This window comes from Erinaceus europaeus, chromosome 14 (genome assembly GCF_950295315.1).
Source record: "Erinaceus europaeus chromosome 14, mEriEur2.1, whole genome shotgun sequence".
NCBI lineage: Eukaryota > Metazoa > Chordata > Mammalia > Eulipotyphla > Erinaceidae > Erinaceus > Erinaceus europaeus.
In genome coordinates, this window is record NC_080175.1 from 28,212,259 (window position 1) to 28,497,391 (window position 285,133).

At 46.8% G+C, this 285,133-nt stretch overlaps 2 protein-coding genes and 2 long non-coding RNA genes across 5 annotated transcripts; 3 read left to right on the top strand and 1 right to left on the bottom strand.

Moving 5' to 3' along the window:
• Positions 1 to 98,931: 98,931 nt before the first annotated feature.
• Positions 98,932 to 194,413, bottom strand: PAX2 (paired box 2). Its single transcript, XM_060171485.1, is given in 12 exon segments — positions 98,932 to 100,835; positions 100,837 to 100,877; positions 101,285 to 101,371; positions 103,676 to 103,777; positions 120,603 to 120,729; positions 122,883 to 123,058; positions 150,092 to 150,211; positions 151,949 to 152,034; positions 179,915 to 180,112; positions 180,776 to 180,941; positions 184,255 to 184,365; positions 194,288 to 194,413. Coding segments are annotated over 12 exon segments (1,338 nt in total). The 5' UTR covers positions 194,313 to 194,413; the 3' UTR covers positions 98,932 to 100,736.
• Positions 185,020 to 186,345, top strand: LOC132532852 (uncharacterized). Its single transcript, XM_060172234.1, has 3 exons — positions 185,020 to 185,093; positions 185,331 to 185,774; positions 185,904 to 186,345. Exons 1-3 carry the CDS (start codon positions 185,020 to 185,022, stop codon positions 186,142 to 186,144), a joined length of 759 nt encoding a protein of 252 aa, XP_060028217.1. The 3' UTR covers positions 186,145 to 186,345.
• LOC107522901 (uncharacterized) lies at positions 186,640 to 187,920 on the top strand. The gene is made up of 2 exons (XR_001601663.2): positions 186,640 to 186,941; positions 187,157 to 187,920. It is a non-coding gene; the product is annotated as an uncharacterized LOC107522901 (long non-coding RNA).
• Positions 190,629 to 240,030, top strand: LOC132532768 (uncharacterized). 2 transcript variants are annotated; one of them, XR_009544691.1, is made up of 3 exons: positions 190,629 to 190,925; positions 225,538 to 225,697; positions 239,808 to 240,030. It is a non-coding gene; the product is annotated as an uncharacterized LOC132532768 (long non-coding RNA). The 2 variants fall into 2 exon arrangements; XR_009544690.1 differs by lacking the exon at positions 190,629 to 190,925 and adding an exon at positions 203,849 to 204,173.
• Positions 240,031 to 285,133: the final 45,103 nt, after the last annotated feature.

Here is a 285,133-nt window from a genome sequence, read left to right on the forward strand (position 1 = left end):
ATACACCAGCACCTGACCCCCATCTCTGTCTTTCTATCCAGAAAAAGTCAGCCAGGAATGGAAAAGCCTCAAATAAATAATGTAATTAATTTTTAAAAATAGAGGGGTTCAGGTAGTGATGCACCTGGTTGAATGCACACAATAAAGTGTGCAAGGATCCGAGTTCAAGCTCCTGGTCCCCACCTGCAGGAGGAAGCTTCATGAGTGTACCAGTGTTGCTGCTATCTCACTGCTGTCTCTTTCCCTCTCTATCTCCCCCTTCCTTCTTGATTTCTTGCTGTCTCTATGAAAAATAAACTAAACAAAATGGAAAAACACATTTTGAACACTCCATCCTTCTTGCTGTACCCCAGTACATCATCTCATCATCTCTTGAAAATCTTTTGTAAAGCTTCCTATTTGGTCTCCCTATCATTCTTTTTTATATTTATTTATTTCCCCTTTTGTTGCCCATGTTGTCTTTTATTGTTGCTGTAGTTATTATTAATGTTGTCGTTGTTGGATAGGACAGAGAGAAATGGAGAGAGAAGGGGAAGACAGAGAGGAGGAGAGAAAGACAGACACCTGCAGACCTGCTTCACCGTCTGTGAAGCGACTCCCCTGCAGGTGGGGAGCTCGGGCTTGAACTGGGATCGTTACTCTGGTCCTTGTGCTTTGCACCATGTGCGCTTAACCCACTGTGCTACAGCCTGACTCTGGGGTCTCCCTGTCTTTAGTCTCTCCCTCTTCTATCTATTTTTCACACTGCAATCTGAACTATCTTTCTTATAAGCATACATGAGTTTGTCACTCTCAGATTCATTACTAATAGGTAATAAAGCATAACAAAGCCAAAATAATTATCTTTATCACTGATAGCACAACAACAACAAAACTCTCCTCAGACACATTTTAAAACCTTCACTCTACAGCTAAACTCTTTGACAAGTCATACTGTGTGAGATCATCCTTCCTGTGCTTAAAAATTTTTTTGTAAGAGAGAGAGAAAGAACAAGAGCATCACTCTCGCACATACAATGCCAGGAACCGAACTTGTGGTCTCATGATTTTAAGTCTAGGGCTGTCAACACTATGTCCCCTCTCAGGCAGGCCTCTCTCCTTGTGCTTCTTCTACCCAGCTATTCAGAATAATGGTAGTAATTATTCTTTGAACACATCTGCCTCATTCAGGCTGTGGAGCTTTTATATAACCCATTTGAACCGCTATGCTGTCCTCCTGGTAAAACATCCTAAACATCCCTAAGGAGACCTGGTTGCTCATTGCTAAACCCTCATGTACACTATAATATTTATGGCATTGCCTTAAAATTATATATGTCTTCTCTCTAGATTGGAAATATTGTTTGGACGTACTATTTATCTCATGAAACAGTGTAGCAGAGTGGTAGGACTGTGGAATCTGAAGCTAGACTACCTACGCTTGAATTCTAGCTTTGCTATCCTTTGAGAAGATGCTGAGCTTTTCTGTTTCTCTGAGCCCTTATTTGTAAAGTGGGAATAATAATAGTCCCTAACTCATCGGCTTGTTTTTTTAAAATTTATTTTATTTATTTATTTATTCCCTTTTGTTGCCCTTGTTGTTTTATTGTTGTAGTTATTATTGATGTCGTTGTTGTGGGATAGGACAGAGAGAAATGGAGAGAGGAGGGGAAGACAGAGAGGGGGAGAGAAAGACAGACACCTGCAGACCTGCTTCACCGCCTGTGAAGGGACCTGCCTGCAGGTGGGGAGCCAGGGGCTCGAACCGGGATCCTGACGCCAGTCCTTGAGCTTAGCGCCACCTGCGCTTAACCCGCTGCGCTACAGCCCGACTCCCGGCTTGTTTTAAATTACAACATACAAAGTGATAACAATAATACCAGCATGTATTATGTGCTCAATAAAGACAAATTCTGATGATCTGTTATTAATCCATTATTAGTAACCATGGTAGGCACTTGGTATATTTATACAAATGCATTCTCTTCCTGCCCCTAATGTAGTAATGCTATTGTTAGGATCAAAATATTGAAATATCTATCTGCTGTTCTTGGGGTATTACATCTTCCATTGGGCTGAGGGGACTAGCTCCTATATCTAGGCTAGCTTGCTTAGTTTGTCTTCTGCCCAGTTTGGACTTCCACTGATTCCCTGACAAATGGCCCATTCTTCAAAAGGAGATATGTATTACAAGAAGATATAGTTGGTGGTCCAGGAGGTGGTGCAGTGGATAAAGCATTGGACTCTCAAGCATGAGGTCCTGAGTTCAATCCCTGGAAACACATGTACCAGAGTGATGTCTGGCTCTTTCTTTCTCCTTCTATGTTTCTCATTAATAAATAAATAAAATCTTTAAAAAAATGAAGATATAGTTGGATTAAGTGCTGTTCTAGATTGGGCAAACATAGACATCTTCAACTTAGACGAAAAAATGATCTCTTTTTCTTAGACGAAAAAATTGTTCACTTGGTTGATTTGGTTTCTGATCAGAAACACCCTTCAGAAATATGCAAATTAAGACAACAATGAGATGCCACTTCATTCCTGTGAGAATGTCATTATATCAGATAGGATACTGACTACAAATGGTGGAGAGGTTCTGGAGGTAGGGGAACCCTCCTGCACTGCTGGTTGGAATGTAAATTGGTTTAACCCCTGTTGAAAGCAGTCTGGAGAACTCTCTGAAGGCTAGAAATGGAACTACCCTATGACCCTCAATTCTTCTTCTGTGGATATATCCTATGGAGCCAAACACAACCATCCAAAAAGATTTGTATATACCTATGTTCATAGTAGCACTATTTGTCCAACAAAATTTGTCCTAGGTATCCAACAACAGATGATTGACTAAGAAAGTTGTGATATATATATATATATGTGTGTGTGTGTGTGTGTGTGTGTGTGTATGTATATATATGAATATAGAGTGGAATACTACTCAGCTACCAAGAATGATGATTTCACCTTCTTCACTTCATCTTGGATGGAGCTTGAAGGAATCATATTAAGTGGGATAAACCAGAAAGAAAAAGATGAGTATGGGATGATCTCACCCATGGACAGAAGTTAAGAAATAACAACAGAAAGGAAAACACAAAGTAGAAGTTGGACTGAGTTTGGTATATTGCACCAAAGTAAAGGATTCTGGTGGTGGTGGTGGTGGTGGTGGTGGTGGTGGTGGTGGTGTGTGGGGGGGGCTTTCAGGTCCTGGTGCATGATGATGGAGGGTTACCTAGGCTAGGAGTGAGAGTGTTTTGCAGAAAACAGAAACTTTACACATGTACAAACAACTTTACTTACTTAAATCATTAATTCCACCAATTAAAGAAAAAAAAGAACAGCTTTCCTCTTTGTTCTTTCCCCAGTGTCTCCATCTGAGGCACTAAAAAAATCAATGGAGGCCCTGGAAAAAGGCATTCCACTGAATGAATCTGAGACATTCTTTCCATTTTACAAACCCAGCCAGTCACTCCATGCCATTTCCAACCCAGTTCTCACCACTCTGCCAGTCGCTCACCAGATCTGCCTTTCCCCCTCTTTTCTTCACCCGTGCAGCAGGCTTCCTTCTGGAAATAATTGACCCATGGTAAACCCAACGCATCTGTTCCACCCTGGAATCTACAGTTTCCCATGCTGGGGATGACAATGATCTTTACCATAATGTTCTGTACTCTTGCAAGTATAAAATGCTCACTTTGTGTTCTTGTGATAAGAGCAGAAACAAGTCCTTCTTGTGTGACTGGGAACAGGAAAACAGGCTTTGTTTTTGCTTCGTAGAGAGCAGCCTAGAAATGCCCTGCCTGACAGTCTAGAGACCTTTAGAGTGCTGCTGGCATAGCTCATGAGTGAAAAATGTGGTTATGGACAGGTGTGAAAGTCAAGGGATCAGCCTGGGGGAGTCTGGATGTCTCCAATTCAGCAGAACAAATGACAAAAACAACAGGTGTCCACAGATGTACCAACCCATGAGGCACTCGTAGCCAGAGCTTGCTTCAGGATTGGATTCTTTCATGAAATCTGTCCCCTCTTTGTATGGCCCCATCACATGTACAAACAACTCTGCAGGGCTGAGGAAATCACGTATTCTGCTGCCTTTATATTACAGGTACCAGGAGGTTATGTGTGACTCACCCACGATTTTGGACTTGAAGTTCTGACATTTTCAGGCTGTTTATTAGTCATAGAACATTGCAGCCTACCTACAGATGTTGCATAGTAATTAAAAACTATGGCTGAAGCAATTGCTCAGAGGTGACCGCAACTGACAAGACACAGACTAATTTAATTGAGAGCCCAGTCCAGGGGCCTCAGAGCTATAAATGCTCACTTGAAACAAAAACAAAGACATTTGTCAGGATGGGGAAGAAGGAATACTATGGGAAGAAAAAAGAATTATATGTAACTTCCCATTATTTGAGGAGGGAAAAGCTGAATTGGTGCATGTGCACTGCCCCCCACCCCCAGCACTGCCTTCTGGTGTTTCAGAGGGCTGAACTCAGAAGCTCTAGTGCCTCAGACATGAAGTCTTTTGCATAACCATTATGCTATCTCCCCACCCCACACTGATTATTTCTTAAGGTAAATAGAAGACATAGCCAGGAACTACAAAAGCAAACATTTATGAGCCTTGAACCACCCCACACATTTGTTCTTCCTGTCATTCCCTATTTGCCTCTTAGAGCAATGGCACAAGATACTGAAAACCTAGATGGTCTATGTGTTGGCCACTAGGGACACTAGCAGGGGAGGAACTTAGGGAGCTAAATGCTTCTATACTGTAGCCAGTTTAGGAGGGCTGAGTGGTATCTCTGCATTCAAGGAGAGGGAAGCAGGCTGAATACCTGAGTCTGCAGCGAAGAAGGCTGAGGAGCTTTGGGCAGGGTACTCGGTGGGAAGGAGCAGTTGGTTCTTTGAGAAGGCTGAGCAGAACAATAGCAATTTCATGTGTGAAGGGAAATTGCTCGTAGCAGTGTTGCCTGTAACGGAAAATCGAAGCCATTTCAGTGTCCATCTGTAGATGACTGCTAAATAAATGGCGGAGCAGCTTTACCATGGAATACCATGCAACCACTGCAAAGAATGTCCTGATAAGAAAAGATGCCTGGAGTATTTTAAGTGAACAAATCAAAGCACATAGCATTATGCATAGATTTAAACCCCATTTCAATCAGATGTTTCCTTCCTTCATTTTATTTTTTAATCCTTTTTTTTTTTTTCCCATCAGGGTTATTTCTAGGACTCTGTACCTGAACAATCTCCCACTCCTAGGGGACTCTCTCTCTCTCTCTTTTTTTTTTTTCCTCCTCTTCAGATGGAGAGGACAGACAGCACAGGATTGTACTTTCTCTCTCTCTCTTTTAATATTTTATTTATTTATTAATGAAAAAGATGGGAGGAGAGAAAGAAAGGACCAGACACCACTTTATCTACCTCCTGGACAACACAGCACTGCTCACTTGCTCTCTCTCTCTCTTGCCTCCAGGGTTATCGCTAGGGCTCAGCACTACAAAACCACTGCTCCTAGCCATTTTTCCCCCATTTACTTTTTTTTTAATTTAAAATATTTATTTTATTTATTTATTCCCTTTTGTTGCCCTTGTTGTTTTATTGTTGTACTTATTATTGTTGTTGTCATTGTTGGATAGGACAGAGAGAAATGGAGAGAGGAGGGGAAGACAGAGAGGAGGAGACAAAGATAGACACCTGCGGACCTGCTTCACCGCCTGTGAAGCGACTCCCCTGCAGGTGGGGAGCCGGGGTTCGAACCGGGATCCTTATTCTGGTCCTTGTGCTTTGCGCCACCTGCGCTTAACCCGCTGCGCTACAGCCCGACTCCCCCCCCCATTTACTTTTTTATTGGATAGGACAGAGAGAAATTGAGAAAGGGGAAGATAGAGATGGAGAGAGAAAGATAAGACACCTGCAGACCTCACCACTTATGAAGTGTCTCCCCTGCAGGTAGGGATCTGGGGGCTCCATCCTGGATCCTTATACTTGTTCTTGCACTTAATACTATGTGTGCTTAATTGGGTGTGCCACTGCCTGGCCCCCATCTCTCTCGCTCTCTCTCTTTTTCATACACAGAGAGAGAGAGAGAGAGAGAAAGAGAGAGAGAATTTGAGAGAGGAGGAAGATAGAGAAGGAGAGAGAAAGATAGATACCTGAAAGCCTGCTTCACTGTGAAGTGTCCCCCTGCAGGTGGGGAGCTGGAGCTGGAACCTGGGTCTTTGTGTGGGTCCTTGCACTTAGTATTATGTCCACTTAATGCACCCATCCCCCTTTCTCTTCTCTCTCTCTCTCTTTCTTTCTCTCTTCTTGCTTTTCTTTCTTCCTTCCTCCCTTCATCCATCCCTTCCTTCCTCCCTTTTCCTTCCTTCCTTTTCTTTTCTTTCTTTCTTTCTTTCTTTCTTTCTTTCTTTCTTTCGCTCTCTCTACTTTCTTATCTACTGGGCTGACTTTTTCATTCAGGTAGAGAGGCAGAGAGAGATACTGTAGTATGTACTACTTCCATGTGGTGCTGGGGCGTGCACATAGGCCTCAATTATCTCTGGCCAACATGTTTCTTTATAAGGCTAGGCATATTATATGTGCCAATATATTCATGAATGCACATATATAATAACTGGAGGGAAATACATGAAACCTTTAACAGTGCTTCCTTCCCTGGGATTGGGATTTCTTCCAATGTTATGATTTTTATTCTGTTGAAAGTTTTCAAAATATGTGTGATTTTATTAATTCTTTTTTTTTAAAGAAGCTTTTTAGAGTTTCAGTCAAGCAAGTTCTAGAAATTAGAATATTTGGAAGCCTGATCCTCAATGCTAAGTTTAAATAAATAAAGTCTATGTCTAATAAATATCAAACAGACTCTAGTTTTCTTATGTCTTCCTGCACACAGTATAGACAAAATTGCAATATTAACATGTGTGTTTTTTTCATGTGCATGCAGAATATTGACAAAGACCATGTTCTAAGCCACAACAAGATCCTGGATACCAAGAACTGATAGCATACAAATCACATTTCCCACCCACAATGCAGTATAACTAGAAATCAACAGAAGCACGACATTTATGGGACAAAGAACTATCCAGAATTCTAAATTCTCTAGAAGCAGTAACTTAGAGGAGAAACTTGCTCAAACGCGTTTTCTCTCATTTTTACCTTCATCCTTAGTTATGATGAGAGCATTCTGTTGCTCCTGAGTTCAACTAGCTGTAGATAAATGAAAGAATTGAGTTCTGAATTTACAGTTCGTTTCTTTCCACACAGTGTTGAAGGCAGTTCAGTTGCTTGTGAACTCAGTTCAGAATCTGGAAGAAACTTCCTCATCAGTGGTTGTAACACTAATGTATGAAAGTCATGAAATTCCTCCAAGATCCTAACACTTGGCTGCAGGCACCGGCATTGAAGGATCCTGTTCTCCTCTGGAGAGGAGCCCACACCAGCCAGTCCAAATAGTATTTACAGACTGACATGGACAGATGCCCAAGCCGTATCTTACTTGGGGGGTGGGGACCAAGTTGCAAACCAGGAATGTGCTTAGAACACCAAGAGAGCAAAGAAATAAACAGATTAATAACTTTGGAAAGAAATACATATATTTAAAAGTACTGACAATACAAATGAAAAAATTGAAAACTGACTTTCATAGGTTTGTTTTGCTGTTTAATATTTTTGTTTTGAGTGATATGTGGACTGGGCAGGGGGCCACCATAACCGTTTCCAGATTTAGTGTTGCTTAAGTTCTAAGTCTGGTCATGCATTTGCTTCTGTGAAGCTATGCATATGTGCATGTTTAGGAAATGTTCATGCTTCCAGGGAAAGCAATCTGGATAAGTACACCTCAACTTCAAAGTAGTTCTCTCTGAATGACAGAATTTAAACTTCTCCTTTTTTATATATTTGTGACTTTTGACATTTAAAAAAATCTAAATATTTATTCCCTTTTGTTGTTTTATTGTTATAGTTGTTATTGATGTCATCATTGTTGGATAGGACAGAGAGAAATGGAGAGAGGAGGGGAAGACAGTGAGGGGGAGAGAAAGATAGACACCTGCAGACCTGCTTCACTGCTTGTGAAGCGACTCCCCTGCAGGTGGGGAGCTGGGGGCTTGAACCGGGATCCTTAGTCCTTGTGCAAACCCACTGCACTCCCCGACATTTTTACAAATTATAAATATAACTTGTTTTCATAATCAGAAAAACATGGAAGAGTGTACTTTCAGCAGTGGGCAGTTTGGCCTTGTCATTTGTTGATTGTGCAGTTAGTTGTGTGGTCTTATTGCCTATTTTCTGTTATTGTGATATTGCTGCCTCACTTGGGGACAAAAATCTTCCCTACAAACCCTGCCTGAACCCAACTATTGATTCAGTGCAGTTTCCTGGGTTTTCTCTGCATCCTTCGGCTGCCTCTTATAACCTCTGATCACACTCTACTGGTCCCCTTGTCTAGCTGGGTTTGGTGAACTCATCTGACTATTAGCTGACAATTAGGAGTTCAGACTTTGTTTTCTTCTTCTTGAGCCTGACTTAACCCCATGGGACCGACATTAATGCAGGCCTTCTAATAAAATTCGACCTCTTTTTCTTCTGCAAACAGACCTTCTGGCCATTTTCCTAGCATGATTCAGAACTTTATGTAAATGCATAGCAAGCTGGATGAATATTAAATGTGGAAGTGATCAATTAAAGCCACTGAGTGCAGTGAGCTTTGCAGACTGTGTCTGAGTGGAAGATGGCAAAGACACCATCAGAAATCCGCTTCTATCAGGAGGATGCTGACAGTCTAGGGATGGAGGTAAAACTACTGGAGTAGAGAGAAGACAAAATATGACCGGCTGGCAGTGAGAAGACTTCAGAGTTAGGGAGGTGGGGAGTATTGGGTGGTGGTGATAAGGGGCTTGGACTAGTCAGTCAGATTCTTCTCTGGGTGAAGAATTCATTAGGGTCTGTAGTTTCCTGAAGACAAAGACTATTGGAAGCAAGTGGGATTTACTGGATTTTAGATAAGCCTTGGCTTGGAGACACACAGATTACCTGTCTGGACTGTTTGGTGCTGTCTTACAGAGACCAAACCTGTTAAAAGAGATCTGGGAAAGCAGCTTCCTGAGGTAGAAGGATCCTTCCCCAAGGTCAGGCTAAGTCAGAAGGGGTCTTGCTTGATGAATAATTATTTGACCACCCAAGAAGAGAGAATTTTAGCTTAAGAGACTGAGAAGGAGTGGGAGGGGAGGTGGCTGCCAGCCAGGGCTTCTAGTCACATTCGAAAGGTGTCAAAAGTCAGACCCTGGAGGAGCCAATCTTTGTGGCACCTGCTTGATTCTTAATTGTGTGTGCCTTCCCCCATTGTGTTGTTTATGTTTTTCCATGTTCGTTTCCATGGCGATTAAGCAGTAAAGCAGTACAAGATTTAAGATAAAATATGTCTTTGAGGTCTACAAGGAAGGGGGAACTAGGGAGGCTGGCAACAGCACCACCCTGAGGAGACAAAAGTAGGCTGATCCCACCTCCTCAAATACAAATATAAACATCCATATTTATGTGTAGTAATTAAAATTTTTTTTTTGCCTCCAGGATTATCGCTGGGGCTCAGTGCCTGCACTTCAAATCCACTGCTCCTGGAGGCTATTTTTCCCTGTTGTTGCCCTTGTTGTTTTATCGTTGCTGTTCTGATTGTTATTATTGTCATTGTTGTTGGACAGGACAGAGTGAAATGGAGAAAGGATGGGAAGACAGAGGGGGGAGAGAAAGATAGACACCTAGACCTGCTTCACCACTTGTGAAGCTATCACCCTGCAGATGGGGAGCCAGGAGCTTGAACAGGGATCTTTAAGCGGTCCTTGCGCTTTGCTTAGCCTGTTGCGCTACCACCCGATAGTAGTAATTTTGGTCAATATTTATTTTACTAAACTATCACTGCTACCTTATGTGTTTCCTACCTCTTGCTTTTCTTTTCCTTTTTTTAATATCTTTAAAAAATTTTATATTTATTTACCCTTTGGTTGCCCTTCTTTTTTTAAATTGTTGTTGTAGTTATTATTGTTGTTGTTATTGATATCTTCTTTGGATAGGACAGAGAGAAATAGAGAGAGGAGGGGAAGACGGCGGTGGGGGAGGGGAGAAAGATAGACACCTGCAGGCCTGCTTCGCAGCCTGTGAAGCGGTTCCTCTACAGCTGGGGAGCCAGGGGCTTGAACCGTGATCCTTACGGGTCCTTGCGCTTTGTGGCATGTGCGCTCAACCCGCTGTGCTACCGCCCGACCCTCCTCTCTTGCTTTTCTATCTCAACAATACGTCTTGGCAATTACCAAGTAAACTTCATGAGACCATCTGATTGATTGATTGATTGATTGATTGCCTCCAGGGTTATTGCTGGGGCTCTGTGCCTGCACTACAAATCCACTGCTCCTGGAGGCTTTTTGTTGTTGTTGTTGCCCTTCTTGTTTATCGTTGTTGTTGTTGTTGTTATTGCTGCCATTGTTGTTGGATAGGACAGAGTGAAATGGAGAAAGGAGGGGAAGACAGAGGGGGGAGACAAAGACAGACACCTGCAGAGCTGTTTCACCACCTGTGAAGCGACCCCCCTGTAGGTGGGGAGTCGGGGGCTCAAACCGGCATCCTTACACCGGTCTATGCTCTTTGCATCATGTGTACTTAACCCGAGAACATCTTATTCTTTTTTTATGTTTATTTTCCCTTTTGTTGCCTTTTTTTTTATTGTTGTTGTAATTGTTGTTATTGATGTCGTCATTGTTAGATAGGACAGAGAGAAATGGAGAGAGGAGGGGAAGACAGAGAGGGGGAGAGAAAGACACCTGCAGACCTGCTTCACCGCCTGTGAAGCGACTCCCCTGCAGGTGGGGACCCGGGGCTCGAACCGGGATCCTTAATGCCGGTCCTTGCGCTTTGCGCCACCTGTGCTTAAGCCGCTGCGCTACCGCCGGACTCCCGAGAACATCTTATTCTTATTTATTTATGGGAGAGAGCGGAAGATAGAACCAGAGCATCATTCTGGCACTCAGGACCTCATGTTTGAAAGTCAGTGCTTTGTCCACTGGGCCATCTCCAGGGCTGCACCATTTTCTTCTGTTTAGTGGCTGCAGAATTGCCCGACAGGAAATCATGCCACTATTTATTGCATTGCAATTGTGCCGAAGCCTCTGGCTTTCTTTTTAAAACTTTTATTTGTTTACTTACTAATGAGGAAGAGAGAGAAAGGTGTGGGGAGAAAGAATCAGAACAGCTCCAGGCACATGTGATACCAGGTATCCAACTCAGGACTTGACACTTGAAGGTCTAAAGCTTTATCCACTGCCCACCTCTCTGGCCATGTCTCTAGATTTCTAAAATCAACTGTGCCTGTCTCTCCCCAGCCTGTAGTTTAATAACACCAGGCTGGCAGCTTGCAGCTGGGCATGGGAGTATTTACTCCGCAGACATCTAATTTTTTTTTTTTTCTGGCTTTAACACATGTATAACTGATGCCTAATAACAGGCTTTAGTTTGTTTCTCATTTTCTTTCTGGAGTAGGGATGTAAGAGAGAATGGTCAATACAAATAAACAAAGCTACGCACACATACATACATACATATATATATATATATATATATGTATTTATATCTGTCTCCTAGATAATGATGTTTTCATTTCTATGGGATATGAGTGGGATTTACTGGATAAAAGTGCTACATCAATTTCAAAAGATGTTGTCAGATTATAAAAGGCTATAGAAATTCACATTTCACCCAGCAGCGTAAAAGATTGTTTTATGTGTGTCTTTGCCAGTAGTGAAAATTACTCTCATTTTAACTTTTGTTAGTTTGAAAGGGACAACATAATATCTCATTGTAGCATAATTTATAGTTCTTTGAGTACTAATAATTTTGAGCTTCTTTTCCTATGTGTGCTGACCATTTCACAGTGTGCTCTCTGGGCTAGGTGGTGGCTCACCCAATTGAGCATATGTTACTATGTATGAAGACCTGAATTTAACTCTCCCTCCCCCATCCTATCCTCCCTCCCTTCCTTCCTTCCTTCCTTCCTTCCTTCCTTCCTTCCTTCCTTCCTCCCGCCCTCCCTTTCTTTCTCTCTTTCTCTCTTTCCTTTCTTTCTGTCTCTCTCCTTCTTTGTCATTCAGCCTCTCTTTAAACAACAATAACAAACAAACAAAAAAGACTGCCAGAAATTGTGGAATTGTGTAGGCTCCAAACCCCAGTGATAACCCTGGTGGTGGAAAAACAAAAACAAACAAAAAACTCACAAAAACGCTCTATGAGATACCTTCTAATGGATTTTTAAAACAGATTTTAAAAGTTTATTTTGTTAGTGAGAGAGAAATAGACAAGCACATGTGGTTCTGGGCATCAAATTAGGGTCTGATACATATAAATCCAGGGCTCTGCAACTGAGTTACTTCCCTGGCCACCTAATAGCTTTTGCTCAGTTTTTTCTCCCATCTAAGTCCTAACAAAGCCTGGCCCTCTTCACTTCCAAGATCAGCTGAGACTGGGGGTATTCAGGGAGGTATGGCTGAAGACTACCTAGTTTTGCCACTGAGTCATTAGTCTCCCTTGCCCATTTATAAAAATTTTCTTTTTATTTGTTTATCACTGCTTCTAATTATACATCTGTCCTATATATTATGAATAGTGTCCCCCAAATCTAGTATTTGTATATTGACTTTGATTATTTTAGCTATTTCTGTACAAAGGGAATTTTTTAATTACTACAGAGTAGAATATGTCTGCATTTTCTTTTACAACTTCAGGTTTTCAGTCTTGGAAAGCCTCTCCTCCGTGCCTCTGTATTGACCATGTAGTCCCCTAGTTTTCCAAGATTGTTATTGCTTTATCTTTTACATTTGCCTTTAATCTACATGGCATTCATATTTGTGTGTAACATTAAACAGGAGTTCAGTGTTATTTACCTACAGATGGGAATTGTCATGGCACCATTTATTAGTCCATCTTTTTTTCATGGAATTGAAATACCAACTATGTTAAATAGCAAATTCTCATTTATGCACTTAGTCTATTTCCAGATTCTCTATTTGATTCCACTGCTACATTTATCTATTCCCATGCCAATACCAAATTGATTTAATTACAGTGGTTTTATAGTGCATTCTGATGTCTGGTAAGAAGAGTCTCACCCTCTATTTTTCTTTTTCACATTTTCATTTGCCTTTCTAAAGCATTTATTTTTCTATATAATTTCATTTCCCCCACAAATCAACATTTTCTTATTATCTAATTAGAATTGCTTTAAGTGTCTACATTCATTTTGGAAAAATTGACATTTTTATCAATATTCTTTCCAAAGATATTTACTGAGAACCTACTTTGTGATAAGCTCTGGAGAAATAGCAATGAAGAAGACAGATATGGTCTCTACCCTTTTTATTTTTTTCTGCCCAGCTTGTTATTATGATTTTGTATAAATATGCACCCTAGCAATTCTGCTCTTACATATATATTCCATAAAAATGATTATTGACATTCACCAAAACATGTACAAAAATGTCTAGAGAAATTTATCATATCTTGGCTGGATAGATAGTGGTTATGCAAAGAGACTTTCATGCCTAAAGCACCAAAGGTCCCAGGTTCAATCACCAGTACCACCATAAATCAGAGCAGAGCAGTACTCTAGTAAAAGGAAAAAAATAAAATAAAATAGCAAGAAACTTAGTGAGAAGGCTGGGCAGTGGCACACCTGGCTAAGCATACACATTATCATGCTCAAGGGCTCAGGTTTAAGTCCCCACTCCTGACCTGCAGGAGAGAAGCTTAATAAGCAGTGAAACAGTTCTGCAGATATCTTTCTCTTTCCCTCTCTACTTCTCCTCCCCACTTCTCAATTTATCTTTATCCTACCAAATAAAATAGTAAGAAAAAAATAAAAGGAAAATATTCATCGGGAATGGTAGATTTGTAGTACCAGCACTGAGCCTCAGAAATTACCCTGATGGTAATAAAAATAATAATAAAAGAATAAAAAGAAAAGAAAAGAAAAAAAGAAACTAATTCACCGTAGGCAAAAACTTACAGAAACACAAGTGTCTTTGAAGTAGAATGACAAACGAGCTATGGTACATTTATATAGCAGAATACCACATAACAGTGAAAAATAATGGACTATTGATAACAACAACAGCATAGATGAATTTCAGACATTATGTTGGGCATAAGAAATGCTGGGAGGTAGTTCATCCAGTAGAGAGCTAACTTTACCCAGACCACCACACAAAGGAAAAGCATCACCAGAGGTAGATTGGTGCTGGGGCGCCTCTCTCTCTCTTTGTCTCTCCTTCTCTCTCTCTCTCTCTCTCTCTCTCTCTCTGTGTCTCTCTCTTTTAAAAAAATCTGCTGGGAGCAATGGAATCATGCAGGCAAGAAGCCCCAGAAAAAACCTGGCAGGGGTGGTGGTGAGGTGAGGAAAGTGGATGCAAAAGAGTATGTACTATAGGATTCCTTCCATATGAAATTCAAAAATCAGCCAGACTTTGGAGCTGGGCAGTGGCACACCTGGTTGAGCACACACATTACAATGTATAGGGACCTTCACTAGCAGTGAAGCTGTGTTGCAGGTGTCTTTCTCTTTCTCCATCTCTTCTTCCCTCACAATTTCTCTCTGTTCTATCAAATAAACCAATAATTAAAAATAAATAAAAAACAAGCCAAACATTTTGAGATAGGATATAATAGAATAGTGGCTACTTTTTGTTAATGGTGGATATATATTGATATGAGGGGATATGAGAGAAACTTCTGGAATGGTGGTCATGCTTTACATTTAATCTGGCTAATGGTTACTTGAAAACACTCACACATACATGTATATATATTCATCACATCATATTTTATGAACTACCCACTCTACTGTTTTGCAAGTTCTATTTCAATGAAAGTCAGAAAGACTAAAAGGTCAAGTCACAGACTGCCCTCCTCCCCTCATGGTGTCTAGGATGAACAACCATCTGGCCACCTCTATCTTTTGCCTCCTCCATCTCTGAAAGGCTGAGTTTTCTAGTACTTTTCTGGCCTGGGCTATTGCAATCTTGAAAGCGCCTGCAGCTGGCTATTCACATCACCACTTCCCAGCTCTCTCCCCCAGAAAATATATACATTTGAAAACTTGTGTGGTGGAATAGAATGGAGGGTTGTGGAAAAGCAGCAGACTGGACCAGCCAGCTCAAGCTCCCTCTCCTCCACTGATCAATAAGAAGTCCTGGGATTTTTTTTTTTTTTTTGCCTTACCCCCAAAAGAGTTATAAAGCTCACTGAGTGCCTGGAAAGCAGGCGAGACTGTGCTGCAATCTGGATCACCCATTACCAATTTGCTTTGCTCACCCACTGTAGTGGCTGGGCCTTATGCTTCCTAGGGGAAAATGAGCAGTTTGAATGCTTGCCCCCTCCTTCCTCCTGCTCCCATCTCACCACTCTACTCCCTTTGTTCCATAAATGATTCTCTAATGTGGAGGTGCCTGCACTTGTGGGTATTTATGTGTTTATTCATTTATTAACTTATGGTGGGGAAATGGGGAGAAAACTTCAAGCTGCATTGGGGGTTTCACATATAACCCCAAGACTAGAAGCTCTGGATGCAGCCTGCAGCCCTTTCAGAAGGTAGATTACCACACAGTGCAACTGAGTTGCAGTGATTTCATGCTATTTCTATTTCCGCCCTTTAGGGTAGTGACTCACTGCTTTCCAGTTCAATGTGAGGACATGTCCCATGGTGGTGACAGCCTGATGCTCCTGGAGGACATTCCTAACCCACCACTCACCAAGTTATTAGAAATCTAACTCCTGAAATCACTAATCCCCCAAATAGCCTCTATTTTCTCAACCGCTGGCATCTTTGCTTTGATTTTATGCACAGTAGTTCTAAACTCAAGGCCAAAAAAATTCTACCCCATGCCGAGCCACTTTCAAAGGAGAACCAATATGCTAGGACCAGAGGGGGATTTGAATTGTGGCTAATTGTCAGTTTGTCTAGTGAAAAAAAGCTTCTTCTCACCCCCCAGCAGGCTGGTTATTTGTTAAAGTTTGCTGGGGGTTCAGAGCACCTCACAGTTAGGGGCAGCTCAGACTCAGCAGTTTCAATTATTAATCAGGTCAAAGGCTGATGACAATTTTTTTTTCTCTTCAAGGGAGGGCCTTGAACCTTCACAGGAGGGAAGGTTCAAGTCCTTGTTCTGTGTTGGGTGGGAATGGAGTTGGGGGGGGGGGGTTGTTGGCAGAGGGAAGGGCAGTGATTCCGGCCATATCGGTTTTTGTCTCAGACATTCTGGGTTTTGGAAGTTGCTTAATGGGCCTCTGGACTGATTTTCATGAATACAGCTCTTTCTCCCCTCCTACCATTTTCACCTGGAAGGGGTGGGGGGCGGTGGATTCTGAGTTTCAACAAATTCCAGACTTGTCAGTAAAAGCTTATCTTTTATACTTTTGCAAACTGGAGTGCAGGAAAGGCAGTGCACGCTTCAAGTGTGTCCTCTTTGGGGCACCGGCTCACTGGTGGCAAGAGTGAAAGGCTCTTTGCTCCGCCACATTTTGGGAAAAGCATAGGCTCCATCCACTTTGGATTTGTAACATTTCCAAATATGGAGACTGTTCCTGCACTGCCTCCTACGCTTCCCCCCAATTCCTATGGGTCCTTTCCTGTCTCTTTTTGGCCTAAGACCCCAGCTTGACAAGATCCAGAAAGGGTTTCTTTCCATCAGCCATTCTACAAGCTTCTAGCAGGCTCTGCCTCCTGCCCCTGTTGCTAGGCAGATTCCCCTGTTGCTAGGCCACCACTGCTTCTTCCCTGCCTCAAAAAGAGGCACAAATTCCCTGTGACCCACTCAACCATCCACCCACCCACACACTAGCAAAACAAATCGGTCCTAAGCATTATTGTATGTGAGTCCCTGTGCTCACTGTAAAATAGTTCCAAGCTGGGAGAGAAGGTAGTGGCCCAGGGGAGTCAGATACCGGGGTGGCCAGTTGTGTTGGGGGATGGCAAGCAGGCTATTTCCTGGGAGGCTGCTAAGGGACAGCCATTAACTTAGAGATTTTTCTCTGTCTGAGGTCTGGGTCAAGGTCTAAGTCTCACAGACTCGAAACAAATTTATGTGCAACCAGAAACAGATCCTTGTCCTGGTAACAAAAGCATATTAATCAGGCTGGGAAGACTGATCCTTAAACCCAGGATGTGAATTTATTTATTTAGGAGAAGTATGTCACAGGGATTCAGGCTCCTCTTGTGGCCATTGCCATCTCTATGGGGATGGGGAACAGACTTTTTTGGAAGTGATGGCATCACCGACAGATGTTGGAGTTGATACGGAGAACCAGTTTGCACAGAGAAGGAAACATATCTGCAAATATACTGTTCTAACATTCTTTCTACCTGCCAGGCTGAATGCTAGGTCTTTTACAGATGGGATTTTATTAAGCTCTCACATCAGCCATGAGAGGAAGTGAAAACATATCCCCATTTCACAGAAAGAAAATAGCTCTGCTCCGCTTCCCCAGAGACCCACCCTACTAGGGAAAGAGAGAGGCAGACTGGGAGTATGGACCGACCAGTCAACACCCATGTTCAGCAGGGAACAATTACAGAAGCCAGACCTTCCACTTTCTGCAACCCACAATGACCTTGGGTACATACTCCCAGATGGATAAAGAATGGGAAAACTATCAGGGAAGGGGATGGGATATAGAGATCTGGTGGTGGGAATTGTGTGGAGTTGTTCCCCTCCTATCCTACGTTTTTTTTAATGTCTCCCTTTTAAAATAAATAAGTAAATAAATAAAATAATCATAAAAAAACAAGAAAATAGCTCTGGTGCAATAATTGAGGTCATTCAGCTAGGATAACCGGGGTTTGAATCCAAATCTCGAGTTTGAACAAATGGATCCCAACTACCTGGCAATGGTGACATGACAGATTAGCTTGGAGGTGGGTTGGATGATGGATACTGAGATAAGTCTTTCTGTAAGCCATAGACCATGTGGAAGTGGAGCTCAGCTGAATTTAGATTCAAGGATGGGAATTAGAGGTCCCATCCATTGATAATACCTTCCTTACCTCTGCTGGAGGTGCATCTGTGAGAATAGATTCTTGTTGACAATAAATACCTGTGCTTCAAAAAGAAAATTTATTTTCTTTTTGAAAATAAAGAGAGGAAGGGAGAGGAAGAAAATGACAGTATTACTTTGGCACATACTATGCCAGGAATCAGACTCAGGACAACATGCTTGTAAGTTTCTGGGCTGCAGTATCTGTGCTTTTTAACTCTACAGTCTTGATAGAACACAGGAAAATAACTTGGGCCAGGAAAGTATCCGGGTAGGGTAGGAGAGGACACTTGAAGACCTTACCAGGACTAGAAGATAATGTGGAGAAAGCCTCCTGGGATAGTGGCTTCACCACCATCTTCTCAGTCAGTCATCAACTCAAGAGGTCCAGGGTCAACCAGACCAAAGAAAACAAGAGCTTAACTTTCGGGGAAGGTAGAAGCACCTTGGAAGAAGGTGGCATTCATTGGGTTCTCTGAAAGGGGCAGCCTGAAGCCTGAGTGAGAAGGAATCAGAGGAGTGCTCTCCTTGGCTAAGGGCAGAGCAAACATGCAGCACAGCTCAGATCTGGGGGCCTGATCAAGACATGTGCCTGGGTGACAGGTTCTGAAAGCAACTAAAAACTCAGTCAAGGCTTGGTGATGGTGCTAAGTTATTTCTGGATGAAGGATGAGCACTTCTATAGCCAAGCCTATAGAACAAGGAAGGAGCTAGGGAGCTGGTTCAGCCTTAGCATGTAGAACTTGTATGTGTGAGGTCCAGGGTTTGATCCCACCTCATATGGTGGAGTGAACTGGTGGTCCAGCCTCTCTTTCTCTCTTATTAAATCAGTCAGTCAATCCTAAAGAAAAGAAAGACTTTAGGAAGAATGAGGAGGAAGGAGACCTGAAAATCCAACAAACCGTAACTCTAACCCCCCTTTCTTACTCAATTACTTTGGCAACAGCTTTTCCAGGGACTAGATTTAAGTCATTCTGGGAGGAGGAATCTGTGCTCTCTATAAGCTGTCTGTTGCTCTGCTTTTGTAATTTACTTTTTTGGCCTTTTCCCCAGTTTCCTAGTGAAGTGCTTTTCTGAACAATATCAGCCTTGTGTGGACGCTTGAGACTTGCCCACATTTGGGCCAAGAAAGTCAAGGGGTTCCAGGGCCCCTGGATATTTTGCATGGTGGGCCAGCAGCTGTCTCAGCTGGATTTGCAGGAAACAGCTGGTGGAGCCAGGGCAGAGAGAGGTGAAACCTCGAGAGAGGAAGGGATTGAGCAAGGGAGAGGGATGGGAGCAGCTGCATCATGAGTTCTTCCCGCCTGGCTCCCCCATCTTGGGGGCCTGTCAGGGCTCCAAGTCTCCCCACCCTGACTTGACTCTGAAAGAACAAACCAGCTAAAGTGATGGTGTGGGACCCAGAAACAGTGGGCATGGGACCTGGGGCTCTCTCACCTTAAAGCCCGGGGTGTGCTCTCTGCAAAGCTGAATGACCTCCTGGGTAGTAGTTATGCTCCAGATATTAGACCATAACTGCTTGGGACTGAGATGCAATCTGTGCACACAGAATTTGAGTGCAACAGCAGAGAACTGGAGGCAGTCAGTTCTCTTCTATTAGTTTAGTAAACTGAGAGTCTCTGGGTGGTTTGAGCAAGACTCCTGCTTGTGCTTGATTGGAGACCTCCCCCATCCCATCTCCCACACTTGGGTAAACAATAATTTTTATTATTTTTTCACTTAAAGTCTTGGAGTTATGTAATCATCAGGGAAGGGTGCTAATTTCCTTGAATTACAGCTGGCTGGTCCCTTGGAAAGATGGCTGGAGTTGGGAAGATGTCAGAGTCACTTGAACATTTTTTTTTTTTTTTTTAGTGGGGGGAGTGTACTGTCTCCTAACCTACTATTATTCTGTGGGCTCCAGCTTGATTCCTGGGCAGCAGTGGTTAAATTGAAATCTTGATTCTCTTGGTAACTTGATGGCTTAGTTTAGGCCTCAGGCTGCTGTTCCATGAACTGCCTTGAAATTTAATCATCCAAATTTATTTCCCAGAGTGTTTTTCACCGTCTCCTCCTCTAGGCCCATTAGTCACCATCCCATGACCTGACAGAGCGATTATTAAAGACCCTGTGGTTCCCTTTCACTGGATTTAGGGGTGTTGGTAACTCAGGAGGCAAGTTCTAACTTGAGTCACAGTTGAGTGGATTTTTCCTCAATTGGTTGTGAATCTTCCCAAAGGGTGTCTTCTCTAAGGCTGAGGAGAATAACATGGAGGGCCTTCCCCTTCCAAACTGGAGACCTGAGGTTCTTCTAGGAATGGCTATCTTGGACTGAATGTTATATTAGTCTTTTCTCTGGGTCATCTCCAACTTGAGTTTCCCTTTTGGTGAGTAGGCAGAATGCCCATGAAAAAGGGAAATCAGAGGCTGGCACAGACAGGCCTGCAACAAAGATCAGCTCCCCTCCTGTCCAACTGGGACAAGACTGAGGCCTTCCTTCTTGGACCTCAGAAGAGAGCCTTTATAAGTCTGCTTTGGAAACATCCTTACAAAACCTGTTTCAAAAATAGGTCCATAAGAATACATTTTAGATGTCTTCCATTCAAATTATCTATCTATCTATCTATCATCTATCTATCTATCTATCTATCTATCTATCTATCTATCTATCTATGTAAGAGAGAGATAAGAAAGAGAGAAGCAGAGCACCACTCTGGCACATGAGACGCTGGGGATGGAACTCAGAACATCATGTTCTAACTGCCATGCCGTCTACCTTGCCTGTCTCTCATTCAGATATAGTCCTCACTAAAGTAGGAGTCACACACTTATACACGCATAGATGTCAAGTGGCTAATATAGATATATAGATTGCAAGCTAGTTGAGTGACTTTGAGGACAGGAGGTCTGCGAAAAGAAGTTTTTTTTTCCCCTCCAGGGTTATTGCTGGGGCTTGGTGCCTGCACCACAAGTCCGTGCTCCTGAGGCTCCCCCAATTTTTGTTCCCCTTGTTGTTTTATCATTGTTTTGGTTATTATTATTATTGTCATTGATGTTATTGTTGGATAGGATAGAGAGAAATGGAGAGAGGAGGGGAAGACAGAGAAGGGGAGAGAAAGACACCTGTGGACCTGCTTCACCTACTGTGAAGTGACCACCCCACTACAGGTGGGGAGCCGGGGGCTTAAACCAGGATCCTTACTCTGGTCCTTGTGCTTCGCACCGTGTGTGCTTAACCCGCTGCGCTACCACCCAACCCCCTGACCCCCAAGAGAAGATCTTTTTAGTGGATGGAAACAGTTGCTTCCAGGTGAGAATGATCTTCCTATTTTCAAAGTACTTTAAAAACCATCTCATTTCACTTTATTATTATTATTTTTTTGTCATAGAAAGAGAGACAGACAGGCAGACACCATATTCTCTCTTTGTCCTATAAATCAGTGGTGTTAGGGATAGAATTCAGGGTTTCATGCATGCAAAGCACTTATTTATTTGTTTGTTTATTGCTGCTGGGGCCTCATGCCTGTTTGGTAGACATTTTTTCTTTTAAATTTCAGATGGAAAGAGATAGAGAGGGAGAGAGAGGAGAAACATTGCAGCTTCACTGTTCATAGAGCTTCTTGTTGGAGCTGTGTATGGTTCTGGGGCTTGGGACTTGGGCCCTTCTCACATATGGTAAAGTGTGTGCTCCCCTGGGTGAGTTAGCTCCCAGCCCCTGACTTTCTGTTTTTCCAAAGGAAGCAAATAGTGTATTTTGGAGAACAGTCTCAAATATTAAATACTTTGAATGAATGAAACACTTTGGAGTGTGGGATGAATGAACGACAATGTGGCTTCCCACTGGTTTGAGTCATAGCCTCTGTTATGGGTGCTTTCTGGAGAAGATGTTCTTATTTTGTAGCCCCCTTCCCATCCACCTGCCCAGAATGGGCATCCCTACCCTTTGGTTGGTTGCACTACATTGGTATCTACATAAGCCTGCTCCTCATCTGCAGACATGTTGGACCAGTTAAAGGTTACACTGTAGAAACCTCAACCAACAAGTCAAAAGATGAGTTTCCTGCTCTTAATAGATAATTTTTATTGGTTTTGCAATAAACGTATGAAATAGAAACAATAGCAATAAACTAGCTCAACAAGAAATCGAAAGTCACAGGCCCCCAAAGCCCTTCCCTGCCTCTTCTTAATGAGTCTCTAATTTATAGGCTGACTAGCAGGCCCACTTTTCTTTGTCCAAGCTCTGCAAACTTTTCCCATCTTGGTGGTGCATGTGCTCTGGGGCTTGTCTTCTGGCTCCCATGTAGTCGCAGGAATTGAAGCCAGGATCCAGCAATGCCAGACACAGTGAGGGGCTGCTGCTTGCTTTGGACCTTGGGTGTCTGGGCCAGCCCTGTTGCCTCTGGCTTCAGTGTCTGTGCCCTTTACATTTCATAGTTCTTCATGGAGGGCAGGGAAGGCGCATGGCTAAGGTGGAAGGTCACACTGAACCAGCCATATATGAGCTTTCAGAGAGGAAAGTGATGGGGTGGGGTGGGGAGAGGGGGGCCATAAAAAGCTTCCATTGGGGGCCAGGCAGTAGCGTAGCAGGTTAAGTGCATGTAGAGCAAAGTACAAGGACTGGCGTAAAGATCCCGGTTCCAGTCCCCGGCTCCTCACCTGCAGGGGGTTTGCTTCACAAGTGGTGAAGCAGGTCTGCAGGTGTCTATCTTTCTCTCCCCCTCTGTCTTCCTGTCCTCTCTCGATTTCTCCCAGTCTTATCCAACAATGACAACAGCAACAAACAACAACAATAACCAACAACAACAATAAACAAGGAAACAAAAGGGAAAAAATAGCCTCCAGGAGCAGTGGATTCATAGTGCAGGCACTGAGCCCCAGTAATAACCCTGGAGTAAAGAAAAAAAAAAAAGCTTCCATAGGATGGATGGGAAAGGAATTTTTTTCACCTTTTAAGGCCTTGGTGTTTGAAGAATATTCTCAGCCCTTGAAGCAGAACCTTTCCTGAGGCCATCCCCTATCTTCAAAGAGGCCCCAGGCAACCTGCTTTCTTTCTTCCTCCTTTCCTTGTTTCCTTCCTTACTTTATTTCTCTTTTTTTCTTTTATTGCCACCAGGGTTATCAATGAGGTTTAGTGCATGTATGATGAATCCACCATACTTCTTTGTGGCTATTTTTCCTTTCTCCTTCCCTTTCCTTTCCTCCCCTTTCCTTTCCTTTCCTTTCCTTTCCTTTCCTTTCCTTTCCTTTCCTTTCCTTTCCTTTCCTTTCCTTTCCTTTCCTTTCCTTTCCTCCCTTTCCTCCCCTTTCCTCCCTTTCCTCCCCTTTCCTCCCCTTTCGTCTCCTCTCCTCTCCTCTCCTCTCCTCTCCTCTCCTCTCCTCTCCTCTCCTCTCCTCTCCTCTCCTCTCCTCCCCTCCCCTCCCTCCCCTCCCCTCCCCTCCCCTCCCCTCCCCTCCCCTCCCTCTCCTCTCCTCTCCTCTCCTCTCCTCTCCTCTCCTCTCCTCTCCTTTCCTTTCCTTTCCTTTGTTATGACAGAGAAATTGAGAGGGGAGGGAGAAGTAGAGAAGGAGAGAGAGAAATATAGATACCTGCAGCATTGCTTCACCGTTTGCAAAGCTTCCCCCCCCGCCCCTGCAAATGGGGACTGGGAGCTTGAACCCAGGTCCCTGAGCATGGTAAACAGGTACCAGGTACCACTGCCTGGGCCTCTTTCTTTTCTTTTCGTTCTCCCCCTTCTTTTATCCTTTCTTCTTCTTTTATCCTTTCTTCCTCCTCCTCCTCCTTTTTTTTTACTGCTACTGGCATTATGTCTGGGACTTGGTGCCTGCTACAGTGCATCCACCATTCCTGCAGGCCTTTCTTCTCTTTTTGTTTTCCTTTTCTTTTTTCCTTCTCCTCCTCCTCTTCCTCCATTTCTTCTTCCTCCTCCTCCTTTCTCTCTCTCACTCTCTTTTTTTTGGATATTTTATTTTTTTAATATTTATTTATTTATTCCCTTTTGTCACCCTTGTTTTTTATTGTAGTTATTATTGTTGTTATTGATGTCGTCGTGCTGGATAGGACAGAGGGAAATGGAGAGAGGAGGGGAAGACAGAGAGGGGGAGAGAAAGACAGACACCTGCAGACCTGCTTCACTGCCTGTGAAGTGACTCCCCTACAGGTGGGGGAGCCGGGGGCTCGAACCGGGATCCTTATGCCTGTCCTTGTGCTTTGCGCCATGTGTGCTTAATCCGCTGCGCTACCGCCCAACTCTCCTTCTTTCTCTCTTTTATAGAAACAGAAATTGAAAGGGAAAGGAAAGATCGAGAAGAAGAGATAGCTACAGCACTGTTTCACTGCTCACAAAACTTCCCCCCATGAGTGGGGACAGTGTAACATGTGTGCTCTACCAGGTGCAGTGGATGTGATCTTTGTGCCACTGCTGAGAACTTCATATGACTGTTCTCAGTGACAACTCAAGTAAGCTGGCGCCTATGGGTCCCTGCTAGTGTGGTCACAGGCAGTGCCAGGTGAATGATAGATAAACTTGGCTCAGTGCTCACTTTAGAGTTTCCCCCCCAAGGCCTGCAGCCCAACGAGGGAGTTGTCTGTGTTCCTGGTCACGCCTCAAGGAAATCACAGGCCTCCTTTGGGTCACACCTCAACAGTGTGGCAGTGAGAGCCTAAATGTGACTGAAGGAGCATTTGTTTCCACCCCTTTGGGGAGGGATGGCCATAGTGGTGGCCAGTGGTGGTAAGAGCCTGGCAGTGTATGGCAGGGGGGCACACCGGTCTTCACCTGGGGTGTCTGTGCTCCAGCCTTGCCTCCTCACTTCTTCCTGCTGAAGAGGGAGCTGGAGTGAACCTGCTGGAGAAATTCACAGCTAGTGGGGAAGGGGTGCTGATCTCCCGATTATCAGGCTGCTCTTTTGCTCACCCCGTTTCCCCTCCCCAGTGGGCTTGGGGAAAAGACCGCTGACTTGGCAACCCACCATCCCTGCAAAATCCCCATCAATGGCTTGCTGTTATGCTTCGAGGACACAGGACTGTGAACTTGAAATTGTCTTGCCTTTGTCACCTCCTGGCAGGTCTTTAGAGCTCGGGGAAACAGCCGAGCGGTACAAATCGCCACAGCGTGGTAAAGCCCCCCTCACTCCTGATGGGCTGCCTGACTCATATCCGTTTCTCTGGCAAAAAATAAGTTTTTGTTATTGCTGGCTTGGCAGAAGCACGGAAGAGTGCGCTAGGATCTACTGCCCCATGCATCACTGGCCAAATTGCCTGAGAAATCCCAGCTCTAGAACTTTTCATCGTTGGCTGTGATGTACGGAGCAGAACGGCAGCTCCATTTCCCCTGTGCAGGGCTCTGCAGGTCTGGCAGTTAGCAGACCTGCTCTGCTTGCAACTCCCTGCAAATGTGGCCTCTCCTTTCCCTTCCCTTCTTCTCAGCTGGCCCTTTCTCCTTTCTCTTTCCCATCCCCCTGTCTGCTCATCAACCCCCTCCCAGTCTCTCCCCAGCAGAGCCGTAGCTGGAGAATCAGGAGGAGGCCCACAATGTCATTTCCCCATCACTCTGCAGACGATGCCACACTAATGTTCTTTTAATGCTGTGATGCTGCACTAATTAATAAGCATCCTGCACAGAGGCCTCGCCTCGCCTCTCCGCCCCTCTCCTCCTCTCCCCTCCCCTCTCCTCCCCACCAGCCCCAGAGAAGGTCTTGTGATATCCTGGCATCTAGCATTGGAGAAAGGATTTCACTCCTTTACCTGGGCTGCCTGATATTGCTATGAGAGATAACTGTATATGAACCAATAATCTAGCCTGACAATCCAATTTACTGACCAATAGCGCACAATCCACCATGTCATCAGCTGTGGGGAGGCCCATAAATTAGTTCCTAGTAATTTATTCTGATCAATAGAATGGGCAAAGTCACTTGTCTCTTTAATCAAAGACCCTTCTCTGGGATGTCAGCACAGGCGGCTGTGTGGGAGGGAGGCAGGCTTCATGAGCAATGGAGTGGTAGGTGCTTGGCACCACACCCAGGTTCCCAGCCTTTAGAACCCAGAGAAGGTGCCCCAATTTGGGCATGCTTTGGGAGGGACTCTAGGTCCAGACCACCTCCACATCCTTTGGACACTCTGACTGGACAGCACTGACCTTGCGGCCAGCTAAGGGCAGAGGTGGCCAGGCTGGTGGGTGACCAAAGATACACTTGAAGAGACACTGCACTGGGCCTGGAGGAGATCTCATTTCTCCTGACTGTTTGGCCTTCCTTCACAGCCTTGTGCTGGTCCTATAGTAAGGAACTGTGGAGGGTGGTGGAGGAGACCCATGGCCTGACTGTGAATGACCATGCCACCTCTTCTTGGGCATGAAGTCTGTGGCAAGCTACTTACCTCTCTGCTTCATCTTATTTTCCACTTAAGGTTTATTTCATTGATTGCATTTGGGGGGGGTAGATGCATATGCGATAGTGAGAGAGAGAAGTCAGAGCATCACTCTGGTACATGCAGTGCTGGAGACTGAACTAGAAACCTCAGACATGTAAGTCCAGTGCTCTACCAGTTGAGCCATCTCCCTAGCCACAGTTTCCTCTTCTGTTCTTAATAACCCTGCCTCGTAGGGTCATTAGGAAAGTTCAATAAATCAATATATGCCACATATCAAAATGATATGAAATTAAATCAGTCGTTTAAGATGTAAAGTGCTTAAAACAGTGTCTGACACACAGTAAGCCCTATATTGAGTGTCTGCTAAAGGAAATAAGAGTTCAGGGAGGGATGTCAATGTGATTCTCTCTGAAGATATGCCGATTCCTTGAGTGACCCTGCTTCTTAAAATCTCCTGTTCTTCCACTGCCACTTTCACCTCTTGTCTTCCTTGTCTAGAATAAAGGACAAGTCCATTGATGCCATCTTTTCGAAATGACAGAGAGACTCCAAAAGCCTCTGTGTGAGGCTCTTCATTTCCTCTGGGCCCCAGGGCTGAGCTAGTGCATTGGCCTTGAGGAAAGACATGGACTTCACTTTAAAGAAAACCAGCCAGCTACCAGAGGATGAGGAGGGATAAAAGAGTAACACCTGTGTCGGCCTCGGGGACTGACATGAAGACAGTGGCTGAGCTCTCTGACACGAGTGAGACAAAGGATGACAGGGTGATGATGAAAGGGTGTCAATGTGTATAAAAACTTTATGACATTTTATTAATAAATTTCCTATTTTGGGGCCAGGTGGTGGTGCGAGCCCCTGGTCCCCACCTGCAGCAGGAAAGCTTCACAAAAGGTGAAGCAGGGCTGTAGGTATCTCTCTGTCTCTCTCCCTCTCTATCTCCTCCTTCCCTCTCAACTTCTGGCTGTCTCTATCCAATAAGTAAATAAAGATAATAGAAAAATATTTCCTATTTTGAGAATCTGTATTGCATTTAAGAAGAATACTGTTTGAGGGTGGGGGAGCCAGCATAATGGTTATGCAATGAGAATCTTATGTCCATGGCTCTAAAATCCCAGATTCAATCCCCTGCACTATAAGCCAGAGCTGTTCAGTACTCTGCTAAAATAAATAAATAAATAAACAAATATAAAAACATGCTGTTTGGAATAAAACATCATTTCCCTCCCAAGCTAAAGTTAAAAATTTTTTTAAAAATCTTTATTTGTTGGATAGAGACAGTCAGAAATTGGGAGGGAAGGGGGTGATAGAGAGGGAGAGAGACAGAGAGACACCTGCAGCACTGATTCACCACTTGTGAAACTTTCCCCCTGCAGGTGGGGACCAGGAGCTCTAACCTGTGTCCTTGCGCACTGTAATATGTGTGCTCAACCAGGTGCGCCACCACCTGGCCCCCCCAAGCTAAAGTTTTATATCTTGATTAAGGTGATCTTGTGATTTCAAATTTTATAATGATTATATTATTATTAGTTACATTCTGTTTTCAAGAGGAATCATGGCCTGTCAATAAAAATTAAATTTTCCAAGGTCAGGTGGTAGTGTACCTTTTTGAGAGTACCTGTTATGATATGCAAGGACGTGGGTTCAAGCCCGTGGTCACCACCTTCGGGAGCAAGTTTCATGAGTGGTGAAGCAATACTGTAGGTGTCACTTTTCCTATCTCTCTCATTTGTATCAATTTATCTCTTTAGACATTTTCATTATCTTTATTTTATTTATTGGAAAGAAACAGCCAGAAATTGAGAGGGAAAGGGGTGATAGAGAGGGAGAGAGACACCTGCAACAGTGCTTCACCAACAGTGCTTTTCATTTGCAAAGCTTTTCCCCTGCAGGTGGGGACTAGGGGCTGGAACCCAGATCTTTGGACATGGTAACATGTGTGCTCAACCAGTGTGCCACCACCCAGTTACCTCATTTTATCTCTACCTGTATCCAAAATAAATAAAATATTTTAAAAAAATTCTTGAAAGAATCTTGGGTTCCTAGTCCAGCTCACCACTCATTTGTTAGGGGACTTTGGCAGGTTGTTCCATACCTTTGATCCTGACTCTGTATCTGAAACATCATCAAAGGATTGATAGAGTAACCCCAGAAGTGTCTCCTGACTGTGATACTCTGAAATCCTGTGTGGGCAGTGAAGGGATCTGCTGGTTTTTCCCTGATTGTACTCAGTACTAATTATCTAAAAGGCTCTGAAACCAAGTATCAGCAGTGGAAGGAAATCAGGGGGCATTCAGGAATAGTTACTATAGTCACTATGCAACTGATGTCTTGGTGGGACAGGGGTGGAGAGTGAAAGCCAACTCTTTGGGAGAGAGGTTCCTGGGATTCACACTCCAATTGTGACTGTTAGTGGATGTGCAAGAGGCTGAGGGTCTTTGTTTTGTCATCAAGGTGAAGGCCAGGACTTCTGATTCTAGAGGACTTTAGGACCCTCCTCTGCTTTGTCTGTTACTTCTCAAGACCACCTGGGGAGGGAACTCCATGAACACCATTTTTTTAATTTAATTTTTTTATTTGTGATTCATAGTAGGTTACAAGATTTCAAAATTACAATGTATAGTTCCAAGGTTCTGTTTCTTCACCCTCCCACCTCCCAAAGATAACCACCATAACTCTTACATGTCTTTGAAACAGTTTGCTTGCCATGAACACCATAAAAAGGACACAGACTCACTGAGGCACAGAAAGAAAATGGAGTCAAAATCCCACCCAGTGACTCTGGCTAGATCCCCATCCTGGCCTCCTGTTCTCTCCAGCACTGAGTTCTGACATGTGCCCAGCTCAGACTTAGTGTGTCCATCATGGGTGAACTAGAGGGCTGGGGTGCAGCGGTCACTGGGGTGATAGAGCCAGGTTGGGGGCCTGAGGCTGGCCCAGGGTGGCTGCATAGCAGGTGGATATAACTTCTGATGAACAGGAATTTGGCATCTCCTGCTGACCCTGCGGCAAGAGACAGCTGGTCAACCAGGCTGGGGCTGCAGCCATGGGGAAGGAGAGTGGTGGGGCCCGGGACCAAACGGCAGCTTCCCAGTCAAAAGAGCAGCTCCCCTCTCTGAGTAGATCATTTTTATTGGTTTTGCAATAAGCTTATGAGACAGGAACAATCGCAATAAACAAACTGAACAAGAAATCGAAAAGATGGGCACCGAAAGCTGTTACTGAGCCCTTCTCACCTTCTCTTAACGAGTCTCTAATTTATAACAAACTCACCAGCACCTTCAGGGTTCCCTGGTTCCAGGCTGAGAACCCATGGCCCCTGCCTGATATGCCTATGTGTGTGTGGACTGCCATCTCCAGGTGATGAAACTTGACTCTGGAAGTGGGAGGAGGATCCCATAGGAGCAACCCATCCAGAGAAGTCTTGAACTCCTAACCAGACCTCTTCAGAATGGATGGAGCTGGCCTGGGAGGGCCACCTTCCCATGCATTTTTCTCTCAACTCTTTTCTCATCACAAAGTTGCTGATGCCCAGACATCTTGTTCTTATCAGACTTTTAGACTAGTACTTTGCATGGGAGGCAGGAACAGCTGGGGAATTTCTTTCTTCTCCTCTTTATTGAGGAGGGGGTTAATGGTTCAGAGTACAGTTGCTGACACATAGGTAATACCTCTCATCTCCCTATGATGGATGTCTACAGGCCACTCTCCTCAACTGAGGTCCCTTTCCACCATCTTGCACCAGGACTCCAATGCCCATCCACCTCATCCCTTTCCTTCTTCCCCAGAGTGCTTCGTTTTTGTGCAGTATTCTGCACCCAGTCCAAGTTTCAATTTATGATTCTTCTTACTGTCCTTATTTCTTAAGTACAGATAAATCTTAAATATTATTCATGTATTTATTAATGGGGATGGGTTTTGAGTGGAGAATCACTTTGGCATATGCAGTGCCAGGAGCCCAGCTTGGGGCTATATGCTTGACAGTTCAACTCTATTGACTGCACCACCTCCTGGGCCATAGCTTTCAACCCCCCAAATTTCATACTTCTCAGATAAAATTGGGTTCCGTGATGGGAGCTGGGGGATTCTCTCTTTAAAAGGATTGTCTCTTTCATAGTAGAATCACTTGTCCCCCCACCCCCCACTTAAGACTCCTTGATCCCAGAATTAGGTCTCTTTCTGTAGGTGAGGGATCTCTGGGGAAAGTTTTGCAGCTGACCTCTGGGTCAAGATCATGGTCCCCAGCTCAGACTGGGGCCTCGGGAGGACAGTTACATCTGTACCATAGACTAGAGCTCTCCTAATCATTCATTTTCCACCTGTTCCTTTTATCTCCAAGGACATCTGAAGTTATTATTATTATTGTTCCTTTTTGTTGTTTTTATTGTTGTAGTTATTATTATTGTTATTGATGTTGTTGTTGGATAGGACAGAGAGAAATGGAGAGAGGAGGGGAAGACAGAGACGGGGAGCGAAAAAGAGACACCTGCAGACCTGCTTCACCGCTTGTGAAGCGACTCCCCTGCAGGTAGGGAGCCGGGGTCTTGAACCGGGATTCTTAACACTGGTCCTTGCGCTTTGTGCCACCTGCGCTTAACGGACACCTCAAATTTTTACCAAGAGCAGCCTCTTGCTTTTCTACATATTCCGAATATACTTAAGGTATAGGCGAGTCCTCTTTGCCTCTCCTGGCTGTTGTGCGTGGGACACCCAGGAATCAGAGGCAAAGTCCTGCCTGGTGCTGTTTGTGTTGTAAGAGGGTTTCTCAGCAGGGCCCCCTAGTGTCTCCTTGCAAGGCCTGCAATCCCACAAATAGTCACAAGATGTCAGTGTGAGGCCATGGAAATGGCTCCAATTCTGGAGCTTAGCTCAAAAGGAAGGACTCAGAAGGGCTGGCCAGGGTGGGGTTGCAGGCCCCAACCCTTGCCCTCCTACTTCACCTTCTGCCTCAAACACAGCGACACCCTGTCTCTGTGCTCTGCTCTCAGTTCTTTGTTCCCAGAAGAGAAGGGACTGGGGAAGGGTGGTCTTGTGAATGCCAGATTGTGTGTGTGGTTTCAGACACCACAACCAGAGACTGGAAGCCTGTGTGCTTGCTCAGGACAACCTTGTTTGTGTGTGAGAGACTCTTTGCAAGGGTTTACATCTGCCCCCAACAGAGTAATTTAGACCAGTCAGGGGAATTTAGAGTTCTTCCAGTCCAATACCTTGCTTTTCTTTTTTAAATATTATTTATTGTGGTCCAGGCGGTGGCATAGTAGATAAAGCACTGGACTCTAGTTCAATTCCCGGCAGCACATGTACCAGAGTGATGTCTGGTTCTTTCTCTCTCTTATCTTTCTCATTAATAAATAAATAAATAAATCTAAAAAATATTTATTTATTTTGGATAGAGATATAGAAATTGAGAGGGAAGAGGGAGATAGATAGAGATAAAGATAAAGATGCTTGCAGCACTACGTCAGTGCTCATGAAGCTTCCCCATGTCAGGTGGAAACCAGGGACTTGAATGCAGGTCCTTGCACACTATAACATGTGTGCTCTACCAAGTGTACCAAACCCCCCCCCCCCCGTCTTATTTTTACTGATGTGGGAATAGAGACCCAGAGAGAACAAGCGGCTTGCCCAAGGTCACACCGCAGGCTGTCTCTGGAACTCAGGTGCCCTGACTTCCTTCCCAGTGTGTGTGAGTTCCTGCCTGGGTGTGGCCAGCATGGACTGTCTGGTATACTTTCGTGTGAGTGACTCACTTCCTAGGAAGTTCCCTGACAGATGGGCAACTAACAAGTTTCTGGACAGAGTTACCAGGCAATGGGAAGAAGGGATGAGGGCAAGGATGCAAGGAATGGTGGGAGTGGGCATGTGTGGGGTGCTCGTGTGTGTACGCTTCACTGTGGCAGTGTGGCTGCCAGCATGTGTATCTGTGTCACAGACCCTGATTCTGGTGTGTGTGTGTGTGTGTGTGTGTGTGTGTATGCAGAACAGTTGTGTGTGGCTGCTCAGAGTCAAGGCCTCTTGGGGAGGTGTGGTGCTGTATGCTGGCTGGTGTGTGAGTGAGGGTGTGTGCCAGCCATGGTTGTGCATGAGAGTGACCCTAGAGTGTGCACTCAGTGCCTGAGTGAGTGATGAGGGTGTCAGTGAGGACATGAATGAGCATGTGTGTGAAGGAGAGGCCCTTACCTGCCACCTTGCCCCCCACCAGACTGTCTCAAGTGGCACCTTGGGTCTCTGTGTCCCCGCCCGAGCAGCAACGAAATCCTTTATCGGTTGAGGCAGCAGCCCCTCCTCCCCCTTTCCCCCCCCCCCCCCCCCCCCCGCCCCGTGTCGGGATTTCAAGGTTCTTGTCGGTTCCATCCATCTTCCAGGGCCTCCTGGTATTAGCATTGATCTACAGGGGAAATGGAGAGCGCGGCTGGGTTATTACGCACTGCCCGCCTTCCCAGGCTGTGATTGAGTGCACACAGAGAATTTTTGAAACATGGCCACCCTAACTTATTCTGTCTTCCTGCCAATAGCGTGGCATGGGTCCAAATTACAGGTCGATACCAGCTGATCTTTTTATGTTAAATTGTGATGAAGTCGCTTCTGCGTGGAGATGGGATTGGGCCCCCGGCCCTCTTTAACCTTTTGGGGTGTAAGGGGGGATTGGGGAGGGGCAAAGGGGAGAGGCCCAGAGGCAACATGAAGATGGGGAGCTGAAGGTGGTGGAATGTGCAGGGCAGGCAGGGCTGGTGCACTGGCCCCTGGCCTCCCTGTTTCTGCCTGGTTCCTTCTTTGGGACCCCATAAGACATGCCATGGGTTAGCCCCAGTCTGGCCCCTGTGAGGCCCCTCCCTGTTTTCTCCAAGGATAGAATTCCATTTCCCTCCAGCCCCCTCTACCCACTCTTCCACCCCCCCACACACACACCTGCACCATCAAACGGGTTGTCTTTAACCTCCAAACAGGGGACTTTAATTAAAGAGACAGTGACCCCTTTTATGAGTTTGGTCGAGTTGGGTTTCAGGGCCCTTGTCACTAGCGGCTCACATAACACTCACAAAAGCTTGCAGGCCCCAAGAGGAGCCAGTCTCCCTTATAGACAGTGTTGCAGGGGCACAGGGTGGGGTGGGAGGCACGGGAAAGGGGAAGGCAGCCTCAGGTCAGGAACCCTAGTGACCAGTGAGGCAGTCACTGGGTTAGAAGTTGGGGGAAGGGCAGGGCTGGGGACTGGGATGTGGGTACTGACTTTCTGTAACTTTTGGGGGCACAACCCTCCCCCCAAAGGACCCTGCAGGGTGTTGGCTGCTTCTTGTGTGAAGTTGTTAGGTTCCCCCAAAGGGCTCATGCCAATGTTGGGGTCTCCAGCTTGTATGCCTGCTGATTTCAGTGTGAAACTAGAGGTGCTTCCCCCAGAAGAAGAGACCATTTAGCTTTTACTCTAAGAACAGCTGATTTTTTTAGCTCACATATTTAAAGGAAAAGTGATTTTATGATAAAACATAATTGCTAATAACTATAATAACACCACTCAGCATATGGCATGAAGCACAAATTCTGTTCTGAAGGAGGTGCAAATGCTACAAGACTCATAACTCTGCACAGAGGGAGCTGGGTCTCTGAAGGAGAGAGCTGATTCTGATTGACACCTCCCCCCATGCTCATCCCCCCCAAACACCCCAAAAGTGGACAATGGCTGGGCTAGTGGTAGGAGTCTGAAGGCCCTTATCTTACTTTGAATCACCTCTTAACTGTTGATTTTTAACTAAGGGCTTTCCCAGGTCCTTTAGGAGATGTTTGCTTGCCCTTTGATCTAGGTCTTTGATAGCCTTTGTGAATTCTTTAAACTGGAGAGGGCTGCCCAATCTGCCACACGTATTCACTCAACAAACATCAGAGGTTATTAAAAGGAACCTGGGCATAATTGATGATTTCCTAGAGGGTGGGCTTTCTCTCTGTGCAGTAAATTCCTGCTAACCAGAGACTGATGAATTGTCAATCATCTGCATGGAGAATTAGTCACTTAAATGATAATCCAGGCTTGCTTCGGAAACTAGGATTAAACCCAAATCAGCAAAGTGGTGGAGGTTAAAAATGAAGAGGTTCCTCCTGCTCCTTATTCTCTCCTGCCATGCGTGGGACCCTGACTCCTCCTGGTGACACATGCTCTTGTTATGTGAGGACACTTAAGGGAGGTGTGGGGACATCTGGGAGAAGTCAGATGACCCACAAGGAGGAGGGCGCACAGACTAACATGCAAAGTGTTCTCGCATTGTGAGTTTACTCTGTGTATGCACACCCACCCACTTGAGCTGTGTGTGTGTGTGTGTGTGTGAGAGAGAGAGAGAGACAGAGAGAGAGAGAGAGGTGGGGGGAGGGAGAGGGAGAGTGTGTGCACCCATAGTCAGAGGTCACAGCCCCTTCCTCTTCCTTGGGGGAGGGACCTGGAGGCTGGAGGAGCTGGGGAATAATTGCTTTTGGCGTTTCCTACCTCTGCTGTTTGGGAAGCTTTCTCTGTTTCATCTTCAGCCTGATCAATCCCTAGTCATGTGCCTTTCCACATGGGTACCCTCGACCCCCCAACACACCATGCTCGGAAACTTCGTTAGTGCCATTAATTTGCTGACCCAGGCAAATCATCAACTCTTCCTGCAACTCAGCCTCGTCCCCCACTCCAAGACCACCCTCCAGGATCTGCTAGCCACCTCCCTCCCCAGAGCAGTGTGCTCTCTTCTTCCTCATGTTCCCACTTACATCTCTCTGTTTGGAGGACCTTCCTCACCCCATCACCTCCATTTTGGGGTCTACTTTTCTCTTTATTTCTGTCAGCACACTCACTGGTTTCAATATATTTTTCCCCATGGCAATATCAGTGCTGTGTTTGTAAGGATGTTAAGCCAGGTCTGCCACCAGTGCCCTCCAAAGTGAAAGGGTGCGATGCACCTACAACCTACTTGCAGAAAGTGTGGAGTCAGGCTCTGGCTCGAGGACCCATTTGAGGGCTTATTGTTTGCCAGGCTCTGTGCTAGGCCCTCTCACTCAGTTAAATGATTTACATCTTGTGAGGCAGGCACTAATCTCCCGTTTTAAGGATGAAAGCCATTGAGAATGGAGAGGTGAATTACTTGACCATGAGCCAAGATGGGGACCCCAAACCATTTGGTTAAAAAAATTGGGGCTGGGAGGTGGTGTACCCAGTAGAGCACACATGTTATTATGAGTGGGGTTTCGCGTTCAAGTCTCTGGACCCCACCTGCAGGAGGGAAGCTTCGTGGGAAGTGGAGCAGTGTGCAAGTGCCTCTCGTTCTCTATCTATTTCAGAAAAAGTAAGAAAAACAAGGGAAATGGTCACCAGCAGAGGTGGCATCATCATGTAATCACTGAGTCCCATATATAACCCTGGTGGAAAAAGAACAACTAAACAATCAATCAAATAAATATATCCTCTTGGCCTCCAGAAGCATTCTACATGAAAGATGCCCTGACTTGAAGTTTGCCCCTCTACTGGACTAGTTTAATTGGAGGTGTGTGTGTGTGTGTGTGTGTGTGTGTGTGTGTGTGTGTGTGTGTGTGTGTGTTCTTTCCCTCCAGCCCAGAAGGAGCCCATGGTCCCAGGTCCCTGTCTGGAGCTAGAGGTTACATGCTGGTGCCAGGCTGCACCCCCTCCAACCCCCAAGACGGCTCCAGGCTTACAGAAGGCTGTGCTCCTCCCTCGGCTTCGCTGGCCACAGTGCTGAGCCCATTGTCCAGGCTGGAACAAAGCCTTGGGATTTAAGTTGAGTGACCAGGCAGCTCTGCCAAGCAGAAAAGACCGCCCCCCTCGAAGCTGGGCCCAGCCGGGGGCAGGAGGGGACCTGAGAGAAAGGGGACAGGGAACCTTTGAAAGTAACTAATTAAAGGGCCTTTGCCTGCCCCCTCCTCCTGGGCGCCTAATCTCTCTGGGGCAGCAGCCAGACAATGTGCCTATCCACCCCGCCCCCCCCCTTGCTGGAGTTTTAAAACAAGAGACAACTTGAAGTTAATGAGCGCCACCTGACAGGGGTCCCCTAATGAGAGGGGGCTGCTGGGCAGCTCACACATTCTCTGGCTCCATGAATAGCTCCCCCCCACCCCCTCCCTGAGTTTTATTCATCTCGGGCCAGGGGCAGGGGGCAGAAAGGAAGGGGGCCTTGCTCAGCTTGGAGCACGTGGATGGTGGTGCAGTGCAGGAGGGGACCCCACATCCTCTTTCCCAGTGCTGATCCAGAGACCTGGACGGTCCAAAACCAATCTGTTCAGTGGGTCCTTGTTCACTAGTGTTGTCTACTGTCTTGTCCCAACACGGTGCTGAGAGGTGGGAGAAGGTTCTTCTTGGTGCTTGGGACTGGGATCAGAAGTGAAATGGGGTGAAAAGTCTTTCTCCCAGACTGGGGCTGTCTCCCCCTTCTCTGCCTCACCCACATTCCTCTGAATTCTGGCCTGAACTTGGGTCCTTCTACCTCAGCTTCCTATCCAGATGCTACCTATGAGGCTCTTCTCAGCTACCTCTGCCCTGGCCTCCCTTGTCATCAGCAGTGGCTCCTCACTCAGACTCAGCATTTGTTCCTACGCTGCTGCCAGTCTCAGGACACAGGCTCAGCCCCCTTGCATCTGCGTGTGAATTGTAGCTTTGTGGGTGTGTCAGCACATGAGTGTGTACCAACCAGGGGACTAGACAAGTGTAGAAGCATTTTGGGGAAATTTTACTTTACCACAGACAACCCACCTTAAATCCATCCCAACTGGCACTGGAGCTCATAGCGGGACTCACCTCTGATAAGAATTCTGGGAAGCAGCAGCTTGGGGCAGCCTGTGTTTGCTCTCAGGCCTGGAGATGACCAGCAAGCATTCCTCAGAGTGATATAAAAGATACCCCCTCTACACACACACACTATTCCCCAGAAAAGTGAGGACTGAGTTGGTGGCATTTGAAGGGCTCAGGATGTTCTGAGGTAGAGTGGTTGGAGGGACCAGACAGAATGGGGTCTCCAGCCAGTGCACAGAGGTGACTAATTTCCTAACTACTCATGGTGAAAATACCACATTTCATGCTTTGTTGCCGATTCATAGAAAAATCCTATTAAAACTGGGTGGATTATTTATACAGTTTAAAAGAATGATGACCAAAGATTTAACACATTTTGCAAAGGACCCAGAGTCATGCAGCCTGGTTAGGGGTTTATCCAAAGCAGGGTGGACAAGTTGAGGGTGTGAGGGGTTCAAAACCGGTCTGGAGGGGATGAGAATAGGTCAGGGCCTGGGGGTGGGGAGTTACAGTTATTCTCTCCAGCAGGGGGCACCCTCTCTCCAGTGTTGCTACCACCCCTCCCTCAGTCTAATCAAAGCCTTACAGAAGTCTGATGCCAGTTTCAAGCCCCCTTTTTGTCTGATGATAGCTGTGTCTCAAACTTACCCCCTATGCCAAAAGTGTGGTTGTGAGGCATTCACATTTGTGGAACTGGGTTTTGCACCTGGACATGCATAACAAAATCTGAGTGACCTGCCCAGGGGATGGGGTGCCATGGGCATGCCTTCATGTGATGCAGTATAGGGTGTGACTCTTGGCTTCCTCTGTTAAGTGCTTTCATCCTAGTCCTGTTCTGGGATTGAATCTCACCCTTTGCCTGGTTTTGTGCGCGTGTGCGCACACACACACATCATATGTATGCAGACTCACTTTAAAAAGTATTTTATCTAAAAAAAGTATTTTATTTATTTATTTATTTAGTGAAAGAGAGAGAGAGAGAGATGCATGAGCACTGATTAGCTCTGGTTTATGGTGTTTCTGAGGATGGAAACTGGGACCTCAGAACCTTAGACACAAAAGTCATTTTGTATAACCATCATGCTATCTCCCCAGGACCCACTTTTTGATAGGCAGCTCTTAATGACTTAGCTTGGGGTGGTGGGCAGTGGTAGAGTGGCTGGAATAGATACAGGATACCCTCTTAAAATTTTTGTGAGAAGGGGGCTGGGTGGCGGTGCACCTGCTTGAGCACACATGGCCCCTGGCCCCACCTGCAGGGAGAAAGCTTCACAAGTGGTGAAGCAGGGCTGCAGGTGTCTCTCTGTCTCTCTATCACTCCTTTCCCTCTTGACTTCTGGCTGTCTCTATCCAAATAAATAAATAAATAAAGATAATTAAAAAAATTTAAAAAAGAATTTGTGAGACTCCAGTCTGGGAGGCATATTTGCAGACCTTGGCTCCCTAACCCTAATTCCAAAGGACGCAAAAGGACCCTGAATCTGCTGAGTTCCAGTTTCCCTGAGGGGGTGGGTTAACACTGGCATGGCGGCCCCCACTCTGAGGAAGTGTTGTTTAGTGGCTGCAGACTTTAGCTGGAGCTCAATTTAGAGCCACCAGGTGAGGACCTGGAGCCCAGCTCAGTGCCAGGAGATGGGGAGGGGCGGCCAGAAGGAGGAGTGACTGGCGCCTGCGGCAGGGACAGATCGGTCTTACCACTCTGCTTGTGCTGCGAGTCCCTGCCCACCAGGCCGTCCTGCCTCAGCAGTTTTATTACCCAGGGTGAGCTAACACCCTCGGGTGGGGGGGGGGAGGAAAGCAACCTGTTCTGAAGGGGAATGTACTCACCCCTTTTCCCACTCCAGGTCCTCTCAGGGCCTCTCTGAGCTTCTGGTCTGATGGATTCCAAGGGAGGCTAAACTGGGGTTCCCCTGCAGAGGGTGTGGACCCATCAGGGGAAATTGTAGAAAGAGAGGAGGCAGGGTCAAGGGTCATCTCCTTCCCTTGAAAGGAGCACAGAGGGAGTTTTGGCTGGACAGGGCTGGAGCAGCAGGAGAGGGGGTGCATCTGGATTGTGGAGAGGCTGGGTGCAAGTGCTCCTTGGGGCTGGCGGGCCAGGCACTGCTGACATGCCTTCACCACAGTTTGCCTAAACACTAATTTCTTCCCCCAGTGGATCAAGGAGACCTGGCTTAATTATTTCCCTCCTCAACTATCTCCTTCTTTCTTTTCTTTTAAGAAAGAAAAGTGGGCCACACCAGGGCACCTCGACTGAGGCGGAAGTGTGGTGGTGTGTGTCTGCTACATTCGTCATGGGCCAAGGCTCCACTGCAGTCAGGCCCGTTGAGCCACCACCATCCCTACAAGCTTTGCCTCGGCCTGTGCTTTATTAGAATTTATACGTTGCCCCGATTGAGGGGGGAAAATAATTAACACCCCTACAAATGTATCATAAACAAAATATTTATTAGAAATAAATAACTCATTTATTTTACATATTTCATTTCAACAATAACATTACCCAATTTATCATCGAACATTTTTGCAAGACAACTTAACGACTACTTATTAGCATTTCCATTTTTCACCCGCGCACCATAAAGCACGGGCGTTCCCCAAATGGCCTGGCACGGGCCAAGCTGGGAGCTCAGAAGACCCCAGGGAGGGGCGTGGGCCCCCTGGATTGCCCTCTTTCTCCTACACTTAACATATGCAGTTCAGACTCCTGCCACAAAGACCTGTGGTCACTTTCAAACGCTTCTTCACACCTCAGCCCACTGAGCTGCTTCCCCAAAGCAGGGGCCCCATAAAAAGATGCACACAAGCACACAGATTAATATCCTGATGGCCTGGGAGGTGGTGCAGTGGGCAAGGCCTTGGGCCCTCTAGCATTAGTTTGATCCTTCACAGTACGTGCGCCAAATTAAATATTTCATTATTATTACTTTTTTACTAGAGCACTGGTCAGCTCTGGCTTATGGTGGTGTCAGGGATTGAACTTGAGACTTTGGAAGCTTAGGTATGAAATCTTTTGCAGACTCATTGTGCTATCCCTCCCTGCCAAGCCCCACCAATAAATAAATCTTAAAGCAGAACCCTAATTAATATCCTGTCTGATCTCAAATATTTGTGCTTTCATGAGTCTGATGCACAAATGTGTTTATGTACACCTGTATGTGAACACACATACACACACACCACCACCACCACCACCACCACCACCCACCTTCAAATGTACCTGGAGACAGACACTGGCAGCACTTCTATCTCAGAGCTCACAGATGTGAGTGATGGAGGGGAGTCCTTTATTTATTTCCTCTCCCTTCTTCCTTCACAAGGGCTGGATGGAGCATGGACTAGAAGCCCTGAAGTGAAGGTCCTGAGGCCACTTTCTATGCCCCTCTTCCGTTTATACTGCCACCCCTTTCCCTTCCCCATTCCCAGAAAGGATTTCCCAGGATCCAGTACCTATTTAATTCTAGACTTCTGACTTTTGGGGGGTGATTATAATGTTCATCCCCCTACTTCTTGCTCTAACACCAGATTGGATGGAAATGAGGACCAGGGCCTGGGTTCAACTACTTGGGCTCTGAACTCAGGGCTGGAATACTGGGCTACAAAGGAAGAGCTTTAATCTGGGTGCTGATATTTAGTACACTTGGGAATGTTCTCCCCTCCCAGAGCCAAGACCTGCCCCAACTCCCTTTGCTTGCTTCCTTCCCTGGGAGCCGGGAGGAGAGAAGGGAGCAAGGAGCCTGGACCTAGGTGGCAGTCTGAGCTGGGGCACACTCCCTCCACCCACTCCTAGCATTGACCAGGTATTTGGGTGGGGAGCATCCCAGACTACTTATGGGATCACACTGTAGCCCCCACTTCAATTCCTAGACATGGCTGTTCTGAGAACATCTGTGTGTGTGCGTGTGAGAGAGAGAGAGAGAGAGAGAGAGAGAGGAGAGCAGATGGGTGCACACCCCTCAGGGATACACATGGCTGCACATATATGTACATGTACATGTGTGTTCCCCTCTGGGTGACTTCTGCACAGGCTGACTCATGGCCCAACCCCTTGCTGCAGTCACAACAACTAGGAGATTAGGGTGTTTGGGTGCTGTGGGCTAAGGCTCAGACGCCTGCCTCTGGGCCTTCTCCTTGGGAGGTAGAAGGGGGAGGCTGGTGATTGGGGGGGGCCTGAGGCTCAGGAGACAGGGCATGGGGGGGCCCTCCAGAGTCAGCCTAGTCAGGACTTGGGGGCAGGGCCTGGGGGAACACACACAATGGCTAGAGGTTGGAGGGTCTGAAACTAGAGACTTTAATAAAAGCCACTGACAGCAAATAAAGCTGCCAGGGGAGTCCCATTACCCACAACAAGGACCCTTTGTGAGTTGAGCAGGCTGCACTGACCCTTCTGCAGTGGCCTGTCCCGGATCCACACACCCAGGGCCTTGGGGCCCTGTTCACAGGCTCCACAGCCCTGTCCTTAGCCCAGAAGCATCCAGTTCAGGGGCTCCCCAATGTTGAAGGAACCCAGCTTGATGTTCCCAGAGACTGACTCTCCTTCTCTATGTCAGTTTTCTGATGCCACCAGCCTGTGGTTGTTCTGTCCTCTTAAACACTCAGCAGCTTCACAGCAGGAACACTTGCAGGTATAGGGAAACTGAGGAATGGTGAGGGCTCAACCCACCCTGTCCAGGCGTGGTACAGGGGCTGGCTGTCCATTGCTGTCCTAACTCTCATACAGACCTGGTTGTGAATCTCAGCTCTGAGAGTTCCCTGGCCCTCTCTGGACCCTGGTGCTGACCCCCAGCACTTTGTATACCTATCAGAAATGTGCTTTCACTAGGGTCAAAGGACTGGGTGAGCCCTGGAGTGAACACTTAGCAGGATTAATAATAATAATAATTATTATTTTGCCATCACCAAGGCTTCACTGCTCTAGGCTAATTTGTTTTTAAATCTATTTATTTATTTTCCCTTTTGTTGGCCTTGTTCTTTTTCATTGTTGTTGTAGTTATTATTAATGTCGTCGTTGTTGGATAGGACAGAGAGAAAATGGAGAGAGATGGGGGAGACAAGGAGGGGGAGAGAAAGACAGACACCTGCAGACCTGCTTCACCGCCTGTGAAGCGACTCCCCTACAGGTAGGGTGCCTGGGACTTGAAACAGGATCCTTATGCTGGCCCTTGAGTTTTGCACCACTTGTCTCCCCCCCCCCCCCCCCCCCGTGTGCTACCGCCTGACTCCCCAGGCTGATTTTTTTAGCTAGAAAGAGTTAGAGACAGAGAGACAGAAGGAGAGAGGGGAAGGCACCACAGCCCAAAAGCTTCCTCCAGTGTGGTGGGCTTGCCAGCATGGCAGAAGCAGGCACCTTCCCAGGCCAGCACGTAGCAGTTTTTTCTCAAGTTGTGTCTCTCTCTGAACACTAACCTCATTCTTAAAGTAAGGTAGATTTTAAAAGATCCCTGAGACAATCAGCAGCCTAAATGCATCTCAGACATAACAAGCACCTCTCAGAAACTTTAAAACACACAGGAAAGAAGGGCATGATAACCACTATGCCTGCTTGAGCTTGAAACTAAACTGACTCAACCCCTCATCTTCACACAGATTCCGAGTCCCATCCTGGTGACAATGCCCTTAAGGATAACATAGACTCTGAATGAAACACTGAAGAACAAGGTGGGGCAAATTCTAACCTCTGAACTAGGTGAAGGAACTGACTGATGGGGAGGCCAGTGTTTCAGGGGGACCATCAGAGAGGAACAGAGAAAACAGAAACACTGGACTAGAGTTTTGGGGAGAATTTGTGGGGGATAGGAAAAGTGGGTTCTTTAGCAGAGTTTGGGGGCATACAGGGAAAGTTTCTGAGGCTGGGTGCTGAGGCAAGAGGCAGAAAGAGACACTCTTGGAACTTGGGGTCACAGCTTTAAAGGCAAGGTGGGACCTGAGACACGGATGGAAGTTGGGGGTCTGGCCATTGTAGGAACCCAGGTCCTCTCAGTCCAGCAGGAGGTGATTCTGGAGCAGGGCGGGGAGGGAGATTAGGAGGCGCTCTCAATTGCCTTAATGGGCTCTAAGAGGCGGGATCCTATTACAGCTCGGGGTGCCCCGGGGTGCCTTGCTGGGAAGACAAGCTAATCTGCCATGCAAATTAAATCCTGCCTCAAGACGCAAGGCCTGCTTAATGTGATCCATTACACAGTTTACTTGTTTATATCTAATATTGGAACAGGCAGCCCGGGCGGGCGGCAGCGGCAGGCGGAGCGGCCCAAAAGCAGGAGAGTAAATTACCAGCAAAATGAGCTCTTCCAGCCTCAGCCGCTGCCGCCCGCGCCTTCCCGGCTCAGGCGTCCCGGGCACCCCTTCCAGCCCGCCCGCAGCGTTCCTTCGCTCTTCTGATGGTTTGCTCTCCAAGACTCTTTCTCCTCTTTGTCTTTGTCTTTCTCTTTCTGTCCTTTGACTAGAGTCTCCCTCTGTTTCCTTCTCTTCTTTCGCTGTCTTGGTCTCAGTCTTCACTCTTTCTGGATGTTTCTTTTGCTTACCGTGGTACTTCTGTTTATGGCTCAGTCTCCTGCGGAGGGACAGAGATCTAGAGAGACGCCAGGTGGCTACATCATGCTTTGTGGCAGTTGGGGGGTGTGTTTGAAGGAGCCCAGGTTTGGGGTCTCCCTCGTGCACAGCACCTTGGGTAGCCCTGAGAAAGAGACTGGGTGTTGGCATGCCTGGCGCGGGGCTTGGTGAGTTGTGGAACCACTACCCCTGATGTTCGAGAGTGACCTTGGGGAAATGTCACTGTGACCCTGGCCACCTAAGTCAGTGTGAGCAGGTGTGGTTGTGTGTCTGTGACCTGCCTTTGTGTGTGTGGATATAGGTTTGGGCATTGTTTTAATAGAATATGGGAGGGGCTTCCCATTTTCTATCCAGTGCTTTCTGCCCCTCCCTTCTGCTCCCCTTTCCTGATCCAGACACTGTCACCCCAGGGCTCCTCTCTTTGCAGCTCACAAGGTTCTTGATTCCCTTAGGGTCACCAAACGGTCCCCCTTCTGAATCTCTGGTGCCTAACACTTTGCTCTGCTCCCTCTTTTCTAGCTCCTTGCCCCCACTCTGACTTACACCCTCAGGGGAGTCACCATACTCTTACCACCCACCCCCCACTTGGACTTCCCTGAGGTGCAAGACTATAGGAATGTCAGAGGCAAAAGTAGAGCCCGAGATAGACAGAAAGAGACTGAGAGTTGAAAGACATGCTGAAAAAAAGAGAGAAAGAAAGAAAGAAATGCATGATAGAGGTGAGACTTAGGTGAGTGTGGTGGACAAGGCAGAGATGGGCTGAAACCACAGACCCAGGTCAGGGGCCAGGATCAGAGACAATAAGAGTTTTTTTTTTTTCTGGGGGGGGGGTTTTCCAGTGCCAGTGATTGGGAACACCTACTTAAGCTCATGAGACAGACCTAGCACAGAGAGGCTGTTTTAGACTTTGAAGTTGTTTGGGGCTGGGGGGCAATGAGAAAGGGATCCTGGCATCCTGTGTACCAGCCTTGTGTCCTTATCCAACCAGGGGACAGGAATAACTCCAGCCTGAGCCTGTGGTCCTCAGGAGAATCAGCTCTCCCTGCAAGACTTGGGGAGCCTCAGTCACCCAGTGTGGATGGGGCAGGGGTTCAGGGAAAGATAAAACTCCCACAGTCACTGATATGCACAGCTGCTGCTTTCGTGCCGGCCCCACACACACACTCCCTCACACATGTCACGTGCCAGGCTGGAGGCTTGCCAGCCAGGTTCCCCTGGCCCCAGTCCACAACTCCCTTCCTGGTGCCCCCGCCACATTCTTCCTATGCAGGATACCTGCCTCCCTGTCCTCCTGTACCCCAAGGGTTTTACCTCCCTCCCAGGCCACCTGGCCAGGCTGACCCTTATCTCCCCATCCTTTAGGTGGCTGGGATTGCTGTTCCCATTCCCAGGTGCTTTCTGTTCCCCAAAAACCATGGAGCTCCCAGGCCTCCAGCTTCAGCCATGTGTCTGCTAGTCCCTGACCCTTGACACTAGTTGGGGGTGGGGGGTACAGGAAGGAAGGTGTGAGTCTGTATGTCTGTGTGGAATGGGGGCTGTTTAGATAAACAGATGGCAACAAATGGCATAAAATTATATACCCATAATGTCAGTTCATAACATTTTGTTCGACATACTTGATTTAATCGCTTAGCTGACGATTTGGCTTTTGGGCCCATATGGTGGGGAATGAAGCTGCGTGGCACTCGCTCCAATCTGGCTCTTTTATCATCGGGCTGGGGGGGGGGCAGGGATGGGGGGGTCATACTAGTTGGGGGAAGGAGAAGGGATGCAGATGGAAAGAGAATGAGTTGACAGGAGGGGGGCCAGACGGGGGTGACTATAGGGATTGAAAGGGACTGGACCCTGGTTGAGGAGTAGGGGGATGAGTGGGAGAGTAACTGGAGTCAGTGCGGTGCCGCTGAAGTCTAGGAGAATGGAGGAGACTGTCCCCAAGAGACCTGGACCCGATGGCTGACCTCTTCTGATTTTCTAGGGTCTACTGCCTGGATGAGCCTAGTAGCCTGGGATTGCCTTTTTTCTCTCTTTAAAACCAAGATATAGAGGCCCCCCCCCTTCCTGCCACCCCACCTCCTAACCGCTGGGCTTCTCTCTCTTGCCTCTGCCATACGGGGCAGTTTTGTGCACTGCACCTGCCTGCCTGTGCGCATACATGAGTCAACTGGTGCCTATAACCCCTCTACCCACCTTGAGATGAATTCTATCTGTGTGGAGCAACCTGGAGTTGGGGGCTAAGTGCTGGTAGCGGTGACCCAGGAAGCATCTAACTGTGAGATGGCTCTGATGGGCTTTACGTCTGTCTGGGACCTGATAATTGTCAGGTGTGAGTGAGGGACCAGGAGTTAGTATGACTATGAAGGTGTCTGGGTGTGATAGAGTGTGAGTTGGGGAGGCTGAGGAGGAGAGTTGTGTGGGGTGTGTCTGAGTGTGTGAATGGTTCAGTCTGGCTACAGTGCATACTAGGTGCTCAAACAGTGCTGTTGAGAATGTCCGTTCAACCACCTCACAGTGGTTTATCCCGAGTGTGAATACTGGGCTGAGTGAGGTGTGAGTATCCACATGCATGATGGGTAGTTCCAGGGGGCTTCAAACACATGCTCCTGGGCCTGTTCAGCTGTGACCATCCCTGCAGGGGGCCCACCCTGTGCTCTCTGCAGACCGAAGTCATACAGAAGTCACTGCCCAGAGAAGCTTCTCCAGTTCTGGAGCTGCCACCCTGAGTCATGAGGCAAAGCCCAGGTGACCAGAGCCTAGAAACAGACCCCCTTTTTGTTCACCATTTGGGAAATAAACCTGACAGACACTCAATCTACCCCTTTCTCTCAGAGCAGTGCCAACCCTCCACCCCCTCCAAGCATCGCAAATCTGGGCCCAACTCTGGGCCCATCACTCACATCTCAGCCTCATATGCCTCCTGCTGGGTGCTGCCTGAGGGCTCTGGAATGGGGTGGGGAGCCTGCCCAGCACCTCAGGGGGCTGGTGATGAAAGCCTACTCTGCTTTCCTACCTTCCTGAGACCCAACTCAGCCCTGACCTTGAGTCTGTGCATGGAGTCTCCAGGGCTGGGCTTGGGGACTTGCTGCCTGCCTGCCCTTCTTGAGTCTCTGTTGCTGGATTTCTTTGTCCCTATCACTGTGCCTTCATGAAGGCCACCTTCTTTCTGACAGTCTCCTTTTTCTCCCCTTCCTCCATCTTTGCTCCTCTCTGCCACTGCTTTTCTGTTCCCCTGCATTTGTCCTCCCCTCTGAGGAGCACTGAAGGTGGAGGTGGGAACTGGAATACAACTGGAGCCTAGATCCCAGGTAGTTTGCTCCCCTGGGGAAATCTTCTTTTTTTCTTTTAAATGCTCTCTCTCTTTTTAAAGGGGGGGGGGTGTTAATGTTTTACAGTAAATACAGTTGTTGATATATGTGTAAAATTTCTCACTTTTCTGTAAAACACTCTCATTCTTAGTCTAGTTCTTCCTCCACCATCATGCACCAGGTCCTAAAAGCCTCCTGCTTCCCCAGAGTCCTTTACTTTGGTGCAATACGCCAAACCTAGTCCAAGTTCTACTTTACATTTCACCTTTCTGTTAATATTTCTCAGCTTCTGTCTATGAGTGAGATCATTCCATATTCATCCTTCTCATTTTAGTTTATCTTATATAACATGATTCCTTCAAGCTCCATCTAAGATGAGGTGATGAAGGTGAATTCATCCTTCTTAATAGCTGAATTGTCTTCCATTGTGTATATAGACCACAGCTTTCTCAGCCACTCATCTGTTGTTGGACACCTGGGTTGCTTCCAGGTTTTGGCTACTACAAATTGTGCTGCTATCAACGTAGGTATACACAGATCTTTTTGGATGGGTGTGTTTGACTTCTTAGGATATATCCCCAGGAGTGGAATTGCTGGAGGGCAGGTCTATTTCTAGCCTTCTAAGAGGTCTCCAGACTGCTTTTCCTGGGGAAATTCTTGGCAAAGGAAAACAGGGCTCTTGGCTGGTGCTGGTGGTAAGTTCTTGGGTCTGTGATAGAGCTCAACACTGCTCTTCAAGTCTCTCACTCAAGTCTCTCAGATCTAGCCACCCTCTCTCCCCCTATGTTGAGTTTGGACCACACCCTCAGTTCCTTCCATTCGCTTATTCAACAGTCAGGGAACACATCTGACCAACAAAATGCTGAGCAGGCCCACAGGCACAAGATGTCTGCAGACCTGCCACTGAGGGGTCCTTGCCCCTGGGAGACAGTTTCAACAGGTGTGCAAGCAGGTAAGGGTGCTGCTGTTCCTGGCTGGGAGGGAAGACTCTGCAAGGCCCAAAGGACCTCCACACCTATATGTAAGGGTGCAGAAGCTGGGTAGAAGCTTTGTAGACAAAGGGTGCTCAATTGCACTCAAAAATGTTATTTTGCTAGTTGCAAAAGTAACACTTGCTCTGTGCAGAATGCTAAAAAGGTACACATTGGCTGGAAGGAGAAGAAAAGAAACAAAGAGAGCCTCTAAACAAAATGCCAGGAAATCTTGACAGAGGAGTGAAGGTGATATTTACTTATTTATTTATTTCCATGAAGGTTATTGTTATTTATTTATTTATTTTTACCATGAGGGCTATTGTTGGGCTCCATGCCTATATAACTTCTGCTTTTAGCAGACTCTTTTTGTTTTCTTTTTAAGATTGAGGGTGGGAGACAGGTGGGAGACAAGAGAGATACATGCCACAGCCTTGCCCTACCACTTGTGAAGCTTCCCCTATGAAAGTGCTCCAAGTCTGCAGGCATGGAAAAATGTGAACTCTACCAGATAGTCATCTCCTGCCCCCCCCCAATGGAATTCAAAACTTTTTCTCTCTCTCTGTCTCTCTGCCTCTCTCTCTCTCTCTTTCTCTCTCTCTCCATCACTTACTCTGGCATGACCAATGTTGGTAATTGAACTCCAGCTTATAAGTCTAACATGCCATCCACTGTGCCACCTCCTGGGTCACTGAAGAATGGGGTTTGATGTGGTGAATACTGTGGTGGTAAGGAAACTGGGGGTCTATTACAGGTTTGGTGGAGATACTTCAATAAGAATGTGAGATGTTTGATAGCTGTAAGTAGACCCCCCATTTTAAATTGATTTAATACTGATTGACAATATCATAGGATAAAAGAGGTACAATTCCACACAATTCCCACCACTAGAGTTCTGCATCCCATGCCCTCTATTGGAAGTTTTCCTATTCTTTATTCCTCTGGGAGCATGGACCCAGGATCATTATAGAGTGCAGAAGGTGGAAGGTCTGGCTTCTGTACTTGCTTCTCTGCTGGACATTGGCATTGGCAGGTAGATCCATACTCCCAAATGTTTCTATCTTTCCCTAATGGGGCAGGGCTCTGGAGAAATGGGGTTCCAGGGTACATTGGTGAGGTCATCTGTCCAGTGAAATCAGGTTGATGTCATGGTAGTATCTGCAATTTGGTGGCTGAAAAGCATTAAGATATAAAGCAGAACAAATCATTAAATAATCAGGAATCTAAAAGTAAGACTATAGTAGATGAGATTTGGGGGTCTCTATTTTTGAAAAGGCTAGTAGGTTTATTTTAGGTATATTCCAAGGGGCCCATGACTTTACTAATTTCTGCCTGAGCCTGACAGCTGACATGTAGGTGGGCTAAAGGTATTGTAGGGGGAGATGGTATCAGAGTTGGAAAAAGGACCAGAAAGCTGGATCAGGGAAGAAAGTAGCTCCCAAATATTGGAAAAGTATATAAATATTGGTAACTATAAATCCCATTGATCTGATCTGGAGCCCGTATTTAGCACAGTAGCCTGTGTAACCTCTGCATCCCTGTAGGTCTGAGCTTGCATTCTGTAGTTATAGCTAGGAACATTCTAGGCTGCATTGATCGCAGGACCTGTCTTCCTCTAGTGGCTATATTGAGAGCAAGGTCCTGTAGAGGCTCACACAGAGTAGACCCTTATTTTGTAAGGAGTCATCCTGGAGGGTAATGAATTTGTGAAAGGTGTCCACCTACCCATTCTCCTTCTCTCTTCTCTTCTCTTCTCTTCTCTTCTCTTCTCTTCTCTTCTCTTCTCTTCTCTTCTCTTCTCCTCTCCTCTCCTCTCCTCTCCTCTCCTCTCCTCTCCTCTCCTCTCCCCTCCCCTCCCCTCCCCTCCCCTCCCCTCTCCCCTCCCCTCCCCTCCCCTCCCCTCCCCTTCCCTTCCCTTCCCTTCCCTTCCCATCTCTTCTTTTCTCTTCTCCCCCCCACTTTCTTTTTTACCAGAGCACTGCTCAGCTCTGGCTTATAGAAGTACTGGGGGGGGGGGGGTGTGTGAACCTAGGCCTCTAGGCCTCTGGAATCTTGGACATGAAAACTGTTAGTGCTGCTGCTGGTGCTATCTTACCAGCCCCCATGTTACATTTTAGAGCAACTGTTCTATGAGTTTGACTAGAGGTGATGGAGACTTCAAACCATGAAGAAATCAATGAGGGGTCTGAGAAAGATAATGAAAAGCCACAGCTGGAGTATTATAGTGGGAGAGTAGAGGAGAGGAGACAAACCACTAGGAAGATGGAATGAATAGAATTGGTTCGATATGGGGTGAAGGCAGAGATGGAAGAGCCAGAAATGAAGCCAGGCCTGGGCTTGCTCACTGATGGTACCAGTGGTGGTTCATTAAGGTGGGAGACCCAGGAGATGATGAGCAGAGTTGGGATGAGGTGAGAGAAAGGCCGAGTGTGACTTTTGATGTATTAAATGTGAGATAGAAAGTCTAAGTACAAATATTGACAATAGGATACAAAGCTCTAGGGCTCAAGGGTGTCAGTTTGGATGTTGTTTCTGTCTGTGTGTCAGTCAACAAATCTCTCTTGCACATCTGTGGTGGAAGGGGCTGGGGGAATCACATGAATGTGATGGACAGCAGCTGTCATTTGTGGAGTTCACAGTCACAGCAGAGAGGAGGTATCTGGATGTGGATGAGTTTCCAGTAGGAGAAGGGGGAAAGGTGTTAGAATGGCAGTACTGCAGGGTCAGAAGAGGGGAAGACACAGAAGGAGTCTTCTTGTGTCTTTTAAGTCATAGAAGGTCAGGGCCAGGTGATGGTGTATCCAGTTGAGCACACAGATTAGTATGCACAAGGACCTAGGTTTAATCCCCTGGTTCCAACTCACAGGAGTGAAGCAGGACTGCAATTGTCTCTCTTTCTCTCTCCTTCTCTACTTATCTTTCCCTCTCAATTTCTCTGTCCTATTACTAAAAAAGGGAGGCAGGCAGTAATGCACCTGGTTGAACATGCATGTTTGTTTGTATAAAGACCTGGGTTCAAGCCCCTGGTTCCATTGTGCATGGATGAAGCAGGTCTGCAGGTGTCTATCTTTCTCTCTCCCTCTCTATCTCCCCCTTCCCTCTCATTTTTTTTCTCTGTCCTAGCAAATAAAATAGAAACAAACAAACAAAAAACTGCTATCAGAAGTGGTGGATTTGTAGTGCTAGCACCCAGCCCCAACATAACTCTAGGCAGAGAGAAAGAGAGAGAGAGAGAGAGAGATGTGAGGTCATATAGTATGTTCTCTGTGCTCTCTGCTACCTTCTTTTCCTTCCTTTCTTCTTTCTTTCATATTTATTTATTTATCACCACCTGGGCTTCACTGCTTTGAGCCTATTTTTTCAGATAGAAAAAGAGGGACAGAGAGAGCACAGCACTGAATCTTTCTCCAGTGCAGTGGGGCCAGACTAAAACCAGGTTGGTATGGATGACAAAGCAAGTGCCCTATTTGGGTGAGCTATGTTGCCACATTTCTGTTACTTTCTTAGACACAAGCCTGCCTGGGGGACCCCTGCTCCCCACCGGGGGGCCCTCAGACTCTTATACTCCTATGTGAGATAGCCTGGCTCCCTGTGTAAGCCTGCTTCCACACACCTGGGAGTGGGAGACAAGACCAGCAGACTCTGCCTCTCTCATGTAATGCCTTATTCAGATCTTCACATTTCTGGAAAGCAGCTGGGTTTCTTTGCCAGTCTTTCCAGAACCCTTCATGATCTGGCCCTTGCCCAGTAGCCCAGTCCTACCTCCAGCTTAGCCTCCCAGATGCCTGGTGGCTGTCTTTCCAAACTGACTCCCAATCCCGAGCCAATTTGCTCTCTCATTCCTCCAAGCTTTGCATCTGCTTTTTTTCCAATACCATCACTCTCTGCCATTCTGTAAACCCAGCTAACTCTCATTTATTTATTTATTTGTTTATATTTCTATGTGACACCAGGGTTATTGTCGGGGTTTGGTGCCTACATGGCACCAAACTCACTGCTCTTGGTGGCCATTTCTTCTTCTCCTCCTTCCTAGAGAGAAAGAACTGCTTTACCACTTGTGCAGCTTTCACTTTCTGAAAGACTGACTGCAGCAGTCCATGTACTTCGCAGTCAGTTGCCTTGGGACTCTATAGGCCGTGCATTGATGGTAAGGGGTTGAGCTGGGATGAGTGTTGGAGTTGGTCTGAGGGGAAGGTGGGGTGAGCACAGGGATGGGGCTGCTTTGGGGAAAGAGCTGAGTGTTAGAGGCAGCAGGAGAGGGTGCTGGAGATGAGGTGGATGCTGAGATAGGACGGGAGGGAGAGTAGGTGGGGGAGATTGGTGGGTGGGTGGTGTTGAGGGTGTGCTGGGACCTGGGGCAAGGATGGGTGTCAGACGTGCAGGCTTTTGGGTTAGGGAGGAAGGGGGCCGGGTGCTGAGGGTGGGCAAGCAAGAGAGCGGGAGCCAGGAAGGGAGCTGCCTATGGGAGCAGTGGAAAGAGCCCCCCGAGACCTCTACAGAGTTCTGACTTTTAATGTTGCTGATCCAGCTCTTCCTCAGTAACCAGCTTCTCTCCAGAAGGAGAGAAGGAGAGGAGAGGAGACCCGGGGAGAAGAGCCTAAAAGGGTGAAGAAGGATTTTCATTATGAAGTTAATTAGCTTCAGAGCTGCTGCACCTTTCAGGACGAGGAATTAGAGGGATTTAATTGCTTTATCAGCCTTCCCTTTGATTTTCAGCAATCAGGCCGATTCCATTTAATTTAACTGCCACAGACGAGGAGAAAATTGATGCGCTCACCTGCCTCGGAGCAGAAAGAGAGAGAGAGAGAAAGATAGAGAGAGAAAGAGAGAGAGGGAGTGTGTGGGGGTGGGTGGGGGGGAAGAGGAATAGGGGGAACTGGAGAGATAGGCAAACAGAGTATGCAGATTAATGAAAACCAACAGCATTTGCTCACAATTGGAGATGAAGTGTGCCCTCGAGGTGTTTGGAGCTGTGCGTGTGGCTGTCTGTGTGAGTTGTTTGTGTGACCACGTGGGAGCGTGTGTGATGGTTCACCCCTGCGTGGGTGTGACTGTCAGCTGGCTGACAGGGAGGTGGGGATGTGGGCGGCAGGGAAGTGACAGCAGTGGAGTGTGATGGACTGTTGCAGACTCTCATGTGTGGACACAACAGTGTAAATGGCTGTGTTTGCCTGTGTGCCTATGAGCGGTATGTGTATGTGCCTCTGTGTGGGTAAGGGCACCGCCAGTGCCAGGCTGCACAGCTCTTAGTTCATTTGTTCAGGGAACTCTGATCAGGCTCCTGCTAAGACCCAGTCTCAGTGCTGTGAGAAAAGATGAGGAAGATGGGTCCCTACCCTTATGGGTTCATCGTCTAGCAGAGGAGCCTGTCTGGTAAATAAATGTTATAGTACTGTCCTACATAGGATGCTGTAGGGGAATTATTCTGGGAGAAGTGGCCTGAAAGATAAGGAAGTTTCCAAGTAAGGGGCCAAGTGATGGCACACTCAATAGAGCACACATATTACCATGTGTGAAGGCCTGGGTTCGAGCCTTTGGTCCCCACATGTAGTAGGGGAACTTCATGGGTGGTAAAGCAATGCTCCAAGTATCTCTCTATTTCCCCCCTCTGTGTCAATCTCTCTCAGTCTTATCAAATATAAAAAAAGTGTGTGTGTGGAGGGGGGAAAGTCTGCTGAGAACAGTGTATTCGTCATGTAGGCACCAAGCACCAGCAATAACTCTGGTGGCAATGGGGAAAAAAATTCAAGTAGAGGAGGAATTGGTGTGCTTGTGGCACAGGCATGACAGCTAGAGTGAAGAGTAGTAGGAGCATCAGTGGAGGACTTAAATGGGGCTTGGGAGGCAGAGCCCAGAACAAGGCAGGGAGGCCTTAGACTCATGCTAAGAGATGTGGCCTTCCCCAGGGGGAGAAGAGTGGGAAGTAATCCTGCAAGATGTGTGCGTGTGTGTGTGTGTGTGTGTGTGTGTGTGTGTGTGTGTGTGTGTGAGAGAGAGAGAGAGAGAGAGAGAGAGAGAGAGAGAGAGGTCTTGCTGACTGCCATGGTGAAACATGAATTGGAAAGGGTAAAACTGGAGGCAAGGAAATCAGCTACAAGTCTTGCAAAGTCCAGGGGAGTGATTATGAGGTTTTGAGGGGAAGAGGGAAGAGATAAGAGATAAGAGAAAATATAAAATGGGCAGAATTTGGGGTGGGGAGAAAGGCAGAAAGTGTTAAAAGTTCCTGGATATCTAGGTAGTTGATGATCCCATAAAGGGAGCTGTTGAAGTAAGAGTAAGTGGGGGGTGAGAGTCTTGAACATGTAGACTTCATATGCCAGGACAGAAGAGTCGGGCAGTAGTGCAGCGGGTTAAGCGCATGTGGCGCAAAACACAAGGACCGGCATAAGGATCCTGGTTCAAGCCCCTGGCTCCCCACCTGTGGGGGAGTCGCTTCACAAGTGGTGAAGCAGGTCTGCAGGTGTCTATCTTTTTCTCTCCCTCTCTGTCTTCCCCTCCTCTCTCCATTTCTCTCTGTCCTATCTAACAACAATGACATCAATAACAACAACAATAATTACAACAACAATAAAAAAAAACAAGGGAAACAAAAGGGAAAAAATATATATGCCAGGACAGGCTGAGGTATCCAGCAGGTCGAGGGATATGAGTCTGAAGCTCAGAAGAGCTTGGAGACCAGAGGAAGAGGGCTATCTATGGTCAGAGGTAGGAGTGGGTGAGATTCCCTAGAGAAAGTTGAGATTGTGGTAAGAAGATTGTCAAGGACATGGACCTGAAAAATCATTTATGTGTATGAGGCCAGAGGAGGAAAAAGGCTCAGGGAAAGGTGATGAAGAATCAGATACAACAGAGGGAAGCTGAGAGAAAGGAAAAAGAGTTTGAGGTTAGAGTCTGAGGCTAATTTTTGATATATTGAGTTTTGAGACACCCACCTGGGCATGTCTAGGCAGCAAGATCTAGAACTTAGAGCTCACAGCATTAGTAAAGATGAGGGATGTTCAGGCTCATGGTGGTATTTGAGTGACTGGCATATAGGGTGAATCAATGGGTGAATGTAGAAGTTGGTGAGGTTGAAGAAGTGAGTCAGGATATATAGAGTTTTGAATACCGCCCTGCAAGTTAGACCTTTAATCTGAGGCCAAGAGTTATTGATGCTCTTCAATATGGTAGATGACAGGACTAGACTTTCACTTTAGAGATAATTACTCTGTTTTAATATGGTTTCCTTCCAAATTAGAGTTTGAGGCAAGGACTTGGATAAAGGCAATTTTTTTGAGATGATCCCAGGGAAGAGTAGTGAAGATATGGGTAGAGTGAAACAACACAGAGAATTAATTCATGTTACAGACGACTGGTGCTCAATTCTTGACTACTCTCTTAGAAATCATGTGAAATCGACTTCTGAATTGTCCTTCTTAGAAAACTAGGAAGTTATCTACTGACCATAGTCCCCCACTGGTTGAAGGTTGCCTCCCTAGATTATTATACTTCTGTTTCAAGGCAAACTGCACTGAGATCAGAAGTGGACTTTGGGGAGGAGATGTTAAAAACACTAAAATCACCTGTTGCATTTTTGCAGTTATATGGGAGGTGGGTTGGAGAAGGAGAAGTTGGAGGAAGAGATATCAGTTAGAGGATGATCACAATGTTCAGACTATCTAAAATGAAGAATACGGGGACTGACAGAAGGGTGGGTCATCCTGGGTACATAAAATGAGTAAGACTTGGTGATCAACAAGACATCTGGGGGTTGTGGTAGGAAAAGTAATGGCTTCTCAATGTTGGCTGATCCAAATCAGAGTCAGAGAAAACTTTAAAATGCTACTCTGCTGGTTTTAAGACTGGAAAAGGGGCTATGAGCCAAGAAATGTAGGCAGCTCCTGGAAGCTGGATAAAGCCAAGATTCTTCTTGAGAGCCTCAGGAAGGAATACATCTCTGTCAAGCCTTGATCTGAACTCAGTGAGACACAGTGTAGACTTTGGACCTCCAGAAATGGATGATGATTAATCTGTGTTGTTTTATTTCATTTTGTTTTGAATCTGTGTTGTTTTAAGTCACTAAATATGTGGTGATTTGTTACATCAGCAACAAAAAATTAATAGAGGACTCAAGGAAGAAGACTGAGGTGATTTCCAAGGTTTCTAGCTTGGGCTGAATGGGGGGGATTCATTGAGAATGGGGAGAGAAGTGTGACTGAAGGGGTTTTAGAGTAGAACTTCTTATCTAAAATAGGCAGTTATAGTGACAAGGACTTTGGGGGGGAAGAGGGGTCCTTTATTGATGTGGTGATATTTGAAGCTGTGGGAGCAGATTATGTTACTTAGAGGAGGGGGAGGGTAGCACCTTGGAGCTGATAGAGCTTTTGCTGGTGGTGAAGATAATGTCTGTTGATCTCTGACTTTTTCAGATTGAAAGGAGATGGGGGGGCGATTGAGGAGCATGAAGCTTCTTCCAATATGGTAGGGACTGGGCTTGAACCTGCGTCATGTGCATGGCAAAGCAAGCTCACTACCCACATGAGCTATTTTGCTGGCCTAATTTGTTTTGTCTTAAGCTATTCAAGATTACAAGTGGCTTCTACTCTCCCTCCTCCACTGCCCCCTATCTCCTCTAGGTCCTTGATTTCTCACAAGATGACCTGCAGGGCTGCTCTGTATTGCTGTGCAGGTTGCACAGAGCACAACACTAAGGATGTTGCTCCCTTACATGGTACTATGAATACGGTGCTCTGGCTGAGTTGTCAGTGGTCAGCCTTGCCAACAGCACACGGTGGGTGTGGGTAAGAGGCAAGGCAGGAGACTTGACATAGCCTCTATGCTCAGAGCCTCTGCACTGGCTAGGATTCAGGATGCAAGAAAGGTCTCAGGAGCAAGGCCAGGACACAGTGATGCAACCCTGGGAGGGACAGGTCCCAAGGCCAGGCTGCTTGGTTATCTAGGCCTGGGCCCCACTGTCAGCTTCCATTCCCTGGGAGGACAGCATTCCCCTCTCCCCTGGCACCCCACCCCTGTTGAGCACCTTTTGATTAGAATGTGGACTCTCACTTGGAATTAACCTGATTAATGTAATGAAGGCAGGGCCGGCTCAGCACCGCCTGCCTGGTGATGAGGGGAGATGGATTGGGAGCGAAGGCGCTCGGGTGGAGGCGCGGCCGTAATTGCTGCGCTTACTGCTACCTGCCTTGCTGACCCTGCTGCTTAGCCCATTAATGATGATGCACAAGCCTCACTTTCCAGAGATAATGACAGAGAATCTCGGGGGAAGGAGTGGGGGCCAGGGAAGGGAACCAGGGAGCCTGGGGTCTGAGGAGGGGGCCCTTGGTGAGGGTGAGAAGTTGAGGCACAGATGTTTACAGTGAGACAGCAACATGAAAACATGAGACAGGGCTTTGTTTACACTTCTGCCTCCACACAACAATTTAAGCTAAGTGCTGAGCACTGAGTCTTGAGCAGGGTGGTTTGACTAGGTTGGAAAGCACAACACAGCCTTCCCAATACAGGAGGGCTTCCTGGAGGAGAGGGCTTTGGAAAGAGGAAAGAAAATCCAGGAGTTGTGTAAGGACTGAGGAGTATCTTCCCCATTGCAGCCTGGGTGTAGGGAGGAGAGCAAGTGGGACATGGGGGGGGGAGAAGCAGAACTTTCAGGGCTATGGCGTGGACACACATATATGTGCCCAGTCAGCATAACAAATTGGTCCAAATCGGTGGGAAGACCTGCTGTTAATACGGACTGGTTTCTATGCAATGCTCCAAAAGTGAAGTGGATGCTCCTCATCTCCTCTGCTGGCTTTTTTTTATGCTTTCCCCTCTCTATGTGCAGCATTCATTCATTCATTCATTCATTCACTCACTCATTCATTCACTCATTCATGATAATTAAGAGCTGTTTTCGTTTTGCTGACTCCATTTAACCCCTTCATCCCAAACCTCAGTGGATGAGGGGGAGGGAGCAGCCTTCACGTGATGAAGAGATGTAGGCCATTCATACAAACACCTGCAGTCTGTACCCATGTCCCCTCCCATGGCAGAAGGGTCTTTCTTTCTTCTTCATCCAAAGGTTTTATCTGAACTTTCTCTTTTGCCACGAGGCTTGTCACTAGGGCTCCACATCTCGTGATTCCCTTGTTTCCAGTGGACTCTTTTTCTTGTAAATTAACTTATTTTTTTTATTTGTTGGATAGAGATAGCCAGAAATCGAGAGGAAGAGGGAGACAGAGAGCAAGTGAGACAGAGAGACACCTGCAGCTCTGCTTCACCACTTGTGAAGCTTTCCCCCTGCAGGTGGGCACTAGGGGCTTGAACCTGGGTCCTTACACATTGTAACATGTGCACTTAACCAGCTGTGCCACCACTCAGCCCCTGTATATCTTCTTTGAAGATTTATCTATTTAAGTCCTTGCTCCATTTTGAATTAGGTTCTGTTCTTGTCAGTGGGTTTTAGAAGTCTTTGTATATTCTGGATATTAATCCTATAGTAATTTGATCTGCAAATGTTTTCTCCTATTCAGTAGGTTGTCTTTTCACTTTCTTGATAGTGTACTTTGAATTACAGTCCATTGCCATTCATCTGTTGATGGACACAGGTCACTTCCATAACCAAGTTGTTATAAGTAATGCTGCAGTAAGTGGAGTAGAGATATAGGTTTGTTTGTTTAGAATTTATTTATTTATTTATTTTGTTTGTTTAGAATTTATGTATTTATTTATTTATAAGAAATATAGGAGAGAAAGAACCAAACATCACTCTGGTACATGTGCTGCTGAGGACTGAACTCAGGACCTCATGGTTGAGAATCCAATGCTTTATCCACTGCGCCACCTACCGGACCACAGAAAGATATTGTTTTGAGTTCATTTCATTTTCTTCAGATAAATACACATAAGTGGAATTGCTGCGTCATGTAGTAGAGTTTCTTTTTCTTTTTTACCTTTTGAGTAGCCTCCATATTGTTTTCCATAAGGGCTATACTAATTCACTAATTTACATTCCCAACAACAATACAAGAAGTTTTTTTTTCACTCTCCTGCCCTGCTGGTGGGAATGTAAATTGGTCCAATCTCTGTGGAGACCAGTCTGGAGAACTCTCAGAAGGCTAGAAGCAGATCTACCCTATAATTCCTCTCCTGGGGATAGATCCTAAGGAACTAAATACACCCATCCAAAAAGATCTTTGTATACCTATGTTCATAGCAACACAATTTGGAATAGCCAAAACCTGGAAGCAACCAGATGGCTAGTGGCTGAGAGAGTTGTGTTAAATATACACAATAGAATAGTACTCAGCTATTAAAAATGGTGAATTCACCTTCTTCACCTCATCTTGGATGGAACTTGAAGGAATTATGTTAAGTGAGATAAGCCAGAAAAAGAAGGATGAATATGGGGTGATCTCACTCATAGACAGAAGTTGAAAAATAAGAATAGGGGGTCAGGTGGTAGCGCAGTGGGTTAAGCGCACGTGGCACAAAGCACAAGGACCGGCATAGGGATCCCAGTTTGAGCCCCTGGCTCCCCACCTGCAGGGGAGTCGCTTCACAAGCAATGAAGCAGGTCTGAAAGTGTCTATCTTTCTCTCCCCTTCTCTGTCTTCCCCTCCTCTCTCGATTTCTTTCTGTCCTATCCAACAACGAACGACATCAACAACAATAATAATAACCACAACAAGGCTACAACAACAAGGGCAACAAAAGGGGGGGGATGGCCTCCAGGAGCAGTGGATTCATGGTGCAGGCACTGAGCCCCAGCAATAACCGTGGAGGCAGAAAGAAAGAGAGAGAGAGAGAGAGAGAGGAAGGAAGGAAAGAAAAGAGAAAAGAAAAGAAAAGAAAAGAAAAGAAAAGAAAAGAAAAGAAAAGAAAAAAGAAGGGACAACACAAAGCAGATCTTGGACTAGATTTGGTGGACTGCACCAAAGTAAAAGACTGTGGTGGCAGGGGGAGGATTCAGATATTCAGATCCTGGAACATGACAGAGGAGGACCTAGGTGGGGTTTGATTGTTATGTGGAAAACTGAGAAATGTTACACATGTACCAACTACTATATTTTGTTGTTGCCTGTAAACCATTAATCCCCCAATAAAAGGGGGGGTTTCCTTTTCTCTATATCCTCTTTAATTCTTGTAATTAATTAATTTTTTCCTTTTGGAGCTAGGGTCTTGGGCATGCATGATTTCACCTGTTCATTCAGATACAAAGATGAGAGAGAGCATCTGAGCTTTTCCTGGTGCCATGGCACTCCCATTGGATGCTGGGGCTTAAAGTGGGCTGCATGCATATCAAGGCACATACCTTACCCACTGAGCTATCTCTTCAACCCTGGTTTCTTCCCTTTTGATAATTTTCTTTCCACTAGGGTTATTTCTGAGGCTCTGTGCCCACACTACAAATCCACCACTCCTGTTGGCATTATTATTATTATTATTTGATAGGACAGAGAAAAAGGGAGAGGGGAGAGGGAGGTAGGAAGAGAGTCACCTGCAGCCTTGCTTCACTGCTCATGAAGTGTTCCTCCTGCAGGTGGGAGTGGGAGCTAGAACCAGGTCCTTACATCGTAATATATGTGCTCCTCTGGGTGCCCCACCACCTGACCCTGATAATAGCCATTCTAACAAGTGTGAGGTGATAGCTACTTGTGGGTTGGATTTGATAGCGACATTGAGCTTTTTTTTTTTTTAAAGTCACTGCCTAGGCAGAGCACTGAAACTTCCCCCAGTGTAGGTCATGTGTTAGGCCAAGTAGTCACTCTCCTAGATAAGTGCAAGGACTTTTTTGCCTGTCTCTTTAATGCAGGGGTCTACGTAAAATCTCCTCTGACACTGCATTTGCTATATCCCATAAGCTTTGGTATGTCATGCTTTCTTTCTAAGTGTTTTCTACTTTCTCTTCTAACAGACACCCCTTTGCTTAAGATTAATTCCACATTTGTGCATTTTCCAGTTTTCCTTCTGTTACCAATTCCTGGTTAGATCCCACTGTTCTCATAGAAGCTATTCTTCTTCTTCTAGCGTTTGCCCTTCTTCCGTAGCCAGTCAACAGCGTCAGGTTGAGCCTGATGTAGTTTCGAGACCACTTTTGAATCTGGAGAGGTGGCAGTTGTTGACTATGTGGGTCATAGTCTGTCTGTAGCCACAGGGGCAGTTCGGGTCGTCTCTGGCTCCCCAGCGATGGAACATAGCAGCGCACCGGCCATGGCCTGTTCGATAGCAATTGAGGAGGGCCCAATCATAACGTGCTAGGTCAAAGCCGGGTTGACGCTTGCAGGAGACTGTGATGAGGTGTTTGTTCTTTACCTCAGCTGACTGCCAACTCTGTTTCCAAGAGACTGGAACAGAGAAGTTCAGTGTAGGCGTAGGGGACCAGATTGGGTGACGAGACGCCAAGCGTTGGACAGGGTGGGCGAAGATATCCGTGTATATTGGCAGGTCCAGTCGAGCGTAGACGTGGGAAATGAACTTAGATGATGCCGCATCCCGATGAATATCTGGCGGGGTGATGTTGCTAAGAACTGGCAGCCATGGAACCGGGGTGGAACGGATGGTTCCAGAAATTATCCTCATGGAGGAATATAATTTGGAATCGACCAAGTGGATATGGGGGCTACGGAACCATACTGGGGCACAGGATTCTGCAGTGGAATAGCATAATGCCAGAGATGATGATCGTAGTGTGGAAGCGCTCGCGCCCCATGAGGAGCTGGCCAGTCTTGCAATGATGTGATTCCTCGCGCCCACCTTTGCTGCAGTTTTTATGAGATGTTTGTGAAATGACAGAGTGCGATCGAGAGTAACGCCAAGATAGACTGGCTGGGCTTCATGCCGGATTCTCGTACCGCCAAGCTGCACATTAAGCTCACGCGAGGCCAAGGCATGGTGTAGATGGAAAACAGATGATACCGTTTTTGCAGTGCTAGGGATTAGTCGCCATTTTTTTTTTTTTTTTTTTGCATTCTGGTAGATGCCTTTTTTTTTTTTTCTCCCCATCCACCCACCCACCCCAGAGTCTTTTACTTTGGTGTAATACTCCAATTCCATTTCAGGTTCAACTTGTGTTTTCTTTTCTAATCTTGTTTTTCAACTTCGGCCTGAGAGTGAGATCATCCCATATTCATCCTTCAGTTTCTGACTTATTTCACTCAACATGATTTTTTCAAGGTCCATCCAAGATCGGCTGAAAACAGTGAAGTCACCATTTTTTACAGCTGAGTAGTATTCCATTGTGTATATAGACCACAACTTGCTCAGCCACTCATCTGTTGTTGGACACCTGGGTTGCTTCCAGGTTTTGGCTATTACAAATTGTGCTGCCAAGAACATATGTGTACACAGATCTTTTTGGATGGATGTGTTGGGTTCCTTAGGATATATCCCCAGGAGGGGAATTGCAGGGTCATAGGGTAGGTCCATTTCTAGCCTTCTGAGAGTTCTCCAGACTGTTCTCCACAGAGGTTGGACCAATTGACATTCCCACCGGCAGTGCAGGAGGGTTCCTTTGACCCCACACCCTCTCCAGCATTTGCTGCTGTTACCTTTTCTGATGTATGACATTCTCACAGGAGTGAAGTGGTATCTCATTGTTGTCTTTATTTGCATTTCTCTGACAATCAGAGACTTGGAGCATTTTTTCATGTGTTTCTCGGCCTTTTGGATCTCTTCTTTGGTGAATATTCTGTCCAAGTCCTCCCCCCATTTTTGGATGGGGTTATTTGTTGTCTTGTTGTTGAGTCTGGCAAGCTCTTTATATATGTTGGTTATTAAACTCTTATCTGATGTATGGCATGTAAAGATCTTCTCCCATTCTGTGAGGGGTCTCTTGGTTTGGGTAGTGGTTTCTTTTGCTGTGAAGAAGCTTTTTAATTTGATGTAGTCCCATAGGTTTATACTTGCCTTAGTCTTCCTTGTAATTGGATTCGTTTCATTGAAAATGTCTTTAAAATTTATGCGGAAAAAAGTTCTGCCAATATTTTCCTCTAAGTATTTGATAGTTTCTGGTCTAACATCCAAGTCCTTGATCCACTTGGAATTTACTTTTGTATTTGGTGAAATACAGTGATTCAGTTTCATTCTTTTGCATGTTTCAACCCATTGTTTCCAACACCATTTGTTGAAGAGACTCTGCTTTCCCCATGTAATAGTCTGGGCCCCTTTGTCAAAGATTAGATGTCCATACGTGTGGGGCCTCATTTCTGGGCTCTCAATTCTATTCCACTGGTCAGTGTGTCTGTTCATGTTCCAGTACCAAGCAGTTTTGATGACAATGGCCCTATAATACAGTTTGAGATCTGGGAGTGTGATGCCTCCAGTTCTGTTCTTTTTTCTCAAGATTGTTTTGGCAGTTCTAGGTCTTTTCTGGTTCCAGATAAACATTTGTAGCATTTTTTCTATTCTCCTAAAAAATGTGCTTGGGATATTGATGAGGATAGCATTAAATTTGTAGATGGCTCTGGGTAATATATTCATTTTGATGATGTTAATTCTTCCAACCCATGAACATGGAATATCTTTCCACTTCTTTGTGTCTTTTTCAATTTCTTTGAGTAGTGACTCATAATTTTCAGTATACAAGTCTTTCACTTCTTTGGATAGGTTTACTCCTAGATATTTTATTGTTTTTGTTGCTATAGAAAAAGGAACTGATTTCTGGATTTCAATTTCTTCTAACTTAGTGTTTGCATAGAGGAATGACACTGACTTTTGAATGTTAATTTTGTAGCCTGACACCTTACTGTATTGCCTGATGATTTCCAAAAGCTTCTTGCTGGATTCCTTAGGTTTTTCCATGTATACTATCATGTCATCTGCAAATAAGGAGAGTTTGACTTCTTCTCTTCCAATCTGTATGCCTTTAATTCCTTGCTCCTGCCTGATTGCTATGGCAAGAACTTCCAACACTATGTTGAATAGGAATGGTGATAGTGGGCAGCCCTGTCTAGTACCTGATCTGAGGGGAAATGCTTCCAGTTTTTCACCATTGAGTATGATGTTGGCTGTACGTTTGCTATATATAGACTCCACTATCTTCAGGAATTTTCCATCTATTCCTATTTTTTGTAGTGTTTTGATCATAAAGGGATGTTGTATTTTGTCAAAGGCTTTCTCTGCATCTATTGATATGACCATGTGGTTTTTGGTCTTGCTTTTGTTGATGTGGTGAATCACATTGATTGATTTACATATATTAAACCAACCTTGCATGCCTGGGATAAACCCCACTTGGTCATGATGAACAATCTTTTTGATATAGTGCTGTATCCGGTTGGCTAGAATTTTGTTCAACATTTTAGCATCTATGTTCATCAGAGATATTGGTCTGTAGTTTTCTTTTTTGGTTGTGTCCCTGTCTGATTTTGGTATCAGGGTGATGTTGGCTTCATAGAAGCTGGCAGGGAGTATTCCAGTGTCTTCAATCTTCTGGAAGACTTTTAAAAGTAGAGGTATTAGTTCTTCTTTGAAGGTTTTGTAGAATTCATTTGTAAAATCATCTGGTCCAGGACTTTTATTTTTGGGGAGATTTTTGATAACTGTTTCAATTTCATTAGCTGTGATGGGCCTGTTCATGTTATCGACTTCCTCTTTACTTAGTTTTGGAAGTTGGTAGGTATCTGGGAAATCATTCATTTCTTCCAGGTTCTCTAGCTTGGTGGCATATAGTTGTTCATAGAAGCCTCGCATGATATGTTGAATTTCTGCAGTGTCTGTTGTGATTTCTCCTCTTTCATTTACTATCCGATTTATTTGGGTCTTCTCCCTTTTTTGTTTTGTGAGTCTGGCTAAAGGTTTGTCTATTTTGTTTACTCTTTTGAAGAACCAACATTTACTTTCATTGATCTTTTGTATGGTTTTCCTATTCTCAATGTTATTTATTTCTGCCCTAACTTTAGTGATTTCTGTCCTTCTGGTTGCTTTAGGATTCCTTTGTTGTTCTTCTTCTAGGTCTTTAAGATGTGCAATCAGGCTGTTTATTTGTGCTTTTTCTTGTTTCCTAATGTGTGCTTGTATAGCTATGAACTTCCCTCTTAGGACTGCTTTAGCTGTGTCCCAAATATTTTGATAGCTTGTGTCTTCATTTTCATTGAACTCTCAAAACATTTTGATTTCTTCCTTGATTTCCTCTTTGATCCAGAAGTTGTTAAGAAGTGTACTGTTGAGCTTCCACATTTTGGGACTGTTACTAATCTTTTGTTGATTGTTAAGTGTTAGTTTAATTCCACTGTGCTCTGAGAAGATGCTTGGGATGATTTCAGTGCTCTTGAATTGGCTGATGCTGTCTTTGTGGCCTAACATATGGTCTATCCTTGAGAATGATCCATGTGGATTTGAGTAAAATGTGTATTCCAGTTTCTTGGGATGAATGACTCTGAATAGTTCTAGTTTATCTATCTCTTCATTTAGCTCCCTTATGTCTTTACTGATTTTCTTCCTGGATGATCTGTCAAGTTGAGATAGTGGGGTGTTGAAGTCCCCTGCTATGATTGTGTTACTGTTAATATATTGCTGTAGCTCTTTCAGTAGAAGTTTGATGTATTTAGATGGCTTCTCATTGGGTGCATAGATATTAATAATTGTTTTGTCCTCTTGATTGACTGATCCTCTGAGCATTAAGTAGTGTCCATTTCTATCTTTTTTAATCTTATCTATTTTAAAGTCTATCATGTCAGATATGAGAATAGCTGTTCCTGCCCTTTTTTGTGGCCATTGGCTTGTATGATAGTTTTCCATCCTTTCACTTTAAGTCTGTGTTTGTCTTGTTGAGTTAGGTGAGTTTCCTGTTGGGTTGTGTTTTCTGATCCATCTTCCTACTCTGTGCCTTTTAATAGGTGAATTCAGGCCATTGACATTTATTGATACCAAAGATTGAAGATATTTTAATGCCATTCTTGAAGAGTTTTAGAGTGTTTTGATATATGTCCTATTTGTGGTGGTCTGGTTGTTTATAGGAGACCTTTCAGAACTTCTTTCAGGGCAGGCTTGGTGATGGTTGCTTCTTTCAACTGTTGCTTGTCTGAGAAGGTTTTGATGCTTCCATCTAGTCTGAATGACAGTCTAGCAGGATATAGTATTCTTGGCTGAAAGCCTTTCTCATTGAGCACTCGATAGATATCTTGCCATTCTCTTCTGGCCTGTAGTGTTTGTATGGAGAAGTCTGCTGCTAATCTTATGGGTTTTCCTTTGTAGGTGACTCTTTGTTTTTCTCTTGCAGCCTTGAGGATCCTTTCTTTATCCTTATTCCTTTCCATTCTAAGTATGACATGTCTTGGTGTCTTTAGGTCTGGGTTAATTCTGTTTGGGACCCTATGGGCTTCTTGAATCTTTATGTCTTTGGTGTTGTCTAGACTAGAGAAATTTTCAGCTATTATGGTCTGGAGAATGCTTTCTTCCTCTCCTTCTCTTTCTTCCTCTGGTAAGCCAATAATGCGTATATTGTTTCTTTTGAAGTCATCCCATAGGACTCTGTTGTTGTTTTCAGCATCTCTTAGTCTCTTTTTGAGATCTCTTACTTCTTTTTTAGTTGTCTCTAATTCATCCTCAATCTTGCTAATTCTGTCTTCAGCCTCATAGATTCTATTCTCTCTGCCCTCTACTGCTTTCTGGAGTTCATCTATTTTGTTGCCCTGCTCTGATACTGTTTTAGCTTGTTCAGCTAGTTGCCTTCTTAGCTCAGCGATTTCAGCTTTCAGCTCTCTAATAACCATGAGATTACTAGAATTTTCTTCCATATTCTCATTTGTTGTTCCTGCATTTCTGATTACAATTTTTTCAAATTCTTTACTCACTCCTGTTATTATTTCCTTAGCTAATGTTTGGATGTTGAACTCGTTGTTTTGTGCTTCACCCTCTGGAGGACTTTTAGCTGGACTCTTGTCCTGGTTCGAGTCTCCAATATTTTTTCTTGTTGTTTTAACCATTTTATATATTATGTTATGAGTTCCCTTTATCAGTACTTTTCAAATTATTGATCACTATTGCCTGGATTGACTTGTGTCTAAGTAATTTAATTAAAGGTTTTACCGTGGTGGAAGTTAACAGTTTTTTCAATCCCTGAGTTGGAGCTCAGTGGTGTAAATGCCTCTTTGTTTTTCTTCCCTGTAGGCTATGGGAGCCTGAGGGCTTTTAAACTATCTATAGGCTTCTTAGCTTAATCACTGACTCCTGATCAAGAGATAAAGCAGGGTGTGGCAGAGATAATCCAGTGGTTATGCAAAGAGACTTTCACAGCCCCTCAGCTATGCCACCGAGGTATAGGTCTTCTCCTGAGTTTCCTGGTTAGATCTCTGTCCCCTGGTGTCCCTCCCTGTCACTGCTCCAGATTCTGAGGGTAGTAGCAATGGAGACTCAGAGTTGCACTTGGTGAGTCTCTGGGGAGTCCTTTCCTCCCTTCAGCTGTTCCCTTGGTGGTGGAGCAGACTGGAGGTGGTGTCTCCACTGATAAACTGTTGAACTGTTAGCAGTCACTTCATCTCTCCTTAGGCCCCTCTCTCCTCTCTGTCACCAGCCACGCGTGTTTGTACTCATGGGTGATTTACTGGGTTCCTGTCGTCATTCTAGTCCTGTCTTGTTTCAGTCCGGGTGGTCTCCTTTGGTATTCCTAGTTGATCCGGGAGAGGAGAGGAGAGGAGAGGAGAGAAAGCAATCTGCTGCTCGTAACTCCGCCTCCGGAAGTCGAATCTCCTAAATTAACTTATAAAGATTAAGTGTACACACAGAGAGAGAGAGAGATCACTGCATGGATCCACTGCTTGTGAAGCTTCCCCTTTGCTGGTACTTCCATGTAGAGGCTTAGACTTGAATCCAGGTCCTCAGATATAGAAAAGTGAGCAGTTGTTGGCTGAGCATCTCCGAGCCCCTATGTCATAATTTTCTAGTAGCTTGCTGGCTTTGTGGACCCACATTAAGCTCACAGGCAACAGGAAGTCCTTGCTTTGACTTCTGTGAGCCACTGACTATCCTGAACTGTGTCACGGTGTGCTGGGACAAGGGATGTGCACAAGGGATGTGACAAGGGATGTCCAGACTTCACATTGATCCCTTCCTGCATATTCCATTCATTTCAGGTTGCCGGTGAGGTCCTCATTTTGTCCCCTACCATTTGACAGGTTTTAGATCTTCTGATAATCTGATGATCCTGGGGGTCATTTGCAAAAAATGGGCATCAGGAGCCCAGGAGGTGGCTCTGCTATGGCTCTCATGCCTTCCATGCATACAGCTCTGGGTTCAAGTCCAGGGTCCACATAAGAGCACCAAGGACAGCATCACAGACAAAAATGGTAACATGCTATTTTGGCTTTTTTCTCTTCACCTTTAAAAATATAGAATTAAAAAAAGAAATTGGACCAGGGAGACGGCTTAGCTGTTCCACATGTACACCACTATCCTGAATTGATTACCCCAAACTGATTAGAAAACAGAACAACAGCAAGAATGAGAAATGGAAAGATCAAGTCATAGGCCCAAATTCTAGAAATTTCCTTCCAGGCTTACACCTGCCTACTTTTTTCCTTTTCTTTTCCTAATTCGACTACAGGTTTTGAGTGAACCAATGCAGTCTATGACTGGACTCAGATGTTCTCCATGTAGTGTTCAGGGATTGTTAATAATGCTATTTTTTAGCCAGAATGTAAATTCCATGGGTGCCCTCCCTTTTACAGTGACTCCTTAGCACTCTGTATGTGAGGCTGAGCAGGCGTCCTGTGAGAGTCACTGAACGGATGAACCACTCCTCTGACAGGAATGAGACTGGCAGCTATGCTGAGGTAGGACAAACTGGGGGCCAGGTGGTGGCATGGTGGGTTAAGTGCACATGGTGTGAAGATCAAGGACTGCCTAAGGATCCTGGTTAGAGCCCCTGGCTCCCCACCTGCAGGGGGGTTGCTTCACAGGCGGTGAAGTAGGTCTGCTGGTGTCTATCTTTTTCTTCCCCTCTCTGTCTTCCTCTTCTCTCTCAATTTCTGTCTGTCCTATCCAACAACAATGACAGCAATAACAACAACAATAGTAACAACAATGATAAACAATAAACAACAAGGGCAACAAAAGGGAAAAAATAGCCTCCAGGAGCAGTGGATTTGTAGTGCAGGCACCAAGCCTCAATGATAACCCTGGAGGCAAAACAAAAACAAAACAAAACAAAAACATGGCAAGCTTAAAAAAAAAAGTAGGACAAACAGTAGGAGAGAAGTTCTGTTGCACAACACATTGGGAACATGGGTGCATGGCTTTTAAAAATATTTTATTTGTATATTATTGAGAGAGGTGTGTGGGAGAGAATCAGAGCATCACTCTGACATAGACAATCCCAGGGATCAAACTCAGAACCTTGCACTTGTCTCTGCTACTTCACAACCTCCCCAACTATGACATTAAAGCATGTTTCTGCCCCCACCCCCCTAAGCCCATCTTCCGGTCTTCCAATGTGCAGTAGTAGACCGGAGAGGGGGGATTTAGTAGAAGATATAAGTAAGAACTCTGGGGTAATGAGAGAGAAGAGAGATGATGCGTGCATGTGCTACTGTGAGAATAAAAGTCAGGAGACTTGTTTTTTTTTTCTTTAGTTATTTCCTGTATTTTGCTTTGTATAAATAAATAGAGCAGTTGCTTCTCAACTCAAGTTGTTTCATCAATAAAATGGTCTCAATACCTTGGAATATACCTAAAATAGATTTCTTAGATCCTTCCAACATGAAGACCCCCAATTCTCATCTGCTATATTCTTACGTATAGGTTCCTATTTAACGATTTGTTCTGCTTTATATCTTAATGCTTTTCAGCCACCAAATTGCAGATGCTACCATGAAACCAACCTAACTTCCCTGGGCAGGGGCTTGAACCTGGATCCTTGTACACCACTGCTCAACCCCTTGACACTGCTCTTCGAGCTAGGTAGAGTTAGAGCAGCAGATAGAGGTTAAGGTTAAGAAGGAATACTAGGGTGAGGGGTTACTGGTTGCTTCCCAGGAATGACTCTCAGCACTGCACTGTGAAGCAAAAGTGAACTCCACTCAAGATAAGTGGGTAAGACCGGTGGGTGACCAGCTCTGTGTGCTAGGAACGCAGAAGTGCTTATCATGGGAGAAGGTAAAACAGCTAAAGGGCCTGCTGCACTACAACTTCCAAGGAATGAGTAAGAAGAGAAAAACCTGATAATGAAAACATAATAATAATAGTAATAGTAATAATAATAGTAATAAAAAGGAAACATTCTGAAAGGGAGACAGGGAGGCAAAGCCAGGGTGAGAGGGCCAAAACTCATAGGTGGAGCTCAAGGAACAAGGGCAGAAAAGGAAGTCACAGGCAATCAAACTGAATGGGATGCATTTCACCAAAGTGGAGGACTCTGGGAAGGAGGGGGAGGGACTACAGATAGAGAAGGTTTGGGACCCTGGTAGATGATGGTGGAAAATGACCTATGTTGAGGGTAAGAGTGTTTATTGTTTTTCCTTTATTGGGGGGATTAATGGTTTACAGTCAACAGTAAAATTCAGTAGTTTGTACATATGTCACATTTTTTCAGCACATAAAAATTCAACCCCCTCTAGGTCCTTCCCTACTATCATGTTCCAGAAACTGACCCCCCCAGAGTCTTTTACTTTGGTGCAGCACACAGAGGGAAAGAGTGTTTTGAAAACACCTATTATAGGGAGATGAGAAACTGTAATCCATTAGCACCCACCCTTCAATAAAAAAGGAGGGAGTGGTTGACCCCATAATCACTGACCGGGTATGGGGAGAAGAGGACCAGGTATTCTCATTTAAGGAAGCTAAGGAATAAAGAAGCTTTCAAGCTGATGCAGCAGCTAGGAGAGCACAGGATTTGCATGCATGAGGTCCTGAGTTCAATTCCTGGCACTGCCCCTGTCAGAATGACACTTTTGTTCTCTTTTTCCCTGATAAATAAATAAATCCCGAGAAAAAAAAGAGAGAAGGACTGGGGAGATAACACAGACTTTAGCACATCAGACTTTCATGCCTGAGGTTCCGAGGTCCCAGGCTGAATCCCCAGCACCACCAAAACCCAAGCTGAGCACTGCTCTGTCTCTACCTCTCATCAAAATAAATAAATGTGGGGATGGGTGGTGCGTCCAGTAGAGTGCACATGTTACAGTGTGCATATACCTGGGTTTAAGCCCCTGTCCCTACCTGCAGGTGGAGAAGCTTTACAAGAATGAAGCAGTGTTACAGGTTTTTTCTATTTCTCTCTCCCTCTCTATCTCCTCTTCTCTCTCAATTTCCCTCTGTCCTATCAAATAAAAGAAAAAAAGAAAAAGAAAAAATGGTGGCCAGGAGAGGTGGATTTATTGTGCAGACACCAAGCCTCAGTGATAACCCTAGTGGCAATTAGAAAGCTAGAAAGAAAAAGAGAGAGAGAGAAGAAGAAGGAGGAGGAGGAGGAGGAGGAGGAGGAGGAGGAGAAGGAGTTAGAGGATAGGACAGAGAGAAATGGAGAAAGGAGGGGGAGACAGAGGGGAGAGAGAAAGATAGACACCTGCAGATCTGCTTCACCACCTGTGAAGCGACTCCCCTGCAGGTGGGGAGCTGGGGGCTAGTACTGGGATCCTTCTGCCAGTCCTTGTGCTTTGCACCACGTGCCTTTAACCCACCGCACTACTGCCTGACCCTGAGGATTTGCTTTGAAGTAGTGTGTAGCGATAGTTGAAGATATTTGGGGAGGAGACCTGCAGTCTTAATGAAAAAGCTATAGACACTGAGTGTTGGGTGTCAGGAAAAGAAAGGGTGAGATAAAGTGATAAAAACAGATGCAGTGGAGAGCCAAGAAGAGAGGAAGGCTTTGGGGTTAGGCTTACCTGGCTTTGGCATTTGCTTCTGTTTTGTGGTGAGCTGCATGGCTGAAGGTGGGGACTTACATTACAGAGTCCTATTTTTGGGTAGGAGAGAGAGCACTGTGGTTATGCCAACAACTTTCCTGACTGAGGCTCCAAGGTCCCAGGTTCCATCCTTAGCACCACCATAAGCCAGAGGTGAACAGAACTGTACTTTTTTGTGTGTGAATACCTATTTCCTTTGAGTATTGTGGGATACAATGCTATGATGGAGACGAAAACCCAAGCCACGCACTGAGCCTGCCAACGGCAATTCTTCCACTCCCTCCCTCCCTTCCTACCTCTTTCTTATGGGAGATACAGAAATTCAGGGAGAATCTGAGAAGTGTGTGAGGAATGTTATCATTACTAGAGCCAGGGACATCAATCTTGCCTTAAAAACCTCTTTTCTGGGAGCCGGGCAGTGGTGCATCAGGTGAAGCCCACCTGGTGGAAAATGCATGGACCGGCATCTGAATCTCGGTTTAATCCCCCAGCTCCCCATCTGCAAGGGAGTTGCTTTACAAGCAATGAAGCAGGTATGCAGGTGTCTGTCTTTCTCTCCCCTTCTTTGTCTTCCCCTCCTCTCTCCATTTCTCTCTGTCCTATCCAACAATGATGACATCAATGACAACAATAACTACAACAACAATAAAACAAAGGCAACAATAGGGAATAAATAAATATTTAAAAAAACCTCTTTTCTCTCATTATGTGAATTATGGATGCTAATCGAAGAAAAAAAGGGCAAATATCACCTGCTATATTACGTCCTGGATTACCATGGTTAACATTTTGGTGTCTATTCTTTTATATTTTATTTTATATACACAATCAAATTTTCAAACAAAAATGATATTACTTTACACATTTTTGGAAAACTTTTTTCACTTAATGTATTGCAGGTAATCTTTTATGCTATAAAGACAATTCTATAGTCTACATACACATTATTAAGCTATTTCTTCAGGTAATCTGTGTATGTAAACAGTAGCTGGGGACCTATTTTATTTTATTTTGTTAATGTATGAATTTTGTGTGTGTGATGCTGGGGTATGAACCCAGGGCCCTGCATAGGTGTGTTAACACTAAGTAAGCTCCTCCAGCGCATCTTATTTTATGTTTTTAAGTAAGACGTTGGTATGTTCCCTTCCCCCCCGACCTCTGAGAAGAATTGGTTTGCCCCTTGCTAGTTAAGCGCTGCTTTCTCCCCGCCCCCTATGCTAAGGAGGGGCAGAGTCCCAGCAGCAGTGGAGGAGAGAGGATGATGGAGAAAAGCACATGGTGTGGTGATTTTCCCGTTCGTGAATAAAGATTAAACTGCGTTCTCAGCCCAGCCGTGTGTCTCTGGTCGTCTCTGTTACCCGCCCGTGAAGCCAGCCCGGATAAAACAACATACGGCGCCTACAACGTGGGACCAGACCTGCGCATCTCTCAGACAAATGAAGACAATTTGGCTACCTACGCACTATGGCCTTCTCTTCTGCCTGTGAAGAGATCTCCAAAGGCGTCTGCCCTTTTTCACGAGACTATTTCGCTGCTTCTGGAACATTAATCTCTGGACCACTCTGTGGTTTCCGCCCAATGCCAGCCCACAGGAGCCCAACGCCAGCCCGCAGGAGCCGGCTTTCTGCCGCGTGGTGCGGGGTACTGGGCGTGGGCTCCCTCCACGCTGCTCGGCCACTGTGAGCAGGGCAGCAGACATGGCAGGGCCATGGGGCAGGGCCGTGGCAGCCTATCATGGCCACCACCCTGGGGCACCTCGGCCCGCGCCTTCTGCTATGGCCCACCTGCCTTCCTGCTATGAAGTCTGGGCAGATCCCGGGCCACCCGGAGACCGGAGACCGCAGGCTCCCTGCCAAAACTGGGCCCCCTGGCCGAGATCTCCAGCTTGGGTCTGAAGACAGGCGAGCTAAAATACGCAGAGATTCGTCCAGAGATCGCAACCTGCAATTCCTAGAAGTGAAGCTGCCCAAGAGGCCACCACTGGACAACGCACTCCCAGAACGGCTAAGACAGTATAGATCTAAATTCGTGTTTAAAATGACATGTCTTCGTAACAAAAGTTTCTCTCCTTGTATATTGAAGACCATGTGTATGTGTGTGTTTAAAGTTTGGTAACATTAACTTTAAGGTTAAGAATATAACTTTAAGGCTAAATTCTTACCAGGCAAAGTTAAATGAAAAAGGTTTTCAATGTAATTCTCATAAAGATAAAATTAACTTACATTTAAAGTCTGAGGTAAAAATTAGTTAATAATCAGTATATTTTAACTAAGTTGGTCTAAACAAAACCTGCGCACACCTAGGGTGTGTCTCCATCTTAAATGGGTGTAACAAAAGGTTAAATAGACTTGTTGATATGTAAAACTCTCGATTACCTTCCCTATTAGAAATGGTAGATTACACAATGGCTATGCTAATGATACTCATGCCTAAGGTTTTCTTTCCTTGATTCTCATGTCTACCTTTTCATATTCTATTGTTTAAACTTTAACCAACCTTCTAAAAAAGACTTCTAATTGTAATAGTTATCAATTGTGATAAACTTTTAACCTGCTACAAGTTTGTTTCATAGTAAGTAAATTGCAGCTGTCAAGTTCTCTACAGAAAAGCAGAATTCCGGCAGCGGACCTTCCTCATACAACGCTCCACCCCCTGGCATTCTTCCATGGACATCTGCTTTCGAATGGCACTCCTATTGGACTCACTGGTACACCCTTAGACACTTTGCACAGAAGTGCAAAAGTGCTGCTATATTTCTCAAACACTGACTGCAGCCAGCTGCCTTTGGGACTCTAGGCTGTTCCCCGCCCCCATGCTATAAAATGCCCGTTGAGGCAAGTACGCCCCCCAGAGGCAGGAAATGTTTCTTTTTTAAGCTGATAGAGTTTTGCCCACAGAGGCAAAAAAAAAAAATGGCCCCCTCAGGCCCTCCCTTGGCAGCACACTGGTTTTTGTTACTTGCTTACGTGTTTCTCCATGTTTGTGCCAGTTTCTTTTTTGAAAATGCCTGTATGATATAGGTTTCTGTTCACCCTACACCCCTGATACTGTGGTCATTTAGTTAAAAACAGAAGGGGGAATTGTTGTTATGTTCCCTTCCCCCCGACCTCTGAGAAGAATTGGTTTGCCCCTTGCTAGTTTCGTGCCCCGTTTTCTCCCCACCCCCTATGCTAAGGACGGGCAGAGTCCCAGCAGCAGTGGCGGAGAGAGGATGATGGAGAAAAGCACATGGTGTGGTGATTTTCCCGTTCGTGAATAAAGATTAAACTGCGTTCTCAGCCCAGCCGTGTGTCTCTGGTCGTCTCTGTTACCAGCCCGTGAAGCCAGCCTGGATAAAACAACACTAGAGGGATAAAGAATAGGGAAACTTTTAGCAGAGGAGAGTCATGGAACTCTGGTGGTAGGAATTGTATACCACAATCTTGCCAATCATTATTAAATCACTAATTAAAAAAAAGAAAGAAAAATAGGGAGTCGGGTGGTAGCGCAGCGGGTTAAGCGCACGTGGTACAAAGCACAAGGACCAGCAGGAGGATCCCTGTTCGTGCCCCTGGCTCCCCAGCTCCCCACCTGCAAGAGGTCGCCTCACAAGCAGTGAAGCAGGTCTGCAGGTGTCTTTCTCTCCCCTTCTCTGTCTTCCCCTCCTCTCTCCATTTCTCTCTGTCCTATCCAACAAAGACATCAATAACAACAACAACAATAATAACTACAGCAATAAAACAAGGGCAACAAAAGGGAATAAATAAATAAATATTTAAAAAATAATAAAACCCTGGCATAAGGATCCCGGCTCAAGCCCCTGGCTCCCCACCTGCAGGGGAGTCGCCTCACAGGCAGTGAAGCAGGTCTGCAGGTGTCTATCTTTTTCTCCCCTCTCTGTCTTCCCCTCCTCCCTCCATTTCTCTCTGTCCTATCTAACAATGACAACATCAGTAACAACAACAGTAATAACTACAACAACAATAAAAAACAAGGGCAACAAAAGGGAAAATAAATAAATATTAAAAAATTAAAAATAATCTAAGTACTACAAACCTAAACATGTTTACTGGCAAAGTGTTAATTGTGGAATATGCCACTATAGTTAAAAAAATAGCATCTTTCCCCCCCCCAAAATCACTTTACTGGGGATAATAATGATTTACAATAAAAAATTCCTGTCACTTGAATGCAGTTTCTTCTCTCTTCTCCTCCATATGTGTCTGCATACTATTCACACCACTAGCTAAGTCTCCCTCTACCAACATATACAGGGTCTTTAATGCCCTCTCACCCCCCCTGCCTCTTGCAATCATATTTTTTGTATACATATATGTGTGTAAATGCATAGAAGTGTATACACCAAACTAGCAACAATAAAAAAAAAAGGGCTAAAATTCAGAGGACTGGTAAATGAGAGTTTTGGCTTTGGTGAGAACATTTGCTTTTCAATGAATATGTATTATGTCATTGAGTATAAATGAATGAATGGATGCACACACAAATAAATGAGTGAGTAAAATAAGGTTAAAGTCTTATGTTTAATGCCTAGGAAAACCATTGAGGTAGAAATCCATGTAGCAGTGTTCTTTGAAGGTAGAGAAGTACTGCTATCTTTTTTTCCCCCTTGAGTGTTGAGAATGATTCCAAGTAAAAAATAGTAGAAGAAATTAATAGTAAAAAGTTCAAGTTCAGACAGTTGTAAAAATTTGATGTGATTAAGAATCTATATTCAGTTTCCATTGGGAAATCATGGAGGATAGGAGGGCTTGAAATGGATATTTTAAAAATATTTATTTATTCCCTTTTGTTGCCCTTGTTTTATCGTTGTAGTTATTATTGTTGTTATATATGTCATCGTTGTTGGATAGGACAGAGAGAAATGGAGAGAAGAGGGGAAGATAGAGAAGGGGAGAGAAAGATAGACACCTACAGACCTGCTTCACCACCTGTGAAGCGACTGCCCTGCAAGTGGGGAGCTGGGGGCTCTAACCGGGATCCTTATGCCGGTCCTTGCGCTTCACGCCACATGTGCTTAACCTGCTGCACTATAGCCCGACTCCCAGAAATGGCTATTATATATGGAGCCTGGCAATGCTAAGAAAGGAGAAAGATTGTATCTTTTTTTAGATGCCAGCATGAATTAATTTCCTTAGAAAATACACTAAAGACAGAACATGCCATGCTTCTTCTTCTGATAAGAACTCTAAATGCGGAGGCTAGGGGAATGCAGAAGATAGTGTTTATTTTTTCCTCTCAACAGGGCATGAAGTAGTTTGTTGTATTATTTCTGTGGATACTATGAGGTAATGCTTTATCATATGAAATACTTAGAGGATTTGTAATTTTGCTCACTGTACCCAAATGGGTGTAATAATGTTAGGGGTTTATGTCTTGAGATTGTTGAGACTGTGACTCAGTCCTGGCCTTGTGATGTTTCTCACTCTATCATTCCTCTCCTTTGGCAGTTTTGGACCCAGGGTCAAGCACAACAACACTTGAGAGCATGGGTTATCTTGGAGTCTCAGATTTACCAACCCAATGGTTGACTATTGAGCTATTGTGCTGATTTTGATGGAAAGTGCTTCTTTCCCTAATATTCTGTAACGGATGAGTGAAAGCTGTGTAGGTGGTGCTTAGCAAAAGACCCAAGACAATGTGCCGGTTCCTCCTACAATTACACATGTTATTTCACTCAGTGATGTCACACTGATTTTAAACACTGGGCAGTATATTTTCATAACTTTCACAACACAGTCAAGTATTTTGGAATATATTGTCAGTTTAACTTAGTTGTCCGTGGAAATTTATAAGAAAATAGTTCTTCAAATTTCAACACAACAGTCTTTAGAAAGTGCTTGAATGGGTTCAACCCCCCCAGTTCCCACAAGGAAAGTTTCATGAGTGGCAAAGCAGTGCTACAAGTACCTTGCTGTCTCTCTCTCTCTCCCTATCTCTCCCTCCCTTCTCAATTTCTCTTTGTCTCTATCCAAATAAATGAATAAAAATATTTTTAAAGAAATATCAAAAGTTCACTATACAATCTATACATGTGTTTAATAGATTTACAATATTAAAGGTTTCCCTCCTTTCCCTGGGCTGAATCCTGAGTCCTCGGCTTGCCAACCAAAAACTCACATGGGCCTTACTTCCAAGTGCTTATTCTTTCCCCTTCATATTCACAGAGAGAAGAGAAGAAAAAAGTGTGTAGTTGATGCCTCCCTTCATTGCCCTTAGCCAAATATTCAGAAAAAGCTAGATCTAAGTATCTGTCAAGAAAATGGGCCAGTAGCTCCTGAACTTTTCACACCCCATTTAACACAGTGACTGCACACTGATGCTAAACAGTGAGCAATCCATTTTTTTTTTTTTTTTGCTTCCAGGGTTATTGCAGGGGCTCAGTGCCTGTACTACGAATCCACTGCTTCTGGAGACCATTTTTTTCCCTTTTGTTGCCCTTGTTGTTTTGATTATTATTATTGTTGTTATTGCTGTCATTGTTGTTGGATAGGACAAAGAGAAATGGAGAGAGGTGGGGAAGACATAGGGGGGAGAGAAAGACAGACACCTGCAGACCTGCTTAGCTACCGCGCGACCCCCTGCAACCCACTTTTATACCTTGCATAAGAAAAAAAACTCTTGGATGAGGAGTCGGGCAGTGGTGCAGCAGGTTAAGCGCAGGTGGTGCAAAGTGCAAGAACCAGTGTAAGGATCCAGGTTTGAGCCCCTGGCTCCCCACCTGCAGGGGAGTCGCTTCACAAGCGGTGAAGCAGGTCTACAGGTGTCTTTCTCTCCTCCTCTCTGTCTTCCCCTCCTCTCTCCATTTCTCTCTGTCCTATCTAACAACGACGACATCAATAACAACTACAACAATAAAACAACAAGGGCAACAAAAGGGAATAAATAAATAAATATTTTTTAAAAAAATTAAAAAAAACTTTTGGATGACATTTCCAGTTTAAGTGAATTGTCTCTGGAATTTTTCTAGGAAAATAAGCTTTTGTATTTCCTCTCAGCCCAGCAGATCGAATGTTTTAGCACCAAATACAGAGTCTTGCAATGTATTTGGTCACTGTGGTTCACAACTGGCAGTGATATAAGGAGACCATAAACCAAGAGAACACTTCTCATCTACAAATTTCAAGAATGTGTTTTGTAAACAGTCAAATAGGCAGAGTCGGGAGCTGGGGGAGTAGTGCATATTATCGCAATCACCTAGTTTTAATGACTCATTTTACATAGGCGGTCAACCTAGAAGATATTTTGTGATTTGCTGCCACCTGTGTCTTCTAAAACCATCCTTTTATGTACTTATCAGACAATATTTTATGTAATTGTAACTGGATATAACATGTTACAAATTATGTTACATTCAAAGTGCCCCCATAGTCTATATGTAATGTGCCAATTCTGATTGCTGTAGATAATATGAGTTGAAAACTACATTAGAACAGGAAACTGAAAAATCATGACTATAGGATCTATATTCATACAGATTATTTATCTTAATATTGTGATTGTATTTCTCATCCCAGCTGTCAATTTGGTTATTATAATAAGGCAAAAACCAACAAGAAAACACAGTGAGATGTGATATAATCGTCACTTTTAGAAACATTATAAATCCTTTTAGTGTAAGAAGAGCTTAATGACAGTCAAATGGGTGTGGATGAAATCTAATAAGCTAAATTTAAAAAATTTTTCATCTTATAAAAAATGTTAAGAGATAAAAATAAAGACAGAGATATCTGTGCCTTGAATGACCAGAGTCTGAGTAAACAATGATTCACCTACACTTACTGGTAGAGTGTATGTTTATTTTAAAGATATAACCATAAAATGAATAAATTTATAATAATGGAATCTAGGTAGTGGTGCACTTGGTTGAGCACACATGTTATAATGTACAAGGACCTGGGTTCAAGTCCTTGGTCCCCACCTGAAGGGGAAAAGGTTCATGAGGTGGGGGAGCAGTATAATAGGCGTCTCTCTGTCTCTCTCCTCTCTGTCTAGCCCTTTCCTCTCAATTTCTCTATGCCTTTATCTAATAAATAGTAAATAAAATAAAAATAAAGGAGGCCGGGTGGTGGCGCACCTGGTTGAGTGTACATGTTACAATGCGCAAGAACTCGGATTTGAGTCCCCGGTCCCCACCTGCAGGAGGAAAGCTTCATGAGTGGTGAAGCAGGGCTGCAGGTGCCTCTCTGTCTCTCTTCCTCTCTATCCTACCCTTCCCTCTTGCTTTCTGGCTGTCTCTATCCAATAAATAAATAAAGATAATAAAAATAAAATAGAAATTAATTAAAATTATATAATAATATATTAAGCTGTCCATTGTAGTAGAATTTTAAACAGTGCAAATTTGGTTGCATATTCATATTTAATAAAAGATAATAGATTAAAAATCTCTGTGATGGAATAATTTACAAGCATTACAACAGAATTAAAAACATATCATTTAGAAAATATCAATATCTTCTCACTGTATCACACCTTTGGCAGCCTTGGACTCAAGCTCAAACCAAACTTAGTGGAGAGTATGTGATTTGATCCTGGAACCTCAGGTTTGCCAACCCAACTGTCTGCAACTGATCAGCCTGTCTCTGATGTAGGTGTCCATTTCATCATAATTCCAGATGAGACAAAAAGGAGCAGGACCCAACTAGGCTGGATGACAGAAACAATGTTGACAGACTGGAATAAAAATCCTACATAAACAAATTACATTTGGAGGAGGGTCAGTATGGAGTCCTACAGGTAGATTATAAAGTTCAGAGTCTCAAATACAGGACATGAAACACAATTCTCAGGATGAATCATTTTAAAAAGACTCATTTGATTTGATTCAAACATTGTGAATCAGTTGTGCAGCACTGCTAAGATGACTCCCTTCTTTTTTAAAAAAGACTTTTAAAAATATTTATTTATTCCCTTTGTTGTTTTTTATTGTTGTAGTTATTATCATTGTTATTGATGTAGCCATTGTTAGATAGGACAGAGAGAAATGGAGAGAGGAAGGGAAGACAGAGAAGGGGAGAGAAAGAGAGACACCTGCAGACCTGCTTCATTGCTTGTGAAGCGACTCTCCTGCAGGTGGGGAGCCGGGGGCCAGAACCAGGATCCTTATGCCGGTCCTTGCGCTTCACGCCAGGTGCACTTAACGCGTTGCTCTACCACCCAACTTCCAGATGACTGCCTTCTAAGCTGTCTTACTCGGTTCAGAGAGCTTGGACCAACAAAGGGCAATGGTCCTACTAGCTTCCAGATATTGGTAAGTTCATGCCTGAGGACCCTTCGTTAGAAATATGTCCAAGGGGCTGGGTGGTGGCGCACCTGGTTGATTGCACATGCTACAGTGCTCAAGGACCTGGGTTTGAGCCCCTGGTTCCCACCTGCAGGGGGAAAGCTTTGCAAGAGGTGAAGCAGGGCTGCAGGTGTCTCTCTTTCTCTCTCCCTATCTCCCCTACATTCTCAATTTCTGGCTGTCCCTATCCAATAAAGATAATTTAAAAAATTAAAAAAAGAAATATGTCCAACTAGAACTTTGGTGATTGTGATAAGCTGTACACACATGTAGAACTCTGAAGTTTTATAGCACTGTAAACCAATGTGAAACCAATAGAAAAAAAATGATGTTGAGGGATGTAACCCCATTGTAAAGGATCTAAACATCAGTCCATGAGTGGAGTTACAACAAACTTTATTACCCAAACTGGTACACATTTGGGAGTAAAAGTATTGTTAGTAAATGCAGTCGATAATAATTCTACTTCTGAAGCATCAGGAGAAGAACTGGAACTTCTTATACAGGGGAAGAAAATAATTCAGATAACTAAGTGACTGCCATATGAGAAGAGGAGTAGACTTCTATGACTCAGCATTTAGACATTATTATTTTGGCTGGGGAAACAACACAATGGTTATGCAAAAAACAAACAAGCAAACAAACAATCAAAGATCCCCAAACCTTTCATGCCTAAGGTTCAGTCCCTGGCACCACCACAAGTCAGAATTGAGCAGTGCTCTGATCTTTCAGTATCTTTTTTTTTTTTCTTTTGGCCTACAGGTTTATCACTGGGGCTTGGTGCTGATATTATGAATCCACTACTCCTGGTGGCCATGTTTTCCTTTTTTTTTTTTTTATTGGATAGGACAGAGAGGAAGTGAGAAGGGAGGGGAAGATAAAGAGGGTGGGAGAAAGAGACACCTGTAGACCTGCTTCACACTTGTGAAGTAACAACTCTGCAGGTGGGGAGCTGGAGGCTCTAACAGGGGTCCTTGCACCTTGTGCTAAGTGTGCTTAATCTGGCGCATCACCGCCTGCCCTGAGTCTCTGTACTGCTTTCTCTCTCTCTCTCTGCATATATATATATATATATATATATATATATATATATATATATATATATACACACACATTTTTTTAAAAGTGAAACCATTTAGTCTATCCATTTCCTCTTCACAATTCACATATTGAAGAAACCAGCTTATTTGCTCTAAAGTGTCTCAGAGTCTGGGGAAACTATATAAACAAGATTATTTATTTATTTATTTTCCAGAGCACTCCTCAGCTCTGGCTTAATGGTGGTGTGCAGAGATTGAACCTGGAACCCCAGAGCTCAAGTATGAAAGTCTCTTTGCATAACCATTATGCTATCTCCCCTACCCTACAAGTAAGATTTTGGTCACATACATCAGATCTCATCCTTGTAGTTTCTCTGTTCATAGTAATTTCTGTAAAATGCCTCTAGAGGCTCAATAAGATTCAGATTTGATTTTTATTTGTTATTGAGAGCTAGATAACTAGATAGGTAACAAAATAGAGCATTTAAGAGAGAAACAGACAGACATCAGAGTGCTGTTCTGACATTTTCTGTAATACTGGCACTCTATGATGAGTTACTTCCATGGCCCAGGTTTGAGTTTTTAAAATACTACCAAATATTACCATTTTTTTGTTATTTTCATTGAAAGGCTCATAATGTTCTGTTTTTTCTTTCTGTGTGTGAAATTAATATCCATTGATGATCATTGCCTGCATTTACTTTTTCGTTAGGGGTTGCAAAATGGTGCTATTCTAATTACTTTTTAAAATCATTTTATGGGGGGGTAATGGTATACAGTATAGTTGTTGACACATAGGTTGTGCTATTCTCCTATGCAAACTCTATTCGTTTGTTAGCTAGAAGACACTTTCCCCCTCACACATTATTTGATTTTTCATATAAAAGGTAGTAGAAGGGTGGTGGGGGCAGTGTTCAGGTCCTGGAACATGATGGTGGAGTAGGACCTAGGTTAGAGGTTAGAGTGTTATGCAGAAAACTGAGAAATGTTGCATATGTACCAGATACTGTATTTTACTGTCAACTGGAAATCATTAATCTCCCCAATAAAGAAGAAGAAAATGTAGTAGAAATATTTGATTCTTTCTCTTATTTATCAGTTTCCAAAATGATGATGTGGTTTTCTGACATCCTCCAAATAAGATCAATAAAAGTTTTCTTTTAAGTGTAATTATGTTCTCATAGCTTTGAATATATTTTATGAGTTTCAATCAACTACAGTTATTATTTTCATCTATGCTCAGTTATATCATTGTTGGACAATGGGAGCTTCTCATTGACACTGAAGTCCTTCTGACATGGCCCTAGAGTTTTCAGGTTTCTTGCATTCTGATATGACAAGATTTTTAGAATCATCTTATACATGTCCTGCTTCAGATTTATCATCTCCTCTGTCCTCAGAATCCTGGTACCTTTTAGGGCAAAGTGGTATTTAAAGGCCACAATCTGGGGATAAGAGGTGTTTATGGTTAGTGAGTTGGCCAGTTTCTTGTTATTTCAGGCAGACAGACCCAGAAGACGCACATTTTTTTAAAAAACATGAACTGTATCAAGATTTATTATTGATGCATTCAATTGAAACCCAGGACTACTGGAATTTTACTTATCAATATTGATCTTCCATCTGGTTTTGTTTTTTTCTTCTACACACAGACACAAAAGTCCCTCCAAGAACATCAATATCATTGCTTATTTGCTTTATTAGTGTATGTCTCACTAGGGACTGTATGTATAGGTGATAACTAGGTTTTAAATTATTTGAAATAGTTTCTCTACATTGATATGACACCAACTCAAAAGATAAAGTTGTTTGTTTTCTTTTACTCTTGACTTTTGGGAGATTGCTTATTTATTTACCTAATTTTGTGTGTTTTGGTGCCTGCACTACATTTTTTTTTTTTTGATAGGACAGAGAGAAATTGAGAGGGGAAGGGAAGATAGGGAGAGAGAAGTATAGACACCTGCAGATGTTTCACCACTTGTGAGGTGACCCCCTGCAGGGGCTTGAACAGAGATCCTTGTGCTTCCTACCACTTGTGCTTAACTCTGTTCACCACTGTCCAGAACCCTATCTTATACATTTTTTATGCATCTTAGCATTCATTGCTTCTCTCTCTCTCTCTCTCTCTTTCACTGAGGCTTCAATATTTTGGGTTGACCTTTTCAGATAGGTAGATAGATAGGTAGATGATAGATAGATAGATAGATAGATAGATAGATAGATAGATAGATAGATAGAAAAAAAGACACCACAGCAATGAAGCTACCCCAGAGCAGAGGTGGCTGGTTTTGAACCTGGCTCCTGTGCATTGCAGTCCAGTCTCTTTCCCAGGTGAGCTATCTTGATGGTCCACATTCATCTTTAAATAAAGTTTACATATTATGTATTTTTGATGTAGCTAAAATCCTATCCCCTATTTTACCTCTTAACCCAGGGAAACAAGATTCTTCACAAACACACACACACACACACACACACACACACACACACACACACACACACACTATTGAATTCCAGCTATGTCCTTAATTTGCTCTGTACCTTTGGGCAAATATGTTAACCTATCTAAGTCTCATTATCCTTTCCAGCAAAATGGAAACAATACAGAATTTCTACTGCCCTATGACCATCTGTACCCATCTATGACATCATACCCAGTCACATGTATTCAATATACACAGTCATATTTATTGGTAAATCTTTCTTACCTCTGCTGATGGCCTTACCTGCCTCTTGAGACACAGATATCAGAGGTTGCCATCTTTGCCTTATTATTCCCTCACCTTCAGATCCAACTAGCAGTCAAGTCTAATTGCTATCTCAGAGTGGCAATCACTAGACTTTTTTGGGGTTTGTGAAGCCCACTCACCCTGCTCTCTATGTCCGTTAACAACAGAGACTTCTGGGTCAGGGAGGTAGCTCAACCTGCATTAAAGCATCCACATATGTGCCTGAGGCCCAAGAAGCCAAAGATTCTGGCATCATTTTAAGCCAGAGCTAAGCAGTACTCTAGTCTCTTCTCACTGTTTCTCTCTCCCTCCTCTTTTGTTCTCTGTCCCTCTCATGATAAGTAAAAACATCTTTTAACAATGGCTACCAGAGCCCTTTCTCCTACACAGCAATCTCTCTCTGTGTCATAATGGTATAGTCTCCTAACAGTCTACCTGTCTTAATTTTTCCTTTCAGTCATGTTGTCAATAATGACAATTATATTTTTCAAAGAAAACTTTATTTGAGAAAAAAAAAAAGAAGAAAACAACCTTTAGAAGCAGTCAATGGCCATCATTTTCCCTCTACCCTCTCTCTCTCTCTCTCTTAATATTTTTGTTGGTTACTCAATATTGAGTTACAAAATTATGAGATAACAGGGGTATACTTCCACACTGTTCCCACCACCAGAGTTCTGAGTCACCACTCCCTTCATTGGAAACTGCATTAGTTTTTCCAAGGTCACAGATGTGGGTTTACTATTATTTCTAAAACTATCAGTCTATATTTATATACATATTCCCTTTTTTTTTCCCTATGGTCTTGCCTTCTCTTCCTTTATAAGTCTTACCTACACTTATTACTACTTCTGAATGTCCTTTATTTTTTCCTCTTCTCTCTCTGGGTCCCTGTGGAGTTCAGAGCTCTCTGGTCATCTTCCCCTAATATTTCTCCCCCTCTGAGAGTATGGACCAAAATTCTTTATGGGATGCAGAAGGTGGAAGTCCTGGCTTTTGTAATTGCTTCTCTACTGTACATGGACATTGGCAGATTGATCCATACCCCCAGTCTGTTTCTATCTTTCCCTAGTGGGGTAGGGCTCTGGAGACATAATGCTTCAGGACACACTTGTGAAGTCATCTGCCCAGGGAAGTCAGGGTAAAATCTGCACTTTGGTGGTTGAAAGGCTATAAGATATAAAGCAGGACAAATTGTTTACTAAACAGGAATCAAAAAGTAGGAGTAGAACAGATTAAAGTAGAGATATTAGGGTGAAAAGAAGCTAGGAGGTCTATTTTAGGTATGTTCCAAGGGGCCCATGACTTTAGTAATTTTTAGACAAAAATTTTAAAGTTTTTTTTAATATTTATTTATTCTCTTTTGTTGCCTTTGTTGTTTAATTTTTGTAGTTACTGATGTCATCATTGCTGGATAGGACAGAGAGAAATGGAGAGAGGAGGGGAAGACAGAGAGGGGGAGAGAGAAAGACAGACACCTGCAGACCTGCTTCACCACTTGTTAAGCGACTCCCCTGCAGGTGGAGAGCTGGGGTCTTGAACTGGGATCCTTACACCGGTCCTTGCACTTTGTGCCACCTGCACTTAACCCACTGCACTGCTGCCAGACTCCCTACTTCAGTAATTTTTACCTGAGCTTGATAGCTAACATGCTAGTGGACTAAAAATATTGTCTGGGAAGATGATGTCAGAGTTGAGAATAGGGCTAGAAAGCTGGATTAGGGCAGAGAGTAGCTTCCAAATTTGAAGAAAGTATATAAATACAATTAACTGTTTACCCCATCTAACTGACCTAGGTAGGGCCCTTATATATTCAAATTTAACACAGGAGCCTGTGTAACCGCCAAGTCCCTGTCAATCTGAACTTGTAGTCCATGGTTGCATCTGGGAACATTCTAAGTTGCCCTTGTTTCAGGACCAGTTTTCCTCAAGTGGCAGAGTAGGATGACTCAGCCTCACTTCAGAGAGTGAGGCAGTCCCTACCATCGCTACTTTATAGTGAGGGCAAGGTTCTGGAAAAGCCCATAAGAAGAACTGTGATGACATTTCTGATGGAAGTGACCAGTGATGGTGGAGAAGAGCATCTATTAGAGGTCTAGGCCATATTATCTATGAGGATTCCTGACTAGGGCCCTAGATGATGGGGTGGCAAGCTGTCATTAAGTGAGCCAGTCTCTTGTCCTTATCTAGCTTTTGTAATCCTTTATCTGACGAGCTGAAACTTTCTCCCAGTTGTTAAAGAGTTGAGTGTCATTTATTATCTCCAAACTGGTATTAGGTTTATGGGGTCTGGGCTCAAATTAGGAAAGAAGTAGACCTAGGGTTTTAGTGTGGTCTAAGTTAACCTTAAGTTTTACTGCATTTACTTGTTTGATGATTCTAATAAAGGTTGACATAGAGACAATAATTGTCTTTTAGTTGATATATACATTTGAGGGAAGTGAAGTAGGGTGTATGAGAAGAGGGTATCTAGGTCTATCTAGTAAATATTTGATTAGACAATTTATGGTTCCTTCTTTAGACCTTTCTACTTGCCATTTTATTAGATCTAAATCTAATCACAGCAGACAATTAAGTCATTTTACTTTTAGTGCCCCTGAGTTATGGGTACATGTATCCATACCTCTAGGCCCACTCTCTTTTTTCTCATCCAGTCCAATAAGTATTCAAGTTCTATCAGGTCAACCTCTGGCAAATATATCAAAATCAGTTTGAGGAAGTTGCATTTCTCTATCCCTCTTAACACACACACACACACACACACACACACACACACACACACACACACACCATGCTTTAACTAACCCACATCTCTGCACAGCATATGAGTCTTTCCAGACCCCAAGTTTAATTCTTCCAGAGATTTGTCGCCACCCCATTCTTTGTGTCATTTGAACCTGCAGCTTTCAGCAGTCTCTCACTCTGAACCCACATAGCACAGCTGGTATGGGCCAGGCTGATGAGTTCACAATTTGTTCCTTCTTCATATCTCCTCTCTCCGTCACCCCAGATTGCCTTGGCCACAGATTCAGACCAGGGATAGAACAGGAACAAGGTTAGGCCTTCATTCATTCATTTATTTATTCAACAAATATTGCCTGGTATCTAAGTGTCAAGTTTGAAGGATAAACACACGGACTCAATTCTTATGGAACTACACTTTGGTAGAAAAACAAAACAAGTAGGGTGATAAGGTGGTAAGAGGGGAGGTCTGAGGAACTGTAAAGGCACATCAATGAGTCAGGGACAGTTTCTTGGAGGGAGTGATATTTGATCTGAGTGGATGAATAGGAATCAATCAAACGAATGAGGTTGGGGTGAGTGTGTATATGTGTGTGTGTGTGTGTGTGTGTGTTTATGTGAGAGAGAGAGGAAGAGAGAGTCAGATCATAGTTTTTCCGGTTGAAATAGCAGTGTGTACAGAGGGCAGGAAAGAAGCTCATGGTATGGGTTGGATCTGTTAGGGCAGGAGAAATCTACTAGACCCGGCTAGTGAGAGAGGCTGAGGTTCTATGGCTTGGGAGTCGAGTTAAGAGAGAGTTCACTTTGAATTTCTGCAGACATGGTGGTCCTTCAAAGAGTGTTAAACTGGCAGCAAGCATGCGTATGTGGTGGTGGTAGGGAGACACAACAGGACAAGATTTCCAATTTTAAATGATAACATAAGCTACAAACAAGAGCCTAAACCAAGAGACCAGGCAGAGCTTCTGGTTGCTCAGCCTTGAGCCATGAAAAACTAGAAACAAATGATTTTCTGGAAGTAGAATTGACAGGACTTGGATTCTGATTGGATAAGAGGAGGGGAAGGGAGGAGTCAAGGACTTCCCAGTGGGACTCTGACTTCAGCAGATGAGTAGAAGATGGTGCCATTGCTACAGACTAGGATCAGTAGGACGGTCATGTCTTGGCCTACTTAGGAAGAACTGCCCAAGGTGATTGGGGGTCAAATAAGGAGACAAAGGGAGGGCCCAGGGGGGTCAGAAGGCTTCCTGGTGGAGCGGGCTGGCCATGGCCGTGCCTGAAGGGCCAAGGTCTGGGTTTGGGCCTAAACTTGGGCTCTAGAGGTGCCTGGAAGTCTAGAAAGCAGGACATCTGGAGGCTTGAAAATGAACTTTGGGTGGCCTAAGTCCGGGTGACTCTAGCATTGGTTGGTGACAGACGGCTGGACTGGGCTGGGCTGCCCTCTCCTCCTCTGATAATTAATCCCACGCGGGGGCCGCGGGCGATGACAGGGCTGTCTAGCGTGCACTTAAGCATTAAATGACCAATTTCTGTCAGACTAACTTCCCCAGCCTCCCCATCCCCTCCTCTGCCGCCCACCCACCCCCCGCTTGCACCCCCTCCCTCTGCTCCCTGCACTCGGAGTTTTTCAGCAACTGATGGCTCCTGGTTCATTTCTGTGGAATTAATTGGTCCCTGAATGAATTCTGTTGACAGGGCAATTTATCATGTGTTTGGGCTGACAGTGCGGGTGTCGGGGGGCTGGGGGTTGGGGAGTTGAATGGGGGGGACTGAGATGAAGTGGAGGGGAGGTTTAGGTTGGGGGTGAATACTGACCATAGAAGGGGACCTGGAAGGTGCTAGCCTAAGGGCTCGGGGTGGCATAGTGCACCCCCAATCATAACTTCATCCTTTGCTATACATCCTTGATCCCACAAGTTTGAGAAAAAATTCCCAGTTGGAGACAGGCCCTGAAACTTTCTCTGGCTTCTCCCAAAATCTTCAGTCCTCTCGAATGGGGGTGTCTTTATTGGAGGAGTTGAGTGCCATTGACTTGAACCCTTTAAAGGCTAGAGTGGGGCCTGGGACTCTAGAAAGGAATAAGAAGTGTGTGTGTGTGTGTGTGTGTGTGTGTGTGTGTGTGTGTGTGTGTTCTCATATACTCAAGGAAGGAAGGACTGATTAGTCTGGGGGGTACGTGGGGCTAGCCCCCAGGGAGTTGGGCGCTCAGCCGGCCTGGCTAACAGGGACCTAAGGGACCAACTAATTAGGGTATTGGGATGGTTTGGGCAGACTGGTGTCTGGGGGTAGGTAGGAGATGTAGTTGGCTCCCAAGTAACCATTTCCTTTGTCTCTCTCCCCTAGTCCTCTACCCGCACCCTCAATGGTCTCCACCATTCTTGTTCTCAGTCTTTGCAGCCCCTTGAAACCTCTAGGGAGACACTGGGAAATGAGACAGGAAAAGGCAATAATGATGCCCAGGCAGGAGAGGTGGCAACAAATAAATCCAAATAAATCCAACTTCTCTAGTTTCTCTCACATTACATCCTCACCTGAACATACTTATTCTACCTCCACTGAGCTTTCTGGAACCTCTCCTACCTGCCCTGGGGAGTGCTTCTTTTGTGGGTCTCTTTTCTCAGGAGGTTGAGGCTGTGCCTGTGCCTTTGGGAGGGGCAGTTAACAAAGATTAGACCATGAGTCTGGGCCTCAGGTACAGTTGGGGAGGGTAGACACATAAGAGTAGGACTTAGGTAGGGGAAGGAGATCAGTGAACAAGGAGGCAACAATCTCCCACCCATGTGTATACTTCCTGCTGCTTATTAGCATCAGGCTTCTCCTCCCACTAACTTCCTTCGGAATCTTCAATAATGAACCTTCTCAAACTCTGTACCCTCTTCAAGGGCAGACCCAGTCCTGCTCCCCTGCTCTCAGCAGACAGCAATTTGTGTCTCCTGTAATTTCTTGGAATAACCCTACCACCTTTCACTCCCTTGTGACCTTCCTCCCCATAGTAGAAGTTTCTAGTTTCTGAACCACCATGACCCCTAGGGCCTATCTCTGAGCAGTTTCACCTCACCCCTGCCTCCCACCCTCTGTCTCAACCAGAAGTTTGTCTACATAGTTCTAAGCCTGAAAGTACCTTCCTGTGAGCCCACTGACAACCTCTTCCAGCCCTTCCTTTCAGATCCATCAAAGGAGTGGTTTACCCTCTGCCTCCTGCTACTTCCTCAGGTCTTGGGCACCCTTCCCCACTGTGGCCCTCTCTCCACCTCTGAAAGTCCTGGCTTTCTGATCACCAGTTTTCCTCTGTTTACTAAATCAATGAACTTCCTTTCATCCATACAGCAGGAAAAGTAAGATTTTTGTTTACTCATTAAATTATGCTTTTCTAGCTTCACAAGTGGTGAAACAGTACTGCAGGTCCCCCCCTCTTTCTCTCTCTGTCTCCCTCTCCCCTCTCCCCTCTCAATTTCTCTGTCTCTATCAAAAATAAATAAATATTTTTTAAATATACATCTTTATCAAAGGCTTGGGTATCTTTTTACTTTTTTGTTTTCTTTTTTTTTCCAAAGTATCTTATTTATTTATTTATTTTAAAAATATTTATTTTATTTATTTATTCCCTTTTGTTGCCCTTGTTGTTTTATTGTTGTAGTTATTATTGTTGTCGTTGTTGGATAGGACAGAGAGAAATGGAGAGAGGAGGGGAAGACAGAGAGGAGGAGAGAAAGATAGACACCTGCAGACCTGCTTCACTGCCTGTGAAGCGCCTCCCCTGCAGGTGGGGAGCCGGGGTTCGAACCGGGATCCTTATGCCGGTCCTTGTGCTTTGCGCCACCTGCGCTTAACCCGCTGCGCTACAGCCCGACTCCCCACTTTTTTATTTTCTAATTTTATTTTTCAACAAAGTCAAAATTACATTTGAGAGAACAATGAGATACCACTTCACCCATGTGAGAATGGCCTACATCAAGAAGGACAGAAACAAGTGCTAGGGAAGGATAGGAGGAAAAGGAAAAGGAACACTTTGACACTTTAGGTAGAAATATAGATAGGCCCAGCCCTTGTGGGAAACAGTCTGGAGATTTCTCAGAGCATTAAAAATGGGCCTATTATATGATTTGTCAGCAGCTTTCCTAAGCATCTATCCCAAGAACACAAAAACTCAGATCTAAAGAGACCTATGCATACCTAAGTTCATGAAAACACTATATGTAATAGCCGAAAAAAAATGGAAACAAACTGTGTTCAACCCCAGTCAGTGACTAAGGAAGCTGTGGTCTACACACACAATGGAAAACTACTCAACTTTAAGAAATTATGAAAGTTTCTTTTTTGCTACAACATGGATGGAACTGGAGGGACTCAACTTGAGTGAAATAAGCCAGGAAGAGAAGGATGAATTCTAGATGATCTCTCAAGTCCCAGGTGGGACTTAAGAAACAAAGCAAGGGGTGATACAGAGTGAATCCTCAGTGAACTGTGGTCTATTACAGAGAATCCAGGCACTCAGATCTGGGAGCTGTAAGAGGGTGAGGAGGGAATCTAGTGGTGGAGTGAAAACTGTGCTGACACCTATCTTGATAAAATGTAGAAATGGATCCCTGTGACACAACAACCCTATACATTAACATTTCCTCAAAAAAAAAAAAAGACATTTAAATTAGAGGAAACAAACAAACAAGAAGTTTCCCTTTAAAAAGTCATCTCACAGATATCTCACTCTTTCCTGATTCCCATTACAGGTTCCAGCTCAGAAATAATCATTTGTATAGCTTGTTTTTCTTTTCCCTTTTTTTATTATGTCTATTTTATTTTATTTATTTTTTAATTTTTATATTTATTTATTTTCCCTTTTGTTGCCCTTGTTTTTTATTGTTGTAGTTACTATTGTTGTTGTTGCTATCATTGTTGTTGGATAGGAGGGAGAGATATGGAAAGAGGAGGGGAAGACAGGGGAAGAGAAAGATAGGCACCTGCAGACCTGCTTCACCGCCTGTGAAGTGACTCCCCTGCAGGTGGGGAACCAGGGGCTTCTCTAACCCAGATCCTTACGCTGGTCCTTGCGCTTCGCACCATGTGTGCTTAACCCATTGCGCCACTGCCTGGCTCCCTGTTATCTCTATTTTATTTATTAGATAGGGACAGCCAGAAATCGAGAGGAATGGGTAAATAGAGAGGGAGAGAGACAGAGAGACACCTGCAGCCCTGCTTCACCACTCGTGAAGTTTTCCCTACTGCAAGTGAGGACCAAGGGCTTGAATCCAGGTCCTTGCACATTGTAACATGTGCACTCAACCAGGTGTGCCACCACCCAGCCCCTTGTTTTTCTTTCCAGTGTTTATGCATTCATAAGCAGATGTGATAAACCTATTTTCTCTCCTTTTTTACACAAGGTATCCATGTTACTGAACTTTTCTTTCTTACTTAAAAACAAAATCTTGTCCTGTTGCCATGTCAGTGACTTTCCTGAGATAATTCTTACTGCAGATTCTATCATCTCTTGCCTGGATCACTGGAGTGGCTTATATAAATCTCCCCGACCCCTGGTAGTATGGGTTGACCTGCCAACACCCATGTCCATCGAAGAAGCAATTACAGAAGCCAGAACTCCTGCCTTCTGCACTCCAAAAAACTGTTGATCCATACTCCCAGTGGGGGAGAAGTGATAAGAGGAAGAAGGTAAGAGTGCTCTGAACTCCAGCTCCATCAGGACCCAGAGAGAGAGGAGGGAAAAGGGAGGGACATTTGGATGTAGTGATAGAGTTATGAGTAGATTTGAGAAGACTGGACCAGGAAGAGAAAGGGGGCAATTATGTACTAATCTAGTCAGTTATAGAGATGATAGTTAACCCATATCTTCAACCTTAGGAGAACTGCAATGGAGGAACTGGGGATTCAGAACTCTGGTGGTGGGAATGTTATGGAATTATACCCCTGTTGACATATAATTTTGTAAATCAATACTAAATCACTAATAAAATAAATTAATTAAAAAAACAAATCTCCCTGCCCCCACATCCTTCTTTTTAAAATCCAATTCCTACAAACACACAGATCTACAAAGTTATTCTCTCTTGCTCAAAAATCTTTCATGAGGGGCCAGGTGGTGGTGCACCTGTTTGAGTACACATGTTACAATGTGCAAGGAACCAGGTTCGCATCCCTGATCCCCAACTGCAAGGGGAAAGTTTCACGAGTGGTGCAGTGTCGCAGGTGTCTCTCTGACTTTCCTTCCCTATCACCCCTTTCCCTCTCAATTTCTGGCTGTCTCTATCCAATAAATAAATAAATATAATTTAAAAAAAAACTTCCATGAGGTGCTGGGTGGTGGCATACCCAATAGAGAGCTCACATTACCTTGCATAAGAACCCAGGTTCAAGCCTCCAGTCCCCACCTGCAGGGGGAAGCTTCACAAGTGTTGGAGCAGTGCTGCATCTATCACTCTTTCTCACTCATTTTCTCTCCAGTCTCCCTCTCGATCTCTGTCTCTATCACAAAGTCTCCCTTGTGATGGGGGGGGAGAGGAAAGGGAGAAGAGGAAGACCACAGGAAACAGTGCAGGTACTGAGCCCCAGTGATAACCATAGTGGAAAAATAAAATAAATAAAAATAAAATTGTTATGGTTCTTCTTGCCTATTGAAAAAACCCCCACAAGTTCTTTAAAGAACATTCAGAAGAAAATTGTATTGGGTTATGATCCTGAAAGTCCAAAAGTGTATATGACTTTGGGCCTAGCTGACTCAAGAGCTTTCATGTTCTATTCCTCTCAGCTCTGCATGCTCCTCCTTCATTCTAAGAGTTACTGCACTTCTGGGTGGAACTTTCTACATGGTGGTAGTGAATCCTTTATTGCACAGAAGACTTCCCTTTTCCAGGAGCTTAGGACAGGAAATGGCACTTCCATTGACCAGATGATTGACATGTCAGTTCTGGGGTAGTTTTCAATGCCGGGAGAGGTGTGCCCTTGATGGTCCCTACTGGGAGAACAGTAGGTGCTTTGAGCTTTATGGAACAGGTACTGCTGGAGTCTTTGGACTTTTGTATACACGAGTCTTGAGCTGCTGGGCTGAAGAAATAGGAACAGTCTTGCCTTTGTTCAGTTCCCCTATATATTTATTCCCAGTCTTCTCTCAGAACAGGTAATGAGAGGTGGTGGGAACCTTCTATCATATAAAGCAGGAGGAGAATGCTCCCCACAGAGCTCAGTGGCTCTCATCCCCTGTTCTGGGTTTCTCTACCCTGCCTCTACTCATTTATTTGCCCATCACATATTTGCTGAATGTCTCCTGTGTGCCAGCCAACAACCCAAACACTGAGGATACAATAGTGAACAGAAGAGACAAAATTTTCTGCTTTTCTTGGAGTTCATTCCACTGGGTGAAGACATGGAATAAATATATAGGTAGGCTTTAATCTGTTCAGGGATGGGCAACAGCAGAGAGAAACAGGGGCTAGGAGCAGAGTGACAGAGAGGTGTCTGTCATTTTACTCAGAATGACCAAGGAAGCCTTATTGCTATGGTAAGGAGAAACAGGGAACTTAGGAAAGTGGGGAGCCAATGAGGGGTCTTGGTGGGGGAAAAGGCATATGGAGTAAAAATGTCATGAGATGGTTCTGCTTGGTGTAAATGAGGTGTGGAACCACTGGGCCCAGAGCTCAGTGATCTGGGGAAGTAAACAGACAACCAGTTACCACCACTGGTGTGGGGTATGACAGACAACCAGAACATGCAGATTTTGTAGGTCAGTTTTAGGATCCTGACTTGGAGTCCGAGGGAAAGGGGGAGCCCCTTCTGGAGAGCTAAGCAGAGGAAGGACACCATTACTTCACACTTTGAAGGACACCTCCATCTGTGGGCTGGAGATTAGCACAGAGGTGGACAGCACAGAGATAAAAACAGAAAGACCAACTAGAAGAGTTTTGGCAAGTCCAGTTCATTGCAACTTGGACCAGGATGGCACAGTGTGAGCTGCCAGGAGTGGCCAAACTTTTTGTTCTGTTGTCCAAGTAGAGCTGCCTGCTTTAGTGGATGAGATGTAGAATGGGACAAGAGGATTCAGGAAAGATTTGGGGTTTGGCTCCAGTGGCTGGTGGATGACGATGACTGGCAGCTCTCCTACCCTCAGGGTCTCCACTGGGCTTTGTCTCAGGGCTAGCGGCCCCAATTGCTCCAGAAGTCTTGGTTCTGGGATGAGAACTAATGGATTTGCATATGAGTCTAATTCTCCTAAACAAATCATTAGTACACACGTTTTTTTTTTTTTTTAACACGGGCAAGAGGGTCTGTGAGCTGGAGAAGCTTCTGCAAGGAGTTATGTATGTGATACACAGCATTTTACATTTTCAGTGCAGTATTCTGACTCTCGACTACATCTAAGCCTGCCACCTCCTCCCACCCTCTCTGTCTGTCTCCCATCACTGGATGCTCCACTCACATGTGTGTCTTGCACATTCCGTGTTTCCATGGCTTTGTTCCTGCTGTCCACTCAACCCAGGGTGCCTTTCTTACTCTGTGTCTTAGGGTTACTCTTGGCGCACCTATTTGGGAACACCGTGGGGGGTAGGGGTGGAGTGGTGGAAGGGGGCAGGACTAGCAGTATGGGAATTAGCAGAGCTCTGAAGAACACTGAAACTGAAAAGCAGGCTAGTTTGTGTTTGGCATGGGTAACAGGACTGGGTAGCTGGAACAGAGACTATAGAACATGTTTCGGTTCAGGCTCAGGGGCAAAAAGAAAAAGGAAAAAGAAACTAGTATAGCTATAGGCCCTTTGGAATTTAACTAAAATATGCCTACTAGCTATGTAAAAAATGGAGGACCCCCAACTCTTCATCTGCACTATTCCAGCCCTTAGGTCCATGATTGGTCAATAATTTGTTTGGCTTTGTATGTTAACTCTCTTGTCAACCACCAGGTTCCAGATGCTAGCATGATGCCAACCAGACTTCCCTAGACAGACAACCCCACCAATGTGTCCTGGAGCTCCACTTCCCCAGAGCCCTACCCCACTAGGGAAAGAGAGAGACAGGCTGGGAATATGGATCGACCTGTCAACAGCCATGTTCAGTGGGGAAGCAATTACAGAAGCCAGACCTTCACCTTCTGCATCTCAAGGACCTTGGGTCCATACTCCCAGAGGGTTAAAGAGTGGGCAAGCTATCAACGGAGGGGATGGGATGCAAAGTTCTGATGGTAGGAATTGTGCGAAGTTGTACCTTATCCTATGGTTTTGTCAATGTTTCCTCTTTATAAATAAAAAAATAATAATAAAGAACATGTTTCGGGACCTATGGGCTGATTCTAAGCAGAAAGAAACACTCTAGAGGTACAGAGTATGAACACACCTGGGCAGAGGTGGCTAATTAATCAGTGGACCCCAGTGTCTGATTTAGTGTAAATCCAATTCAGCAGTAGGACAGAGGGCAGAAGTTCTGGGGGAACCTAAGTAAAAGCTCTGGCTTCCAATCTGATGGATGACAGGGCTCCCAATGTGGGGGTGGGGTTGGGGGGACAGCAGGGAGGAGGGATCTGAAGGCACCAGGAGGACTGCCTCAGATACTTCTAGGAACACACCTACTGGGCATAAAGGAATAGCTAGGAGTCCAGCTATGCTGTTCTGAGCAGAATTTCCAAAATGGGGTGCACATTTTCCATGGGATATGAGACAATCCATCTAGGCTGGAGAAAGAACATCAGATTTTCCACTTCTATGTATTCCAATCTCATCCTTTCCCTAGTTTATGTCATATAAGATTCATAATATGTTAGTCCAGTAGTACATTTATGGAGCTTGTAAATAAGTACATGTTTTGGTAGTTCATGGCTAGAATTTCATTTACTGGTAGGATGTATGATTTTCAAAGCTGGCAGACCAGTCTTCTGGGAAACTGGTGGTCAAGAGGGGCAGTATGGGGAAGAATAGAGGTGGGATTGTCATTTTTTGAGATGGAATACAAGGGAGAAGCCACATATGAGACAGGAGAGAGGAGATGCAGATGGGGAGAGGAGACTGGGAGCTTGCTGTCTTGGTGGGGGTCCTGCAAAGTTATGATATGTGCAGGCTGGGCAAAAAGGTCTGGGGGGAAGGAAGGTCTCTGGAATGCTGATGGGAAAGAGAGGTCTGGGTGACAGCCAAGGGGGAAAGATACTCCTTGGTCTGCCTCCAGGCCCTGTGTACAAGCCCTCTCCTAGCAGTTAAAGTTTTTACAATGGGAGGAGGCAGAGATGGTAGCTGAGCAGGATCAGACAAGGATAGACCAGGAGGAGGCTGTAGCCTTTTCAAAAAGAGAGACACAGGGACGGACACACAGATCCTTCTCTGGACAGCACTGCACAAGGAAAGCTATCTAGAAAAAAAAATGTTCCCCCACCTCTATAGGGACCCTTTCAGGGACATAAAGGTAGCCTCATGCAAACAGTCTTGGCAGTCACTGACAGAAAAGGCAACTGGGTCCTCTCTCAGAAAACATTCAGACCTCACAGAGTCTCTCACTGCAGCTCATCTGGGCCCCAGAGCTGGTTTGGTTGTCAGTGATGCAGAGCACTCTCTCCCTGCAGGAAGTAACTGCATAGTGGAAACTTGTGGCAAGCATCTGGGTCTCTGGGAGAACTTGGGTGTAAAACTGTGGCTGTGAGTGTGAGCTGAGGAAGGAAATGGGACCACCAACACCTCTCCCCCGGCCCCCAAGGGACCAGAACTTTGATCTCACTCTTGGAGAGCTTACACCCCTCAATCTGGGTATGAGAGGAGAAGCAAGCTGGTACATATACTGAGCTTAAAGTTATTTTGAAGTTGTGGAGACTCCTTGCCTCAAAGCAGGATGTGAGGGACGGAGGGAGGATGGCTCTAAAAGACAGGCTCATCTTCATTTGCTTCCAGTGGTTCAGCAAAAGGGGGTAGTGGTGGGAGTGTCCCAGTGGAGTATGTTTGAGAGTGTCATGAGGGGAGGAGATATTGGAGATCAACCATTGTGAGAAGAAGCCTGTCCCCAAGACAGGGAGAGACAAACCTGGAGCCACTGGAAGTGACATACAAAATTTATTATTAATATTATTCTTATTTCTCATGTGCATAAGAAAGGAAAAAAATAAAAATAAACTGATGCGCTGAAAGTGGCCAAGGAAACCAGAGCCCTTCGGGGATCATTAGAGAACTGGGTTGGTTCCTTTGTCTGGACCCCTGCCCTGCCTTGAGATGGGCCCTCGACGTTGGAACCGTCGCACCCTGCTCGGGCAGCTGGAGCTTGGCTGGGGGCCGGCGTTTGCCTTAAACTATTCTCTTTTCTTGGTTTGTCATTTTTTCCTTCCTTTTCAAGTGGAAAGGCTGGAAGGGGAGAGAGAGAGCTGGGTGAGGACTCCAAGCCTTTTCGGATTTGTTCAAGGATTTTTATTTATTTATTTATTTTTCACTTTTATTGACTTTGTTTATGTTATTTCGAGTCGTCACGATCCACGGGTGAGGAGACATGCAGGGCGCATCGCCGCTACCGAGAGAGCTACTACGGGGCGGGGCGGCCCGGCCCAGGGCGAGCCCCGGGGGTGGAGCGGCACCTCTCATCACGCCTGCCGGGGCCAGGCCGGGGAGGGAGGCCGAGGGTTGAGCGAGACAAGAGAGACTGAGACGCAGAGAGACAGAGACAGAGAAGGTGAGAGGCGGGAGAGAGAGAGGAGCGGTGCGGGGGAAAGCGCGCACACTCAGAGTTACAGAGAAATAGCCAAGAAAACAGAGGCGAGAGGAGTCCACAGGACCACGTTCGTCATTTTTGCATAGAGATTTTTTTCTTTCATAATTTTTTTTCGTAACAAATAAAAAAAAGGGAGCTGCCCCCTCCCCCGGACGTGCTGTGCTTCAGTGGGCGTGTAGCTATGCCCACTCCCCCTAGCGAGCTGCGACTCTCGGAGTACAAGCGACGGGGCGGGTCTACAGGCAGGGAGGGGGAGAGGGGGGCGGGCACCGGACGCTACTGGGCGGGCGGGTTTATGTACACCGGGATTCGCCTTCACACCACACACCGTCTTTCTACAAAGCAGCAGCCTGTTAGGTTTCTGTTTTGTGGGTGTTTTTTTTTTTCTCCCTTTTCGTAAAGACCGTCATATTAAATAAATGTAGTTTTTTTTCTTTTTCTTGCTTTTTTTTTTTTTTTTTTTTTGCTAGGGTCTGTTCAGTTCCTGCCGAAGGAAGTGGCTGGGTTGGGTGGGTGGGTGAGATGGGGTGGACGACGCCCCACTTCCAGCCACCACCAGGCCCCAGCAGTTCAGACGCTGACTTCTACCACCTTCAGCTCGGAAATCTGTGTTCCGGGAGGGACCGTCTAGTAGATGCTCCGGGAGCCCAATGCCCGCGGCCTTTGCAAACGGGGGCCCGCGGCGGCAGGCACTGGGGAGCCTGGACTGGGGGGGGGGGTTGCAATTGGGGAGAAGAGGTCAGAGCGCCCCGGTGGGAAATGGGTCAGCAGGAGGGGGCGCTGGGAGGTCGCAGGTGGGAGAGTCGCCGCGGCCGGAGACAAGACGGGGCTGACATTCTGGTCTCTAGAGGGGGTGCTCGAACCCTGGCCATTTGGGTGGCTCAGGCCGAGAGCGAGCCCAGCATTGGTCTCGGTGGAATGCTGAGGCCCGAATGTCTTGAGTTCCCATCTTGGGAAGACCTGACGACCCCAACCCCGTTCCCAGAGCCCCGGTCAGGATGCACTCAGAAGAGGGAGGGCGGTGCGGCTGGCGCGCAGGGGGGGGGGGTTCGGCACTGTCCCCCCAGAGTTGGGCAGGAGGCCCTCCCTCCTTCTGCAGAAAATCGTTCCGTTCTCCTTTCCTTCACCCTCCAGCGAAGCCTCCCGGCGCTGGAGAGCCCCGGGTGGTGCCCTCGGGCTGGGCCGCGCTGATTGTGTGTCACAGAAGCTTGTCCCCCGCGCAGGGGCGGGCCATGCCGGAATCCCGCGCCGAGGTCGGTCTGCTGCGGGGTCAGGGCGCGCTGGCTCAGGCCCTTCTCACGGTGCAGCGGAGTCAGGGCCGGCGGGCCTGGGCTGGAGCATCCCGCCCGCGGCTCCATCCGTCCTGTCGGGCCCGGGCCGGGGCGACCTGAAGGGCTGCGGGGGTCCCGGAATGGGGGTGGGGCTGGGGCGGTGGCCGGGAGGCTTCGCGTCGCTTGGGTTCTCCCTCCCTCCGGGGCGGGCGGTCAGACGGGGACGATGTGGAGGCCGAAGCTGTCGGCCTGCAGCTTGATGTGGTCCCCGCGGTAACTAGTGGCGGTCATAGGCAGCGGCAGCAGCGGCAGGGGCGGAGCCCCGGGGGGCGGCACTATAATAATAAGGGGAACCTGGAAGTTAACACAGGAGAAGAATGGGCTGGGTGAGAGGACAAACAGGAGAACAAAACAAAAAGGAAAGCAATACAAAGTAAAGATCCCTGCGGAGCTGGGGCTGGCGGGATGTAGGCTGGAGGGCCTGAGTGGGGTGGAGTCCTGGAGCTGGGAGAAGGAGCCAGGGTGCGAACGCGGGGCCCGGAGGCTGAGGGCGGCGCCAAGGCCCGCAACGACCTCGGGAAGGGGGACGCCCCGGGGGACAGGGGGCGGGAGGCAGGTGCGACATCTAGGGGTGCGGGGGACTCGGAGCTGCCCTGCAGAGCTCAGGCTGGGAGTGGGGAACCGGCCCCCGTGCAGAAGCAGCCGGGTCGTGCGGGGCAGCGGTCGCTCTGAGCCGCCGGCCAGCTAGGGGGCGTACTCACTTAGTAAGGCGGGGTTGCTGAATCTCCAAGCCTCGTTGTAGGCGGTGTACTGGGGGTGGCTGTACGGGTTGCCGGAGAACTCGCTCCCTGCGGGGGGGGGGGGAATGGGGGGGGGAGTCAGACTCTCACCGCGCCTGGGCGGATCCGACGTGCCTGGCCAACGGCCTCGTCCAGCTTTTTTTTTTTTTTTCTCTTTTGAGGTGCTGGCAGGGCAATGCCCTCTGCGGGCGTGGGGCCCTGCGGGCGATTGGGGGGCAGGTCTGAGCGGGAAGGTGTGTGTGTGTGTGTGTGTGTGTGTGTGTGTGTCTAAGAGTCTAAGAGAGAGGGGTGGAGAGACTTCCGACGGGTCTCTCACCTGGGAGTGGGACTCCTAACGGTGATGGGATCAGGAAGAAGGGCTTGTTCCCTGTCCAGGTCTGAGCGGGAAGGTGTGTGTGTGTGTGTGTGTGTGTGTGTGTGTGTGTGTGTCTAAGAGAGAGGGGTGGACGGATCAGGAAGAAGGGCTTGTTCCCTGTCCAGGGGTGCCTACCTGGGGCTGCAAAGGGGGTCTGGGACTTCTAGAGGAGAATCCATTTCTAGGAGCCTAAGCCCCGTGGGGTGGAAACAACGGAGAGTGGAGAAGAAAGGTCCTCGGGACAGTTTGTCCCAGAAAACCCTGAAGAATGGCATCTTTGCGCGGTGACAAGGCAAGGGGGGAGTCCTGGGAGATACCTGCTCCCGCCTGTCCCCAGAGATTGAAGGCGTGGGCCACGCCGGGGAGGAAGGAGGCGGGAAGCAGGTGCACTGTTTTCTCGTCCCCAAGCTGGGCTGGGGCTGGTGGGCTGCAAACCGTCGGTAGCTGCCTTCCCCTTCCCCCCCTCCGCGGGAGAAAGGCCAGGTCTCCAGGTTTCCCCCTCGCCCTTTCTCCTGTGTGATGACCCCAGACTGTTTACAGTGATCCCTAACCGCGGGTTAAGTAGAGGAGAAGGGGCCCCTCTCTGAGAAGGAGCTGGGGTGGGGGTGGGGGATGCAGCCACTGGAAAGCCTGTTTATTGACGAGGAGGGAAAGCATGCGTGCAGCAGGATAATGAGCTTCTGAGCTCAACTGTGACCAAGAGGAACTGAGCTATCTCCTTCCCCATCGCTAATGAAACAAGTGTAATTTCCTCATCAGCACTAGATTCTGTTTAACGACTCCCCCCTTGCCACCATGAGCTCTCGGCTGGGGCTCCCGTCATCCCCACCTCCTTGAAGACTGCCCCCTCCATAAGATTTTCAGCCTCCACTTGCTCACAGCTGGAACCTTCTGGAAGAACCTCTTTGCCCCTGATACTTTTGCTCCCCCTACTCCAAACCTGGCAGGAAACCCCTCACCTACCCCACCTGCAGGTCCTTTGACTTCAGCCAGCATCCATTCTGCAGCACCCTACAAAGATCTCCGTCTGTGCCTCCCCCACCCCACTCCCATGGCTTTGCCTACCCAGGGCTGTCCCTGGATGGTGGTCCAGGAATGAGGCTGCTTCTTCTGTCCCCTTTGTCTGACTCCAGGAGAGCAGGGCTTTAGGGGAGGGGCACAAGAGGAGCAGTCAGAGGGGTGGGTTTTTGGCCCAATGAGTCTTTAAGTTGGGAGTTTTGGAGGTATTTATTTGAAGGGCGCTTCAACTCTTTCTCTGACTTCAGTCTAGGGTGATGGGTTGGGGGAAGTCTCCCTAAATGTGACTTCTGCATCTCTGTCCACACAGCCCAAACCCAATTCCTCCTAGACAGGGTGGGCCAGAGACCTTCAGTCCCCCGAGGCAATAATCATTCAGGTTCCTCTGAGCTGATGTGAGGGTGCTCTAGTCTTTCTGAAGCCAGTCACAGCCTGGTTCCTTGGGGACAGCCTCTCTTCTGTCTGTGGGTTGGGGTCTTGACACTGGTCTTCCCTGTGGGGTGGGATGGGAGTGGACCCGGGTGGCTTTGTCTGAGTGACTGACATGCCCCTGGAAATGGTTCTTGGCTCCAAGTTTCCATGGAAACCAGACAGGCTCTTCCAAGATGTGTCAGCTGGCTGAGGCTGGGCCTGGCTGGGCCAGGGCACTGAGGGTGGAGCTGAGGCTGAGTGGTCCCCAGAAAAGGCTCAGGTGGGTGGGCACTGTATAGGGTCATCCAGGACATATGGTGGGGGTGTACACCAAAGAGCATCTCTGCAGCCTCCCTCTTTGGGTTGCTTATGGTGGGTGGGGTGGGGGGTGGGCAGCACATTACAAACCAATTGCTGCCTCAAGGGACAGTAAGACGGATGGACTAGCAGTGGTTTTGTAGGGAGAGGAATACTGGGTCTCCCCCCTGCCCCAGTCTCAGACTGGAGACTGCTCAGCAACTCACTCACAATTTTAGCAGCCCCCCTTCTTACCCCAATTTGTCACCTACCAGGCACCATTCCTGCCAGGGTGGAGGTGGGGTAGCTTCCCTGGCCAGTTGGGGGCACATGGGGGGGGTAACCAGGCAGAGTGGTGCTCGCCATGTCACGACCTAGAGAAACACAAAAGGGGACGGGTAAGGCCTGGAAGAGAGAGGCCTCCTTTGTTCACACCTGGGCAACATACCTGTGTGGGCACACTGAGATGAGCAGGTCCACAAGTGCCTTTGCATGTGTCCCAGCTCATTAACTGAACACTCTACGATTTATCCCAAGAACTGGGCATCTCGTGATAGATCCATTTCTATCCTCTGTGTCTGCCTGTGCATTTATGTGTATATGTGTGACCTCTGTCTATGTCTCTTTATATCCCAAATCCAGATGGATGTGGGGAGATGCCCCAGTATTACAGCCTCCATCCCATGAGAGAGTCTGCTGGGTGCTCCCCAGTAGCTAAATGTACCTCTGTCTTCCCAAACACCCCACCTTCCCTCCAGGCTTGGAAGGACACCCCCCCCACTGCAAACATAGAAATGAACTGGTGAATATCCCTTGTTCTCTCCAAATGGAGCTGCAGGTGCTGAGTCTGACAGGTGTGGAGAGCAGGGGACAGCCAGCCAGTGGGTTATTTTGCTGTTAGTGTTTATGACACTTAAATGATGGAAAGCCATGCCTGCGATGAATCAGGAGCTTGGAGCCAACAGTGCAAGTGAATCAGATCAAGTTCAATGAGCAAAATCTGCTCCCCCAGCCCACCCCAGCAGCTGCTAGACTTCTGTCCCTGAAGGCCTCTATTAGCTACAGCCTGGAGGTGGTGGCAGGGCTTTCCTTAGCAGTGCCCTGGAGTGAAGGCAAGTCCACATTAGGGAGACACCCCCAGTCCACACACAGGTCTCCTGGAGCACAGCTGCACTCATGTGGCATCTCTTCTGGGGACCTGGCCTCTTCATTGCAATGAAGGTGTCGCCACTTCCAGTTATAATTTAGCATACTCCAATCTCTAGTGACAGTCATTTGCTCTCTTCCCATCCCACTCTTTTCAAGTTGCTTTATCCTTCCCTGGGTCTCCTAAGTCCCATTTACCCTCTCCAGAGTCTTCGTCTTCAGCTAGTACCACTTTAGCACCTCTGTTCAACCCCCAAAAGGCAAGATGTGGCTGGAGATCATAGAATTGTGTGTATCTGACAGAGTTCACCTTCTTTTTATTCCAGTGGCTATTCCCAGGCACCTTCATTTCTCCCCCTTGCTACTCTCCCCTTAACATAGACCTCACCTCCTACTTCTCTCTTCTTCACCCCTACTGTAACATTTCTGAGTGATCCAACCTTCTCTCAGATACAGAGATATACCTCAGGTTTCTGCATTTCCAGCTGACTGCTGAACAGCTTCCTCAGCTGCCCCACTGTCACCCAGAATCAAGGCAAATTCATCTCTCCCCAGCCCACCCCATCATTCCTTCTGGTCAGCTTGAATACCACCAGATCAAACACTTTGGAAACCTTCTTGGCATAGTCTTTTTCCTTTCCCCTTCTATATGAAGCTAATCGCCAGCTATTAGTTCACCTGTCCCACCTCCACAGCTTGGCTCCTGAGCACATGCTTTCGGTTTGCCACAAAACACTTTGCTTATATTCCCTGTTCTGCATCCTGCCCCCTCTGGTCTAGCCCAGATGTGGCTGCTTGGCTTGTTCTCAGGAAACACTACTTTCATTATAACACTTCTTTTGGGAAAAACTCTCACTGATGCTCAGTAGTTATGAATCTGAACTGCCCAACATTCTCAGCTCTTAATGCCATGCCTCTTAGTATATAGTTTGACTGTTTTCACTGTGTACTAAGACACCTCTCTTTTTTGCCTTGTTTTCTTTTTCATCATTCCTATCTTCTTCCAGTTCAACACATATAACCCCTACCATCCTACCCATCAGAGAAGTTGCTTTCTTCTAAGCTTACAGTGTCTGTGCTGCATGGCTTATCATGTTGTTATATTTCATAGTTTCATATCATGGGCTTTCTCAAACAGACTATCTGGGGGAGGACTCTGTTTTCTCTGTCTTGCATAATTGAGAACATGATAGATGCTCAATATATACTAGTTGGTTCTGTGTCACTCTATTACACATACACTCCATTCCAACAAGTTATGTTTTCTGCTATATACATACATATATGTATATACATAACCTTTAAAGAAGTGAAGGCTGGACTAGGGAGATAGCATAGCAGAAATGCACTAGGCTTTCTTGCCTGAAGTCTGAGAGGTCAGAGGCTCAATTCCCAGCAGTGCCATATGTCAGAGATGAACAGTGCACTGGTCTCTCAAAAACAAATATGCAATTAAATCTTCAAAAAAAAAGCATTTAATTTTTTAAAATATTATTTATTCATTTATCTAAGAGAGGAAATGAGAGAGAACCAGAGCATCACTCTGATGTATTTGTTGCCGAGGATTAAACTTGCGAGTCCAGTGTCGCACCCACTGCACAATCTCCTAAGCACCTAAAAGTTTTCTATTTTAAAAAAGAGGTATCAGGCACCAATCCCCAGTGATAACCCTGGAGACAAGAAAAAAAAAGAGGTAAAATGTCAATGGTGGATTCTGCTTTTTCTCTAAAAATGGTTTGAACAGTGGGTTATGAATATAAGATGATGGAAGGCTGGCAGTGAGGGATTCTTGTATTGTGACTCAACTTTCTCAAGCAATAGATGGTTTACCTTTGTACCTAATATCTGATATTTCCTAAAACCCAAGAGCAAATAAGAGCAGAACTGTCAAGTAGAAGATCATGTTGGACTCCCAAAGAGAGAGAAGAATCTGTTTCTTTTGTGTGTGCTTTATTGATTCCTCTTGTTAATAACAGATGACCACCCTCCTGCCATCTTAGCAGAGTAGACCAGAAGTGGACAATGACAGCAATAGCTCTTATTCCTAGAGAAATTAATAACATGGCATTTATTGGTCAAAGAAAGACCTGAGCTAGGAGAGTTAAAGCAGATGTAGAGGTTTTGAAATTGGAAAGCTATGGAAACTCAAGTTCTCCTGGCCATGTGATCTTAATGTCTACAAAGCCACCGGTAAGAAGCGTGCTTCTCTTATAAACAGGAATGTACACACAGATGAGTTCAAATTTTCAGCTGCATAATTTCTATTATCAGTCACACATGAACTCCTTATAGCCAAACATTTTGTCACACAATCTCCCACCTAGTTTCGGTAGTGAGGCAGACTGGAAAGGTGTTTCCAAGTAGCCTAGAAGCATCCTTCCTACGGTATTATTTCCATTAGCCTTTTTTTCTCTCACACAGAATGATCAGGCTAACTTGTTTGCATGTTGATAGTCACTCCATAGAGTTACTGATTAAAGTGCACATTTCCAAATTCAAATTTTCAAAACAATCTGGGAAGTGCTGCAAAGATTTTTTTTTCCATTAAGATTATTGCTGGGGCTCTGTGCCTATGCGACTTAACCATTCCTAGTGGCCTTAAAAAAAATAGAGTAGGGGGCTGGGCGGTAGCACAGCGGGTTAAGTGCACATGGCACAAAGTGCAAGGACTGGAGTAAGGATTCTGGTTCAAGCCCCTGGCTCCCCACCAGGGGGTTGCTTTACAAGTGGTGAAGCAGGTCTGCAGGTGTCTATCTTTCTCTCCCCCTCTGTCTACCCCTCCTCTCTGGATTTCTTTCTGCCCTATCCAACAACAACAGCAACGACAATGGCTATAACTACAGCAACAATAACAATGAGGGCAATAAAATGGGAAAAATAGCCTCCAGGAGCAGTAGATTCATAGTGCAGGTACCAAGCCCCATCGATAACCCTGGAGGAAGAAAAAATAGTGAGAGCTGTAGAGAGAGATAGAGAAGGAGAAGGACATCTGCAGCATTGCTTCTCCATTCATGAAGCTTCTACCCCTGCAGCTTGAACCTAGGTCCTTCAACCCAAGCCTCACAAATGGTAATGTGTAGATTCTACCAGGTGAGCCACTACCTACCTGATTCCTGTGCAGACAATTTTTAAATGTGAGAGAAAAGACCCATGATGAGAGAAAAGCATTGAAGCCTCTCATGTTCCACATACAACTGTGCTTTTGATGCTGTAAAATCAGTACCACAGGAGAGGCTCATTCAGTGCCTTGAACTAGCTAAGATGCAAACCACGGCACCTAAAGCACTCTTGGTGGCTTCATTAGTACACAGGTGACATCTGGAGAGCGGGAAAATGATTGACCATACTCTTGCCACTGTCATATATTCTTCTAGAACACTGTTGTCAATAATGGAAAGCACATTCTGAAGGAAGTTTTCAAATTACTAAGACCATCATCCCATTTGCCCAGCAGCGTTCTGTGAGGAAGCCTCTTTGAGTGAGAGAATATGAATAGGTAATGGAATCTGTGCAAGGAGGGATTGACAGAGCACTAGGTCTTGCATTACAACAGACAGATGGACCAATGATAACTGAGAGCAACTCTGAAACTCCCAGGCAGCACAGCCCCCTCCTTAGAACAAACAGGCAAAAAGCAAAACAAAACAAAACAAAAAACAAACCAAGAAGGAAGTAGTCACAAAACAGAAGAGTTAGAAAGCATGTACCATCCAACAGAACCTAGGCAGCGGTGAAGTATTTGCACACTGGCAATGGCAGTAATAGGAAAATAGTACCAAGCAACACAAATTGATAAAACCCCACGTATTACAAGAGGATGAGCATTTCATGCTGGATACTTGCTTCCTAAAGCTGTGACATTTTTGAAAGATGAGCCTTTGAGATGATCAGTTAATAGTCTTCCTTGTTTTAAAATTGGGAAAATGGAGGCAAAGTCTTCTCTATTTCTAACTAGCTATCAAATGACAGAGGCTAAGTTTGAAGTATGTTTATATCATATTGCCTTTTAATGACAGTATGAATCCATATGCTCCTCAAAAGAGCCAAAGAATAGGAAGGCTTTTTTTTTTTTTTTTCTGACAAGCCAAGCCTCACATTGTCACTGCTGTCATTAAGACAAGGCAAGAAAAGCAGGACACAAAGAGTAAACCACTGATACTGAAAGAAGTCTGTAGTAAAACTCCATGGGGTGGAGTATTAATCTCCTTTGAGAGTTTTTAAAAAAACAAAGAGACTCTTCAAGACACAGTAGTAGTTGAAAATCTTAAAGTACCCAGAAGTGTTAGGAGCACTGTACTTGATGAGGATGCCTGCTCAGATCAACTGCAGAAGTCCCTGAAGATTCTAAAGCTAATTTCTACAGCAATCACTACATCTGAATCAGACAGTGCACTTTTGTCAGACATTCCTTACCAAATGGGCCAGATCAAATCAACGGTTCTGAAGAATCTAAGTGTAGTTTTTCTTGCAAGTACAGAGAAAGTAAAGTGTAAGACTACTCAGAAATTAGAGAATTGCATTAACTAGATTATGTGATTTTTTTGTCAGTCCTAAAATCAAAGGCAGAGTTGTGCTTCTACCTGCACCAGACTAGTTAGCCTACACTGAACACCTACTATGTGCTATGTGCTAAGCATCGTCCTAAGTATTTTCTTTTCTCTTCTCTTCTCTCTCTCTCTCTCCCTCTCTCTTTTATTTATTATTAAACCAGAGCACTACTCAGCTTTGTTTTATGGTGGTGCTGGGGATTGAACCTGGGACCTTTGATCCCTCAGACATGAAAGTCTTTTGCATAACCATTATGCTGTTTCCTCAGCCCCTAAACATTTTCTATATATATAATTGCACTTAATCCTCATATCAACTGAAACTTAGAGGGACTACGTGTTATGTCTAAAACTTTACAGTTATTGGATGGCAGAACTTGAATATCAGAACTAGTAGTATATTTGGGAATTCTAGAAGATTAATCCTAAATTATGTAGATTCTGGAAATAGGTATTTGGTGAAGGAAAGTGACCTGGAATTATGCCAAGTAAATACTTTCTGCTCAGAACAACTTGTCTTGCAAGTCTTAGGTTCTTTTATTTTCTACAGTGTTTCAATTTGAGGTTCACTGATCCCATAGGATTCTTTATATAGACTCAGGGAGCCAATATAAAGCTATATATTGATATAAAACATTATAGATACACACATACAATGCCCAGACGTTTTTTTAAATCACACTCAATTGTATTCATGACTAAGAGATTAAGTACCACTTGTAAAAGAACCTGCGTTCGTTGGTGTAAGAAATGAATTGATTTGTTTGAAACCACTTGAATTATACCAATAGAAACAAGATCATATAAAGAAAAGCAAAAAACTTAAAAGCAAAAATAGTTCAAGCTAAAGAAAAAAGTCAACATTCAGAAGACTGAGGAAATAATAGAAAGGAAGCTTCCAGAGAAGCAGAGCCTACTGTTCCTGACAACTCAGGCAATGAGACTTATTAGACATGGATTTACATGGATTTATACAACGCAAGTTGTGTTCAATGAGTTTGAAGATGCTTCTCCTTAGCATCTTTCTCTGAAAATGAACATTTTTGCTATCCACTTGACGCTATGGTGGACCCTAAGGCAAGAAAACATAAGTCTTGCTGTACTATCCTATTCTCAAGTTTTTGTCTGCTTTTCAGAAGGTGGCAAAAAATAAAGATAAAAGATTTCTTCAAGGTTGGCAGTCTGTGCCTTCATTTGACACAAGCATTTGTAATGGAAGGACATATAGTTATTACATTTTTAGTTACTGTCTGAATATATTGTAAATTTACCATGTCAATTACAATCACTTTAAGATCAATCCCACTTATACATAATACCCTCAGGCATGATGTTTAAATCTCCAAAGATTAATATTTAGTGTATTTCTTCTTGTTCCTTATTTCCCAGGTTTCCAAATTCTCCCGAAGATTTTGCTTCTGAGGTTAGGGCAGGGTCCCCAGGCTAGGCTCTGTCTTGGCTCCACAAGTCTACCTGTGGTTTGCCTGATCTCTGGTCCAGCAGAGGGGGCTGTGTCTGCAGCTCAAGGTGGCTACTCTCCTAACTGATCCAGCTCCCATTGACAGCTGGACCTTTAATCCCTGATGTGTCCTAGACAGGGATGTGGTGCAAATCTGGGGGCTCAATGATGTCTGCATCTCAACAGCCAACCAGTTAGGCACAGCCAGTCAGCCCACTCCCACCCTACCTCCCAGCATATAGCTTTTGCCCTGCCATGGGCTAGGAGCTGGTTATCAGGGAAGGCGCTGCGGGCTTAGGACCTTGAGATCAGGCTAGAAAGTGCTGGGGAGAATCCCATCTTGGAAGGCTGCAACGGAGCCTGCCTAATGGTGTAGCCCCACTCTTTCTGGAAGAGGAAGCCTAGGTGGAGCAAGAAGGGGTAACATCCATGGCCCTTTCCTCCTTTCACTTCACCAGGTGCCTTCTCTGGCTCCATTAGCAAGTCTCCAATGAAGGCTGGAGCTGGGTAGGTGCAGGTGCTGGAGGCTGGGGAGGCTGGAGTGAACCAGCCCCTCGTGCTGGGTGGGCAGAGGTTAAGCCTGTTTGCACTGCATCTAGATACTCCACGACTCCCAGTTCCTCTCTGGCTTTATTTTGTTCTCTGAGAGCACTAAATTGTCAGCTCTAATCCTTCCGAAAGCACAGCAGTTTTTTCAGATGCTCTGTGTAAGTGAAACCCTAATCCCAAGGAAAACGGCCACTTAAGCTGCCAGAGCATTAGGCTTCTCTCTGAGCAGCCCAGCTCCCTGCCTGCCAGCCCCACCGAAGAGGAGAGGGGGGGATTCTAGGTTGAAGGCCCACAAAGCTCTTGCAGAGGTAACAATAGTGGCAGGTCTGGCCTCTCAAAGCTCAGGGTTGAAAAAGTGCTGGCTTCCTTATCCTGAAGCTATACTTAAGAGTGGGGGAGGATCCGGTGATCTTGGGGAGGAAGTGGAGGTCTTCTTGTCATCTTGGGGGTGAGGAAAGAGGGTAAATAGGCTTTCAGGGTTCATCTTGGTGGCTCTGATGCCACTGGAACATTTCTGACTCTTTGGTCCCAATGCTTTCTTATAAAATTCACAGGCACACCACTATTTAGAATTACCGGCTCATTCAGGAAAGGCTAGGCCAACTGACATTTTTTTTTTTGCCTCCAGGGTTATTGCTGGGGCTCAGTGCCTGCACCATGAATCCACTGCTCCTGGAGGCTACTTTTTTCCCTTTTGTTGCCCTTGTTTTATTGGTGTGGTATTATTATTGTTGTTATTGATGTCATTGTTGTTGAACAGGACAGAGAGAAATGGAGAAAGGCGGGGAAGACAGGGAGGGGGAGATAGACACCTGCAGACCTGCTTCACTGCTTGTGAAGTGACCCCACTGCAGGTGGGGAGCCAGGGGCTTGAACCAGGATCCTTATGCCGGTCCTTACGCTTTGTGCTATGTGTGCTTACCCCACTGCACTACTGCCCGACCCATGCCAACTGACTCTTGACTTAATCATTTCCTCTTAGAAAATGCTAAATAATGGAGGATCCAGGCTTAATACTGGGCCATCCCCTCTTGGGGAACTCTCCTTTGTAACACCCCAACCATCCCTAAACATCTATCAACAGAGGCTGCAAGCTTGTCTCCACCCTGGCTAATCTTGAAAGCAGTGTCCAGAGCTGTCTATCTGGCAGCTCTTTATAGCCCAGGTTCTGCTACTATATGCAGATAAAAAAAATTTCTAGAAAAGAATTTTGATTCAGAGTCAAGCTGGCCTGTTTCTGATCTTTAAATGCATTAGTGAAGCCATTTTGTGGAGGAATAATCCATTTGGTGTGCTTGGGGCCTGGAGTTCATGAATGGAGGAATCAAGAAGACAGGCCATAATGATAGAGCCAAATCCGAGCTCAGTTTGGAAAACTAAAGTGCTATGTCTTTGCCTCCATGGCTATCACTGGGGCTCGGTGCCTGCACTATGAATCCACTCCTCCTGGAGTCCATTTTTTTCCATTTTGTTGCCCTTGTTGTAGTTGTAGTTGTTATTATTCTTATAGCTGTTGTTGTTGTTGGATAGAACAGAGAGAAATTGAAAGAGAAGGGGAAAACAAATGGGAGGAGAGGAAGATAGTCAAGTGCAGACCTGCTTCACCACTTATGAAGCGACCCCCCTGCAGATGGGGAGCTGGGGGCTTGAACTAGGATCCTTGAGCCAGTCCTTGCACTTTGCTTAACCTGCTGTGCTACTGCCCAGCCCCCCTTCCCCCAGAACTCTTTTACCTTTGCCTTCTCACAACTCTCCTCCTCTCTCCAATATCAGTCCCTGCAGGGGAGGACTGCCTATCACTGCTGGGATGGTAGGTACAGACACAGATATGGCACTGGGATTGGAGATTAGGTTGCCACTGATTTCAATTCTGCTCATCTTGATCTGTCTTTTCCCAGCCTAGAATGGATGAGTGCCCCACCTCAAGAGGTGGAATAAATAAAGGAGGAAGGGAAATAGCTCTGATCCAGTGACTCCCTAAATTGCAGGCCCAGGCCCCCACATTATTTGTCACTGTCTCATTGCTATGGAAATGCCCCCATAATTAAATCAGGGTTGAGGTCTGGGGGGCTGACTGTCTATTGGAGATGTGGTTAGTGGTGGTGGTGTGGGGCGTGTGTGTGCGTGTGTGTGTGTGTGTGTGTGTGTGTGTGTGTGTGTGTGTGAGAGAGAGAGAGAGAGAGAGAGAGAGAGGGTTTTAGAGGAGGCAGTCACTTTCCCTTAGGCCTTCTTAGTCTAAAGGAGAAATCTGGGGTCTGTGGGTGCTAAAGAGTCACCTTCTCACTTGGTTCACTCCCCCACAGTTAAGGGATCTCCTTTCAAGGTTGGAGAGGAACTGGGTGGGATGACTGTGCCCTAAATTCTTCTAGCTAATCAGGGGCTTTGAGCTGAAGGACAAGTCTCATCCTCCTTCAAAAATAGTTCTCAACCTTTATTGCCCCCCTTGTCTCCCAGAGGGACTTGCCAAGGGCTAAGCTGTTCACTTTATGGAGGGGAATGTGGTTGCTTGGGGGATGGGGGAGGGGATGTTAACCACAGGAAAAGAGGTAGTTCCTGGAGGTCTCCAGGCTCTTAGGTCCACACTTCTAGAGGCTAAAAGGCCACTTTGCTGGTCAGCTCAGATGGGTGAGGAGTTGAGTTTCTAGCAATTCTCAACCCTTTCTCAGAAGTTGAGGACACACTTCATTCCCAGATCTTCAGAACTCTTGAGGCCAGCCTCTGCTTTTCAACTTTGAACTTTGCCTGCCTGACCTCCCGGACTTTAGCCTAAATTGGTCAGCTTCCAGGAGACCATCATCCTTTGCTCCTCTCCCTCTGGGCAGCAACTGCAACTCCTGGCTCTCAGTTGTAGATCTCTCCTGAGCTACAGTCTCTAGGCATTCATAGAAATTTCTCCCAAATTCTTGACTAAAACCTTACCTGCTGCTCCCCAGCCCTCAGCTTCCACAATCTCTGCCAGGGTAAGTAAAGTAAAAACTTTTCTTGGTTTTGAACAGATCTTTTTTTTTTTCTTCTACTGTGCTTATCGCTCAATGTTTGGATATCTTTCTGAAAAAGGGAGATTCTGTGAAAAGAGGAGTCTGGGCTGAGACTCAGCAATCTAGGGGGCTGGGATAAGCAGGGGACAGTACTAATTTTAGGGATATCTAAGGCTCAGCTCTTACAATAGTTCCTGAAGTCCAAAGCAAGAAACTACAAGTATAGTCTTCATTCTTTTACTTTTCACTTTTTTAAAAAATTTATTTATTTATTTATTTATTTATTCCCTTTTGTTGCCCTTGTTGTTTTATTGTTGTAGTTATTATGATTGTTGTCGTTGTTGGATAGAACAGAGAGAAATGGAGAGAGGAGGGGAAGACAGCGAGGAGGAGAGAAAGATAGACACCTGCAGACCTGCTTCACCACCCGTGAAGCAACTTCCCTGCAGGTGGGGAGCCGGGGTTCGAACCGGGATCCTTATGCTGGTCCTTGTGCTTTGCGCCACCTGCGCTTAACCCACTGCGCTACAGCCCGACTCCCTTTTTTTTTTTTAAATTTCTATTAGCTGCAGATTTGCTAAGCAGTGGTGGGGAAGGGAATGTGGGATCTAGATCTGGGAAAATAAAACTGATTCTTCTAGGGCAGAAGAAATAGCTCAATCTCTTAAGAGCACCAACTTTAATGCCTGAGGCCCCAGGGGCCACAAACTTAATCCCCAGCATAACCATAGACCAGAACTGAGCAGGGCTTTGGTCTCTCTCTCTCCTCTCTCATTTTCTTTCTGATAATAAATCTTAAAAATAAATAAATAAATAATGATACTTTTAATATTTATTTTATTTTATATTTCAGAGAGATGCAGAGAGAAAGAGAGAGAAACACCAGAACATTACTCAGCTTTGGCTTATGGTGGTGCGGGGGATTGAACCTGGGACTTGGAGCCTCAGGCATGAGAGTCTGTTTGCATAACCATCATGCTATCTGCCCCGCCGTACTTTTAATATTTTTTAAGACTATTAAATATGCTGGGGCATGTTTTCCATGAGGTGGCACAGTATAGATAAAGCACTGGATTCTCAAGCATGAAGTCCAGAGTTCAATCCTCGGCAGCACATGTACCAGAGTGATATCTGGTTCTTTCTCTCTCTCTCTCTCTCTCTTTCAATCTTCATGAATAAATAATAAAATCTTTTTTAAATATGCTGGGGCATGAGGAGATATATGGTAGTCATATATATATTTGTCATGCCTGAGGACTCCAAGGTCCCAGGTTCAGTCCCAAACACCACCATAACCTAGAGCTGAATTGTGCTGTGGTCTTTCTGTATCTTTTTCTCTATACCTCTCTCTCTCTCTCACTATGATTAAATAAATAAAATATATTTTAAAAGAATAGTAAACATACTTATTTTATAGTAGCTTTTGTATTGATTTGTTATTACAATTCTTGGGGGTGTTACCTCTCCTATTATTGTTCCTGCTAACTCTCTCTTATGAGAGTTTAATGTTGTCTGTATATCAGTGTGTACTTCTCTATAGTGGCTATTTCCTGTGGGGTTCCCATGTGCCCTGGTTTGTGGGGTTTCTCTACAGAGAAGATTGGGTCATTCCTGCTGGGTTTCTGAGTGGGCATATTTTTTAGTTTCTTTTTTACTGGGGGATTAATAGTAAATACAGTTGTTGATACATATGTAAATTTTCTCAATTTTCTTTTAAAAATATTTATTTATTCCCTTTTGTTGCCCTCATTGTTGTAGTTATTATTGTTGTTGTTGTTATTGTTGTTGTCATTGTTGGATAGGACAGAGAGAAATGGAGAGAGGAGAGGAAGACAGAGAGGGAGAGAGAAAGATAGACACCTGCAGACCTGCTTCACTGCCTGTGAAGTGACTCCCCTGCAGGTGGGGAGCCGGGGGCTCGAACCAGGATCCTTCCGCCGGTCCTTGTGCTTTGTGCCACCTGCGCTTAACCCACTGTGCTACCATCTGACTCCCAAAATTTCTCAATTTTCTACAAAACACTCTCACCCCAGCCTAGGTCCTCAATTACCATCATGCGCTGGGACCTGAAAGCTCCCTCCTGCCCTCCCCAGAGTCCTTTACTTTGGTGCAACCTGGACATATTTTTATGTAAGTTTCTGGCTGGGGGTTTCTGCCACATAGTCATGGTATAAATTTGGACTGTGAACCATGGTCAGGTTCATGGTCCCCATTTCTCATGAAGACATTTCCCCCCCAACTCACTTGCTTCCCTGAATCATGGGAAGGGCTTGTGATTCTGTTTCTGGACAGCATTGTCCAGCTCTGTTCCTGGCTCTAGGCAGAAACATATTCAGTTCCCATTTGTTCCTTCTTTTGGGCCTGAAGTTGTGTGAGTGGAAACCTGTCCCAAGATGATCCACTTCCATCACACCAGTGGTCGCTGTCACACTGATCTATTTTTGGCTTCAGAGAGTAAGGTTTAGCTGCACATTTGAACTCTCCCTGATATGTTTTCTCTGCCTGTGTTTAATAAGCATAGCCTGCCTTGTTTCTGGACCAGCATTTCACCCCTCCATTCTCTCTCTAGACCTAAAACGAGCAGCTACACTTGCACAGAGCTCTCCCCCTGATATGTCAGGAGAAGTGCACACCTCAATTTCCAGAGTGGGTCTGGGAAGCTGCTGCCAGCCTAGACTTCCTGCAGCACCATCTGGCTGCCTAGGGGCCCCAGGCAGGAAACCTGCTCTCCCCTTCAGGCTGGACTCTCCATGCAGGGACCCTCTAAATGTGCAGAGGCAGCACCATAGAGCTGTTTGGAGTCATTTAATCCTCCAAGATCAGTATCACTGCCTGCCCCCCACCCCATGCTCGCCCCTCAGACCCAGCCAGGCACAGGAAGGCCAGGGTGAGAAGAAGAGGAGGGTGAAGAGGAAGCTGGAAGTAGTATCCTCACTGAAGAGGTAGGTCCTGAGTGGCCAATGGAAGCCTTGTGGGCTCCTCTGGAAGGGTGAGAGGTGACAAAAGGTACTGGTGGAAGCCTGAGGCCCAAGAGTCCTGACCTACTCTCTCATTCAGCCAATCCCCTTTTCCTTATCACTTAAGAGAGACTCGGCTCTGTTCCAGACCAGCAGCCTAGAGCAGTGGGCTGGAGAGAAGAGGTGCCATTGAGCTAGAGCAGCCCAGTGGCGGAAGGGAAAGTGGGTGATAAATTTAAATAACCAGCTTGACTTGGCAGCTTGCTGAGTTGTGATGCAGTGAAATTAAAATCTCTGCAGAACTTGCAAACACCACCCAGAAAAAAATCAGTCTCCTTCTCCCAGTTCTTCAGTGGAAGGTGGGGAAGGGAGACCACTGGGCTGAACACCCCAGCCTCTGGTGGCCAGCCTTCCTTGCAATGTGATTAGCTGTGTCCTGGCCCACTGGGTCCCCTTCTCTCTACACAATAGCCCAGGCTCCTCTCGCCTCTCAGTCCTGACCTTGTGGAACAGCTGCATCAAGTGGCTGGTGAAGTTTGAAATCAGTCTCCAGTGCCAGGAGGTGGCAAGAATATCAATAAGGTTGGCTTACAGGTTGGGGGCAGTCTGTTTGTGGGCTCAAATCTTCAGGACTCATTTCTGCTACCTGTGGCCTGGGAAAGTGGTGATCTGGGTGTCAGAGATACAGGGACTGAAGTGGAGTTCTTGTACACCTTGGGAGAGTGCAACCAGACAGTATGTTGGGGGCATGGGCACAGGGGAACCTACTGCAAACACATCCCTGGCCACAGTCACCTCCCCTTTTCTTCCTTCACCTAACCTCCTTCATATTCCCTTGCAAAGCAAGCTTTGTTTTGTTTTGCCTCCAGGGTTGTCGCTGGGGCTTGGTGCCTACACTAAGAACCCACTGCTCCTGAAGGTCATTTTTTTCCCATTTTTGTTGCCCTTGTTGTTATTGTTGCTAGTGCTGTTGTTGTTGGATAGGACAGAGAGAAATTGAGAGAGGAGGGGAAGACAGAGAGGGAGAGAGAAAGACAAACACCTGCAGACCTGCTTCACTACTTGCAAAGCGACCTCCCTGCAGGTGGGGAGCCAGGAGTTCGAACTGGAGTCCTTACCCCAGTCCTTGCACTTTGTGCCCCCATTGCACTACTGCCTGGCCTCTGCAAAGCAAGCATTTAAAAAGAATCTTAGCAGGAGCTTTCTAGAAATATACCAACAGCCTCTCCCTAATCTGGCCATGCTTGGAGCCTGGTTTTCACACATTCCACCTTTCTAGAACTTTCCCAAAGTCCATCTCTTATCATATGCACTCTTCCTGTAGAATGGCTCACAGCCACCCACAGACCAAAAGGCCAGCATCCGGGACCCACTCCAGGCTAGCTGGTGAAACCTCCAGGCATTGCCCCATTCCTCGCCTTGATAGCACCTCTAGCAACTTCTCCTTGTCCCCCATAATCAACACATCATGAATCATTCATCTTTAATAGATTATGCAAATTTGGAGGACATAAAATCAACAATGATCAATAACTGCAGCCGTTTAATTGCCAACAAGAAAACATTTTAAGAATGAGCATAATCTGAAGCCCTTTCTGGAGTAATGGCGCCATTAATCCCAACATTGGGTCTTGGCCTAAGAGGAAAAGAAAAGCATTCCCTGCCCCCTGCCCCTCCCCCACCCCACCACACACTTTCCTCTCTCTTTTTTGGTAATTTCCAGTTTCTGAGCGAGTTTCCCCGTCATTACCACTGGTGAACAGCTCCGAATGTTAATGGTTCTGCTTTTGTTACTCCTCGCTTGATTGAAATGTCGCATACAGATTGAGATGTTAGTGCTAACTTGCCACCTGGGAATGTCAAGCTGGGTCTGAAATGAACTTTTCTCACACTTGGATCCAGATGGATCAGCCGGAGATGTTCCCAGGCTGAGCTGGGACTGTTCCAGGGCCATAGGGGGGAGGCAGGAGGGGGAGACTCAAGGTGGAGGCACTGTGCTGCACCAGCCCAACTTCTCTGGCTGTAGGAAGCAAAGCCTGAAAAGCCATCACTCCACCCTGGGAGGCCCCAGCCTTCTGGATGGTGGTGACCCTGGGCATAGCAAAGCCCAACTGGAGTTAGAGAAAACTCTCCTGTGTTCTGCCTGGGGTGAGCCACCTTTAGGAAGTGACCATTGCAACTCTCAGCAGACCAGGAGGAGGTGTCCTGGGCTGGGCCCTCCCTTCCTTGGAAGAGATTACCCTACAGGTCAGAGAGAGCTTCTGGGTTCAACTAAGGATGGTTTGTGCTATTGGCCAGTTGATATCGGATCATGTCCCGATCCAGCTAACTTAGCTAAGTTTGTTCGTCTCCAAAGTCTTGCCCAGTTCTACAACACTTCTAGAACTGAACTTCTGATCAACTAGCCAAAGTCTGGAAGCAGGACATCTCTTTAAGGAGAAGCTGAGAGAACTAATTAACAACAGGGATCACCTTCAAGTGGAATCTAGGTGGTTCCTTGCATCCCATCTCAGACCTGAGCAACATCCAGATCAGTTCCATGTCAGAATGATGACAGGTGTGTGTGTGTGTGTGTGTGTGTGTGTGTGTGTGTGTGTGTGTGTGTGTGTGCCTGCTCCCTATCTTTGCCACAACGGTAGTGCTGGATGCTGGCAGCCTGCTGCCAGGTCCCCAGGCCGCCTCCACTCGCCTCGCTTGGCAGGTAACGCCTCAGTGTCTCCCAATCCCCACTGAGACCCTTCTCAATCATTCCGTCTCCCAAGGAACAAACGGCACATTGGCTTTAGTGTCTCCAGAATAATTAGGTGAATTTTAATAACACCTCAATGTGTGTCTTTCCCACTTGGGCACTTTCCTGGCCTGGAAACCCTTCTGCAGTGCCAGGCACCTGCCATAGCCTGCAGCTCTACTGCCCAGAGCTCCAGCGGCCTGACCTTTCCCCAAGCCACACCTTGGCCTTCTGTCCCTCTAGCTGCTCCTTAACCACAGGAGCAGCAGCATGTATGCCTCTCCTACTGCATTGGCTATGGACAGGCCCAACCTTGCCTGGCCTTGAACTTGAGCCTTGCTCTCAGTGGTTTCTCTGGGAAGTAGAAGGACTGAAATAATTGGACTTGTCAATAACCACAGAGCTGATGCCATGCCCTGAAGCCCCAAACTACAGCCATCCCGGTTTCCCAGAGAGAGAAGAGAGAAACCCTCCAGCCCAGTCCTGGACCCTGGGGACTTGTGCTCCATCCTCGCCAACCTGGCCTATTTGCCCTTCACATTCTCCTGCACATGTACCAGCAAGAGGCTTGTAATTCTGGGTACCTTGGTGAAGGTAAGAAAAATGGCAGGGATGGGAGTGGCAAAAAGAACCAGCAGTAGCTCTCCTGGCTCCCATCTCTCCAGGCTGCAACCCACAGAGATGCTGCTGACAATTTTTTCTCCCCACATTGAAACATCTGTTCAGGAAGAACCCTGGTTTTTGAGACGCCACTTGTCACACTGGGCCCCAGCTGGCAGGGGCCGAGGAAGCCCCACTGAAAGCAGTGGCCCCACCCTCCTGGATGCTCCCTTACCGGTCACCACAGGGTATGTCTGCGTGCCTGACACGTTGCTGCCCAGCTCAGGGTTGGCGGATGCAGATAGACTCGACTTGACTTCATCAAGCCCAGGGGTCAGGGCTGGGAGGGAGTACTCGTTCCCCTGGGAGAAGAGAGAAAAGCGACAGCTCTCTATTGATGCGCTCTGTGTGCAGATGGAGAGGAGGAACAGGGGAGCCCTCCCAGATGGGGTGGAAGGAGGTGGCCAGCCAGAGGCAGGCGGGGTGGAGGTGGGGGGCGAGGCTTGACTTTGTGAAGCTGGGGTGATTCATTCTGCACCCTTGCCATTTCTGCAACAGCTCTGCTTAAGTGGGGTTCCCCTTCTGAGAGGCAAGGGGTGTTTGGAGGTCTCCCTGGGGTGAGGAGCCATGGGGATACGGGCTGTACCATGACATGGTGGCAGAGGCAGTAGCTGGGGGAAGAGGCTGTGGGGCCTCCAGCCTGGCACTGACAGGCCTGCTGAGCAGGTCCTGCTCCCCTTTTTTGAAACAAACAAACAAAGACGGCCCCACGGGCTCCTTGCTCTCTGCCTGTGCACTGGGGTATGAAATTGGGGAGGGGGAGAATCCACATGGCTAACAGAAGGGTGGGAGGGGGCCAGTCATTGACTCTGAAAGGGTGTCCTGCCCGAAACCCTCGGGTAATTGCCTTTTTATTGCAGCCACCACTGAGCCAGACCCCAGTGCCGGGCAGGCCAGGAACCTGCACAAAGCAGGAAAAGTTGCTCTGATTAATATTACGTTAAATTAAAACTGATTTTCTGCTCTTTCGGGTCTGTTTTTTTCCCTTCCGCTTCCTGACCCCCCCCATGGGCCCCCTCCCGGGCCTGGCTGGACGGGATTGCCTCGTCATTTCCAATTCCTTCTCGTATTGATCTTCCTGTAGAAATCAGTTTTGTAATTAGCTGCAAATTAGGCCTTCTACTGGGGGTGAAGCTGCCCCCTGATTTATCACCAGAGTAATTCGCTGTGATCGGAGAGAAATTAAAATGAACTCAATTAGGCTTCGGATTTGCTTTATGGGCCCTGCTCCGAGTTTCAGGGGGAAAAATGACTGTGCTGGTGTTTAATAGTCTAATGAAAGTAAATAAAGGTTATTCATTGTAATACAGCCAGGGACTTGGGGAGGGTGCACCAAGCCGCCCGCCTCGGCCGGCTCCTCCTTTGTTGGTTTATGGCTCAGGACACCTTAAAAAGACTTTTGATTTTTGTTTTATGAAGACAAACAGCTTGTGGGATAAAAGGACAGGTGGGGAGGAAAGCGAGTGGCTGGGAGCTGGTGGAGTCCTAGTGTGGAGCTGTGTTGCATGGAGCCCGTGGGGCTGCGCTGGTGTGTGTGTGCATGTGCATGCGCGTGTGCATGTGTGTACGGTGTATGTGCTTGGTAGGCTGCGTTGTGCTGTGTGGTCTTGGTCCTGGCATCGAGTGCGAGTGTGGGAACAATGGGAGACTGAGCGTGTGCAGAGGGGGCTTTACAGCTGTGTGGGTGGAGGCAGGCACTGGTGTGGGCTAGGCTGGTGGTCTGGTGGGTGGTGCTGAGGCATGAGCCCTGTAGGATTGGGGGATCACTGGTAGGTGTGACAGTGTACAAAAAAAGTACACCTAGACAAATGCGACAAGCTCAGAGGTGGGTTTTGGGGTTGCGTATTTTGATGGTTGTCATGGGTTATGCTCCATGTCACATGTTTTGACCTATTCTGCATCTATAAGATGTCTAGGGTCTGAGGGGTTGGTTGTCAGCTTGCCTGGAGTCCCCTGGAAAGCTGGATTGGGTGAGGGCAGGAGGCTGGCACAGGTGAGCTCTTCTTCTGCCACCAGGCAAGAGGGGCTACAACTCACACGACTTTGCACAGGATCCTAGGACTGGTAAAGCAAGGGGTGTTCCCTGGAACTCTAAGGTGAAAGCAGGGCTGGAAGGACCTGCTGGACCAGACATCCAAACCCTTCTTCTTTATATAGAAAGGGAAACTGAGGCCTTGAAGGGGAAGAAGGCTGACCTAATGCCATACCTGCATGTGGAACACATTTCTAACCACTGTGTGTCCTAAAGTCATATTTTTTTTAACTCTACTGTATTGTCCCTGTGTGAGCATGTCACTAGCACCTACACACACTCTCACACACACACACACAGTGTGCACACATGAGACATATTCACTGCTGGGTAAGCACACAGCAGATCCGTGTCTGTGTTCTGCAGAGGCCTGAGTGCCACCCAGCTCCTCTCCATTTCCACCCTTAGAAACCCCTTCCTCACCTGCTCTGACTTGATGTGCTCAGAGGCCTGGAAGACATCGGGGTAGGATGGACGCTCAAAGACCCGGTCCAAAGCTTCCAGCTGCTGCTGGGTAAAGGTGTCAGCTCGCAAGTGCTTCCGCAAGCTATCCACACCACTCTGGGAGTCTCCGTTGGGGACTGAGCCCTCAGATACATCTAGAGAACACAGGGACACTTGTGGCATCAGAGCAGGCCAGCAAATGCATGGATGAGAAATAGGCAAAGAGGGAGCACCTGGCTTGCCCCCCCAAGACTTTACACCCCTACTGAGGCTCCTTATTCCTGGCTTCTAGGCAAGAGCAGCTGCCAGGCACTGGCCATGACTCGGGTGTCTAACTGAGGAAGCCAGGTCTCTGTGAGACCTGGGGAAGAGAAGAGGAAGTAGCCAGTGTGGGGCATGGAGACAGGCTGACTGAGGAGCAAGAAAGATGGAGCAGAGGCAGAGGTGCTCCAGAGCCACCTCCCCAGGGATGTCTAGCCAGCACTCCTCTGTCCCCCAGCCAGGTCATCCTGGTGGAGGTGTTGGGTGTCTCAGAGGGGCATTACTGAGCCTGTGGAGAATTGAACTTGGTTCAGAGATGAATTTCAGTTCCAGTGACTCCAGGGGTGGAAAATCATCAAATCTCCGAGGCTGAGTATAACTTGGAGACTGGGTGAAGTAATTAACTTCACCACCCAGGGAGGAGGGACTCTGAAAGGCTAACTGAGGAGCTATGCTTGCACCAGACCACAACTGAGACCTGAGCAGGAGGACAGCAGGTAGCACAGGCATCGGAAAGAAGTGACCTGGGCAGAGTCTGCATATGGGGCCATTGTGGATGCCCTTGTGCTGTGACCACTTTTCTTAGCCTGTCCCTGACCTGAGCTCTAGGCAGGACTCATCAGATACTGGCTCCTTGGTCACCCAATTCCTCCTGTGGGGGTGGAGGTGAGGAGGATTCAATCCACAAAAGAAAAACCACAGTGATGTCACACGAGTCCCTCATCCTGGGGCTGCAGTCCAATCCCATCCTCGTTCTGCCCCACTCAGGCCTTCCCTGCCCCCCTCCCTAACCCTGTCCTTACCCCTCATCCCACTTTCTGTCCTCCTGTGTTGGGTCGATTGGAGTTTTCAGAACCCAACGTGTACAGGCACCTGCTCTGTCACCCCTCCATAGACCTCTCCATAGACCCTACTCTGAAACTCTCCTGGCTCAAATCAGGGTTTCCTGGAGCCTCAGGCATGAGAGTCTATTTGCATAACCATTATGTATCTACCCGAAGCCCCCAAAAGCGGAGTTTCCTGTCCCCACCAAATCATAGGAGGTCACTTCTTGGCTTCTTTAGCCTGAGGCTGGTGAGCCAGCCCAAGCTACAGGCCCCAGGGTGTTCCTCTGGGACTGTTATATATATCAGTTTATAGGTGATTATACAATATGATATAATCAATATTGCATTATATACAGTAACACCATACAGTATCATTCGGGAGACCATAGAAAATATTACATATTGATTAACCTCAACCTGCAGCCAGCCTCCCTTGCTGGCTGCCTCCATAGAGCTCTGCTTTCTAAGGGGGAACCCCATCTCCCTGCCACTCTCTGCTGGCAAGGATGAGAAAGCAAAGAAAATGTGGGGCGGGGGGAGGAAAAGCAAGCCCAGGGTCGAGTGTGAGGTGGACAAACAGACATACAGGCAGCCTTGATGCCATCCCTGTGTTTCTTTTAATACACTGCTTGGTGCTTGTACCTTTTTTTTTTTTTAAAGCTTCTGTGGGGGTAGGGATTCTGTCTCTGAGGGCGCTGGTGCCTTCTGGAGTGAATGGGGGTGTGGCCTATGTGTCCCTTTTGTGTGAGTAGCCTTCATGTACATACATCTGTATGTGCACAGATCCAGAAAATAGGTGTCTGTGTAAGCAACAGGGAAGAACCTTTCTAAAAAGATGTGTGTGTGTGTGTGTGTGTGTGTGTGTGTTGTGTGTTCAATTGTTTAGGGAGTGTGAGCCTGTCCCCATGCTTCTCCTGTGCCTCCTCTTCTTTCAGAGATGTATGGGAACCCTAACTTCACCCCTTGGAGTGATCTGCATGTCCCCTGGTGTCTCATTTTCTCTTGTTGGTCCTCCTGCATGGATGAGCTTCATTGTATGTATTATTATAATGCCACCAGGTTTGTCCCAGGGTGTTAAGTGTGCAGGGTCTGTGATCATGGACTCACACATGGGGTGTATGGGTACTTGTATGTGTGAAATGAACTGTAGATGTGTGTTTACATTTGTGTGTGGCTTGGCCGTGAGTGTGTGTGTGTGTGTGTGTGTGTGTGTGTGTGTGTGTGTGAAAGAGAGAGAGAGAGACAGGGAGAGAGAGAGAGAGAGTAGGAGCTGAACTGAAGCTTTGTCCTCAGGTCACTGGCTGGAGGAGTCTCTTTTCCTTCATTTATTCAGAGGCCCTTCAGATCTTGACAAATCTGTCACTCTAAATTTGCGAGAGATTATGGTGCTCTCTCCTCAGCCCGCAGAGAGGTGATATATGATATCTGCTGCCCCTATTGATTGCCTGATCTGGTGGCAGAGGCCGGCGAAATGAACTTGAAATGAACATCATGCCTCAACTCATTGTGCGTATAATACACTACTTAATCCCACATTTTTCAGCCGCTATGGAATTCAATTGATCAATCATGTTCCACTGATAGTACTGTTTTAGGGGTTATTGCTGCTCCCTTCACTCACTGACCTTTTTATTTATTTATATATATTTTTTGTATACTCAGACCCAGGTGATGAGACGAGTTACAGAGGCAGCGATGGAGGGAGGAGAGAAGAGGAAGAAGAGAAGCCACTCCTGGAAGAGGTGGCAGTGGGATGCAGGGAAGGGGGGAAAGGAAGGGAGTGAGGAGAGAGAACAGGAAAGCAAAGTGGCGTGGTGAATCAGGTGAGAACCCTCAAGAGAGGCTGCTGGGGTAGGGGCATTCCAAAGGAGAAAGAAGATACGGGGTGGCAGAGAGAGTGGCAGAGGGCAGGGATAGGGCAGAGGCATTTTGGGGGGGAGGGGATAAAGAGGCAGCCCTCCCAATACAAAGAGCCCAACTAGTGAAGGGAAGAGAGGAATGAATCAGGAGCATGACTGGAAAGAGTGAGGGAAGGGGGTGGAAAGAAACCTGGGGTGGAAAGTCCAAGGAGGAGGAGCTCAGGGAAAGAAGAACCCCATAGGCAGAGGAAGAACAGAAAGAGGGAGAGGAAGAAGGGGGGAGTCTCTGAAGCCCTCACTGGCTGGGCTGAGAGCATTGGCACAGGACAGAACCAGCTGGTTCTGCTTTCCTGGAGCCTGGCTATCTGGCTAAGGAGGACAGTCCAGGGCTAGGATGACGTGGGTTTAATGGGTTGGGAGTGGGTGATGAAAAGGAAGAGAGAGCAAAAAGAGAGAATAAGGAAAGAAGGCAATAGGAAAGGAAAAGAAAATGCAATTGTCAGTGCTAACCACTCAGAAGGACATTCCTGTGTAGGGAGAGAGGGAGTAAGGGGGGAAAGAGAGAGGGATAGAGAGAGATGAAGAGTAGGGAGAGGTAGAGAGAGAGAACACTCAGGGTGGGACTTTGCAAAGGTAGAGTCTCAGCGATGACAACTGCAGGAGAGAGGGGTAGTACTGGACTTTGAGACCACTGTTAGGCTCAGATGTGGAGGTGCTCTCTGGCAGAGCTGGGATAAGACAGGAAAGGAGAAAGAAACAGGTCTTGATCTCGACTTTAGAAAGCACAGAAGAGGGAGTCAGCGGGCTAAGTGCACGTGGCGCAAAGTGCAAGGACAGGCATAAGGATCCCGGTTCGAGTCCCCAGCTTCCCACCTGCAGAGGAGTCACTTCACAGGTTGGTGAAGCAGGTCTGCAGGTGTCTATCCTTCTCTCCCCCTCTGTCTTCTCCTCCTCTCTCCATTTCTCTTTGTCCTATCCAACAATGATGATGTCAATAACAATAATAATAACTTCTTCTTCTACAACAATAAAACAACAAGGGCAACAAAAGGGAATAAATAAATATTTTTTTTTAAAAAGCACGGAAGAACAAACTATGCCCTTGAATATAATCTGTCCTTATGGAGTTCGGGCAGTAACGCAGTGGGTTAAGCGCACATGGCGCAAAGCACAAGGTTCCTGGTTCCAGCCCCCTGCTCCCCACCTGCAGGGAAGTTGCTTCACAAGTGGTGAAGCAGGTCTGCAGGTGTCTATCTTTCTCTTCCCCTCTGTCTTTCCCTCCTCTCTCCATTTCTTTCTGTCCTATCCGGCAACAACAACAACAATAATAATAACCACAACAACGATAAAAACAACCAAGGAAACAAAAAGGGAAATAAATAAATAAATAAATAAATACATACATACATACATAAATAAAAATAATCTGTCCTATGTGCCAAGGAGTCAGACTGTGAGCAACTCTTGGGTTAGGATCATACTTGATGTCACTCTATAACTCCAGAGCTGGGGCGGAGCTAAGTAAAGGGTTGTGCTTGATGCATGAATGAATGAATTTCTCCTGAGTGGGTTCAAAACCAGATCCATGGCAGGTCTGTGGATTTGACCCAACAGGCATGGCACCCACAAATTCCCAGCCCCCTGTCATGCAAATCCTCTGCATCCTGAGCTGTCAGGACAAGTGGGAAGATCTTGAACAGGACTTGAAGGTACATGTTAAACGAGATGAAGCAGAAAGAGAAGGACCAATACCAAATAATCTCACTCATAGGCGGAACTTCAGAAGCAAGAATAGTAAGGTAAAAATACAAGGTGAAACTTCGACTAGGTGTGGTATATTGTACCATAGCAAAGGACTCTGGGAAGTAGGGAAAGGGATGAGGTAAAGTGGCTCTGGGATCCTGGTGTGTTATGGTGGAAAGGGACCTAGGTTGGTGGAGAGAGTTTTTTGCAGATACCTATCATGGGAGATGAGAGATTGTACTTACGTGTCAACAGCTATACTATAAACCATTAGTTCCCTGATAGTTAGGAAGGAGGAGGATAATGAATGGGAAGACCCAGAGCAGACCCCTGAATAGACTTGGACCCCTTACGACTTTCTCATGTTTTCTAACAACATTGAGCCTGGTCCATGAGGGCCCCTTCCACTCCTAGCAATACCACTCTGTCTACTCTGGTTCCTTTACCCTGGGGACAGAGAACACCATGTTCTCGGTTAACCTCAGAACTGCCACTCAAAGCAGGTAACAGAGGTTGCTTGGGTAGGGGGCCCAGAGAACATCTGTGCACTGGCTTTCCATACCAAGGCAGTGGCCACAGAGGGCATAGCTGGGATAAAATTCTGCCTGCCCATAGTGAGAGTTGGCTCCAGCAAAGTACTTTCATAGCTGAGGGGAGGAGGCTCTCGCCTTCACCTTAGTGGGATAACCCATCAACTCCTTGTCAGGGTTCCAAGGAGGGGGCTGGAGTCTGGTGGCCACAAATCCTGGGCTTTTTGGAATATTGAGCATCAGTTGAGTACTCTTTCCCACTCTTGGGCTACATTTTAAGACTGAGAATGGAAGATGCGGTTATGGTAGGTTAGAAAGAGCACTGGAGGGACCTGTTGGCATCAACTTCTGTGCGTAGTGGACTCAGCACCACAGCACTTAATCCTGCTGCCCTGCCCAGTGGCCATCAATGGCAGCGTACTGAGAGCTGGTTTCATGCCATGGCCTAGCCTTCCACAGAGCATTCCTGCCCCCTGTGAGGATGACAGCACTATGAACTCTGAAACTGAGGCACGGGGAGGCTAAGTAGCTAATCTGAACCCAGGTAAAGAACAGTCAGGATGGGAACACAGGTTTACCCTCAGAGCCTGGCACCTCAGTTCAGACTGTGGCAAGCATGATTAGGGGAGCCCAGGGTCACATTCCTTATTTTATAGAAAGCAAAACTAGTTGGTTAAGTGGTGAGGTAAGGGAGGGACAGCAACCTACCCAGGGTCACACAAGTAGGTATTAGCCCATCCAAGATGTCTCATCCCCTCAGGGCAAGCACCCACAAGAAGGGTGAGCTCCCACTGGTCCCTTTTGGAATGAGGCAGGAGATTCAAACATCAACTAAATGAAACAAAGAATAGAGTTAAAACTTTCCATATTTCTTTCTCTTGTGGGGAAGAAGGGCTCTTATTGTCTTCTCTGGCCACTTCAGATTTGTTTAGCAATAAACAAAAAGCGTGGGCTGCCTTCCCATGGCTCTCTCCAGTAACAGGAATCATAGTCTTTTTTGGTGAGGAAACTGAGTGAGGCTCAGGGTGAATGCGCTGCTGCTGACATGAAGGGAGGTGATGCATGTAGCAGGGCTGGCAGAGATGGGGGGGCAGACAGCTGTGCTGACCCAGTCAGAGTGCACAGAGTACCAGCCACCCTGTGAGCCTGGCCTCCTGTTGGGAGTCTCCTCCCCATGGAAAGAGAACTGTAAAGCCAAAGATTGCCTTGACCATGAGAATTAGCAACAGGGGACTAGCAGTGAGTTATAGGCCACAAGCAAATGATTTCCTTCTCATCTGATTGTTCCATATTGTCCATAAGCTCATGCTACTTCTAGAATCATTTGCTCCCCAACAGGAAGCACTGGGGGCCAGGCAATGGGTCGGGTGGTGGTGCACCCAGCTGAGCAGTGTGCAAGAACTCAAGTTCAAGTTTCTGATGCCCACCTTTGGGGGTAAAGGAAGGCTCACAAACAGCTGAAGGAGTGCTGCAGGCATCTCCCTCTCTCTACTTCTCTATATTCCCCTTCCCTCTTAATTTCCCTCTCTGTTCACGAAGTAAATAAAAATATGTTTTTATAAAAGAAAATAGGGGCCAGGCTGTGGTACACCTGGTTAAGCACTCACATTACAGTAAACAAGGACCCAGATTCAAGCCACTGGTTCCTACCTGCAGGGGAAAAGCTTTGTGAGTGGTGAAGCAGGGCTGCAGGTGTGTCTCTCTGTCTCTCTCCTCTTTATCTCCTCCCCTTAATTTCTTTCTGTCTCTATCCAGTAATAAGTAAATAAATAATAAAAAAAAAAGAAAATTAAACTCTGGTCTTCTTCACCTTGCTTGGCTACTCCTCATCTATCCCTGGACTCTGACTCCAGGCTAGGATCCTCTCCCAGGGGCCAGGATAACAGCCTGTCTTAAGGGTGAGGGTTAGGAACAAGGGACAAAGCAGAAATGTTCTGTCCTTCTTTTGTGTTGACATTCTACCTGCATTCTCTTGCAAAGGATAAAAGAAATTCCTTTGCGGGAGCTGGGCGGTAGCACTGCTGGTTAAATGCATATGGTGCGAAGTGCAAGGATCGGTGTAAGGATCCCGGTTCAAGACCCCAGCTCCCTGCAGGGGAGTTGCTTCATAGGCGGTGAAGCAAGTCTGCAGGTGTCTATCTTTCTCTCCTCCTCTCTGTCTTCCCCTCCTCTCTCCATTTCTCTCTGTCCTCTCTAACAACGATGACAACAATAATAACTACAACAACAATAAAAACAAGGGCAACAAAAGGGAAAATAAATAAATTAATTAAATTAAAAAAAATAAATTCCTTTGCATTGGCTGTAAGGTAAGTGGAGGTGGTGGTAATGGACAGAATAAAATAATATAATTTCTTTGATTAGAAAGCATCAACGCTTACCAGAGTCTATAAAATCAAGGTGGGGTGGGTGGGGGACTGTCTGACAAGTGAGAATTATGTATTTGAGGGTAATTCTCTTAAATCATAGTAAAGAACTATATCCTAATTTCCAAAATGCAAACATCTACCTTTCAGTAGGAGAAGCAAACAATATGTTCATTCAACTCTGTGAGCTACATACTAGTTGTTTGTTTGTTTTGTTTTCAGAAGTGAGGGAGATTTATTTGTTCAATATAATACAACTTTTAAAAGCAAGGCTGGATTTAAATTTGGATGTCTGACTCCAAGGCCCCAGCTACTCCATCAAATTCACCATCATCACCACTGTCATTTATTGGGCACTAACTATGCATGCGGCACGCTTGAGGTACACTACACCTATTATCTCCAGTCCTTATAGAACACTTGCAAAACAGAGACCATTAGTTTAGTTTTACAGATGCGGAAACAAACTGAGATAGAGTTAACAACATGTGCAAGATCACACAGCTGACAAAAAGCAATCTTGGAAATAGTGAGTCTTCCTTCATCCACAGATAGAAAATGACCTGAACAGATGACGCAAGAGGAAAAAAGGATAGTGTGGAGGAAGTGGGGATAGTAGGTGACAGGCCTTAGGGGACCAAGGATGGGGACTCCCCACCACTCTGAGTGGTTGTCTCTGCCCCCCCTCCTCCACCTTAGTTTCTAGAATACCATCTTCTCCTTCCTAGGGGTTCACCCCCAGGCCACCCCCCAGTCTCCCCAGCTGCCAGTTGCTTCAGTTTCCAACTCAATTGTTCTCCTCCATACTGAGGCAAATGGAGTCATTAATTACCTTCTATCGGCTGGGCTGAGTTCAGAATGCGATCAATATCCTCGCTTGTCATTCAGGGCAGCCCGCCTGTGCAGCCTCAGCCCCACCCCCAAGGCGGCAGCCACAGTGGGCCTAGTAGTCTGGTCTGCCACCTGGCCCTCCCATCTGACACAGAGAACTGGGAGTGAGGTGTAGGGCGCTAAGGAATAGGGCTGCTTTCCAAAAATGGGGGAAGAGCAAAAGGAAAGGGAAGGAGAGAATAACTGAGGAAGAGAAAATTAGGGGGGAGCACGGCAGGCAGGAGGAACAGGAAAAGGAGGAGAGAGGAGGAAAGCCCTATTGCAAAGTGGCTGTGAAGGGGCTTCCCAGGTCAGGCTGGAGAGAGGGCTGCTGGGAACACAGTTTGTCCAAGGGGATAGGACAACATATACCCCTGCTTCCCATCTTTAAACTTGGACTGTGAGTCAGCCCAGGTTAGGAGCCACCAAACCAAACTTAAGAGGAAAGTTCAAAGAAGCCCTTGGAAACTTGACCCAGAGTTTTGACTCTGAGCAAGATCAAGTTCTTCCCAGGCCTGGTGAACCACCAGCCACTTTGACCAAGCCCCTACTCACTGGTCAACACACTTACACTAAGGTGGCACTGGGGTGGTAGTGGGGTGACTGCCTGGCCTGCCTCACCTTAATCTTATTGGACACATTTATACCCACGTGCCTTGAGGGAAGCCAACTGCTGGACTGGGCACACCAGCTACTGGACTGAAATCCCACTTTTGTCACTTAGTTGTTATATGACTTTGGCCAAATCCCTGGAGCTCTTCTGGCTTGTGTTTCCTCAGATGTACACTAGCTCCTCTCTCAACATTATCAATTTCTCCTTTCTCTGCATTCCAATAGCCATCTATTCTAACCTCTATTGTAGAAATCATAATAATAATTAAAATTGATCCAGTTCCTATTATTGTTCCGGACACTATATTTAACATACATAAGCTGATTTAATCCTTATAATAGCATCAACTAACAGTAAGGGCTTACTTTACATATAAGGCATTTGTTTAAGAATTGCAAATATGTTAACTCACTTTTTACCAGAACTTAAGTAGGAAGCTTCTATTACTCCCCCCCCCCACACACACACAGTTTTATTGATAAGGAAACAGAAGCACAGAAGTCCAGGAACTTGCCTACAGTTAGGAAACAGGTTAGAAAGTGATGCTGATGGGCAAGTACAAAGCAGATGGGAAGCTCATCACCTACAGAAAACTGAGAGCAAGAGAGACTGAGTAACTTACTCCAAGCGATGTGATCCAGCCAGGAAATGGTAAAGCCAAATGGAGACTCTATGCAGTTATTTATGAATGCTTGTTGTTGTTGTTTTTTTTCCCTACTACACTGTGACTATTCTGAAGGAAGGGACCCATCTTTATCATCTTCATAAATCCTACATAGGGCCTGGCATGTACTAAGTGGGACAAATGCTGACTGATTTGTCCACTAGAGTTCCTAAAGCAAATGTTGGTCAGTTCTTTCTGTTGTGGTTAGTAAATCCTTGATTTGCTTTGCTCAACATTTCACCGCTAAGAAGGAAAGAGAAACAGCAATGGAAGTTGTTACTCCTGCTTCAGTATCATTGCATTTTCAACTTCCAAGTAATCAGGAGTTCAGCTAGTACAACCCTCTCAGAGAATAAATATAAATAATAGTTTTAAAGAAGGCTCGGGAAGGTTACTTAATTTTTACATGTCACACAGTTAATCATATAGTGAGGGTGGGAGCTGGGGTTCTCAACCGTTTGTCTTTTCCATGATTCTAGGTTGTTTAATTTTCACCATGAAAGAAAAAGTGATAAAAAGAAAAGATGAGAGTCTGGGGATAAAACAACCATATCTAGAGTTTACACCAGCAAAAGACAGGCCCTCCCTTCAAAAGAAAAAATGTATAGAGGGAATGTGATCCTGTGGCATGAGATTCTAGAAGGGAAATAATTCCATAAAGACAGGAAGCTCTAAAAATGAAATTCTGTCTCTACAAGCTCAAATAATCAACCTGACAAAGTAAAAGGGAAGGGAGTGGGGGAGGGGTTGGAAGAGAAAGACAGTTAAGAAAAAAATCATTGTTGTTGCACACGAATAAGCTTTAAAATATGATGAGCCTAGATTTTAAAAGGACATGTACACTGAACAGTGGAAGATTATGCAGCCATTAAAAATCATGTTTTCAAAGAATATTTAATGATATGTGAAAACGGCCCTATATAATATTAAATGAAAATAGCGAGACAAAAGCTGTATATACAGTATCATTTTAATTTTGATTAGAATATAAATAAAATTATATATGCACAGGGAAAGAACGAGAAGTATATGTCAGATTCAAACAAGGGCTATCTGTGGGTGACGAAATTACAGATGACTTTAAAGAATTCCTGTAGCTTCCAAATATTTTTCAATGAGCAAGTGTTACACTTATGATCAGACAAAAGTCATTTGCCCCTCTTAGAAAGGACACACAACAGATGGAAGGAGGAGATCATGACCAAGGATGGAAATGAGAGTCACACGAGCCTGTCAGAAAGACAAAAGCTCAAAACACGCTGAGACAACAAAAAGGGGCCTTGGTAGCTACAGTTAGAGAAAAAGCAAAAAGGAAGGCAGATTTGGGCTCATTTCTTGAGAAGAGGAACTAACACCAAGAGAAAGAGAGAAAGGATAAACTTTTGATACCCAGTTTCTGGTCTTCTCTGCCCAAGCATCTCCAAAATGGGACCAAGAAGATTTGTCCAGATCAGGAGATAGGGGTCTAAGCAGGTTATTCCAAGCCATTTTCACTGAAGTCACTTTCCCACCCAGATAATTCCTATGTGAGGACAAGGTGGGGGTAGGGGAGAAGGAGGGAACTTATAGGATCCTAAAATGTGTATTGATAATCCTTTGAGGATTCACAACAGAAAAGATGAGGCAGTGACAAGGTTCATTATAAAAAGGAGGAAAGTTAAGCATAAGCAAACAAATTCTAATCAACTTAATATTAGGATCTTGATATCTCTTGGAAGAAATTATTATGTAGTAATTTGTGGGCAACAGAAAAAGAAAATGGTGAAACCCTGGAGCTTGCATCTACTCTCCAAGAAAAAGCTGTGGCACGTTAACTCAATACCAACACTTAGATTAGATGCCATTTCCACTAAAGCTTCCCCATTTACCCTCATTGGAAATGAATGACTTTCCCCCCTAACATTAATTATAGCACTAGATATACTGATTGAGCATATATCCCATCCTGCTTGAGTAATAATATGCATATTTACCTCTTTACTAGATCAAAAGCTCCTTGAAGTCAGGTTGTATCCTATTTTTCTTTGTAAATAAGTTCTGGTAGACTTTGTATATTGCAGGCATTTAATATACAGATCAAGTTAAATTAGATTTTTTATTGATTAATTATGGAAATGCTGTAAATATGGACTTAATATTTCACAAAGAATCTTTCTTAATTTTTAATATTTTTGAATTCATTAACAGAGAGGAAACCAGAACACACTCTGGCACATGTGATGGAGGGATTGAACTGAACCCAGGACCTCATGCTTTTAAGTTCAATGCTCTAGTCACTGCACTACCTCCTGGGTCACCTCTTCCAATGTTATAGACAAGATGGGGAAAAGTGAAACGATTGTTGGCCTCTGGGCTCAATGGTATCTAAAGCATTCAATTCTGGAAGTCAAGAGGAAGAGGTCTCCATTGGTGGATCCTGTGACTTTATTTTAAAGAAAAACAAGTCTATAAAGAAAATACTACTAGGAGGGGCCAGATGGTGATATACCATCTGGCTGAGTGCACATGTTACAGTGCTCAAGGATCCAGGTTTGAGCCCCCAGTCCCCACCTGCAGCGGGAAAGCTTTGCAAGTGATGAAGCAGTGCTGCAGGTGTCTCTCCCTCTCTCTCCCTACCCTCTCGATTTCTGGCTGTCTCTATCCAATAAATAAAGATAATTAAAAAAGAAAGAAAATACTACTAGGGGCTGGGTGGTGTTGCACCTGGTTGAGCGCACACATTATAATGTGCAAGGATCGAGGTTCAAGCCCCTGGTTCCCACCTGGAGGGGGAAAGCTCCACAAGTGGTGAATCAGGGCTGCAGGTGTCTTTCTGCCTCTCTCCCTCTCCATCTCCCCCCTCAATTTCTTCTGTCTCTATTCAATAAATAAATATTAAAAATTTTTAAAAATACTACTAGAGTGATGATATTGAAGACATTCTTACTCTCTTAATTGAGTGGGGTTAAGAGCCCAAACCAACAAGAAGTTCAACAGGGATAAATGGAATGCCCTATTCAGATTTTTTAAAAAAAATCAACTGCACAAGTCCAGAATGGGGTAGACCTGGCAGCAATTGATGTGAAAAAGATCTCAAGGTTTTAGTTGACCACGAACTCAATATGAGCTTGAGTCTGACACGGCTGCTAAAAAAAATCGAATGTAATCTTAGGCTACATTATGGATGCAGAATGTCCAGATGGAGAGTGGCCAGGGCTCTTACTGAACTTGCTGTTGGCTAGACTGTCTCTCAGAGGGACTTTATGGTTTAAGAATGAATTCAGAAATGGGCCCTCCCTCAAAGGCAAGGACCACATCATGTGAGAAACTGAAATCTACCCAGGATTTAGCCCAGCATATTTCTAGGTTTCCAGTTAAATAAGGTGAAATGATTAGAGGCAGGGGAGGGTCATAAGTGTCAAATGGAGGTCTTTACCACCACTTGATGTGGCCAATGTCACTATCTTTATTTTAGAGACAAAGAGACTGAAATCCAAAGGGGCTATGGGATCAACAAGTAAGGAGTGGAGATGGAACCCACCTACTGACATGTCATGTGCAAGTCACACACTCTTCTCTCAATACCATGCTGACTCAGTATAAAGGCAGCACTGCTGACAATGGCAATAGGCTAGCTCTGCCCCCATGTCCAGGCAGGGGCTGGGGGCTGCCAGGCAAAACTGCTGAAGGAGAGAGTTCTATGTGAGCAGCGGATAAGACTGATGACCTTGAAAAACCTGGATTTTTGATTTGTCACCATTTAACCATCACTGGCCTCCCTTTGTGAGGGGGGAGGGGTATGTCCCAGATGATAGCTGGAATTTTAGCCACTCCCAGGTTTAAGTCCCATTTCCAACTTCTCTCTAGCCACTTCCCTGTATTTTAATTGAAAGCCAAACAACTTGGTTTAGCATTCGATGAACAGCTTGGTGTCTGATGTGAGATTGCCTTGCCACTGCCACCCACGCTCCAAACTCTTAAGATCCCTGACATCCATTCTTAGTTACTTGTTCCTCTCATACATCCACACACAGTGGACATTTGAGTCCACATTGATACAAAGCTCCCCAAAGAGCCAAAGCATAAGCTTTCTCACTAGTCAGCCTATTTACACGCCAAGAGCAAAATCACAACCCTTAAGAGGAAGGTGTGCAGGTGACCCAGAACCCCAAGGAACTGTACACTGCAGCTTCTTTCTCCATTCTAAGACTGTTTCTCTCTTCCCCCCAAAGTATCTAGGTGACCAGTAGAAAAAGATGTGGTGGGCATCCAGTGCCAGCACAGCCACATAGCTGCTAGAGTGTGCGTGTGACCCACATCTGAAGCTGGAGGCCAGGCTGGTATAGGTGATGAGAGACAGAAGGCCCCAGGCTGTGGGAGGGGAGCAAACAGGTAGCAGGAAAGAGAAGACAGATGCACAGAGCCAGGGGAGGGGCGAGCGTTGAGCCGGTTGGGGTGATCAGTTGTTGGTTCCTGCCTGAGAGCATGCGCTATGCCTTCCTACTGGCCTGAGGGCAGAGGCAGCTCCAAGCTCAGGGGCTGGATGGTGGGGAGGGGGGTGAAGGCTGGTAAAGGCTGGTGGGACCCTTGGTCTCCTTCAGCACTAACTAGGCTCTTCTGCTGGTGCTGGGTTCCAGCTGGAGCCAGAACCAGTTAGGAACCTCTTTGGAGCTACAAGGGAAGGGAGCTTTGTTAGCTCAAAGGACACAAGCAAGGCGAAAAATTACATACCAGGCCGCTCTAAGTATGCTTGTTTAGAGAAACTGCTTGCATTTATGAAGTCTTTGGTGCGGAAAGCAGGGTTGCAAATGACTGCATCAGAGCGACAGTAAAGGCCATTAATTTCCTGTTATGTTTTCCTGTGTTGGAGGCTTTATTAATTTAATTTTACACTGTCGAACAACAGCGAGAGCTGACACCGCCACACCGCATGGCTGGGGTTTGGTTTTGTGTGTGTAGCAAGGCTTTGCCTGACATGCAAATCAATGCTATTACTGGAACCAATAAAGATGTGGGGGGGAGGGGACAGGAGAAGGGAGGGGATGGAGGAGAAAGAAGGGGAAAGGAAGCCATCCCTGATCAGTTTCTGCCTCCCTCCACCACCAGTTCACCTGGCTTTCCAGCTCTCTTTCACAACCAGCAACTTCCACTCACTCTCTGTCCCTTCTGATCTCCTCCCCTCCACACTCTGTCTTGAGATGACACTGCCTCTGTCACCCTCCTCTGTCCTGGCTCCTGGCAGAACTTCCCAGGGAGGAAGCTGCCAGGCAGAGGTAGGAGGAGCTTCTCCTGGTAGCCCATTCCTGCAGTGTTCTGCCACAGACTCAGGGGGTGCCGTCCACATGCACGCCAGTAGTGTACACGCACGTGAACCCATGCACCTGTGCACATGAAGAAGCATCCAGAAGGTGCTCCAGCTTATGAGCAAGTACCCCAATCCTCACCTTGGCAACCACTTATTACCTTTGAATTTTTGGGAGGGGGGATGCCTCCTCTAATAGCTTCTCCCTAAGAGATTTCTGCAGCTATCTTTAGTCACTGCAAGGCATGAAAGATGCCAGAGGAAAATGAATCCTTACCAGAAAAAAAAAAAAGTTTCCAGGAAGGCCATACCCTGGCCTCTTCTACTACTTGGGTCTGAGATCCACCCTCCTAATCATGCCCACACTGCCCTCACCCTGAATGGTGTCCATTCTTGACGAGGTATCCCATTCTTCCCTCTGCTAAGCTGACTACACACCACCAGTCCCAGGCCATAGGGGACGAGATGGGGCAGGAAGGTAGAGTGACTATTTTTAAAAAATTATTTATTTATTCCCTTTTTGTTGCCCTTGTTTTATTGATATAGTGATTATTGTCATCTGTCTTCATTGTTGGGGAGTGACTATTTTCAAAAACACCCATCCGCTTCCCTCCCATCTCTGGCTTTTCTGTCTGCAGAGGGGCCTGGTGGGGGGTGGGGTAGGGGAAAAGCTTTGTGAGCCAGTGGGAAAAAGAGAAAGTCAGTGTTTCTCTCCTCTGTCACTAGCTTGCCCTCCTGCTCAATCTTTCTGCTTTGGGGGGTGTTTGACAGGCTCTGAGAGGCCACTGGAAGAAATCCAGCTCTCCTTAGAAGGAGAGTAGAAACTTCATAAACTGCATTCATCTTATGCCAGCTCTGGGGCTGTCTTCTTTAGGCTTTTCTTGCCTCCCCTTGCCTGCTCTGTCTCAATCACATTTTATCTCTGCCTTTTGTAAACCTAGAATCACACACACACACACACACACACACACACACACACACACACCTCCTGAGGAAGACAGAGGAAAGGTATGAAATCTCTGAAATGCAGCAAAGCAAAGGACTCTGGGGAGGGAGATGAAGGGAGAGCGTAAGAAGTCACTGGAGTCCTGGTACATGGTGGTGGAAAAGGACCTAACTTGGGAGTGTGAGTATTTTGTAGACATTATCACAGGCATATGAGAAATTGTTCCCATGTCAACAATTGTACTATAAACTATTAAACTTACACCCATAAAGTTAAAAAAAAAAAAAAAGAAAGAAAAAAAGAAAGACATATGTGAAATTTGGACTGTGTTTGGTGTTTTGCACCAAAGCAAAGGGCTCTGGGGAAGGAGGGGAAGGGAAGTGGTGGGAAGGGCCTTGGGGCCCTGGTTCCTGATGGTGGAAAAGGTGGGGGTGAGAGTGTTCTGCAGACACCAGTCACAAGGAGCTGAGAAACTAGCCATGTGTCAACAATTGTACTGTAAACCATTACTCCTCACCCTCAGTTAAATGATAAAAGAAAAATAAATAAATAAATAAATAAGAAGCTCTGTTTAAGGGAGCAGCCTCAGCTCAGCCCTGCAAGGCCTGTGAGATGCCCACGCACTTGTCTCCTATGGAGACAAAGGGTGCTTTGAGGCCAGGAGGGAGGGATGCTGACATTTCTTGGGGATGGCCAAATTAGGAGCCACCTGGAGGCTGGGCCACTGGGCTTCAGAGAAGGGAGGGAGAGGAGGTGAGGCCTCTGTGCAGGTTGAGGTTTGTGAGGCCTCCCTTGTCTGGTGCTGTCAAGGTCAGCAGGTCTGGGTTCACCGAAGGGTCAGGATGGTTTGAATTACTGGTGCTTCTGCCACTCAGTGCTAAGGCTTATGATCTGTCTCCAGCCCCTGAGCTGGGCCCAGCCCTCCCCCAGCCCTCCTGGCTTTTCCACTCTACAAGACAGAATGAGGAGGGTCCCCAAAAGCCCTGTGGTCACCTAGAGTTAGGCAGGGAGGGAGGGAGGCGTCTTTCCCTGGGCTCCAGGGCTCATTCCTGTGTAGCCAGCAATGGCTGGGGTGGCTGCAGGCAGCAACCCTGCTCTCCCTGGGCTACAAAGCCTTTTTCTGAGGTGTCTTTCAAGCTACTGCCTGCTCAGCAGTCCACTGGGCCAATGAGAAGGGGAGGAGAAGAAGAGGGGGGAAGAAGATAAGGTTGAGGAAGGAAGAGAGAAGGATGAAGGGGAAAGGATTAGGAGGGGGAGAAGAGGAAGAGAGAGGAGAAGGAGGAAGAAGAGGAGGAAGGGGAAAAGGAGGAGGAGGGGGGAAAGGAGGAGGGGAGGAAGAAAAGGAAGAGGAGGCAGCACCCAGGAGCAATAGCCTGGGGGCAGCCTTAGCGCTGGGCTCCTCCCTCTGGTGTCCATGGCCTGCACTGGGGGAGAAGGGCAGAGCTGAGGCAGCGGATTTCTCTTTTCTCTTGGGTGCCCTTGCTGGGCAGGAAAGGAGAATGAGGCCTACCTGCAAGGCAGGAAAGGAGGTGCCAATGGAAGGCTGAATGCTGAAGACCTATTCTGACACGATGAGTGCACAGCACAGGGGTGCACAGACAGGGAGAAGAGGGAGACCCCGGGCGTGTGCTGAGAAAGTTATAACACCATTCTACACCCACCTCGATTTCCTGTGGGTGGCAAATCTCTGCAGAGGCGGGGCTGAAGGCAGTTATCCTTCCTAACTTTAACTTTTTGTCACCTTATGAAAAAGAAAAGCTAAAAAAGCTCATACAAGTGACTATAACTTTGTGTATAACAGTGTGAACTCATTAGGAAATAAAGGGGGGACTGGGTAATGGCACACTTGATTGAGTGCACATGTTACCATGCACAAGGACCCAGGTTCAAGTCCTGATTTCTAATTACAAGAAGAAAGCTTCAGGAGCAGTGAAGCAGTGCTGCGGGTATCTCTCTACTCCCCACTCTATCTCCCCCTCCTCTCCTTTAAACTTCTCTCTGTCTCTATCCAATAAAATAAAAATAAGTGAAAACATTTTTAATCAAGCAAAGGTAGATAGCAAAATAGTTATGCAGAGACTCTCATGCCTGAGGGTCCAAAGCCCTAGGCTTAATTCCCAGCTCCACCATGAACCAGAGGTGAGCAATGCTGAGAGAGAGAGAGAGAGAGAGGGAGGAGAGAAACTGGGAGCTGGGTAGTAGGTGGTGGCATACCCAGCTGAGTGCACATGTTATCATATGTAAGGCACATGTTATCATATGTAAGGACCCAGGTTTGAGTGCCCTTACTCCTCACCTGCAGGGGGAAGCTTGATAAGTGGTAAAGCAGGTCTATAGGTGTCTATCTGTCTTCCTCCCCATTTCCCCCTCAATTTCTTTCTGTTCTATCAAATAAATAATTTGGAAAAAATAGAAAGAAAGAGAAAGAGAGAAAGAAAGAAAGAAAGAGAGAGAGAGAGAGAGAGAGAGAAGGAAAGAAAGGAAGGAGGAAAAAGAAGAAGGAAATGAAGAAAAAAAATGGCTCCTGGGAGTGGTGGATTCATAATGCTGGCACCCAGCCTCAGTGATAACCCTGGTAGCAATAAAAAATTTAAAAAAAAGAAAGAAAAAGAAAAAAACCACCTAGGTGTTTAATAATTTGATTGAAGGCTGTATATAAACGCAGGGATCTATGCACACATCTGTGCACCTGTCAGCTACACTCAGCCCTGGGAAGACCCTGGTACCTCCCCACGAGGCAAAGCCAGACCACATGTGCCGGAGCCCAAAGAGAAGGTCTGAATGGAGCACCCCCATAACCTCCGTGTAATGCGTGCTCAGCTTCAGTCAGCTCATGATCAACATTATCCAGAGAATTTGACAAAAATGTGTGATCCGGAGCCAGGTGGTGGCATGCCTGGTTAAATGCATATGTTACAATATGCAAGGACCTGGGTTCAAGCCCCTGCCCCCACCTGCAGGGGGAAAGCTTTGCAAGTGGTGAAGCAGAGCTGCAGGTGTCTCTCTGTCTCTCTCCTTCTTTATCTCTCCCTCCCTCTTGATTTCTGGCTGTCTCTACCCAATAAATAAATAAAGATGATTTAAGAATTTAATATGTGACCTAGGGAAGATAAAAGAATTCCTCCCCCACCCCCACCCTATATGAACAGGTTGAGTTCTCAGGTTACATACAAGATGCAACAACAACAGTCAATGTAAGTGGGCTTTTTTTCTGGGTCTCAGTGAATGCTGACCTTTGAACTTTAGCTTTCTCTTAGACTGGAGTGGACTTTATCAGGGGGTTGAAGGTGAATATTTTGCTTGGAAATGAACATGGGCTGAGTTTTGTTGATGCAAGTCATCTTAGGCACCTGTCTAGACAGATGGTCACCTCCATGTAGGCTTGGTTTCTGGACATCTGAGTATCTCCCTCAGGGCAGGGGCAGGGGACAGAGTCCAGAGTTCTTCTGGGTTGTCCAAAGTGTGCAAAATCACTTCATCCCAGCATTATTCCAGAGACATCCCTCCTCAGAGAAACTCCAGCTCCACTAGGCTTCTCTCTGCCAATATGCTATTTTCTTACAGAGCATGAGAGGGCCCGGATGTGAAAGCCAAAAGAGGTTCCCCGGTTCCCTGCCCACAAGGCTAGCTTATGCAGAGCCCTGAGGGCACCCCAATCCTGTGGGGGTTCTCTAAGAACTTTCTTTCAGCACATACATGTGTATGAAGTGGCAGACACAACCATGTCCAAAAGCTGGATTTAGTTTAAGGAATCAGTGCAACCTCTTTTTGCTTACCCAATAGATTTGTCCCATCTTCTATGCCCCCTAATTTGAACCCCCACCCATCTCCTTCAGACTGAATCCTGTCTCTTAAAATGGCATTCATTCAGTGAAACTTCCCCTGAGCTATCCCAGGCAACGGTTGATCAGGGCCCTCTCTGGTTCCAGTTCTGCCAGTCCCCTGCATCTGGACCTCTTAAAAGACCCAACTTCCTGCCTCAGGCCTTTGAGTGTGTGCCCAATTGCACAACCTACAGACATCCCATCAGCCTTTTCAGGCTGCACCCAGAGTCCCAGGGCCTCTCCTCTTCTCCCACCCCTCTGACCTGCCTTGGGACCCCAGCACTCCTTCCGCAGCCCCTCTGAGAAGAGAATGGGCAGTAGAGACCAGTGACCAGGGCAGGCCTGGTTTCCATTAACGAGCTCCAGGAGTGCAATCCAGCCATGAGGCAGCCTACAAAAGGAGGCGATCATGGGGCGGCCAGGAGCAGAGCAGCTCAGGTAATTGGTTTATCTATCTGGAAGCAGGGGGAGCAATCTCAGCACAGACAGACTAGCAGTAAAGTCTCTTCCTTAAGGCTATTTCCTTTGTCTTTTCAATTGCTTGCACATCCATGTGAGAGAGGGAGAGAGTGTTAAAGAGAGAGGGAGAGGGAGAAATGTTAATTTGTGAATTAATGGCTTTTCTCAGCGGAATTGTAAATTCAGATGTCACCTCACACGGTGACACCACGGCTGGTCTGCTGAAGAAGCAATGATAAGATCCCCCACCTCCTTTGGTGCCCCTCCCTCCCCAAAGATAGCTGTGGAGTGGAACATGCTACTTTTAATTTGCAATAACAACACAACAGAGGTATGCAGTAATGACTGCCTTTTTCCACCCTCCTCCTGGCTTCCTTCCCCCCAGTCCAGTTGGCTCCCTGCTCTCCCCACACACATACACACCCTTGAAATGCCACCTCACCTTACCCAAGCTGTCACCCCACCCCACCCCACCCAGGTCAGGGTCTGATCACTTGGGGGAGGGGACGCCTTTGGAATTGACGATGCTGCAACCCTCTCTTCTCCTTCAATAATCAGGGAATTAATGACCCTGAAGTTAAAGTGAGGCTGATACGGAGGCCCTGCCCAGCGTTGGGAAAAAGCCTTCATTGTTTTCAAGCAGGAGGCGGGCAGCAGTGAGGGAGATTCATGGATGGAGATTGAATATGCAATTTTCTTTCACCTTGCCAAGAGCTGCCCCTGGGCTGTGCCTGGCCTAAATTTTTCCTTTTACCATCTCTGCCTTATCCGGCCCTCCCACCTCCCTTCCATTCTTTCCAGAAAATTACCTTCAAAATTGATTTCCACTTTTACAAACAAATATAATGGGAACACAGGAAAAAACTTGGGCCGTGATGAATTAGGGCTGTCAGGTGCTTCCAGGTCTCCTTTGCTTTTGTTTTACTACCTGATCTGCTCTTTGTTTTTCCAAGGGCTGGAGAAAGTGCCCCCTATCCACTGAGGGCTTGACCCTCTAGGCCACTGGAGCCTCAACCCCCAGACCCCACATTAGCCCAGTCAGAAGTAACCAGACTTTGAGATTCCATCAGCTTCTTGGTTACCCTGTGTAGGCCTGAACCACCTCCTCCTTTCACCCTCCCTGGCCCTGAGGAAACCACTCTCTGGATGGTCTCTGATTGCCGCCCCCAGCTAATCCCCTTGACCCCCATGCCATGTTCTCCCGTCCCCCATACCTCTTAAGGTCCAGACCAGATGAAAACCTCCACCTCCTCTAATGTGGGCAGGATCAGTGTATACCTCGACTAGAGCAAATGAGAGACAGACACTGAGAGATTAGGTAGAAGACCCAGGGCAAGACCCTGAGGTAGGGAGGCCAGGCTCCTCTTCAAAGGCCTGCAGGCTCCCCAGCAGTCACTCCACACAGCCTCAGCCTCCTATAGCCTTGGGCCCCAGGCCAACCTCGGAGGCAGACTCAGGACAGTCTGTGCCTTTGCCACCAGAATGTAAGGTGAGGCCTATGTGACCCTTTGGGAGGCCACCAAAGTTTGCCACACTCGGGCCTGACTTAGTGGTCTCCTGGTTCCCTGGTACCGAGGACAAACATACTCATGCTCATGTGGGATCATCTCTTCAAGTCTCTACACAACCCAGGAAATGAGTGTCTGCCCAGTGTGTGGCACCCCACATCCTCTTCCACCCGGAGATCAAAGAATAGTAGAAAGCACATGCGCACACACACTTGAACAAACTGTAAAGATTACAGCGGATCTGAAAACAAGCATGCCTTTCCCAAGGTAAGCAAACAAAATTATATTTGTGAGCAGAGGGGCTCACCAGTGTCTCCCTGTTAAATAAGAAGGCTGTCCTGTCATGATTTATATACCTAAGATGCTGAGCCAGTGCTTATAGGTGACATAGAGTTCAGAGAAAATGAGTAGGCAGAGCTGGACAAGAGATCCCCCAGTCATGCATGGAGGCTACCACTTGTTAGTTTAGTCCAGCTTTCCAGTCAGAGGAGCCACACCAACACCAAGGAGTCTGCACCCAAATTCATTGCTTTCTGGCCTGACTTCATTCACCCCATCCCCACCCCACCCCCCACCCTCCCAAGAAGCACCAAGTAGGCCTTCTCCCCAGAACGTTTTCCAAGATGGAGTTGGTTCAATTCTCTGCAGCCATAGCTAGGGTAGTCCTTCCACAGTCCTCATGATGTTGGAGCTATTAGTATCTCTGTTTTATAGAGAAGAAGGCTGAGCTGATGAAGGTTAAGTGAAAGGTCCAGGGGGCTAACATCCAAACCTAGCTGTGGTCCACTCCGGAGCCTGCTCCCTTGACCACAAGCCTGGATGCCTATCCATTCCCACTGGCCTTGAACCTGAATCCTCCTTCTCAGTGGGATTTCTGCAGCTGTCACTAGCTGAAGCCAGGGCTCCTAGGTGGGGAAGGTGGACCTCATTTCCACAGTCTCATCTCTTCATTGGCTTCAAGTCTAACCTGAGCATCACACTCAGGGACTTCTAGGAGGGCAACTAACTAAGGAAACAAACTGCTTCTTCCAGTTATGGCTCATCCAAAGCAGGAGGCAACGATTAGTAGCAGTGACAGAACTCTGGCCGTCTGCAGCCATGCAACCTGCCTGCCTGCAAAAGCACAACAGCACCAGTTTGGCACCACTCAACAGCACAACTCATTGTGTGCCTAATTAATGGAAAGCAAAATCACAGCCCCCCTGCAATCCCACACATTGGAGGCTGATACCAACACACCTCCCCTCCCACAGCAGCAGACTTGCACCATATGACTTCATTTGGATTTCTGGACAAGTTATGTAATTGCTCGGTGCTGCAGCACCAGTGGACAGTAATGCTTTGGGTCACTGCCGAAAGCGAGTGTGTGAAGGCAAAGGACTTTGCTTTGCCCGGTTTCAATGTGGGATGGGAACTATGACAGCCTCTGTCCAGGTGAGGGCTTGCAACACTCAGGAAAGCAGCAACCAGGGGCCCACAGAACCCAGCCAAATCTGTAGCGTTTGTAGTTAAAATGGGGTAAAGACTTTAACAGGGTACTAAATGAGGATCTGCCTTCTCAGATTACTGGATAGTCTGTCTCGTAGATGCTTTGTGGCATGACCTCTTCATCTATCTTTGCTGCATCTACGTGTCTCAGTGTGGAAGCTCCTGGACTCTTTGGGGGTGGGAGTGGGGGCAGAAGGGTTAACGCTTCTTACATGCATGGTTCTCAAAGGGGAGTCTGGGACTTTCCCATACTTCTGAAGGCCAAGGCATGAGATGGATTCTCTAGCAGCTTCACTGTCAGCTGCCTTCTTCCCCAGAGTCACAGCTGATCGGCCCTTTACTAATATCCCCACTGATATGATTGCTGCAGATACTAATAACACTGTCCATATTCTGAGTGCCAATGCCAATAACGCTCTGGGTATTATCACTGTGAACACCAATAACTACTGCTGAGATTGTCTCCAATAATGCCAGTGCACGCTGCAGTGATTGTCCTCACTAATGCCCACCACCGCGACATTGTTAGAGCTGAGGAATAGGCCGGACCGTACCCAGAACGGCTTCCTGGAGGACACAGAGGCCCATGACTTGCCCTCAGGGGATGGTGCTGTTAGAGAGAGGCCACAGCCTGTGGGGCCTGAAAGGGACCACCTGGTGGGGGCAGCGGGACCTGCTAGAGAGACACCTGCCTTTCCACTCCCTGAAGGGTCTGGTCCCTTGAAAAGTGTCCCTGTTTCTAGCCCAGCACCCCTCAGAGCCCCAAGTCAGTTCCTTTCTGTGCCTGCAGAGCTAGCCCAGTAGCTTCAGGACACACCTGGATGTCTGTGCAGCCTGGCAGACACTGCCTCCTGACACTGGCCTGCCAGCTGCTATACTACCTTGGCCTGACTGCCGAGTTGGGCTACATCATCTTGACACATAATTATCTCCCCTATTCTTAATCATCTGAGCTGCTCCCTAATGCAAACTGGGCACCCAGAGTGGGGGAAGGGGGAAGGGCTGTGGAAAGTCGGCTGTTGCTCTGGTCTTGTCTTCCTTCCACCTTTCCACCTGGGTCCCATGGATCAAACCTGTGTAGGGTGGGGAATGGGGGTGGGGTGATTGCTGGGGAGCTAGAGAGAAGAGTCTGAGAGACCTGTCATCCCGACCTGCACTAGGAAAAGGAGAGTACCATCTGATCTGGGGTTGGTCGAGAGAAAGGCAAGAGAATCCTCGCCTCCCAAGAAAGATAGGAAGAAAGAGAGAGAGAGAGAGAGAGAGAGAGAGAGAGAGAAAGAAAAGGAGGGAGGAAGGAGGAAGAGAGAGAGAGAGGAGATGCCTGAGGGGGAAGGAAGGATCTTTCCACTAGGTTTGACCCAGGAGGTAAGTGTTGAAGCAGCAGGAGGCATAAGAGAGATTCCAGCTGCTTTATAAGTGGCCTTCCCATCACCCTCATCCTGCTACAGGGTGGGTGTCCCAGCCCCAGTCCTTCCCTTCTCCCTCTCCACACAGTGTGTTCCTTTCAGTAGTTCAATACATGTGTCTGCAGAAATAGCTCAAGCTCTGTACCTGTTCTAGCCTTGACCCCCATCGCCTGCCACCCCACCCCACCCTAGCTAGTTCACTAACTTCCCACTATCTTCCCTCATGCTGTTTTGTTTTAATTTTGGTAGTACAGAATGGGAGACAGAGAGCAAGAGATAAAGGGAGATATTTGCAGCACTACTTCACTGCTTGTGAAGCTTTCTCCCAGCAGGTGGGGTCCTACGAGTTGAACCTGGGTCTTTGTGCATGATAATGCACATTTTCATCCCATAGTGCCCCTGAAATTGTCTCCCCCATAGAACCTTCTAGCCACAAAGCTCAGTTTATCAGATGGACTTTCACATGACCCTTGACCATTGTCTTTGAACATACTCCTCATCTTTCCCATAGGCCCCTCCACAAAGACCAGATCCCCACACCCCACCCCACTCTGCCACAGCTCCATGGCCTGCTGCCCAGACCTCCCTCACAACACAGATATCTGATGGGCCTTGCTGTTCTCTGGGCTAATGTGCTTTGCACGCCCCACTAGACTATAAGCTCCTTCAGGACAAGAATCATATCTTGTTCTCCCTTAGAGCACCGAGCTCTTCTTACAACTGCTGTGTAGGAATAGTTCACTGAGTTGAATTGATGTGAAACAATGAGCGCGGTCAGTGGTTCAGAGAGGAGAGTGCTCTGTTCTGAACCAGCTGTCCTGACCTGGGGTGACCAAAGCCTCAGGCCAGTGGTTCCCTACCCTGACTCCTTGCATGGTCCACAGAAGCCCAGGAGGTAGAGAGTGTGCTTCTCTCAAACTGAAGACCAATGCAGAGAAGTTCAGAGAGAGGCACTGTGGCTTCCTGTCCTCCTTGGACATCTCACACTCAGAAACAAAGCAAAGAAAAGCAAAGCAAAGCAAAATAAAATGAAACAAAATAAAACAAAACAGAAAACTGCAGGGGCTACTGGTTAAAGGAGAAAGCCTTATAATGTAGGGTGTGAGACAGGATCTTGTAAACCATTCAGGGGCTAAGAGGGGTAGGGTGGGAGCACTTGGCTAAGGCCTGAGCATGGAAACCCTGAGGGAGAACTGAGACTTAGGGCCTTGCCTGTGGCCTCCCCCTGCCCATTAGGGGCAGCCGCCAAAACAACCACAATGAAATTTAGTGAGTGGCAAAGGCCGTGGCAGCCAAATGGGTTTGGATATTTTGGAAGAAGGAGAAATAGAGCCAGACAAGCTGTTTCCCTGTGAAACGAGGCCATTAGGGCTTCTGGAAGGAGGCCAGCACCAGGTCATCACTGTCTTGCCAGACCAGGCCTCTCCTCGACTGGCCCTTCTGCTGGAGGCCAGGCTGCTAGCACCCCAGCCTGGGCTTGGGGAATCTCAGTGCTACCCCCTTCTTTCTTCCTTATTCACAAAAGCCACCCCAGTCAAGGGTGTGTCTGTGCTTGGGGGTTGCCATATGATTTGTTGTCCAAATAGGACATTTCTGAGAGGGGAGGGGGGGAAGATGCTGACTGGCCAAGATACAGAGACAAAGGCATAAATTGGAAATGTCCTGGGCCACTAGGACATAGGGTCATTTCCTCTGTGCTCATCTTTCAAAGAGTCTATTTCACAAGAGATGCTCTTAAAACCATCTGCCCTTCCTAGACCAGGAGGGTCTTGCCTCCCCAACAAGACCATGGGATTGGGGCAGCACACAGGCTCCAGACACTGCTATCTGTTTAGCATGCCCAGCTTGGCCTTAAGTATCAGAAGAGAACTGGATGGTCAAGAGACCCCTAGTGTCTCAACATTTATAAAACACCTTCTCCTAAGCTCCTGTTATCACTCTCGCCTTATTTCCACCCCACATCTTTAACTTCAGGTCTAACAGCTGGCTGACCGCTGTTAAAGAGAGCGATGTTAAAGATACGATGTTAAAGAGAGCTATGGGACAGACCAGAGAGGACCCTAAGTGGTGTCTCCTCCCATAGAGAAGAGCAGAGAAGGCACCTACCTAGCCCTCTGAGTGGTCTAGATGGGAATAGTGTCGGTGAATCACGGATAAAAGACATGGCCCCCAAACTCCTGGTGGTCTGGGGTCATCTGAGGATAAGACAGGTCAGCGTTCATCCTCAGGTCAGGGACCAGCTGCTCCCCAACTTCTAAAACCTCCCCAAGGTACATGGTTCATGCTTCTGTTCCTGGCATCCCATTGGGATCTTCAGAGTAAGTCCCAGCAAAGGGGAAGCAGTCGGGGCTACTGAGCAGATGGTGATGCTGGTGCCCACCCCCCCTGACTCTTTGGAGCCAGCAGGGAAGTAGGGGGACCTGGGCTTTGTGACTAAAATTGATCTCCCAGCAGAGCAGCTGCAAGGCCGGGCCGAAACCGGAGCTCTGAGTCCAAGGACAAAGCATGCACAAGGGAAGCCAAGCCTCTTCCCTCCTCCCTACCTTCATCACGTTTCCTCTTCTCGCCATTGGAGCGAGGGATGCCTAGGATCCCGTTGATGGAGTAGGAGCCCACCGGATCATTGGAGGCGCTGGAAACAGGCGGGGAGGCTGTGCTGGGAACTGGGTGAGAGGAGGAAGGAGGGAAACATCATCAGCATAGCAGTTGCTATTGCAGGTCACAACCCCAAGGCTGGGGGCAGAGTGGAGCAGAGGAAATCAGGGCCATGGGGAGACCATAGTCCCTGTCTTCCTGGGAGTTTGGGGGTGGTGGTAACTGTACTGCTCTATACAGCTCAGGGTCTTCATTCCTCCACCCAGCCCTAGGCTAAATCATGGTCAGACAACCCTAGTCCTTCATAGACCTATAGATCTCACAAGGAGCCTGAAGTCACTCCACTAAAAATGAGTGGGAATCCTCAAACTGGCTCAGCCTAGAAAGCAACTCAGCAATACTGCAGAGCACACAGTTTCTAGGAGGCCTGCTTGCATAGCTCATCCCAAACCCTTCTAAAGGAGCCCAGATCCCTGCCTTCCAGACTGTGACTTCCTAAGACCCATCCTGGATTCTCCAGGAGACATAGGAATGATTCTGATGTACCCCAGGAGGGCACAGCTCCTCTCTCCCAGTGGCTCCTGGTCCTGAGATCACTTGAGCTGTTCCCAATCTTATAGGCCCAGGGCACAGACTAGCGTACACATTCACTGCCTGGTGACCAGCTCTGGCACAGCCCTCCTCAGCCCTACCTCCAGCACACCCTGTAACTCAGGCTTGCATACAACAGCATCTGCCAACTCTGGGATAGCTGGGACCAGCCATTTCTACTTTCCACTGATCAAGAGAAAGGGGGACAAGCTGCCAAGAGAAGCAGCAGGGGACGTCTAACCATATCCCAGTCCCTCGAACCCTGGGCCTCATCCATAGCTACGGCGGCAGCATCAAAGGCCCTTTGGTCAAAGGGAAGACAGTACTGGGGCAGGGGGAGGGGACAGTGCTAGCAGATGTGCTTGTAGGTCTGAGCTGTGTCTCTCTGGGGCGGTCTAGAGCAAGAATCAATAAATAAGGAGGTTAGAGAGAGAAAGAGAGTTACCAAATGGGCAAAAGAGAGAGAGACCAAGATTAAGAGAGACTGATCAAGAAGAAAAAGACTATGAAGAAGGAGGCAGAGGGATGGAGGAGATGGAAGGAGCAATCCAGAGTTTTACATACAGAGAGGAGAGAAAGGACAGAGACAAACAGGGTGGGCAAGGAGGAAGAGAGAAGAGGGGAGAGGAAGGGGAAAAAAGAACCAGACACTTTCTTTTCCTAGAGCACTGCTCAGCTCTAGTTTATGGTGAAGCCAAGGACTGAACCTGGGACCTCCAAACCTTGGGCAGGAGAGAACAACAAAAAATAAAACAAGACAAAAAATATGGAGTAAAAAAGCAAATATAAAAGAAAGCAGAACAGTAAGGGAAGCAAAACCAGATCAAAACAGAAGAGGAAGGGAAGGAGAAGAAAGAGCAAGGGAGAAAATATTGATCAGGGCAAGAAAGAGAGGGAGAGATGAAGAAATGAAGGAGAGATAGAAAGAAAGATGGAGAGAGAGAGAGAGACAGGTAGGCAAAGCAGCTGCCAGAGATGTGGGTGGAAAGCTGAGCATATGCTAGTGAGTTACTTTCTCAGGGAGTCCCCAGACCTCTAGGATTCAGGGAGAGTAAGGACTAGTCATTCTCAAGAAAACGTCCTTGAGTCTCAGGTGGGCAGGAAGCCAGTTCCTTAGGGTGGCTGGGGATGTGGGATGAAATATGGTGGTGCCTGAATCTCACTTCTGGCTCTCCCAGGTGTGGCCTAGCTTCCCCCTTCCCTGAGCCTCTTACCAATGGTGTGGCCAGGGGCAGTCACTCCCGTCCCAGCCCCATCCGGTGTTGGGTGGAACGGCTGCTGAACTTTGGTCCGTATGATCCTGCAACAGTGTTACAGCAACATCAGCATCACAGGTGGCTTTTCTGTCCTGGCCAAAGCCAGCTAGCCCTGCTCCTCACTCATCTGCCCCCACACCCCATCCCTCACTGATTCCTGCAAGGCACCTGTTGACTCCTGCAAGGCAACCTCCACACTGCTGTGGTCTGCATCCTGCCCTGCTCTGTGCAGGGTCCAAGCTGCAGCTTGTGGGGGCTGGGCAGTGGTGTGCCTGGCATAGCACACATGTTTCAACATGCAAGGACCTGGGTTCAAGCTCCCCAGTCCTCACCTGTAGGGGGAAAGCTTCAGGAGCAGTGAAGCAGTATTACAGATATCTCTTTCTCTGTCCCCCAGCTCCCCTTTCCCTCTCATTTTTTCTCTGTCTCTATACAATACACAAAACAACTGCAGCTTGCCAGGGTGAGAGTATAGAGCAAGTGGAGCACAGCGTTGCTTCCCCCCCCCCCATTTCTAGGACTGGGGGCTGCCCTGGTGGCTTGCTGGCCACCCTTTCCTCCTCAGTCATATACCTAGCTCCTCCCAGGGCCAGGGCTTGCGAGATTTAGAGAAGATTCTGGAGCTGGCTTGTCTACTGGGATCATATCACAGTCCTCCAGAGTTGAGGGGAAGACCAAGACTCCCTATTTCCAGAGGGAAGACTTGGCCGAGGCAGGGCTGGGTCATAGGATTCCAACACAGCACATGTCTCTTCACCAGAGGCCGGGCCTTTATTAAGTTTCTCTCCAGTCTACAGACTTCTCTCAAACTAGTCAGAGCCCTGCTCTGCTCTGGCTCTGGCTTGGCGGCCTCCTTTCCTGAAGTCTTGTTCAGGTCACAGTTTCTTTGACAGCCTAAGGGATAAAGCCTCATGACCAAACCCATTCCACTCTGGGAAATGCCCCCTCAAATACTGCAGAGCTGGGATTCAGCCTACTAATAAGTGACAAGAAAGGCTAAGGGTTCAGGGATGCAAAAGACAGATCTGAGGCCAGGATAGAGGAGTGTTTCCCTCCACACAGGGGGTTAATTAGGTCCCCTTGGAAGCAAATGATTTTTTAATGTTTTTTATTTTTTATTTATTATTGAATAGAGACAGAGAGAAATTGAGAGTGGTGAGGGGTAGACAGGGAGAGATAGAGAGACACCTGCAGACCTATTTCACCATTTGTGAAGCTTTTCCCCTTGAGGTGAGAACCAGGGGCTCAAACCCAGGTCCTTGTGCACTATAGTATGTGTGCTTAACCAGGTTCGCCACCGCTTGGCCCTGGGAGCAACTTTACCAAAAGCATTCCCCCACCCCCACAGAGAGGTGATTGAGCCAAAGTTCCCCTCCATAAGGCAGGCAAGTCACAAGCCACAAGTGGACCCTACTTCAACCAGCTTTGACTGAGCACCTGCAAACAACCAGACAAGCACCTTGTCTCATAAAGCTGCAGATAAAGTTGGGGAAAGAAGGCACATACCCAAAGAAAGCTAAGCAACAACCCCAAGAGGGCCAGCAGTAAGTGCTAGCAGGATGCAGAGGAAGAATTGCCTCCCTTTACATGTGAGAAGAGCCGGCTGGAAGAGTCACCGAGGAGGTGGATATTGATGCAGATCTTCAAAGCAGAGTAAGGCTGAACACACAGGGGCAGAAGCCTGAGGGAAGTGGAAAGGGCACTGAGCTGAAAGGAGGGGCTTCAACTCCCACTTCTGACTCCACCATTTAAAAGGTCATGGGGCTGTGGGCTCCTCAGTTTCTTCAGCTGCAAAGCGATATTAATATGAGATCCCTAAGATGAGAAAAGAAGTGGGAGGAAGGGCACTCTGAGCACATTCTAGAGGAGGATAGCAGCAAAGCCTGGCAGCCAAGAAAGCATGATGTTTCCAAGGCCAAAGACAGGTCCAGACAGCCAGGAAAGGAGAAAGTATGGAAGGGAGAGAGGAAATAAGGCTCCAAACTTGAAAGTCATAATATCAGTGATCAGCTATTTACCAAGCATCTATTATGCACCAATATTACTTGAAGCTTGGACTACTTATATATACAACTCTTCATATGCACAATGACCATCACTAAAGTAGATACTATTACCCCCATTTTGCAGATTTTGTAAGCCAGAACTGACATAAGTTACATGACTTGTTCAAGATCACAAATGGCAGTTGGGACAAAGATAGAATTCAACATCCAACATTTGTGCTTTTGGTGATTTTTTTTTATCGTGGCTCCTCCCCATACCCCATCCCCAACAGATAGGAATGAGGTTTAGAAGGTCTGACAAAGGTGGTTTTTAAACCAGAGGCAACATGCATAAGATTCTCCTAGCAAAGCAATCTACAGGCACCAAACAGTAGAGGCTGGTCTCAGGAAAGAGAGGGAAGAAAATGCAAGATGTCAGAAAGGCAGAACACAAAGTACGGCAACTCACTGAAGTTAGCCATGGTTCTATAGCTCCACGTCTGTATATCTGCAAGGTTTGCCCCACTGTCCAGAAGAACCATGTGAGAAAGGGACTGGTTTTGGTCTCAGATGTGCAGCCTTTGAGGTGGGGGAGAAGAGGCAGTGTGGGCAGCTTGTGCCCCAGCTGGCACAGCACATCTGGATTTAGGAGAGTGTCAAAGAAACAAATATTCAAAGGGACAAGAGGCCTGAGGAGTGGTTACTGAAGGATACCCACTTTTGAGAATGGGAGAAGAACCTCAGGAAATAGCACAATCCACTGAAATCACTGGAGGAGAACAGAGTCCACAACATCAGTGATGACATAAAAATAAATAAATAAATAAATAAATATTAAATAAATAAAGGGAAGGGAGGGGGAATAGGAAGAAAATTTGGAATTTGGGTGACTACTATTGACCTTGAGGACAATGTTCTCTATAGAACAACTGGGAAAATAGTCAAACAAAGGGAAGACTGGGGAGAAAGTAGGAGGGAAGCAATGAAAGTAGACTATTGGTTTCACAAGTTGGTAGGAAAAGAAAAGAGAGAAAAGTATGAAAACTGGTGGTGGAAGAAAGGTTGTTTAGGGTAAAAAAAAAAAAGACCTTGCTAAGAGAGTAGACTAAGGAGAAAGAATCAGCAGAGGGAGAGACTCAAGTTTCTCAGGAGAATGGGAGTGATTTTGAGAGCAATGTGGAACAGAGAAAACAGAATTGATGGCACAGGAAAGGAGTTAGCAAGAGATGGCATGTTTTGAGGTGGTCTGGAGCTTCAAAAAGGAGCTAACAGAAGGTCATCAACAAAAGTTGAGGAGGTAGAAGGTTTGTATCATAGGCTCAACAGAATTATCAAATAGGTGTGGTCCAGGAGGTGGTGCAGTGGATAAAGCATTGGGCTCTCAAGCATGAGGTCCTGAGTTCAATCCCTGGCAACACATGTACCAGAGTGATGTCTGGTTCTTTCTCTCTCTCCTCCTATCTTTCTCATTAAAAAATAAATAAAATATTTTTTTAAAAAAAGACTTATCAAACAGTAGTTACGGCCAGTGTCACACCAAAAAATCTAGAAGACTGGGCAGCTCAGAACAGCTATTCCTGATCCATTGTAGTAAAAGCTTCTGGGCTTTCACTGGGCCTATGAGAGCTGCTGGGCTCTGGACCAAGGGAGCAACAGACTTGGGGTGGAGAGAGACAAATAACTGAATGGCCTTGTAGAGTTTTTGTCTTTGTTACCCAAGACCTCTGACCCCTTGGGTATTGGTGGAGATTTAGCTGAGGCTGCAAGTGATGGAAAATCACTACTCACTGACAGCAGATTGGTGGTGCAGGGGCCAAGAGCTGGGCAGGGTGCCTACTGTGAGTTACTAATGCTCTTGGTGTCCATCCATACCCCCAGGCAGTGGGCACTTGCCAGTCCCCAGAGAAGATCTCAGGGAATTAAAGATCTGGGCTAGTGAAGGGTTCTCCATCGCCTTCCTGTCTCCTGTACACAGTCAAAATCTTCTGGCGGATGAATATGGGATGATCTCACTCTAAGGTAGAAGTTGAAAAACAAGATCAGAAGAGAAAACACAAGTAGAACCTAAACTGGAACTGGCATGTTGCATCAAAGTAAAAGACTCTGGGGTGGGGTGGGGGCAGAGAATACAGGTCCAAAAAGGATGACAGAGGACCTAGTGGGTTATATTGTTATAAGGAAAACTGAGAAATGTTATGCATGTACAAACTATTGTATTTACTGTTGAATGTAAAACATTAATTCCCCAATAAATAAATTAAAAATAAAATAAAATCTTCTGGGGGCACCACTAGGGACTAAAAGCATAAAGTCAAGTAGAGGGTTTAGGTAGCTGCCTGATTCTATTTTCCCTCAGTCCTTCTCCTCTTCCTCCAATTCTTTTTCATTCTTGACCCCACAAGTCAGCCACACACACACGAGGCCTTCAGGGTCACAGGTAGGTTTATTCTGGAAAGCCTAGTGTTCCATAAAGATCCTAAGAGGGTGCAGTTGGGAATCTGGGGAGCACAACTTGACTTGGGATAAGGAAGTCAGTGTTTTCTGTTTCTGCAGAAACCGCCCTGGCAGGAAGCCTGCTCCCCACTTCTCTTCCCTTCCCTTTTTCCCTCAGGATGCTCTCTCTCCTCAGTTTTTCCTGGAACTCTAGGGCTTCTTTGGACCCTGCAGCATTTAGCACTTCCCACACTCCCAAGGATGTGGCAGCAAAGAGAAGAAGCCAATGGAAGAAGGGGTGGGGTCAGGGCTCTGCCCAAATATGAGTCCCAACTCTATTACTTATCACCTGTGAAATCCTTGGCAATTTCTTCTCCCCACACCTTTGAAATAAGGTAACAATACAATCTACTGTATAGACTGTTATGGGGGTTAAGTAAAACAATCCACATAAAGTGTTTAAAGTGATGTCTAGCTCAATAAAACCAAGCTCTAGTAATAATATTAGTAGTAGTATTTTTACAGTGACACCTCAGCAGGCTGCTTTTCTCAGGGGTTGAGCCAGGTGCAGCCAAGAGGTTTCTTGGCCCAGTCTGCTTTGCATGGTCCATGCAGAAACTTTTAAAGCCCTGGGAATGGCAGCAGCAGGTGTCATAGCCTGACCTCCAAAGAGAGCATCCAAGAGACATGCTGGGGATCCCTGTCTGGAGGTACTGGGAAGGAGGCACAGACAAGAGACATCAGCAGCCATGGAAAAGCTCTGGAGGGCAAACATCACAAGATAGGTGAGACTCAGGAGCCTCTCTCTCTTTCTCTCTCTCTCTCACACACACACACACACACACACACACATATGACAGGTGAGTCTAAGTCTCTCACAAAAGATAGACAAGTCTCAGTCTCTTTCCCTCTCTCTCTCTCATTCCCAGGAGGCCTCCACCTGCCACCACACTGGAGCACTGTCTCAATGGCCTTGTGAGTCAGCATGAAAGCTTGTAATGAGCCTCCTACTTCTGAGCCTCAGGAAGAAACAGGAGCTCTAAACACCCTTTGAAAGCACTAGCGATACTCTTCCTCCTCTTCTGATTCTACTTCCTCTTCTTCTCCCACTTCCGTCTTCAATTCCTCCATGTCATGCCCAGTCTCTTTCTCCCCTTTCTGTCTTTCCCTGCTTGTCTCTCTGTGTCTCCCCCTGCTTTGTCTGTCTGTCTGTCTCCCTGCACCCTCAAGTCCCAGTGAGGCTCTGTGAGTGTATCGATTCCTGGGAGCTGGGGGAAAGTGGGAGGCAGGCTGGGGTGCAGGCTCAGGGATGGAAATAGAAGGCTATAAATTATTTGTGACAGGAAAGCAATAGTGGCAGAGTGCTGAGCACAAGTCCTGTGTCACTATTAGATTCCTTTTAGCCTGATGACACTGTAAAAAAGGTTAAGTGTCTGCTGGAATCGTACACCTGGGGGGCCGGGACAGCCCGAGAGCAGAACAAGCCACTGAGAGCAGGTATATCAATTCTCCAGGCCAATAATATTCCTCTCATTGATCGCCACGCAAAGTTCAAAAATCTCATTACAGCCAGGCAGGCTGGGAACTTTTTACAAATCAATAGAATGATATAATGTATGTATACTTAGTACAAATGTATCTATTCATCTATCCATCCATCCCCTGTCCGCCTCAGGGTTTCCAAGTTAACCTACCCATCATATTATGTTTTGCTATATATGATATCATATCACATTAGATGATATGATAATAAATGGTGTGCAGAAGAAAACTACCCTGGGGGAGGAGATACCAAGAGGTCCCATTAGCATTGAGATGACCTCTGACAGTTTAGTTTGGAGGAAGTTAGGTGACAACATTTTCAGAACTAGGCTCATCAGGATTTTTAGGAGCCATACACCTTTAGCAGAGATTCGAGTAATGATGATGATGATGTCTACTGAGTATTTACTGTATTCTGGGTAGTGTTCTAAGGGTTTCAAACACACAGTCCCCTTAATATTCACCCATTTGGCACTTGATAAGTGCACAATAAGGTCTTTAAATAAATGGCAAGTCCTGGGAATGAATTTGAGTGAGACCTTCTTCCTTAACCACTAAGCTATTCCATTGATACCCAAGGAGAGAGATATACAGGCTCAGGATCCAAGATTCTATTTCCAATCTCTAGTTCTATGGTATTCTGACCAACAAATGAAAGGGCTTCATTGTTTTCTCTAGAAAATGGGAGTAAGAAAACTTGCTGGAATCAGCTGTTGCCAGTAGGATATGTACAAGGAATCTATAAACATAGTCTCACAAAATCCTCATCAGCTGTTGACACAGACTGCCTTCTACATTTTGGAAGGGAAGATTCTTGATCATTTCACTAGCATGCTCAAAGAACATTTGGAGAGGGACTGGATGGTGGCACACTAGATTGAATGCACACACTATAATGTGCAAGAACTTGGGTTTAAACCCCTAATCTCCACCTGCAGGAAGGAAACTTAGGTGGTAAGGCAGTGCTGTAGATATCTCTCTTTCTCCCTCTCTGTCTCTTCTTCTTTTATCAATTTCTCTCTGTCCTATTAAATAAAAAGTAATTTTTAAAAAGTTGTCTGAAGCTGCGAAAGGATCCTGGTTCGAGCCCCCAGCTCCCCACCTGCAGGGGAGTTGGTTCACAGGTGGTGAAGCAGGTCTGCAGGTGTCTCTCTTTCTCTTCCCCTCTCTGTCTTGCCCTCCTCTCTCCATTTCTCTCTGTCCTGTGCAACAAATGACATCAATAATAACTACAACAATAAGGGCAACAAAAGGAAATAAATATTAAAGAAAAAAAGAAAAAGTTGTCTGGAGCAAGAAATCAAGTATCAACATACACATGTTATATATGTAAGTCAGTTTAAAATGTTCTGGAGGTAGAATGGCCATATTAGAGTCTTTGCAGAAAATTTTTAATCCTTGGTATGGGGAACAACTTTTTTGATTTTGTAAATCAAAGGAATTCCAAAGTAGAGAATGTTCCAGACTAGCTAGTCCTACTGCCCACTGAACCGAACAAAAAGTATAAGGCCCCTCTGCCAGTGACTTCAGATTCTCTGGGTATTTTAAGCTGGGGCATTCAGGGAGACAAAATGATATTTGCTTCAGTAAAAACATAGTTGAGCCCAGTGAATGAAGGCAATGGCTTCAGGCCTTCCAGATATGCCTGTATCTGACCTGTGTCCTGGGTTCAGCCCCTAGGCAAGCCAGTGCAGTGTTAACAGCTGAAGATTTTTCATGACAGAACCTCAAGTGAGAGACCTGAGATCTTCTCTCTTTACACCTGAGAACTCTAAACAACTGAACTCTCCCTAATGTATATTCCAAGAAAGGGAAAAAGCTGAAATTTACTAAATAATGTCCATCCAGTCTGTTGTTCCCACATACAGTCCAGGAACACTTAGTATAAACTCTGGTTTTCTAAGCTCAACTTTGTAATTTTTGCAAAGCTTAGTAGTGTTGCCTATGCCCACTCCAAGCTCTGCAGGATTCATTTGGATAGTTGTCCATCTGTCAGGTAGGGTTCCATCTGTCAGGTATGGAAATGGTGACAATGAATGGAGGACCACCCTTCAGAGTAGAGGCAGAACCTTCCATTCTAGAGCAGGATATATTAAATAGCTGAAGCATACAAGTTCCAAAGTTATCAGGGTTCTCCCTCATCCCCACGTATCAAGTATGTCTGCCTCTTTCATAGCTTCTCTGAAATCATAACTGAGCTCCAAGTGATGAGAGTCCTAAGGAAAGGCTTGAAGGTGGGTTTCCTCAGACTGTGTCCTTGAACCCTCTGCATTAGAATTCCCTGGATTACACACTAAAATACTAATCACTGGGGCCCACTTGAGACCTCCCAACTAGAATTTCTGATGGTGGTAAGATCCAGAGACTGGCACTAAAGCAAACACTCCAGAATACTCTTAAACTATTATTTGAGAACATCAACTTCATTCAAGGGTTAAGGAATCCATCCTTGAGCGAGGTGGGGGAATGTTTTATTGAGTCAGGAAGATTCCTTACTCAAACTTCTATTCTTGCACATTGCTCTCCACTGGCTAATCTGACTCCAACTAACACAGTACCCAAAATTCAAGAAGCTATCAGCTCTTGTATCTTCTGTAGAATCTAAAGTATACATTAAAAAGTAAAAATAATAGAGATTCCCAGTGGACTCCTAGATACCAGGTGAAATTTCTGCATCAATTTAGCTTTCTAAGAATGGCACTGAGGGCGATAACCCTTCTACCACGTGTCCCTGGGATCCCAGGCCTGATACAATTTACCAGGCTAGATGGGCCATGGGACTGGCCCAAGGGGGCAATAGTGATGGTTTATATGATGAATGGTAAGCATATGGATTGATTTAACTTTAAGATATGCATAGGTTTCAAAATTAAGGGGCAATGTGTTTAACTAACCATTTGGAAACCAGTCTGCAGAGCATGCCAAGCCCAGAGCGTGACCAGACTAGCTCCTCTCTCCATTGACTCTGCCCTCATCTGTCAGGGCTGCTAAGCTAGAGCTGGGGTCTACCAGCTATCCACTTCTCAGTCCCGTTCCAAAAATTTAGAAGATTGTCTGATACCACGGTGAAAGGAGAGGTATTGCAGAGTCGCTGCTGGGACCAAGGCTGCCTGTCCAGTCTCCTAACCCTCCAGAGGCATGTCTACCACTCTGGACAAACAGAAAGAACTCTAGAGGGATGTGCCCCCACTTAGCAGTAGAGTGGGTCCCCTAACACACCAGGCCGCCCTGCCTCTACTCTCTCTCACCTAGTTTCTTACTCCAGTATTCCAAAGACAATACACCGGTGTCTCTTTCTCTCTCTGTTTCCTTCTGAAGGTGTGTGATATAGATAAACCCCATAATTTCTTCCTCTTATTGGCAAAATAAATTAGAACTTCTTCAGCTAAGCCTTCAAAATCTTTCCCAATCTGGTTCCACCTTGGCTTTTCAGTCCATATCTCTCCTTTCCTCTTCTCAGGGTCTTGCTTTCTTGCTTACTCATTGCACACTGTGTCCTCCACCAGATTTTGAGACTCACAAGGGCAGGTGTCAAACCTGTTGTTCTTGCCATTGTATTTTCACACTTAGCAACAGTGCCTGATATAATGTTAAGTACTTAAAAAGAAAAACTGTTGGCTAAATAATGAATGGCATTGTTATTCATATAACAATCTCAAGGGACATAATGAACTGATACGTTTCTTTATATGTCACTTCACATGAATTATTGATTCTCCACAACTTCATAATATTATTATTCCTGATCAACAGAAGCAGAAACTGAGGCTCAGGGAAGTTGAGTAACTTGTTCTAGGTGACAAACTGTTAAGTGGTAGAGCCAGCATTTAACCGGAAGCCCTGACTCCAGAATCCATGCTGCTAAATACTGGATGAAATAAACTAATAGTTTCAAGAACAGGTAGCAGAATCTATGAAAGGCAGGGCCTGAACAAAAGAGTTGTGCATAATAATAGTAAAAGAAGTAGCTGTCATTTATTTCATATTCACACTATGACAAGCATTGTAATAAGTGCATTTTCTTTTCTTTTTTTTTTTCACCAGAGCACTACTCAGCTCTGGTTTCTTCAGGGGGTGAGGGGGTGTTGAACCTGGGACTTCGGAGCCTCAGGCATTAGAGTCTCTTTGCCTAACCACTATGCTATCTACCTCTGCCCTTATAAATACATTTTCTCATTCAAAGCCTAACCAACTAGTTTACCAAATAACCATGTTCTCTTTTATCATGGAGATGCTAGCAACTTGCCCACAGTCCTGTGCTTTAATTAATTGATTGATTGATTGATTAAGTTTACCAGAGCACTGCTCAGCTCTGGCTTATGATGGTGTGGGGGATTGAACCCAGGACTTCAAAGTCTCAAGCATGAGATTCTCTTTGCATAACCATTATGCTATCTCCCTCCCCTCATAGTCCTGTACTTAATAACACTGAAACCACACTTTGGGCCCAGGCCTATGTCTGTCTCTAAGGCCTATCAGCTAAACCATATCACCTATTATGGAAATTGCTATACTAGTATCTTTTGTGCTTATTAACTATTAGGTTATAAGCAGGTTTTTTCTTCTGTCTTATTATTTATTTTATTTTATTTTATTTTTACTTTTTATTTTATTTTTAAAATTTTTCCCTTTCATTGTCCTTGTTGTTTATCGTTGTGGTTATTATTGTTGCTGTTATTATTGCTGTCGTTGTTGTTATATAGGGCAGAGAGAAATGGAGAGAGGAGGAGAAGACAGGGAGGGGGAGAGAAAGACCCTACAGACCTGCTTCACCGCCTGTGAAGCAACCCCCTTGCAGGTGGGGAGCCAGGGGCTGGAACCAGGATCTTCATGCTGGTCCATGAGCTTTCTGCCATGTGTGCTTAACCAGCTGCACCACCACCCGGCTCCCCCTTCTGTCTTTTTACATTCATGATCTGGACAACTGAGCAAATATATGTGTAATAATCAGAGATTGCACATACCTGTTGTTCTAAACGTGTCATGTGTGTTTTGGAGAAGATATTCCTCTATTTAATTGGATCTATTTATTTATCTAGTGTCTAGAAACTATTTCTATGATATGTGTATGTACCCTTATATTCATGTCTGTTGTAATGCACTGATTTAAGACTTATAATACTGGATACAGGTTTCAAAATATACTTCATGAATTTCTGTCCAGTTATGCCTAGTTATGTCAAATATGTAAGCCACTGCCATACTCCACACTCATCATTGTTCCCTTCCCAGGGTATCTGAGCGGCTCATACCACAGCTATAGTTTTCCATCCATCTGTGCACCAGTATTGATGTGCATATATGTGCATTTGTATACTTGTGTATCTTTCTATCTATGGTCAGGATGGGGTGAGGGTGGGGGATGTGGAAATGAGAGAATTATTAAATGCCAAGTAGATGTGCAATAAAGTCCATTGATTTTATAAACTCCAACTTGTCTTCAGTCTCCTTCCATTCTTTATCCTGGGGGCATTGCAACAAAAACCTATTTTAAATACCTTTACTTCCCCCTTCCCCTCCCCCTCCCCAAAAAATTGTCAATATTTTATTTGGATTTTTAACTTCACTCCATAACAGTTGTTTGACCTCCTGACTCGTGTGAGTCACATAAATTCTGGGACTTTATTCAGGAGCCATGTTCCTGCTATTGAATAAGCAATTTGGGAGGGTGAATTAATGACTTGTGCTGTTGCTGGAAAGTCCCTGAAGAAATATTAAAATTGCTTGCAGACTGAATCGATACTCAGTGAACACCCAGCAAGAGGGCTTCAGCTGGAGAGTAGCCACAGAAGGCAGGGCTGGGTGGAGGAAGGGGAATTCCTGCACCCCACTTGGTGAGCCCCCTCCACCCCACCCCCACCTTGCATCCATCCCTGGAGCTCTGTCATTTTCAGTCACAGTGAAGTCTTATTAAACCCCAACCAGGAGAGAGCCTATTTGTCCTGTCTTAGGAAGCAGGCTCAGGGGACAGTTTACTCTCTTACTAGCAATGAGAGCCCAGAGGCCTTATTGGAGGTGACGGTCTGGACATATCCACCTGCTGGAGAAACCGGATGGTGCTGCTGCTTTCTGGAAGACTGCACTGTGCTTGGGGATCAGGGCTGTGCAGGTTTTGGGGATGTTGTTGCTGTGGCCATTTTGTTGGGCACACAAAGGCAGGGGTGCTGTAGTACTGGTTCATCTCTGCGCACATCTGAGCGGTGTTGAATATGCTCAGGTGGCTGCATGACTCCAGCCTTTGTATATGGGTGTGCCTGGGAGCCGAGGGCTTTGGACTGTGTTGGGTGTTACCATGTATTGCATTGTGCCTACGCATTCTGGCAGCTGGCTTATTACTTGGTGTTTTGTGGTATTGTATCAAGGTGTGAGCACTTTGTGTAACACTGAGTTGGAGGAATTTGAGTATTGTTTGGTGGCAATGTCTGTGTTTCTGCTTTGAATTACTGTGTTCATTGATCATATCAGTATTTTTTTTTTTTTTTTGCACAATGTATGTCTCAGAGATTAGGTTAATGGTGTCTCCTTGGTGATGTAGGTTGAGTAATGATGTGGGGTTGAGATGGTGGTGTATGATTCAGTAATTACTTTTTCAGTTTAATTTTTTTTGTTTCATTGAAGTAACATGACACATTCTTTAATTTTTTTTTTTTTTTTTTTTTTTTGCTTGTTCTGGCTTGGTCATTTGCATCGTTCCTTTTCAGAAGAAATATTCTAGTATTCTAGAGACATGGAACAAAATTCTTCTTCATGACTACAGTTCTATCCTTCCTAGAAGGAAACTGCTCCTACTACAGAGCAATTTTGCCCTGATCTCACTGACACCGGTCCTGAAGACATCTAATTGTCTAATTTGGAGAATTAAGCTCCTAGGTCAAACCCTATGCCTGACAGTCTAGATCCCTGATGGGACAAAAGAAGAATGAATGGAAATAAATCCTCAATCCCCAGTGAGTAAAACAACATGTAGTTCTAAGAGTCCCCAGTGCTCCCTACTCTGTGGCTTTGGGTACCAATGTCTTCTTCCTTCCCAGTATCCTCAAATGATGAGCCAAGCAGTGGCCCATACTCACAAGAATACCCACACACACACCATGAACAAATACAGTAACCTGGACCTGTCGTGACTAAAGAGGGCATAGAGGCTTTGTTTTAAGTTTGTAAGCAATGATTACATTGCTGGGCATAAGACTGAAAAATACATAGAGGTCCCCAAGATATTATATATATATATACATTTCCTTTGATTCAAAGTTGATATGGAATATAGTGCAGTGAATAAACACATGGACTTCAGAACAAGTACTGCAAGGGTTCAAACCCAATTTCTGCTACTGAGAAAACTATTTAACTTCCCTCTCCTTGAGATATCTCATCTATGAACCATGCTACAAAGTCCTATAGTGGTTGTTTATGAAGCTTAAATAAATTAATAGATGCAGCATTCTTATAACAGTTCTTAATGCACTAAGCACTTGTTAACTGTTATTATGATCATGAGGACTTAGCATGTAAAGCTATCATAATATTGACTTGTGCTTGTATACAAACATGTATATATGAATGCTCATGTATATAAAATACTAACATAAAGCAGTGAGTATGTGTGATTTAAGCAGGGGCATATAAAGGTTGCAATCTTGGGGAAGAGCAGTTCTCTCAGTGGTCTGATCCATTTGGACAGTAGAAGTTGGGGTTGGAACCCCCCTACACACAGAGAGTTTCAATCAGTTGGTGGTGATAAGAAGGCAGAAAGGATATTGGGTATTCTTTTTAAAAAATTTTTTTCCTTTTAATACTTATTTATTCCCTTTTGTTGCCCTTATTTTATTGTTGTAGTTATTACTGGTGTTGTTGTTGTTGGATAGGACAGAGAAATGGAGAGAGGAGGGGAAGACAGAGGGGGGAGAGAAAGATAGACACCTGCAGACCTGCTTCACCGCCTGTGAAGTGACTCCCCTGCAGGTGGGGAGCCGGGGGCTCAAACCAGGATCCTTATGCCAGTCCTTGCACTTTGCGCCATGTGCGCTTAACATGCTGCACTACCGCATGACTCCCAGATATTGGATATTCTTAATAGGTTTTTATACATGAAAAATATTTAAGGATAGTTGTACTTTTATCATTCAAAATTTAGTAATTAGAAGCTGGGTGGTGGCACAGCTGGTTGAGTAAACAGGTTACCATGTGCAAGGATCTGGGTTTAAGCCCCCAGTCCCCACCTGCAGTAGGGAAGTTTCAAGAATACTGAAGCAGTGCTGCAGGTATCTCTTTACTTCTTCATCTCTATCTCCTTCTACCCTCTCAACGTTTCTCTGTCTTATGAAATATTAAATAAACAAATAAAGAAAGAAAGCTTTTAAAAAATCAATTAAATAAACCCCCAGTCTGGGCTTGCTTCCCAAGTGGTGAAGCAGGTCTGCAGGTATCTATCTTTCTTTCCCCCTCTCTGTCTTCCCCTCCTCTCTCCATTTCTCTCTGTCCTATACAACAATGACGACAACAATAACAACAACAATAATAACTACAACAATAAAACAACAAGGTCAAAAAAAGGGAATAAATAAATAAATAAATATTTTAAAAATAAAAAATAAATAAACCCCCAGTCCTATCCCAAATGGGGAAAGCTTCATGATCAGTGAAGCAGTACTGTAGGTCTCTCTATCTCTCTCCCTCTCTCTCTCTCCCCATTCTTTCTCGATTTCTCTATGTCTCCATGCAAAATAAATAAAGATTTCAAAACAATAAATAAAATGCAGTTATTAAAAATATTTACCCTCCAATCAAGAAATTATGACTTTTACTAATTAAAATGTAAATGAGGAATAGTGGAGTCTAAATATTAGATTAAGAACCAAGGAAGGGGTAAGAAAGAAATCAGGGGGCTGGGTGGTGGTGCACCTGATTGAGTGCACACATTACAACGTGCAAGGACCTGGGTTCAATCCCCTGGTCCCCACCAGCAGGGGAAAGCTTCACAAGTGGTGAAGCAGTGCTACAGATGTCTGTCTCTCTCCCTCTCTATCTCTCCTCTTCTTCTCAATTTCTGGTTGTCTCTGTCAAATCAATAAATAAAGATAATAACAATTTTTAAAGAAAGAAATCAGATGAGTGAATATTAAAGCATTTGGGTGTGGGTCTTAAAAGGGCAGGGAAAATATGAGCTCTCAGCCTCTTTCTTTGACCTTCCCCATAAAAATGGAAGCCAGAGTATACTACTATGAGTTTGAGAGTTTAGAGGTTTCATCTTTGTTCTTGTTAATCATAAAATAGAAAAATTTGCAAGTGATTACTGAGTCCAGTTACTTGATGTGTGCATACTGAGTATATTATGCCCAAAGTAATATTTTTCCCTTGAGCCTTTTTCTTAAAGTCTTTTATCCCTTAGCAATAGAAATAATTACAGTAATTATTAACTTTCCTAGAATATCCTGTTATGCAGGACATGTCAAATATTCTCCCACTTCTCCCCTTCATCCCCCATTTCCTCTCCTCTCTTACTCCTTATCTCTCTTTACCCTCTATGACATTTAAGAATCATAGGCACCCTTCAAGCCCATAAAACAGGGATTTTTTTTTCCTGTGACCACTTTGTTCTGTTTTTTTTAAGTACAATATGCAAAGTACTACACTTCATGAAAATGCCATGAAGCCCAGAAAATGCCAACCTTCAACTTCTCAAGCAATGGATGGTTCATCCCAAAGAAGGAATCTGCAGCTTTGTGAAGTTCACATTTACAGAAGCAGAACTCTCAGACAAAGTGGACAAAGAGGGCAATTATCTGACTAATGCCCTTCAATGGTCAGGTAACCGAGTCATCAGCACCCCCTTCCGAAATGTGCATGGAGTAGACCCCCTTCCTAAATTTAGCTAGATCATAGTGGAGCATAATTCTTCCTGGCATTCTTAATGTACAATTCTGTCAATGAGATAGCCTTATGACTCTTCAAACTTTTTTATTGAAAACATTTCAAAACTTATGCACATACAAGCCAGAACTCACACACATTGATCTAAATATACAATAAGACATGTATACTTGATGACTATTATTTCTATAATAAAAAAATTCACATTAAGTGAGCATTTGATATCTGTCAGGTACAATTCTTAGCATGTTTATGTGAACTAACCCATTTAACCCTCTTGAGAACCTACAGTAGACTTAGCTGCAGGATTACCCCCTAGATGAGATGGGTGAAGAAACAGAGATCCTAAAAGGATATGAGATTTATCTTAACTTTGTAGCCAGTGAGTAGAGAAGCCAGGTTGAAACCTTGCAATTTCTCCCTAGAGCCCATTCTTTTGTCTTTCCTCCACCACACAGGTTTAAAAATTGCCTGGCACATAGTAGGTAATTACTAAAGGTTTACTGAACAGATGAATGAAAGAATAAAGGAAGGCTATATCTACTAAGAGCATTGATAGTCTCCCTAAAGATTACAATGTGAACTCCTTTATGGAATCCAGGTCTAACAGATAACAGTTACCTTGTGTTTATTTGGAAAGAGTGACTTGCCCTCCTGACCAGCTTCAGGAGCATGTGTCCACAAGCTGTGCTTGTTCAGATACAAAGTATTCTAATCACCATTCCACTTGACTATGGAGGCAAAGCCAATGCAAAAAAAAAAAAAAAAAAACTGTGGATTTCTCCTAATGAAACAAAACAGCAGTAAAATGAAAACAGGTGTTGACACTACATCTGGATAAAAACTAAAAAATCCAGTCAATTATGGAGACATCTCTAAATCGCCAGGTAGTTGGCATCGTATTGACAACTTTTATAGATGAGTGACTGACTACAGGTTCTGGTTTTCATCCAGATGTTTGGGAGTCAACGCAGTCATTAACCTGTTTGTCAGTAAGTGTTCATGCATTTCCAAGAGATATAAGTGAACACTAAAGAGGAAAAGAACAGCCCAGAATAAAACAACTAAAGAGGACAGGAGTAGCAGTTATTGGATGAAACTAGTCTTGCAGACTCTGTTCTGGGAGTGGGTTGCTGCCTTGGAGATCTATTAGAACACAGATGCAGCTCACAAGAGACTCGTGTGCTTAAAGACCTTTAAAGCCCTCTTAAGGCTGCATCCTTGACTATTTCCAGAATGCCAGCCTGATCCCTGCACAGTGGAGCTGAGATATCAATCCCCACAGAGAGCCCACATTGTGTCCAGTCCATCCTCTTCATATGGCATGACCTCCCCTACCTCTGGACACCTGGCAGCCTGTGCACTTAGTATTTCTACCTACCATCAACCCAAGCTGTCAGTTTTGCAAAGTTTGGCATCGATTTGATGTATGAATTTGCCTTTTATCATTTCTCCTACTTCTATTTGCTCTCTCACCCAACTTTTTATGCTGTTTACCATCTCTTTGCCCACAGAGCCCCATAGCAATGTTGTGTTGTCTCCACTGATAAACCCAACCTTTTTTTTTCCTATCCAGTTTTTCTTAGCATTCAACTTACATTTCAGTAAATAAGAAAGCTCAACTATTCCATTCAATGGCATTAGGCTTACCACTTGTATCAAAGGATTAGGGCACGAAAGAACTCCTTGCAAGGGACATTTGTTTATTTTCACAAGCAACTGACTTTCTATGCACAGGAAGGTTGTATGCATGCGTGAGTGCATGCACGGCGTCCTCGGTGTGTGCCTCTCTGCTCCACTGCCCTGTGTCAGTATTGCTTGGCTCAGGCACGAAGAGCCCAGTGAAGCCATAATGTGGACAGCAGCCCACCCTCAAGCTACAGGAGATAAAGCCCAGCCCTGTGTTCTCCCTGCTGAAGATCACACAGTGCTTTCAGGGCTGCTTCTTCCTAATTCTCTTTTCCCACACCCACTCTTCCTCTCTGAGACACAGGGGAGGCTTGCAATGTCAGTATTCACAAACCAGGTCGGGGATGGAGGGGGTCTCTTCTCCTAGAGGTATGAATTGGGGGTGGAGGGGAGACATAGACGAGCCTGGATTTTTGAGTCATCTATTGCCTTTTCCCTTTGTGTGCAGACCTCACACCTTCTCTCCATTCTATCTATATTTGACCTTGAACTCTGCTCTCCCTTTTCACACCAAGGGGGACATGCATCCAAAGAAACAGCCCCCTTGCCTGACAAACCAGGAGACCAGTGGCCAGAGGGACTAGCCCATCACTCTAATCCTGGAAATAAATCCCACTGTATTTGCATTTTAATTTTCCACATAAACAAAGGCCCAGAGTACTCGCTTGGGCAGCATCACTGGATGGATTTAATTAGAAATGAAAAGTTTATAGGGCTCTCTTTAATGCGATTAATGCTCAGTTAACATTTATCACATTCGTATGCTGGAGTCGTCTTTTCTAAGCAGTCACTGGCCATGAAATTAATTTCTCACAACTTTTTTTTGTCCATACATGCCCCCCTCCCCTAGGTCATCTCTCCTGGAGCTTGTGCTTCAGCCTGTCTCTCTGGCAGCAGGAATCACCTGACCCCAGAGTCAGGTGAAGGGGAACCCAGGGTGGGGAAGAAGCTAAGACATGAGTGCCAGAGTGGGAAGCGGGGGAGAGTAAAGAGAAGCCCTATTTCCAGAAGGAGCTGAACCTGAACCAGGGCTGTACCCTCTTTGATGTCTGAGTTCTCAGCCCAGCAGACTGGCTGAAAGGCTTCAGAACCACTATGAAAAGGTGCTCTCCCAACACAGGAACCTCACCCTTTTCTATAGGAGGAAAAAAAAAACTTTAGCTGGGATTGGCCAGCAACAGTCCCATCCAGCTCTCTCTATTCACTCTTCCTGCCTTCTACCATTTCTCTTCTCCCCATTTTCCTCTTTGCTTCAAGAATCTGTAGGGCTGTCCACTCCTGGGTTCATGGTGAGGAGAAAGGAACTCAGTTCCTTTTTATTTATTTATTTATTTGTTATTGGATAGAGATAGAGATAAATTGAGAGAGAATGGGGAGATAGAGAGGAAGAGAGAGAGAGAGAGAGAGAGAGACACCTGAAGACCTGCTTCACCGCCTGTGAAGCAACTCCACTGCAGGTGGGGAGCCCGGGTCTCAAACCAGTATCCTTATGCCAGTCCTTGCACTTTGCACAACGTGTGCTTAACCCGCTGTGCTACCACCCAACTCCCATGGAACTCAGTTCTTAATGGCAGGCAGACTTCCTGACCCTGGCTCTCCCAGAAGCCACATGCTCACAACCAGTGGGAAGGCTGCCCATTCAGGTGTCAGCCCCTCGGGGAAGCAAAGTGGAGGAGTGGAACATGAAACCTCTACTGGTCCCTGGAGGAAAGATGGCCTTCCTTATCTTATCAAACTCTCTTTACTCTTCAATTAGAGTTCACTGAGATTGGCCTCCTCACCCAAACCAGCTAACCTGAGAAATGAGGAGGAAGAGAGAGAGAGGAAGGCAAGAGAACGGTCCTAGGGATGGGGGTGGGGAGTAGCTTTTCTGCAGATGATGAAAGGTGAAAACTAGCTTGACCTTTGTTCCTACCTGGCACACTGCCTTTGAGAACCTAAGCAGCCATAAACCAAACAGCTGCTACCAGACTTCCTAGCAGTGTGTTCCCTACTCCCACCACCAGAGTCACAAACTCTGCAACACACCTGTGCACACATGTAGACAGGCTAAGTCTGCTAACGTACTGACAGGCAGGTCTGTCAACCATCATCTGGGTTTCATCCTGGGACCAAGCCATCCCTTCAGTCAGAAGCCTTCTGAGGAACAAACCACTAGCAACATGTTCCACAAGACTGAACCCTTTTAAGAACTTAGATATCCCCAAGTCACAACTTGATTAGAGGTCATGAACCCAGATTCTCTTTCCAAAGAAAAGCCACAAAGAGGCCCCCAAAACATTGTCTATTAGTCTGGTACACAAAGCAGGAACCATATTGTACTCTAGAATTAGGACAAAAGGTCAGGATCAGAGGCAGATGGGGACCTTCTCTCTGACCATTTCCACAGCTTGCTAGGCTGGCTCCTGCCTAGATGGGGCTTTAACATGGAACACGCAGACAAGTGGGGGATCCTTCTCTTCCTCTTGGTCTCTCTAACCTGCCCCTTGCTGCTAGTGGTCAGGCTGGCACCGTTGCACTGCGACAACCCATGCACTCTACAACTGCTGTGGCCTCCTTCAAAGTGCACTCAGGAGCCCAGTATTTCCTCCCATGTGCTTTCCTTCCCTCTGCCATCACTCTTCTCCTTGGCTGCTCTTCTCTCCACTTCCACCTCTGAGACTCTCCACAGTCCTCTGCCCCCAGCAGACCCAGCTTGTTAATCAGACCTCTGGCTTCTGCCCACACTTTGTTCTTCTTTTTAAAATTTTTTATGTTTGTATTTTATTTTTTGACAGAGACAGAGAAATTGAAGGGATAGAGAGAGAGACAGACCCCTTGGGGGGATCTTGAACCCAGGTTCTAATGCACTGTAACATGTACACTCACCTCCCACCACTTTCAAGACTCTGCAGGGCTGCTGAAGGCCCAGATGAGCTGACCATCCTTTTGCTCCCTTTTCAAACTGCTGTGCTTCCCTGCTCCACTCTCTCTCCATACACTCACCTCCAAGCAAAGCTTTCCAGGCTGAATTAGTTCCTCCACTTCTCTCTGTCTCCTCTCAACCTCCTCCCCACTCCCTGACTCTTCCATTCTTTCCCACCTCCCTTCCTTAGGGGCTCTGGGACTCAGAGGCTCAGGAAATGCACCCCAGTCACAGCCCCCCATACCTGCACTGTAGTCACTGCTCTGGTCTGCAGCAGAGAGATAAGTCATGTCGGGTTATACAGGCAAGAGGCTGCAGAGCAATGGCCCATGAACTGAATCAAGCCTGAAGACTTATTTTATTTGACCAGCACTGATTTTGAAAAACCAGCTCTTGATGCCTTTTGGCTGGTCCTGCACCACCAGCCTCAGTCCATCAGTTCATGCCTCTGCTCAGCTCCTGCAGGCTCTCTCACCAACCTTCCCTATAGCCCTGAGCCTCAGGCCTCTGCAGACTGCCCTCCTCCCCCCACCATCACTGCTTTGTCCCAGTCAGCAGGCTGATAAACCTGGGCTCTTGAGCCTGCTGCAGGCTCTGTTTCTCTCTCCCACATAAAAACACAAACTATCTTCTACTTCTTTTTTAACCAGAGCAGTGCTCAGCCTTGGGTTATAGTGGTAGTGGGGATTGAACCAGAAGCATAGGAGCCTCAGGCATGAGAGTCTTTAGCATAACGCCTATGCTATCTCCCCAGCTGCACAAACTAGCTCTTATCGCCTAGAAACCAAAAGAAAGAGTCCTGTTGTGTTTACAATTGCTGAAGATTTGCTACAAGAAGAGCCTGGTTCTCTGGTCTCCCACTATACCTGAGCTCCCTCTCCACTTCTCCATCTTGAGCCTTTGTCTTCCTGTTTCTGTGTACTCTCTATGGACACCCTTATGCCCAAGCCACCCAGGAGCTCACTCTCCTAGGCATCTGCTCTACCATTTTGCCTGTCTATTCTCTAATCTCTTCTAGGGCCCAGCTATGGCTTCTCACATGTATTTCCCTCCTTGTTTCCTCTGTACCTGGGTCATTGTTAGGGGCCTGGACTTAGCTAAGGTCTTGTCCTGGGAAGAGTTCTGCTAACAGTGTCCACCGTTATTGACATTCCTCTTACTAGGGACCTGCACAATCAGCCTCTAGCCCTACACATGATGGGTACTATATTCAAGCTGTACCAAAACAACCCCATATCCAACAGGATAAAAACACCTCAACACTGTGATTTAGTGGTAGACAGATAAATTCAAGGTAATCTAGTTTCCTCCTTGCTAAATATTTCCCTTATTATTTGGTATTGTTTTTGAGACCTTGTACTTCCTACTACTCCTGTTTGTCAGGAACCCTTCACTTTTCTCTAGGCTTGTACCCTACTTTCCCTTCAAGAATCTGAACTTTAGACACCTGACTTGGTGGGGGTGGGAGAGTGGTATAAAAAGAATCAGCAGGGGGAGTCGAGCGGTAGTGCAGCAGGTTAAGCACACATGGTGCAAAGCTCAAGGACCGGTGTTAAGGATCCCGGTTCAAGCCCCCAACTCCCCAGCTGCAGGGAAGTCGCTTCACAGGTGGTGAAGCAGGTCTGCAGGTGTCTATCTTTCTCTCCTCCTCTCTTTCTTCCCCTCCTCTCTCCATTTCTCTCTGTCCTATCCAACAATGACAACAACAATAATAACTACAACAATAAAACAACAAGGGCAACAAAAGGGAATAAATAAATAAAATAAATATTAAAAAAAAAAGGAAAGAAGCAGCAGGAATTCAGAGCATTGGTGGGCCAGGTAAGCACCCTTTTCTACATTCTTTAAAGAACAGGAAGTGGAAGAAGGATTACTTCCAGTATATACAGTTTCCTCTCAATAGAAGAATTCCAACTATAGCAATATGGAGGGGTCAAGGGCAAACCTGAGCATTAAAGGATCAAGTTGCAGAGTGACTAGAACTTTCCATCTAGAAAGCTGAACAGGTAATGGAGCCCTTGGCTTAAGGTGTTCTTTGTCACTCATGTTGGGAAGACTGGGAAGCAGGACCCTTAGCCCCATGCAGGCTCTTGAAGGAGATAGAAGTGTTGATTTATCTTTTGCACTAGTTACTATTGCAGTTCTTTTCTCTAGAAGCTGTGATATTCTTGTCGGCACCATACTCTTCCATGTGTACCAGAACAGACCCACTTCCCAGCTGATCCCTGCTACCTTAACTTGCAATGATGCTGCTTATGACCCTGGGTCAGTTTGGCACAGACACACTTTCCCTCAGTACCTACATGCACACAAAGTCATTGTCCTTCTCATTTGCAATCCCACTCTAGCCCTTTCCCAATAGTCCCTTCCCTAGGCAACCGTGTTCCTGCACTAGGCACTGCTCATGCCTGGCCCCATCTCCACTTGGCTAATTCCCCCTGTGGCCCCTGTATTGAACTGTTGTGTTGTCCATTTCCCTGTGACAAGGGCTCTGGTTACAGAGTTATTGATTGGTTTTCATGCAGACAGATGGGCCCTTCCTGAGCTCCCATCGAAATCCCTGGCTGTATGGTCTGATTGTTGCCTCTCGGGGTGTAGGATTGTACTGGAGACCACCCTCCTTGCAAGCTCCTTTGCCTGGACTGTGGAAGGTAATAAATGGAGGTAGCCTGAGCGATAATAAAAGCAATTGAGTAGGTTACCTGTGCAGACACAAGATTTATGCCTCTTCATATTTGATGCGATTGTTTTATTGAGTTCTCAGAACAGTTATTTATTTATTTAGAGTTTTCTTACCCTTTGCTTCTTTGAGACACCCTCCAAAATCTACCTGGAGCCTTCATTAGCTGCAACCCCTTCTGTCCTCCTGTTCTAGAGAATTGCTAACTGGGGCAAGCACCCAAGACAACTGACCATTGCTCTCACCTAACAGTCATTTTGCCCACACCTATCATGAGTCAGCCAACAGGGAAGTGGTCAGACCAGTATGGCTGCCAGCCAAGAAGCCATTTACAATAACTCAGGGAACAAAAATGGGTTTTTCAGCAAGACAATTCCAGGTCATTTTAAGGAGTAAGAAAAAAAATCATGCTTGTTTTACATGCTGTTCTAGTGTTGGGTGATCTGAACATCAGACCACCCTCTCCCTTGGGAAGCGCAGCTGAACAAGGCTTCTTACATAGAAACTGACCTGATGTTGGCCTGGGAGGTGACACACTAGAAAAGAGATTGGACTCTTGGGGACCAGGTGGTGGCACACCTGGTTGAGTGCCCATGTTATAATGCACAAGGACCTGGGTTCAAGCCCCAGGTACCCACCTGCATAGGGAAAGCTTTTCAAATGGTGAAGCACGGCTGCAGGTGTCTCTCTGCCTCTATCTTCCCTACCTTCTTGATTTCTAGCTGTCTCTATCCAATAAAGATTAAAAGAGAGAGAGATACTGAACTCTCAGGCATGAGGTTCTGTAGTTGATCTCCAACACTACATGTGCCAGAGTGATATTTGGCCCCCTATACACACTTCCCCCTCTTCCATTAATAAATAAACAATTCTTTTTTTTTTTTTAAGATAAAGACAGAAAGGCAGAGACTATAAGAGACCACAGCACTGAAGCTTCCTTCAATGAGGTGTGGGCCAGACTCAAACCTGAGCCCTGCACATGGCAAAGCAGCTCACTATTTAAGTGAGCTATAGCACTGATCCAGTAAAAACATTTTTAAAGAAAAGAGAAACTGGCCTGATTATCTGCTATAGCCACAGATATCAAAATCTTGGTCTTTTTTTCTCCCATTCCTCTAAGGTAAGAATCTTTTCTTACCCCCCACCCTTTGACTTTGTCATGAGCCCAACAGCAGCTGCATGGGCTTGGAGAAATGGCAGCCAGAGCTGCCCTCTATCCCACTTCAGCCAATCCCTGTTCCAAGAGTTCTACATACAATGCTGTAGAGCCTAACTGCCATAAGTCAGCTCCCAACCTGAATATATCTTTGATATCCTTTTGGCTGGAATGAATGGTTCCCAGTTTCTATGAATGAACAACTGGTCACCCCACTTCCAGATCTCTGACAAAGAACAAAAACCTATGAACAAAACCAGGTGGAATTCTTTGACACTGCACTGGGGTTTAGCCTTCTTGAAGCTGGTGACAGCACTGCTAGGAGAAAGGATATGCTCATTTACAGCAAGGCAGGCTAGCAGAGAGTGTGGGTAGCAAGTGAGCAGCGAGAACTTGACTCTGGAGGCATCAACTCCAAGATACAGGGGCAGGGACTTCCCTAATCTCAGAGAGTGTGTGGTAGGCTGCAAAAAAAAGAGAGCCATGACCTATTGTCAACTTGTTCCAAGGCAGCCTCCCCAGGGAGACTTCAGTAACCTTAGACTCTCTCCAGAATTTGTGCCTGTTCTTTCAAAGAGGCTATATTCTCTGCCCAGAGCAACAACTAAACCTGAAGATTTTGGCACACCATCAGGAAAATCCTTCCTGCCTAGTCGATTGATCAGGGATATAGCTGGGTGACTTTCCTTCCATCCCTTTCCCCCTTGCATCTTCCACACCAAGTTTCAGTCTCATGCTACCTGTTATGTCAACACCTGCCTTCTACAGCAGTGGATATAAGCTGAGGAGCTACACTCCATGCTCAACAGCCAGTAATCTGCTATTGAGAATAAACTGGGAGAATTCCACATGTTCTACTATTGATAGATTAACTCTACAGATTTTTTTTGACAGTGGTCTCTCATAGAGAGTAAGGGTGGAGCTTGGAGACTTCCTAGACCTGCTCTGTTGGCTCAGAGAAGTCTTTCTATGAAGATTCACGAAGGAAGAATGTAGGTGGGATACTGGAGTCTTTAGGGCAACAGGATCAGAGAAAGCCAAAACTAATTTTAAAACATAGAAACAATTTAGTTTATAACCAAGGCAGCATATTTCAAGTCTGGTAACAAAAGCTGTTTTGGAAAAGAAAGGATGAAAAACCTCATGATCTGGCTCAGGTAGGTGAACACGTGTGAACTCCCCTTCTTGTCAACCACCTGCACATGCACACACTTAGTCAAAGATCAAGAGTCATAAAGTACCCAAAGCAAGTGGACATATCACAAACAAGAAAGCTCTGAACTCCAGAACCACACTTTCTGCACAAAGGAAACTCTCTCCAGGCTCTTCAAAACTCACAGACATCCTAACATCAGCAACAGCAGTAGAAGCTCTCTATCTTTATCAGGCTTCAGGGTAAAACAAATCTCAGATCAACTTTCCCCCAAGCAGCCCTCCATCCCTAAATCTGTAGCACAGTGAAAAGCCTCTGGGATTCTTGTCGAGACAAGAACATAGTAGGATTTCTGCTCCTTGTTAACAAAGCAAACTGGGAAACAGTACTGCAGATCCAGGTAGGTTGCCCATGTGGCCAGCAGGTTCCTTGTTCCTCTCTTCTCACTGCCTGTCCACCTGCAGTGGCACCAGCCCACAGAAGGCTATGCTCACACCCATGTCCCTCTGCGCAGGGCAGACTCCACAGCTGTTAGACTGATTCTCTCTCCCACTCTCATCCCCTTCTCTCTCACTTCCCTACTTTCTCCCAAAACCTCTGAAGTTTGATTCTGAGAGCCTTATTTCTGTGGCTTTTCAAGATGTGAGCATTTCCAAACTTGCCTTTACCAGTTTCCAACAACATGCCTGTCAATGAGGAGTATATCTTGGGGGGAAAGGGAGCTAGACAGAGGGATGGACAAGGGGTACAGCCACTGCACCTACTTGCACACTTTCACCCAACAAGTGAACCAAGTCAATTTCACATATGCCTTATTTTCCCCGGCATTTTGCAAACCCCATAACCCATGACAGCATTTTTTGGGGAATGCTCCCTAGGACACCAGGGCCCAGTGTCAGCACCACTTCACTTCCGGCAGGGTTGCTCTCCTCTGGCCTCAGTTCCAACACACTCCTAGGCCCAGCCACCAGCCAAGAGTCTGGGTCTTGGGATGACAAGGAAAACAACCCACTGATCCCTTCCCCTCCCTGATCTCCACTCCTGCTCCAGCCCCCAAAGCCTCCCCAACCTTCTCCTCCTCTCACTTGTAAGTGTAAAAGTCTCACTCCTCACTTAAGTCACCGGGGATCTTGTTCCTGTTCCTTTGGAAGCTGCCTGAAAGTCAAACTGCTAAGCATTCAATACCTGCCTGAGCCAGGCCCAGGGAACTGGAGGGTTTGGGGAGGGTGTATAATTAGCTGATCAGTATTATGTTACCCTGTTCATAACTGAATAACCATTTTAATACAGATGGCACACACCGGGATAATTTCTGGGGGCGCCTCGCCGTACATTACAGCAGGAATGTGGCAGAGGGAATCTTCTTTAGCCAAGGTACATTCTACCGGCTAATTTTACCTGCTGTTTTCAGGATGATTTGGGATAATTCCATATCATTTGCAAAATATTTTACGAAAAAAAATACACCTTGGTACATAGTGCCAGTTATGGAAAAGAAAGCACCATCTGAATTCTTAGTTGTTCTGATAATGAGTTCACACTAAATGCAAAGAATAACAAGGTTAGGAAGCTCTCAGCCTTCTGCTCCTACAGGGGTTTGTCTTAAGATGAGGGGTGGAGAATGGGGGCTTAAACCCTGGCCAGGGCTACCTGGAACTTATGCAGGGTTGATGTCAAGTTGTACTCAACAAGTTCAGCAGTGCTGAGGGTAGTACACCATCACTGCTATGTTGTTTATGGATCGACTCCATCATACATGTGCACATGTGTACACTGGCCAGGGTGTATGTATGCAGTGTTTGTATATGTGTCCTCCCAGGGAGCACATGGACTGGTTTGGGGGATTGGGAGGTCATCTTGTGAAAGTCTATGTCAGGTTGGTGCCAGCCTGTGTCAGAAGCGCTGACTCAGGTGTGCTAGGTAGCTGGGGGCATTTCTTAAGGTTCAGCCTCAGGGTTGAAAGCTGTCCTCCCTGCTTGGCACCCACTCCTTTCCCACCCTCTCTGGCTCTTGCCAGTTTCTGGCTGCTGGCTGGTGTGTACTCTGAGGGGCCTGTGCTTTCAGACCAGAAATTTGTGTAGAACTAGCTAGCAAGCAAGGCCTGGGGTCTCAGGAATAGGCATAGATGGGGGAGCCTGGACAGTGGGCTGCCCCTGGGGGAGGGAGCATGCCTTTAGAAAGGGAAGTCTGTTTAGAGGTGATGAATAGACACTGGTCATTTTAAAGGCTTGGGCTGCAGGCTGTGATTGTCTCTAGATACAGAGGCGCGCATAATCTTGGAGTCTTAATTACCACAAACACTTGGATTCATTTCCAGGACACTGGCGGGAGAAGCCTAGCAGGACTGCCCAGCCTTGAGCTGAAAACAGCTCTCCCTCTCTCTCTCTCTCTCTCTCTCTCTCTCTCTCTCCCTGGTCCTAGCTCAAAGGCCCTGAGCAAGGAGCAGGGAGGAAGGGCAGAGGCTGGAGAAAGAGAATCGAGCCCTGGAACCAGCCAGAGCAGCGAGCTCACCTGTTGATGGAAGAGACGCTGGGCACCGTGTCATTGTCGCAGATGCCCTCAGCCAGGAGCCGGTCTCGGATCTCCCAGGCAAACATAGTGGGGTTCTGACGCTTGTATTCCGCAATCTTGTCCACCACCTTGGGCGTCGCCACTTTGGGCTTGGAGCCACCGATCACTCCTGGCTTAATGCTGCCGGTCTCGTAGTACCTGCCCGGGAAGGCTGGCAGGTCAGCGGGAAGGGGGTGGTGGTGCTGACAGGGCCAGGGGAAGTGGGCTCAGGGTTCCAGAGCCAATGAGCTACTCTCCCACTGGAGGCAGTGGTGCAGAAGATGCCCCCTGGAAAGCTGGCTTTCCAGGGTGCTAACCCAGGGTGAGGGGTGTGGGGGAAGCTCCCTTCCTGGAAGTGGCCACCCCCCACCCTGCTGTAGTCCCTAGCCCCTGGAAGCCAAGCTGGGCAGCTTGTTTGGGAAGTGCTTCAAGAAAGGCACCTGGGCTGAGCAGCCACCTCCAAATGGAGCCTGGACCCTCTCCTGCCTCCTCAGTGCTGATATTTCTTCTCTCAGGAGCACATTTTTCTCTTCCCACCCTACCCCTCTAGAATCTCACAATTTACTTCCATATAAGACACTCTCCCCCTCCCTCTGCATCTTTACTGAAGCTGGGAATGGAGCTGCCTCCACCCCAGACCAGAGCAGAACTGATGCCAGATAACCCTGCTCTGCCTCTGCTCCCCAGGCCAGCCACCACCCAGACACCCTCCCCTAAGTTAGGGGTCCAGAGTCCTAGGCTTTGAGCCAGCTCCTGGGGTTGGAGACAGGAACTGACCAGGGAAGGAGGCAGGGTGTCCCAGGGCAGCTCCTAGGCCCTCACCTGCCCAGAATCTTGCTGACGCAGCCATGGCTGACCCGCAGCTGCCTAGAGATGTCGCAGGGCCGCACACCCTGGTGGGCCAGCTCCACGATGCGCTGCCTCACCACGTCAGGCAGGGGCCGGCCGTTCACAAACACCCCCCCGAGCTGATTCACACCCCCGTGCCCTGCTGGGGAGAGACAAGAAAAAAACACAATGCCCCACACACAGCAGGGAGCAGCCATTAGTCAGGGTCCATGGCCCAGGGCACCAAGGATGCAGGCAGGATGGAGGGCCAAGGATCAGGGCTCTTGGGGGGAACGGTAGCCCAGTGACCACAGTGCAGATGGAGGTCTGGGAAGAAAAGTATCTCAGACCACAGCCATGCCACGGAAAGAGTGAGGGAAGAAAGGGAGAATTGAAGTGAGAGAAAAGAGGAGTGAGGTGAGAAGACAGCAGACAAGTTTAATGCCAGTGGGAGAGAGAGCAGGAAAGAGAGGGATGGGAGAATCACCAGCGCTGAGTGCAACCCGCCTTAACCGCCTTAACCACCTTAACCGCAAGGAGGATTTGTGGGCAGGCACCTTTGGAGGGGTATAAGGCCCTAGATGCTACAAAAAAGCTCCAAGAACAAGAATGGGCTCCATCCATGGGCTCCATCCCTGACACCCCTGCTTTTCACTCCCTACATCTTTCCTTGCATTAATTTTTAATCGGATTTGGACTTCTTAATTTTGTTTGTTTTCACCAGTTTTTTCCCCTTGATATTTACTATCTTTAGGGTTTTTTGTTTGTTTGCTTGCTTGCTTTTTTTTTGGGGGGGGGGAGAACCATATTTAGGTGTCTTTTTGGTGTCAAAGTTCAAAGAAAATGGCCTGGAGGAGGAAGGGCTGGAGAGGCAGGGACCCCACCGCTGCTCTGTTCTCCAGACAAGAAGCCGCTGCAGAGGCAGCTCTGGGTGCTGGGGCCCAGGTCGCCCAGGTGGGCTGAGGGTTCACGGAGCACCCTAAATAGCCAGCCCTAGCCAGCTCACTCACTGCCTCTAGACCCCGCAGCCCTCAGCAGCCACCCAGGAAGCGCACAGTGAGGGTGGCCCTCCCCTGGCCGGCTCCAACAGCTCAGCTGGGGTGCATTTCTGCGCCCCGTTCTTCTCTGCCTACAGCAGTCTGCCAGCCCCACACCCGGAATGATCCCCCTGCAGCCAGGGATGCGGAGCACCCGAGAGCGGAGGGTTCCCGCCCGAACTCTGCAGCCCAGCTATGCCCGCCGCCCGCGCGGTTCGGAGAAAGCGGGACACCGGCGCTCGCCCCTTTCTCTTCCGCGGCGTTTTGGGAGTAGGGTGGGGATGGGGAGTCCAGGACCTGGGCAGATGAAAGCCTTGGGGGAAGCCTCTGATCTGGAGGTTGGGGTGGACGGACCTCGTCTCTCCCTCCCGACCAGGCCGGTCCCTTCCTCCAGCCCCGGTTCTCGCCCCCTCCCTCCAAACCCCACCATCAATAATTTAGGCCCCGGGAGAACTCGCGTTACCGGAATGAAAAGGCGGCAGCTGCGGGCAGATTAAAGATGAATAATTCAGCCTCCCCGGGCTCCGGGCCCTGCCCCTCGCCCCCTGTCTAAGAGGTGGGGATGGGAAAGGGGCCGCGGCGAGGATCCAGGGCTGGGGCTACCCAAGCCCGCGCCGCGTCGGGCCTGAAATGCGCCACTGCCGCTGGCGCGGGCTCAGGCTGCGGCTGCTCGGGACCCACCACCCACCCGTGCGCTGCGCTCGCCCTGCCTCCCACCGCCTTTTGATCGCCCATCTCCCCTCTGGGCTCCAAAGGGGCACCCTTGGGCGAGCCAGACTCTGAGGATCACCCTGAAGAATCAGCCCGAATAGCTGGAGAACCGAGGCCACCGCGGAGAGGCCTTTGGGCTCGGAGAAAGGCAGTGAATGCAGCCGGTTCTCTCCGTAAAGGAGGCAGGGGTTTTGGTTTTGTTTCTGGAGACTTAACGGCAATCCCAGCCCGCTCGAGAGTTTCCTGTGCTTGGAAATTACCTGGGGACATATATACTTTTTATTTTAGGAGTTTTTTTTTTTTAAGGCTCTCCCTACAACAAGCTAAATATATGCTTAGAGGGGAAAAAACACAGCTATCCCGCCCTGCCTGTTTTATCTTAACAGATCCAAACCGAGTCTGAAAAGTTTTCCTGTGAAAAGTTACAAATCATCTTTAATTATTAATCTGCAGGGGAGGTGAAGTTTCCCACTTATCTTTTCTTAAGCCTGCAGGGGTTAGGGGGTAAATCTCAGAATTATTTTCCAAGCTAAAGATACAAGATATGCACTAGGCACATTCTGATTTCATGAAAGTAATTTCTCCTTTATTATTTTTAACTCACTTATTTTTTTTCCTCCCATCTCCTCATTTTGCTGTAACAGCCTGTTTGCTTTCATTTATTTCCTTCCTCTGGTTCTGACTTCTTTCTCCTTTCTGCCCACCTTTGGCATTTGCTTTTCTTTTGTTCTTTCCCCCTCTCGGTTCCCCCTTCTATGCCTGCTCCCTGGCCCATCACAGGCTAGAGGTTCTTCACCAAGAAGAGAGAGGCAGGGACCAACCCTCCAAAGCTGGGAGAGAGCTTTGCTTTGCCCCAGGGTCACCCAGAAGGCTTATCCACTTGCGTGCTCTCTCTGCTGACTTGGGTTTCTCCCTGGAACCCCTTTGTGCTTTAGAGCATCTCCCAGGGAGAGCCGGGAAAGATGACCACCAGATCCTGCCAATCTCAGACACCCAACTCCAGGAGGATAGTAAAGGGAGGTGGAAAAAGAAGAAAGAAAGAAAGAAAGAAAGAAAGAAAGGAAGAAAAAAGGAGGGGAGGAGGGGAACAGTATTCCAAACCAGCCTACAAGAAACCTTGGCTGGACTGGCAGACCTCGGAGATAGCTGGGAACAGAGGGTCAGAAGGGGGCACACACCCCCCCCCCCCAAGCTTTCCTTCCTGACTGACTGTGGTGATACTGACTACCTAGGAGTCCTTTCCTGGACAACCTGATTCTAACTTTGAGAAAGATAGATGATGGGGTGGGGAGACAAACAGAGAGAAGGTAGAGGAAGCCGCACAGAACCTTGAAAACTGCCTGCCCCTTACTCCCTCAACCTGGGGCAAGGTGACCAGGTGCTAGGATGATTGGAGCTGGGGATGGGGGACTGTGGATAAACAACTTAAGATGGAGCAGGTGGAAGGAAGGGAGGGAGGAAAGAAGGCAGGCAGGCATGCAGTTTGTGGACACTACAGAACATGGGAAGGCAGGTAGAGAAAGAATTGTGAGTGACAGAATGCAGCAGGAAGGGAAACTGGAGGCTTTAGAAACACTCTGGGGTGAAGGAAGCAGGAAGATGGAAGAGGACACAGAGCAACCAGGGTGGCCTTCGAGACCTGAGTGCCAGGGGCCAGGGTGATGCTCTGGGGTCGGCGGGCTGGGGAGGCCCGGGCTGGGGCAGGAGCCGGGCGCCGGTACTCACGGTGCATCGCGGAGAAGGGGTCTGCTTTGCAGTGCATATCCATGGGGAGGCAGAGGAGCGGGAGCAGCGCGGCCGCCGCCGCCGTGTCGCCTCTCAAACTCAACTTCAGGACTTGAGGAGAAAAGGGAGGGACGGTGGGGTGCGTGTGAGCGGGCGCTGGGGACGCTGGGCGCGGCGCTCCCCGCGAGGACTCCTCACCCAGCAGCGGGGGCTGGCAGCCACAGCGGCCGCAACTTCCCACCGTCGGGGCGCGGGGCTGGGCGGTCAGCAGGACGGCTCCAGGGCGGTGGACCGGGTCTGGGGGCTTTGGGGGCGCATGGCGCAAGCCGCAGCGCGGGACTGAAGCAGCGCGGGAGCGGCGGCTCGCTCAGCTCCCCCAGAACCCTATCAACCGAGGGATGGCAGTCAGAGAGGGCGCGGAGCGGGGGCTGCCCTAGGGCGCAGGGAGGGGAGCTGAGTCTCCCCAAGTGCTGGTGAGTTGCAGAAGTTGGCACAGAAGTAGCAAATCCTCGGGACCTCCGAGCCGGCACCTCCGGGAGGGGAGAGCCCGGGCCCTGGGACAGACCCGCGCTGGTCGCCGCTGCCGGCCGAGGGCGGCAGGAGGGAGGGAGGCAGGCGAGCGGCGCCCCGAACCGCAGGCTGGCCCCAGGTGGGTTGCGACTGCGAGCAGACTCGGCCGGAGACTGGAGCCCTGGCTCCCGGCGTGTGTCTCTCTAAAAGCTGCAAACCCCCCTCCAGACCCCCTCCCCCTCCCAGCGCCCGGAGATGGATGACTTGTCAGACAAAGGCAATAGATTCCACCACTCTGTGATTCGCCAGCGCCCCAGCCCCGAGCTCCGGCAAGGAGGGCCCCGCGCCTGTCACTCCAGTGCCGGCAAGGGGAGGGTCGGGGAGGGGAGACCGGGAGGGAGGGAGGGATAGGAGGGAGGGAACCAGGGCGAAGGAAGAGGGAGGGAGGGGAGTTGGCCGGGGGAGGGGGAAGGGGCCCGGGATTAAAACTACTCCGAGAAATGAAACTTGCGGGGAAGATGAACCTTAGATAAGGAGAAAGCGCGGCCGCTCTAATGAATATTCAGCTGCGGCTCTGGCCGCCGAGCCCCGCGCGGGGAAGCCAAGATCGCAGTCACAACTCACCCGGCCCCTGCGTCCTCCATCCAGTGCCCGCCTGCGCCATGCAGTTCCGGCCCGGCCCGCAACCCCGGTTCTTACCCTCCTAACTCAGCCCCGAGTTCCCCCCACTACCACCTCCATTCCCAGGCCTTTTTCCCCCTCTTCCTGGTCCTTTGCCTTCGCCTACCCACCCACGCATCCCCAATTTTCTTTGCCCTCAAAGTGCCCGACAGCGCATCCTCTGCGGCCCCGCGCGTTGCTGTGGCGAGGGCTCTCTGGGTCCCGGTGCCCAGAGAGGTCTGGACAGCCGGGACGCTCGGTTTCCCACCCAGCTGGAGAGTCCAGCCGAGACCCACCTGCCTCAGTAGAACCCAACGGAGAGACGGGGGGCTGGAGCCCGGGCCCCTCAGGTGCGCAGGGAGAGGGACTTGGGCAGCGCTCCGGTGCACAGCCACGGTCGCTGCGGGCTGCGGGCTCGGGAGCTGGCTCTCCCCGGCTGGGGAGAAGCGGCTGCCAACCCGGCTGAGCGCCGCCCGCAGCCAGCTCTGCATCCGGAGTGAGCGCAGGAGGCGTTGCGCGCTCGCCCCGCTCCCGCTCCCGCTCCGGCTCCTGTTCGGCCTCCCGGCCTCTGCCACCGCCCGCCGCACTCGCTCTTTCTGGCTCCCTCGCTTGCCCGGGTCCGCTCACAACGCACCAGGCAGGAGAAGCCCTTTGTCTCCTAACTGGTTAAGTACAGAATATCCAGGAGATCTTTATGAAATATTTTCCCTCGTCTCATAAATCATCTTGGCACTTCAGCTGATGTTTTAACTCTCTCTCTCCCTTTCCCCCCTCCCCCCCGCTTTCCCGGGTCTGTGAAGGGTCGGCTCGGGGAAGCCCGCGCTGTGCATTTGCCGCTGGGTCTCGGCGCCCGCAGGGTCCTGCCTGGAGGCTCCGCTCGGGAAGAAGCCGCGCACCCGCGCCGGGGCCGCTTTGCTGGGAGCCCAGAGCTAGTAGCCGCCCAGCTCAGCCCGCAGGAGATGCCTACCGGGCCTCTCGGACCCAGGTTTGCGGAGCGACCTTACTTCTGGGGCGGGGCTTGGGACAGACTGGGTTCTGAGGTCCCACTGGGTTCTGAGAATCCACTGCTTTAGGGGACCGGGTTTGTTGGGATCCTGGCATTTGCCCTTCTTCGCGGACCTTCCGGAACCAGATCTGCTTAGCCCACCCGCAGCATAATTTCTGAGGGGGAAAAAAAGGCTCTTCTTCTGCTTCTCCCTTTCAGCACACCCCCTCTCCAACCCTCATCCTCCCCCAGGTAGAGAGCCGGTTCCCTTGCGCAGAAGGTAAAAGGCGCCAGGTCCACCCTAAGGTCAGTGTCTTTCTCTCTACACCTGCAGATGGCGCTCTCCGGTTTGCTTTGGCTCACAGCCCCACGAACGCGCACTAACTTCATGTGTGGAGCGAAAAAAGAAAACAGTTGGCGCACTCAAAGGGAACAGCTCCCAGGCCTTGGTGGCAAGGAACCCTCAAATACTGTTAGTTCATTTAGTCTTGGACTCCCTTCAAGGAGGTAGCAAACCCAAAATTGGCGAGAGGTGAGACATCCAGGGCCTCAGAACTCAGGGAGCTCTTTGGTCTAGGAACTACCAGGGGCATAAGACTATGAGCAGAAATCCCTCCCATCCATAGACTCACAGATTTTTCTAGAATCAGATGTATATATATATATATATCCTTGTGATACACATACTATAAACGATGGGAAAGGACAACAGGCTTTTTTTTTTTTTTTTTTTTTTTTACTTAACAGGCAAGGAATCCCATACTTTGTATATGAGACTTAATGCACAGTGGGCAAGGGGTTTACTCACACTTCAGACTCTGCATGAATCCCTGAGGAATGAAGACCCTACCAGGACAACTTACCAGTCCTTGAAGGCCTAGAACTCGCCCCCCACCTCACCCCAGCACCCACCCCTGGATCCTTTTCCCAGCACTGAAGTAGTTGGACACTTGCCTTCCCATCTAGATCAACCCCTGCAAGCTTCCTCTGTATTTTGGACCCATCCCTGGGTGGAGAAAGTCAAAAAGCAGTGCTCCCTCACCACTGTAGACTCCTTTCAGCTGAGATTGTCACTTCTCCTGGGGCCTAGGTTTTCTCTCCAAGCTTTGGCCTCTCTCTCTAATACTTCCTTCCCCTTTCTTCTTCATCTTCTATAGGAGGGAGTGGGGAAGCAATAGGGGTGGGGGAGAAGAAAGGAGGAAAGAGAAAAAGAAAGAGAAAGAAAACAACCCAGCTCCAAATACAACCCAGTCTGCGACCTGTCAGGGTTGGTTGCTTTTTCCGTCTGCCTCTAAATGAACCTTTTCTCTCTAGAGTTTTCAAAGCAGCCCTTTCCACTGCCACCCCCCAACCTAGGGGCATTTACACTTCAAACAAGGCACCCGCCTCCCTGCGGAAATTTAAAGGCAAATAAACTTTTGGGGAGTTGCTCTGATACCCATCTCAGGATTTGCTTCATTAGCCACCCCTGTGTATCTGATCTGCCCAATAAATCTTCCTTGTGGATCTCAGCTCCTTCGCCTTTTCTGTTCCCTTCTCTGCCAGGCTCACCCGGTACCCAGTGGCACCCCCTTCCCAGCAAGGGAGCATTAACCTTCAGGCTCTCCACAGCCCAGGGCCCAACATTGGTGTCTGGAAGCAGTGGTCTGCACTGAACCCTCTCCCTCAAATGCATTCATGCACACGTGCCCATCTAGCCACTCCTAGCATCCTGAGCCCCCAAATGCATTTATGGGCAAAGCATGCTTGAAGTGCTCATGAGAGAGACCCTGTCCACCTCGTGCTCTCTTGATGTTTTCACAGACCACCACCCCATCACCACCACCACCCCTCACTGCCCTGAGCAAGAAAAGGTGTGACTACCACCACCACCCCACCACCCCACCACAGGCAGAGACCTGAATGGTGGCCCAGGCACCTGACCTCAAGTAGAGGGAGGCTTGAGGTGGGGGGGATTCTGGAGTACCCCATCTGTTCCCCACCCCAGTGGTCTGGACTCACCCTCCTCCTTCCATCCCTCCCACCTCCTGGGGAGCAACAAGGGGAGCCTAGGCCCCAGCTCTGAGGGAAGGGATTAGAAATTCCTAAATTAAATGTATCTCCCTAGGAAATGCTCCCCACAGTGCGGACCAAATTAAATGCATTAAAGTTCAGGGAGGAGAGGAGGGGGAGAAAAAGCTGTTTAGAATCGGGGGGGGGGGGGGGCTAGTCCGAAGGGAAGAAAAAATCGGCAACCCAGGAGGAGGAGGAGTTGGAGGAGGAGCAGGAGGAGGAGGAGCAAGGGGAGGGTGCTGGATGGAGAGCAGCTGTGCCACAGCCGAGTCCCTGTTCTGGAGAATCCCCAGTTTGGGAAGTCACTGCCACAATAAATAAATAAATAAATAAGTAAATAAGTAAATAAGGAGAGTTCCTCTGAAAACCATTAGTCCCATTGGGTAAAGGCTATCTGGCCGCCAGGGTTACCACCCACCCAACCCCCAGGCTCTGTACCATCAGACCGCAAGCCAAGCTGCCAGCACCGGCCCTCTGCCCACAGCTCTGAGGTGGGACAGGCTCTTACCAGAACCTCTCCCCTTCTCCTCCAGGCTTCCCCACCCCTCCCCCTGCCTAGCCCTCTGGTCACGTTGGAGGATGGTGTTTTTTTTTTTTTTTTTTTGGAAGAGCTTCTGGTACAATATGGAGCACCATGGGCTGCAATTTCACACTCCATGGCACATTCCCCCTAAAGCTACTTTCTTTCTTTTTTTTTCATCGAAGACCCCCTAATTTCTGCCTCTCACTCCCTCCCTTGATCCCTCCCTCCCACTCTCACTCGCCTTCTCCCCCCACCCCCACCCGCTTTTGTTCCCAATATTTGGGCTCCTATGAAGCCTGGGGGGGCCTCTGGGTCCTAGGGCGGCTTGGCGCACGTGCTGTGCCTTTATTCTCCCTCCCCTCCCCCCTGAATCCGGCTGCTGCTCACAGAGGCCCCAGCGACCCGCCGGCCCTTCCAGCAGCCCCTTTGAGGGGCAGCGACAATGCAAACCACTTGGCCACCAAAGCGGCCTTTTAGCAGCACAGGCCTGCCAGGTGGTTGCTACCAGTGGAGCATCCTACTGAGGAGTGGGGGGTGGGATAGTTAAGTTGGGAGAAATTGAACTAGGAGGGCTTCTGGGTGGAGGTGTCAGACCAATCCAACTGAGAATCAGATGGACTAGAGTTTGAAAGATCCATTGAGGCTTCCAGATACAGACTATCTGGCTGCCACCACACACACGCTCCATTTGTGAACTTAGACACGACTCACTTGTGGGGGAGAGGGCACTGCAGCCCCAGAATGTACAGCCCCTTGGCCTCTGAGCCTCAGTTTTCTCATCAGTGAAATAGGGATGCTCACACCTGTTTGATGCATGCAGGAAAACCAGCCAATAGGAAAACAGCCTGAAAGTAGAGTTTCTAGAGACCCAGGAGTGAGTGTCCAGCTTCCTGAACTCTTAACCTTCTGCAAAGCCGCTGGGAAGGACCTACCAATGCCAGGTTGTAGTGGCGGTTGCTTCCATCCAACATCTTTTGCCCCCTTGGAGATACCTAGGTTTCCTGTCACCTCCCTTTCTTTCAGGATTTTTTTTTTTGCCTCCTCCTTTCACCCACTGTACCACCACCACCACCCCTGCATTTCACACTCTGCTTTCCGCCTTTTCCTGCCACCCTCTCACCCCCACTGCTTCAGGCACCCTCGCTCCATCACCAGAGCAGCTGCTGGAGGATCAGTTACCACCACCCCCCATCCAAAACCGGGTTAATTGTGGCCTCCGGCGCGGTCCCCTTTGGGCCAGTCTGCCAAAACCATGGGGAGGAACAGGCCGCTTAGTGGAGTCCTGGGCGGGGGAGGGGTGGGGGCGGGGGGAGAAATCCCGTCCAGTCCAGCTCCAAACAAAGAAAGTTGGTCCTCCTCGGACTTGGGCGCAAGCCGGCAAAGTCAGAGCCGGGAAGCAGCGGCAGGAAGAGGCTCTAGCGTGGGGAGTGCAGGAAGGGGGCGCAAAAGGAGCGCTGTGGGCACCTGGGGCATCTGTCTCTGCAAGGCCAGGAGAGGCAGGTCTGGGGGAGGCCCGCCCCCTGCCTTCCTGAGCAGGACAGGGTGAAAGTCCCAGCAGGCTGAGCAGGTGACGGAGCAATGATTAACCCTCCTGTCCGCGGCACCCCGGGCGCGTAGCCCGGCGGGACTGCAGTCTAGGGAGACAGTCCCTAGCGCTCCCCTCCGCCGCCGCGGGAGCCGGCCCACCGGCTGGAGCCAAAGTGCGGGGTGGGGTGGGGTGGTGGGCACCTCTGGGTGCTGGGCAGAGCTGGGCATCGGAAGTTGCAGGGGCCCCCAGCGGGCAGGCACTGAGAACTGAGCGTAGAGTTTGCTCGGAGTTGCCAGGGAGCACCCAGCGCACGGTCTGGGACGCGGCCGCGGCGCCCGCCCTCCTTCCCGCCCTCCTCTGCCGGGCGCGGCGCGGAGGCGAGGAACCGGGAGACGGCGTCCGTCCGGGAGCGGGTAAGGCAAGGAAACACCGCCTGCAGTCCGGGAGCCTGGGCAAACGCCGCCCGGGCGGGGGGCTGGCTGCTCAGAGCCGCGAAATGGCTTGAGACAAAGGACCAGATTGGAGGGAAGAGGGGGAATGGGAGACTGGGGCAGGCTGAGGTCGGGGCGAGGCCCCAGGGAGAGGGGTACACTTTCCAGTCTCCTCTGCCCACCCTGGGCAAGATCCCGGGCTGTCTCAGGCTCACTGCACTGCTTCCTTGCCCCAGGGGTTTAGGGGAGACGAGGGTTGTGAGGGGTGTGTGTGTGTGTGTGTGTGTGTGTGTGTGTTTAAGCAGGGAGTGAGGAGGAGAGAAGAGCAGTACTTTCACTGTTGGGTCCTAACCCCACCCACCCCAGCAGCTGCACACCTCTGCCGCCTTCCTTTCTCGGGATTCAGAGGGAACCCCACCTTGAAACAAAAGGCTGGGATCTAACTCCTCAGCAAACAAGGGCAAGGTTTTTTATGGAAAAAAGTTTGGGTTTTTAAAGGCTGCCAGAATCCACTTCCCCCCCCCCCAAACTTTCTGTAACTGTTCCTGGGAGGGAAGAGAAATGCAAAGTAAATCTCAAAGGGAAACTCATCAGCCTGGGTCCCCAAAGCCATTCCCACCAAGTCTGGGCAGGTGGTGAGGTTGAGTTCTGTGGACGAGTAATTTATCGAAAATATTGAATAGTGGAGGGAGAATGCTTGCTTCAATTTGGAAATCAAGTAGGGAGAATTTCAAATTTGTCACCTGGGGAGTCAGCTGTCTCTTGGTAAAGCATGTGCATGCGTGCAGTGAGGGTGTGAAAGGTGTGTGTGTATGAGTGTATGTAGGCTGTCAAGGCAAACAGCTGTGTCCCAGGTGGGCTGAGAGGAACCCAGGCCCACGGCCAGAGCTGCTCTCCTCCTCCCTCTGCCCTCGGTTGGGGCAGTTCTGAGGCCAAGGCCTCCTGAGCCTTTTCCAGAGGGGCCACCAATCAATCCTGCAGGTCAACACAGCAATTAATAATGGGGTGAGGAGGCCTCTCCAAATAGGGCGGGGAGGCGGCAGGCTGTGTCTCCCTCAGGCTCCCAGACCCAGGAACTGGAGAGTGAGAGAGATTTGCAAGGAGAAGGCAACCTAGGACTCAGCATGGCCTGGGAGTGGGTTTAGGGCTGCAGGAAGGAGAGATGGGACAGAACCCCGGAAGCCAGAAAGCCGGGTGGGATAGGCCAGCTGCATGAAAGGGAGGGGGGGGGACAAATAAAGGCTTTATTTATGTGGTTCTGGGGTATAGGAAGCAATGATCAAAGGCCACTTACAGACCTAGTTGTCAACTCCATCCCACCCCCATTTTCCTTAAGGTTTTCGTTCAATGAGAGGAACTGAAACCCGGGTGCTTCGTAAACCCGGCTACAGCGGTGGCACCAGGGTGTCAACCATACATGCTCCCATGGGCTGGTGTCATCATCACTCTTACTAGCCAGACAGGCCAAAGGGGAGTGCAGGAGCCTCCTGGGGACACACCTCCTGCCCCCCAGGTGTGCCAGGAGACCTGACTGGGGAAAAAGATGAACTCAGAGGATGAGGGGGCAATGAGAAGATAAAGCAGGAGGAGAGAAGCTCCCAACTTGGCAACACCTTTAGTCTTCCCTGAGCCTGGTGGGCTGGAGCTGGACTCTCCCCCCCCCCCAACACACACCTGTCAGACCAGGAAGGGAAGGGAAGAGAGAGCAGTGTGCAGCCACTCTTTTCACCTTCAGTGCTGTGCTTGGGCAGCCACTGTCTGGCCTGGTGCAGAGAGGTGCAGACACCCCTGGATAAGGACCCTGTTCCCCTCTGGAGTGCTCCAAGCTACAGGGAATGGGGGGGGGGTTGAGGACACCAGTGGTGCTCAAGAGTGTTACCCACTGCTTTGCATTCTTTCTGGGGTTGAGGAAGGAAATCTGATTTACTCTTCTGGGGTTCCGGGACTGGAAATCCACCTTCACTTTTCAGTCTTACAAGGTGGAAAGGACCACCTTCTCAGAGGAAAGCTGGAGATGGGGGGAGTGTCCTGAGTCTGAGCAGATGGGACTGAAAAGAAAGGGAAGGTGGGGGTTGGGGGAGGGGTGCAGCAGAGTGTGTGTGTGGGGGGGAGATGCCCTGTGTATGGTGGGAGAGGTTCCTAGGAAGGCCCAGCCATTAGGACTGTCCTTGGGCTGCATATTTATACGGTCGAGGGGGTGCACAGATGGGCTCTCAATTGAATTCCATCTTCAACACCATCAGAGATTGATTTTGTACTCGCTTTTAATTTTGCCATAATTAATTAGATCATTACAACTGTTTGCTATTGATCTCCCTACTTAAACCTCTGGAGTGGAGGGGTGTCCTGGAGCCCTAAAAGCCAGGGGTGGGGGCAGAGTTTATACTTCTGAGGCCCCAGGTTCCCCATAGAGGACAAAGTCCCCAAGGAGGAGGAGTGGAACCTACCCAGGGATGCCAGAGGAAGGGCGATGCTGAGGATAGAAAGAGGACTGTCCTTTCCCACAAGAGAAGGAGAATCTGAGCTTGTGGTTGGGGGTGGGGGGTGGGGAGGACTGGAGGAGGTGAGCAGTGAGGCTATAATAATGGGGTGGAGGGTGCTCAAGTGAGTTCAACTCCTAGAAACCTGATCCAATCTTCTCCTCATCAAACCAAAACCAAACTAGCAGCCTTGGCTCCCTATCCCTGCTACAGTGAGCACCTAGTGGACAGGTGGGGTTAAGCTGGCAGGGTTGCTGGGAGGAGAAGGAAAGGCACAAGCAGGGGTGGGAGGCATTCCACTCCCTTAGCCCTTAGCTAAGCAGCTTCTGACTCCCCATCCCATACCACCCTGACCCTTCCCCACCAAGTCTTCTTTGAGTTGTTTACACCAGCACTTACACGTCGGTTCACAAGCAAATGCACAGAATCCTAACACATGTGCATGCAGACATGTGCACAGTGCCTTGATCTGGTCCACGAGTGCACACACACACACACACACACACACACACACACACACACACCATTTCCAGTGCTAGCAACTTGGAGGAAGTTGTGTAAAATATTTCTGAACGACAGGGAGTGGAAATATCAAGTCCTCCAGACAGATCAGCAAGGAGTGGCCAGCTTCTGCCCACAGGGCAAGGCAGTTGAGAAAGTCACGTTCTCTAGGTGGGGAGTTTGTGGCTTTAAAGGACACTAGAGGGAGGAGAACCCCCAGTGGTGAGGGAGGCCCCAGAGCCCTGCCCCGACCTTACCTGCCCCGGTCTAGTGCAGGAGAAAGGAGTGGAATCCGCATTGGGCCGCGCCCACCCCCACCGTGCCCCCTGGCCCTGGAACTGCCACGCTGCCTCTGGCTCCTACCTGCCCCATTGGCGCTCTGTTCCATGCTCTGCTCCAGCTGCTGCCGTCTGTGCTGCCGGGTGTAGCTTCTCCGGCTCCTCCGCGGCCTGACAGCACGTCTCGCCTCCGCCGAGTCGCGGAGATCTGGGCGCAGCCACCCAAGACAGAGCGGCTCGGAGCAGGGAGCAGCCGGCCGCCCTTCCACCCGCCGAGGCTGTGCGCTCCGCCAGCGCCGGCGTCCCCAGCCCGCCACGCCGAGGCTCAACCGCGCAGGGAGCCCCCGGCCTCCGCCCCGCGCACACGCGCGCGCCCGCACCCCAGGCCCCCAGCCAGCCTTTCGCCACCCACACCCGCGTTGCCAGAGGCATCCACACACCGACTCCTCAGCCTCTATGCGGGCACACCCTCTCACCCCACCCCCTCGCCTTTGCTGGCGCAGCTCCCCGCCAGTCGGGCAGCCTCACACTCGGGGGCTTCTTCATTCTCAGCACCCCCAACTTTGTGCGCTCCCCTGGCCCCACCCTACTTTCTCACCCAAGAGGCTCCACTTCACCCACGAGCCCAGCCTCAGTTTTCCAAGGCTCCTCCTGATCCACCCCAATTTCCGCTGACCCTCCCCACTCTGGTCCCTCCTGGGAAGTCCTCCTCACAGTGGAGTGCTCGCTAAAGTTCTCACTAACTCTCCCGCTCCAGGTTATTATTATTACTATCATCACCATTATCATTATTATTATTACTTAACTGGGAATAAAAGGGGAAGTTCTGGCTCCTTAATTTTTCAAGAGGTGACAAGGATCAAGGGGGAGGGAGAGTGGCCAGAGCCCTCACAAGCACCTGTCATGTCCCTTGCCCCACTCCAGCCACACTATTCATTCCATAATAGTTTGGCGCCCCACTCCCAACCTAGGATCCTGGGGTCCACATCCTTTTAAATACACTTGAACTTTCATCCCTAAGCAAGAGCTTTGTCCTGCCCTCCATGTGGCCTTTGCAGCGCTCACACCTTGTCACAGACCCTCCTCCCCAGACCTCTCTTTCACTTCCTGTTGTAGCCTCGAGGACTGTTTCCTCCACACACAGCTCTGAAGCACTGTCCTGTCAGTGTGCCCCCTTTTCACACCCCCTACTTGATATCAACTCTCACTTGCTCTGGACCCAGCACCCTCACAAGTTTCTCACACAAGCTGAATGACACAGAGGCTTCCAAGGACAGTGCTAGCTAAGTCCCAGGGTGCTGGCAGAGGCCTAGGGCTGCACACACACACACACACACACACACACACACACACCCGACAGCAAGTCCTCAGGGTGATCAAACCCATTCAGGCTGGAAGCTGAAGCCTTCACTGGGTGGTCCCATCCACTTCAGCTCATCCAAAGTCAGGAAGTCAGTTCTCCAAGTTAAAAGAAATTAAAGATTTATTTTATTTATTACATCTGAGAGTTTCACATGAGGTAATAAGAGAAGCCAAGACATTACTCTGGTATATTTACTACTAGGGAACCTCAAGTGTATAAGGCCAGTGTTCTACCAGTTAAGCCATCTCTCCTGCCATCTCCAAGTTAAAAAAAAAAAAAAAAAAAACAACTTTCTTCTTAGAAACATGAATGTCTACCTTTTGAGGTAAGCCATGGCCAAATGATCATCTTAACAGCATTTGTGCTTTAAAACATCAGTCTTTGCTGGTATATCTTTTCTTCTCTTCTCTTCTTTTCTTTTCTTTTCTCTTCTCTCTCTCAACTCAGTCAGTGATTTTTCCAGTCCAAGAGCACAAAAACTTTGAACAAAACTTTTGGTTTCCATTTTGTTATACACACAGCAACATTTCCAAGGACAAGAATGTGGGAGCAAATATACATAAAGGCAACTTCAGTCACATACAACCATCAGTCACACTCTCATGTGGTCACTCGTCACACACACACACACACACACACACACACACACACATACACACACACAGGCTGTGACCTGCTGACTCACTTTCACTTGCAGCCTTTGTTGCCTCTCTCTAAAAATCCCACTGATGATCCTTGTCCTCCTCTCCTGGGGTTTTCACCAGATAACTTGCGTGGGAGTGATTTATACAACAAGCAGTACAAACACTTTTTTTTTCCTCTTGCTTTTACATTAGCAAAGACAGGAGTGGAGACCTGAAATTCCAGAAACACACACACACACACATTTTGAACTTGGGACACACACATTCGGCTCAATGTCCCTGCCTGCTCTTAAGCCAGCACCGTCACAGTTACCTGAACACAGGGCCCATGGTTGGGGCAGTGCCAGGGCTGGGGCCTCAGTCCAGGGGAAGGCAGCTGAGGCCATTGTGCTAAGCAGCCTGTCGCATACCAGAGGGACCAAGAAGAGGAAGGAGCTTTCTGAGCTCTTGGCTGATGCTCTTAGAGGCCTGGGGACTCTGGAAATCAGCAGATGCCAGTCCAAGGGCCCAGCTCCTGCCTCAGGACACCCCACCCCCACATCCACCACAGCCTCTTCTCACACTCTGCTTCTTTGTCTCCCAGTCCTCACCCCAATCCCACACCATCTATCGGGCCCTTTTGCTCATTGCCTGTGCCATTGATTGAAAGGCTCTCTCAGGTTCTCCAAGGAGTCCCAGGAAAAATGATCCGCCAGCCTATTGATTCTTCATTAGAATTACATTTTCACGTGTGCTAAATTGGTTTTAAAAGCGCTTTCTGTTGTTATTGTCTTGTCAGACCTGGCGGTCCAGGGCAAACCAAGTTTAAATGTTGTGGCTTCTTAGGAAAGAAAAAAAAAACAACTCTGGGGCCAGGCCTGTGATTACTCGCTTTCCTGTCTTATTGTTGTCAGATGACAATTGTGATTTGGCTTAAGTATCTCCAGGAAAAGTGCCTAGCAGGAGGGTGCTCAGGTCATGCTGGGACTGATTGGTGAGGTGTGTGTGTGTGTGTGTGTGTGTGTGTGTGCCTCAAGAACCTCAGAGGAAGGACACTAAAGCAAATTTTATTTCTTTGAAAATTAAATTTAGCACTTGAACCTACATTAATTGCTTCTGGGACAAGAGGAAAGGTGAAAGTTTGAAAATTCATTTTTATTTCCTTCCCTTTCAGACTGGATAGAAAAAGACACAGGACACATGGACCCATTTATTCTAGTTCTCCCTCCCCACCCCCATTAGCTGAGAGGGGTGTCAACTTGTCCCAACGTGCTGAGGGAGAGCTTGCAGCCTTCTGCTTTGTAGCTGAGCAGAATCCTGGTCACAAGGACACTTTGAATCATTGCATGGGGCAGGGGTGGGGGGGGAGGATCCAAATGAGGGTGAAGTAGCAGGAAGAGAGAGGTAGAAACTCCCAGAGAAAAAAGGGACAAGGTTTCAGACTGGCCAGACACAGACCACCAGACACAATCCTGATGTTTTTTTTTGTTTTTTTTTTCAGAGAAAAACAGGGAGATCACAGAAAGGAAAGAAGGAAGGCAAACACAGAAGGAAAAAAGAGAGAAGGGAAAAGAGAGACTGCAAAAAGGGAAGGTGCAGAGGAAAGAAAGAGAAACAGAGAAGGGGAGGAAGAAAGGCAGAGAGACTGAGGCAGTGAAGGAGCAGCCCTTCCAGGCCCCCTCCTGGCCTGGCCCCGCCTGCTGTGTAGGGAAGTGGGCACGGCAGCGGCTGAGCCCAGGCAGGAGAGCTGCACGTCTCCATGATGTGTTTATCCCCTAATCAGTTCATTAGTTATAAACAACATGACATTAGAAGTTAGGAGGCAGTTGATATTAATTTTTATTTAACTAGTTGATGTTTAATCCGTCACGCCAGGCTGGGTAGCAGTGAGAAAGATCTTCCTGACACAAAACCAGTTAGAACTTCATAAGGCGCAATCAGTGTCCGCTCGGTGAAACAAACAAGAGAGACAGAGACAGAGAGACAAGGAGAGACAGAGGCAGCCCACCCGAGACAGAGCGCATGAGGCAGGCGGGGACAGAGCTGAGCGCTGGAGTGAGGATGGGGAGGGGGATAAACTAGTAAGGTTGAGAGCCAGAGAACCCAACGGCCCCACGCAGCAAAGGGGGGGCCCCACAGGGCAGGGGGCGCGGCAGGTAAGCCGCAGCCCCATCCTCACCCCCAGTGCCTGCCTGGGGACCCTTAGGTTGGCCGTCTGGAGGCCTGGTGGCGTCCTGGGGCTCTAACCCCAGGGAGACGAGGCCGGGTCCAGAGGCCTAGAGCCACCTACAGCCCCGCTCGGAGGAACGAGACCCTGACGGAAAGGAACGAAGGCAAAGTTGAGGAGTCTGCGCCACGTTCAAGTTTGACAAAGTTTCCAGCGGTCACGAACCGGGTGGGGTGGGGGTGGGGAGAGGAGTGGGAGGACTGGAGGTTGAGCGCACGGGTGCTGTGGATGCTCGGCGGTGACCAGGGAGGGTCAGCCTGTGAGCTCTGCAGGCGAGAAAGGGCTTCCCCCGAGTTTGCCATCTCCACCAAGCGCGTCCCCACGCGTAGTGCTCCGAGCCCGGCCGGCTGTTGGCGGCCTCCCGGGTGGGTACACAGTCCGAGTGCCAGGTCTCCCGGGCTGGCCCCGGTGATGCCCCCAGCCCCGCCCCCCGCTCCTGAGCGCTGGGCTTTTTCCACAGTCACCCGGCACCTGCGGGCGGTGGCGGGGTCAGGGCTCCGAGCCGGCGGGGGGCGGGGGGCGGGGGCCGGCGCAGTAGTTTTCCGCAGCGGGGAAGGCGGAGGACACCGTGGGGAGCGGCCGGGGCGTCCTCGCCCGCGCGGCCCCTCATCTCCCATTTGCATGTTAATCTGCCTCCACGGCAAAAAGGAAATCGCTGAAATTCCGAAGAAAATTGCCTGCTGCCAGCGGTTAATAGTTAACTTGGACGGGAAAGTTCCCAGGGAAAGGAGCAGCCCGGGTGCGAGGCGCGGGGAGGCTGTCCGGGGGGACCCAGCCGCCTGGCCTCTCCCCCTGACCCCCAGAGCGCTCCGCGGGCGGCGCGCCCCCACCCCGCAATTAGCAGCTTTTAGTTCCCAGAGCCCTTCGCGGGAGAAATCTGCTCTCTGTTCCTAGGCTCGGCACCTGATTCCGCCGGGTGAGGCGAATAAATCACCGCGGTGGCGGCAGCGGGGGAGCCGGACCCGAGCCCGCCAGACTGGGGTCGCCGGGAGAACGGAAGAGTGAGACAGAGGCGGCGGAGCCAGGGGCAGGAGGGGGGGGGGGACCCGAGCCCGGGGACAGCGAAGGGCCTGGGAAGGGACACACACACACACACACACACACACACACACACACACACACACACACACACACACACGTGAGAGAAAGGACCAGAACAGTAGCGGGTGAGGGGAAAACATGGACCCAAGATAGTGAGAAAGAAAAAGGAATGAGAAATTTAAACGGGGGGGGGGGGTGCGGCGAGGGGCTGAGAAAGAAGTTAGACCACAGGAAGAGCGAGGAGGAGATCAAGAAAGAGACAAAAGGATAAAGGAAAGACAAGAAACCAAAAGAGCAAACTCTTTTGTTGATCTCCTCCCCCCACCCCAGCCCAGCTGGGCAAGCGCGCCCCGTGGCAGCCTGGGCTCTGGAACCCGGAGCCGAGGAGGCCCAGACAGTCAGCGCAGCCTGTGTGCTGGGGGCTTCAGGCCGGGCTTGCACAGAACTGGGCTCTAAGATGGATTTTTGGGGCGCTCGGGCCCAGTCCTCCCTGCGAGCGCGTTGGGGGGCGGGGTGCCATTGGAACCCAGGGCTGGCGAGGGGGTGGGAATGTGAAGGACGCCGGATGGTTTCCTGGGCGCGCCTGCGGGACTCGAGCCTGGCCAGCTGCGATCGCTAACGGCACCCGCTTCCCCAGCCTCAGGGGCCCCGCAACTAGGATTCTCCCCATCCCCACTTTTCCGTAGATCCACGGAGCGACCCTGAGAACCCACAGTGCCCAGGCGGGTGCGCCGGGCCGCGGCGGCTAAAGTCAGGTATCCAGAGTTGAGTGCGGCGCCAGGGGAGGGCGCCTTTCCCCCAGCCGCCTCCCCGTGCAGACCCGCGCCGACTCAGCTCTCTCTGGGCCTCTTGGGCCGGGCGGCCCCGGGCGGCCCAGGCTGCGGGCCCTGAGGAAGAAAGAAGCGGGGCGGGGGGATGGGGGAGAGAAGCAGAAGTGAAGCCCAGAGGAAAAAAAAGTAGAAACATGGATGGGAGAGGAAAGAAGGAGCTAGAATGTAAGGGAGAGGATCCCCTCAGGTCTGTGGAGGTCAAAGGTAGGAGCACCCATTCCTGCCTCACTCATCTCCAGGAGCCCCAGTATGCTGGTTCCCCCAGGACTCAGGCCTGGAGACCAAGACACCCCCAACTCCTACACACACACACACACACACACACACACACACACACACACACACACACACACCTGCACCGTGCCTCTCTGCTGGCAGGAAGAATACCAGGAGGGCCAGGCTTCTGCCGCCAGTCCTCAGAGTGCCAGTGCTGGGAAAGTGCCCAACTGTTCCGGTCTTGGGGCCAACTTCTCTTGAGTTTCGCTCTGGCCTGATCCAGCCAGCCAGGACAGAGAAGGGGGTGGGGGATGTTTAGGAAGGAGACAGAGCGCAGTCAACTCCTCCTTTTGCAAAGCACTGACTCCTAACTTGGATGGGGTGGGCTGGGGAGGCAGCTGGCTGGACCACCTCCAGGGCACCAGTCAGACTGTTGACCTGCTTGACCTCCTTTCCAGAGGGCATTACCTGGTGCCTAGGGCAGAACTCTAAGACAAGCAACTCTGGAAAGTGTCATGATATGAGCTCCACGGGTAAGGAGGGCACGTGGGAACACAAGTGGGAGTGTCAGAGAATGCTTGGTGAAATGCATAGAGTATTATAAATTAAAGAGATGTACAGGGGCTGGGATATGCCCATGCAGAAGGGTAGCAGGAGCAAAGGCCTTCCACTCTCCACAATTCCAGTTACCAGGAGCCAAAAATATTACAGTACAAAAATGTTAAACACAATAAGATGTCTTGAGAGAAACTTTTTATTACCATGTATTATAATCAATGTTCTAGTAGTTACTGTTAATATTTTACTATGCTTAATTAAGAAATTAAACATTAGTGGGTGTGGGAGATAGCATAATGGTTATACAAAATGTCTTTCATACCTGTGGTTTCAAAGTCCCAAGTTCAACCTCCCCACACACCCCGATAAGCTGGAGCTGATTACTGTTCTGGTCAAAATAATAATAATAATAATAGTAACAAACATTATCCTTGGTATAAGAAAAAAAAAGTAGGGAGTCGGGCTGTAGCACAGTGGGTTAAGCAAAATGCAAGGACGGGGAGTAAGGGTCCTGGTTCGAGCCCCGGCTCCCCACCTGCAGGGGAGTCACTTCACAAGTGGTGAAGCAGGTCTGTAGGTGTCTATCTTTCTCTCCCCTCTGTCTTTCCCCTCCTCTCTCGATTTCTCTCTGTCCTATCCAACAACGACGACAACAATAATAACTACAACAATAAAACAACAAGGGCCACAAAAGGGAATAAATAAATAAATATTTAAAAAAAGAAAAAACAAAGTATATGTAAACTTAGTAGCACTTGTGGTTTCAGGCACCCATGGTGGTGGTGGGGGACAGTCCTTGAACATACCTCTCTAAAGGGACAAAGGGGCATTACCGCACATCAACCTCTGGTGCACATGTCTGACCATATCAACTAATGTCCCTAGCTTTCTGCGTGCACTGGGTGAACACTGTCTTCTGCACAGACAGCATCAGGGATGCAAAAAGCCAGCAACATGAAGCTACTCCAAGAAGTCCAGCCACAGGCAAGGGCAGTCATCCTTCCAGAGCAAGGTCAATAGTAACATCGACCAATCACCTGTCGTAGCCAGAGGCTGATAACATTTCAAGTGCAATTCTGAGTGTTTCACAAGTATTTATCCCATTAACCGTCACCTATTCTTGACTCTATTTAATAGTTGAGGAAACCAAGGTGCAGAGAGCTTTACTAAGTCTCCCACAGTCACACGGTGAATATGTGGGAGTATCCAGATACTGCCTCTGTAACTTTCCCTCCCTCCCTTCCTTCTGTTCATCCTTCCTTCCTTCCCTGTCATCACTGGGGCTTCACTGGTCCAGAATGGCTTGTTTATGTATTATAATAGACACAGAGAGAGAGAGAGAGAGAACAACTGAAGCTTCCTTTAATGCAATGGGGGTGGAGGGATGCTCAAAACTGGGCTATACACGTGGCAAAATTGCACAGTATCCAAATGAGTTACTTTGCTGACCCCGTAACATGCTTTCCTTTAAAAAATATATGGTTTTTAGTTATTTATTAATTAGAAGAAGAGAGGGAGAGGGATGGGAAACCAGTACATTGCTCTGGAACTCAAGATCCCATATTTGTGAGTCTGATCCTCTACCCATTGTGCCAACTCTAGGGCTGTGTAGCTCTACCTAGTGCCCTAAAGAAGTCAGAAGGGGAAGAGACCCAGGCTGTTGGTTAGCAGTTAGTGGGGCTGAGAGGATTCCTTTGGGGTGTCCTGTGGTAAAACCCTGAGCCCTCTTCCCCTCTCTTCCAGGTTCTCACACTGGTCCCCTGTTACTGCCTCTGTGCTTATTTCTGCTGTCTGCTCAGGATCACTGCCTGGAAACTCAGAGGTGGCCTGGTGACCCTGTGAGGCCCCTGTGAGGCTACAGGTCACCAGTTCTACCCAGGCCTGCAGGGAGCTCAGAGTTCCCAGCCCAGAGTTGTTCCTTGTGTTGGGAGTCTGGATTTTCCTACCAGGACCTTGACCTTCTGTATGGTGCCCTCGAATTTTGTCAGTTTCCAGCCCCAATGTAGGGTTGGGTGAGGGGGCTCCCCTCTCCACCCCAACTTAGGTGGGCCCAGCTGGTGTGATCAGCTCTTGGTGAGTCTTTTCAACTCCAACCACAGACTACAACCCCCTGGGTGGATCCTGATGCCCCCCCTTCCCCTAGGAGGACACTGCAGCTGCTGCAAAGAAACACAGAGGCTCCTGGCCCCAGGCTCCCACCATCCACAGGAGCACTGTGGCAGAGAGCTGGCCTTCTCTCCCCCCACCCCAAATGCTGGGGCATCCCTCCTTTCTCTCTTTTTGTTTTTAATTTTCTTTTGTTTTTAATTTTTTAATTATCTTTATTTTTAAGATAGAGACAGCCAGAAATCGAGAGGGAAGGGGAAGATAGAGAGGGACAGAGACAGAGAGACATTTGCTGCCTTATTCCACCACTGGTGAAGCTTCCCCCCTGCAGACAGGGACTGGGGACTTGAACCTAGGTCCTTGCACATTGTAAGATGTGCGCTCAACCAGGTGTGCCACTGCCTGGCCCTTATCCCTCCTTTTTCTAGGTTCACTGATTTTTTTCTTTCCCTGCTTTGAGGTATTTGCCAAAAGACAGAAGCTGAAGAACTTGTGGAGGGATCTGTAGAGGTGACCACTGTCTTCCTTATCCACATTCAGCTGGTGGGAATCAGGGGAAAGGGTGGGGTTGGGGGGAGGTGTCTAGGCCTATATTTAGAGGAGGGGATTCTCATTTATTATGCCTTTTTTTTTTTCTAGAGCACTGTTCAGCTCTGCTTATGGTAGTGTGGAGGAAGAACCTGGGACTTTGGAGCCTCAGGCATGAGAATCTGTTTGCATAACCATTATGCTATCGCCCCCCCCCTTTTAAAAAACTGAAATTTAACCAATCTCCCTCCTATACCAAATGACTTCTCTTAATGACCTGTGAATTTGAAAAAACAAACAAGCAAAATTAGTCACTGTGGTCATTCAGACATTATTTCCAAGGTACCAGCACTATGGGCAAAGCCAGCCAAGGACTCCTTTGAAGCAGCTGCACCCAGTGACAACCTCCTCTTTGGAAAATCCCCCAAGAGGGACAGGCAAGGCCTCAGCTCTTTTGGGAGCAGACACAGGAGATGAAGGTGACTGGGTGGATGTTTCTTTTCTTGCTGCCTCCTTCCCACCCCCATCAACTCCCCATAGCAGCTCTTCCAGGAGAGGTGTGTATGGTGTGTGTCTGTGTGTGTGTGTGTTCTGCAGCACCCCGAAGTGAATACCCACCCCAGCTCCTACCAAGTTACTTTCGCAGTCTTTGCTTTCTCATCTGGTGAGTGGGGAGGTTCCTCTCTTCTGTATGGGGGCAGGTAAGGCCCCCGAATGCCTAGCACATGCTTGGCATGTAACAGGAATAATAGAAATGGTCTCCTATGCTTTTACTTTATTTTATTGTCATGGCCAGGGTTTCATTTTTCTGGGCTGATATTTGAAAGTAAAAAAATAAAGATTTGTTTATTTATTGATGAAAGAAAGAGAGAGGATCATCACTCTGGTACATGTGATAGGGGATCAAACTCAGAAGTTCATATTTTTTATATTTATTTATTCTCTTGTGTTGCCCTTGTTGTTTTATTGTTGTAGTTATTATTGTTGTCGTTGTTGGATAGGACAGAGAGAAATCGGGAGAGGTGGGGAAGACAGAGAGGGGGAGAGAAAGATAGACACCTGCAGACCTGCTTCACTGCTTGTGAAGCGACTCCCCTGCAGGTGGGGGTGGGGGGCTCAAACCAGGATCCTTACTCTGGTCCTCGTGCTTTGCACCTAACCCACTGCTCTACTGCCTGACTCCCAGAAGTTCATATTTTTAAGTCCAATGCTCTAACCACTGCATTACCTCCTGGGCAGCTTTGGCCCACCTTTTCAGACAAAGAGAGAGGGGGGGAGAGGGAGAGGGAGAACACAGTATTGAAGTTTCTTCCAATTCGGTGGGGCCAGGCTTGAACCTGGGTCCTGATGATGACAAAACAGGCTCACTCCCCAGGTGAGTTGGCACTGTGTCAGTCACAGTCTCAGGTTCATGTGCTCTGCTCAACACCTGTGTTAGCTGGGGCTGGAGTTAGGAAGGGTGTACTTCCTCTCGCCCTGGGGCTGCAGACCCTCTGGGTTCCTGAGTGCAGTCTCTGGCCAGCATTGGTGGTCTGACCCCTGGGTCACAGTTGACATTGGGGTGCAGGGTAGTTCACTAAGAGGACTTGAGGCCCCAGCCGGCTGCAGGGCTTGAGCTGCCCAGGGGCGACGCATCCTCCGAGCTCTGAGCGTGCTTGCCCGCAGCCCGCCCCGCCCGCCGAACGCCGGCGCTCGATTAATAATCATAAACCCCCCACTCACCCTCCTCTTAAAATTAATAACTCTGTAATTAGAGTCATTCCAGAAGCCTCCTGAGCCGCCGAGGCCGGCCGGGCCGCCGACCGCCGACCGCCCCACCGTGGGCAGGAGGGAGGAGGAGGCTGGCGGCCGCAGGTAGGGAATGGGAATTAAAATCGCTCTCAACAATCCAATACACTTTTTATCAGCCATCTATCTGCGAGTCGGGCCCATTCATCATCCGAGGCATTCTCCCTGAAAACAAGACCCATTCAGATTTTATACAAATTATCATATTTATCATCGTCTCCAACTCCGGAGTAACATCTCCGCAAAGTGTCTGCATCTCCCTGGGGAGCCGCGCGGCTGGGATCGCCCGAGTGCCCGCCCCGCACCCCCCCGCGGGGAACCCCCCCAACACACACAGCGCCGCCCCCGCAATGGCCTTTGATCTGCCATCTCTGTTCCCTTGCTTCTCCCCACTTCCTACCAACTTCCCTTTCTCTCTGCTCTCTTCTCTCTGTCTCTGGCCTCTCTGCTTTGCCCTTGACCCCTCCCCCTCACCTAGACTCCAAGGTCTGGTCAGGTCCCCCCCACTGTCTCCCTGGCTGTCTCTGGGGCCTTGCATCCTTCCCCTTTCACTGCCAGAACCCAGAAGCAACCAGGAACTTTTGAGGCAGAACAGCTTGAATCAGGGGTTGGGGCGACAGCACAGTGGTTACACAAAAGAAGATCATGCCTAAGGCTCTGAGGTCCCAGGTTTAATTCTCAGTACCACTATAAGCCAGAGCTGAGCAGTGCCCTAGTCTCTCTGTATCTTTTTATTATTATTATTTCTTTATTAGAGGATTACTGGCTTACAGTTAACAGTAAAATACAATAGTTTGCACATGTATAACATGTCCCAGTTTTCCACAAAACAATTTAACCCCCACTTGGTCCTCATCTGTCAACATATTCCAGGATCTGAACCCTCCTCACCACCCCAGGGTCTTTTACTTTGGAGCAATACACCAATCTCTGTATCTTTGTTTCATGAAAAATAAATCAAAAACAAAACAAAAAAGCTTGAACCTTCCCTTGTGTAGTGAGGAGGTGCTCTACAGGGTGGAATCCCAAATTGATTCCAGGGGCCAACCTAAACCCACATCTAGCTATCCAGCTGTCTGAGGAAACTCACTTTCTTCCTATTTCTCTCTCTCTCTCTCCACACACATAGACTTCACAGCAACCTCTGACATCACACACACACATACAGACACACACACAGCTCCCCACCCCCAATACACAGTCCTTACTTTGTTCACAATCCCCACCACACACAAACACACCCCACAGGTGCAACCCCAGTGCAAATGTTCTACACTGCACACACAGCCATCACCAGCCTGTAGTACACATACATCACAACTCCTAACATGCTCATACAGCCCATCTTTCTATAAGCCTAGGCCCCCAATCCCATACAGAGCCCACCTAAGACATAAGACATGCATAACTCTCTACCACACCATAGCCCCTATACACAGAGGTACAGACAGGTACAGGAAGACACATGCAGACAGGCAGGTATGCCCCTATGTACTGTCCCTTCCTGTCACCTTACCCAGATGCTCAGCTTCCTTGTCTCTTTCTCCTCTCTTCCTCTCAGCACATACTTCTGCTTCAAGCAGCAGTAGACCAGGCACCACATCCCTGGAACAACTTCTGCTTGATTTGGGGGTGGGGGTTCCCTGTAGCCAGCATCTCAGCTCCCATAGAGCTCCTGGAAGAGAGCTTGCTCTGCACTGATCCCCAGGATCTAACAGGGATCTCCATGGTTCAGGCCTATAGACACTGAGATGTTGGGTGGGGAGTGGATTTTAAGGAGGGAAGATCTCACAGAAGAGACAACAAGAATGTTCATAACACAGATTTCTGACTCAAAGCAACCATCTAGGCCTGAGGCCAGGAGGTGACCCTGACAGCCAGGAACAGCAAGGCTCCAGAGTTACTATGAGGGCCTCTCTGACCTAACCTGCTCATGGCTTCCCTCAAAAACTGCCTTAAGTTGGTGTATTTTACCAAGGTAAAAGACTCTGGGGTGGGTGGAGGGGGAGGGTTCAGGTCCTGGAAGATGATGGCAGAGGACCTAGTGGGGGTTGTATTGTTATGTGGAAAACTGGGAAATGTTATGCATGTACAAAATATTGTATTTACTGTAGACTGTAAAACATTAATCCCCCAATAAAGAAGCTTTAAAAAAAAACTGCCTTAAGGAGCAACCTATGGCTTTGTCTCCAGTGGACCTTTTGGTTGGTTGCCATATTCATCCCTAAGTCCTTAATTCAGCAGCCATTACGGAGAGCACCAGAGTGGTGCTCAGAGATAACCAGGCCCTGCCTGCATGGGCTCGAGTCTGGAACTGTGCTGTCCCACAGAATGTTCTTCTTCCCCTCCTTCTCCTTCTTTAAATTTAACTAATTAATTATTTATAGAGACAGAGAAACTGAGAGAGAAAAGGGAGACAGAGGAGAGAGAGGGAGAGAGAAAGAGACTTTCTGAAGCACTGTTTCATTGCTCTTGAAGCTTTCTCCCTACAGGTGGTGACCGGATGCTTGAACCCTACTCCTTGCATACTGTCATGTGTGTGCTCTTTCAGGTGCACCACCACCTGCCCCCCCCCGAATTTTCTATGATGGAGCACATGCTCTATATATGTTTAGTATGGAGCACATGCTCTATATATGTTTAGTATGCAGACAGCTCTATATATGTTTAGTATGGAGACGATTGGCCCCATGTGACATCTGAGCACTCAAAATGTGAGTAGGGGGTTGACTTCTAATATTTTTTGGCTTCAATTTCATTTGACTTTATTGAATCTTTTTCTGTGGTTAGTGGCATGGGCCTATTGGACAGACTAGCTTTCATTTTATTAGAGGGGACAAGATATGTGTGAAAAAGTCTCCTCCACCTCCCAGCCAAAGCCGAGGAAGGCCTGTCTGTGACTGTCAGTGAGAAGCCCCTGAGCACAAGCAGTTTTTTTTTTTCTTCTTAATTCTTTTATGGCTGCCAGGGGGAGTGGATTTATTTATTTTTTAATATTTATTTATACCCTCTTTGTTGCCCTTGTTGTTTTATTGGTAGCTTTTAAAATTTTTAATATTTATTTATTTTCCCCTTTGTTGTCCTTGTTTTCATTGTTGTAGTTATTATTGTTATTGATGTCATCGTTGTTAGATAGAACAGAGAAAAATGGAGAGAGGAGGGGAAGACAGAGGGGGAGAGAAAGATAGACACCTGCAGACCTGCTTCACCACTTATATAGAGACACCCCTGCAGGTGGGGAGCTGGGGGCTCGAACAGAGACCCCTAAGCCGGTCCTTGTGCTTCGCACTACCTGCGCTTAAGCCGCTGCGCTACCGTCCGACTCCCTGTTGTAGTTATTATTGATGTCGTCGTTGTTGGATAGGACAGAGAGAAATGCAGAGAGGAGGGGAAGACAGAGTGGGTGAGAGAAAGATAGACACCTGCAGACCTGCTTCACCACCTGTGAAGCGACTCCCCTGCAGGTGGAGAGCCGGAGGCTGGAACCAGGATCCTTCCACCAGTCCTTGCAATTTGTGTCACCTGTGCTTAACCCACTGCGCTACCACCCCACTCCTTCTTCTTAGTTTTATTTATTTATTTGTTAGAGGCAGAAAGAAATTGAGAGGAAGGGGGAGATAAAAAGGGGGAGATTGTGGTCTGGGAAGTGGTACAGTAAACAAAGCATTGGTCTCTCAAGCATAAGGTCCTCAGTTCAATCCCCGGCAGCACATGTACCAGAGTGATGTCTTACTCTTTCTCTCTCCTATGTTTCTCATAAATAAATAAATAAATACTTTAAAAAAGGGGGAGATCTTCTCTTCTTAAAATAAATTTTATTTATTTGTTAGATAGAGACAAAGAAATTGAGAGGAAGTGAGAGATAGGAATTTTGAGTTTTATTTGAAATTAACTGGAAGCTGGGGTATTAAAAACAAAATGAAACAAACAGCAGAACAAACAAACAACGAAAAAAAAAAACCCTAACCTGGAAGATGATAAACTATTAGGTATATAAAGAGACTTTGTAGATTTGCTTACAGATTTGAGCTAGTCCAAATATCCACTAGTAGGAGCTTGATGACTTATGGCATAGCTGGGGGGGGGGGGAGCATATAACAGTGGATAAAGCACTGTACTCTCAAGCATGAGGTCCCAATATTGGTCCCTAGCATAGCATGTGCCAGTGATGCTCTGATTCTCTCTTCTCTTCCTCTAATCTCTCTCTCTCAAATGAATAAATATATCTTAAAAAATAAATGATTTATGGTACATCTGTTTGGTCGAATATTAGGCAGCCTTAACCAAGAATGAAGTCAGTCTTTAAATACAGATTTGGAGAGATCACCAAAGTGAATTATGTAAAAGAAAAAAAAAAGGCATGAAGCAATATAAAACATGCTATACATTGAGTAAACAAAACACACACATAGATACCTGTGTGTCTTTGTCTGCATATAGATTTACTCTGTAAAGATATATAGGAAATAGCTCCTTTAAGGAAGGATGTCAATGTAACCCACTATTAATCACAAAGAAAAATAAAGTGAAATAGAAAAATAATAGTAATTAAAAGGAAGGAGGGTGGATGGCAGGAAGACATTTTTCTCTATATACCTTTTGGTATATTTACACTAAATTCACAATTCACACATTTACATTGTAGGTCGAGCAAATCTAGCAAAAGGCTAAGTATCTTTAGACCACATGATTATAAACTCTGATATTCATGGGCATCTCTTTGACGTAGGTATTACTGACACTTACTGATAAGAACTAGAAACTTAGACTTAGTCATCAGACATGAGGTCACTTGGATTCCAGCTGCACAGCTGCTGCTCATACCACTGTTTTGTGATGGAGCCTCCATTCCAAGTAGGTCCCTCTGGCTGACAGGCTGCACCACTGTTCTGCCTCTTCCCAGAAGAACAGAGGGATAATGGCACTAATAATACCATTATTGTCAACAGCAGTGTTTATTGAGAACTTTGTTATGTGCCAAGCACTGTGATAAATATTTCATGTGGAATTTCATCCTCACAACAACCCTGTGAATGAGACACTGTTATGACTCCATTTTACAAGGGAGGAAGCTGAGCCAGAGGTTCATTAAGCTGCCTGGAGCTCCATCAGCCAGGGAGTGGTAGAGTTAAAATCCCTTCTTGGGTATTCAACTCCATCTCAAAGCAAATGGTAAAGTCCATATCCTAGCTTTGTATCCGTGATTGATTCACCCCCAGAAAGCTCTCCTACAATTAATTCTCTGAGGCCTGCCATGAGTGGACATTGGCCCCCAAAACACTGTGTATATTTACTTCCCCCAAACATGTCTGCATAGCTCCAGAACAGATGCCCTCACAGGAGGGGAACAGACTCCCTGTGCTCTCTTCCCAGGTGAAAAGAAATTAATACCTGCTTGCTAGCAAAGGTCCTCCAGGTTCCTGTGCTCTCCCCTTCCTGCTGACACCCTTGCCCTGCCTCATACCCCAAAGCTACTACAGCTGCCTCTTTACTCCAAATGGGAGTCTTGCTCCAGGGCTGCAGACATCAACAATAGCAAGTGATTGCAAGACATGTTTACTTTAGACTCTTATAACATCCAGAGACAAGGGAGTACAGGGTTAACATACCTCTGTGTGTGGAGGGGAACTATCAACACACACACACACACACACACACACACACACACACACACACACACACACACATACAACACACACACACGGAAGAATAAAAAAATATATTATGGTGCAAAATTAAGTTACTCATTCCATTATTTCACAGTAATGCCTCCAGAGGCCCTATCTCTCAACTAGAAATCATGGGGGGGGGGGCATTGCCAAGGGAACATGAGTTGGAGATGGAGGGAGAAAGTGAAAGAAGTGTTTAAGTAAGGGGAGAGCCATGGTCATTACACAGAAGCACCCCATTGGTGGCATGAGCTCTGTAATGGATGGTCTAGTGCAGCTCTCTGTGCACAAGGAGATGTGTATAATCCACAGCTTCTCAAGGCCCTGGCTTCCTGTACAGTTTCCCTTTCCCTGAAAATCTGTCCTCCTACCAAGTTCCCTCTTCCTCTGTCTCTCTCTCCCTCTCTCTTTCTCTCTCCCCCCTCTGACACACACACACACAGACACACACACTCATATGCCCATGCTTATTGGGTGCTTGCTATGTTCTTGGCATTGCTGTAAATACTTTTACATTAATTAATTAATTAATTAATTAATTAATTAGTAAGATTGACAGGAGAGAGAGAAGAAACCATAGCATCCCTCTGGCATATGTGATGTTGAGGATCCAATCCAGGACGTCACGTTTGAGAGTTCAACTCTTTACCTACTGCCACTGCTGTGAACACTTTAAAAATGTGTGAGTGGGGGAGTTGGGTGGTAGTCTACTGGGATAAGTGCATGTGGTGCAAAGCTTAAGGACTGGGTTCGAGCCCCCAGCTTCCCACCTGTAGGGGAGTCGCTTTGCAAGTGGTGAAGCAGGTCTGCAGGGGTCTGTCTTTATCTCCTCCTCTGTGTCTTCCCCTCCTCTCTCCATTTCTCTCTGTCCTATCCAGCAACGATGACATCAATAATAGCTAAAATAATAAAAACAACAAGGGCAACAAAAGGGAATAAATTTAAAAAAAATTTTTTTAAGCGTGAGTCGGGGGCCAGGTGGTAGCACATCTGGTTAAGCACTCACATAACAGTGCTCAAGGACCCAGGTTCAAGCCCCTGATTCTCACCTGCATGGGGGGGGAAGCTTCACAAATGGTGAAGGAGGGTTGCAGGTGTCTTTCTGTCTCCTCCCCCTCTCTCAATTTCTCTGTTTCTATCCAATAATAAATAAATAAATAATATTTTTTTAAAATGTGTGAGTGGGGCCAGGAGATAGTTCACCTGGTAGAGTGTACAATTTGCTATTCATATGTACTCAGGCTTAAAAAATACTTCATTTATTATTTTATTGGATAAAGACAGAGAGAAATTGAATGGAGAAGGGGAAATAGAGAGGAAAGAGAGAGACAGTTACAGTACTGCTTCACTGCTGGTGATACTTTCCCTCTGCAGGTAGACACCAGAGGCTTGAACATTGTGACATATGCTGTCAACTACATGTAACACTGACTGGCCCCCTCAAACACCCAAGTTTGTGCATCTGGGCATGATGTGAGAGCACCTGGATGGGGAAGCTTAATGAGTGGTGGAGTGATGCTGTGATGTTTCTCCTGCTATCTCTTTCTCTCTTCCTCTCTAGTTCTCTCCTCGTCTATGTTTCTCACCCTATCTATATCTTAAAAAAAAAAAAGAGTATGCTGGAAACAGCTGGATCATGCAGGTGTGGAGCCCTAGTGGTGATTCAATATAAAAACAAAACAAACAAATAGATAAACATGTGTGAGTTCCTTACTGATGCTGTAACAAATTTCCACTTAGGGCATTGCCATTTAAAGCAGCACAATTATAATAATGTATTTCTAGAACTCAAGACATTTATTTTTTAAATATTTTATTTTATTTTTAATGAGAGAGATACAGAGAGAAAGACATAGAGAGAGAAACACCAGAGCACTGCTGAGCTCTGGTTTACGGTGTGCTGGGGATTGAACCTGGGAGCTTGGAGCCTCAGGCATGAAAGTCTTTTTGTATAACCATTATGTTGTCTCCCCAGCCCAAGCTCAGACATCTGAATATAGATCAGGACTATGTTTCTTTTTTTTTTTTTCACCTCCCCAGAAGGATTATGTTTCTTCTGAAAGTTCTAGGATATAGTTATTCCCATTGCCTTTTCCAGTTTCTAGAAGCCACCAGCACTCCTTGGCTCTTGGCTACATCACTCTGATCTCTGCCTTTGTTCTTTCACACCTTGATTTTTAAAGAAAGATATATGTATTGGTGGAGAAAGACTTAAGTTGATGGTGGGAGTAATACTTCTTCTTCTTCTAGCGTTTGCCCTTCTTCCGTAGCCAGTCAACAGCGTCAGGTTGAGCCTGACGTAAAGTTTCGAGAACTCCTTTGAATCTGGAGAGGTGGCAGTCGTTGACTATGTGGGTCATAGTCTGTCTGTAGCTGCAAGGGCAGTTCGGGTCGTCTCTGGCTCCCCAGCGATGGAACATAGCGGCGCACCGGCCATGGCCTGTTCAATAGCGATTGAGGAGGGCCCAGTCATAACGTGCTAGGTCAAAGCCAGGTTGACGCTTGCAGGGGTCTGTGATGAGGTGTTTGTTCTTTACCTCAGCTGACTGCCAGCTCTGTTTCCAAGAGTCTGGAACAGAGAAGTTCAGTGTAGGCGTAGGGGACCAGATTGGGTGACGAGACGTCAAGCGTTGGACAGGGTGGGTGAAGATCTCTGCGTATATTGGCAGGTCCGGTCAAGCGTAGACGTGGGAAATGAACTTATATGATGCCGCATCCCGATGAATATCTGGTGGGGCAATGTTGCTAAGAACTGGCAGCCATGGAACCGGGGTGGAACGGATGGTTCCAGAAATTATCCTCATGGAGGAATATAATTTGGAATCGACCAAGTGGACATGGGGGCTATGGAACCATACTGGGGCACAGGATTCTGCAGTGGAATAGCATAATGCCAGAGATGATGATCGTAGTGTGGAAGCGCTCGCGCCCCATGAGGAGCTGGCCAGTCTTGCAATGATGTGATTCCTCGCTCCCACCTTTGCTGCAGTTTTTATGAGATGTTTGTGAAATGACAGAGTGCGATCGAGAGTAATGCCAAGATAGACAGGCTGGGCTTCATGCCGGATTCTCGTATCGTCAAGCTGCACATTAAGCTCATGCGAGGCCGAGGCATGGTGTAGATGGAAAACAGATGATACCGTTTTTGCAGTGCTAGGGATTAGTCGCCATTTTTTTACAGTAATCAGATATCAGAGACATGTCTTTCGTGAGTGTTTCCTCGAGGATGTCAAACTTGGATGCCTGAGTTGCACAGCAGATGTCATCGGCATAGATGAACTTCCTTGAAGAAGTTTCTGGGAGGTCATTGATGTAAATATTAAATAGCGTAGGAGCCAGAACAGAGCCCTGGGGGAGGCCACTTGAGACAAGTCTCCATCTGCTAGACTTGTCACCCAGATGTACCCGGAAACTTCTGTTTTGGAAAAGAAACGATATAGTGTTGGCCACCCAACACTATACTACACACCTATTATAGAGATATAAATTGTACCCCTGTGTCAACAAAATCGTTTTTTCGACAAGATCATCTTTAAAAGATTTATTCACTTGAAAAGAGAGAAGAGCCAGAGCACCATGGTAGGATTGAATTTGGGGCCTTTTTTATGCATGTCCTTATTTACCAAGTCACCTCCCTGGTAATTTCATATCTTCTTGGACTTTGACCCTCCTGCAAGGACCTTTGTGATGATATTAGTTGTGCCTGGATAATCTCAACTCCAAAAAAAAAAAAATCACAACATAATCACATCTTTAATATCACTTTTTTTTAATATTTATTTTATTTATTTATTCCCTTTTGTTGCCCTTGTTGTTTAATTGTTGTAGTTATTATTGTTGTTGTCGTTGTTGGATAGGACAGAGAAATGGAGAGAGGAGGGGAAGACAGAGAGGAGGAGAGAAAGATAGACACCTGCAGACCTGCTTCACCGCCTGTGAAGCGACTCCCCTGCAGGTGGGGAGCCGGGGTTCAAACCGGGATCCTTATGCCAGTCCTTGTGCTTTGCGCCACCTGCGCTTAACCCACTGCGCTACATCCCGACTCCCTAATATCACTTTTTTTTTTTAAGAGGGAAAGCTGAGAAGGCAAAGTAGAAAGGAGCCCTGCTCTCCTTCTTTTTTTTTTTTTTTTAATATTTATTTATTTCCTTTTGTTGCCCTTGTTGTTTTATTGTTGTAGTTATTGTTGATGTCGTTGTTGAATAGAACAGAGAGAAATGGAGAGAAGAGGGGAAGACAGAGAGGGGGAGAGAAAGATAGATACCTGCAGAACTGTGAAGCAACTCCCCTGCAAGTGGGGAGCTGGGGGATCGAACCAGGATCCTTCCTACAGGCCTTGCACTTTGTTCCACGTGCGCTTAACCCACTGCACTACTGCCTGACTCCCCTTAATATCACTTTTGTCATTGAGATAACATATTCATAGACTCCAGGGATCAGAATGTAAACATGATGGGGAGTAGCCATTATATTCTGATAACAACTCGATGACATAGTTGCTCTCATATCACTATTTTGTGAGTGGGGAAGTTAAGGCATCCAGATGTTGAGAGTGCCCAAGTTCAATCGTGTAACTCAATACCAGGCAGCTTGTCTCCAGTGTCTGTGCTCTTCACCACCACAGCATTTGGGGACAAGACAGAAACAGATGTTCTGTGTCTATACCTATAGACACATAAGACTCAAAACATTCTGATTGCTCACATAATGTTTGTGTCTTTTTCATACACATCTAGTGCACATACTTTTACCCTTCACTTATACCTATTTGTATACTACAGAAACTGGAATATGCACCTGAACACACATATTTGCAAACATTCTCTCTGCTCATGCTGTCATGCTGACACATGCTCTAAGTATGCAATACACTATCTCACACAGAGCTTATGCATAAGTATATAGTCAGCACACATAGAAAGACACATGCTCTAAGTATGCAATACACTATCTCACACAAAGCTTATGCATAAGTATATATTCAGCACACATAGAAAAATTACTTTTGTTTAAGAAATATTTTATTTATTAGTGAGATAGATAGGAAGAGAGAAAGAAAAAGAATGAGACATCACTGTGGTACATGCATTGTCAGGGATCACACTCGGGATCCCATGCTTAAGAATCCAACACTTTGTTCACTGTGTCACCTCTGGGACCTTGTTTATTTATTATTACACTTTCCATGCTATTTGTGTATACAAACATTGCGTCCACAACCATATAATTTCCTGTGATATATAGACCTTGCACATATATGCACACAGAATCATGCAAATATATATCCTCTTTATAAACACATCTTGCAAAAACACATTCATGTAGCTGCAATGATATGAAGAGCCACCACATGGACACTGTGTGTACATGCACTCAGCAAACACCAGTGCTTTCTGGACATGTTCCCAGAAACAGATCCCAGAAACATGTACACCCCACAGAGATTTCTTTGAGAAACACACATATTAGGGACACACACACCTGCATTCCAAAACTCTGTCCTCCAGGTCCCACCTACAGACATGTTTGCATACCATGTATATGTTCTCAAGAACTATGCCCATACATAAAGAGAACCTGGACATACACGTCTGCACATGCACATAATTCTGTTCTTGAGACAGACATGCACACACAACACAATCCTTTCTTAAAACGTTTTTATACCCATATCATATAGTTAACAAAAATGTTTATCTAATTCAGAAGAACTAAACCATTCTCAATCACTTTAATCAGCACTTTAGACAAAATATTCAAACAAGCTTGCAAGTGTGCAGCCCTGTTTGAGATTTTGAGGTGCATCCTCAAGCAATCCCCCCTGGGAAGGGGGATTCTCCCCATTTTCCGGGGAAGGAGGCTGAGGCTGGGGGCGGGGCTAGTCCGGGACCGCCTCGCCCCCTCCCACCGCAGCGGAGGTGTAGGCCCCCGGCTTAACCTCAGCACCAACAGAAAAGTAGTTCCAATACCGTGTTTGTTAACTAGGTTATCTAGGCCGTGGAAGATTTTAATGTTGAATTTTATAGCTTTACCACGCTCTGCCGTCCTTGTGAATATTGTAATATTGCATTTTTTACAAGTTACTCTTCTGTTAATGTTCCAGCTAGTAACTTTTATAATCCTCCTCAATGAAATTTTTTTGTATTCTTCCGCACCGTTAACCCCAATGGCGGCGCCTCGGCCCCTGGCAGGAGGCAGATACGAGATGAATTCCTCTTTAATCAGAAATAATAATAATAAAAACACACGCGGCTCTGCTGCCTCTCACTCTGGCTTCCCTCACTGCCTCTTAGGGGCCGCCTGTGGGCCCTGCGGCCTGAGCCCGGGGCGGCCCACCCCCAGCCCTCAGCCTCTCCCTTCCTGCCTCCCCCACTCCCGAACCCCAGCCTGTCCCACCCTATGACTTGCCTGTGTGTCTGCCTGGGCCTCTTCCACCCACTGTTACCAATCACTATCTGCCCTTTCTGTTTTGTTTTGTTTTGTTTTTTCTCCACGGTTATTGCTGGGGCTCGAATCCACTGCTCCTGGAGGCTATTTTTTTCCCTTTTGTTGCCCTTGTTGTTTATCATTGTTGTTATTGCTGTCACTGTTGTTGGATAGGACAGAGAGAATGGAGAGAGGAGGGGAAGATAAAGAGGGGGAGAGAAAGATAGACACCTGCAGGTCTGCCTCACTGCTTGTGAAATGATAGCCCTCTCCCCCAGGTGGGGAGCTAGGGGCTCAAACCGGGATTCTTATGCAGGTCCTTTGTTTTTTGTTTTGTTTTTGTTTTTTTAATGTGAGAGAGATACAGAGAAATACAAAGAGAGATGGAGACTAGAGCACTGCTCAGCTTTGGTTTATGGGGATTAATCCTGAGACCTAGGGGCCTCAGGCATGAGTCTTCTGCAGAACCAATATACTATCTCCCCAGCCCTCCTTTCTTTACCTCCCCCCCCATCATCATTCCTTTCTTCCAGTTGTGGTTTTCAGTGGCCCTATAGGCAAACAGATGGGAGGAAGGAGGAGAATGTCGAAGAGTTGACACGGAGGCTAAGTCAGAGGTGACTAGCTTCAGAGGGGACCTAGGAAGTGGAAGTATCTGATTGTCAGACACACTTTTTCCTGGGATTCTCATCTTTCTAATGGGAAAAATCCACCACAGCAGCTGGCAGGGGTGGGGGGATTAGAGGGCAGCAATTTGGGAATAATCTGGATGAAAGGGAATTGTGTGCAACTTTAGGTGCATGGGTTGATGGCTTGTCTCCATTGGTAATGACAGAAAAAGAATTATATGGTTCAAGACTAAAGCAGAGCCACTAGTTCCTTCAGTTAACATTTTTGACTTCTTAAAAATTTGTATTAGTGATGTAATAGTGATTTACAAAATTATAAGATAATAGGCATATAATCCACACCATTCCCACCACCAGAGTTCTGTGTCCTCACCTCACTCCATATATTTTTTATTTATTTTTTGAGAGTCAGAGGGAGAGAAAGCCAGAGTATCACTCTGTCACATGCAATGCCAGGGATCAAACTTACGAGAGATACAGAAAGAAAAGGTACACACACACACACACACACACACACACACACACACACACGGGGTGGGGGGGGAGAGAGAGAGAGGGACTAGAACACTGCTTGGCTCTGGATTATGATGGTGCTGGGAACTGAATCTGGTACTTCAGAGCTTCAGGAATGAGAGTCATTTGTAGAATCATTGTGTTATCTCTCAAGCCTGATCAGTATTTACTGAGTATCTGCTATGTTCCAAGGCCCTGTGCTTGACCCACGGAACACAGAGGTGAATGAGCCACACAGTCATTGACTTTATGGAATATAGGAACTAATGGAGTGGCAGATATTAATAAAATAATCATACAGATATAATTTTGCAAACTGAGATCACTGATAAAGACATATGAGCTGGGGTGGGGGGGGAGGAAGACAAGCATACATCCTACAGAGCTTAGGGAAGGGAGGGAGGACTAAACTGAACTGGGGTCTGCTAAGAGCTCCTCTACAAACTCAAGTTCTCAATGAGTGGAAAGGACCCACTCCACTTTATACTACCTAACTGAAGTGAGATGTCTATCAGCGAGTTTTTAAAACTCCATTTCATCAAATTTCCCTCGGAACTCCCACATTTGACCACTAAAGTATTCCCCTCCCTCACCTCGGGGAAGGGCTGGGGTCTCACACTGGAGAACAGAGTGCAGGCGAACATCTGGAGCACTAATTGTAGCAGCTAAAAGCAGGCCCTGGAGTTGGGGTCCAGGGAAAGGGAAGAAGGGTGCGGCAACTCAACCTCCAGCCCCTTAACCTGGACCTGGTGGGGAGTTCACCCCCAGGAGGGATGAGTGCCGTCCCCTTCCCGCTAGTGCCTCTGCCTCTACCCCCGCTAGGGGAACTCTGGGTCTGCTAATGAATGTTAATAGCTCCGCACCCCGCTCCCACCTTCGATGCGGGCCAGGCGCGAGCGCCCAGGGCAGATTGTTAACCGCCGGGCCGCAGAGGGGAGAGTCGGGACCGGGAAGGGGGCGGGCGGGGGCGCGTGTGCGCGGCGCGGAAGCTGAGAGCGCCCGCGACAGTAAAACATCTGTAATGTGCCATTCGCTGCTGCTCGCTGATTGCTCATGGATTAAAGATTAAAATCTCGGCTTTGGCAGATGGGGAGAGAGAGGAAACTCTTACGAGCACGTTTTGCATCTGCATTTCATTCTGCTCGGTTCCCTGCGCCACGCCTGGTGGCGTCCGCCCCACCCCGCCCATGCTCCCCCCCCCTCCATGGCTGAGCCTGTTAGAGTCGGACCTAGGGGGCAGGTGTGGCGGACACTCTTCCCACCCTTCCAGTTCATCCGAACCCTAGGCTCCTGACCACCCTCCCCATTTTTCTCTGGGGTTTTCACCTCGAATTCAGGGTTGGTCACTTTGCAACTCCTCCCCCCCCCCCACGCACACACACATACCCAACTCCTACCAGACTCCAAGCAGGATACAATGAGCATCTCTGGAAAACGAGGTATTCCCCACTTCAGCTGGGGTGCTACCCTTGGGCTCACCCAGCTATAGGCTACCCACCCTGGTGCTAGTAGGAAGGCTGGGTTGATTGTAGTGCTGAAGAGAAATCCAACAGTGGGTGGTTTGGCCAGGTGTGCCCCATGCCCCCCCCACGCACCCATGTTTTTCACACTGAGTGGGATGGGCAGGGGATGGGACTGGAAGGGACAGGCTCCAGGAAGACTCTTAGGTGCTCTAATGGGCCAGGAAACAGCTCTTGGAACAGGGTCTGTGTTCTTATACATTAGCCTGATCCTGGTAGCCTGAGTGCTGGACATGGAACAGACCCACTGCCTCCCTCATTTGTCCAAGCCAGGATGTGTCATAAGCATCAAACTTTATTGGGGAAGAGAAAACTGGGCCAAGAAATCTAGAGACAAAGGCCTGTTAGAAAGATCTAGCCACAGAATAAGGAGTCACAAGCTGCAGAGCAAGCAGCATGGCAGCTGGGAGCACTGGCTTCTGGTGATGGAAAGAGAAGGTTGGGGGGAAGAAGCCCCTGTTGGGGTTCTTTGGCCCTGGCTGGGAGGAAGAGGAGGAGGTTGGGTTCAGGGTGAGCAGAAGATAAGTTAAAGGATGCTGAACCAGAGGAGGGTCGGTGTGGCAGATGTAATTAATTACTGCATATTAAAATGTTTGTTTACAGAGATGAACAGTGGCCGGAGGTCTGACGGCAATTAATTCCCAGCATATCTCAGCAGTCCTTGAGACCAAACCCTCAGGAAGGCCTGTGAACAGACTAGGTTGGGTGGGGTGCTGACTGGTTCTTGTGCCAGTCTCATCATTGCTGACCCTGGAGGGACCCTCAGACAGGACCTGTGCCTGCACCCCACTTCCTCATGCTTGGGGAGACCAAGGCAGACATGATTTGTGACTCATTATTTCATCAGTGATGGAGTCAAGACACAACCCTTCTTTCTCACACCTGGAAATGTGTTCTAGACACAGGGACATTGGGTGACCTTGGGCAGGGACACCATAACACAGAAAGGGGGCAGGAAGGGGAGTTAGGGCTAAAGAAAGGACCTGAGAATAGAAGATACTTGAGGCTTACTTTAGGGACCCCTCACTCTGGGAAGGTGGTGTGGGGTACCTGGTGCTCAGAAAGCAGCCCCTTCCCACATTGCATTGCCCTGGAGATGGCAGAAGTAGTCGACACTGTCTTCCAGCCTTTGTCCTGGGGCAAGGGAAACTCCCACATGGGGAGGAACACACTGGCTGTTGGTCCTTTGACAGAGGACATAGGCCTCTGTTCCCACCTCCCCCCTCACCCACCCACTCATCAGCAGACACCAGCAGTATTCACCAACAAGTTTCCAGCTCATTTGTTTCTTCATCACAGAGGCAAGCTAGGAGTTTAGGGGAGTACCCTGGGTCTGGTGGCTCCAGGAAGGGAAGCTTCCTAGAGAATCTGGGCCCAGGCTAGGCCACAAAGGATGGGCAGGAAGAAGGCTTGGGTGGTGGAGCTGGTAGAGGCAAGTTCACAGGCAAAAGGCAGGAGATGCCTATCTGCCTCTTATTTGGGGCTTTGTGGGGGGGCTCCCTCATTTTCTTCCTTGGGTCCTTCTCCTTCCCTACCATGCCTGGAACTGACTTCAGGTGGGAAAAGCAAGTGAACTTCCCACCTGTCTCCAGACAAGGAGTGGACAAGAGACTCAGGGAAAGGGAGAGAAGAGGCTGACTGTGGGGAGGGACAAAGAATAACTGAGGACACTTGAGGTGAATGAGGCATTCATTAGGGGTGGGGTGCAGGGTAGTCTGGGCTGAGGAAGACAGGGAGCAGAAGCAAGGTCATGACTGAAGATTTGTGAGTGTGGGCAGGGAGGTGCATGTGACAGGGGCTGAGAGTGCTCTGAGTGTGCTCCCAGGCTGCGTGCTGCTTCTGCCAAGGGAGGAAGCAGAGGCTCTCCTCCTTGCCAAACCTTGGGCCCTAGTGGGGCTGAGTGGGCTCTGAGGGTGTGGCTAAGTCAGCAGGATGTGCCTATGGGGGTGGTGGATGTGCCCCCAAATGTGTGAGGACATGCTGAGAGCCCGCTGGTCCTCACCTCCTGTTTCAGCCACTGCCTCCTCCCTCCCCCCCCCAATAGCCTTTGCCCCTGCTGGTGGAGTGGAAGAGGTCATCCTCAGGACCCACCCAGAGAGCTCTAACCTCCCTCCCTGTGGGTCAGACAGGGTTATGGACCTGGAGTCCAGAGGGGGTTCCCTCCCAACTCCCAACAGCCCTGTTGCCCTGCTGGGACTGTTGTACCTCTTAGAGATGCCACATGCGGTGCTCATTGCACACCCCTGGTGTGCATGGATTCACCCCCTCGGGTGTTGGTGTGTTCTCTCTAGGTTGTTAAGCTGAACGGGGGTGGGGGGTGGGGGTGGGCTACACTGTTCCCATGCTAGCAGGGTGCTTCCTCCAATGTTCTTTTAAAATTTTTTAAATTAATTTTATTTATTGAATAGAGACAGGCAAAAATTGAAAGGGTAGGGGAGATAGAGAAGGAGAGAGAAGAGAGACGCCTGCAGCACTGCTTCACCACTTGCAAAACTTTCCCCCTGCAGGTGGGAACCGGGGTGGGGGCGGCGCTCAAACTCCGGTCCTTGAGCACTGTAAAATGCGCTCAGCCAGGTGCTCCACCACTCAGCCCCTCCAATGCCCTTTTTGTCCCCCTCTCCCTGCACCCCAGCTCTGGAGAATGGGCTCTGACTCCCTCTGCCCACCCCCGCAGGGTGGGTAGAGACTTGTTGAGCTGGGAGGCGGGGCGGGCGGCACCTGCCGGGTGCTGAGCGGGGTTGAGCACGGGAGGCGGCGCGGGGGAGAAGCGGCGGGAGGCTCCGAGTGGAGGGACTGTCGCTTCCCATCAGGCGGAGGATTGCTCCCGACACGCGCAGGCCCCGCGGCGTTTCTGTGTCAGGGAGTTTTGCCGACGCCGTGACCCATGCGAGGGGGTCGGGCTGAGCGCGGGGAGCGGCCAAGAGTGACCAGCGCGGCCGGCCGCATCATCGCCACCTGGCCGGGTGACTGCCTGCCTCTCCGGGCCGCGGCGGGGTGGGGGGTGCCTGCCGGGGTAGCAGTACCTCCCACCGCACGCCCCCTCCAGGAAGGTCTAGAGGGAGAGGCAGGAGAAACCACCTGGCTATACTTGAAGATACAACCCCGGCCCTCAGAAGTGCATCCGGCCATCCGCTAGAGAACGTGGAGCCCCAGCTTCAGCAACACCCCCAAAGAGGCACCTGGAGGCCTAGTAGCTGGCGGGAGGCGGAGTGCGGGGGCGGGGGGATGGGAGGAGGGGAGAGTGTGTGACCCTAGCTAGAGCCAGAGTTGCTCAAATAGAATTGGAACTTGGACTCTCCTTAGAGTGAGGCCAGGGACGGGGGCGTGTCTATGTAAATGAGATGATAATGAGGTGGAGGAGGGACTGAAGAAGAGGAAGGGGCAGGCTCCTGACCTCTCCCCTGGTCCCCCGCCTCTGGCCCCATCTGAAGTCCTGGGTTCCCATCTTTGGCACTTAATGATTCTGACGGGGGCCACCCGCTCACCATCCGGGCCTTTGTGTTTGCCAGACCAATAGCCCCTCTCCTGGGCCCACCCATCAGTCACCCGGAGCTCCAGCTGTCTCCAGCCTTTGGAGCCACCTCCGCCCCTCACCACTACAAATTGGCTCTCAGCAGCCATTCGGAGACCCCTTCTAGGCCATTGTCTCCGGACAAATGGCCCTTCCCCAGAGCACTGTCCCACAGGCCCAGCCCTGGCTGCCTGCTGCTCCTGCCAAGGGAGGGAGCAGAGGCCCTCCTCCTTCCCTAACCCTGAGCTGTAGTGGAGCTGGGTGGCTGGTAAGGCCTACTGCCAGGATCTGGCCAGCACCTTGTCTCCCTCTTTTGTCAGGTGGAAGTGGACTGAAACTCAGTTTCTCCCACTGCCCCGGAGCTGCAGGCTGTGTACTTGTTGACGGATGCTGAAGGGAGGGATGAGGTGGGAGGAGGGCAGAGGAGCTGGGAGCCAGGGTTCCCAGGAGCCACCGTGACCGAGTGCAGAGCCAAGACAATTACATGCCTAGTTTTGCTGATTGCATTAAAATCATTAGGATGAGAGATCTGAAAATTGTACGTTAAAGGGGTAGAATTAGAGAGGGCTTTAGAGACTGGCACAGGCATTCCCCAAGTGAATCTGTACAACCAACTGGAACTGTGCTACACAAACACACTTCCATGACCTTCTCACCAGACCACCCCGCCTCCTGGGTCCTTCTACCTTCTACATCCACTTACAGAATTCCCACTCAGTCTCCTCTTGCTTTCACTTTCATCCTCCCCTCACCAGCCACCTTTCTTCTCTGCCACTGGCTGACTGAGGTTGTGCTAGTGAGCAGGCTTGGGCATGAGTGACATCTTTGACTTGGGGGGTGACAAAGAGACAGATGGAGACATGCTCCCTGGCCCCTGTGCTAAGTGCACATGCCCATCCTAGCATCTGTCCCCAAGTCAGCTGGTCAGCAGAGAGTTACAACAGTCTGGTATGGGGTGGGAAGGAGTAGGTCTGTCTGCCTGGTATCTGGGGACACTTGAGTGTCAGAGTCTGGAAGGATTTGAGTCTATCCATGGCTCTGCAAGTGTCATTAAGTGTGTCCCTGTTGTGCCTTGGTCCTGCCAGTTTTCCTCTAGTGGACAGTGGGCACAGTTCTTTTTTTATTTTTTTATATTTATTTTATTTATTTATTCCCTTTTGTTGCCCTTGTTGTTTTATTGTTGTAGTTATTATTGTTGTTGTCGTTGTTGGATAGGACAGAGAGAAATGAAGAGAGGAGGGGAAGACAGAGAGGAGGAGAGAAAGATAGACACCTGCAGACCTGCTTCACCGCCTGTGAAGCGACTCCCCTGCAGGTGGGGAGCCGGGGTTCGAACTGGGATCCTTATGCCAGTCCTTGTGCTTTGTGTCAGCTGCACTTAGCCCACTGCACTACAGCCCGACTCCCAGTGGGCACAGTTCTGAAGGAGAGAACCAGAGTGTCTCTCTTCTGATCTCTGAGCTTCAGTCTAAGAGCTGGGCTGCCCCTGGTGGATTCTAGCCTGGCAAGACCACTGCCTCTGGAAGACTGTGGTAGCCCGGTGATTGGGTCTCTCTGGCTAAGAGGATGGTGGAGAAAGACTGGGGCGTGGAAAATGGAAATGCCAGCCTGGAATGAATGGATGGTGGAGTTTCTCTTTTGTAACCTGGAATAATTAAGATAGATGTATGGATGGATTAGCTGTCCTGCAAGGTCAGGGGTGCATTGCCGGATCACTCTATTATTTCGCTGCACCACAGCTACCCAGCGAATGCCTTTTTTTTATGATATTTTGAACATCCGCACAGGAAAAAAAAAAAAAAAACCCAAGTGAGTGCACGAGAGATACAAATGGATCGTTTGGTGAAGAAATCCGTCTTCGTCACTGCCGCCAGGCTGGGATTAATGCGATTGAAGGCTCCTCCAGGCTCCGCCAGGGAGACGGGCTCAGGAAAGCAAGAGAAATTGGTTTGTACCCCTGGGAGCACGATTGATGGGCCAGGCCGCCAGGCTGGGCTGGGCTACTGTGTTCTCAGCCTGGACTGGGGGTGGGGAATGGGTCTGGGGCCTGGCATTGGGCTGGGTGGGATCCTGCTCCAAAAACCTGGCCTGGGCTGGAACATCTCTAGGAACTCACTCTGGAGGATGTGGCTGTGAGGGTGGTGAAACCAGAAGGCTCTGATAGCCCAAGTGGGCTGAGAAACTTTAGGAAAAAAAGTTCTTCAGTGATATGTCTTCCTGAGTCACTTGGATACACTGTCAAAGTTTATCAGGATGCAGGAGCTGGGGAGAGGATCTGGGCAAGAGTGGGGTGGCCCATCTACTCTCAGAGCAAGTATTTATGGACTCAGAGTACATCTGGGGCCCTGTGCTAGGTGTGTTCAACACAAGATGTTTCCTTTCCTCATGGGGCTTGTAGTCTAAATGGAGAGGCAAACAAGAAATGTGCCATGCTGACCCATGTGATGGATGTGTGATGGGGAAGCCATAACAAGGGGATAGAGCCTTGGCCTAGAGACTCATGAAGATAGCTGAGTCAGGAAGGGTAGGGGAGCTACTGAGACAGAGCAGAACAAACAATAGCATTTAGAGGCAGAAGACTGACTCTCTGAAGGTCCTCAGATGTGCAGTTAGGAACTGATAGAAGGGACAGACAAGTTCTCAAAGAGGTCCAATGACGGGTCCAAGTTCACACAGAAAGCAACTGGCAGAGCTAGGGCTTTAGTCAACAAGAGCTACAGGATTCTCCTGATCTGGAGGAAGAGACCAGCTCTTCAGTCTCGGAAAACGGTCTCTGTAGTCTCCCTTTTTGGAGAGCAAGGCACAACCATGTACCCAGAAGAAATAATACAGGCACATTCACATACATGGCAGGTGTGTGTGTGTGTGTGTGTGTGTGTGTGTGTGTGTGTGTGTGTGTGTGTGTGTGTGTGTGTGAAAACTGGTGCAGTAAGATGACTGGGGGAAACCTGGATTTTTTTCTTTTTAATTTATTAAAAAATGTAAACATTGGGAGTCGGACAGTAGCGCAGCAGGATAAGAACACGTGGCGCGAAGCGCAAGGACTGGCCTAAGAATACCAGTTCGAGCCCCCGGCTCCCCACCTGCAGGGGAGTCGCTTCACAGGCGGTGAAGCAGGTCTGCAGGTGTCTATCTTTCTCTCCCCCTCTCTGTCTTCCCCTCCTCTCTCCATTTCTCTCTGTTCTATCCAACAATGACAACATCGATAATAAATACAATAAAACAACAAGGGCAACAAAAGGGAATAAATAAATATTAAAAATTTTAAAAAAGAAATAAATAAAATTTAAAAATGTAAACATTATACATGAGTATACTATGAAAGTTATCTTTCACCCTTCATGTCCTTTTTAAAACATTATTAATTTTGGGTAGAGAAAGAGAAATTGAGGGGGAAGTGGGAGATAGAGTGGGAGAGAGAAAGAGACACTTGCAGCATTGCTTCACCACTCATGAAGTCCTCCCCTTTGCAAGTGAAGACCAGGGGCTTGAAACTAGGTCCTTGAGCATTGTAATCTGTGCACTCTACCAGGTGTGCCACCACCAGGCCCCACCCCTCATTTTCAATCACTATATTCTTTCTAGAAGCAAATGCTGATGTCATTCTTGCATGCAGACATACTGCATACACTTATTGTAGAAAAGGTCTCTGCATTCACAACTGATAGCAAACTATACACTGCGTTACACAACTTTAATAAAGATCTGCTTATTTATAAGAAAGAGAGAGGGAGAAAGAACCAGAGAATCACTCTGGAACATGCATTGCTGGAGGACAAATTCAGGATCCCATACTTGAGAATTCAACACAGTGCCTTATTCAACCCAGTGCCTTATCCATGACTCTTTCTTTCTCTCTTCCTTTCTTTCTCTTTTCCCTCTTTCTCTCTTTCCTTTTTCCCTCTACTTTTTTTTCCCTTCTCTTTTTAAAACTAACAGATGATGTTTAGAGGTTCCAAAGTAATTGTTTCAGAGTCATACTTGGAGATCTCCCTTACCGTAACTAAACTTCTAGTGTAACTGTAATATTGTGTCATGAGGATGTACTGTTACTTACATTTTAAATATTTTATTTATTTTATTTTAATGAAAGAGAGAAAGATACAGAGAGAGACCAGAGCACCGCTCAGCTCTACTTTATGGTGGTGCAAGGGATTGAACCTGGGACCTTGAAGTGTCAGGCATGGAAGTCATTTTCATAACCATTATGCTGTTTCCCTGTCCCTGTTAAATCAATGTTAATGCACTTTTATATTGTTAGTGGTCTTTTCCTACTGAAAAAAATATTACCTTTGAAGCAGAATTCCTGGATCTAAAGGAAATATGTCAGACTGAATTTGGGATTGGGATTTGGAGAGCGAGAGCCACGATGTTACAGAACAAAAGAAGAGGGAGAATGACTGGAAGTGGTGGTGGAGAAAACAAGTCCTCTGAGTCTGCAAGGCTCAGATCTGAGAGTGGAATCTGTTCTTTATTGGTCCCGTATGATTTTGAGAATGTTATTGAACCTTTTTTTTTTCTTTTTTGTGAAATCAGGGAAATACAAACCTCATAGATTTGTCAAGAAATTAAAAATGATCATGATTATTTCTGTGAAAATAAGAGAATATACTCTGCAGCAATGCTGACTGGGTAGTAGTATTTGAAAAGGTTTTTTGTTTTTCCTTTTTTTTTTTTAAAGACAACCTTTTTTTTTTTTTTTACAAAATTATTTATTTATTTTCCCTTTTTGTTGCCCTTGTTTTTTATTGTTGTTGTAGTTATTATTGTTGTTCTTGATGTCATCATTGTTGGATAGGACAGAGAGAAATGGAGAGAGGAGGGGAAGACGGGGGGGGGGGGGGGGGGAGAAAGACAGATACCTGCTGACCTGCTTCACCGCCTGTGGAGCAACTCCCCTGCAGGTGGGGAGCCGGGGGCTCAAACTGGGATCCTTACACAGTCCTTGCACTTTTCACCACATGCACTTAACCCCCTGTGCTACCGCCCGACTCCTGAAAAGGTTTTACTTTTTCATATATAATGAAAAGGCAGAGTGGTCTGGGAGGTGGTGCAGTGAATAAAGTACCAGAGTGATGTCTGGTTTTTTTTTCTCTCTCTGCCTATCATTCTTCATGATTAAATAAATAAAATCTTGTGGTCCGGGAGATGGCACAGTGTATAAAGAAAGCATTGGACTCTCAAGCTTGAGGTCCTGAGTTTGATCCCCAGCAGCACATGTACCAGAAAGATGTCTGGTTCTTTCTCTCTCCTCTCCCATCTTTCTCATTACTAAATAAATAAAATGTTTAAAAATAAATAAATAAATAAAATATTAAAAGAAAAGAAAAGGCAGAGAGAGTGAGAGAGGGAAAGAGACTACAGTTCTGAACCTTTCTTCAATGCAGTGGAGGCCAGGTTCGACCCTCAGCTGTGCACATTGCAAAGCAGTACACTATCCAAGTGAGCTATTTTTCCAGCCCTCTTTTATATCTTCTGTGTTATCAGAAATTTCTTTTGAACTTAATTTAATTTTCTGCCTCTATGTTATCGCTGGGGCGAATCCGCTTCTCTTAGAGGCTATTTTTCCTATTTCGTAGTCCTTGTTGTTGTGTTTGTTGTAGTTGTTATTGTTGTCATAGCTGTTGTTGTTGTTGGATAGGACAGAGAGAAATTGAGAGAGGAGGGGAAGACAGAGAGGGAGAGAGAAAGATAGACACCTGCAGACCTGCTTCACTGCTTGCCAAGCGACCTCCTGCAGGTGGGGAGCTGGGGGCTCAAACAGGGATCCTTAGGCTGGCCCTTGTGCCTTGCGCCATATGTTTTAGAGACAGAGAGAAATTGAGAGGAAGAGAGGAGATAGGAGAGAGACAGAGAGACACCTTCAGCACTGCTTCACCACCTGTGAAGCTTTCCCCTGCAGGTGGGGCCCAAGGGCTTGAATCCAGATCACTGAGCATTGTGACATGTGCATTCAACCAGGTGTGCCACCGTCAAGCCCCTAGAAATTTCTATAATGTACATGCTTTATTTCCACAGTCAGAGTGAAATAGTACAAAATATAGATGCTTTTGTTGGGGCTTGCAGGGAGGTAGAGGTAGGAGTTACTGCAGGCCCAGATATTGAACAAGATTTCCAGGAGAGAGTTGGGGTTACAGAAGAGTAGAGTTGACAAGAGAACACATAGGGTAGAGGGAGGAATATGAGTGAGCAAAGATGTAGAGACAAGAAAGCATCTGTGGGGAGAGCAATTCATTTCCATGAAGAGTCCTTGAACCCACTTAACTCATTCATTCATTCATTCAACAGGATTTTATTGAGCATGGCTGGACACTATGCTCTGCCCTGGAAAGAAACAAGCAGCCTCAGTCCTTGTTGAGTTTCTGGCACTTGAGTAACTCCATGGAGAGGCATAAGTGGCTCCTCTGAAGAGGTCTACAAAGAAGTATCTCTTTAAAAAAATTTTTTTATATTTATTTATTTATGTTATCTCTTATTGCCCTTGTTGTTTTTTATTGTTGTTGTAGTTATTATTGTTGTTACTGATGTCATCATTATTGGGTAGGAGAGAGAGAAATGGAGAGAGGAGAAGACAGAGAGGGGGAGAGAAAGATAAACACCTGCAGACCTGCTTCACCGCCTGTAAATCGACCCTCCCTGCAGGTGGGGAGCCAGGGGCTCAAACCAGGATCCTTCCTACAGTCCTTGCACTTTGCGCCACATGCGCTTAACCCACTGTGCTACCACGTGTTTCCCCAAAGCATCTCTTTTTTTTAAATTTCTTTATTGGGGGATTAATGTTTTACAGTAGACAGTATATAAAATAGTTTGTACATGTATAACATTACTCAGTTTTCCACATAACAATACAACCCCCACTAGGTCCTCTGACATCCTATTCCGGGACCTGAACCCTCCCCTCTCACACTCCAGAGTCTTTTACTTTAGTATAATACACCAACTCCAGTCTAAGTTCTGCTTAGTATTTTCTCTTCTGATCTTGTTTTTCAACTTCTGCCTGAGAGTGAGATCATCACATATTCATCCTTCTGTTTCTGACTTATTTCACTTAAGATGATTTCTTCAAGCTTCATCCAAGATGAGGTAAAGAAGATGAATTCACCATCTTTAGTAGCTGAGTAGTATTCCATTGTGTATATATAAAACAACTTGCTCAACCACTCATCTGTTGTTGGACACCTGGGTTGCTTCCAGGTTCTGGCTATTACAAGTTGTGCTGCTATGAACATAGGGATACACAGATCTTTTTGGATGGATGTGTTGGGTTCCTTAGGCTATATCCCCAGGAGAGGAATTGCAGGATCCATTTCTAGCCTTCTGAGAGTTCTCCAGACTGCTCTCCACAGAGGTTGTACCAATTTACATTCCCACCAGCAGTGCAGGAGGGTTCAAAGGAGCATCTTTTAAGAGTCCCTACTAAAGAAATTCAGTTTAATAAGAGAAATCAGGGAAGGTTCTGGCTCCTACGCTATTTAATATTTACATCAATGACCTCCCAGAAACTTCTTCAAGGAAGTTCATCTACGCCGATGACATCTGCTGTGCAACTCAGGCATCCAAGTTCGACATCCTCGAGGAAACACTCACGAAAGACATGTCTCTGATATCTGATTACTGTAAAAAATGGCGACTAATCCCTAGCACTGCAAAAACGGTATCATCTGTTTTCCATCTACACCATGCCTCGGCCTCGCGTGAGCTTAATGTGCAGCTTGGCGATACGAGAATCCGGCATGAAGCCCAGCCTGTCTATCTTGGCGTTACTCTCGATTGCACTCTGTCATTTCACGAACATCTCATAAAAACTGCAGCAAAGGTGGGCGCGAGGAATCACATCATTGCAAGACTGGCCAGCTCCTCATGGGGCGCGAGCGCTTCCACACTACGATCATCATCTCTGGCATTATGCTATTCCACTGCAGAATACTGTGCCCCAGTATGGTTCCATAGCCCCCATGTCCACTTGGTCGATTCCAAATTATATTCCTCCATGAGGATCATTTCTGGAATCATCCGCTCCACCCCAGTTCCATGGCTGCCAGTTCTTAGCAACATCGCCCCGCCAGATATTCGTCGGGATGCGACATCATCTAAGTTCATTTCCCACGTCTACGCTTGACCAGACCTGCCAATATACACGGAGATCTTCGCCCACCCTTTCCAACGCTTGACGTCTCGTCACCCAATCTGGTCCCCTACGCCTACACTGAACTTCTCTGTTCCAGACTCTTAGAAACAGAGTTGGCAGTCAGCTGAGGTAAAGAACAAACACCTCATCACAGACCCCTGCAAGCGTCAACCCGGCTTTGACCTAGCACGTTATGATTGGGCCCTCCTCAATCGCTATCGAACAGGCCATGGCCGGTGCGCCGCTATGTTCCATCGCTGGGGAGCCAGAGACGACCCAAACTGCCCCTGCGGCTCCAGACAGACTATGACCCACATAGTCAACGACTGCCACCTCTCCAGATTCAAAGGAGGTCTCGAAACTTTACATCAGGCTCAACCTGACGCTGTTGACTGGCTACGGAAGAGGGCAAACGCTAGAAGAAGAAGAAGGGAAGGTTTTTGGGGGAAAGTCCCAGTGAAGTAAGGATTAGAAGGATAGATGGGTATTTACTAGACAAAGAGGGAAGAGAAGAGTATCCCAGGAAGACAGAACAACAAAGTGGATGTGCCAGTGGCAGAGGGAACCTGGAGAATATAAGGGACAGCTGCAGGGAGTGAGAGAAGGATCTGGAGTCATTGGCAGGCCAGGATGTCCAGGGTATCACCTGTTATAGTCAGAACTTTATGCTTGATACTGAGGAGAGTAGGGAGACATGGGAGAATATATGCCCACAACTGGCAAGCTGAGGAGGTCAGACTTAAAGGTTTAGTCCATTGGCCACCTGGAGTCACTGTTAGTAAAATACTAACAGCACCCCCCTAGACTGGGCCATGGATAACCTTTCTCTGCATACATGTCTCATTTTATCATTACAACTACCCAATCAGTATGTTACCTTTACTCCTAATTTGTGGATGAGGATAAACAATTTGGTCTGGGTCACCTGTTACTTAAAGGTGGATTTTCAGCCTTGCATTTTGGTTTTAGAACAAAACTGGGACACTTTCTTGTCAAGGGCCATTGGATGTTTGTAACATTATTTGTGGCCCACACAAAATTAACAGCTCAAAAATTGGCACTTAATGTTGCTATGAAAAAAGTTCCTAGGTTTGTAAAATTTCAAGTCCCATCTGCAACTGCCTTGGCAGGGCCAGCCCAAAATGATTTTGGAGATCTACATATGGCCCACAGGCCAAACATTCCCCACCCCTCTCAAGAGTATGACCACCAAGATATACCATTGGGAAAGCTTTTAGAAGAGGAAAAGGATGTGATCTAGGTTGTGACTTTGGAAAATTAATCTCGTGGCAGTGAGCAAGATGGATGGGTTTGGAGAGAGAGGCCTAGAGACCAATTTTTCAATTGGGCAGAAGTAAGGTCAGAGGGTCTGAGCCTTGGTGGGTCCAAAGTGATGGAGAAGAAATGATTAATACAAAAGCCACTATGAATAGATGATATTTAAAATGTGTATTACTTCTTTATCACTGCTGTAGCGATTTGCCACAAACGTAGTGGCTTAAAACAACACTCATTTTTTAATCTAGTTGTGCAGGTCAGAAGTCCAGGCAGGCTCAATCAGTTTCTTTTCTAGAGTCTCAAAATACTGTAATCAATGTGTCTGCTGGTCTGGATTCTTTTTCTAGAGGCTCACTCTTGTTGACAGAATTTAGTTTCCTATGATTATAGAGTGTAGGTTCCTGGCTGTTAGCTGGATGTCACTCTCAGTCCCTAAAAACCATTCTTCAAGGCCAGCAGCAGTGCATTATTGGTGGACTTTGCATTGCTGTGACTTCCTTTTCTATCAGCAGCCAGCGAACACTCTGCTTTTAAAGAGCTATGTGAACAGAGCCTTTTGTTCCCTGTCTGCCCATCACCGGTCCTTTGGGCAGTACTTTTGCTTGCCCTTGCTATTAATTACCCCTCTCTCCTTCCTGTATCTGCTATATAGACCAAATTTAGGGGACACATACATACAGGCTCAGTGATAAGACCCTTCTTCTCCAGACAATCTTGCTTTTGCCATATAATATAAGCATGATGATAACATCACGGAATGAAAGTCATATTTAAATTATGCACAACCTACAGGGGCACTTGGATTTATGTGTCTTTGAGAGCTGGGGAAGAGAAGAAGGAGTAGTGTTGGGGACAGCATGTTTGAAAACTAAATAATGGGGAATACAGTGGCAATAACACTGGGAACAGGAACTCCTATGGAATGCTGGTATAGGAAACTGGGAAAGTGGGTCTGGCAGTGGTGCACTGGGTTAAGTACACTTAGTACAAAGCATAAGGACCCATGCAAGGATCCAGGTTTGAGCCTCTGGCTCTCCACCTGCGGGGTGTGGGGGACTTCACAAGCAGTGAAACAGGACTTCAGGTGTCTATTTTTCTCTCTCCCTCTCTTCTCCCCTCCTCTCTCAATTTATTTCTGTCCTATAAAAAAATGGCCACAGGAGCAGTGGATTCATGGTGCAGACACTGAGCCCCAGCAATAACCCTGAAGGCAATATATATGCATACCCTGGAAAAGTAGTTATCTGGGTGGGCACCAGGTAATTAGGAATTAGAGGTTCCCTCTCAGCAGACTAATGACACTGTATTCCTTTTTATTTGTTCACTGAAGTATACACACATAGTAAAGTGCAACTAACAAGTCAATGAACTTTTACTTCTTCAGACACCAGATCAAACCCAGTGGTCCTCCCACCTCCAGCTCCCTTGTGCTCCTTCCTAGCCATCAGTTTCCCATAGGTGACTTTCTTTAACACTGATCGCCATCAGTTCCTTCTGCCTGCTCCTGAGGTTCATTCAGCAGAATCACAGAGCACATAGGCTCACCACATGACTCACTGGGTGTCTGCTGTGTTCCAGACACTGTGCTGGTCTCAGAATAGGACACAGCCCCAGGCCTCATGGGACTTAGGTTCAAAGTCAATACTTTTGGAGTCAATAATATGACCAAGGAGAGAATGGGGACAAAGAGAGGGTGAAAATGAAATGATGAAGGCTGATTATTCCTGGGATGGGGAGGGCAGAAAGGTCAGAGGGTAGAGAGAAGCCAGAAACTTGCAGTTGTGCAAATGCTAAGGAAGGGTGCTTTAAGAGGGAAGACACAGCCAGTAGATGCTGAGAGGTTAATCAACACTTATTTATGGAGCACCTGCCTCTTACAAGGCTAGGGGCAGAGTGGAATACCAAGAGACATAAAACTCAGTGTAATAATGATCTCTAACATGTCTACAGAGGTAGGAGAAGGCCCTGGTGTAGGAGAAACACCATAAAATTCAAATGTGATCATGTCATCACCCTGCTTAACACCTTTCTTTGACTTCCCATTGCCACCAGGATTAAGATAAAAACCACACAGGGACTAGGAGGTGGTTCAGTGGGTACAGCTTATACATTACCATGCGTTAGACCCTGTGTTCTCTCCCCAACACCATGTAGGGGCACCATGGACAACACTAGAGGTGGGGTGGAGGATGGAGCAATGCTTTAGTGTCCCTGTCTCCTCCTCTTCCTTCTCTCTCTCTCTCTCTCTCCATATATATAATACAAATTGGACAGGGAGGTGTATCAATATCACTGCATGCACCAAGCCCTGGGTCCAGTCCCAGGCACCGAATTAAAAAATACCCTTGGGGCCAGGTGGTGGCACACCTAGTTAAGCGCACACATTATAGGGTGCAAGGACCTGGGTTCAAGCCCCTAGTCCTCACCTACAGGAGGAAAGCTTCACAAGTGGTGAAACAGGTCTGCAGGTGTCTCTCTGTCTCGCTCCCTCTGTACCTCCCACTCCCCTCTCAATTTCTCTCTGTCTCTATCCAATAATAAATAAATAAATAAATAAAATTAAAAATACCCTGACTGGCAAAATACCTTACCTGATAGTGTGTGTGCTTTGCCAAGCATGCAACCCAGGTTCTACCCCAACCGTCATCACACTGGAGGGAAACTTTAGTGCTGTGGTGTCTTTCCCTCACTCTTTCATCTTTGTTCCCTGCCCCCTCTCATCAGCTGGGAATATGGAGAACTCATAGCCTCCTCCTGGGTCTTTGTAATTCTGTCCTTCTCCTCCTCCTTCTCTTCCTTTTCCACCATCCCTTCCCCCCTACTTCTCTCTCTCTCTCTCTCTGTCTCTCTCTCTCTCTCTCTCCCTTTCCAGGGATCTTTTTTTTTTTCCTGCTTGTTCTGCTCCATCCTACCCCAGCCAGAGCCTTTCACATACAATTTCTTGAGCTTAAAACATATTTTCTCCTTCCACCTTCCCCTGGAAAGGCAACTTAACTCTACTCACTGTTATTCAGATCTCTACTAGTTGCCCAGCCCTTTAGAGAAACCATCCCTGGTTTTCTAGCTAAATGGTTCTCTCTGTTTTGCACTCCCACAACTTATTTCCTAATAATTTCTCTCCTCACATTTATGTTGAATCATTATTTTCTGTGTGATTGTAGTATAAACATTTATCTCACAAAAATTGGAGACTGCAGAGGCCAGGCAATGGTGCACCTGATTAAGCATACACACTGCAGTGAGCAAGGACCCAGGTTCATGCCTCTGGTCCCCACCTGCAAGGGGAAAGTTTCATGAGTGGTGAAGCAGGGCTGCAGGTGTCTCTGTCCCTCTCCCTATCTCCTCCTCTCCTCTCAACTTCTCTTTGTTTTTATCCAATAATAAATAAATAAAATTGGAAACTCTTTGAGAGTCAAGAACTTATCTGCTTATGATTGTCAGTGATTTCTCAGTACCCAGCTCACTCCTGGGCCCATAGTAAGGGCTTCCTAAGTATTACACTTGCTCAACAAATTCATCAACTCAATGAATAAGCTTATGAGTTTGCAGACAGAAGGTCTGGCTTTAATCCCTAGCTATGTGACCTTGGATAAGTGGCTTTCTTCCCTTCCCTGGAACTCAGTTCCATCATCCATAAAATGAAGGGATAGACTCTCTGAGGGCCTCTTCAGCTTGATGTCCTCAGATTTGATGACTCACACTCATTAAAATGTCACTGGGCTTCCCGCCAGCACATTAGCACCGAGACTGGTTAGTGCTGAGTAAGAAGGTGCAAAAGCATCAGATGCTGTAGAGCCAGGACAGAGCTGTACCATCCAGAATGTTCAGAGAAGACTTCCTGGAAGAGGTGGGTAGGAATGAATTAAGTTAAGGGAGAGAAAAGAGATTGTGAAGAACTAGGGATACCACAGATGCCAGGAGATAAGGAAACCGACCCAGCTGGAACTTGGGGGAAAGACCCAATCCTTTAAGATAGGAGAGACCTTCTGTAGTTGTCTCCTATTGCATTTGTGACAAAACAAGCTTGGTGACTTAAAGCAAAAAATTCATTATATATCAGTTCTGGAGGTCAGAAGTGCAGAATTATTTGTACTGTGCTGAAGTCAGGTATTGGCAGGCTAAGCCCCTTGCATTTTCCATTTTCTTTTTTTAAAAAATATTTGTTTATCTATTCATTTATCTTTAATATTTATTTATTTATTTATTCCCTTGTGCTGCCCTTGTTGTTTTATTGTTGTTGTTATTGATGTTGTTGTTGTTGGATAGGACAGAGAGAAATGGAGAGAGGAGGGGAAGACAGAGAGGAGGAGAGAAAGTTAGACACCTGCAGACCTGCTTCATCACCTGTGAAGTGACTCCCTTGCAGGTGGGGAGCCAGGGGCTTGAACCAGGATAGTTCTGCTGGTCCTTGCTTTGCACCATGTGCGCTTAACCTGCTGCACTACCACCTGACTCCCTATCTATTTATTTACTAGATAGAAAAAGAGATAAAATGAGAAGAAAGGGAGAGATAGAGAAGTAGAGAGAAACACCTCAAGCACTGCTTCACTGTGTGTGAAACTTCCCTCTCTCTCCGCCTGCAGGTGGGGACTCAGGGTTTGAACCTGGGTTTTTGCTCATGGTAACTTGTGTACTCAGTTAAGTGCACCTCGACCCAGCTCTACCTTTTCCACTTACTAAAGGCTGCCTGTCGGGCCTTAATCCAGAGCCCCCTTACCCCGCTCCATGCTCCATTGTTGATACTATGGCCTATTTACATAATCATTGTTTTGCCTGAAAGATCCCCACCTTTGATCTATCTTCTTTCTACCTTGAGACCCGCCCTGCCTGCAGGGTATTAATTAATCCCACCAGTTAAAACCTTCACAACAGTTGCTAAGGGAGTTTCTACCTTAGCCTGCTCTTTCCTTTTCTCCATCCCCTTTCCTAGCCATTTCCTTTTCCAACTTGCCACTTACAGTTCTAATAGATAAAAGTGTTGTCTTTGATCGATAAAGACACATTGAGTTCCTGCTCTGCCACGAGTTACTGGTCTCTCTCCCGCATCGCTGAGTAAGCAGCAGCCCAGGTTGGCTCTGATCGAGTTCTCTCCAACTCAGAGAGCACGTGCCCGGGAAGAAACGCCCTCACACTAGCCTGGCAGCTGCCCAAATTTCTTGCCCCACGGCCCTGTGTTGTGCCTTTTTCTCTGACTTGGACGCTGCTGTATCCCTCTTATGAGGGGTTGTGAACACACTCAGATAACCCAGGATAAGACCCTGATCTTTCCTTAGCCACATCTGCTACATCCCTTTAGGATAGAAGGTCACATGCGTACAGGTCTTGGGGATTCAGATGTGGGGTTCTTTTGCAGTATGGCACAGTGGATATTAATTTCCATGGTCTCTGGAGCCAGAATGCTTCACTTCAAACCCTGTTTTGTTTACTTGATAATGACTTTATCCTAGATTTGTTTCTTCTTCTTTTCCTTCTTCTTTTCCTCCTCCTTCTTTTTCTTCTTCTTCTCCTCCTCCTCCTTTTTTCCTCCTCCCCCTCCTTCTTTTTCTTCTTTCACCCTCCTTTCTCTATAACCTGAATTATTGCTGGGGATTAGTGCCTGCATGACGACTGTAATGTATCTATGGTCATTTCCCCCCCTTTTCTTTGATAAAGGATTAAAGACAGAGAGAGATAAAGAGGGGAGAGGGATGTAGAGGAAAATAAAGAGTAGGAGAAAGAGATAGAGAGAACAGACACCTGAAACACTGTGCCACTACTCTTGAAGCTTTCTTTCCCCCACAGTTGGGCACCAGGGATTGAACCTAGGACCTTGTGCACAGTAATGTGTACACCCTACTGGTTTTCCCTATCCTAGGTGCTTATGGTACTCCGCCATGCCCCAGTTTTCCTATTTGTAATTTAAGAAATAGTAATGATACCTCACTTGTTTTATTATCTATTGATAAATGACAAACAACCACAGATTTTAGTGACTAAAATAAGTAATGATTTAAAATGCATATTTTTTCATGACCTAGGAGGTTTGCAATAGGTAGAATACCAGCTTTGCAAGGATGAAGTCATGAATTAATTCCATGACATCTCATGTGCCAGAGTGATGCTCTGGTGTTCTCTGCCTCTCTCTCTCTCTTTTGCTCTCTCGCTCTCTCCCCCCCTCATATTAATAAATAATTTAGAAGTATTTTTTTTCATGATGGGAGGGTCATCTGGTGTCAACTATCTTCACTCCTGAAGCTGTCCTCATCAGGAAACTGAGGGTTGGGACATCCAAGCTGTCTTACTGACATGTCTGATGGCAGCTGGCTCATGGCTGGAAAACCTGCTTCTCCTCCAGGGTACCTCCTACCCTAAAGGGCCCCTTTCCTTCCTCTGGTCTCTCTAGGAGGCTGGTTTAGACTCCTTTACATGCTAGCTGACTTCCCAAAGAGGTGATTATGGAAGCTGCAAGGCCTCTTAAGGACTAAGCCCAGAAGTCACAGCATGTCATTTCTGTCACATTCTATTTGGTCAAACACATCACAGGGCCAGCCTAGATGGAAAGGCAGAGGATGAAAGCTTCCAGCGCATGCTTGGCACAAAGCAGTTGTTCCTTAAAAGTGGGGTTCTTTTTCTGCAGCACCATTCACAGAGCTCTTTCCTCTGTCCACCCAGTTCTCCAGGTTTCATCTGTTGAAGTGCTGCCAAGCACCTGCCCAAGCCCAGTGGTGCTCCTTCACCTGTCCTTTCCCTGGGCTGTCAGCTGGCAGAGCAGTCCCCTTCCTGGTGCACCGGAGTGTCCGCATTACTCACAGGAGCTTACGGTTCACGGCTGCTTTGCACTGCAGATATTTGTGTTTGGCTTCAGTAGGATCATAATAAATGCTTACAGAAAGAAGCAAAAGGTGTATTTGTTTGATCTCTGGAGTGTGTACGTGTGTGTGTGTTTGTGTGTGTGTGTGTTGCTGTTATTTATTTGAGGCATCTGGCAGAATCTGGAGAATCAGTAGTGACTTTTTGGTGGACAGTAGGCAGACCAATGCTGCCCCTGATCAGTTCATCAGAGGAGGAGGAGGGAGATGGTGTCAGCACACACAAAAATTTTAATTATTATTTTTATAGAAATAGAGAACCAGGGGAGTCGGGTGGTAGCGCAGCGGGTTAAGTGCATGTGGCGCGCATGAAGGGCAAGAACCCGCATAAGGATCCGGTTTGAGCCCCCGGCTCCCCACCTGCAGGGGAGTCGCTTCACAGGCAGTGAAACAGGTCTGCAGGTGTTTGTCTTTCTCTCCCCCTTTCTGTCTTCTCCTCCTCTCACTATTTCTCTCTGTCTTATCCAACAACAACATCAATAACAAAACAATAACTATAACAACAATAAAACAAAAGGGCAACAAAAGGGAATAAATAAATATTTAAAAAAGCAAAAAATAAAATAGAGAACCAGAAAGGTTGAGAGACAGAGAAGTAGTAGTGGTGGTGGACTAGGTTAAGTGCACATATTACCATGCAGAAAGACCCTGGTTCGAGCCTCCACTCCCCACCTGCCAGGTGGCACTTCATGAGTGGTGAAGCTGGTCTGCAGGGTCTATCTTTCTCCCTCTCTATCTCCCCCACCCTTCTCAGTTTCTTTCTGTCCTGTCAAATAATAAATGAAAGAAACAAAGAATGTGAAAAATGGCTGCCAGGAGTGGTAGATTCGTAGTGCTGGCACCAACCCCTAATGATAATTCTGGTGGCAAAATAAAATAAGAGAAGAGAAAATGAAAAAGGCCTTAGCACCAAAGTCCAATAGGAGTCTGGCTCAAGCTTGGGTTGCACATATGGCAAAGCTGCACACTATCCAAGTGAGCTAGTGCATCAGTTCTGTTATTTATTAACACAACAAAAGGAAGGAGAAGTGAGAGGTCTAGCCTGAGCATCACTCTAGTTCATGCAATGCTAGGGATTGAATTCCAGACCTTATATTTAAGAGTCTGGTGCTTTATCCACTATAGTACCTTCCCGGCCATGACCTTATACTTTTTACTTTTTTTCCCACCAGGGTTATCACTGGATCTTGATGCCAGCATGATGAATCCACTGTTCCCAGTGGCCATTTCATATGTATATGTATATCTATGTGTGTGTGTGTGTGTGTGTGTGTGTGTGTGTGTACACAGAGATAGAATTAAGGAGGGAGAGGGAGAGAGAAAGAGAGACATCTGCAACCTGCTCCATCACTTGTGAAGCTTCTCCCAAGTAGGTGTGGAATGACTGGGGGGCTCAAACCCAGGTCCTCATGCATAGTAATTTGTGCACTTTACCGGTTGCCCTACTGCCAAGCCCCATGACCTTAAACTATGCCAACAATTTACTTTTTTACTTTTTATTTTTTTAATTTTTTATTTAAGAAAGGGTTAATTAACAAAACCATAGGGTAGGAGGGGTACAATTCCACACAATTCCCACCACCCAATCTCCATTTCCCACCCCCTCCCCTGATAGCTTTCCCATTCTCTATCCCTCTGGGAGCATGGACCCAGGGTCATTGTGGGTTGCAGAAGGTAGAAGGTCTGGCTTCTGTAATTGCTTCCCCGCTGAACATGGGCGTTGACAGGTCGATCCATACTCCCAGTCTGCCTCTCTCTTTCCTTAGTGGGAAAGGGCTCTGGGGAAGTGGAGCTCCAGGACACATTGGTGGGGTCTTCAGTCTAGGGAAGCCTGGCCGGCATCCTGATGACATCTGGAACCTGGTGACTGAAAAGAGAGTTAACACACGAAGCCAAACAAATTGTTGAGAACAATTTACTTTTTAAAAAGATTTGTGGAGCCAGCTGGTGGTGTACCTGCTTAAGTGTGCATATTATCATGTGCAAGGACCAGGGTTCAAGTCCCTAGTCCCCACCTGCAGGGGGCAAGCTTCATGAGTGGTGAAAAAGTGCGCAGGTGCCTCTCTGTCTCTCCCCCTCTCTATCTCCCCTTCCTTTCAACTTCACTCTGTCTTATCAAGTAATAAATAAATAGATAAATAAATATTTTTTAATTTAAAAGGTTTATTTATTAGAGAGAGAAAAAAAAACAAATTCCCATGGTGCCAGGATGGAGCTCAGCATCTTATATCAGCAAGCCTTGTGCCTTCCCTCCAACCAGCAATTTGGCCACAGCATCAGAAAATATTTGTTCTGCAGGTGTCAGTGACTTTGATGGGATTGAAGATTCAAGAAGGACTAATTATTTAGGGTGGAATGCCCTTTGATGGAGTCATAGTGGAAAGCAGATTGGAGACGGGTTTGGGCTCAGAGCGGAGATGACGCCACTAATTCTCCTAAGGCAGCACCTCTGCAAGTCAGCAGATGGGAGTGGGAGAGGGGCCATGAAGAAAGAGGAACATGGCCAGTGTAGATCTCAGGCAAGTGGCAACTTCTGTCCCACCTCTTCTCTCTTCTGCCATCTTCCTCCTGGGCCTCCTAGATCATCACCCATAGCCCCCCAACTCCCCAGACCTTTCTCCTTCTAGGAGGGCCTCTCCATTGCTACCCATCTCCCCCACCACTCTCCCCCACACATGACATTTTAAGATGGTAAAGTGTGACCTAACTGACCCAAGTCTATTTCTCTGTCCCTATCCCAGGGGCAAGTATACTGTTCAATCCCTGACACTGGTTTTCCCTGTGGAGACAAACAGCAGGAGACTGTTTTCCCCCACCCTATTAACAGGGCAGATTAGATAGCCAATCATATAACTAGCACATCATTTCTTACTGACCTTTAAATAAGCTCAGCACACCATCAGGGAGATGAAACCCTCCATGACAATAAGCAAGCTGAAAGTGGCACAAGATAGCCTGTGGGTAAGGAATTACAAGGTAACAGTGTTTCCCCAGCTTGTCTACAAGTTCAGACCCATTACCCAAGGGGAGTCTCATAACAATCCTGAAATCCCAGTTATCTACAGTTGATGGTGAAAGCTGAGACTTAGAGAGGTGAAGTCACTTGCCAAAGTCAGATATCCTTGTTTTTGGTCTTATATTTCTGGATTGAAAGGCAGAGAGAGTGAAAGAGACCACAGCACCAAAGCTACCTTCGATGAGGTGGAGGCTGGGCTCAAACCTGGGTCATGCACATGGCAAAGCAGCATATTATATAAGTGAACTATTTCACCTGCCCCAGTGACAAATCCAAGACTCAAATCCAGACACTGGCTCTGAAGCCTAATCCTGTCCTGGGAGAGCTACAGAGTTTCTTAAGAGCAGACCTGTTGAGTGGAGGTCTCCAGGAAGACATGGAAGGTGGTACAAGCTCTGTGGGTCGATAAGAATTCTTCTGGAGTCCCCAGGAGGAAGATCACTGGAAGAGGCACTGAGTTCTCAAGCACTGGGTCCTGGATTCAGTCCTTAACAACACATGCGTCAGAACAATGCTCTGATTCTCTTCTGCTTGCTCTCTTTCTCACTGACTTTTTTTTTTTTAACCAGAGCATTGCTCAGCTCTAGTTTATAGTGGTTCGAGGGATTGAACCTGAGACTTTGGAGACATGAGAGTCTCTTTGCATAACATTTATGCTATCTACCCCCAACCTATAAATAAATCTTTAAAAATTTAAAAAGGAATTATTCTAGGGACCAGGTGGTGGTGTACCCAGTAGACTGCACACATTATAGTGTGCAAGGACCTAGGTTCAAGTCCTTGGTCCCCATGTGCAGGGAGGAAGCTTCACAAGCAGTGAAACAGTGCTGAAGGTCTCTTTTTCTCCCCTTTCTCTCCTTTTCTATGTCCCCTTTCCCTTTAAATATCTCTCTGTCTCCATTAAAAACAAGCAAAGCAAAGCAAAGCAAAGGAAAACAAAACAAAACAAAACAAAATTATCTGAGGGAAAGCATATGAGGGGGTGAGCCAGGCAGTGGCTCACTTGGTAGAGCAGACATGTTACAATGTGGAAGGACCCAGGTTCAAATCTTTGATCCCCACCTGTAGGAGGGAAAGCTTAAGAGCAGTAAAACAGTTCTGTGGGTGTTTCTTTCTCTGTCGCTATCCCCTTTCCCCTCTCTGTTTCTATTTTATTTATTTATTTATTCATTCCCTTTTGTTGCTCTTGTTGCTTTTTATTGTTGTTGTTATTGATGTCATCATTGTTGGATAGGGCAGAGAGAAATGGAGAGAGGAAAGGAAGACAGAGAGAAAGACAGATACCTGCAGACCTGTTTCACTGCCTGTGAAGTGACTCCCTTGCAGGTGGGGAGCCGGGGGCTCAAACCGGGATCCTTGCTCTTTGTGTCATGTGCACTTAACCCGCTGCACTAGGTGCCCGACTCCCGTTTCTCTCTATTTCTATCCAATAAATATATAAATGTTTTTTTAAAGAATAAGAGTACCTGTGTTTCCCAAATCTCTAGGAGTAGATGAGAATTGAGTAGGAAAGAGCAGATGCTGGTGTGGGTGTCTCCAGTTTGCTGTCCTACCCATGAGCTGGCCTGCTGGAGTCTGGAGAGGTTCACCTGTCTAGCCTTCCCTCCCAGTCCAGCCTAGGAAAATGAGTACTCCCTCAGGCTCCCTGTCTCTGCAGTCCCAGGCCCATCCTGTGACTATTTGAACCAAAGGTGTCTTTGACATCCCTGTGTCTCCTCCTGGCCCAAGGGCCCACCTGTGCCCCTTGTTGGTAACCTGAGACCCTGAGAAAAGCCCCTCAGTCATGGGCCTGGGTTCCCTTCCTGCAGGTCAGTGCTCCCCCTGCCATGGACAGCCTCCTGCAATGATGGATCGCTGGCCCCAATGCACATATTATTATGAAATGGGTTTATTACACTCTAAATCTCTCACTAATGTGCTGCTGCTTAATCCCTTTATCCAATTCTCAGTCTCTCAGGCTCAGTCATGGTGCTTTCCACCCAGGATGGGGTCTGAATGGTTTATTGGATGATTTCTGACTCAGGAGGAACTAGTCTGGGGACTGTTTAGAGGACAGTCTGGGGAAGTGTGTGTAGGGGGCTCACACACTCTTGTGAGAAGTCCCAGCTGGCGTGGGGGCTTCTAACACAGAGCTGTGCTGGAACCCAAGTTTCCTAAGGGATTCCTGCTGTTTATCTCTCAACTCTTCACCCCCTTCCCCATCCCCCACCTCTGTCTCTCTGACCTCCATTTGCCAGCTGCCTCACTCTCCATCTCTAACTCTGGGATCTCTTCACTTTCTCACTTCCTCTTGGCCTCTCTGACTTTTCTCATCTCCTGTCCTAAGTTGGACTGTGGACAGAATGATGGGGTCTATCTCCTCCTGGAGTAAGAGGGTAATGATCCCTGGCCTTTCCAGGCCCCCCCCCCCCCCTTTCTAGAACTTGCTTTAATTCTGCTGGGTCTCTGTCTTCACAAGCCACTTCTTCATCCACCCCCACCCCCTCTGACCAGCCGCTTTCCTCCTTTGGCACCTGCTACTGATGTCCCCTTCTGGCCTCCCTTGTCACCTCCATCTGCCTGTTCTCAGGCTCCTGCCCAGCGCCTGCCTACACCAGATCCATATCCTCCCTGTCCCCACCACAGTCTCCCCTGCCTCTCCACCATGGCCTACTACCTCAGCTCTCACCCTCCTTCCTCCCCTCCTCATATGCTCTGGCCACCTCCTCACTGGCCTTCTCCCTCTGTCTCAGTCTCTGTCTCTATCTCTCCCCCTGTCTCTTCCTGAGCAATCCCTCCCCACTCTGACACACCAGCCGGTACCGCAGCCAAGGCTTCCTGCTGTCAGCTGGGGAATAGATAAAGATAAATGATATTATGTTAAATTCCACTTAATGACAAATTTTTAATTTTCTGAACATGGTCATTTTCTGGCTAGTGAATCAAGTGGAGGGAGCTAATTACATGAAGATCTGAACAAAAATAACTCCTAATTTTCAAGGATAATGGAAGAGAAATGTTGGAGATTAATGGCACTATTTATCTTTTTTAAATTTCTATCTTTCTCTGTGATAGCCGTGCTCCCCAAGGAAAATATTCATAAAATGAAATTGAAGTCGTAACTTAATAGGTTATTAAAATTTTTGAGTGCATATCACTTTCCTTCCGCAGCACTGTAAATTTAAATTGAAGTTTGCAGCTCCCCGAGTCACCAGCGGAGTTTTTTTTATGATGGCACAATAGAGAGAAACATGCATCTTTGTCAGGAGGTATTTGCTAGTCTAATTTTATGGCAGGCCGGATTATCAGACGGGAATGGCAGCGCCGGGGGAAGCTGACAAGCCCGCAGCCGGCAGCCATGTGTTTCCATTAGCGCCCCGAGCCGTCCGGGGTTTCTCTGGACTCTCATTTTCCACTTCAGTCTTTTATCTTGATTTAAAGTGAGGGCGCCCAATATTCAGGGCCTGTCATTTTTCTCTCTCCCGCGCTCTTCCTCACTTCTCCCCCTCCCACTTGCTCTGCTCCAGGGCTTGCTCCCTTTCATCTCTGGGGCTCCAGTGGCAGCATGGGTTCTGCCTGCACACCCCCCCATCTCATCCTCACTTACCCTTGTGGGTTCCAGAAAGAGAGAGAGAGAGAGAGAGAGAGAGAGCCGACAGGACAGCCTCTGGAGCTGGTTATAAATTTGAGTGAAGCCTTCTCCCGGTGGGCCCATCAGAGCAGCGCTGGGATGGGACTGTCTGTGTAGGAGGTGGTGGTGGGGGGGGGTGTCTCTGGTTGGAGCCCATCAGGCCTTCTAATTGAGTGTTAATGTAGTTGCAAGGGGGAGGGGGCACAGCTGTTGACTCTGGGGACCTGGGGGCAGTGAGAATTATGGCCAGTCTCTTGCTGCCCCTGTCTCTGTTGCCATAAGATCTCTGCCCTGGCTTTGTCTCTGAGTCACAGAACCAAAAACCTAGAGGTCAGCTTACAATGAAGCCAGACCAAGTGGCCTGGGAGGTGGTGTTGTGGATAAAACGTATCCTTAGACACGCAGGTCCACTCCTAAAAGGCAAGTTCTTGATCTCTCTCCCTCTCTCTTTTTTCTATTATTATTATTATTACTATTATTGCTATTACTACTACTACTAACCTGAGTACTACTCAGCTCTGGCTTATAGTGGTGTGAGAGATTGAACCTAGGACTTTGGAGCTGCTCTGTGACATGGAAGTCACTTTGCATAGCCATTATACTATCTCCTCTGGCCTCATCTTGTAAATAAATAAATAAATATCTAATACAAAAAAGAAGGAGGACCAAGAGGAGAAGGAGCAGAAGGAGGAAGAGAAGGAAGAAAGGAAGAGGAACAGGAGGAGGAGGAGAATTGATAGCAGCAGCCACCAGCAGCAGAGAAACCCCCACAATTTAGAGATGAACAAAGCAAGTCTGAGACATAGGGTGTGACCTGTCCAAGTCTCAAGGTCAATTAGTGGCTGAGATTGTACAGAAAGTTGTACCTTGGTTTCACAGATACACTGGTGCATTCACTTTCTATTGAACCATGCATCTTGCCTCAATTCTTCCAGCAGCTTTCTGTCCATCTTAGATGCCCACCCACCCACACTCAGCATCGCAGTAGTGATCTCCAGACCTCTGACCTCCACAGCCACCCCTCTAAACCACTTTATTCCTGCCCTATCCTTAGCCCTCATATCATGTCACTCATCCTTTCCTTTCTTCTCTCTGCACCCTTTTCTTCTCTTCACTTGGCTCCAGCTGTCAGCTCACTCATTTCTTTCTCCACTTCTATCTCACAGTCACCTTCCCCAAATCCCAAACACTGTCCTTGCTCAGAAGCCTGCTGTGAGCCCTCCACCCTCTGCTTGCAGTTTGAGTTCCAGTTCTCATTCAAGTCTTACCCTCTGTGCCTATGGTTTCCTCTGCCCTCCCTCTGCCCTGCCACCCCCTCCCATATCCATGGAGGGTTGGCTTCAGTCAGAGGGAGACCTCTGCATATTTGTTCTTGATGCCCCCTTTTTCTCTTTTCCTCTTTCATCTCCCCCTTCCCCTCCTTCTTTTGTCACTGCATTATTCATTCCTAGGAATTCTCTTTAGTTTTTTGTTTGTTTGTTTGTTTGTTTTCCCAACCAGGATTGGGGCTTAGTACCTGCATGACTTAATTGCTCCAGGTGGACATTTTATTTCTTTTTTTCTTTAGATAGAGGGTGAGGGATGGAAAGCAAGGGAGAGATAGAGAGGAGGAGAGGCATCTTTATTGCTGCCCTGCTATTTGTGAAGCTTCCACTCTGTAGGTGTGAACCAGGGGCTTGAACCTGGATCACTGTGCATGGCACTGTGTGCTGTACCTGCCCCCATGTCCTATCCCTTAAAGAAGCCTCCTCTTCCTGCTCTCCACCTCTCATGATGCACCTCACCCTTGCTGGGCCCCCAGGCCACACTGTTCTCCTCTCTTTGTTTTATTATATTTTGTCCTCCCCCTCTGGGCCCATATGTTGTGGGCCAGCATGCATAATACACCTCCCCCAAATTCACTGCTCTGAGTTACGTCCTGCTGGGCCAGTAACCCAAAATTTGGTTCAGATGTCCCATTCTTGGAGTTATAAGTGCTTGCCTGAGTCACAAACCCTAGCCCTCATGTCCCTTAGCACAGCAGTCAAACCTCCTACCAAGACCCAGATAGGCTGACAGCCTCCAGAAACTCCAACTCCCTCATCCCATCCATGCAGGAACTGAGGCCCAGCCAGAGAGGTGAAGCTCTGGGTCTGCAGTGAGCTAAGGAGAGGGACTTTAGACTCACACCCAGGTCTCTGAGCTGATTTGTTTAGTGTTTCTTTACTCTCACCATTCTGCAACGAGGATTCAGGTCTTCATTGTCATTTCACATAGTGGTCATCATTCTTTTCATCCTGGGACCTTTTTTTTTTTAAATGATAAAACGCAGTCTTGTATCATGGTGCCTCCCTACAACACTGGCAGGACCCCCATGACACTGGCAGGACTTTCCTATGACAGCATCTGCTGGCCCTCTGGCTATGCCCGCATCTGGGACTGCTGAAACCCTGCCCCATGCTCCCTTCCAAGCCACTGCCAACTCCTGCCACCCACCTCTTCCCTTCATTGGACTGCCCCCCCCCCCATGGTCTGTGTCTCAAGCACATCCCAGGCATGTTTGGGCATGTTTCAGGCATGACCATTTCCACTCGGCTGCCTGTGCCACACAGGTCAGGTGGCGAGTGGCCCTGGCTGCCCCCACGCCGTGTTTAGCAGTGGAGCTAAGCGGAGGCAGCGCCTGGCTCCCCAGCCACAGTCTCTCGTTAGAAAGAAATTAAAAGCCACTCAATTTTGGCTAATATCCCTCTGAAGGCCTTTAACTCCACCTGTGACTAACCCATTCATAATCACTCCGTTTTAGTGGCTCAGGCTGATGTAGCCTCAATTAATTTGGGAGGAGAGATAAACGGCCATTCCTCTTTGTCTCCCATCCCTTCCTCCCTTCCTGCCCTCTCCCCCTCAGCCTCTCCATGTCTCTGTTTCTCTCAGCCTCTGGCTCCGTTTTTCTTTCTTCCTTTCACCAGCTCACCTCTCTTTCTTATCCTGATTGGGTGAGTCTGTTTCTGTCTTTGGAAGTTGACATCTGCCTAACACATATACACACTCTCTCTTTCTCTCTCTCCTTCAAAGCTTGTCTGAGTTTTTGTTTTCTCTCCACTTCCTTATGTCTCTTACACTCCCTCTATCTGTCGGTCACTCTTCCTGTCTCTCTCCCCCCCTCCATTACCTGAGCAGCTGTCTGTCTGTCTGGAGCTCTGCTCTTTTGTCTCTCTCCCTCCTGGTTCCTCTAGACCATTATTAGTCACTTATCTTTGGAGCTGTATTCTTCATCCACTAGTGTATGTATGTTTCTAATGCTGTTTTTTCTGACTCTTTCTCCCCAGATCTGTCTCTGCTCTTTTCTGTCTTTTTGTCTCAGCGTCTCAGTCTCTGAATTTCTTGTTCATTTCCCTTCATCCCTTCTATCTCCAGTGCCTTCTGTTTTCTCTCCTTGACAGCTTCTTTTCTTTCTCTCAGCTACTCCTTTCCCTCATCTCCTCCTCCTCCTCCTCTTCCTTCTTCTCCTTCTCCTTCTCCTTTTGCATTTCTGCCTCTGTCTTCCCATTTATCATAGTTTGAACAGTTTCTCTGAGTTTTTCCATCCCTGACATCAACTCTTCTCTCTTCCCTGCCCCACAGCTCAAGCACCTTTTCTCCTGGTCCCCCCCTACCCCCAGACCACAAGTCCTTTTTTCTTCCCCTCCCCTCTCAATTATTATTAATGATAAAAGCTCAAACATCACATCAGTAATTTCTGAGTGAGTTTTGCAATGAAACTGGGGCCTTCTCAGCCCCTCCCGAGTCCCACAAATTTTACTTTTGTAATTTCACGCCTCTGGTTATCACCACGCTGCTCCGTCCCTCTCTGCCTCTCAGCTCCCCTTCCCTCCCCCCACCCCCCGGAGAGAGCACTTAAACTTGTTTTCATTCCCTTATTCTTTATTTTTTTAATGTCCACTCTCTCCGGAGTCAGTAATGTTCTTCCTCTCTTTCCTCTCCCATTTTCTGTTAATTCTGCGCCATCTGCCTTAGCATCTGTTAAAAATAAAATTTCCCTCACACAATGAGAAGCCTCCCTGCTCCTCCCTCACTCCCCCTGCAGCCCCCCAGGTTTGGGGCCGGGGCCATCAGATGCCACTTCCTCTCCTGGGATCTCTCTCCCCCTCCCCCCAGTCCCTAGTCTGGTTTTCAGAGAGAAAGAGAGACGCAGCACAAGGTCTGCAGGCAGCGGGAAGGGAGGGGTCTGCCCAGGGGGCCTAAAGCTGAAGGGGGCAGCTGCTGGGGGAGCTAGAATAAAGGGGTGTGGTGGGGACAGAGGATGGAACTAGGCCCCACCCACTTGCCTTCAGGACCTTGCCCAAGTTGGAGCTTTGAGCTGCTGAGACAGCACACCTGCACAGGTAGGCAACAACAGGTGGGGGAGAGGTTTGAGAAGACAGCCCTTGCTCCCCTGGGAAGGAGATTGCTGATGAATCCACCTGACATTTTCAAAAGCTAGTGCTGTGTCGTGAGGCTGGGATAGTGGTGAGAGTGAATTTGGGAGATGGGAGAACAGCTCCCAACTCCTAGTGACTGGCCTCTCCATGACAGAGTATAGTTCTGGGCAAGGTGTCCTCAAGACTGGCTGTTCAGGGCCCCTCCCCATGTCTGCTAGAGAACTGTGTTCCTGCTGACCTGGGTTTAGCTGGGAAGAGAAAAGGGAAGGGAGTCAATTGACTCCTATGCCCTGAAGACTTCAGGAAGCAAGAAACTGTTAGATTGAAATCAACTTCCCAGGGGAGTCTATCTTCTCTCCATCTCTCCTTCTCTCTCTCTCTCTCTCCCCATGAGATCATGGTCTCTCCACTGATCTGTGTAACTGTGCCTTGGGAGCATGTGGGTATGAACTGGGTTTTGACTAAGTCTTCTCATGCCACACTAAACCTGGCTATGTCTCTTAAATCTGGGCATTGTGGGTGTATAGTTGTGTGTGTGTGTGTGTGTGTGTGTGTGTATGTGACTATCCTTTATATAAGAAGGTGTGTGACTGTGTAATATCAATTGTGCTGGCACTATGAATCTCTGTGCATATTTGTGTAAATGATGCCTTCTGAAAAAAAACTGTCTTTGGATATATATGATGATATGGGTAACTGTTCATATCCTTCTGTGAAAAGGTGACCAGATCCATGAACACATGTGTATGGTGTGTGTGTGTGTGTGTGTTGTGTGCTTCCTTTTATTAAAAAAACATAGGGGTGAGGGGTGGGGGTAGATAGCATAATGGTTATGCAAAGAGACTCATGTGCCTGCAGCTCCATAGTCCCAGGTTCAATCCCCCGCACCATCATAAGCCAGGGCTGAGCAGTGCTCTGGTAAACTGGTAAACAATAGAAAATAAAGGTTAAGAAAATGGGAAAAAAGCATGTGGGACCTCGGGTGGGTGGGCTTGCATGTGCCAGACAGGGTGAGCAAGACATGTGCAGTTATGGTGACAGATCCAGTGAAGTCAGCTGAGTTACACTCACAAGCAGAGAACTGAGGCAGTTAAGCAGCAGGGTGATGAAAAGGCACAGGCTTTAACACCAAACTGTGCCAAGTTACGTTCTTAGAACTGCCCCTGACCAGGCCATTGACACAGAAAGCTAATGAAATTCTTGAGTCTCAGTTTCCACATCTGTAAAATGGGCATAATTATATTTACAGTGTGTGGTTGTGACAAATGATGTCAAACAACTAGCCTGCCACCTAATAGTAATAAAATAATGGCAATAATGGTAACAATAAAGTACTGAGCTTACTGTTGTATATCTACTTCCTTTACTTCTCACATCAACTCTATAAGAGTCCTTACTCTATTATTTTTATTTAAATATTTCATTTATTTTTTTAAACTGTGGGGAAAGAGAGATGGAGAGAGACCAGAGCACTGCTCAGCTCTAGCTTATGGTGGTGTTAGGGACTGAACCTGGGACCTAGGAGCCTCAGTCACAAAAGTCATTTGCATAACAATTATGCTGACTCCCCCAGTCATTCTTTAGAAAAAAGTATACCGAGGCACAGAGCACAAATAGCCCAAGTCAGGCACCTAGTAAAGGCAGAGGACCTGTTCAACAAATGATAGCTTTATTTGGAAAGTAGGAGCTTCCTGCAAGTACTGCTAATATTACCTATGTGAGGTGTGTGTGTGTGTGTGTGTGTGTGTGTGTGTGTGTGTGTGTGTGTGTGTGTGTGTTAAACTGACAACACTTTGTTCCCCTCCCTCCACACCCCCGCTGGGCCAGCAACCCAGCAGAGCTGTTTGGAGGTTCTGGACAAAAGAGAATCTACTGAGGAAATACCCCACGCTCCTGGCTGCCTCTTGCCAGCTTTGATCGACACCAAAGACTTCATAATCTCTCTCTGCCCCGAGGGGAGCAGCAGCGTTTGTGAAACAGATTTTTACAAAATGTTTTGACCCTGCTCTCCCCTCCTCCCGCATCCCTGCCTGGCACCATGTCACCTAATTAAATCAGCCTTCGCAGGCGTCTCAGCTCCCTGCTAATCGTGCCTTGGGCCGGTTTCCGGAAGCTACTCTCCCCACCCTTCCCCAGGACCTCAGGGTGCTGGGGTGCAAATCCGCTGGAAGGGTGCCTTTGGGTGGATGGGTGGGTGCATGGAGGGTCCCCGAGGGGTCTCCTGCTATGAGAGTCCTCCTCCCCCCACTCTAGCCCACTCCACCCCCCACACCCAGGCTTTCTGCTCAAGGGTGGGGAGGGGGGAGGGTTCAGGTCTGAAATGACCCTGGGCTTCGGGGAGGCCAGCCAGAGCGTATCCGGACAATTGTCTCCGCCAGACGCCTCGCTGAAGCAGGCGGCTGGGAAAATCCCGGGTTTCTTCCCGCTTTGCCGGCTGTGCGGAGCCTTCCGGAAGCCGGGAGGCTTTATTTACAGATTCTCCTGGGAGCGCTCGGGTAGGCTGGGCTGCCAGGGCGCCGGCCGCTGTCCGCGGTGCTGAACTCGCACAAGGCTGAACAGCTCTTCCCGTTTGCCTAGAGAGAATAACAATGACTGAGAATTGTCACAGCCGACTTTTTCCGAACAATCACCGTGAGCCAGGCACCAAGCTCAGAGCTTCCTAGCTCTGTATAGTTTAATATTTACAGAAACCTTAGGAAGAGAGGCTTTCCCATTTTAAAGCTGAGAAAATCGAGACTCCTAGAGATAGAAAGAAGAGCTGGAGTTGGAGACTGTAGAGGGACACTTGATTTATTAGTGTTGTTTTTTCTCTCTCTTTCTTCTCCTTCAGTATCTCCTCTTTCTCTACCTTTCCCTCATTCCTCTTCTTGCTGGAATTGAGTATTGCAAAGGAAGACTAGCTTTACCTGTGGTGTTTTAGTTCTCTTTATTCACTTCTCCATCTATCTCTTCTTCTTCTTCCTCTTCTTCTTCTTCTTCTTCTTCTTTATTCTCCTTCTTCTCCTTCTTTTCCTTCTTCTCCTTCTTCTCCTTCTTCTTCTTCTTCTTCTTCTTCCTCTTCCTCTTCTTCTTCTCCTCCTCCTCCTCCTCCTCCTCCTCCTCCTCCTCCTTCTTTTACTTCTTCTTCTTTCTTCTTCCTCTTCTTCTAAATGAATCTCACTTTGGCTTCTATATATTTTATTGGATACCATTTTATTATCTTTAATATTTTATTTATTTTTATCAAAGAATGGTCAAAGCACTGCTCAGCTGTGGTTTAAGATAGTGCTAGGAATTGAACCCGAAACTTCTGGGATCTCAGGTATGCAAGTTCTGTACTCTAACAGGCTAAACTATCTCACAGACTCAGATTTATTTTTCCTTAATGTAGGTCATCTTTTGGAGGAACAAATACATAATGTTCTTCAAAGGGAAGGGAGGCTCACATCATATATTTAAAATACATGCACAGAGAAATTAAATGCATTATTGGATGAGTCTTGTATGTTTCCTTATTTGAACAAGTCATATGTATATAAAATGATTAATATGGACTTGATATTTGATTATATTCAATAATTATTGTCAATATTATAAGGCATAATGACACTATGGTCACTTTTTGTTTGTTTGTTTGTTTTTTCCATGATAATTTTTAAAAGTATTTAACTTAATTTGTTTTATTAAAAAGAGCTGACAAAAATGACTTGCCCAAAGTTACATTAAAGTTTCTCTTTACCTCTATAAGATCTTGCATTTCTACAGCTTGGTGTGTCATATGGGCCTATCTTCAGGTTTGAATGTTTGCCTCCGCTGTGGTTGATATGAGTGCTGGCATTTTATATCTATGTGTGAGACTGTATGGGGCAAATCTTGAGTGTCTACTCTATATCGGACTTTCTATAATTATATCTTGCAGTACGTTAAATTTGGAACAACCTTTGGGAGAAAATATTGCTATCTCACTGTTGCAGATGCAAGAATTCAAGCAGCAAAATTAATTTGCCTGCAATCTTATAGATTGTAAAGGATAGAATTGGAACTCTTCTCCCTAACTGTTCTTGGTAATTGATTCAACCACAGGGGCTCTACTAGTATATGAAAGATTTGTGCCTGAGTATGACTTCATCTTGTCATGGGTGGCAGTAAGGAACTGTGTTTGTACTCACCCTTTGTAGCAGGTCCTCTTATAGCAGGTCCTTAAGTCTTGTGATGCCTTAGGGTGGGAAGTGCAAGGAATTAAAGGTCATTGAGACTGATTTGAAGTGAATTAGTCAAGGAGAATTATCAGGTCCACTACAGATTTACATGCTCTGAAGAATTTATGATAAGATAGAGCTGAATGTAATCTTTAGAATGCCCCTTTCCATAATGATAAAGCCAACCATTCACTGAACACCAAATCCCAGACTCTTTATCTGTAAAGATACACAGAAACTTTGCATAGATGGTACAATTTCTGGAGCAGAGTACAGATTCAATGAAGAATGGCCTTGCCTTCAAGAGAAGACGTACAGTTTGATGTGTGAAATTTAGGTTTTCCTCCAATAAAAAAATAAAAAATTAAGAAAGAAAGAAGGAAGGAAGAAGGAAAGAAAGAGAGAAAGAGAGAGAGAGAGAAATTTAGGTTTGAAGTCAGAAAAGTATAAAATCTTGGTCTCAAAACCCACTTGCTGAGTAACCTCAGAAAGGGATTTAACCTCTCTGGCCCTTATCTCCCTTTTCTGTGACAGAGAGATAATCATACTTAAAGAGATTCTGAAAATTAAATGAGATAATGTATAAAGTGCTTGGCATAGAGCCTAGCATATAATAAATGCCCAATAAATGCTAGCAGTAATTACTTTGTGCCAGGTGCTTTACATACATTCTCTCTGAACCTTGTCACCACCCTACAAGGTATTTGATATTCCAACTCAGGCTGTTTTGTATTCAAAATTCATACTTGTTTCATTCACCTGGCTGCCTGCCTTTTCAAGAGCTGTCTGTTTTATTGGAATGTTTCTGAGAGCAAGTACAGAGGGTTGGCATAGAGGACTGGAAGGGAGACTAAGAGGGAGGGACTTTGGCATGGAAGAAAGAGCACACTACATGTGTATTGGAGTTGATGCCCTAGATTTGCCATTGACTGTGTGACCTTGGTTGAGTCGCATTTCTCAGATATTCTATATGCACAATAAGGGCAGACTATATGAGAAGTGACATTATAAGATTCTCTGTTTATGATCCAGGAGATAGCACAGTGGATAGTGTTGGACCCTGAAGCATGTGGTCCTGAGTTTGGCCCTTAGAATCACATATACCAGAGTGATGGTCTCTCTCTCTCTCTCTCTCTCCTCTCCCTCTCTTTCTTTCTCCCTCCCTCCTTCTCCTCACCCCTTATTTTCTCATTAATAAACATATATTCTCTTCTTCCCTCCATCCCTCTCGTTTGCTCATTAGTAAACAAATATTTTTTAAAGATTTTTCTGGTTAACTGTATCTATTCAAGAGTATTGAGGAAGATGTAAAAATATGACTGTGAATTTAGGGGCTTCAGAGCATACAAAAAAGTTTAGGGTTGTAGGGTAAGGAAATGTGGTTGTAGCAACATAAATGATAATGATGATGAGGGACTTGTGACTATACTTCTTTAAGACAAAGTATGACAGTGTGAGGCATGTAGAACATAAGTGAATGTGTGTTAGCATCAAACTCTGTGAAATGTATTATAGAAATATGTGGCTTAATGGTATGAAAATTATTATCTTTAATGTATGTGTGAAAGGGGTTTTTAAAAGATTTTTTTTCAAATATTATTATTTATTTATTGGGTAGAGGCAGAGTGAAATCAAGAGGTAAGGAGGAAATAAGCAGAGAGACACCTATAGCACTATTTCACTGCTTGTGGGAGAATGGATTTTAAGGAATGTATACAGCTTGTGGATTATATGTGAAGATGCGAGTGCGGAGTGAATATATGCGTGAGGGAGACTGGTCACAGGTTGATTAGCAGAAAGGAGTGGTGGCACATTCAGGGTGGTGATTCAAATTGAGCCAAGTCATTCTTCCTGCTTTCCTACCTCTATGGGGCCCTCTAGAGTGATCTGTTTGGAATGATCTGCTCACTATTTCCACCACACAGGGATGCAGCCACATGGCATTATGCATTCCACTGTGGTCTAGAGAACTTTTAGAGGAACTCTGGATTAATACTCGAAGTCCAGAGGTAAACCCAGTCTATAGCCTCCTCCGAGCACCTACTTAATAGTCTTGATGAGGAAACTTCAGAGATAAAGGCAAGACTGAGTGTGGGTAAATATCCTTCCAGTTAGGGGACTAAAATAGACCACTTGTGTCATGAGATGGTAAAGGAGGGTTAGATAGGAGAATGACCCTTTTTTAAATCTTGTGGCTTCAGCTTATGAATATTTTCTATATAGAGAGAACACACACAAACATAGTCACACTTGTATATAAGATCTATCTAGATTTTTCTGAAACCACAAAACACAAGCACGCACACACAAACACACACACACACACAGAAACTAATTTGAAAATTCAAGGTTTTTGTTATGATTATTGGTCTTGGAAGAGAGAGCACATTCACTTAAGCAAAGGACAATTGACAGCTATCTCCTTTGGCTAGTACCATACAACTCTATCTTTTGAGAAGGCAGTTTGACAACATGTGCCCAATGTAAAATGTCTTTTTTAATCCAATGTTTCTATTTTTAATAATTTACCCTAAGTGGGGCCAGGCAGTGGCACACCTAGATAAGGGCTCACATAACAGTGTAGAAGATCCAGGTTCAAGCTCCCAACCCCCACCTATAGGGAGAAAGCTTCATTAGTGTTAAAGCAAGACTGCAGGTATCTCTCTGTCTCTTTCCATCTCTATCTCTATTCAATAATAAATAAAAAAATACATAAATAAGATTTTTAAAAGAATGTACCCTAAGATGAAAAATGATGAATGAAATAGTGGGGGTTGTATTGTTAAATGGGAATCTGGGGAATGTTATGCATGTAAAAAAAAAAAAAAAAAAAGAAGTAGAAACGCAAAGCAGAAATTGACTGAGTTTGGAGTATGGCACCAAAGTAAGAAAGCAGAAGTACACTAGAGTTTGCAGTGAGTACCTCCCTAATACTTCCTCTCCACTTTTCCAAGCTTTGGGTCCATAATTGCTCAACAATTTGTTTGGCTTTGTATGTTAACTCTCTTTTCAGTCACCAGGTTCCAGGTGTCATCAGGATGCCGGCCAGACTTCCCTGGATTGAAGACCCCACCAATGTGTCCTGGAGCTCCGCTTCCCCAGAGACCCACCCTACTAGGGAAAGAGAGAGGCAGACTGGGAGTATGGACCGACCAGTCAACGCCCATGTTCAGCGGGGAAGCAATTACAGAAGCCAGACCTTCTACCTTCTGCAACCCACAATGACCCTGGGTCCATGCTCCCAGAGGGATAGAGAATGGGAAAGCTACTGGGGAGGGGGTGGGATATGGAGATAGGGCAGTGGGAATTGTGTGGGGTTGTACCCCTCCTACCCTATGGTTTTGTTAATTAATCCTTTCTTAAATAAAAAAAAAAGAGAATGTACCCTAAGGAGATAAGTAAACAAGTATGAAAATATCTGCCCATGAATATATGAATTCAAGGTGTTTAAAATAATGCAAAAGTGGATTTTTAAAAATATGCTATTCTAGGAGTCAGGCAGTAGTGCAGTGGGTTAAGTGCATATGGTGCAAAGTGCAAAGATTGGCATAAAGATCCCAGTTTGAGCCCCGGGGTCCCCACCTGCAGGGAAGTCACTTTACAAGCAGTGAAGCATGTCTGCAGGTGTCTATCTTTCTCTCCCCCTATCTTCCCCTCCTCTCTCCATTTCTTTTTGTCCTATCCAACAACAACAACAAAAAATACAACAATAAAACAAGGGCAACAAAAGTGAATAAATAAATAAATATTTTTTTAAATGCTAGCATGTCTTTTGAAACTAAATAGATGCTTTGAAAAGTAAGTAAAGGAGTAAAAGACAGGAGTAAAAGACCAGACAGTTCCACTCAAATATGGAATCTAGACAACTGAAACACTGAACTTGCCAAACCAAACCAAACCAAACCAACCAAACAAACATAGAAAAAGTAAAAAAAAAATTGTCTCTTAGAATTATAGTTATGGGTCCCAAGCATGTTCTCAGACCACAGTGGAATTAAACTAACACTTAACAACCAACAAAAGATTAGTAATAGTCCCAAAATGTGGAAGCTCAACAGTACACTACTTAACAATTACTGGGTCAAAGAGGAAATAAAGAAATCAAAATGTTTCTAGAGTTGAATGAAAATGAAAACACAAGCTATCAAAATATTTGGGACACAGCTAAGGCAGTATTGAGAGGGAAGTTCATAGCCATACAAGCACACACTAGGAAAGAAGAAAAAGCACAAATAGATTGATTGCACACCTTAAAGACCTAGAAGAAGAAGAACAGAGGAAACCTAAAGCAAACAGAAGGACAGAAATCACTAAAGTTAGGGAAGAAATCAGTAACATTGAAAATAAGAAAAACGTACAAAAGATCAATGAAAGTAAATGTTAGTTCTTCAAAAGAGTAAACAAAAATGACAAACCTTTAGCCAGACTCACAAAGCAAAAAAGGGAGAAGACCCAAATAAATCAGATCATAAAAGAAAGAGGCGATATCACAACAGACACCGCAGAAATTCAGCATATCATACAATACTTCTATGAACAACTATATGCCACCAAGCTAGAGAACCTGGAAGAAATGGACAATTTGCTATATATCTACAAAATTCCAAAATTAAGTAAAGAGGAACTAGATAACATGAACAGGCCCATCACAGCTAATGAAATTGAAACAGTTATCAAAAACCTTCCCAAGAATAAAAGTCCTGGACCAGATAGTTTTACAAATTAATTCTACAAAACGTTCAAAGAAGAACTAATACCTTTACTTTTAAAAGTCTTCCAGAAGATTGAGGACACTGGAATACTCCCTGCCAGCTTCTATGAAGCCAACATCACTTTGATACCAAAAGCAGACAAGGACACAAGCAAAAAAGAAAACTACAGATCAATATCTCTGATGAACATAGATGCAAAAATATTGAACAAAATTCTAGCCAACCAGATACAGCAGTATATTAAAAAGATTGTTCATCATGACCAAGTGGGGTTTATCTCAGGAATGCAAGGTTGGTTTAATATTCGTAAATCAATCAACATGATCCACCACATCAATAAAAGCAAGACCAAAAACCACATGGTCATATCAATAGATGCAGAGAAAGCCTTTGACAAAATACAACATCCCTTTATGATCAAAACACTACAAAAAATGGGAATAGATGGAAAATTCCTGAAGATAGTGGAGTCTATATATAGCAAACCTACAGCCAACATCATACTCAGTGGTGAAAAGCTGGAAGCATTTCCACTCAGGTCAGGTACTAGACAGGGCTGCCCACTATCACCATTACTATTCAACATAGTGTTGGAAGTTCTTGCCATAGCATTCAGGCAGGAGCAAGGAATTAAAGGCATACAGATTGGAAGAGAAGTCAAACTCTCCCTATTTGAAGATGACATGATAATATACATACAAAAACCTAAGGAACCCAGCAAGAAGCTTTTGGAAATCATCAGGCAATACAGTAAGCTGTCAGGCTACAAAATTAACATTCAAAAGTCAGTGGCATTCTTCTATGTAAACACTAAGTTAGAAGAAGTTGAAATTCAGAAATCAATTCCTTTTACTATAGCAACAAAAACAATAAAATATCTAGGAATAAACCTAACAAAAGAAGTGAAAGACTTGTATACTGAAAATTATGAGTCACTATGTTGGTATTCTTCGTGTTGGTTTGGTCCCCTTCCCCCTACCTCTGAGAGAAATGGTTTGGCCCTTGCTAGTTTCACGTCCTTCTTTCCCCCCACCCCATATGCTAAAGACGTGCAGAGTCCCAGCAGCAGCTGTGGAAGAAGAATGATGGGGAAGCACATGGTGTGGGCACATGGTGTGGTGATTTGCCCATTCGTGAATAAAGATATACAGCTTCCCAGCCCAGCCGTGTGTCCCCGAGTCTGTCTCTGTCTACCACCGGGACGCTAGCCCGGCCTGTTGGAGCCCAGAATTTAACAACAAATGGCGCCCCACGTTGGTTTGCAGTGGTAGAGAGAGACTCGAGGACACACGGCTGGGCTGAGAAGCTGCAGTTTAATCTTTATTCACGAATGGGCAAATCACCACACCATGTGCTTCTCCATGTTTCTCCTTCCACTCCTGCTGCTGGGACTCTGCACGTCCTAGCATACAGGTGGGAGGAAAGAGGGGCACGAAACTAGCAAGGGCCAAACCATTTCTCTCAGAGGTAGGAGGAAGGGGACCAAACCAACACGAAGAATACCAACATATTCCCCCTTTTCTTTTTAACTAAATGACCACAGTATCAGGGGTGTGGGGTGAACAGAAACCTATATCGTACAGACATTTTCAAAAAAAAGAAACTGGCACAAACATGGAGAAACATGTAAGTGGGCAACAAGAACCAGTGTGCTGCCAAGGGAAGGCCTGAGGGGGACATTTTTTGCCTCTGTGGGCAAGACTTTATCAGCTTAAAAAAAAACTTTTCCTGCCTCTGGGGGGTGTACTTGCCTTGACGGGCATTTTATAGCATGGGGGTGAGGAACGGCCTAGAGTCCCAAGGCATGGCTGCAGTCAGTCTTTGAGAAATCCAGCAGCATAAGGGGAAGCTGCTAGTTTTGTGCAAAGTGTCTCAGAGGTGTACCAGTGAGTCCGATAGAAATGAGAGGCCAAAGCATATGTCCACCAAAGAATTGTACGTCTGTCTCGATGGGGAATGTCAGCCATCAGAATTCTGCTTTTCTGTAGAGAACTTAACAGCTACAATTCACTTACCTATGAAACAAAACTTGTAGCAGGTTAGTTTACCACAATTGATAACTATCACAATTAGAAGTCCCTTCCAGCACGATTTTAAGGCTATTTAAAGTTCAAACAATAAAATGTGGAAAGGCAAACATGAACCATAGAAAGAAAAAGGCCTCAGGCATGAGAATTATTAGCATAACCATAGCGCAATCTAATGTTTCTAATTGAGAAGGAATTTGAGACTTTTACATATCAACAACGTCTTTTTAACCTTTTGTTACACCTATTCAAGATGGAGACACACCCTAGGTGTGCGCAGGTTTTTTTTTTAGACCAACTTAGTTAAAATATATTGATTGTTAACTAATTTTTACCTCAGACTTTAAATGTAAGTTAATTTTATCTTTATGAGAATTACGTTGAAAACCTTTTTCATTTAACTTTGCCTGGTAAGAATTTAGCCTTAAAGTTACATTTTTAACCTTGAAGTTACTGTTTACCAAACTTTAAACACACACATAAACATGATAATTAATACACAAGGAGAGAAACCTTTGTTACGAAGACATGTCATTTTAAACACGAATTTAGATCTGTACTTAGTTGTTGTTGGGGGGTCACCATCCAGAGGTGGGGCCTCCTGCGCAGCTCCACTTCTAGGAATTGCAGGTTGCGATCTCTGCACGAATCTCTGCGTACTCCAGCTTGTCTACCTTCAGACCGGAGCTGAGGATCTCGGCCAGGGGGCCCAGTTTCGGCAGGGAGTCCGCAGTCTCCGGGTGGTCTGGGATCTGTCCAGACTTCATAGCATGAGGGTGGGCGGGCCAGCCATGCAGAAGGCGCAGGCCGAGGTGCCCCAGGGTGGCGGCCATGATAGGCCATCGTGGCCCTGCCCCATGGCCCTGCCATGTCTGCTGCCCTGTTCCCAGTGGCCGAGCAGCGTGGAGGGAGCCGGCGCCCAATGCCCTGCGCCACACGGCAGAAAGCCGGCTCATGCGGGCTGGCGTTGGGCTCTTGCGGGCTGGTATTGGGCGGAAACCACAGAGTGGTCCAGAGATAAATGTTCCAGAAACAGCAAAACAGTCTCATGAAGAAAGGGCAGAGGCCTTTGGAGATCTCTTCACAAGCAGAAGAGAAGGCCATAGTACATAGGTAGCCAAATTGTCTTCACTTATCTGAGAGATGCACAGGTCAGGTCCACGTGGGCGCCATTTGTTGTTACAGTTCGGGGGCTCCAGTAGGCCAGCCTAGCTTTGCTGCGGTAGACAGAGACAGAGACTCGAGGACACACAGCTGAGCTGAGAAGCTGCAGTTTAATCTTTATTCATGAACGGCAAATCACCACACCATGTGCTTCCCAATCATTCTTCCTCCACCGCTCCTGCTGGGATTCTGTACGTCCTTAGCATACGGGGCAGGGAGAAAGAGGGGCGCAAAACTAGCAAGGGCCAAACCATTTCTCTCAGAGGTAGGGGGAAGGGGGCCAAACCAACAGGAAGAATAGCAACATCACTACTCAAGGAAATAGAAAAAGACACAAAGAAGTGGAAAGATATTCCATGTTCATGGGTTGGAATAATTAACATCATCAAAATGAATATACTACCCAGAGCCATATACAAATTTAATGCTATCTCCATCAAGATCCCAACCACATTTTTAGGAGAATAGAACAAATGCTACAAATGTTTATCTGGAACCAGAAAAGACTTAGAATTGCCAAAATAATCTTGAGAAGAAAGAACAGAACTGGAGGTATCACACTCCCAAATCTCAAATTGTATTATAGGGCCATTGTCATCAAAACTGCTTGGTACTGGAACTTGAACAGACACACTGACAGTGGAATAGAATTGAGAGCCCAGAAGTAAGCCACTACACCTATGGACATCTAATCTTTGACAAAGGTGCCCAGACTATTAAATGGGGAAAGCAGAGTCTCTTCAACAAATGGTGTTGGAAACAATGGGTTGAAACATGCAGAAGAATGAAACTGAACCACTATATTTCACCAAATACAAAAGTAAATTTCAAGTGGATCAAGGACTTGGATGTTAGACCAGACACTATTAGATTCTTAGAGGAAAATATTGGCAGAACTCTTTTCCGCATCAATTTTAAAGACATCTTCAATGAAACGAATCTAATTACAAAGAAGACTAAGGTAAGCATAAACCTATGGGACTACATCAAATTAAAAAGCTTCTGCAAAGCAAAAGAAACCACTACCTAAACCAACAGACCCTTCACAGAATGGGAGAAGAGCTTTACATGCCATACATCAGACAAGAGTTTAATAACCAAAATATATAAAGAGCTTGCCAAACTCAACAACAAGAAAACAAATAACTCCATCCAAAAATGGGGAGAGGACATGGACAGACTATTCACCACAGAAGAGATCCAAAAGGCCCAGAAACACATGAAAAAATGCTCCAAGTCTTTGATTGTCAGAGAAATGCAAATAAAGACAACAATGAGATACTACTTCACTCCTGTGATAATGTCATACATCAGAAAAGGTAACAGCAGCAAATGCTGGAGAGGGTGTGGGGTCAAAGAAACCCTCCTATACTGCTGGTGGGAATGTAAATTGGTCCAACCTTTGTGGAGGACAGTCTGGAGAACTCTCAGAAGGCTAGAAAGGGACCTACCCTATGATCCTACAATTCCTCTCCTGGGGATATATCCTAAGGAATCCAAAACACCCATCCAAAAAGATCTGTATACACATATGTTCTTGGCAGCACAATTTGTAATAGCCAAAACCTGGAAGCAACCCAGGTGTCCAACAACAGATGAGTGGCTGAGCAAGTTGTGGTATATATACACAATGGAATACTACTCAGCTATTAAAAATGGTGACTTCACCATTTTCAGATGATCTTGGATGGATCTTGAACAATTCATGTTAAGTGAAATAAGTCAGAAACAGAAGGATGAATATGGGATGATCTCACTCTCAGGCAGAAGTTGAAAACAAGATCAGAAGAGAAAACACAAGTAGAACCTGAACTGGAATTGGCATGTTGCACCAAAGTAAAAGACTCTGGGGTCGGGGGTGGGGGAGAATACAGGTCCAAGGATGACAGAGGACCTAGTGGGGTTGTACTGTTATATGGAAAACTGGGAAATGTTATGCATGTACAAACTATTCTATTTACTGTCAAATGTAAAACATTAATTCTCCAATAAAGAAATTTTTTAAAAGAATTATAGTGATGGGGCTGGATGGTGGCGCACCTGGTTGAGTGAACATGATGTAACAGTGCTCAAGGACCCAGGTTTGAGGCCCCAGTCCCCACCTGCAGGAGGAATACTTTGCAAGTGGTGAAACAGTGTTGCAGGTGTCTCTCTGTCTCTCCCTCTTCGTCACCCCCTTCCCTCTCAATTTCTAGCTGTCTATCCAGTAACAAAAATAAAAATAATTAAAAAATAAAATAAAAAGAATTATAGTGACTACTGTTGGAAGTTGTGGGGGCACAGAACTTTGGTGGTGAATGTGGTGTGAAAATGTACTCTGCAGTCTCACAGTCTTGTAAATCACTAGTAAAATCTTAAATAAACAAACAAAATAGTACAAACTTGGATATAACTTAAATGCCTATCAATATAAGACTGGCTCAATAACTAACACAGTAGGATATAATACAAATATTACAATGATCACATAGTTCTGTATTTGTGACACAATGGCATAAATGACATTTAAAAATTTTTTAAATTATTATCTTTATTTAGTGGATAGAAACAGCCAGAAATCAAGAGGGAAGGGGTGATAGAAAGGAAGAGAGACAGAGAGACACCTGCAGTCCTGTTTCATCACTTGTGAAACTTTCCCCTTGCAGGTGGGGACTGAGGGCTTAAACCTGGGTTCTTGTGCAGTGTAACATGTGAGCTCAACCAGGTGCGTCATCACCCAGGCCCCCTAAATGACATTTTTTATGAAAACAGCAGATTACAGAACAGAGCATAGAGTATGCTTTTGTAGGTACCATATTTCACACTTTTGTGATGTTTATTTACAGATAGAAATCCTATCAGGTATCTGACAGGATTACCATTAAACAGCAGCAAAGGTTGTCTGATTTACTGTGAGATTTATCTTACGTTTCTTTTTATTTTTTATTTTCTGCACAGTTTAGTGAATCTATTTTTATTTTTTATTGTTGTTGTTATTGATGGCGTCATTGTTAGATAGGACAGGGAGAAATGGAGAGAGGAAGGGAAGACAGAAAGGGGGAGAGAAAGACACCTGCAGACCTGCTTCACAGCCAGTGAAGCAACTTCCCTGCATATGGGGAGCTGGGGGCTCAAACCAGGATCCTTAAGCCAGTCCTTTCTCTTCGTACCACGTGCACGTAACCCGCTGTGCTACCGCCCGACTCCTGTGAATCTATTTTTAAAAAATATTTATTTATCCTCTTTTGTTGCCCTTGTTGTTTTATTGTTGTAGTTATTACTGTTGTCGTCGTTGTTGGATAGGACAGAGAGAATTGGAGAGAGGACAGAAGACAGAGAAGGGGAGAGAAAGATAGACACCTGCAGACTTGCTTCACCACCCGTGAAGCGACTCCCCTGCAGGTGGGGAGCTGGGGACCTCGAACCTACATCCTTACACAGGTCCTTGAACTTTGCACCACCTGCGCTTAACCTGCTGTGCTACTGCCCAACTCCCATGAATCTATTTTTTAAGACAGAAGAGAAAGAAAGGGAAAGAAAAAGAAAGAAAGAGTATGGAAGAGGGAGAGGGACAAGCAAATGGAAGGAAGAAATTCATTCTTTCAGGAACAAAGATGGTCTTTATGTACTTTCTCTGTACCATTCGGTCTGTACTTGGCACAGAAGGCACAATAATGAATGAAGTGCTGATTCCTGTAAGGACTGTCTAGGATTAACATCCTATGTTAAATATGTTAGATGGCAGTGCACTTGATGGTACACAAAAAAGGTATCACATCAAGGAACTATCATCTTCCTCACTCTGTTCTTTATTGGACTTGTGTTCATATTGGGATGCCCTGGAGAGCAGATGTGTTTGTACCTAGATAATGAGAGACAGGTAGACAAGGCTGGAACTACTATAAAAACACCCTTTGGTGTTTTTTTTTTTTTGGTGTTTTGTCCTTGGTACCCTGCCCCTCCTCACCCACATAGTAATGACATCCAGCTAGAATCACATTTTACTTTCTAGATGAAAATAATCCTCATGAAATCTCCTGAAATAGTTATCCTATGAGGAAGGACTTCTTAGAGTCTTGAGACAGAAAATGACACTAGAGGAAAGACTTTCACTGCTCTCCACAATGGATGCATTTGGGGGAGCTTCTGCTTGAACCTCCCCAGAACAGGCGACTCACTGTCCCCTAAGGTAGATTCTTATGTCTCAGACAACTCTAGTGCTCTCATCTAAACTCAATTCTAGGGTAGTTTGTAACTTTGGATAAGTCACTATGGCTCTTTTTAAAATTTATTTATTTATTTTCCCTTTTGTTGCCCTTATTGCTTTTTATTGTTGTAGTAGTTATTATTGATGTCATCGTTATTAGATAAGACAGAGAGAAATGTAAAGAGGAGGGGAAGACAGAGAGGGGGAGAGAAAGATAGACACCTGCAGACCTGCTTCACCGCCTGTGAAGCGACTCCCCTGCAGGTGGGGAGCCGGGGACTCAAACCAGGATCCTTACGCTGGTCCTTGCATCGATGGCTCTTTAAATCCTAGTACGCTGGTCTATGAAGTTTGGGTACGTTATACAACTTCTCCCCAGAACTGTTATGACAAATCACAGATAGCAAATAGTATGATGTACCAGCCACAGATGAAGTGCTATTACGATGGAGCACAATAATACTACTATATACTATTTTTATTATTTGGAGGTGGTCACAGGGATTGCCATCATTATATATAGCTTATTTCTCCCATTCTTCAAAGTCCCAGATCAAATGTCATTTCCTTTAAGGAACCTGCCCTAACACTTTGGGAAGTTGGACATGTATTCACTTCTTGAATGTATAACACTCCATATGTGCTCTTGCTTTAGCACTCATGTGGCACAGTCAACTTTTGTAGATATCAGTTCCCCCACTTGACAGTGAACTTGGAGGGCAAAGATAATCTCAGTACTCTGCCTCTGATGTGACAGGTGGGATAGGTTTGTAAAAGGCTGTGTATCAACTAGGGAAAGGACTCAGAGGGTAGAGCATATGCTTTGTAGAACTTAGGCTCCAGCTTCCATCCCTAGCACTGCAAACATTGAAACAGTGCTTTTGTCTCATAAAAATAATTATTATTGGGAGTACAGTGGTAGTGCAGCGGGTTAAGCACAAGTGGTACAAAGTTCAAGTACCAGCGTAAGGACCCTGGTTCGAGCCCCCGGCTCCCCACCTGCAGGGGAGTCGCTTCACAGGCGGTGAAGCAGGTCTGCAGGTGTCTCTCTTTCTCTCCCCCTCTCTGTCTTCCCCTCCTCTCTCCATTTCTCTCTGTCCTATCCAACAACAACAATAATAACTACAGCAATAAAGCAACAAGAGCAACAAAAAGGGAATAAATAAATATATTTTTAAAAGTAATTATTATTTTTTAATTGTAGGGTAAATTGGGGATGAAGGAGTTCAGAGTTTCTGGAAAACTAAACAATAGTATTTTAAATAAGTGGGGGACAGGATGAAGGCACAGCTGGTTGACCACACATGTTACCATATTCAAGAACCTGGATTCTAAAGCCCTTGCTGCCCACCTGCAGAGAAGACATTTCATGAGCAATGAAGCAAGTCTGTTGGTGTCCCTCTTTTTTCCCTCCCCTATTCCTCTTCCCCCTCTCAATTTCTCTCTATCCTATCAAAAAGTGTGGGGGGAGCAAAATAAAATGGCCACCAGGAGCAGTGGATTCATTGTATAGGCAGCTACCAAGGGTTACCAATGGTAAGCCTGGTGGCAAAAAAAAAAAAAAAAAATCAAAAGTCAAATTGTTAATGATCACTCATGCCATTGCCTTGCTAATGCACCAAACATTGGGTTCAAACATCTAAAATATAATGTAGATGATGCTACATTCTCCATATAGCTATAATATTAAGGTTTTTTTATTTGACAATAAATACAATAGTTTGTACATGCATAACACTTCTCAGTTTTCCACATAGCAATACAACCCCCACTAGGTCCTCTGTCATCCTTTTTGGACCTGTACTCTTCCCCCCACCCACCCACCCACCCCAGGGTCTTTTACTTTGGTGCATTTTTTCCTTTTTTTTTTTTTTTTTAAAAGATTTGATTTATTTATTCATGAGAAATGATAGGAGAGAGAGAAAGAACCAGACATCACTCTGGTGCATGTGCTGCTGAGGATTGAACTTGGGACCTCATGCTTGAGAGTCCAAAGCCTTATCCACTGCGCCACTTCCCAGACCACATTTTGGTGCATTTCTTAAGGGCTAGTCTGGAGCACTACCTCCACTAAAATTTCAACCCATAGATACTTAGTCCCCCCAGGCTCGGTGTAACAAGAGAGAAGTCAGGAAGATTAGGTGGGAAAGATGCCCTAACTCAGGGAGAACTGTGACTGAGCTTTCTTTTCCCACACAGGGGTGCTTCCGGGTGTAGCGTGTGCTTAGTTACTTCCTTCTTCTTCTTCTAGCGTTTGCCCTTCTTCCGTAGCCAGTCAACAGCGTCAGGTTGAAAGCTGTCAGGAGCTGCTTGTTGCTGGCTTTGAAAGTGACTGGGATCCATGTGGATTCAGTCGGCTAGGAAGGATCGTCAGTTTCCCCAATGAATGGGTACTCAGGGGATGCACCACGAGAAGGTCGATCCAGTTACTTCCTGTGGGCAGTTAACACGGAGCAGGTAACATGACGCTCCTTGCTAGTGCCTCTCTGCTTCACCTAATCTTTAGGAACTGAGACCTGTGGTGCAGAGACTTTACAAAGAGGGAAACTGAGGCCTAGCTATTGAGAGTGATGCCAGGAGTGAACTTGGGGCTCTACACAAACTTCAGAGGGCCCTCTGCGGGGCCTGTGGGGAAAGGGGCAGTGGCTCCAAGAAAGGGGAGGCCTGTCTGCCTGGCTCCTACAATTGGGCCTTTTTTCTTGCTACCCCACCTGCAGAGGAGGAAGCTTCATGAGCCATGAGGCAGTGCTGCAGGTGTCTCTCCTCTCTTCCTCTTTATCTCCCTTTCCCTCTCGCGTTCTCTCTCGACATATACCCACTAAATACAACAGCCCGGGGCTCCTCCGCAGTCCCAGGCGCTGCCGCCCACCCTGTGGCCTGGAAGATTGAGGCGGGGCCGCGCTCGGCCGCCCCCTGCTGGACCGGGCGGTCACCACGGCTCCACCGCCGCGCGTCCAAACCTCTCCCGCCCGGAGCGCCTCCCCCGCGCCTCCCCCGCGCCTCCACTTTGGGGATAATTTAACATGTTTCACACTAACTTTGCCGTAATGGCCGCGGAGCCTTTAGAAAGGCTGCCTCCCCGCTTTAGCGGCGGCCGTGCTAATGGTTATCTCGCAGCCGTGCCCCTGGCGATCCTGTCAGGAGTAAATAGAAGCTGACACAGTCATTTGCTTAAATCTTCTCCACACTTTTGCTGCATTTCCCTCCAGAGGATACCCCTGAAACAACAATTATTTGAAATGTCACGCGTTTCTGCCCCTGGGCTACCAACAAATGAACATTAAATCTATTAACAGCAACAAAAAAAAAAATTAAATGTTTACTTTTCCACGAAGGTGTGAGGGACTGGCGCCCTGGAGGGGCCTCAGGAGAGACAAGGACAGAAAGACTGACAGGGGAATCTGGGAACCCAGCCATGTTATGGAGACCAGAAAGGTCGACTGGAGACAGACTTTGAGACAGAGACAGATTGAACTACAGAAAAAGACTAGGGAAGCAGAGAGGGACCCACTGGAGGTGGGGAAGACTAGAAAGGGGAAGGGGGAGAGGGACATGCACAGGGAGAAAGGCAAAACCAAATAGAGACCCCCCCCCAAAAAATGGGGAGATTTACTCCAAGAATGAAGGACAGATGGCCAAGCCAGACACCCACTAAATGAGAGAAGGCATCAAGAAGCATTTTCCACCTAGAAATTCATTTTAAAAATCAAGATGAAAACAGCCCCTGGGCCTTTCCAGGAAGGTGTACTGGGGTGAGCTGTGTGCTGTTAGGCCTCTCCTGCAGCCTGATTCCCTTTGCTCCTCCAGCTGGGCTTGGCAGGTGGGTGGGGGCTGGGCCTGCCCAGTCCCTCATCACCTGACCACCAGCAGAATGGGTGACAGGCTTGGAGATCCCATGGACATTAGGTGTTGGGCAGAGCAGATAAGCCTCTGGGTCCACAGCTGGTTTGACTCCCTGTGCTTTCACTTTTGGTTCAGGCTGTGACTCAGTTTCCCCAGCCTGTACAGTGGGCAACAAACCCCTGGACCTTTGCTGCACAGGTCATTGGAGTGTCAGGTAATAGCTCTGTTGTCTTCTCATGGGAGCTGTGTCCACAGAAAGACTCTTGGGAAGAGTGGTCTAAGGGAGGGCCAAGAAGCTCCTCACTGAGGACGACTCTGACCTCCACATCTCCAGCCAGAACAGGATTCAGTGAGGGTCTTAGGCATCTGCCAGTGGGGAAGCCATTAAGGAAGTCCTTGGACCGGAAGGACAGCTGGAGGAATCAGAGGGTGTGGGGCTGTGGGGGAGTGTAGGTGGGTCCAGTGTGAGCTGTTTTCACCCTCTAAATCCCACCCTTGTGTTTCCTGGTCTTCCAGCTAATGCCAGCCAGAGTTAGTGGGTCAGACTGGTGTGGGGTGAGGGGTCCCTGTGTCCTGGGCCAACTCAGTGTGGCCAGGTGAGTCTGCATTCTGGTTTTTCTGCTCTCCTGAGGACACATGTTCAAGCTGGAGCTGCACGCCAGCGCCCTTCATTAGTGTGCAACTGGGTGTGAACACCAGCTTCACACATAACAGAAACTCAGAGTAAACACAGAGGCAGGGCTCTGAGTGTGCTTTAATTGTGTGGTCTCAGCCTCATATGGCGCTCACTCTGCACCCTCAGGCCTAAGTCCAAGGTGACTTATGCTTCATCTCCTACCCTGACAACATCCACCTCCCATGCTTTTACCCCAAAGATGACTGGCACAAGGGTGTGTAGGGCTAGTTCACTGAGACCATGTCCCTTGTCTGAATGTCAGCCTGGAACTGAGTATGTGCTTGTGTTTGGGACTGACAAAGAAAGTCTACATTGTATTTTTGTAGATCTGTTTCCACATACAAGGAGAATCATTTTCTCTGTGTGTGTGTGTGTGTGTATGAGAAAAAGAGAGAGAGACTGTCAGTTGGAGGGTTGTGTGCTGTGTGGTTGTGTGTGACTGAAAGTGTAGTGGGGGGGTGGGGGGGTGAGTACTATTTAAATAAAAAAGAAAGGAAGTGAATCAGGGTCGTTTCCATTTTAATTGTAAAACAGATAAGCACTAAACACTTTGAAAAAGTAAATGACTTGAGAATAATTACTCTCTATTACCCAGCGTCCCAGGGGGGCAGTTGGAGGAGCCCAGATGGCTACAAAAATGGGATTTAGCAGAAAATTGAAGACATTATTCACCGTAACACATTATCAATTACCTTCATATCAATTACAATAACCTTACATTAGCAAGGGGCCCGGAGACCCTCCAGCCCTGAGACGGTGGAATCACTGCAGCCCCGTGGGGGAGGGGCTGGGAGGAGGGTAAGAGGCTGGGAGGGGACTAGGAGGGTCTTGCTTCTTTCTCTCTCCTGGAGACACTGCCTGCTCAGGCCTTACATCCCATTCCAGGTCTCTGCTCCCTCAATCTTTTCCTGCCACCTGCCCCCCCCCCCCCCCCCCGGGCTGGAGGCAGAGGGAAGAAGATAAGTGGGAGCAGAAAGTGAGCTAAATGATGAGAGGGAACAGGAAGTGAGATCAAGAAGGGATGGTGCTGGTGATGATAAAAAGAGGTCAAGGAAATAAAGAAATGGGGTGATAGTGGGGGGCATCTAAATGATCCCAAGAAATCTAAGAGACTCCGGAGACTGAAAGTCTGAGTCGGTGGAAGCCAAGATGCTGATAAATCACCACCTAGAAATACTATCTTTTTTTCTGTGTTCACGTCCTACTCTATCTTCCCTCCATCCTGTCAATACTTCTTCAAAGGGCTTTGGGCTTTCCCACCATTCCCCTCTGCCCATCTCCCACTCCCCTACCCTCTTTAGTTTCTGCTCGCTGTTCTCCTTCCATGCTAAAGTCTCTATTTTAATTTATTTTATTTTTTAGATAGACACATAGACCAGGACTTGAACATGGGTCACACACATGGCAAAGCAGCACACTACCCAAGTGAGCTATTTTGCTGGCCCCCATAGTCTCTAAGATGAAGCAGGATAAGGGCACCTGGAAGAATGGGTGGCAGAAGGAATTCAAAACTGAAAGGGATGTAAAATTTCAGAAGTGAAGCAAAGGGAAGAAATTTCTAGAATAAGTCTCTGACAGTGAATCCAGACTGTGATAGTGGGGGCCAAGGGGGTGGGTACAGATGATAGCAAAAGGAATTTGAAGACTCCACAAAAGTCAGGTCTGAGAAGAGAGACAATGAAGAGTGAACTAGTGAGGCCGGGCAGTGGTGTGCCTGGGTGAGCACACATGTTGCCATGTACAGGGATCAGGGTTCAAGCCCCTGTTCCCCACCTGCAGGGAGGATGCTTCACAACTGGTAAAGCAAGTCTGCAGTCCTCTCTCTCTTCTATCCCTCTCAATTCCTCTTCCCTATCAAATAAAATAAAATGTTTTTTATTCTCACTGGGGACTGTAATGTTTACAGTCCATAGTAAAATATAGTAGTTTGTATATGTGTAACATTTCGCAGTTTTCCACATAACAATTCAACCCCCACTAGGTCATCCTCTGCCATCATGTTCCAGGACCTAAGCACCCCCCCATTGTAGTCTTTTACTTTGGTGCAATATGCAAAATTTATTTTTTTTTAAGAACAAAAATGGTTGCTGGGAGCAGTGGATTCATTGTGCAGGCACCAAACTCCAGTGATAACCCTGGTGACAAAAACAAACAAAACAAAATACTGATTCCAACCCTGGCTTCTCGCTCCCCTCAGAACCCACCAGCACAGACCTCAGTTCTCACTTGGCTGTGGGGAACTAGCCAAGTCAAGCTCTCAATCTGTCCTGCCCGATGTGGTGGACACTGGCCACATGTGGCTGCTGAATTTGCCATGTGTCAGACTGCAATAAGTATGTACTGCAGGGCCAGTGAACAGCTCACTTGGATAGTGTGTGCTTTGCCATGTGCACAGTCCAGGTTCAAAACCAGTCCCTACTGCACTGAAGGAAGCTTTGGTTTTGGTTTTGGTTTTCCTACTCTCTCTTTATATTAATATATACATATATCTAAAAAAAGGAGCACACTTGTTTGAAGCGTTGATGTGGAATGCTTCACTCATAATTTAAAAATACTCACTACATGTTAAGATTATATTAGTTTGCCTAAATTTCAAGTATTGATTTAAATATTAATTTAAAAGTAAATGAATGAAAGGTGCATCAGTAGCATGCATACATTACCAAGCACAAGCACTCCAAGTCCTAGTTGCCACCTGTAAGAGGGAAGCTACATGAGTGGTGAAGTGGTGCAGGATGCACTACCGCCCCTTTCCCTATCAATGTCTCTCAGTTTTTACCCAAAAAAAATATACAGAAAGCAAAAAAGAAACAAAAATAGTCACTGAGAGCAGTGGATTTGTCTCTGAGGCACCAAGTCTTAGTGATAACACTAGTAGCAAAATAAATAAATAATAATATTAGATTAATTTCACCTGCTTCTTTTCACTTAAAATTTTTTTTTTCAGTTTTCATGCCCGAGGCTCTAAAATCCCAGCTTCAATCCCTAGCACCTTCATAAACTGATCAGTGTGCTAGTAAAGTAGATAAATAAATAAATAAATAAATAAATAAATATATGCCACTAGAAAATTGTTAATAGTTTATGTGGCTCACATTGCATCTCTTTTGGACAGTGTTGAGCTAAAAGCAGCTGGAAGGAAAAGACTTGGAGAGAGAATACATTCTGGGTGACTCCAGAATTCACCTCCAGAGTGCCAGTTTTTCCACTTCAAGAAGCAGCTCTTCTGAAAGGGAAACTCCAGGGTCTGCCCTTTCTTTTCTTCTCCCAAAACCAGCTCACCCCGACCCCTAGTGGAATAAGAGGCCCTGAGTAGTCACAGGGTTCATCTGTCCGTGCCTGTCCCAGCACCCTCTCTATTCTACCTCGTTCATGCCTCCATTTGCATGTCCCCACAAGACACACATACAGTGCACACATCCCTGCCAGTGCACACGTCCTGCCCATTTGCACAGCCTCACCCTCACATGGGCTGTATGTGGACACACAGGCTCTGCCCCACGACAGTTTCACGGGGATGCACATGCACTCCCACACTTCAGCCACGCAGACATGTGCACTCCACCCTACACCCCGCGCAGAGCAGAGGGCAGGCCCGGGCACAGTTGTCAACTTGATTCATGGTGTGTGTGTGTGTGTCCAGGGGAGTAGAGCTAATAGTGCTCCCCTCCCCCAGGCTGGGCCCAGAGGACTAATTGCCAGTAATGAGCTAAAAGGAGCTCAGAGCTGGCCTCAGGCACGGGATGAAGATGTTTCCAGAGACCAGCCAGAAACTGTCCTGCTGTTTTGTTGATAGAAAATTCTTCTCCCCTGGTGTCCCCTCTCTGTCTCTGCCTCCCCTCCCGCAGCTCCCTTCAGTTCCAGCGCCTCCTGGAGGAGTCCAGCCATACCCCACCCCCTGTCTCTCCCATCAGCCTTTTTGCCTCCTCTCTAAACTCCTTCCCCACCCTGCCCTGATAGGGCTACCCGGGTATCTGCAGCTGAATAGGAGGCAGAGGCCTAAAGACTCCAGAGGTAGGTCCAGGGGTGATGGGAAAGGCTTCTGGAAGGTTAACTACAACTGCATCTAAGGAAAGCCTTTCTCGCAATGAGATGTGCCCAGTGAAGAGGGGGAGCAGGGCAGTCCCCTTGCCCCTCAACTCAAGTAGTAAGCAGCACCCACACAGATTACTGTAGAAAAGACTGCCCACTGACAGGGAAGTTTTATAGAATGCCCCATGAGTCCATTTCCTAGGATTTTGTTATAGCTACTCATCAATTATGAATGCCGTTATGCACTAGTACTAGTTACTGTAGCTACCAGAGGTTAAACATCTTGGCATTTTTAGCTAACACCCTTCATTCTCTCAAAACCTCCTCTGTAAGGCAGGTGTTCTCTTCATTTTGCAGATGAATACATTGAGGCTCCAAGGGGTCGAATGTCAGGCCAACATCAGATGGGTGGTCAGTTATAGAGCTGGGATTTGGATCAGATTGGGCTGATTTGAATGCTCATATGATTTCCACTAAATCCCATTCATTCATTCTCAGTAAACTTTCTTTTTCTTCTTCTTCTTCTTCTTCTTCTTCTTCTTCTTCTTCTTCTTCTTCTTCTTTTTTTTTTTTTTTACCAGCTCTGGCTTATGGTGGTGCGAGGGATTGAACCTGGGACTTTGAAGCCTCAGACGTGAGAGCCTTTTTGTATAACCATTATGCTATCTACCCCTGCACCTCAGTAAACTTTCATTCGTCAAATGAAGATATCCATGATATTACAAGATTCAAAGGGAGGGAAGTCTTTAAACTTAAAAAAAATTCTTTGGGGGGGGGGAACCTGGTGGAAAGAATCAATATATTCTTTAAAAACAGAGAAAGAAAATACTCACAATGGACTCCTTCTGCCATTGCCTAAGTGGTTATGTGTCTGATATTCATACTTGCACAAGTGTGTCCATGTGGGCAGGCATATCTCTGTGGAAATGAATTCACCTGAGAATACCTAAGAAAGAATTGGAGGACTTAGGGCCACTCTGAACCTTTCCAGTGAAGTACCCTGCCCACGTTGACACATCAGTGTCATTCATGGTCAGGCCAAAGGGACTTTGGAAGCAGCAGGACTGAGGGCCTCCATGCACATTTCAGTCTCCCTTTTCCACCCTTATGTCTACATGTGGAGCAGGGGATAGGTAAAGGGGAGAGGAGGAAGGAGAGAAAAGGAGGATAGGAGCTCTAGTGGGACAGGGCAGGGGTGGCACCCGAGATTTGGAAGCTGTTTATGATGCAAATATGTATAAAAGCTCTGCATTGCCTCCCCTGAGAAAGGAGCCTAAAATTGAAGTCTAATTATAACGAATGATTGTTAATGAGTTGTCTAAACATAATAGATGGAAAGAATTAAACACCCAGAAGAAACAGGGTTTCATTAACACATAATAAAGAAACCACAAGTGGGGTGAACAGAGCCCTCCCCTGTTGTGGAAAGCAGCCTTCTCCCCCAACCCCCACGGATGTGCCTGGGGGATGGGAACAAGGCCAGAACCCCACAATTGAAAGGTTCTGGGGTTTGAGGTTCAGATGACCCTGAATGTTGAGTTCACATATCTTCAAGGTGGACAGTGCCCACCTGGGTGCATACTAGTGCCCACCATAAATGACCCTTCAGGAGCTTAGTCAAAGTAACCTAGTGCATCCACTTCAGGGGGTGGGTGGTGGCATCTGGACTATTAGAAAGGACTCCTCCCAGGCCAGGAGCAGCCGCTTGGGGTCATGCCCTAGATATGGTCTCTAGGCTTCCAGGGAGGAAATACAGTTGGCAAGGTACACATGAATCCATCCATGTCCACTGCTGTACCATAAAGGTCAAGAATCTGCCACTCTCTTGAACTCAAGGCCAGAAGGAGGGAGACCACCAGAGATAACCTAGCTCCCCAAAATCACCCACTCTAGGTGAGGCCACTGAGACCCTGAGACCCAGAGAAGGAAGGTGACTGACTCAAGGCCACACAGCTCAGAGCTGGATATCCTCACAGCAGTCCAGGATGCCTTAGTTTTTAAAACAGTCATTTCATATGGTCGCATGACTCAAAGAAAGGTCACTTTCACAATAAGATAATGCAACACATACTCACATATGGCTCACGGGCAACTCCAGGCCCCAGACTTTTCTGGATAAGGTGCTGTTGATTAGTGCTTTGGAGGGAGATAACAGGAACCGTGTTTGGGTAAGGAGAGGCTGGGTAGTGCCAAGCCATCCCAGGATGGCACCTTGTGCAGGAACACACACACACACACACACACACACACATACACACACACGGTTAGAGGGCAGAGCAGGGCAGAGAAGGGGAGCTGGAGAGCAGCAGGCTTTGATTGACAGGTTAATGAAGCGCTTTATTCTGGTGGTGTAACTGCAGAGGCAGGCACATACACCCCCACATGCATACACACCCCAACACGCAAACAACACCCACCAAAACACAAGCCTCTGCACCTCTGCCCTGTCCTTTGGGGCAGGGGGCGCTCTTGCTGGTTTGGTGCAGTCAACTGATTTAGTCTAGGTCCTGCATGGATGAGTGGGTGGGGAACCCCCAAGCCCTTTCCCTTCCCCGGGTTCTCTGAGTTCACTGTTGAGGTGGCCTCCTCAGTGGAGGAAGTAAAGGCAAGGCTCAGACTCGGAGCAAGAGCAACACTGAGTTCCCAGTGGGGCTGAGGTAGGGTGGACTTGGGAGTTGAATTCTGGTTGGATGGGCAGATCCTTCCCCCCTCCCCCCAACTTCGCCCTTCCTTTGACCCCGCCCCCCTTGAAGCCAACACTGATTGGCTGCCAGGCAGGTGGTGCCGGCCAACCAGCCCCCGCAGCGCCAAGAAAAGTTAATTTGGAGTTCTGGTCTCCTCCCAGGATGCATTTGGGCGGCCGCCCGTAATGAGATGCATAATTGCGGAGGCCTGCCAACAAAAGCAGGCTGGATTTAATTGAGTCAACGCACGGCCATTAATAATCTGACGGCAGTCCTCCCCCACCCCACCCCACCCCACCCCCACCCGCCACCATCCAGTGCTCTGTAGCTCCCTAGGGCCCCTAGCCGAAACACTAAGACATAGGTCTGCCCAATTCCGCAGAAGGCCAAGGAAGAAACCAAAGTCCAATGGAGTAGCTCATGGTTGGCCTGCCCACTCCCCCTCCAGCACCACAGCGTAGCCTGGATGGCACCTGTGTCCACCGGCCAATCATTACATGAATTAATCCTGGGTGCCTACCTTGTGCCAGACACTGTGCTTGGGCCTGGAATTTCACAACAGCCAACACACACACAGCCGGTCTCTTGGAGCTTTGTGTCACCATCCACTTGTCCTCAACTACTTTACTCGAACCCCACTCTCCAACCTGTCCCCACACACTCATGGCAGTCCTCATAGGCCTTCCCCATTTGGCTGGCTGTCTTCATCTCCTTCCTTATCCCATGCCTGCTCCTTTTCTTATTGACACCTTTCCACAATAGACATCACCCCTTTTTTTTTACCTGCTTCACCACTTGTGAAGTGACTCCCCTGCAGGTAGGGAGCTGGGGGTTCAAACCAGGATCCTTAATTGGGTCCTTGTGCTTTGTACTATGTGTTCAATAGACCCCCTTTTTATAGTCCTGTCCCAGCATCAGTTCTCTTCTGCATGTCCCCAGTCTCCTGCCTGCCTGCCTGCCTGCCTGCTTGCCTACCTTTGTGGTGATTCCCACAGAGAACCCTGTACACGCATTCCCTCCCCCTTGGCCAGTTTCTTCTCTCTGAAGGGCAGACTCAGTTGTCTTTTCTTCTTGCCATTGACCTTCCTCTCATCTCTGCCTCACAGATCCATAAACCTAGTCCTAGCTCATCAAAGGAATCCGATTCCTGGGGCTGTGTCTGCATCTATAAAATGGGATCATATCGTGGGATTGGTTAAATGCTGGCTCCAAGCTAAAGTCCAGGCAAAGGGTACCATTGCCCACCTAGTGCTAGTGGTTTGTGAGTTTGCTGGGCAGAAATTATCTAGCCACCCACACCCAACCCCTGTACCCCCATTACTCTATCGTACACACACGTACGTGTACACACACACACACACACACACACAGATTGAGTTCTGGTCTGCCCAAGCTCCTAAATGACTTCTTAGGATACAATCCACAGTGGGCCTAGTCTACTCCAATGGTGGGAGCTCAGACAGTGACATTATACATGCAAGGGATGGTGGTGAGGGGGGAGACTGTACTTGCATTCTTGAATGTTCCATATGCACCTGTTTACCCTATTATCCCTCCAAAAGAAAATGGAGAGACCCTGATTCCCTCAAAGTGGGTATAAGGGACTGCAGGATAAGGGACTGGAGCAGCAGTCATCGGGAGGCAAAGTTTCTAATGAAAGGAGAAGGGATCCCCTTTCTCACTTATTCCTTCGTTTCTATTGTGAAGCCAGAGGAGGCAACAGAAGAGAAAAAAAATCTCTGTTGTGGGGAGTGACACTGGGCGAGATGATCTGGAGCTCTCTCTTCTTTTCTCTCTCATCGGTGGCGGTGGTGGTTTGTGTGTATGTGCAGAAAAGGAAGATACTCTTTGCGCCCAGACCTGAGTCTTCCCCCACCTCCACCCAATCGGAGTTGCGTTGGTAGGCTTCCCGGAGGCGGTGTGGAGGCCTTGCTCTGTAGGGACCAGCAGGCAGACGCGCAGGCCGGCAACTCCTCAGAGAATCCCCTTCACCGCCGAAATCGCCGAAATTGGCTGCAACTAGTAAAGATGCCAGGAATTTGCACCTTGCTCTGTGACCTAAAGCAAAAATGACATGAACATTGACAAATTTGACAAGGAAATTTGTGCAAAAAACAACTTCTATTTGGCTAGCCAAGCAGCAAATATGCCGGATGATACGCTTTATTAAGCAATCCATTTCTCAGCAATAGCGGCGCCATCTGCAAAGGTTACCGCGCATCAGGCTCGGCACAGAATTTCATCTGCGTCTGCAGTCGGGGCCGCACGCGGACACATTTTTCATGTACATGCGATTCCGGATGCAAATAGAATCCGTGATGAAGGAGGTGACCTTCCGGGCCGAGCCGCGCGCGCGCCAAAGTCAGGCGCGGGCCCGCGCGCAGCGGGCGGGGCGGCATGCACTAGGCTTCCTGCCGGCTGGGGCCCAGGGTTGAACCCGGAAGGGGTGGGATGGGGTTGTGTGCACAAGTAGGGAGATGTGGGTGATGGGAGAGGAATCCCAGAATGTAGTGTTTTGCTTCCGGAAGGGATTTAGAATAGCGTTGGCCCTATCCTCTTATTTTACAGATATGGCAACTGAGGCTTAGACTGGGAAGGGTCTTGGTCTAGGGCTCCCTGCCAGGTGGTGACAGGATTGAACTTGACTCCAGCAGAATGATGGCTGTACTTCCAGTCCGATGTTGCAACTGAGGTCGCTTGCCAGACAGAGCAAGTCAATACAACTCTCTGGGCCTCCATGTCCTGCTCTTTGAAATGGGCACATGCTAGCATTCATCACGTGCCCCGGCTGTGGAGGGCTGAATTAATTTGTATAAGGTGCTTGGAACAGTACCTTGCAGTGGTAAACTCTATAGAAATGTTCCTTGATTAAGCAGTTTTGTGTTTACATCCTGGGGAGGGAAGGGCAGCGGCGACAGGCACTGAAGGGAAAACTGTGGAGATAAAATGGGTGCAGGTGCAGAGAAATGGGTGGGCTGGCACCCTTTTGACAATGTGGTTAGGGGTTGGGGAAGCAGTATAATGGTTATGCAAAGACTTTCATGCCTGAGGCTATGAGGTCCCAGGTTCAATTTCCTGTACCAACATAAGCCAGATCTGAGCAGTGCTCTGTTTTTTTTCTCTCTCTCTCATTGTCTTTCTCCCCAGCCCCCCCCCCATTCTTTCTCTGTGTATCTCATTAACATAAATAAATAAAATATTTTAAAAATTATGTGGTTGGGCAGATGCCTCATCTTCTTAGAAGGAAGTCCCTGCCTCCTCCTCCATTTACTCCCATTTCCCTCAATTTTTTTTCCAGATCTTTCTCCTCCTTCCTTCAAAGAAGGAAAATGCATCCTTATATCTCCTTCCCAGTTCTATTGAGCTAGACACACCTACTTCAGTTCTACTTGGACCCCAGGGTTGATCTGTCTTGTAGTATCTCCTGTCATGTCTGTACCCTCAGTTAAGATCATTCACCCTTAGTTAAGATCATTCATTTAGGGGCCAGGCGGTGACGCACCTGGTTGAGTACTCACACTACAGTGTGCAAGGACCCGGGTTCAAGTCCCTGGTCCCCACCCGCAGGGGGAAATCTTCACAAGTGGTGAAGCAGGGCTGCAGGTATATCTCTCTCTCTCCCCCTCTATATCTCTCCACCCCTCAATTTCTCCCTGTCTCTGTCCAATAAGTAAATAAATTTAAAAAATTTTAAAAAGATCATTCATTTGGCTTTCCATTGGGTGTGTGATGATTTAGGGAGGATCTGTGTTTCTCACTGATTCAGTCACTCCAGTGAGGTCTGTCTCTCCCACCAAATGTGACATCACCCTCACACTCTTGGTAACTTAATGGCTGGGCTCCGATTTGAGGTTATGGTCCATTTCCTTCATTGGTCTGGGTTCTTCCCTCCGCTATCTCTTTTTCCTGAAGTCTGCTCCCCTCCTCTGTTTGAGGACCAATGCATTATGGCACTCTGTGAGGAGTTCACTCTCTGGCAGGCCCTCTCCTGTCCCACCCCCAGCAGATGAAACCCCTTCTCTTCAGGTTTCTTACCCCTTGTGATAGTCCCAGCAGCACCACCCCCAAAACAAGGTTTTTCCTTCACCTGGTTTGTGTGTCCTGTGCTGCTTCCTCAGTTTCCCTCTCCTATCCAGTTTTTTTTTTCTAACTAATCGTGTGTGTGTGTGTGTGTGTGTGTGTGTGTGTGTGTGTGTGTGTGTATTTAATAATAGGTTACAAGCCTATGGGGTTACAAGGTATATTTCCACACCACATCCACCACAAAAATTCTGTGCCCTTACCCTTCCAGTGGTAACTAGCATAGTTCTCACAAAGTCCCAGAGACAGTTTTGTTTCTGATTTTTCCTTTTTCTTTCGGGGTCATGTATTTTGGTTCTCCAGATTCCACATATCAGTGAAACCATTCAGTAGTTGTCTTTCATCTCTTACTTCGCTAAACATAATCACCTCCAATTCTATCCACTTTGTCCCAAAGGACACAGCATTTCTTTAATTTTAACCACTGAGTAGTATTCCATAGAGTATATACCCCACAATTTCTTTACTCAGTCATCTGTTGATGACTTTAGGCCTTTAGGCTGCTTCCACTCTTTGGCTATTGTGAATATTGTAACTATGAACATAGGGGTGCATATGTCCATTTGGATAAGTGTTTGTATGCCCTTTAAGTAAATAGTTAAGAGTGGTATTGCTAGATCATCATGTAGTTCCTTTTTTATTTGTTTAAGGACATTCAGTTCTTTCTCTTTATTTATTCCCTTTTGTTGCCCTTGCTTTATTATTGTTGTAGTTATTGATGTTGTTGGATAGGACAGAGCGAAATGGAGAGAGGAGAGGAAGACAGAAAGAGGGAGAGAAAGATAGACACCTGCAGACCTGCTTCACCACTTGTGAAGCGACGCCACTGCAGGTGGGGAGCCGGGGGCTCGAACCTGGATCCTTGTGCCTGTACTAGCACTTTGCGCCATGTGTGCTTAATCTGCTGCGTGACCCCCCAAGGACATTCAGTTCTTAAATACACAGCAAACCCCACCTACCTAAAGCCGTGGGTTATGTTGCTAGGATTCCCAATCTGTCAACACTATGAACATGAGTCAATCACTTAATCTCTGAATTTCCCACTGGTAAAATGGGTGCTACAGATAGTAGCTACTTCTTTACATGTTGAATGGATTCCCAGAGATAAACACAAGAAGTCAATCATTAAATAAACAAATGGGTTTCTTTGCTCCTCCATGTCCTTTGGGTTCTAGCCCACTCAGGGTAGACCCACTCAGGGGTCACTCAACTTCTTCATTTCTTGGTCACATGATCTCCCATTTGGAGGGTATGTTTCTTCCAAAGGGTCAGGTTTTCAACTAAAAAAGAATCCAGACCCGCCCCAAGTCCTGACCTGTGGCTTTGAGCTATGTTTGTCGGTTAAACACACACACACACACACACACACACACACACACACACACACACACACACACACGGGGGAGGGGGAGAGAGAGGCAGAGAGTGAGAGAGACCACAGCACCAAAGCTTCCTTCAGTACGGTGGGGGCAGGGAACTGAACGTGGGTCATGTGTCTGGCAAAGCAGTGCACCATCCAACTAAGTTGTCTTGCTGGCCAGTTTGTCAGTTGGTTTAACCAGGCCTAAATTGAGCTCTTCTCCCAGAGGTCAGCAGCCAGAGACGCACAGGAGGTGCCCTGGGTGCCTCCACTTGGCGGCTGAGCTCTGGGCCAGGAAACACTCAAAAAGGCCAGCAAGGCTGGAGAGCCCCCATCTTTCCCTTTCCCGGGGGCATTTAACTCAGGGCCTTCAGGTGCCGAGGTCTGGAGGGTCTGAAGTCTCGCCCCCGCGAATGCCCTGCACTAGCATCGGGCGGGAACTCCGCGGTAGAGCGTCTGCCTGCACTCATAGAACCCTGGGTTCGATCCCCGGAACAAAACTGAACATTAAAACAGGGTGGGAGACTCAGCACCGGCTCCTGTAAGGCTGTTTCCAAGCCCGCCGGAGGCCGGGGGCGGGGCCTGGTGTGAGGGGCGGGGTCACCGAGGCTCCCTCCCCGCCCCCACCCCCAGCTCCGCCTCGCCCTTCGCAGCCCAGGATGGCCCGCGCGCCCCTACCCCCGGCCCAGCACGCTACAGTAATCCAGAATGTGTATTTCTGCAGATGATTAAATCAATACAATCCTGACAGGACTTGTTGGAACATGCTTCTTTATTTTGCGCAATTCCTTCCCTGCGTCGCCGGCATTTATCACCCGCTCGGCTGTCAGCGCCGAGATGGTGCGGGGCGAAGGCGGGGTGCGTGGGGGAGGGTGGCTAGGGGTGGGGGACGGCCCCACAGCCACCCTCCACTAACACAAACAAATAAACTTCGGGGTCCCACTACGCCCCCAGAGGCTGCGCGATCGGTCTTCCTAGGCTCCCTACACTGGGTGCGGGGGAGAGGGAACGCCGGGGAGGGGATACGGGGAACAGGGCGATTTGGGGTGAGGCCGGGAGGAACCTGGGTCCAAGGCCTCAAGCCACTCTTCACACCCCTGTTTGCACACCGGGCCCCTCCTCGGGGTCAGAGACCCTGCGGAGGGGGGACCCACGAATCCTTTC

Bases quoted from the DNA above. Each gene is read 5' to 3' on its own strand.
- LOC132532852 (XM_060172234.1), top strand. From the start codon at position 185,020: ATGGATGACTTGTCAGACAAAGGCAATAGATTCCACCACTCTGTGATT. The intron at 185,094-185,330 runs GCAAGGAGGGCC...ATGAATATTCAG, and splicing joins CGCCCCAGCCCCGAGCTCCG to CTGCGGCTCTGGCCGCCGAG. The intron at 185,775-185,903 runs GTGCGCAGGGAG...CGCCGCCCGCAG, and splicing joins CTGGAGCCCGGGCCCCTCAG to CCAGCTCTGCATCCGGAGTG.